The sequence below is a fragment of the Xiphophorus couchianus genome, chromosome 22 (assembly GCF_001444195.1).
Source record: "Xiphophorus couchianus chromosome 22, X_couchianus-1.0, whole genome shotgun sequence".
Classification (NCBI taxonomy): Eukaryota; Metazoa; Chordata; class Actinopteri; order Cyprinodontiformes; family Poeciliidae; genus Xiphophorus; species Xiphophorus couchianus.
This window is the reverse complement of record NC_040249.1, coordinates 4,543,161-4,805,694: the sequence shown is the minus strand read 5'-3', so window position 1 is coordinate 4,805,694 and position 262,534 is coordinate 4,543,161. Positions and strand designations below refer to the sequence as shown.

Below are 262,534 nucleotides of genomic sequence, written 5' to 3'. Positions count from 1 at the left end.
CACTCTTACTTAAAGACACAAATAGGCAATAAAATATGACAGATATATGGTTGGGGGTTGTGGAGGTGCCCATCGACCCATGCAAACTTAAGCGTCTGCATGTTTTCACCCCTTCAACACTCAGCGTGTTTGCATGAATTTGTTGTTGTTTTCAGGCTGCAACGTTGAACGAGCTGCACATGCACATGGAGATGATCTCTCCTATAAGAATTCGGTGAACAAATGGATATGTGCAGACTTGTAATCAGCGATGTCAGTAACACAGTAATTCAGAAAAAAATATTGGTGGTGGTAGTGTCATGAAAAATGTTTTGCTGCTTCAGGGCCCAGATGTCTTACCAGAGCAAATGGAACCATAAATTCTTCTCTTTAACAGAAAGCCTCAAAGCAGAAAATCTAGCCACTCAGAACTGGACTATTGTCTGTGCAGCAGTAACAAGTCATTTGAATGATTTGGGGGAGACAAAAAAAGCTAAGTTAAGATCTTTGGGTGGCCTAGTCAAAGTCTGGGCTTCAATCTGATTTTGGTAGTGAGCCATGACCAATTTAGCTGAAATAAAACATGTATACAAACTCCAAAACTCCTTCACAACAATGTATACGACTCATAGGCAATTATTGCAAATACCTGATAACAGTTTTTGCAGCAAATAGTTAATTGGTTTTGTTTTCCTCTGATAGTTAAAATCATCATTTGAAAATTGCCTTTTTTATTAATTCTTTCTGTGGTATTGAGATTTCTTTTATAATCTGAAACATTTAAATGTAACAACCCCCCCCAAAAAACATTAAATTTTTTCACATATCAATCCCAAATATAAAATAATATTTGATACAGTAACATTGCATAAGCTTTTGATCTCATGAATCTCAAATGTGATTTAAATCCAGAGATTATAGTTGATAGTTTGGTAACCAATTAAAAAACATAGGAAATGAAATAAAATGATACATTTTTGGGTGGGAATAAATTACTTTTCAGTCATTTTCATGCTGTGGCATTATTTCTCAGCGTCCTAGCAGAATGTAGCATATTTCATGTGCATGGCCATCTATTGCTATGTGGTCTTGACCTGGCTGGGAGCATCCATCTTGATTTTGAATGGATCCTCTGAGAGTTGATTTCCCATGACAGGATATAGACAGAGTGGATGTCAGAGTCGCCTTATGAGCAAACACTGAAGTGACACATATAAATAATTTAGTAACTGTGTTTTCTCAATGGGATCCATGGGTAATGTATATGTGTGGCGGCTGCAGGGTTGTTTTTTGTTTTTTTGTTTTACAGGACTCCATAACCGTGTAGTCATACATTTAGATTTTTATTTTCATGTACAATCCTAAATGTTCATTATTTTACAGCCATACTCCTAATATTTCAGTAAAAATAGTCTACAAATGTCCTCAGGTTGACCTTCCAACCTTAAGAAACATTCAAATGTACATTCACTTACACAATGTTGTCTTTTAAACAATTCCTATTTAAGTATGAAGTGGACTTGTTAGAATTTACTTGATGAGTCTGAGTAATTTGAATTATTCATGATGTACTGTATTGTAAAGTAAAGATGAAAAAGTATTTTTTTTACATAATATGATTTGAACTGAATTTGATTTCTTTATTAAATAATTTCATTTTCAATGTTGTATCTAATATATCTTTCAATTAATTATTGGCAGATAATTTTTTTTTTACTTCGTTTTATTCATTACATTTTGGCGCTGTAAGTGCTTGCTTAGCTTTTCACATAGCAAAAATGTTTTCAGTAAGTCATATTTCAAAACTCGTAAAACTAATGTTTCAACAGGCCACATTTTGAACGTCCTTACTGAACTCTAAAACAAGAACTCACAGTACGCAGGGAAGATTATTGTGGGTTAAATGTCACTGCAGGAAAAATGAAAATTCCACTCGACATTAGCCAGAGCCGCTGTGCAGAACCAGCTCCAAATAAAAATGCTTGTGGTGACTTGTAAATTCTTGTAAAACAACTCAAGAGAATCTCAGCAGTGAGAGGGGTTTGAGGTCATCTGGGTTCTTAGTCAGTAAGCAACATTGCTCCAGAAATAATGGATTTAATTGACAAGACTAACTTTTAGGAGAGTGAGAGCATTTCACTTTGCCGCAGAAGGAAAATCAAAATCAGATCGGTGGGCTTGCAGTGAGCGCTGCTTCTATCATGCTGCAAGGGAGGAATGTGGCGGTGGGTCTATAAACTCCCTGATTCATCAGATGAAAGCTGAAGCTGCTTCGGGAAAGTCCTTGAAAGCATCGTGAGCAACAGATGTTGGCGAGGATGGAACAAAGGCCCCATTCGGTACAGAGTTAATGATGATGAATTCCACAGAGACCCACATAAACGCTAACGCACAATAACAAACAAACCCCCTGAGCTTAAAACCGTGCGCCTCGGCAGTGACAGAGCAGAAAATGACTGTGTTCTGGCTGCTGTGTGGGTAAGCTGCAGCGACACCAGCGATGAAAGGTTTTCATTAGGTGCGTCACAGTTTAATTGTCTGCTAAGGAGATGGGGGTTAGTAAGAGATGTGTGTGGGCACCCTAGCAGAGGGGAATAAATTTACTTAAATATATACGTACTTTAATATGGTGAAATAAAAAATACTTCATTTGCAGACATTCAAAAGATTTTGTTTCACACAAGGAAAATTATAATATTTTATGCAAAAGTGTTTGCAACCTTTTAAGTTTTCCTCAATTTGTCACGTTTTAACTGCGTTTTAAGGTTACTTCGTTGGGATTTTATGTAATACACATAAATAGACCGGGCCAAACAGGACTTTACTGGGAGTTTTAAAGACGGAAATGCAGGATTTTGGAAAATCTACATCAAATAAAAATCTGAAAAGTGTGGTGTGTTCTTGAATTTAGGCTCTGTACGTTGAAACTCCCAAATAGAATGGTGTGTGACCAATTGGCTTCAGAAGTCACCAAGTTAGTAAATAGAATCTAATCCTCTTGCAAAAGAAGAACACACACACACACACACACACACACACACACACACACACACACCCACACACACACACTCTTACCCTAGGATGATTTAGAGAGAAAAACTAGCAGAAATCCACAGCTCAATTAGAAGAATATGACAGCACCACAACTATTTGTCATACACTGCACAAATCTGACCTTTATGGAAGAATGGCAAGAGGAAAGATGTTGTTGAATGAAAATCATACAAAATCCTGCTTGCAATTTGTCAAAGGTCATATATGAAATGTGGAGGTTCACGTTTACCTTACCAGCAGGACTAAACCACCCTAAACTAACACCATGGGCATGGTTTAGGTTCATGAGTATTCTTGTGTTAGAAGGATTCTGTCAAAGTCCATGTCTGAATCATCAGCCACTGAGAATGTGTGAATGAGTTTGAAAAGTGATGTCAAAAATGAAAATTGTCTAAATGTGCGCATACTTTCAAATAGTAAAGTAAAAGTTAAAGAGGTATAAATAATTTAGAAAGTCATTGTTAAAGAAGTCTTTACTATTTTTATTGTTTCATCCAACATCGTAAATTAAGATATATCTAGTTTTCAATGCATGTTTACCATTTCAGCTGACTGCACATGCTCAGGCACAAGCACGGACAACACTGCCTGCTATTCTGAATGCGAGTGAGAACTATTTCTTTGGAAAGGCTGCTTTAAGTGACAGTTTTCGCTGAGCTTTTATACCTTTATTCAAACTACACAGTTGGGGAAACTCTGTTTCCCAAATTCCCATATCAGCGATTGCCTTTTAATTGGCAGTTTCGCCGCATGACCTCTGCTCCTTTTTCACACAACCAGAGCCGTTCATCAAGTAGGTGTCTCAAATCCCAAGACGTTTCTGACAGTTTAGCCTTGTATGAGGTATAAATTAAATCCACTTAATTTAGTCATGACTTGATTCTTTTATTCATTATGATTATTTTTGACTGATAGTCTTAAGCTAAATAACTATGAATATGAAACCCCTCTCTCCCCCACATACAGTGCAATTTCACCATAGAGTTAAATAAGCACAAGATATAGGAGATGAAATGTGCTCCATCCTTAGAAGTTTCATTTGAAGGTTATTCATATAAAGTAGTAAACATTTACTTTTTGTTCAAAGTACTGCTTAACTGTGATCCCTGTAGTCATTTGATGTAAGAAAAACATGGGTTGCATCATAAATTATTCCCAGAACTGGCCTAAGGTATTAGCCAACTAAACCCCAAACCATCAGAGGTCTCCTATAAGTACGCTGAATTTCAACATTTGCTGTTTTGAAGGGTGACTGAAAAATGTGTGAATGTATGTAACCTCGATTTAACCAGGTATGTGTCATTGAGATTACAAAATCTCTTTTTCAGGAGAGACCGGGCCAAGGCTGGCAGCAGAAAGAAATTATATGAGAGTTTCAAATGAAAAGGTTTTTATATGTAAAAAAAAAAAACTCTCATATTATGTGAGTTCTCTTAATATGCTTGGGATTTTTATGAACATAAACAGTTCTCAAGTGTTTGAAAACTATGAAGTTGTTGTATATTTTGGGGGGAACAACAAATACAGTAACTTCATAACTTTGGCTGGGGGGAGGACATTAAACCTACAATGGATCGGCTCACATACAATGATGTTTTCTTTGGTGGACACAGGGCACCAAAACTCTGAAGCTCAGGGTTTTCCACAATTTAGAAGTTCCTAAATTTTCAGTGTAAGATTATGCTACTAAAATAAAAATATTAATTTATTCTACATAGAAGGATGCAACACGTGTCCACGACTGTATGAGTTCGGTGTTTACCCACCAGGTGTCAGTAGCATCATTGCACTTTTCTCACACACTGCACGAGGTCGCTGCAGACAAAGGGGGTAATAAGGATGACCTCTATGCATGCTTAAATAGAACTGCAATAAGCAAACGCATATTCATTAAGATCTAAATTATGCCAGTGGAGAGATTATAAACATAGTTTTTGATTTAGAAAAAAGAGCTGGTTTGCTTCCTTTCCACACATTCTGCTAGAGCCTAATAAATAAAAATGACTTGCATGATAAAGTGTTGACTAAGAAGTATTCCTTGCAATGACTCAGAGGAAATTTGAACAGAGAGGATGCTTTGATCCATGCCCTAGTTTTCTTTGAGCAGGGAGGGCGGAGGGAGATGCTTGGCGACCAGGGAGGCGGTTCTTCGTGTCCTCCAGTCATCCTCTCAACTCTTCAGCTCAGTTAGTGTTCGGCGTTTGAAAGGAGTCAGACTGCAGCCCGAGTCTGGAAGTCATTTTATTGACAAATACGAGAAGAGAACCGACTACCCGAAAAGGAGGACCTTAAACATCTGGATTTTGTATATGTATATTTGCCTCGCTGCAGGATATGTACCCTTTAATTAACCGCCTCGGATGAATATTAGATTTCCCGTGTGCTGAAATCTTCTGCCACTAACGGTCCACAGCTTACCTGGCACAGGTTCGCCGCATTTGACCGCTTTTTTTTTTTTTGCCGAGCTAGCTGAACCCGGCTGACCTTACATCACAGAATACCTTCGTGGTTTGAAAGTTTTAATTTTGAAAAATGTGATTCCATGTCTCTTTTTTTTTTTTTTTTCCTGGGAGGAAGCCAAGCCCCTTCATTGGCATCTGACACAGCTGGGTCGTGTCAAGAAGATTGAGGATTAACGTTTTTTTTTTTTCTCCCCCTCCTTATTAAAGAAACCCCCTTTTCTTGGCTTTGTTTTACCCCCAAATAAAGGTCGAATAAGCAACATGAGCGGAGTGTAAATAAACGCAGGTTTCTCTCATATTTCCCTCCACATATCAGCTGAAATAAAGGCCACCAAAAGAATATGGAAAACGAGGTTTTCACCCCACTGCTGGAGCAGTTCCTGCTCACGCCTCTGGTCTGCTGGGTAAGGAGGACCCCCTCAATTCAATATTCAGATGTACTCTCAAAATTATCACACTGTTTTGTTTTTTAGTTATGTTAATTTGCGTTTTATTTTTATTTATTTTTTTACAGGTAAAGAGTGTTGGGCACTCGACAGTGACCGATGGCAGTAAATTGTCGGAATACATCGAGTTGGTGGATGGGATTTACCTGAACGAGATCATGTTTGAGATGTAAGTGATTTGACAGGAAGGGAGACATTCCCATCTGTCCCTCTGCTTTGGCCTACATCGAGGGACAGAATTAGCCAAATGAGGGCATGCGAAACTAGATTTACAGTCGGGGTGTTGTGTGTGTGTTGTGTGTGTGTATAGTGGCCTTTTTCTGCGATCATTTACATTGTGGTGAGGGGTTAAAACGACACTAACCCTCAGGCCTTTTTTTTCTTTTTTTAGGGTCATCCCTTTGAACAGATAAAACAACTGCAGCTTCTGTCGAGTTTTTGAATTGAATGTAGGCTACTCACAAAGGGACACTGTTTTGGGTGCAATGCACAGTCAAAAATGTTCATGCAAGGCTCGTTTTGAGGCTTTCTGCACCCATTTGTTGTTGTTTTTTTTGTGGTCAATTTAAACTGCTGATTCCAATTTTCAATTTTGTCCCCTGAAGGATGTAGTTCATATGAAAATTGTGCTGTAGGTCCTTTGATGGAGATGTTAGTTTGGAATCTAACAGAAAATGAAGAAATTGTATGATTATCCCAATTTATTCATAGTAATAACCATTTGTAGTGAATTATAAATTATGTTTTTGGTTGATAAATTTCTTAAAGAATAGTGAGATTTGATTTCATTTGCATATTAGGGGGAAAACAAATTTGTAAATCACCGGTCAGGGGGAAAGCGCTGTGTCTGATTGGTCGGTGCATTTCTGCCCTGTTTTGTGGACACACTGCTTCACAACTTTCAAATGCCAGGATTTTTACTCCACTCTAAAGTCATTTGCTAGATGCTGAATGTAGGTTAGTTCCTAATGCAGCTCTGTTTTGGATGCAGTGAGAATGGGTTGTCGTACATCCTATTGGTCGGTGCGTTGATGGAACAAAAATTGCAAGATTGATTGGGTTTAATGAATGGGAGACTGCCAATCTGATCAGAGCTGATGGAGGAAAAATGAGCTTATTCCAATCTCTGTCCAACTGATTGTTGCATCTCTAATCTGTGGTGCATGGCTGCAGCATGCTGCTCCACTTTCAAATGCTGTTTTTTTTTCTTTTTCCTTCGTACTACTCGGTCATTTGCAGCAGATTGGAAGATACCCTGGCTCCTTGAGGTGGCACCCTGCTGTGTTACAGATTAGTCCGCAAATAGTAGCCTTAAGCATGAGAACCACTTAGTATCTGCAGAGAATCTGGATTTGGGGGGAAAAAATGCAAGCTGGTCATGGAGGAAGACCCAAAAGCACATGTTTGTTTTTTATCCAATTAAAGCAAAATTAGACTGTTTGCTCCGTTTCTTGGTGTTGAGGGGAGCATTACATGTCAAATTTGTCTCTTTCCACTCACTGAATTATGCATAGGGCATAAAAGGAGACGGATTTCCACTCCTTTGTCTGGCTCCAGGCAGCTACTTCCTGCTATTAGGATTTTCCATATTCATTTTTTTTTTAGATTTTTTTCCACTAATACCAGGCTTTACACTGTCAGCGTTTTATCCCGCTTGCCAGTCTTAGGGAGTATTCAGCCATGGCTTCTTCCAATCGAAGGGATCGTCACTTTGCAGGAGGGGATTAAGTGTGGCACAACTTGTGTCGCCTCCCATCAGTTTGAGTCCAAGTCTCGCCAGTTTGGCAATAGTTAGAGTACATAAAGAGGATCGCAAGTGTTTGTTATAAAAGTAAAATAACATATAAAGAAACATAAATATATGTAATGTGAAGAGAAAAAAAAACAAAGGCAGTATTTTAGCCTTGGTATTTGATATAAGATATTTGAATACAGGTATTTAGTGCAATTATCAAGAGCTTTTTTTAACATTGGAAGAAGTGTACAGATGATTTTAAATACAAAAACATTTGTATTCAGGAAGTTTTTTTCTTAATCCATTCATTTTATCCTTTTTTTTCCAGAAAAAAAAAGGATAAAAAGCACAGAAAACATGTTTGGTCTGCCGTAATTCAACTCTGGTTTGCCTAGAAAGTCCGGTTCTTTTGGGGAGGTGTGAATGCTCAATTAGACTCATGCGGACTAAAAAAGCGAACTCTGGTCCACCTAAAAACCTGGGTCTTAATTCGTTTGAAGTGAACTCTGGCGTGGTTTGAATTTATGTTAATGAAAACTGACCAGAGACCACTCCAAAAGCAGGAAGCTGGTTATTTTGGGTAAATATTACCAAAACAAACTTGTGTCTCTAGGGCTAGTAGGCGAAATGACTCATGGTCTTTTACCAACGACAAAAGTGAAGTCCTGCTAAAATCTGACACTGCTTCATATTTGTTTACATTTCGATAAGAAGGAAGAGGTTTTTCAATTGGTTTGAACACTCTTAGTTTGGAAAAGTATAAATCGTTAGCATGAAATATGTGTAGGATCCCTTTTTTGCACAAAAACTAGATTAACCCTGCTGGCTGTTTCCTGTCATTTGATGACAACCTATTTCTCCTGCCGTCGCCTCCTTCCTAAGTCCCTGACCTCCTGCTGCTCCAGCGATCAGTCAGCTAAGATGAATCAAGTTAAAGCAGCCTCTTCTGTCTCACTCTCTAGTACTTGTTTTCCTCTTCCTCTTTCAGGCTGCCTTGACTGGCTGAGTTGTTTCAAAGGAGAAAATGTTTAGAAAGGCTCTTTTTAGGTCCAGCCTTTTCTTGTTTACACATAGCTTGTGCAAAAACAGAACAAGTCCGTGGTATTTTCAGATCATTTTTTCCCTTGTGGGACTGACAGAAATTGGCAAGCGGAAGGATTTTGGGGGGAAGGGTTGGATGAGGAACAGACATGGAGGAAATTCTGCCAAAATCTAAAGGATAACCACCTTTGACACAATGATGCATCCTGGCAAAAGGAAACGTAGTGTCTGAAATGCTAATTGTATGACGGCAACCTCATGACAGCACCTTAGCTCAAGCTTTCAAGGTTAAAAAATGAGACCTAGGTAGAATTTCTGTCTATCAATGTATGCTGTGGAAATGAAAAAAATTCTGTTAATGGTTTAGTGATCTTGGAAAGGACAGCACTGAAATGAAATGTACTGTAACTGATTTGGGGATTGCCTTACAGGATACCAGGGATAGCCAGACAGAGGCAGCACTGTGTGTTTGTGTGCATGAATTTCTGTAAGGCTTCTGTTTGCGTGGGAGAGTGTGTGGATTTGTGGATACTTTTTCAGTTTTTTCATTCCCTGTGCATTTGGTTATGGACTGAGGCAGCTGTTGGTAGTTGTCTGGCCCAGCCGCCCTCCCACACAAAGGCCTTCAGTACTGGTTAGAAGTTGTGTTGGTGAAACTGCACGCTCTTTGTCTGCTTCCTCGATTTATGAGAAATGTGTCTGAACAACAAGGAGCTCAGGTAACAGAAAATACTGTTTTCAGCTTCTGCAGAGACGTTTCAACTTTTCCTTTTTGTTCCAAGTTTGCTGACAGAAACGTTGTAACTGTAGTAGTTTATCTATGTCTCGCTGCCCTGGTTCTGTCATTGTTAGCTAATTTTGGGATGCCTATTTTTTCATCATATTGGAAGGCCTGAAGATGGGGATGGATTAATTTGATTTAATCATATTATGCTAAACTCCTATACCCTAAATTTGATCAATAATATATCAATATCACAATAATACCACAAAGTATTGTGACTGAATTCCAATTCCATGTCACCCACCCCTAACATGCAGTAATGTATTTACAAAACACAGAAAAATTGTACAAGTATTCCTCTTGAATCCCTTTTTGGCTTTTTTTTTTAAAGAAAATAATTTTAAAGTTAATATTTTGCTGATGGAGTCAGTTGTTCCAGTATGAGCTGCAGTGTTGTGTGAATGTGTCACCGATCCGAAAACGGGGCAAATCGGCTAGCAGCAGTTGTCATCAGGAGAGCACGGGAGAGCGTAGACGGAACCCGGGATTATCTAACGGTTTGCTGACGGACACCCAGATGGCACAGGGACCCCTCCCCCTGTGCCCTCGTGTGACTGACATCATCCAGCCAATTACATTGTCTCCGTTCTGCTGTCATACCAATTGGCTTCCACGCTCAGCGGAGAAGGTGCCAGTTAATAATTGTCAGAGACGCTGCATGTCTGAAATCTGTTTTCTTGGCAGTTCTGTGGAGCAGTGCTGGCTGGCTGGCCCCTCCAGTGAACTGTTTATTCCATCTTCTTCAGACTGTTGGGGAAACAATTGGAATTGTTGTAAAGAAAATCGATGCAATAGAGATTTTCCTCTAACCAGCTTCACACTATTTTCAAAGTTCATCGAACAGTACTGTTTTACTGTATACAAGAATACCACAAAAACCGAGTTTAGTTTTTATTTAACTTCTTTGTATCTCTTAGTCTAGATATCTGTATAAAACCTGTCCAAATCTTCTTGTGAGTTAACCCATGCAGTTTCAGGCACTACTGATTGTCCCTAGCCATGCTTCAGTAGACTGTTACTATTGGTTGACTTCACAGTTCAATCATAATTCTTCAGCCAATCATTAGCTGTATCTCAATGCACATCAGCCTCTCTGACTCCACTCTGATGTGCATTATATTCAGCAATGTGTTCCAAATGAGGTATGAGTAAGCTGCTCCTCTCAGTGACCTTCTCTTTGCTCTTATAGCCATTGATTGTAAAGTTGAGGCAATAATTTTGAATGCATAGCAGTTCCTTTGTTCTACTTGTGCACAAGGTGTAGTTCCGCATCAGACTACTTTACAGTTTTTGGTCAGAGTTCCTGACCGTAAACCCTAAAAGGGAAACTTGTCATGTTCATGTTTTGTGGATGCCATTCTTTGTCAATGGGTCAACACTTTTCTTTAAGATTATTGACAGTAACATCATACATGATCTTTATATTTCCAAATTAACTGTGCTTCTTCTCATTTGGTTTAACTGTAAAACAATACAGTTATTCTTATTTTTCATTGATTATCCATTGCAGAATCATTACCATCGACACCAAGATGCATCTAAGAATCAGTAAAACGAACACAGATCTGCACTTGGGTTAGTCCATGCTCACAAGGAAAAGATGTAACACCTGTTTTGTTTGGTTTTTTCAGCACACCAAAAGTTTCATGAATCATAAAATGTCATGTAAAGTCTGTAATGACCATGGTGTTTGAGTCCACATTTGATGTTTGTTCTTGTTTTCTTCTGATGTTTGTATTTTTACAAGTGAAATACAGATTAGAAATGTCTTTTTTTAAAGAATATCTGTAAAGTGTGGATTTATCCCGTTCATGCTTGATTATTGTAAGTCTTTTACATTTAACGTAATTGGATATGGAAATATTTTGTTGAAATTTCTTAAATAAAAACAGGAATCATTTGTTAACTTCTGTGCCATTGATCAGTGGTATTCTTACTTTGATTACTAACAGTTTGTCGCATTTTGCTTCCTTTCTTATTTGAAAAATAAGAGCTGAAAACATATTCTGGGTGAGGGTGCATATCTGGGGCTCTTCATGGCAGTTTGCATTCGTAAAGCAACTAGAAGGAAAACAGTTTGTAACACAGAATTCACTTTACAGTGGAGTTGATGATCTCATGGCTTGAGACCTTGTTACAACCCTATTTTACATGCTGCTTAGTCCTTGTGACTGTCATCACTTGAGTGTGATGTGATTTGTTGAAAGGCGTTTGAGATAAGAAGTGTTGGCAGTAGGGACTTAAATCCCAGATTTTTGAAGACTGCTCTTTTGTTCATGATCTTCTTGACTTTTTATTATTCATTTTGTATACTTTGCTTTGTAATACTTTAAAGCTTCTGTAATCCTAAAACTAATGACTTCAGTCATTGGTTCATTATTTTTTTAACTGCACTTCAGTCTGAAAGCTAAGGACAACAGGAACCATGTTGAAATAGAAAAAAATTGTTGACATTGCAGAATTTTTTGCACATGATGAGGATGTGCACAAAAAGGATTTCTACCCTTGCTTATGAAGGGTAGAAATCAGGAAAAAGCTGGACTTATATTATTATAAAGCGCTACTAAATACATGGGAAGCACCCCAAAATTCTATCCCTCATTTAGTTAGTTAACATGTTAAACAGAAACGAGTTGATACAAGTACAATTAGCACAGGAAAACCACATAGGAAATATGTACTGAATATATATTCCAACTGTGGCACATATCAATGTGGCAGAGTTAATTTAATTTCATGGTTTATAGCAGAAGATTAGTTGTAAATCCCTGTTGGAAAGTCATTCCTTTTTGCACTTGCTTTTTTCTTGATAGGCTAGAAAGGCTGAAATACTTCATACACTACACTGTATTTAATGAACCAACATAGTCATTGGTTCATTATTTTTTTAACTGCACTTCAGTCTGAAAGCTAAGGATAACAGGAAAGGACAACTTTTCCTGTTCTTGTTTGCCGTTCTCAATCATCTCACTCCTCTGCTTTCTTCTGTTTCCTGTATGAGCCAGATTGTAGCATACATAGTTCAGATTCCTGGTCTGACAAAAGAGATCCATTCTTATCTGCTGCTGGGCTGTCTCCTCTTTTACTGCTACTGTCTGCACAGTGGGAGTCTAGGCGTTTTTGTCAGAACGTGGAGTTTGATGTTCATCTTGTATCACTCTCGGTCAATCACTCGCAGTCATCTTTGAGTCATGCCAGTGCCTTTGTGTCTATAAAGCGGGAGGATGTGCATCATGCTTGTTAGGAAACTGCAGCTGTGACCTTAAGGGAAGAAAGCTTGACACACAGTGGTGGTAAAGCGAATCACTGTTAGCCTTATAACCAAGGAAGTGCTTAACCTATAGTTCCAAATCTGAGTTATCCTCTTACTTTCTGATGTACTGCAATGCAATATCTTTCAGACGTTCTTGCAACTAGAAATCCATTTGGGTTAATTATTTAACTTTCATATTTTCTTTTTGTCTACTTATGTTATCTGCATTAATTTGCTAGTGCTGCTTTTTTGCAGTTGATGCAGAGTCGACACTTTGTCCATCTGTTCCTAGCCTCCCAATGGCTTAGGGGACATATAATCCCCCCATATTCCTCTTAAAGACATTTACTATAAAACATCAGCAGGATTATTGAGTTCCATTAATTGCAGCTTAACATTGAGCATTAGCAGCAGGGTTGTGATAATTATTAACCAGGTACAACATTTCTGTTCCATAGAGGAACTTGGAGTAACTTATTTAACACATATTATAAATGGATTTATAAAAGGATTTCATACTCGGTACAAATAAATTCACAGGATTACAATTCAAGTAATTTTGGTCATATGAGATACTGACTGAATAACAAATGAGCCCAACTAGGGTGGGCATTTATCATATCGTTTATCATTTATTGTGATGAATTTCTTATGAGGATTTTGATTTATTGTTGTCGCAATGAATTCCAATTAATGTTTACAACCCACCAAAACTGTCCTCATTGTCGGGGTTCATAGTTTAGCTATTTTCTCTACTGTTTGTTCAATACAGCGTCAATAAATTTGAAAATACACTCACTGTACAATTTAATGATTCACTTCATGTGACCGGTGTCGTAAAGAAGCGCATTACAAATGGCAATGTTTTTCAAGAGTTGTGTTTGTAGGGCTATAATTGCTGTGACACACAATTATAGTCACCTAGAAAATATGTAATGAATAGTTATTATCATCCCTTTTATTGTTATCACAATGGTACCAGTTCCTACTAATACAGTGGAGAGGGGAAGAAAAGAAAGTGAAGAAGCCATATTGAAGCTTGAAGACAAAGATGGGATAGAATTGACTTCATGTGGAGCAAAAAGAAGAAAATTGGGCAATGGGTAACATACATACAGTAAATAAATGGTTGGGAATTCAGTAATCTGTTTTGTTTTATGGTGCGCAAAGTCTTTTTGATGCAGACAGTTTTAGTTGTGTTAGTAAGCATGTTCAACAAATGAGATTTATTGCTAACCAAATGAAGGAGGGGCTTTCCTTAAGAAGCCACTATTGTGGATAGAGAGACAATATAGGAAATACGACAGTTTGCATTAAATGAGCGAGTAAACCTTTTTAGTACTGAGTTGGGCCAGCCTTTAAAACCTTCATACCTGAGAGATTCTGGTTCATATTGACGTGACAGCATCAGGCGGTTGCTGCAGGTTTGTTGACATCACAGTCGTGACGCAAACCTCGGATTCCACCACATCCCAGAGGCGCTCTATTGGTTTGAGATGTATTGACACTGTCGTCTTCAAGAAATGGGTTTGAGATTAGTGGAGCTTGGCAACATGGTGGATTATGCTGCTGGAAGTAACCTTTAGAAAATGAGTACACTGTGATTGTAAAGGTCGGTAGCAAAGCCCAGGTAGGTTGTGGTGTGTTTGAGGTTTAGTCGATAATAAGGGGCTGAAAGTGTACCTAGAAAATATCCCTCATGCAATTATACCACCAACCTAAACCATGGATAGAGGTCACAACGGATGACTGAATGTTGTTTATGGCAATTTTTTACCCTATTATTTGAATATTGCAGATGAGATTTAAGCTAATCAAACCAGGCATCTATCTGAATGGCAGCCTCAGTTTCCTGTTCTTGACTGACAGAAGTGCCATCTGGGTCCGTCTTTTACTGCCCATCTTCCTTTAAGGTTTGACAAGTTTTACATTCAGAGATGGCATTAAGCAACCAGTTTGCACATAATTCTTTGTAATCCCGAGATTGCACAAAAAAAATCCCAGACCCAATTGTTTGGCACCATGCAAGTTATTTGAAGCATTCTGATGGTTGGTTGGAACATTAGCGAGTCATCGCCACCGTATCTAGAAGCATAACTGTGTGATTGATGGATTTGTATGTGCAAACAGCTCTATCTCATCAAGCGCAAGGGAGTGTAGTTTATTGAACTAGGGAGACTTTACGCTGAGGTAGTAACTTTCTCTCATTAAACTAAAACTATAAAGCTTAATTGTGTTCTCACTCTAATTTGTTCAGTTTCTGTTGTCAACTCCGAGACTTCAGTACTAAAAATAATTTGGATATACATTATTAGATTTGAGATCCTTGTCGAAATCCTGATTAGACATTTTAGTGTGTGCCAGGTTATATTTTCTTTTCTCATTTTCACAAACTGAATTATTAACTTACACTGGGATTAAGTGGTTCTCTGTTCGTGTTGCCTGGCACACTTCAGGAGCCAAGCCCACACCGCCCCGCAGTGCTTGGACAGTACAGTTTATAATCCCTAGTTCCAACACGTGGAGAAATGTGGCCTTCATTCTCTTTCTTTGTGTGTGTGTGTGTGCACATTTAGGCCACTTTCTGTGTCTGTGTGTATGTGCGTGGCTGCCCAAGCTGAGCCTAATTCAGCCTGTCATATATAGGTTAACACTACTCCATAACCCACTCAGCCAATCAAAGGCGGGACATGGGAGGAGGGGGCCCAGTGGCCCCGGGGTCTGAGGTTGTGGCGACAACGGACAGCACCAACGGGTCGGCTTACTGACCGGCCGTCTGGCCCAAGAGTTGTCTACCTTCCTGGCAATTGAACTGGCTTTGGCTGGTCATCCCTAATCTTTTTGTGTATTTAAAGTGTTAGGTTTACTGTATCAGCCGGATTAAGAAGGGCGGGTGGGGGTAATAAGTGTATTTTTGACAGCCGTTACTGCTTCAGTCTCCGTATTTATTTGCCTACTAATCAAAGAGTGTGTCAGGCCGCCCTACACTGGTTAGGGACTGCGTCCGCAAAGCGATGTTTTGGTCGTGTTTCTGTGGCCGCCATGTTGTCAGCTGACTGCAACGACAATGAAGGAATGCCATTTTTCTCTCACACACCACATTACCCTGCTCGCCCTGATAGGATTATAGCCTCCTCTGTGATTTTAATTACTGAGTTAAACAGACCCCCCACAATGGGCTTCGAAAGGGGCTGTGTGTGTGTGAAGGGGGGAGGGGGAGAGATGGGGCAGTCACACGGGGGTTCATTTAGACCAGAATTAAAAGAACCCTGTGTTCTGCAATTAGCATAAATGTTTGTATGTGTGTATTAGGGTGGAGGCTGGCTTAAGGCTAATTGACACATACAAAAATTAGCCTGTTGGATGAGGTAAAATGTTTTTCTTTGTTTGTTTTTTTTAATGTAAAACTTAAATTCATGCCTTGATTGGCATCTTAAATTTTTGAGGCTTATTATATTTTTAGACTCCTGGTTATAAAGCAAATACCTCAAATATGTTGATGAATGTTCCACTACCTACTAATCAAAGGTTGGGTATATAGCCTTGATATAAAGGAACCGTGTTTCTTTATAGTTTTCTGGAAAGCATCAGTTAATTTTAGACCTTTAAATATTTCTACCTATAAAACAAGTCTTTCTATCTATTATGAGCCACAGGCAGATAATTGAGTAAAAACTGATTACACATTTCTACTCTGAGTTTTGAGAAAGTTAAATTTTTTAATTTCTTTATTCCAACAGTAAATTATTACAACAGATCAGATGTCTAAATACAATATGATGCAAGTACATGCATGACTTCACTTTTGCTGCTGCACTGCAAGCTACCATCCATTCAAAAACAATCTGACCCCACCTCCTCCTTCTGCTTAAAGAGGATAAATCAAGCATTTGAATCAAAGTTAGGTCGTCATGTGGATATGTATTGTCGATTTGAAGTTCAAATTAAAACGAAAGCTAACGTGAAAAAAAAAAAGAACTTTACGTTGTTGTCGGTGTTGAGATTCTCCAAATTTTGAGTCAACAAATCTCATAAGTTATAGAGAGCTGTTTCTCAAACCGCACTGTTGCTGCGGTCAGCATCATGGTCAACAGAAGATTTCTAACTAGAATAATGGACACTTTTAATATCTCTTTGTAACAAAAAGATATTCATTGATTTTACAAAGTGGTGGAATGTTTTAAAGTTCTTAAACTTCAGCCTTGAGCTCGTTATTCCTTCTATCTTGGTGCAGTTTTGGCTATAATAGATACACACAAGCTAAACATCTTGAAATTACCTGTTAAGTGATTAGCTAAAGTGATTGCAAAGTTGTTGTTAGGCAGATAGCTGACTGTCTGAAACAGAAGGAATATGTTTTCTTAAACTGAAGAAATTTTTCAGGTGACTGTTTAACGCCTGACTAATAACTTAATGTTACTACACTTTATTTCACAAACATTTCTTCTCTAGATCTGAAACAGTTTACATTTTTTTATTTATTTTGTCTTTAAAAGTGTGTGTGGTTCGTTGCACATAATCATATTTTTGAGTTTTCTCATCATGCTGTGCCATATTAAAAAAAATAAATAAAAAAAAATATAAAATTAATAACATTTAATTTTCTTGTCTTCTATGTAGATATCCAAAAGCGACAGTGCAGAGGACCAACAAGAAAGTAAACAATGACCCTACATTGCGGATTCAGAACCTTTCTATTGTCATCAGGCAGATTAAAGCCTACTATCAGGTAAGACACTTTTCTTTTACTTAATCAAAAGTTCAGTTTTCTTGCTTAGGTTAATATGTTTTTGTATCTCTCTGTACATGTCATATTTTATGTGGTTTTGGTTCATAGTTTTCAACCATTTAGCCCACAAATCAAATAAATTTCCCATCCAGGCTTTTGGTTGACCTACACACCTTTTTATAGATCCACACAAGAACATACCCATAATTACTTGGCTGTATAAACAGAAAGATATTTGCAGATGTGAATGCGTGTGATGTGGTATCCAGATTATCCAGAACTCGGATGGCTCCATAAATTTAAACTGACATCCGAAATGAAAAACGCATTGATGCAGTAACATGCCTGCTGCTTATTTTGACTCTCTTGCATTAATTTAAAATCTTAGCATCAGTGTAAGTATCATCCCTCTCAACGAGTTGACACACTAATCTGAACTTTGTTTGAACACAGCTAAACTTTCACAAGACAAACTCAGAAGTGGAAGCAAGAGATGTGCTCTGAGTTTTCTCTAAGGAGGTTTTATCTTGTCATCAGCCTTTCTCCACTTCATAGGCTTGCATCAGCTCAACAAGCTTCAAAACATGTTGGTTTTTGTTAACGCCGTGATTAATCTTCACTTGATCCGAAAGAACATAATTGCAGTTTCCCTCTCTGCTAAAATAAACTACAGAAGAGTAAATTTTAAGATGGTTGTCTGAAATAAGAATAAAACTTTTGTGAACTGATTTCAAGTACAGCGCTGTAGATATGTGCTGCTACTTTTGAAACAAATCTTTTTATTCTGGTTTTGCTGTTTGGTCCTCGAGTTGACATGAAAGAAGAGAAAAAAAAATTCTCTTCTGGAAAAAAATGAATGTTTTATACCCCTTCTACACTGAAATTGTTTTTTCTTCTATATCACTTAAAAAAAGCGTATTTCAATACATACTCAGACTTGTCTTGAGATTATGGAAATGGGTCAACGCTCTAAGAATTTAGATGCACATCTAAATTCAGGTCAGAAGAAATTTGTGTTTGTAGCAGTGTCTTTCAGATTCTATATTGAAATGTAAATCTATGCTTAAACTCGAAATGAGAGTGCTTAGGAAAAAGGTTTTTTGTTTTTCTTTCAAGGTGGAATTGGCTTTGCCGGTACATGTAGAGATGGTATCAGTGAGGCGATGCAGGTTCCTACGAAGTCCAAAGTCTTCTTCAGCTTGGCAATGGCGGTGCCAGTTGTCAGCTGGAATGGCAGATGCAATGTTGTTGGCTTGGTTTGTGGTTTGTCCTGTTTCTGTACTGTCTTGACCAGAAAGCGCAATTCCAGTCAGTAATTTGCTATAACTTCTATGTAAAAGCAGCCATCAAAGCAAAATATTGCAATATGTATTTAACATGAGTCATCATTTTTGCTGGAATAGCTTGGCATCTCGGTGGATTGTGACCCAACAGGCAGTCGCATCAGTGTGGTAAATTAAGGCAGGGATGTCAAAGTCTATTCCTGGAGGGCCGGTGTCCTGAAACTTTTAGGACACTGGTCCAACAGAACTTAAGCAAATGAATATATTACCACTCAATTTTGAAAATTTCTGCCTCAAATCTCTGTTTTTAGTTCAGCACAAGTTGTCAAAAAATAATCACTGGTTAGTTTTTTGTTCACTGATTGCGAACATCCTGCTAATTACTCCTGGATTGTCTTACTGAAACAGTCACTCTACTGTTTCGCCGATGATATTAAAAGCTCCACTAGGCTGCTTCAAATTACCAGCAGAATTAGCCGTTATAAGTGGCTACTTGGGTTAAGTTGTGACCTTCAAAGTCTGTGGAGGATGAGAGGAGGAAAGGTTGAAGGCATTAATAAGGGTCAACGCTGTGACTCTGTAAACTACTAGCCAAGTCCAGTGCAATTATATGATAGTAGCATTTGAAGGAGTAATACAATGTTAGTTTTTTGAATTTTTAAATTTGTGTTTTAATTTTAAATCACTTTACCCTATTATGAAGTTTCTGTATATTCTGAAAAGACTTGGGGATTTTTCTTTTCTTATAGTAAATTGACTGTATTGTTAAAATTAAACTGTTCTAGAGCTACAAATAAGTTTTTGAGTACAGTAGCTGATATAAGAATTTTGTCATTTACTGTTTGGGGGGAAAAATTAACAATTAGCATGCTAATTCTGCCCAATTAAATAATTAGTATTGGTTCCTGTGTTTGATAAATGGCGGCAGAGAAATGTCTAAACATGTTATTGCTGAATTGGTGCTGTTTTCTGAACAATTCGGCTGTCAAGTTTGCATGGTTTTAGATTTAGGGGGACATTATGAACCAACAATGAAACTCTTGTTCATGTTTGACGTTTGATTAATCCTGCCTATTTGTGTCTGCGTCGCCCTGTTGACCTCTGGGTCACACTATTGTTCTGCCACTTGGGTGTGTAGGCCCCTGCCTCACAGAGACCACCTATGGGGTTTAAATCCCTCACTATGTGTTCATCCCCCCCATGATGGCATTCCAAAGACTTTATTGCTCCCTAAAAGTTCCTTGATTGAATGTAATTCATGTTTAATGCCAAAGTGGAGGTAGAAGGCAAAAATTTGGTTGAAACCTTTTTTCTTTTGCTGATATTCTTTTCTATTTACAGCCATATTCAGTAAACTAGAATATGGGTTCTCAATTATAGATTTTATTGGTTTGATGTAATATAAAATTAAATGTGATGTGTTCATTAGCTGCAAGTGGAAAATTGTCATCATCAACAGAAACAACGAGTTTAAAACATCAAGCCTTTTCACTTATTGACTTGAGTTACTGGAATAAATGACCTTCCCAATAATATTCCAATTGATTATATGCATTTGTGTCCTGCTTATTATTTTGAAATTACAATAAATCCAGCAGCGAAACACATTCCGGGTGGAGAGCACACAAAATGGATCCAATCAGCATTTTATTATTTCAATACACAGAGTTGAGCAAAAAAAAAAACAACAACCCTATTTTGCCATTCTGCCTCTTGCGTGCTAAAAAAGTAGGGCTGCTTCATTATCAATGTTTGCAGTATTAATATCACAGAGAGCTGGAAAGACTGTATATTACAACTGTGTTGAGCTGCTAGTCGTCTGTTGTAGATGTCGACACTTAAAATTAATATATATTATTAAATGTATTGGTTTGAATATTGAAAAATATTCTAGATCCGGTATCAGTGACTATGTGCCTGAGCTATGAGGGCAGATCTATTCAGTCTAATTCTATGTTTTTTTATAAAGAGATGTTTTGACAGACTTCTTTTCTGTGTCAGATCAGTATCGGCTGATGCTAAACCTCAAAGATCTGTGTCGGTATCGAAAGTGAAAAAAGTGGATCTGTGCATCCCTAATTTATATAACCAAAAATATTTTCAAACGGCATAATTTGCCTAAGTAAGATTATGTTTGTAAATGAAGGAGCCAGTGGAGAAGCGGTTTGAAAGCCATACATTTTTAAAATCTCAGGACATAGATCCATTTCTATTTACATTTGTTATTGTTTATGTTCTCTGTCAAATACGGACTGAAACCCCAAAGATCCAGGCAGAGTTATAATGCTCTCCTGTTGTGCATGGTGGTACAACACATGCTGTGCAGATGGTGACACATTTTTCTTGTTTTCATCTCTATCGTCTTAAACTTGAAGTTTGTTGCGACTGCCTCTTCGATTAAACTCATTCTCCTCTTTTCATAGGGATATCTCTAAAGCCAGACTCATTCTACTTGTTCAAAACTCTACTCAGCACTAAAAGAAAGAGCTAATCAATTGCACAGTCCCTTTTTAGTCATTAATTATTTTTTTTTTTTCTCCGAAGAGTTTTTGCGGCGCTAGTGGCTCGTATTTTTTCTACAGTAGGCAGACAGGAAGGAGGGTGAGGAGAGGGGGAAGACACGCGGCAAAGGTCGTCGGGACCGGGAGTCGAACCCGCGACGTCCGCGTCGAGGACTAAGGCCTCCAAACGTGGGTTTTAGTCATTAATTCTAATTAAAATGTGGGAGATAATGGAAAGTAATTCACTTTTAAGATTTAGTTAAGTCAGCAGCACTTTGTAAATACCACCAAAAAAAATTGCACTGATGTCAAAAGCTGTTTCATTAAATCTGAGCCTTTGCTAACTCCCTAAAGGATCTTCAGGTGTTGGGAGGAAACCTAATTCATTGAGTTTGTTGGACTCTTTTAGGCAGACAGTTGAGGACCTTTCCTGGGTCTGTTCTTTATCCTTCACCTCCCCCCACTCTTTCTTCTTCTTCTCTTCTCTGTACTGTGTGTCATTTTAGCAGCTTGTATTGAGAGTGTATGAGAGGATGAGTGAAGGTTGACAAGAAATTCAATAATGACGGCTTACATTTCATAAAATGAGCTCTCTTGGACTGAGCTGAGTGTGTTTCCACATCATGTGTCATTTTGGTGTAAATAGTTGTTTTTTTCCCCCCCTCCCAGTTTAGATATATTGTGTAGGAGGTCGTCTACATCTAGACAGGCTCTACTCTTTGATTTCAGAATCTGGTAAACACATCAAGACTGGGGGAGCTGTGACCTGCCTCCCCTGTATAAATTGTGTGCTTTTTTTTTCTTCCTTTTTCTTTTTTTAACAGAAGTTAAAATGCTCAAGTCCCATTTTCTGAAAGATGGGACACATTTTCTTGAATTTCAGCACTATTTTGGAGCAGTGTATTAACTTTTACGGTTGCTTGGTCATTTTTCCTTTGATTTTTGCATGGCTTAGTCCGCTGAAGGGTTCGTAACCTCAGTGGTTTGTCCAAATATATGCTGGGCCTCTTTTTAATTTAGTGACCTTGGTTTGGCATTCTCAGGCAGAATGTAGCACAGAGCCTAAGCCAGATGAACTCAAATCTTTGAGCTTTAACTTCTTTTTTTTTTCTTCCTCTAAGGGGTTTACTGTGGAGTTTTTAAAGTTGCGTTCAAAGACAATCTGTTCTCACTCACTGTCAAAATGATCTATTCAGACTGACGCATGTCATCTTAACTTTTTGTACTGTGTATAGCTGTACAATTTGTGATCTGTGAAATGTTAAAACTTGCATACATTTATCTCTTAGACGGTAACATTTGTCTGTGGTCCCATCTTTAAAGCTGTAGATGTTATGTTTGAACCAAAAGCATGTCTGTCCTCTTCCCCATCTCTTCAGTTTGACGTGTGGCAAAACTGCTGGGAGCTGTGTTTCAACTATTAAAAGGGTAACAGAGAACCCTATTCATGCAAACTACGTCTGGCCCTGAATCTCTGCAAGGATCAGTCTGAATATCGCATGGTGGCTTATGAAAATTGCTTGATGTTTCGTACTGGTTTACTATGTTGGCGAGATTGCAACATAGCTGATACACTTTGGTTAAACTTCAGTTTCAGTGTTTCAAATGCTTATAGACCTCTATTAAATTGCTAACATTATCCTAGTCTAACTTTTTATTAAAAATGCATTTTATTGCTGTATTTCACACGCCACAGTGTGCTGCTAAAGCCTGTCAGTTCCTCTTTTGATTCCATGTTTTGCTGCTCTTTCCAGCATCGGTGGTTAACAAACCAGTTTATTAGGGCACAAGCTGACAGCTGCAGGCTAACTGCATGTCGTCATGCAAAGTCACATGCTAGTCTGAGTTTTTTTTGTTGTCGGCTAACTGGCTAGGGTTTTTCATGTACTATATAGCTATCCAGTAGCTATATGAATCTATCCTGAAAGTTTATTTGTATATCTATTTGCTTTGGTCCTGAATTTCAGCAAAGCAGCAAAGATCACAATTGGATATAAAAGCACATTCATTTAATTAACTTTTAAGGCTTATAGTGTAGCAATGCATTTCAGTAGTCAGACCTGCTGAAGTGACCATTTACATATTTACTTAATATTAAAACAATTAGTAAGTCTGCATGAGCTTAATCTCTACAGCTTGGTTTATATGATGAGAAGCAGCATACATTCTTGGAAAATGTATTTGATATGACTTAAGCTGAATATTTTTTGATATTGAATGATTTTTCAGTCTGATTTAGTGAGAAGTGGATGAAAAGTGGTCTCCTCTAACTTCTGTTACTTTAGCAGTAGATGGGACTTGGCAGAACTTCAAAATTATCTACAAGCTCGACTTAGCTAAGGAGGAAGTTCTTCGGACTACCTTGTCTTTTATGTTTTATTTCTTATCAGAACACTTCATTGATTGAATCGAGATCCTGATCAAGGTATTTCTGAATCCTGTATTAAATTCAATTTCCCATACGAAATGAATCCTGATTGACATTCCTAATAACATGCATTTCTAAATCAGGTGTTTTTTAAAAGAGATGGTTAAGAGAAGTACATTCAGTGATTCCTGGGCTCGTCCGTAGAATAACGGAATATTTGTCCGACTGCATGTTTAGTTTAACTTTGGCACAAATAACGGCCCACGTAGATCATCACGTAATCCCAGCCTTCACTTGGAACTGAATATGTCTGCATGCAGTTACCTTGTGTTTGCTTTGAAGCGGAATTAGTGGCAGTAATGATGTGGCACTGGTTCCCATATACTAAAATGGAACCATTTCAAAGTAATAAGGGGAAACATCAAGCTGGGTTCTTGTTTTGCTGAACAAATAATGAATGCCTGGAATATAAACTAAATCTCTTCGTGTTGATTTCATTGATGATTTATACTCAGCCAAATGAATATGTTTGCATTCAGTCGACTGCTTACGTCTGACTACCACCTCCTTCTCGGGAGTGAGTGTGTAACTAAAACATACAGAAATGAAATCATGCTGCAGCGTGGGCAACAAAGCAAGACTAAAGATTAGCTGCCAGCTCTTTTGAACATAGTTAAAATTGACCAATTATCTCTTTTTGTCTCTTTGGTTGTCAATTTGAGAACATCTGTGTGAAATGTAACCATCTGTTTAGCATAGTTTAAAGTTACAGTCACTGTTTGTGTTCATGCCAATCAGGGTGCTAGCCAAATGCAGAACTATGTGACTTGAGACTGAGTATTAAAGGCAAATAATTTTTTTGTTTTTTATTGTTGGCTTCATAGGTTTATTAAAATGTCATGGAAATTATAAAACATCTACCTAGAGAATACTAGCAACCTTGACTTAAATGGATTGTGATTGTGTGAACTTTTCCAGCCAGTGTGAAGCAGAGCTCTTGGGTGATGGGTTGAATTTGGAGAGGTCAGGCTTCCCCAGCCCACCTGCCATAACCACTCCACTCATTGTGCCTCAGGGCTGTGTTGTAAAACACATTTTCTAGCTGATAGATAACATAAAAATACAAAAGAAACTAGATACTAATGACCAGCTTCCTCCACCTTCTCGTGTAAAAGATCAGGTGCCCATCTGCCTGTTGGTTTCTCCCAGGCTGCCCTTCGTTTTACTTTTTTGTGGTAATATGAATTGGCTTTAAATTTGAAAGTGAGAAACCTTTATCATATCGAATGATCTTATGAGAATTTTAATTTGCCATTGAAGTAGAACATTTGTTGATTTGAGTTTTTTGTCTTTGTCACTTGATGCTGTAAAATGGTGTTAAGGGTAGTGCAATTATTTACTTAAATTAATTTAGTCGGTTTTCAGCAGCTGGTGTGTTCGTATTGCTTTACCAGCTTACCCACCTCTTCTTGGAAGCACTAGTTGGATTTCCTGTAAAGGCCTGAAGTGATAATGGCTTGCTTCCTAAACCCTTTTTATAGTCTTGTTGATCTGGGGAAAAAGCTTTCTTTGCATTGATTCACTTCACGGGGATGCAGTGAGATCTTGTGTTCGATGACTTATCTGCGTTTGAATATGCATGTTTACACGAGAAAAAGCAGAAGGATGTTTCTTCCCTTTGCTGGTGGGGAAATAACCTTTTTGATCTCCTAACTGCTGCAGTCTTTTTGCAGTCTGCAGTGGTCATGAGAGCTTGCTGGGGTGTGTGGGCGTGTGTTTGTGTGTGTACATTTACTGTATCATGTGCAAGAGGCTCTCTAGCATGGGGAGAATAAACCCATCTCCTCGTTTCTATGGTAACTCTCAATGTCTGCAGAATGGGTGTGATTCAAGCTTTCAGGGTTCAGGCGCGCACACACACACACTCACACTCATGGAGTAGTTGTACAATTAGTCCCCTGTTAAAGCGTTGCCGCTAGTGGAAGTTGTGCCTGGGTGGAGGGATGGAAAGGTGGTGGAGTTTGTTATGGAGGCCAAACCGGGCCAATAGAAACACAGCCACTTTGTAACCTTTCCACCTGTCTGCATTTAAAATAATAAATAACAATTGTATACACACTGCCATGTCTACTGAATTTAACATTAAGCACAGCATGGCCCTTATGCTGTTTGAGTCTTTGTGAATATGACGAGAAGTTTAAAATGAGAATCTCTTAATAATTCAGGTGTAGTTTGCCTCCGTTGTTTTTGTTGTAGAAGGAAAAAAATGCCTTATCAGAATGGGATGGAGGATAATCAACGAGGTTTTCGTTATTATACAAAATATACCTACAGAGATGGACTGATCAAGATGCTGCATTCGTATCATCCACAGCTATTTTTCCTCACTTTCTGTAGACGAACAGAATTTCTTGAGACGATAAATTTCCCCAAGCTGGCTTGTTCCCATGCACACACGGAGTTGTGAATCAGCCCTTTAACCAGGACTACATTTAATCAGTCTGTGCAAACATCTCTGTGGGATGGAAGAGGATCCAGTGTTGGAAAGCCTTGAATGATGCAGGAATCAATAATACAGCAACGTTGTGTCAGGGTACGGGGGGATGGGGTTCGACGGATGGATGGATGTGGAAAGAGATGGTAACGGCGGTCCTGCAGTACTGGAGTGACACGTGATGGGTTTAGCACCTCACAATTTTTCCATATTTCATCTTTATCTACATTTTCACATGCTTCTCTCCAACACAAAGCACTGACTGTTCCACGCCCCCCACCCCCAGTGGGGCATTGACAGGATTAACTAGATAGAACATTGGAGGGACTGAAATATTGACCGAGCCAAAGACATCTCTGCGTACTGCTCTACCTCAGTAGAGCAGTACGCTTTCTATTTAAAAGCCTTAGTGTTTCCTCACATGCCTGCCTCACAGTATTCCACATATTGCTACACCATGCTCAGTGTGTTGGTTGTTATTCCCATTTCTGTCATGTTTTATGTATGAAATATAAGCTATTGCTAGATAAGCCGAGATCTATATTGGGCGTCTCTGCTTTGGCTTTTTTATTGCGACTAATCCCCACAGCATATTATCACCATCATTAAAGTTCAGACCGTTTGGTTTGTATCACTTTTAAGAAGTAATGCCAAAGAGGAGTTGACTTTCACTTGATCTTATTGTTTTCTATCCATTCCTAGATCCTTAAAAAGTCAGGGCCCAGTAGTGTTAAAATTAACTTCTCCGTAAGGCTGAATTATAATTCTTTGCACATTTTACACTTTAGGTGTGAAGCAAAAATCTTTAATGGCAGAACTTTGAGGTGTCGCCACTGAATATTTTTCAGATACTAAGTAGACATCAAATCAGTGTTCCATCTCTACTGAGGCTTGCGAAATCATATTTAGAAAACATTTAAAGGTGAAAGTAAAAGTACCTGAGCTCTTTTTCAACACACCAATCTAATCAGCCTGCAGATCACTCAAACAAGTGCAGCTGATTCAGAAGCGAAATAAGAGCAGTAGAATTGGATGTAGGCATGGGCAGTATGAGGGGTCTTGACCGTGCCACATAGAATATTACAAAATTACCTCAAATATTTAAAATAAAAATGTGTCATAGGTGTTATTCTTAGCAGAAAAGCATCAATTATTTCAAATTGAGCTGAACTGAATTGCTATTGGAAAGTAAGGTTCATAGTTTTGGCTTATTGACTGTAGATTAACACATTAAAATTGTAAGCGTAGATTCTGCAAAGTGTGCACCATGTCAATTGGTAGGCTGTCTTAAATAAAGAGAAAGAAAAGGGTTTAAGATAAGTGTTGAATCACGGTATGCTAAGATGCTAGGCGTCTGCTCTTTGTTTCAGGATTATATAGCAGGTGTGTTCAAAAAGGATTTCTGACTTGGTGACAGATGTACATTTACTGTGTGGCATGTTGTGACCAGCTGAAGTCTTGGTTAGTGACTGAAAGCACAGCTGTCTTCATATCATACTTTGCAAATACACGCTTCCAGAGAAGGGGGCAGGTGTGTGTGTTGTTGCGACAGCTGTTTGGAGATTGTGTATTACTTCCCATGACAGATAGTTTTTTTTATTTTGGTGTTGGGTACAATGTTACACAGTTAGGAATGAGTGACTTTTGCCTCAAACTTTTTCACTTTTGATTCAAATCTATGTTTGTTGATTTGTGTGTGTGTGTGTGTGTGTGTGTGTGTGTGTGTGTGTGTGTGTGTCCAGCTGCTGTCATGACTTCATGGTCAGTTGGCTGTCAGACACACCAAATGTCTCTCTGTGAGACATAAACTGTGACTGGCCTGTTTTGTTATCCTGTCAGAAGCTTGTGGAGTCAATCTGTCTGAGTTTTCACACCTGGTGGTGGTTTGAGAGTAGAGCTTTCAAATTTGAGTTATTATTGCCAGGATCATTGTTTTAATCACAGCTACATCTTTTCATCATCACAGTATTTGGTTGATGTAAAATGTCGAGCTAAATACTCGACATTAAAAGCTGCTGATGTGATTTCAATTGATGTCACATTTGCTTGTAGGTAAATAGTAAACAATGAAATGTTCAAGGTAGTTGACTGATTTTAACTTTAAAGAAAGCAGGTTTGAATACAGCGCTTGTTTTAGTTTTTTAGTTAGTTTAGTGGCTTTTATAATAATCTTTTTTTTAAGGTTTTGTTGGCTCTCCTGGCCTTTATTTGAAAGTAGTTCGACAGAAAACAGGATAATGAGAGAGGTGGAAGACAAATGTTGCCAGGAATCGAACCTGTGACCACTGCCACGAGGATTATGGCCTCAATAGGTGGGTCGTGCTTTGCCCCTGCGCCACCACTCCACCCCCAAAATCTTTTTATATTGAGTTTGTTAGAAAACTGTGTGTATGACCTTTGGCAATGCAGAATGCTGATTTATATGTAAATGTAGTTTACATGGACATGTAAATAAAGGTTTCGCAATATCATCTTATCAATCAGCCTTCTAGCAGAATATTAGAGGAACGTTTGGAATGCATATTTTTCAGCCGCATTTCCAATTTTCACAAACACACTTTTTGTCACTACATAGATGATGGTGTGCAAAATTTTCAGATTGTGTTAGGAGCATCACAATCATAATCCATGTTCCCTAGATTATTCAGAACTCCTCCTAAGTAACAATTTACTTATCTGGTTTATGTCTTCATTTGGATGACCTTTTAGCAGCAGCAGATAATAAAATCAATAAAGATCTAAAAAAACAACAACAAAAAACAAAGCAGGATTACATATATTTCTATAAATTTTTTTTGTAAAGTTTAACTTTTAAAGCTTGATCTAAATTTAGTTTAACTCTTTTTTTTGCCACAGGAGAGTCTCCAGCAGTTGGTGATGATGCCTTTGCCAAACGTTCTGGTTCTGGGCCGGAACCCACTCTCTGGTGAGTAAAGTTTTTATTGACAGTACAATGACAGGATTTCACAGGTAAACTGTCTGAATAAAGCCATACAGGTTTTATTTGAGTACTCCAAGCCAGTTCTCTGGTTGAGCAGTGAAGATAGTGAGTGTAGTAGCAGTGCAAAGTGAAGACATGACACTTTTGCATAAACTTTGTCGATTCCTTAAAATAAAAAGTGAAGACATGACACTTTTGCATAAACTTTGTCGATTCCTTAAAATAAAGCCACAGACTTCTTTTCAATAATCTGGTACTCTGATGTTTTCTTCTTTGACAGAGGATTTAATTTTACAGTTACTACTATCTCTGTCTCCATATGTTTCTTAATGAGCGGACAATTCAGAAGTGTAACAATAGTACTTAATATGGTAAATAATAGGACTAAAAAGAAAGTGTGGGGGTGGGAGCTAATTTTTCTTTAAACTGAAGTTTAATTGCTTGGCTTCAGGTTACCTTTGATGGTTACTATGTACTTACTGCAGGGGTGCCACAGCAAGCCAAATCTGTGGAGCTCTTTGACCTGAAATGCTAAATTCATCCAATCAGCTTATAGTATGCCTTTGACCCTCTAACTTAGTCACGCTATGTGATCCGTCTGAGTGGCGTTAGGCAGCAGTGATGCAGTATCAAGTGCTCAGCGTCATGAAAACATGTTAAAGCAGTTTGACCTACTCAGCCTTTCTGCTACCTGATATCTCAATATGAAACCTTTGAGGAGAGCAAAAGTAAACGCAGGTGGCTGTTGAAACTGATCATAAACCGAGTGTTAAAAGGTATGTTAGATAAAAGGAGAACGCTGTGATTAAAATGTGTTTGTCAGCCAGTACAATCGTCAACAGAACGGTTCATTGACTTTGTGTTCATCAGTTCATCATCAGCCCTTCAAAACAGTGAGTTGTTCCATGCTCAACTCAGACTTTGATGAGAGATGTCTATGCCTCTTTAAGCAAATAAAATGGCTTCTTAACCCTTGTCCTCCCTCGGCTTCCTTCGTCACACTTTCACCACAACAGTCATTGGTATTTTGGGGTTATCAACAGGCTTTATTCGCCTCAATTTTCACTCACTCCCACCAGCGACAAAAGTAAATAATTCAACAATGAAAGCTGCAGGTAATGCACTCACGCTAATCATCTGCGTCATGTTTTTTGGACTTCTTTTACAGCTGTTACATTTCTGGATACCATGTCAAATAAATGTCCAGGCAGTGTATCAAATGGATTTTAAGACATTTTGAAAATTACATGACTAATCAAACTCTATCTCTTCTTCCTGCTTTTTAAAGGGAAAATTGCTTTTTGAACAATTTTATTGCTTCAGTGTTGAGTCAGTAGTAGGAATTGACAAATGTCATTTGTCTAAAATTCAATGAGGCGACGTACCTCATTGTTCATCCATGTGAGCCTACCAGTTATTTTTGGCAAGCTACTGAAGGTTATCTACTCTCCGCATCCCACATTTCTGAGTGACGGAAGGGCATTTGGCTCATGCTAACATTGTATACCCAGTTGTGATGTCAAACCATGTTCACACCATAAACAAACCACTATAGAGCCTCAGAAACTGGTATTGTTCGGGAGAGTCCCAATTGTCTCTTCTCTAGTTTATACACTTTTTCAAAAAGAAACATTAGTTCAGAAGATGATATATTTTAAAGCTTCTCTACAGCCACTGAGTAGTGAAAGCCAGGCCAGTGCTCTGCGTGAAGCCTCTAGTGCGGTAGACGGGGGCAGACAGGAAGTATTAGATTCCTTAAAGACTTGCCTCTCCTTTACCTTTATCTTGTCAGATAATCGGTCAGACCAGGACCGAATGAGAAGCGAGGGTTTGGTGGCTGCCAGCTGAAAGTCATTGGCCATGTGGCTTTTATTATGCTCCTGTTTGAAGGGGCTGGGGGACAGTGCTGAATGTGTGTGAGCACATGCAGGCGTGCGTTTGGTTGCCGATTGGGGGAAGGGTGTCCTTACCACAGTGAACAGTGGAAATGCACTGTATTACACCCTCCCACCCCCCAAGGCTCTGAGTCTGAGCTAGCCTCGGCTGCCTTGCATAAACACGCATGGTGAGACACACACACTCCTTTGCTTGCAAGTACTGTTTAGTCAGTGTGAGTACAGAACCTGTACATGTGAGATTACTCTCTTTTACTGTAAATCATGAAACTTAATTGTTTAAATTTGTTTTAAAATGTTTTCTTTTAAAAAACCTGACATCTTGAATACTTTTAATAAGCATTTAAAGGGTTGTTATTGTATATGGGTGGTCTGTAGCTGGCATCTTTCTCTTGTTTTCTTTCAAAAAACCCATTAGAAATCAATAATTCTAGGTTTGCTGAAATCATTTGATAAAAGAAAGAAAACTGTTAAGGTGATAACTTAATATATTGAGGTCTTAATCATTCTCCTATGTCTCTAACACAGAATAGACGAGACAAGTCTCTCCAATAAATGGAATTTGAGGACATTTGCATTGCTGTCTATGGCAACCATTGACTTTGATCATTGTATCTCATCTTCCATTGTACAAATACCCTAAAATAATCCAAAACTAAGATTGATCGCTGTTTTTTTTCTCTTTCTCTGGGATGAAATGAATATTAGCCTGGAAATAATTGTGTCATCACTAGTGAAGAGGTCAGCATTTTCCCAATGACTGTCATGGCTGAAGAAACGGTGCTGTAGCAATAAACTGCACGTGCCCACAAACACTTTTTTTTCCTCTCATCCTCCCTCCCAACATCCTCACAAACTGATTAACAATGGCATTGTAGAGTGAAGGGCTAGTCACTGTCCTTTTGACCTCTGATTTCCTGCCAAGAGGATCAAAACGGGGCGGAAGGACAGGAGGTGAAAACGAAGACTTAGTCCAGGTGGCGACACTGAAGGAACAGCTCATGTGTAACGATGTTATGGGAAGGAAGGACGGACGGGTGGGTGGGTGGATGTGTGCTGCAGAGAATACATGGATGAAATGAATGTATGAGCAGCAGCGGAAGAGGGATGCAGACCAGATGAGGTGTGAAGTGAGACAACGGCGCCTCCTTTAAGCCTTCAGCTTGTGCTGCTAGAGGGAGATTTCTTCTATTTTCAGCCTTGCCTCCCTGCTGCTGCTCTGTCTCTCACTTTATTTATCTTTGTCTTTTTTTTAAGCTTGTGATGCTTTTCCTCCTCCTGTCTCCGTTTGCTTTTATCTCACCTTTTGCCTGCTTCTCTCTCTTGTTCCTCCTTTCAAACCCTATAAATTATTTATCCAGTGGGGTTCCTTATCTCTCCTGAGTAGCTCCAGTAGATTTGCTGGTCTAAATCCCTTCACTGACTACAATAGGTTTTTATGGTTTCTAATAGAGGGTTCTTAAGCTCTATAGGTTTGGGAAGTTTTACTTGTTGCTGCTCTTCTAGACTCAAATCTGCACAAATTCTATTTCATATGGGACATAATATATTTCATGCCATAAATGAGGTACTGGTGTGTAATTGGCTTTACACATTTACTTAAAATATTTTGAAACTAACTAGTTTCAACTAATAGATGATATACACTTTGTGTTTGTCATCAATATCTGTTGAGTTCAAGTTTGAGTTGCATAACTACTCCAGATTTTGAGCTAATCCCAGATTCCTTTGATTTGGTTAAATAGAAAAGTGCCAACTTTTCACATGGTAACAATTATTTAGCTGTTTTTAAATAAGCATTACTTAAAGTTCTTTCTTCAGCTATGTTTTTTTACAGCACAAAACAAATGCATCTAATCAGAAAAAAGTCAAAGGAAGACAACTTTGAAGCATTTGGACAAAGATAAATACGGCAAAATCAGGTCTTCTTAATTGTATTTTTAACCGGATGGAAAAAACGCTCCATGTATACATTGAATTAATTATCAAATGACCAAATCTGTTGTTTTTTTTTATTACTATCCAACTAAACACAAGTTCAGTTTTTCTTTTCTGGTATTTGTTTGGAATATGCCAAAACTTTAACACAAACCTGCCTCACATAGAATAGTGTGAATAAACAGATCAGTATCTTGTCATGTTTCCTGTTGTCAAGCAGCAACCCTGTTCTTCCAATGTCAGCTCTGGTTGATGCACCTCATATCCATGTTGTGCAGATAACGTTGCTGGGAGCATGCCTGGAGGCACAAATGCTCCATCCTTTTACAAACAATAAGTGAAAAGAGACATAGATGAGAAATTACTTTGAAGAATCAAGTGCTCTGGCTAGCGGCTGTGTTGTCTGGTGAATTTTCGTCTCTTGATTCAGTTTTATTACAGTAAACGACAACAGACAATAATTGTCAACCGATTTCTGTCAGATTTATTGTCTTATAAGACAGTTTAGAAGAAAGTTGTGCTCCTCTAGACGAAATGCATTTTGTTTACATTAGCATGCGTTGATTAAAACATGAGCAGGTGAAATAAAAATGTCCCTAAACTTGCTGCAGAAAAGAAATTTATCTGTAAAAAATCAGCAAAATATTTCTCATCTCAGAGTTTGTTGTTATTCATAAAGCATAAAATCTCAAACGTTTTATCACAAGGCACTAAATTAAAAAACTTCAACTCATGTTGAGGACATAACTGTTCCCCTAGGTTCACAAAGCTTCTTGCAGTAAAGTTGGCATTTGTCTACATGACAATTTTTCATTAATTATTTTAGTCTACATTACAAATTAGTTTGTTGTTTTGACCAAGACTGTAAAAATAAAGCTCAAGTGAGAAATTTTCATGCCTTCACTTACTATGTCATATCCACGTCCACTGTCCCAACTAGACTATGTTGGTGTCCTCATTTGACCCTTAAAATTTACAAATATTAATAACCTTTCAGCTCAGGTTCTCCCATCATGAAGCTGTTGTGTTTGACCCAAGCTAGAAAGCTTTCCTCAGAATTACAGAGAAGCCAAACAATGCATTTCTTGATGGACAGAATTAAGCAAATTACGGCTATTCTTTTACAGACATTCCCACTTCTTTATCTCAGTGGAAGTGAAAGGCAGATGGACTATATGTCGTGAGATTGGATTACCAACTATTTCCTCATGTTGTGACTGTTTTATTCAGAGACAGATTTCTTTGAATCATTTTTGTTTTTTTTCAGTAGTATTTGTAATTGGTATATACTGTATATTGACCTTTTTTTATGTAAAAATTACATTTTATACTATCCCTCTTGAGTGCATGCCGATATGTTGTCAATAAGGCCACTGCTTTGGGTTGAATTATTGATTCAGACGTAATTGTTTAGTGTATTCTGTAAATTAGATGGATAGATCATGAAGAAACAGCTGAGAGCGTCAAAATTATTCTACTGTCCTGGATTACCTTCTTTTCTCCCCAGTGGCTAGTAATCTTAATTTTAATATAGATCAATATAGACCTTGTATTCCTCTTTCTTATTTTTGTCTGGCCCAGTGCTGATGAGTGGCCTAATAAACCCAGAAGCAAGCAGGCCACCCTGCACAGAGAACTTGCTGTCACTAAGCTGGATTTATTGTCATTAGAGCCGGAACAGCATTGGCACTCAGTGCTCCATTCGTCACATCATGACTTGGCTTATCACATAACACACACACATGCACGCCCCTGCACAGCAATTCAAACAGAGGAAGCTTGTGGTGGTTTTTACAGACACATAAATTACTAATTACTTATTGTATACCACTAAATCACTCTCATGCACACAAGTTTGTGTTTCTACCTACCCATTTTAGGATATTGTATTCACTTCCATTTATTTTATTAACTGCTTTCATGCATACCCCAACAATTACTCCAACCATTCATAGCTCTTAAAAAAGCAGGATCCGCCCCATTAGAATCGAGCTTTGGTCCCCGTAAGGCCGAGCTTGACTGGCTTATGGGGAGCCATAAGCCAATCAAGCTTGATTGATTGGCCAGGAATCAATCATGGATAGTTTGTGTACCAGGAAGTGTCTGAAATGGGCAACATAACAGAGCACACAAGCATTGACTCAAACTATTATTCTATACCAGGGTGTCCACATCCTTAAAGTTTTTAATCCATGTACCTAAAATTAAGACCTTAAATGTCTTAAATAATTTTTTTTAAAGGTTAGTCTTTATTATGTTAATCACAGGTTTTAAATTTTGTTATTTAATCTAGTAGATTTTATGTATCTTTTTTTCTCTCTGGATTTTTCTGTCAGGCAAAAGTTTGAGTCAAACTCACACCTTTATCACATTCTGTGACTCTATGGTTGAGTCTGCTGGTAGCTAGCTGCTAGTACTCTTGCTAGCTAGCTCGCTAGCTGTCTAGCTAGTTTTTTTTGTCTATCATGACTAAGAGCAAATTCCTTGCTAGTTAGCTGGATGAAGTTCATAGATTTTTGTTGCATATGAGATATAAATCATAAATTCCATCCATAGTGGTCTTAAAACGTCTTAAAATGCTACATTTCAGTTGAAGAAACTTGCAGAAATCCTGTACATTAAATCGGTACACACACACACACACACACACACACACACACCACCTGCTTTGCTGTTGTGCAGCTCCAAATCCCCAGATGAGCTCAGGCCTGTTGAGTAGGCAGACAGCTGTTTGTAGGTTACAGCGGTTTTTGACAATATGTCCCGACATGTGGAGGAGAGCTGGGAGTTTATCCGGCCAGCCAGCTACTCTGTGGAAAACCTTGTGGCTCTGTATCTGGAGGGCAGGATTTATAGAGGGGGAAATTGTAACAAGCCTGGAATTTAGCTAATTGGAATTCGATGTGGGAAAGATGTGGAGCTTGATTCTGTCTTTATAGGCAGAGGTCCAACTAGGATCTTCTAAATCTAGATTTTAACTGAAGTATGTTGCATGTTTTTCACATGAGTGAGCATACATCTGTTTAGGAAGAATAAGCCTTAAAATTGATCCGTAACTGGAACTAAGAAATTGTTGGGGTTTCTTGTGGGAAAACACTTGGTTTTGCAGCGAATATTTGGTATTTATTTTTCATGTAGAGGAAATATGTATAAGTTTGTATTTGCTGCTAAATGTTAGCAATGCAAGCTGGGGATGGATTTCACTTCATTTCATGGATTCAGATAGATATTTTACAAAAAGAATAGCTGATAAATAGTTTATAATCACAACTTTCACAGCATTCTATTATGTGTGGCGGCCATATTAGATAAGTCACCTGAGGATGCTCATTGAGCCCTGACTGGAAAAAAAGCATTGTAGTCACTAGTAGGTGATTTCTGAAGGTAAATGGTTGCACTGGTTTGCATGCCACACTTTTCAGGTTATTCCAAAAAGCAGATTTTTTTTTTCTTGGACTTCAAAATTAGACAGTACTCTTGTTTCGTCAACTAAATAAAATTACAGAGAAATATATTGAAATTTGAGGTTCTAACGTGACCAGAGGTGAGGAGTACTCTTACAAAACATTGTACCTTTTAATCAGAATGGACATTTCTGATTTATTACATGTAGTTTTATATGTGGAAATATTTTACCCTTTTTTTTATTATTATTATTATTATTACCTTTGTCCCAATATTTATTTATTTATTTATTTCAGAACAAGGCCTGGAGGAGATGAGGAAAATGTTGCTGCTGCTTTTAGGATGTGCTGTTCAGGTAAGAGCACACTTAGACTGCTTGAAGGCTGTCAAAATTTCTAACCTTTCATTTAACTTCCTCGTCATTTACAAACCAACTCAGACATGCGGAGTTGGTGAATTTCTTACCAGACTGTTGACCTTTCACCAACTTTTTAGTTGTTCTTGATGTTTCAACACTTCAGCTGCAGCTAAAATTGTCCCTGAATGAACTTTGGATCCTCACCCTGTAGAGCTAACTTATCATTGTTTGTGACTTGTTTTACATCATTACTATAATTTTTTTTTTTTACCTTAGATTTTGGTGTGACTTTGTTCTCTTCAAACACTCCACTTTCCAACTTATGAAACGCCTTAATATAAACCCCGTTTCTGCTCTTTCTGCTGGACAAACTCCTACCATTTTACTTCTCTATTTACAGTGTGAGAAGAAAGAAGAATACATCGAACGTATCCAGACTCTGGACTTTGACACCAAAGCCGCAATAGCATCTCACATTCAAGAGGTGTTTTCTCTCTTTGACCAACAACAAGCTGTAGTAATATTTGGGTGGCATAGTGACTACCTACTTGCATGTCAGTACAATAAAGTCGGATTAATCACGTTTGTCCTGGTTTCAGGTGACCCATAACCAGGAGAATGTGGTGGACCTGCAGTGGTTGGAAAGTGGAGAAATGCCCCCTGAGGATTTGGACAGCCTGTCGAGAAATCTGGCTTTCCACCTCAAACGTCTGGTGGATGAAAGGGACACACAGCTGGAGGTAATGGTGTGATTTATTAAGCCCATTTATCTTGTTCCATGTTTTTACAAGAAGATACGCGACTGAAGCTTTTTCTAGCACGGTCATGTGGAAACTTTTCCTTTTTTGTTGTTGCCACAAAAGAGCAGCCTCAGGAAGGAAGGGCTGAGACTGTTAACTATCATTTGGTGTGTGTGATGTGACTACTCGCAGCATTAAATGACTTTCCAAGCCATGGGGTTCAGATTCCTATTGCTGATAGCAGATTTTGTGTGTGTGTGCATGTGAGGGGTTCTAATAGCCTCCAGATTATCATAGAATCGTCCAGCTGCTTTCAATTAAAATCCCATTTCCTGTTGAGGGTAGTAGATTAAAATAGGCTTGGTGTGGGGCCTCTGTGTAACTTTTCTAACTACGTCTGCCAGTGACTTTCCAAATATTAAAACTCATCCTTAAGTCTGTTGTGTTTCCTTTCTTTCTTGAATTGGAGTGTAGCACAGCTTCACCTGTCCACTTTTTCTTTCCGTCATTCCTGCATTCAGACGATCGTGGAGCTCACCCAGGAGAGAGACTGTGTGCAGCTCTCTCCCCTGGCTCCCATCGCCACCCAGTCTCCTGGTGACTCTCCCAGCATGAGGAGGACAGAGAGTCGACAGCACCTCTCGGTGGAGCTGGCTGATGCCAAGGCCAAAATCAGACGCCTTCGACAGGAACTGTGAGTGCCGTTGTCCTCCTATCGGCTTCATCAACAATTATTTAAATGAGGCGTGTACATAGACTTTTAGTAGGGGAATCAAATAGGTTCCAGAGCTGAATGTGATTTTTATTTAGATATTATGAGGCTACTTAATAATATATATATAGTCATTTTTTGCCAAAAGGGACTTTTTTTGTTTGCCTAAATCATTTTTTCGCAATAAAAAGGAGGTAATTTTGAAGCAACGGTGGCACAGTGTTGCACAAACAGGTTTTTCTTAGTTTTTGCTCTCAACAGATTTCTCAATCATTTTTAAGCTTGTGCTCCTGCTGCAGTCATTATGGAAAAACGTTCCATCTTTTTCACATATACATATGCAAACCCAAAACAAAACAACTTTGCAAAACTGCGTGATATTTTCTGTCTCTGTTTCTCCATGTACCAAAGTAAAATACAAAGCAGACTTATGAATACAAATGGGGTTTTTTTGTCCATAATTTGAAACAGGCCTCAAGTCTTAGAGAAATCATCATCATTATCTCTCTGTATTTAGCAAGACTGTGTATTTTGTTTGGTTTTTCCAAGCAAGGCTGTGTGTTGGGGTGTGTGGGCGTGTGTGTGTGGGCAGAATGAAAGGCTAAATTAAGGCCATTGTAGTTCAGATATGCGTAGGTCAGTCTGTGTTTGGTCAAAGGAAGGGGGTGAACAATACTATTTTTTTCAGTTGCTTTAAGTTCAAATACAAAACTGCAACCATCAAGATTAATTAATGTTTTGGTTCATTGTTCTTTTTTTATTATTATTATTTTAAAGCTGTGGCATCTGTAATGGAAAGTTGTTGTAACCTGAAGTGCACAAAGAAAAAAACATACTGTCAATTTATGGAATCTGGTCACATGACTGCTCTTTCGTCTCTTGAGCCAAGAAGAAGTGATTCTCATAAACATTTTATGTAGCTAAATTGGATTTTATTCACTATAATAAATACGTTTATCGACCTCGGTCAGTTCCAGGCAGTTGCAATGTGTTTTTAATCTGCCAAATGGTCAAAATCTCACAGCTGCAGTTGATGATGTAGCTTTAAATGCGAAAGCCTTATCCTGCACAGATGTAGCTTGTTTTCAAAAAGCGGAGGAAACTGTTCCAGCTGAATCTGTAATGTGATGGCCGAGCTAATCTTGCATGCAGCAGTTGACAGGTGCTTGTAATTTTCAAGAAACAGATTGTGTGAAAACGAGGCAAAACTGCAGAGAATCAGCGCGTTAATAGGTTTAAAAAAAAAAAATCGAAGGGGGTGACTTCCTGTGCCACGATTGTTTAACTTCCCAGATAACTGTCGGAGGAAACAGAAGGTGAATGAGTGGAGAGAAAACAATGAGAGAGAGAGAATAGGATTCCTTTCCTTATTGAGATGCGCTAGGAGACTCCAGAGAGCTGTAATCAAATGGGCCATCAGATGTTCAGCGGACCAGTTTCATGCAAACACATGCACAGACTGAGCAGCATCTCAGGAATGCAGTCGTTTTCTCCCAACGCGGTCTGACACATTCTCTCCCATGAGCTGAGCCTGGAGAACTCACCCCCCACCCCACCCCACACACACACATATTGCGTCTTTGTATCTTCACAGGGATTTTTCATCATCTACCATTATTATTATTCTATTATTACTAAAGTATTATTATTTTTATTGTTTTTGTTCTGTAGCCTTTCCCTGATCCTAAACCTAACCTAAAGTTTATACCTAACTCAAAAACAGCACTACTTCTGGGCTTTTACAACGTGAGAAATACTAAAACTCACACTCAGCGCCTTATTTCACTTCTGTTCAGACATGTAGCCTACTAGTGTTGAGGTAAAAAAAAATACACTGCGGTTTTTGAAGAATTAAAAATACAGAATTCACCTTGTGAACTCCATTTACTTGTCAGGTCTGACTTGTTTCTTCCTCTGAGTAAAGGAGGATGAAGGGTTGTTGCCTCAGGGGAATATTTGCTGTGTGTTCAGCATGATTGTAGTCACAGGAGGTTCAGGTGCTTGAGCTAGTTCTGCGTTTCTGTGGGGTTTTTGTTTTTGAGAAACGAGACAACAGAAAACAAAATCTCTCACTCCTGCAAACACACACTTTAGGCTGGTTTGTCAGTGGTGATTGCCCATCAACATAGGACTTGCCAATGCTGCACAGTACTTGATGTGTAGTGGGATATTACTGTTTTTTAATATTATTTCTATGTACTTGTATAAATATATTTTAAATCTGTGCAAATAAAACTAACCAATTTTAGAAAGCAGCATGAAGGCAAGAGGTAAGGATTCCCATCTATTAGTCTGCTTTTTTGGAGGTACATTAAGGTTTCTCTTTCAGCCACACTAACAACAGAGAAAAGGAGGCAGATTGAAGCAAAGGTTTACCTCAGTGTAGTTCAAAAGGAAAGTAATGTAGCTAGCCCTACATTAAATGACTCAACTGAAGGGACCTTAACCCAACTTAAACATCACTGACACCGAGAAAAATCAGACACAGTGCATTTCCACACTGCCTATGTTATTTAACAACCCATAAATACCATGTTAGCATTTATAGCCCCTACGAACGACCACACATGGTGGTGTGTCAAGAAGACGTTCCCTACAGGTGATGCGTTCAGTTGCACGTTGTGTTATGTATATATCAAAACAACTCCAAAGTATGTTCTTTTTTTTTTTTAAATGTTGTCAAAGTCTAATTAAACAGCTTTTTATGTTCTTTAGCATGGGATTATTCTTGTACATTGATTTTTATTAATGGACTAAATCACACCAAGTCTCCACCCAGTTCTACACTAGCCACATTTTTGAATTGGTTGAACATATTGATAAAATTCTGTTTTCAAAATTTTTTTTGAAAAAAACAAAAAACCTTTTGTTTTTCTAAATTAAGTCACTGAAAACATGGCAAGCCACGGCTTTAAACCAGCCTACCAAACCAGGATTTTATCTGCTTTTATCTCTGCTCTTATGAAATATTGGATTGTTTTTTCTCTTCTTTTTTGTGCTTTTATAATTTGTATGCCATGAATCAGACGCGTGTGGTTGTGAGTTAAAAACAAATGATTAGTCATAGCACCACTTCTGTTGTGGCAAATCATCCCCATTTCCTTACACATCACAAAAATGTTTGTGCAGATTTTGTTTACTGTTACTTTTCTATGCAACTACTCAAAGGCTATTGTTATAGAATACAACTTTAAAGTACTGACTGAGAATAAGCACAAAAGGAATTTCCTAACTGGACTGATGTCTTCATAAGTATCTCCTTTGTCATTTGCTATATCTGTACTCTGCTTTTGTTTATGCTGGTTCTCCTTTGCAGGGAGGAAAAAAGCGAGCAGCTTCTGGACACCAGGCAGGAGCTGGAGAACATGGAGGTGGAGCTGAAGAGAATCCAGCAGGAGGTAAAGTTACCAGTCACAGCTCTTTGTTGTGTGGTTTATAAATATTCGAATGACCTCACTTCCCCTCCACCTGGTTTTCTCTTCCTTAGCACTCGGTTTCTAAATTGATGCCAGGGTGTAATCAACTAGCAAGTGACTTGGCACATTAGAGGGTGCTCAAACTATTTTTAGTTTGGCTGCAGATTCTCCTGGCTTTTGATGTAATTGTTTACCAAAAACCCCAGCTTGGGGCATTGTGAAGAAATGCGAGTATATATGCTTTTTGTAATAACTGATGATGTGCAGAAGCTATTCTGCTCATTAGTGTTTTTTGTTCTCAAATACTCAACGGATTATACAATATAAACGCATTAAAGCCATTGTTTCAGTATGTTTGGTTTTCTGTTTTTTCTGTCTGTGTGATTTAAGCACTTTATTGAACTTTTCTACTTTTGTGTATGCTCCATAAACAAATTTGTGTACTCCTGCAGAGCTACCAGCTGCTGTCCGACGCTCGCTCGGCTCGGGCCTACCGCGATGAGCTGGACGCACTCCGAGAAAAAGCCATACGTGTCGACAAACTGGAGAGCGAGCTCTGCCGGTACAAGGAGAGACTTCATGACATTGACTTCTACAAGGCCAGAGTCGAGGTAAACGGCTCCAAAAACGGAATAAAGACCATTTTAACTTTGAGGGGCAGTAAAACAAAATGTACATGTTCAGCATCTTTCAGCCTGTGTTATATTCGTCCGTCCTTATATCAATTTATTCACGTCAACCGTCTTGTCAGTCTGCCTAACCATCAATCTGTCCATCTACCAGTCAGTTCCATATTCATGAAATGGTAAATCCGCTGTGCCATCCATCTTTGTCTGTCGATCCGTCTTTCCATCTACTCATCCAATCTGATTTCTGTGCAAATATTAGCCTCAAGTTTCTTGTCAACTTTTCTATTAATTTTTCAAAATCATCTTGAAAGTATTGAGAGTAATTGAGTTCATACTGTTTGACCATGCAGTTCATTTGTATACAAATAACAGCTTTTTGTTCTTAATTTATATTGCAAATATACATTGGCCCTAAAAGATGGGCATGCTGGATTCTGCTGGATTCAGCATGGATTCAGCATTCTCCTCTGTGTCAGACTTACCTTCTTTGTTAATGTTTTTATAGGAGCTAAAGGAGGACAACCAGATTTTGCTAGAAACAAAGACGATGTTGGAGGAGCAGCTGGATTCCACCAGGACGCGGTCCGACAAACTACACCTTCTGGAGAAAGAGAATCTCCAGCTCAAGTCCAAGATGCATGATCTGGAGATGGTATATTCGTGTTTTCTGGGTGTAATCTGGGACAGAAATTGCAGTAGGAACATGCATAACAACAATATTTGTTGAACTTAATCTGATCTCCAGGAGCGGGACCTTGACCGGAAGCGAATGGAGGAGCTGTTGGAGGAGAATCTCGTGTTGGAGATGGCCCAGAAACAGAGCATGGACGAGTCGCTGCACCTGGGCTGGGAGCTGGAGCAATTATCAAAGACACCAGAGCTGACTGATGGTGAGAAAAAAAGGCAACGATATCTGTTACTAAAATAATCATTAGGGACGACCCTACTATTTACCAGATTGTTGATTAATTGATTATTCAGATGATTAATCAACTGTTCCAACAATTAACCGAATATTCCAACGATTAATCGATTAATTGGATAAGAAAATGTCACATTCTGCTGATTTTTTTTAAATTTAACCACTTAAGCCTTTTTATACAATGTTAGAGGTACATTAAGATATGAAAATAAACATTTAAAATAAATGTATAAATTTTACATCAGCTTTTTCTGCTTGACTTTGACAGTGTAGGGCTGATCTGTTTTATTTCTAATTAACTGATCAAAATTATTTTTCTTTTTTTTTTTTTTTTACAGAATTTACCTGTACGCATGTTGTACCCAAAACTCAAATTTTATTTTCATCTGGTTCAAAGGTTTATATGTTAGATGATTTATATATATTAGATGATTTTTACCATATCTGTGTGGTCTTTCGATAAGTTACTTTTTTTAGAGTCTCTATGCTAGTTAATGATTAATCAGTTATTAAATCAGTGGACGATTAATTCAATAATTGATTAATCACAATTAATTCAATTAATCGTTTTAACCCTAGTAACATAGAACATATAAAGAATGAGAAAATACAGAATAAGTCGTTCACTTAAAAAGTTAAGCTGCTAACAGACACTTGAGAGTTCACTCTATTGGAAGCTATAGACAGATGATGGACCAGACCTTGGTCTTTGGCCCTTAATCCTGGCATCGTCCCTCCAGGCTCTGTCTGTATGTGCCAGCCTCCACAGGGTTTTCTTTCCACTTGGTTAAGACCTGTGCTGTAATTAATATTCAGTGACTCCTGAAAGATAAGCTGTGGGGTTGGATAATAAGAGCTGTTAATAGGTTTAGCAAGCCCAGGATCTGGATAAAGACTCTGTGAAAGGTGGATGTTTGTCAAAGCATGCTTTTGTGGAATTACAGCCTCTAAGATTTAATCTGAGTTCTTGATATTTAGTGGTAATAAGGCAATAGACATGATGCATCTTGTATTTTGCCACAACATTGATCTGTTCTGTCTTTATTTTAGCTCCGCAGAAGTCTTTGGGCGAGGAGGTGAATGAACTGACCTCCAGTCGCCTGTTAAAGCTGGAGAAAGAAAATCAAGCTCTGCTGAAGAAGGTGGAGGATCTCAAAGGAACAGCCAGTCAGGACAACACAGCTAAACTGACCAAAGCCAACCAAGAAAACCAGAAACTTAACCAGAAAGTAAGCCTTAATTTCCCTGTTACTAAAAAAAGACTCTTTGGGATTTATGATGTTTTTATCTCTAGAACATCTTTAATTCTTTCTTCTTCCGCAGCAAAACCAGCATGCTACACCAGCACTCCCTCCATAATGTAAATGCTTCCTTTTGGCTGTAAACCTTTAGACCACAGTGACACAGAGAAAGCAAAACTGGGCTAGGATAAAGAGGGGCGGATAGGAGGATGAAAGCAAAGCTGTAAATCCACACACAGTTTAACTGCCTTTTCTCTTTGCCTTTAACTTTGGAACGCCCTGTGCTAAAAGACGTTTCGCAGCTATTTTCAGAAACATAAGATTCTCTGTGTGCCCTCTGAACAAAAGCATACCACCTAGTTTATCTTCCTCAAAGACAAAATCCACCTTGTGGAATTTCTAAGTGGCTTAAAAAACTTAATCCAAGATGCGTTTAAATTTGAAAGCAGCTGTTGGGAGACTTATAGCTCACAAATAAGCATATTTCAGTGTTGTTTCAATATGAATTTAATTCATACCGAATAGGGTACTATTTTAAACAGTTCTATTTGTATCGCAATCATTTTATGGTTAAAAACGACATATGAATACTTTTTCTGTGCTTAAGGTTTAGTGTCAACTAAAAACATTTTGAAGTACCAAAAATTCAACATTTGTTTCAACAGATTAAAGTTATTTGAAATTACTTTTGTATTCTTATATATACAATACAGGTAAAAGGCTCTTATTTATTGCAGTTGGAGCGACTGGAGAATGAACTAATGGTGGACAGGGAGTCGCTCCGTAGTGCCGAGTCACTGAGTACGGACCTGATGAAGGAAAAGGCTTTGTTGGAGAAGACTCTGGAGACACTCAGGGAAAACTCAGAGAGACAGGTGGGAACGCCAGCACACACTCAGTGCTATTCATAAGCCATTTCGTAATTGTTTGGAATAGTCAGATTGTTGTTATCTGTTAAAACTGTGACACATGTAGCTGATTAAAGAGTGTAGTATTCACCTTAATTCAGAAAGTTAACAGTTGACTCTACTGGACTGTCATTCAACACATTAGGAAAAAAGAACACCAAATAGATTTGATATAAACACTTTTTTTTTCCTATAAAATTTTCGCTCACTGTTCCAAGATATCCCACAAAAACATGCCGAATAAATACATTTCACTGATTGTTTCTGAAAACAGTTCATTTTCAGCCATTTGCATTTGGATCAACAAGCTGAATGCTTCATTCAATACCGATTTCTTGCAGTCTGCAGCTTAGAAGCAGTCGCTCGCTATGTGTAGCCAGGACTTTGCAGTTGTCAGACCCAAATCTGACACCTTTGATTAGTTTAACCTTCTGATTTGTTAAATCCAGCTTTGATGAGCTTCAGAGGGGAAAGCACACAGAACACCGCACTCGCAGATTATCTGCCTCTGTCGGCTTTGTTGCAAACATAATGAGATGTAACTAATGCTGTGCTATTCCAGTACGCACACCGGTCAGACAAACAGCAGATTTATCCTAGCTTTTTGTATTTGTAGTGGTTATTCTGCTGGGAAATCGGTGCCTTGTTCTGTTCCCATCCCACTAAGAACATAAATCACAATTAAATCGAAGCTCCTTTCCGTTCTCTCCAGATGAAGGGTCTAGAGCAGGAGAACAAGCACCTGAGCCAAACCATTTCCTCGCTGCGTCAACGCTGCCAGGTTGGAGCCGAGGCCCGCGTGAAAGACGTGGAGAAGGAGAACAGAGTTCTTCACGAGTCGATCTGCGAGACCACGGGCAAACTGAATAAGCTGGAATTTGAAAGGAAGCAGCTACGTGAGTATTCAGTACTGTTTGCTTCATTTTAACAAGAGCTTTGAGTGTTTTGAAAAGTGATTTTTTTTTTTTTTATGCAGGAAAGGAGCTTGAATTGATGAAGGAGAAAGGTGAGAGAGCAGAAGAGTTGGAGATTCAGTTGCAGAAGCTGGAAAGAGAAAATGAAAGCCTGCAGAAGAAAGTTGCCACTCTTGGAATTACCTGTGAGAAGGTCTGGTCCATCTTCCCACATATTGCTACATTACCTTGGTTTGCTTATGTTTTAAATTATTTTTTTTAATTCATACATTTTCACGTGAGTTGTGGAATATTTTTGTACTTTACTAATAATTTGATTTGTTCAATCTCAACGCAATGAATGTAGATTCTCAAAGTCAGTCCAGACAAAAAATGGAATTTGACTTAATAATTGTTCAGGTATAGAAAAAGAAAAAAGTATGGAACGTTTATTTCATAGCTGTATCTGATGATGTCACTTGCAGTTTATCTTTTTTTCTATTTGTTTTGGTTTGTGCAGCTTTTGTGTTTTTAAAGTCTGATCTAAACAGAAATATATGCAGTCATTTCAGAAATATATGTAGTCATCTACAGTTTTAAAATAGGACATAAAATGTGAACTGAAACCCTGTGAATTTGTTAAATTTTTTTTGGAATAAAGACATAAAAAATGTCATCCCACTAGATTAGAAATAATGCATTTGTTTTAGACTTGCATCTCACACCTCTTTCTTACAGGTTTCTTCTTTGGAGAAGGAGAACTCTGAGTTGGAGATGGAGGGCCGCCGTCTAAAGAAAAAACTGGACGGTCTCAAAAATATGGCTTTCCAGTTAGAGGCGCTGGAAAAAGAGAACGGCCAGCTGGAACAGGAGAACCTGGAGCTCCGGCGCTCAACCGAGACGCTCCGGTCAGCGGGGGCAAAGGCTGCTCAGCTGGAAGCCGAGAACAGGGAGCTGGAGAACGAGAGGACCCAGCTGAAGCGCAGCTTGGAACTGCTTAAAGCCTCGTTTAAGAAGACAGAAAGATTAGAGGTATGAACACACATCCAGGAGGTGCTCCTGGACTGTGATAAAACCGTGTTTAGGATCAGGAAATGCCTGGTTTGAGGCATCAAGATAAACCAAAGTTTATGGTTTTAAAACATTGAACATTTTCTCTTAAACTTTTCTGAATGTTTAAGGTATTTCTAGTAAAATGTCAGAGAAAATGGTGGTGGAAGTTTCCTCCGGCTGTTTGAAGCACAGTTCCTACACACTGGTGTTTGCAATTTAAAGATCATGTCAGCTGGTTTTCTTGGTTTAGAAAATAAGCTAAGTCTATCAACACAATTATCTCGTTGATTGCCTGGTGTTGGTCTGGGAGATCATATTCTTCATAATAAATCAGCGCTTCAACTAACAATTACTTTAGTAATCAATTAAGCTATTGACGATTAATCGGATCTTAAAAAATTGTCACATTATGCAGATTTTTTTAAGCCTTTTTTATATGTTAGAAATATTTTTTAAAAATGCTAATAAACAATTAAATTTCATTTTTAAATAGCAAAATAATTTATTGCCTAAAATGCTATAATAGCATAACGCGTGTTCCTTTGTAGCAAGCACTGCATCTCCGTCTAAAAAAACTTCTAACATCAAAATGTGAAAAACTCAGCGCTTTCTGCTCGACTCAACACCAACATAGTGTAGGGCTGACCTGTTGATTATTTTTTTTGAACAACTAATAAATATCTGGATAGCAAAAGGTGATAAAAGATTTTGTTTTTGTTTACAGAATTTCAATCTGGTGAAGCTAAAACTATGGCATTGAGTTTTGGGTAGAACATATTTACAACATTTCTATTTTTTATATTGTCTTACATGCAAACTGTATGTATTTTAGTACAGTTTTGGCTTACTCACTGCTCTGAATATGTTGTTCTTTCAGCAAATTGCTTTCTTCAACACAACAGTTCAAAAATGGTTGCAATGTTCAAGTTTTCCTACACATTTGTTTCCCAGGTGAGCTACCAAGGTCTGGACACAGAGAACCAGCGGCTTCAGAAGGCTTTGGAGAACAGCAGCAAGAAGATCCAGCAGCTGGAGGCAGAATTGCAAGAGGTAGAGACTGAGAATCAAACCCTTCAGCGTAACCTGGAGGAACTGAAGATCTCGAGTAAACGGCTGGAGCAGCTGGAGCAGGAGGTAAGCCGTAGTCGCTACGCTAATGTTCCGCAGTTAGCATGCATCTTTACTTTATTGCATCCTGTCTCACTTACAGAACAAAACTCTGGAACTGGAAAGCTCCCAGCTGGAGAAAGATAAGAAGCTTCTGGAGAAGGAGAACAAGCGGCTGAGGCAGCAGGCCGAGATCCGCGACTCCAAGCTGGATGACGACAACCAACGGATTGCCGCCTTGGAGAAGGAGAACCGCACCATGGGCAAGGAGATGATCTTCTTCAGGGACTCATGTACGAGAGTCAAGGACCTGGAGAAAGAGAACAAGGAGCTGGTCAAACAGGGCAGTATAGATAAGAAGACGCTGATGACACTAAGAGAGGTAAGCAGAGTTTTTTTAAATTTTTTTTTATGCATGTGTTAAGATTCAGCAGATAAAATTAAAGCTTTACTGATCTACTCTACTTCAAAGTCATTTAATGTTGTTTTTATATAAATGTTAAGTGAATGTGGGGTTATATTAGAAGATGCTCAACATGTATTACTTTGTGTGCGTGTAGGAGCTTGTGAGTGAGAAACTGCGGACGCAGCAGATGAATAATGACCTTGAGAAACTTACTCATGAATTGGAGAAAATTGGACTGAACAAAGAGAGACTCCTGCACGATGAGAACTCCGATGACAGGTGAACAATGATTGCTGATCTGTGATGGAGCCTTCTAAAATCTTTGAAGGCTGGTTCTAAATTAAACTACTTTATATCAATCAGAATAATGACCCATTTTACTGGAACGGATGCTTTTCTCTATTTTTTCCAAGCCAGAATCATCCCCTCCTTAATGAGACGATAATTGACCTTTTTTTTCCTCCACATTGTCGTAATACATTTATGCATTTAACGCGCAACTACTTAAACCTTTATTTCTTCCAAGGTTTAAGCTGCTTGAAACCAAACTGGAGTCAACTCTGAAATCATCTTTGGAGATCAAAGAGGAGAAAATCGCTGCTTTAGAGGCGCGATTACAGGAATCCTCCAACCTCAACCAGCAACTTCGGCAGGAGCTAAAAACGGTAAGCAAAATTGAAATCCTTGCTTCTATAATAAATATAATATAAATAATAGTTGTTCTTTGCAGACTTGAAGCTAAACTGCAAAATAAGTGTACTACAAAAACAAAACCTTGAAATTTAAAGTTCAAAACATCTTAAAATGTTCTCCTGCAGCAGCTATTAACACTATTTAGGTATTTAGCTGGATGGTTTACTTGATTCACCTCAGGTAAAGAAAAACTATGAGGCGCTTCGCCAGAGAGAGGAGGAGGAAAGGATGGTGCACAGCTCTCCCCCAAAAGGAGTGGAAAACTCCCAGACTGTCAATAAATGGGAAAAGGAGAGCCATGAAGCCACCAGGGAGCTGCTGAAAGTCAAAGACAGACTAATTGAAGTGGAGAGAAACGTAAGTTTAAATGAATCTTAGATTTCTCAGGTGTGTTTTTCTTTTTCTCCCCTATTTCGGTTCCAAATTTCTGTATTATTCATTATGATATTTGCGTGCTTTTCCCCTCAGAATGCTACGCTGCAGGCTGAGAAGGTGGCTCTGAGAAGCCAACTCAAACAACTGGAAACTCAGAGCTCCAACCTGCAGGCGCAGATTGTAGCGGTGCAGAGGCAGACCGCCTCCTTACAGGAGAACAACACCACTCTGCAGACGCAAAATGCCAAACTGCAGGTAAACCCATCATACAAACAGGGAAAACCAGAAATAACCCAACATTAAATAGTGGTTAGTCTATATTCCTTATGTATTTTGAGGAACAGAATTTTTAAAAGTATTTGCATTTAAGTCATATACTGGCTCTTTTCCCTTATAAGAGCAGCTTAATAAAGACTTTTATGTTTTATTTCTACTTGTGCATTACAATGATTTGAACTCATGAAGTTCAAAGTCCTCTAATAGTTTTGCAACCTTTTCACTATCAACACCCTTCGTCTTCTGAGGGCAGGCATGTATATAATGTTTCAATTTTAATGGATCTCTTTCTGTGATGAATTCAGTTTTTCCATGTGATAATGCGATTGTGACCAATTGGATATGAAAACAAAACCTCCTGGTGTAACTAAGTGGAAACATGTTTGGGTGTCAACGCTACCAGAATCCTGACAATGGCAGGAGCTTGGTGAGCTCTGTGTCAGTGGTGTATGTGTGGATGATTCAGACCCACACACTGCTGTTTCAGACCGTTGCATAGATATTTATAGCAAAAATAACATCCCAAGTGTTGTTTTCTGTTAATATCGGGAATTAAAGAGGAACACTAGCAACAAAAGCTCTGTCTTTATGGTTATTAGAAGTCTAAATTGTCAACATTTATTTTGCCTTCCACTGAAGATCATGTGAATTACATCAGTTTTTTAAAGGAAAATCCAGTTGAACACAATCTAGTATGCTACACAGTTGAAATACTTTGTAGCAAAATGCAAATCAATTAATGTTGTGAATGGGACTTTAGTTTAAAATGTTTTTGTGAACATTTCACTAGTTTCAGAATAACTTGGTTATCATTAATGTAACCAGTACTATAATACTGGTTACATTATAGTAGTGCTGTGGTGCCTGTTCAGGACCGCATGTCAAAAATAACAGATATCTCGTCCCGTCTTCTGGGGTTGTGCAGTTGTCCAGCCAATCAGCTTTGCTCCCTGCTGTGGATTTACGTTTGCTCTCACTGTTTGGCAGCTTTTCAAACTCCTCTTATGTGTGGCAGGGACACACTGTAGCTGCTTACTGCATCTGGAAAATGTTCAAGTAGGTTGCTGCGAGTTGTATATATAACGGCACGCTCCATGTTGGCAGCTGCTGCTGCTGTTTTACCTGAACCCAGTCTGTTTGTCAGTGTAAATATTGTCTTCGGTGATTACTGTAGAAGGATGTTGGGCTGGTAAACCACTGTGGCCAACAAAGGGAACTCATAAACTGATAAAGAAACGTGCTTCCGTTTTTTTATTTCCTCTCCCAAGCTGGAGGTTATCCCATACAGACACGGTGCCCCCTACAGGCTAAAACTCCAATAACTTCTTCCTTAGGTTTTGATGTTTGGTTTGCAGAGATCTGGGCTCTGAATATTTCATCTTCACTTGAAGTATACCACAAATCATATGTTTCAAGTGATGGTGCTGCTCCTCCACCTCTGTCCTGTAGGTGGAGAACTCCACCCTGAGCTCTCAAAGCGCGGCCCTCATGGCCCAGAATGCCCAGCTGCAGAGCCAGCAGAGCAGCGTGGAGGGAGAACGGGAGGGAGCGCTGAGAGAGAAGGAGGAGCTGAGGGCGACCTACGAGCTGCTGCTCCGGGATCACGAGAAGCTGGCGGCGCTCCACGAGCGACAGGCGGCAGAGTACGAAGCTCTGATTGGGAAACACGGCGGCCTGAAGACCTCTCACAAGAGCCTGGAGCAACAGCACAGAGACTTGGAGGACAGGTGAGCTTCTGTCAAACTATAGCAATATTCAATCAATTCTGCCATTTGTTTGAGGAACTTTTAAAAAGATTGTCGTCTCTAAGTTGTATTTTTCTTTCCTTCTATTCAGGTACAAGCAGCTCCTGCAGAGAAAGGGTGAGCTGGAGGAGTTGGAGAAAAACCTGAAGGAGCAACAGGACAAGATGGCACAGGAGAATCAGAGCCACCAAGCCACAGCTGACCAGTGCAAACTGCTCAAAGAGGAAAACGACAGGTCAGGCTTTTAATGCTATAAAATAAACTGGCATATGAAAAATCTTTCAGTTTTAAGTCTTTTTTTCAGTTAAAGGTGAAATTGAAAACTGCTACAAAATTTATCTTTTTCGATCATCTGTATGTGAACGGTTTATTTTTGTTTTCCACATCAGATTGTTGGTCCATCTAATTGATGAATTTGTTTTCTAATTTTACTTACAGATGCAGGTAGTCTAAAATTTAAAGGTCGACTGTTTCATTCCTGGTTCAGGTTGATATTCCTGGTCCAACTGCTGAAAATGGGGCAAATAAACTATAAATTTATACGTAGTATATTCATGTATTTAAATCTGTACTTGTGAATGCATTGAAGGCAAAGGCCTTCAACCAAATCAACCCGCACAGAAATCAGAATTCAAATTCTTTGCTGTTGATTCATGATTGGGAAATATAATAGCTCAAAATGCATGAAATATTTGGAGGATTCTGGACTGTTTAGTCTGGAAAGGTTTGACATTTTGAAATAGAAAATGAGTGGGAACATGAATGTTTTCAGAGTGACTGACATACATATTTCCACCAAAGAGTCTGTGCTGTCTTTCCAGGCTGAACACAGTCTATCGCCTGCTGATGAAGGACAACGAGAGTCTGCAGGTGGACCATAAGAACATAAAGAGCCAACTGAACAGTGCAAAGCTGGAGCAGACCAAGCTAGAAGCCGAGTTCTCCAAACTCAAGGAGCAATACCAGCAGCTGGACATCACCTCCACTAAACTCACCAACCAGTGTGAGGTAATGAGACTTCAAGTGTATTTTTATTGAATGTTTTTGGATAAATCTCTTTAACGATTTCGTTTTAAGCCAGTCTTCCCTTTTCGTGTGAATTAGTTGTTGAGCCAGCTGAAAGGCAACTTGGAGGAGGAGAACCGTCACCTCTTGGACCAGATCCAGACCCTGATGCTGCAGAACCGCACACTTCTGGAGCAGACGATGGAGAGCAAGGACCTGTTCCATGTAGAGCAAAGACAATACATGTAAAACAAAAGATACATTTGTTTAGTCTTTGGAGTGTTTGTTGGATACAATGCCTTGCTAAGGCATCCGTGCCCCTTGAATTTTTCACATTTTGTCACATTTCCATCTCACCCCTAAATAAGAAATCACTTATTTTGTAAATAGTGACTAGAATGGTAGTAATCCTGTAATCTTGTAAGATGTTTGCTTTGTAAGTTCACTGTTTTTTTTGTTCTTTGTATGATCTTTAGAGACAAGCTAAACGAGTTGAGGAGACAGAAGGAAAAACTCGAGGAGAAAATAATGGACCAGTATAAATTCTTTGATCCTTCGCCTCCACGCAGGTAAAAAAGCAACGTCATGTGGTCACATGAGTCCTGATGTATAAAAAAATATTTATTCTGTAAAGAAAATGTTATGTTGTGTCGTAACTTATGATCTGCCACATACTTATGGTTTCCTGTTGCTGTCTTTATTTCACCTCTGTGACTTCTCGTCAAAGGCGTGGCAACTGGATCACTCTGAAGATGAAGAAGCTGATCAAGCCAAGGAGCCGGGAGAGGATGCGTTCTCTCACGCTGACCCCCTCTCGTTCGGAGCTGGGGGAAAGCGTTTTCACTTTTGTTCCAGACAGCCAGGACAGCTCCTCCATCGGCTCTGGGTCCAACTCGTTGGATGACGCGCTCACACAAAAGAGGAGCATGAGTGAGTGCAAAAGAAACGCACACTTTCTTGATTAATAATGTACGGACAGGAACGCCCGGGTTTCAAGTGGGTTTGTACAGTATCGCTGAGTCTTTTATTCCCTAACCGCTCCTTTGCTTCTTTATTTCTCTGCGAAGGAAGGAGAGGGCAGCATTCCCATGCCCAAAGTCAGGGTTCGTCCAATGGTATGCCGTGGATAGGGAGGGTGGGCGGGGCTAATGACTTGGCTCTCATGTCTCTCGGGGCATGTCCTTGTGAGTCCATTGTCTGTGTCACTCATAGAGGTTACAGTTGAGCTGTGCAGCAGGACAAGGTTGACTCTGACACTTCTGACCTAAAGAAATCAGATGCCGTTCATGTTTGGAGCAACATGAGGTGCACTGGATTTGTTGAATCTTATTTTGATGGTAACCAAAATTAAATAAAGGGAGATGTCATGAAATCTATTTTGCAACTATGTCTAATATTTCTTAATCAGTTCGTATTCCACCTCATAGGACGATGATTTTGCAGCTGGCTGCACACTTATCAACAAATTGTTTTTCTCCTTTAGGAGAATTCATATCGTTTATTCTCAAACAAGCTGTAAGCTACAGCTAGTATGCTGAAAATAGCAATAATGTTAATAAAGATTAGGAGGCAGACTTCTTTTTTTCCTTTGGCTTAAAGGTTTTTAGGCAAATATGTCTGGATCTTTTTCCCCACAGAAAAAAAATATTTAAGTCTCTATCAAGAGAAAGTATTTAAGTAAAAGGCACTGTGTTCAAAGTTTGGTATAAAACCTGTAACATTTTTCACAGTTGCAGGAAGAAAAAAACATTCAAGCATAGTCTTAAATCTTTAGGAACCTACTTTATGAATGTTTGAATTAAAGCTAAATTGTAAATCATTTATCTTTCAGAGATATTCTGCATTGATTTAATAGTGCCAACGATTTATTCTGAGGTATCTAATTACTGATGTTCAACTAACTACAATAGGTGTTGGTATATCTGTTTTTACTACTGTGACTAAGTGAACTTTGGACAAACAAAAGAGCCCAATAATTTGAAGGAAATTGAGCATTACACTCAAACTCACAATAGTGTAAATTCATAGTAGTTACTCTAATAAAATACTTAAGTACAACTATTGTGATGTAAAACTCTGCATTAATTTTATACATTGTGACTAAAATCGGGTTTTCCTTAATTTCACTTGAACGTATCTTTGTTGCTCGACTGTTCATTCTGGTAGAGTTTTTCAGGTTGCCACCATTTTAAGCAGAATTAAGTGTACCTCATGTTCTTCAAACGCTGGAAGCCAGTTGCACCATAATACAACCTTGGTCTACTTCTTTCAACATCTCTAAAAATCCAAGCAAGAGTTAAGCTGCTAGTATGTTAACCTTCTGATACGTGCAGTTCACCTGTAAAGAGGGAGAGGATCACGCTCTATCATAGCATTAAAACTATTAAAGGGTGCAAGAAATGGTTTCTCTCACTTGGTCTCTACAAGAGGTTACCACAGCTTAGAAAAGGGTTGGGGTCTTCTTGTCTGTTGACACAGGAGTAGATCTATGACCTTGAAGATTTCTGTTTAAGTTTAGTAGTTAAGAGTAAAGTTGCATGTAAATAAACTAGATACTGGGAAAATGAATTTCAGTGATTCAGTTCAAAAATGAAACTCCTTATGTCCACCAAATTGTTTTAATTTCAGCTGATTTTGACGAATAAAGAAAACCCCAAATTCTGTTTCACAATAGTAAGTTTAAATATCGCTCAAAACAAAAGGATTTCTGATATGGAAAAGTTATGATGTGGCCAACACAATCAAAGAGAAGACGACTTACTTGACAGTTCAGCCGCAGAGTTTTGTATGTAATTGGAAGTTGAGTGGAAGGAAAACCTGCTGTTAAAAGAAAACAGGGTATCAACAGTGATATCTACAACCTTGAATATATTGTGTGACTAAGCACATTATCATATTTAAGATTTCAGCGGTCTCATTTTTTCTGCTAAGCTTCTTCTGAACTACAGAGAATGCCAGAAACAGAAACAGAATGCCTAACCTGAGCTAAAGAGAAAAAAGTTGCTACTTCTTTTCATTAACTGTAAATATCAACATCAACAGAAATCAACACTTGAATTATGCCACTTCATACGTAACAAATGAGTTTTGACATTTTGATATGAATTGCTGAAACAAATTAGGTTGATAGTGAATATATGGTAATCTATTGAGTTTTACCTGTATGTATGTAATGTTTTAAACCCGGTCCGGTTAAGAGCACAGCTTGCTAGGAGGCCTGGTCGTTTTGGAAAATGTCCAAGCGGTTTTCTTCTATGTCTGGGATATTTTTAGGAACACTCTAGAAATTCTGGAAGCTCTCTTTATTGCACCCTTTAATACTCATCATTTCCTTCGTCTCGTCTAGATGTGGTTCTGTGTCGACAGTCGTGTTGAAAAATTGTAATGTCTTGCAGAGAGTTTGTAAGGTAGTAGTGTTTAGAGGTTTGGATCGTCAATGTGAGAATGCTGCGACTTGTGTGAATGTGTATTTGAATACCATGTTTATATTTTTGTTTTATTGTTTGTAAGATTTATACAAGCCTGCCCTCTAAACTACTGTGAATTTAAAATACAAAGAAAAAGACTTGATGTGATCTGTTGATGTTTATTTTCCGAACAAAACTTTTCCAGTTTTAGATTTTTTTAATATTCTTTACATTGCCCATACTTTAGTATGGGACAGCTTTTTAGCTTAGACTGAAAAACCTGATACTGGATCATCAATATACATCACTGGATTGGACAGCACTTATTAGCCGCTAATGCTAACCTTAAATTAGTGTTAACTGAACCAGCTCCACATCTGCAGGCGCCATTACTATTCATAGTCATGTCCACAAAACCACTGTGTTTCAATGCAGGATGAGCACAAATGTGTCACAAAAAGGGTTGTAGCATCTTTATTTCTTATCCAATTTCTAATACGGCTTAAATTAAAGTTTTGAAAATACACATTTTGATTTCTGTCAGTTCTGTCAAGCTGCAAAAAAGGACTAAGCAAATTTCTCTTTTTTTTATCGGATAATTACATTTTACATAATTGCCACAGTAGGAACCATAGTTTGTTATAATTTAGCAAACTCTGGCTTCTATACTTTGTGAAATATTTCATCCTATTTGATGACTGGTTATTAATACCACCACGCCGAGACAATTGGTCCAGATTTTGTTGTTTATTGAAAGGTAAAAATAAAGCCGAAAAACAACCAAAAGCCACTCGTATTCTTTTCTCTCGCTCTCCGAGTCGACTTTGCTCCACACACACACACCCACACGCAGACTCGTTGCCTTGGAAACCAACTGACAACAGCTCCACTAGCCCACAGAGCAGAGATTACGTTCAAGGGTGTCAGGAGTGGATACCAAAAAACACACAAACATTTCCTACACAAAGAACAGAACATTCAGTCTATTACAGCTTTTCAGGCTTCATGTTTATTTTGCAATCATTTTGCAGTCAATCAATCATAAGTGATTGACTGAACACTAGCTGTGGTTAATTAGCTTTTTAATCATCTGCTCTACAGAAGATCTGTCAGACTAGGTGTGTGGGTCACCTTATCTTAGTATTAACTGAACCAAAATGCATCGAACTGCAGAGCACATATGCGTTAGTGTGGTCAGTCAAGCTAGCAGAACTGACCCATTTCCCACTTTAAATTAAAACCTTTTCCTGATCCTCAAAATGTGATGCCATTGGACTTTATTATACAGTTGTGGTAGTGTTGACAATTAATAACAAATATTGTGTCCCTCTTTCAGACAGAGCAATGGCTCTCATGTGTTGCACACTTTGTCATGTGACGTCCAGCCCAGTGATGTATATCAGTGTAGTGGACAATCTGATTTTGGTTCCGGTTGATCCAGCTTTAGATGTTATGCCTGATGTTGCCTAGCTGAGGCTAAGTTCTCAGTTCATGTCTTCCCCTGGCTCCGGTTGTGCCAACGTTAACAACATCCATCTGTTTTGCCCTCCTATTTTCTTTATTTTCCTCTCCTCCACCTCACTGGGTTTGTTCTGTCGCCGTCCCTTCCCTGTCTGTCTGACTGACTGTCTGCCTGCCTCTGGCTGTGCTTGGACAGCTATAAAGAGGTTGCCTTTCATGAGGAACAGATCCAAGGACAAAGACAAAGACAAGGCCATCTACCGACGCTCGATGTGTAAGACCTCCGTTTAGCCGCCACCTTAGCCTTTCCAGTATCTCTTAGCACTTTAGGAGAAACAGAGGGCGTGGTCACTGATGTCAAGGTGATGAGAGCGGGGCAGTGACACTATGGCACTTCTGTTTGTTATTATAGATGTATGCCATAGCTTGTCTGGTTCTATTGTATGTTTAAGATGTCTGCATAAGACTTGGTAAGCTAAACCTTCATTATACAGGCTGGGTAATCCCCCTTACTACACCTGATTACATCAGTGATCTATTGTCCCCAACTCTTTCCTTGTAACCCAAGTTCTCATCACTTTCTCTGCTGAATGCCTCCACTTTCTCCTGTAAAGTATTTTAAGCCCTTTGTTTCACTTTGTTCTCACTGTTTGCAGATAAATGTCTTAGCTTCTTAAATAGAAAAAAAACTAAACAACCTCAAACATTCCGGGTTTTCTCCTTATGTAGATGTGTTTCTTTTGACACATTCTACATTTTGAGACAAAAGCCTTCAGTTTGGTCACACTTGTCGGGCAGCTTTGTTGTGCTCTGTATTTTCATTTTGCGCCTCCTGAATGAAAGGCTGTGGGTGTTTGCGTTGTGTGTGTTTGTGTGGAGGGATTGCCTGTTCAGGTGAGATAGTGGGGGAAGACTGTGGGTTTGCCTTTCATGTGCCTGTGCTGTGTCTTCCTCCAATCTTTGCGGCATGAATCACCGACTGCTCGACCAACACTCGCACTCACCATGGAGGACTTGAAATGGAGCCCTTTGTTCTCTCTCTCTGTCTCACTCTGCGTCTCACTCTCTCATTCTGTCAGCGTGCTGCATTTCAGATCTTATTCTGCTGACATGGACTCGCCCGACTCGGATCTGCCGAGTGCTGCTTGCAGCTCCGAACAGCTCTGCATGTCTTCATGCCTTTCTGCCATCTCATAACATGGCTCAATAAAGCAAAGTGCATAAAGACGTCTACAAGATAAACATTTAAAATGATTGATTTGTGCTGCTGCCCCTCTTTATGCACTTTGGTTGATTGTAAAATGGCTGTACACACCGGCATGTGCCTCTTGAAGAATTGTTTTTGTGCTCTAAGGTCATAATGCTGTTTGATATGAATAAACCTGCTTCCAAGTGTAAGAAATGGGTCTCAGAAAATGGCAGGATTTTTGGCTGGATTTACAAATCTAAGTGTTGCTCTGAAAATATTAAGCTACATTAAAAGCCGTTGTGGGGGGAAAATGTCTCAAAACCAATATTTAAGGACGCAGTTCTAATCTCTCAAAAACTTGAGGTTAAATATTCTAAATAAAAACTAAAAGACAACAATTTGCATTTTACCACCGACAATTGGTGACATATTTCAATCCCCATTTATAATTGGATAATATGTCTTGAGTTATTTAGGACCATATTTGGGGGAAATCGGGCATTTTTTAAATAGATATAAACACAAATTGATTTTCTAAATCATTTTATATCAAAGAAAATGGCTGTAAACATTCAATTACTGCAAGTTACTTTTTGTGACATCCTCTTTTTGTCCGTCCACTCAGCCATGAACGACTTGCTGCAGACGATGGCAGTGGCCGGTGTTTCCGGGTCACAGTGGGCGGGCAGCACGGAGAATCTGGACCGACCTGAAGGAGGAGACGGCAGCATGACGGGCAGCAGCAGGCGCAGCGGACAGCGCATGAAGGAGCTGGCCCTGTCCACCAACGCCATCGACTGCGCTGCACTAACACTGCCGTCTGCGAGGCGGGCTAAACTCCAGCTTCAGGTCAAAGGTGAGAAACCAAAATAAAAGTTTTTTTAATTTATTTTTATTGATGCAACATTAAGAATATTGTTTCTGATATCCAATTTGTAGACTTTAAGTTTTTACCGTAAAAATATGGATTTGGCACATTTCAGTTTCTCTTTAAGAACTATAATGTAAAAGATATAAAACCAGCGTTCAGATTATTTTTGTTGCTTTTCTGTGGTGAGCAATCATTAATTATTTCTATTGGGAACATAAATGGCATCACGCTGCCTTATGTAAGAGGCTAGTTGTTGTAAAGAATGAATTTACTATTTAAAGAAAATAAATCTTTGGGTGCTACCATTTCAAGCAACCCTTAGTATCTTGTATTAGCTGTCAGTGAGTCCAGCTTACTAAAACAGCAGTCCACATTTATTTACTAGAATGTAGTGCAGCATGTTTAGTAACGGAAGCTTCCAAGCTCCCAAAAGTAGAGCAACTTTGCTATTTTCCATTTAGTTTTCCTGTTATCTGCTTTACGTCTCACTCTCTTGACATGACACAGCAAGTTAATTCATTTCAAATAGGTTCCTACAGCCCTTCGTTCTTCCTCTGCCTTCTTTTTTTAAACATTCACTGAATGTCAAAATGTTTAACTTTGTCTCCACAGACAATGTCTCATGTGAGGATGTTGCTGGTTCCTTAGATGACCCTAAGAGTCAAGGTAATATCCACATGAAAACTGGATAATGGCCAATCAGATGGGTCAATAACAAGTGTGGCTAGTGGCTGTCAGAAAACTGAGCAGATCCAGAAAAAAAGAAAGTCATTTCCTCTGCTAAACTCCCTGATGTTGCTTTTATTAAGCCTGATCTTCTGATTTAATTTTAGTTGAGAGCTCTGGGTCAGGGTAAAGTAAAACTGTGTAATTCAGGCTTTTGGATGTTGTCCAAAAGCCTGACAGAGATTACTCAAGCCTTTGCTGCTCAAATATGTTGTTGCACATAACTCGGAATTAAACTAGCTAAAACATGTGGTTATTAGTAGTTGTCCCGTTTCGTTTTTCAATGTATTTAGCTCAAAATCAACTTTTTTTTCTTTTTGTGTTGACAAAAATACAGTATCTACTTTGAACCTAACTTTGCCATGTTCTTAAATTTGTTTTGCATTACACTATTGCACTGCCGATTACTTTAAGATGAGTTCCCATAATGCATTTGCAAAATAAAATGCAATCTTTTAAGACCCATTTCCCACTGCATTCTTATAATGGCATTAAGGAAATGGACATCCGGTCTTACTCATCCTCCACGCATTAGTTCTAATGCATCAGGTTCATGTCTGAGGTATCTATTGATTTATGGAGCAATACTTTTGGCTACCTCTGTTTTGTTTCCAAGCATTATTATATATTAACAAGTTTGATGTCCATTAAACATTTCAGATTCCACCGTGTGACTGTGTTGCATTATGTGTGTGTGTGCATGTGTTTTATTAGGCCGGAAGGGGTCTAGCGGTGCTCTCGCTTTGTGTCATCCTGTTGAGCTGAAGGCTATGTGCAAAGTGCCCTGTAGAATCTGTAGTAAGTGCCGTTTACTGTGCAGAGAGTATCACTTTGGGCCACAGTGAAGGTTTTCTACAAATAACACCTGTGTTGATTATAAGTGTTGAATTTGCCTCTAATTTGGTGTCACTTGTATCATGAAACTCAAGCTGCGTTTCCATTGACCATATAATTTCGCAAATTGAAATTACGAAAATAAATTCGCTTAATGGAAACAGACCAATGTCAAAAAAAAGGGGAGCGGTAGGATGATGGCACGATAAGTCTTGTTTTTCAATGACCTGTCGCATGAACAAACGTATTCATGTGTGATCTCAATTGTGTTTTCGTATTTAATGGGAACGCTCCAATTGAAAAATTGTCTTTTTTTGACATTGGCGGAATATCGACAAAGTTTTTGCGCACATTTGTAATGGAAGCGCAGCTACAGTCTGAGATGATTTCACCTGCACTTCCTTTTCAAACTAACCGCCCTGGGAACAGGAGAGCACAAGATAAAAATGTTCTCAACTTGTGTTCCTTTGAATTCTTTTTCATCTGCTTCTCGTTTTGACTAACAAGCTCTCACTGACATCGTTAACATCCCCCTTTCATCTCCAGTGGAGTGGTCTTTACATTTAGGTGTTCCTTCCGTCTCCGTCAGTGGTCTCTTTGTCTTCTTAGATGGACATATTGGTGCTGTAGTCTGGCACTGAGCCACTCTTCCTGTCCCTCAGCCTGGCACGAGCCATCTGCCGCCCCAGCAGGTGACGCTCTGTCGGACTGTTGACGTGCTCCCACGTGTTACCCCCTGTGTCAGTGCACGTTGGTGGATACATGTAAGCCTCTGTAAATCCTAACTGTGAATGTGTGTTCACCTTCCCTCTCCTCCTCTACCCAGCCTCCAGACCCTCCAGCCTCCATAGCAACAGGACAAGTAGCAATAGTAACAATAACTCACACCTCACCTCTCCTCTGGAGGGCAAAGGTACGCTCTTCCATCTTCCCTTCAGCTCTAGTCCTCTCCACTAACGTCTTCAGTAGGGATGCAAGTTAATGATTAATGAGTCAATCTACAGTAATTCATCTCATTGACTGACTGGCAATTAATTGCTAGGAGGCACCGTTATGTGCTACCCTAGTCTTTGTTTATTTCGAACAATATGAAATGTGATCGGATGATGCTGACCTTTCCTAATTTAAAGGTTGTAGTTTTCCTCTACGGGTTGGAAACCGTTTTTAAAAAACTGATGCTTTTTAAAGGAACAATGTGTTAATATTGAAGCTGCTTGTTTCTGAAAACCTCATTGGGATCAAGGCATAATCTCTGCCCTCTTTCTCAACTCAATCCCCTCCCACAGGCACACTGAATGGCAGTCTTAGCAGGCCTCAGAGTGAGAGCAGCGGGGAGTTCAGCTTGAGCCTGGACCAGGAGGTGTGGTCCAGTAGTGGCAGCAGCCCCGTCCAGCAGCCCGCCTCCTTGCGCTCCTCCCACCAGAGCCCCCTGCAGCTGCGCAGGTCCCTGGAGCCGTCCGGCACTGCCGCCGTCTCCGCTCAGGCACAAATCAGGAAGATGGGCTCCCCCAGCGAGGTTCTGTCCCTGCAGCAGTTCCTAGATGAGGGTATTGATCCTGCAGAGGTGAGGGCTCGGAATGTGATTATGTTGCACTTTTCTTTTTTCTTTTTTCCCCCAATCGCATCACATTATAGGAGAATGCTGCAGAATGAATTCAGAAGCTGAAGCCATAGAACCTCGTTTGTTTTTAGGTTTATGATCCAAAATAATGCTGTTTACGTTTCTAGTTTTGGACCTACTTAAATCAGCTTTGGGCTTTAAAGCCTATTGGGAAACTATTTTTGTATTAACTAACGCATGAAAAAGCACCATGTGTCTGAGCGTCATTTTCAAAGGTCAACAGAATGATGCTGGAACCCACTTTTGCAATAATCTAGCCTATAAAATATTAGGGCTTTTATTCTGAATACAATAAACTTTATAAAGTTCAAATTACTAACTCAGGTGTTGACTGGTGTTGACAGTTTGCATCGATTTCATTGTTGGGCTGACATAGTTCTGAGAAAAGAGCACAACTCTTATTCTGAAGAGTATTTAAAAGATGAATGCTCGTAATTTGAGGAGATGTGGCTAAGCACATTTACAGTCTAAGATGTTTTTTTTATTATAAATGCTAAATGTCTACATTTTATTTGTTCAGTTTTGATTTAATTAATCCTCTGAATGTTTTTTCTCTCCCATCAAATAGTGTATACTCCAGTAAACAATTCATCAATTTACTAAATTAGTTGACGATTATTTCAATAATCGATTAATCAGTTAATCATGAGTTAATACAATTCATCATGAATAATCACTTCAAAGCACTTCAAAACAAAGGACTTTCAGAGGTTTTGAACGACCTGGTCCTGATTACTTTTTTATTTTTCCATCCTCTGTAGTCTGGCAGTCAGGAGAACCTCACGGTGGATTCCCCTCGCCTCTCCACTTCTTCTGAGCACGCTCAGAAAGATCGCGCCTCCACCAAGGCGCGGGGCATTTTACGCTCCAGCAGTGGGAGAGCGGCGCCGACCAGCGCCGACCGGGCTCTGAGGTCCTCGGGACAGCCCGGCCGGCCGAGCCTGCGGAAAGCCGAGAGCACGCGCGTCAAAGGCTCCGCCCCTCTCCGCTCCAGCCTCTCCTCCCAGGGGAAAGCCACGTCCGTCTCTGAGCGCCTGGACTCTGCCTCCTCCTCCTCCACACTGCCCCGGGCCAGCAGCGTCATCTCGACAGCCGAAGGTACCACCAGGCGCACCAGCATCCATGACCTACTGTCCAAAGACCACCGGCAGCCCGTGTCTGTTGACGCCTCCCCTCACACCCCCTCCCCAAAGGCTGGAGTACGCTCGCAGCCGACACCCAGTGAGTACCACCCCAACATCGCCTCCCCCATGCCCAAATCAGTCAGCCTACCCTGCCACAGCTCAGAGGACCCCGACCTCGACAGCCTCGAGTCTTTCCTCGGCCCCTCCTTCACCGCAGAGTCAGTGTTCATGGACTCCATCTTTAGCGAGTCAGCAGAAAATCTCCCCTTCCTGTCCCTGAACCCCACCCTAGTCAGCAACATCAGCGGCCCCCCGGCCCAGCCTCGCCCTGGGCCGAACCAGAGCCCACACAGCCAGTCAGCCCGCCTGACGGCGTATGATGATGGTATTGATCCAAGTAGTGTTACTGAGTCAGGGCAGACTCTGAGCCCAGAGGAGAGCCAGTCTCTGTGGTACGAGTACGGCTGTGTGTGAGTCACCCGAAGGTTTCTCACCAGACGATCAAAACTTCTTCTAGAGCTGGAGAATGAAATCATTGGATGAACTAATCTTCCTTTCCTGCATGTCAAAGCACTATTTTTTTTATTCTAATTATTTGGTGCATTAAGGTCATTTTCTGTTTGTCACGGTGCTGAATGCTTTACCTTTTTTTTTTTTTATACTATTATTATTTGGTTGGGACTCTGAACTCTCCTCCGTCCAAAAAACCGTTATTGTGTTTTCTCATCAAAGTGGTGAAAATGGTTTTGCTCTTTAGTTTTATTTTTAGGTGGCTATGACAAAAGGCCTGTTCATTTCTCAAAGATCCGTTAAAGCCAGCAGAACCTCTTGCTGTCACAAGTAACTGTCCCTGTGACACTGAAGCAGCTTTGTCACATGATAGACTCGCCTCCCACCTTGTGGTATGATTTACTATCAGAGTGTTTTCCACGGTTTGCGTTGTTCACTAAACTGCATGGCTTTGTTCTATCAGCCCGAGTTAAAACGGCAATTTTGATGTTGGGAATCATAATGGATTTTAAATTTAATTTCTTTTTGTTGACGTGTGCACTGTTTTTGTGCATTTAATGCTTTTTGTTTTGTTTTTCAATTTCATGTGTACTTATATCTGAACTGGAGGCTTTACTGGATTGGTGGTGTGGTGGGCTCCAACTAATCTCTGGGGCTGGTGACAAAATGATGCATCTTCTTTCTCAAAATGATCTCTGGGTGTCATTAAAGGGACAAGTGAAAGTTGACAGTGAAGGGAGTGGATCGTAGTATTACCTTGGTGAAAATTACCTTTCAGATTTCGACTGATTATGGCAGCTGTTAAAATACAAGATGGGTAATGGAGGTTAACGAGTTTTTGATTATTTTGTCAACGAAGCATGCATCATTTCATTTTTGATTTTTCTTTTTCCTTTTATTGCTCTTAATGCACCACACTCCAGAAAGGATCATATTAGTGCTCTAGACTCGGCCACGTTTTGTACAAAGTTAGTAATTTATAATCGAAAGACAAACATTGCTCATCGTGCCAAACTGATTAAAACCGTTTGCATTTAGAGTTTTATTTATTTCTGCTTTTGTAGTTGCTATTTTACTCTTAAATATATTTATCTGAACGGACACTATATATGCATATGATGAAGTTGATGAAAAGTGGCTTGTTTTTGCAGATGTGACATAAACATTGCCTTTATCCTACAGATGTGGAGGGCAGAAAGTCTAAAAGCAGGAGCGGGAAGCCGCAGCAAAGCTGCTGAGCCCTCGCCCGTCCGCTACCATGCTGCGAGCGCGTGGTGAGTGAGCGCTGGATGAAAAATGGTTGGGTCAGTTTTGTCTCCATGGGAACGCCTACAACGTGGTTGTGTAACAGATGTCTCCCATCATGCTGTGCACTTGCCCCCCCTCCGCCCCCCGCTTCCCTGAAAGCGCCCTCCCACCTTCCGCTCTTCCCCTCACTGTTCCTGCGGTGCCAGACGCCTTGCTCAGGGGTTTTTATTGGACCCAGCCTACTTTGGCATATGGTCCATTTTTCACTACGCTGCCTGTTGTCTTTACTCACCAAGTGAAGCTCTTGGAAACAACGCAGTCTCCCTCCATCATGCTGTGTCTTGTGTTGGTGTATAAATGATGTGACTTCTGGCTCTTTATCAGGCTGCTGCATGGCTTTGCTCCTTCCCTGTCTGCATGTAGCCCCGGGCTAGCTGCTGCTTCTCTTCCCCTCCTTGTTGAATTCATGTTTAACAGAGCCCCCTAGGGGAGCATGGGGGGAATTTTCTTCTTTTTTTTTTTTTTTTGCGTTACCTCACAAAAGTATTGCGTCCCCTTGTAATAAATTTGCAAGTGCACCCTAGCCTATTTTATATAGTCACCTCAATAACAAATTCAAATAGTTTGAATGCATTTCTTTTCTTCTTTCTTTTCTCTTACAGAAAGTTTCTGTTATGTTGATGTTTTACAGTAGGAATGGAAAGCCCATGTTTGACCTGTGTTCACCCAAAAGACAAAGATATAAACATGTCGGATAACTCACAAAGGAGATATGAGCATAGAACTTCTACATGGAAAAACATTAAATTGCAGGAGAAGAATTTCGGTATTCAAGATGCTGCATGAACTGACTACTAAAAACATTATAGTGAGGTAACGCAAAAGTTATTGCATGGGAACGCCAAAAACAAAAAGAAAAATTCACCTTGTCCACTATGGGGCTCTGTTATGTTTACTGGTACAGTGAAACTTTTTTTCTCTAACTGTACTTTTGCTCTGTTTTCTTGTAACTTGTCTTTCTCTTCCAATTGTTTGCACTTCTCTTTGCTTGCGTGCGACTCAGAGAAAGGTGGCCTTGGAGTTGTGTGTCTGAAGCTTTGTAGAGCTAATCTTCTGCAGCCATCTACAGTGAGAAAAGATTGTATGTCCCAGATTCAGCTTTTTTTTTAGGAGATCCAGGACACTTTAGTGGAGAAAAGTGGCTTCCTTCTCTGTTTTTCTTTTCCTTGAATCAAGGAAGCAACAGTGAAATACTGCAAAATATCACAATGACGTTTCCCCTCCACCCCCTTAAAGACTGCTGCGACAGTTTGCCACTTTTCTTCAATGTGGCAGATCTTTGATGCGCACTAGTTAGTCTCTGTGAAATGATTTAAGTGCCAATGTTCACACAACAGCCAAAAAGGCAATCTCAACCCAGACTTGAGGATTCCTTTTCCCAGATGTTCTTCGTATCTTTAACACCAGATGGATCGTCTTCTGCCTGAAGCCACAACTACATACTTTAAACAGGAGGACACTCTTTAAAAACATGAAGCATGTCAGCACAAAAACAAAAAAATAAAAAAACTGTTTCAGCTTCTGTTTTACACTGAAGAATCACAATCTGCATGGAGCAATCAATCATTCCACTTTCTTTATCTAACCAAGGAAGAGGATGGGGTCCAAAGGTTTAGAAGCCAGATGCAGTGGGACATAAAACCATGAAGGTTTTGGTGGCTTGGTTTGAAAGGGAGAGATGGAGATTGCCTAGTCTCCAGGTTGCCTAGGAGACAATGTTTATGACCCGATACACTGTTTATCTCCACTAAAATCCTCCTCCATCATACAGTTAACCACATGGTAGTCATTAATAGTTCCTCTCCTGCTCTGATGTACAGATATCACTAAGACTAAACAGCGTTGAGTGTAAACTTCTGGAAAGGCTCCCTTTGCGTCTGACTGGAGTAGGTGACCCACCTGCTGCCTGCAGAACACGTCCACGTTTCTGTTGTGTTGAACATTATGGTGACAATGAGACCTGATGTTTTCTCCTTTTCCACTTTTACATGTCTCCATTTGGTGTAATTAAAAATCTTGAAGACTACTACTGTGTACGTCTCCTTGTTTCAGCACGGTGGTCTTTAGGAAGGATTTAGTCTAATTATCTCCCGAGTTCAGCAGACGGACGTCTTAAACGTGGATGTCCAATTCCAGTCCTCGAGTAGCCTGGTAAAAACCCCAGCCCGTTGTCCCTTGCTTTTCTGCGCACAGAGGCTCTGGACCCTTGACTTAATTGAGAAAATTAAGGTGGCGTGGACTCTGAAGTTTTACATTTTACCTAATCGATAAAGTTTGGCCAATTCGTTGCTATGAAGCCTATCAGGAATTTAAACAACCATCCCCTACTGCAAAGAGAGAAGTGCCGACCCGAACAAAGTGGCTGTTAATGTTAATTCAGTGTTTGAACGCGTGGCCAACAAGGGCTCAACGTCTTTATTCCTCCTCTGCCACTGCTAAAACTACAGGCGGTTTGCAGTTATAAAAATGGACATTAGAATAATCATTCACATCGTCTTCTGTTCGCTGACTGGCCCAGTTGAGTTTCAGCCGGAGAATTCTAGCTCAATGGGAGAAAAAACAGATGGAGCAGTGAATGGCAATGGCCTTGCTAGTCCTTGAGGGTAGGTATTCTAAAACTTGAGCATGTGCCCCTGGTCCACTGCTTGAATCAAATGTCTGAGCTTCTACAGAGTCTTGCTAATGACCTAATTATCTGATTCAGCTGTGTGGAAACATTAAGACACCATCGATATCCTTTCTGGAGGACCAGGGTTTGATCAACCTCTCTGGATAACCAGGATGGGAAAATGGGAAAAAGGGAAAAAAAAAAAGAGCCTTAGACTCAGATCATGTTTATAGATAAAAAAAAAAATGTTTTGTTTGGTGAACAATGAAACCTGAATTCTTAAAAGGTCCAGGTTAGATAATTTGTAGGATTCTAGATCCGTACATCAGTGTACGTATAGTTCCCCCAGATCAGACCTGCATGCTGGGAAGACCGACAATACAGGAATGTTATCTTTTGGTTACTTTATTTCTCAAGTCAAATCAATGAGAAACCATTTTTTTTGTTGTTGTGGGATTTTATTTGTTTAGTCATGCAAAAAAAAAAAAAATCCAGCATCCATTTGAATTTAGACACATGAAGCCCCTTCTGTTTGTAAAGTCACAATGCAATATATTAACTTTAAAAGGAGCACAATCAAGCTAAGGCTTCAGCTAATCTTTAATGCATTTTTTATGTGGAATAACACATTTATATATATATATATATAGCTCAGACAACCATTTCATAACCTGGCGGATGCAAATAAATTTCCATTTCTTTATCAAGTCAAGAGTGAACAATTACCAGAAAGTAGACGTACATGCATATTTGTTCCATTTGTAAAACTGCATATATAGTGTTCAGATTTTTTTTCTTTTTACTCTACCCCTCCAAGATGTTTGTAGCATGTATTCCTACATTTCACTTTAGTTTTGAAGAACGCATGTTCAGCATTTGCCAAAGTATTTGAACCAGTTTGAATTTTGACGTTTTAAAAATGGAAAGTAAGACCTTTAAAATTCTCGGGTGTGCGTCGCTTTCTTTCGCATACCCTTCATGTTTGGCTACAGTGGATGGATTTGTGCATGTGCATGTTAGAGTTACATACTGGTGAACCTTGTAAAGGTCTGACAGTTTATATATTAAAACCCTGGAATTGTCAGGTGCACTTTCACCATCTTGCCATATCCAGTTGGTTTCTGGAGTTAGGCAGGGAAACTTACAAGGGTACTGTAAAAATCAAGCTTTCCATTTGATTTTTGTACTTTGACATTATATAATCTTTTTGTATTTTAGATACTTTCTTATTTTCCCTCCCCTACTTACATGAAATCAGTAGAGGAAAACTCAAAGGGTTTTAAAAAATAAAAATAAAAATCACAGTAAATCATCTGTGTAATTAAAGATTAAGGGATAAACTTGCTAATTTAGTTTGTAGTAGTAATCTTACATGTGCCCCAAAAGGAAAGAAATTTTTCCTAAGACTTTTGAACTACTGGGGATTTGATTTTAGTAATTTCAACAATGTAAAGTTGGTGTAAAAGACTAAGGTTGTTCTAAATACTTTGACAAATGGGTCTCTCACCTTAGACTGGTTCAAGCGATGTACTACGAAGCAGGTTTCATACAGCCAGACTGTTTCAGCTGACAGGAAAAGACTAACAAATGTTTCTTAATGCTGAGATATTCAGTTTCAGGTTTAAGCACTGACTGTGAGGCATTCATATTTTTGACAGAAAATCTGAACATACCTGAAAAAAAAGTCATAAAACTGAAAATTCAGTGAAACACAAAAGGCAAAAACCAGAACCATCCAGAGGTTGTCTGTCGACAATAAGTGCAACCACAACTCTGTCAATTTTTGTTAAATTCATGTTTGTCATGATCTTTTAAAACCAGAAGAACTTCTAAGCTTCTTAGAACTCTGCATTAGTGTGAACACTCTTTCTTGTGCTGTTTTAACTGTACAATCAGCAAATGTACAGTGAAAGGCAAATATTTTAGAGCAAGTAGCCTCATTGCTCAGAAATGGTTAAACATATTTTAGTCTGCTATTTTTATTTTTAAATGCAAAAAAAGGGAAGGGATAATAATCACATCAGCAATTAAAGATGAAACTACAGCATGTACCGCCACCGCTCAGCTTTCTTTGATGGATATATATGAATCTACAGCTGTTAATGAACAATCTCATCTGAAGTTCCTCAGCACAGCTATAATTTACTAAATTAGTTTGACTTAACCGCTTAGAATATTTTATTCTAAAGGATTAAAATATCAGCTAAAATAACTAACATTTGTCGTAAGCTCTGCCCTGACTGTGACACTTGTAATTTACCATCACAAATTGTATACATATTCAACATGGTCTAATATTTAAATTGGACTTTTACTTATTAGCTGGTTAAAACACAACTTTAATCCAAAACCTGTACATGTGAATGTGATGACCTTTAAGCTTCATTACGCTCAGTTTTCAAATGCATTGGTTATTGCTTCATAGTACACCCCTTAACTCTAAAACTAGCCTCTTAAATGTGCTTGAACCTTTTTTTTTTTTTAATTACCCCCCTAGCCCCTCTCATTTCAATCTTCCCATTGGTGCATGGGAATTCACCCACATACAATTATCAAAATAAAAAAAATACATTTTTAGATTGGTGGCATCAACACACAGCCAGGCCGGTGCCCACAGCACAAACTAGTTACTCAGAAGCATAAAAACATCACAGATTCAGATTTACAAAGCGTGGTGGAGGAGTGGACACAAGTGTTCATGGCGTCTCAGACACGTCGATCGAACAGAAGCACAGGCAGTTTGTACAAGACGAGGCTCACAGATGGTTTTCTTTTCTTAAAAGTTCGCTCGACCACACACAACAACATGACGTCGTGGTCAGAAGCATCAGCCGATTTATAGCGTGAGTTACCATGGAGCAGCCTGGCGCAGGACAGACACTCAACAAGCCTTGCTCATTTGCTGGTACAGAGTCACACAGAGTTCGGACGACACCGTGGAACAAACACAGACACACACACACTTCCCCTGGAAGAGGGAATCTTTGATCTCGTGTGCTTCTGTCATGCTGTGATTCAGACTGGAGACAACAGTTCATATAACAACTTTTCCGAATCGTTTAAAAAAAGTCACCCACTCCTTTTATTTTCAACCTAGAAACATTGAAATGCAAACATCGAAACATTTATGACCACAACATTTAGAACAGAGACTGATTTTTAAAAAAAAATGAGTAAAAAAAATAAAGTTCCAGATCCCACTGATTAGTGTCAGTGAAGGTCCTGGTTGTAGCCCTCTTCCCATCAAATCCCTCTGCTGCAACCTGTTTTACATTAGCAGGACTTCACACCGAAGTACAGCGAGCCAAGACCGACGACACACAGTTTAGAACACGACCAAAACAAAAAACAAAAAAAAACAAGAGACGGGTTCGTCTCCGTCACGCGGCGGGGTGTTACGACAACTGGACCGCTTGGTGAAGGTCAACGATGGGAGAAGAGAGGGCAGAGGTAGAGTGAGGCGGTCAGATTTTTTTTTTTTTTTGGCAAGCGTAACCTGGAGTTGCAGAAAGGCTCACTCCTTCGGAAGAGCAACAGCATCGAGTCTTTAAGTGTGCAAACAAACAAAAAGAAAAACAGTACAGGCCAATGGCTAGTTGGAGAAATCATGCCTGACCTTTAAAAACACACAAACATGAAATCAAGAGAGCGTCCATGGCGCCTACTTGACGTTCAGATTTGGACATTTTAAGGCAAGGTTCAGATTTTTGCCAACTCTGCCACCTTGTGTTTGGATTGAATCATTGACAACCAAACAGATTGGGGGGGGGGGAGTCCTTCTGCAACTTCAGGAGGAGCCGGCCCTCGGACGACGCATCTGAAAAGCTTGACCTTAAAAGAGCAGGGGGGGGAGGACTGTGAGCGTGTGTGCATGCATGTTGTGTGACGATATATTTGTATTTACAGCTTGAATTTAAAATAAAATGAAAATAAAAAAAATTGCCTGCATAAGTTCCCTTCCTACATCCACAAAGCAAATAATTTCCCCTAGATTCCTCAATATAAATATCTCTTTATAGACAGTTCTATTAAATAAAACCCATGTTTCTTAAAAAAAAAGTCAACCCAGAATGCTTTAAAAAAAAGAACCCTCAACTAGGAAGTAACACAAAGCTCTCAGCATATATTTAAAAAAAAAAACAAACAAACCTAAACAGTCCCTTCGGTAACACAAGGAGTTAAAACACTGCCGGCTCCTATTGAACCTTACCAGCACATCCATATACCAGTTAACTCAAACACAAACAATACTTGCATTAAGCACTTAGCTGCTCTGCTTTGGCCCAAAGTGATCATATCGTTCCAAATATTCCCGCTGCCCCAGGAAATCTGTCGAAGTGGTGATGAATATTTAAATTTCTAACACTCAAATCCGAGACAGGGGGAGGGGAGAAAAAGGCCGTGGGAGAACAAGGACCAGGACAGCATCACCCCTGTGTAACCATCAGTAGCATGCACCGTCTGCAAGGCAGGGCCCCCAACAGCTGAGCCCCTCATCGTCATCATCATCTAGCAAGGGGATGGACTGGATTGGTGTTGGTCATTCAAGCTTTTGAAACTTTTTTTTAATGTGTGTTTTTTGTTGTTGTTGTTGTTGCTGCTTTTTTTCCTTTTCAAAGATTGTAATATTTTCCCCACTTTTGAGAATCCCGTGGAGCCTCGTCCCAGCCAGGATCCAGGCTCCACTCCGACCTCGGAGAGAAAAGTAGCTTTTGAGTTCAGGCAAACCTGGAGAGGAAAAAGTAAATGAAAAAATGTTGGCAGCTAGCTCACAGCACGCTTGTCAAACTACATAGTGAAAAGTAGAATGGACTGAAAGGCAAACATTTTGCAAATGTGTGTGGAGTATTTTTGCGTAGATGTGGCAGATTTTGTGGAAGTTTTCTGTCACACGGCTTGAACATAAAATTTCTCTTTTTTTTTTATACCAGATCTAATTTCTGATCTTAATATTTTTTTTGGGGGGGGGGGGGGGGGGGGTTTGGTCCTGCTACTGGTAATAATTTGATGATGTGAAGTATTTTCAATGAAGTATTTTCTTATCTGTAAAACCGATAAAATATATCTTCAACAAGATGCTCAACATTCCACATTTTATTCTTTATTTTTCATGTTGGAGTTCTCCTAAAAATGACTATTTAATTCTCATAATGTTCTGGTAATATAACTTTTTTTTTTCATAATTAGGAAATAAAACTCATAGCCTAGCCAGAAGCCAACTCTGTTGTAGAGTTGACTTCAAAGTCTAAATAAGCAAAAGCTGGTGAATCATGCTTCTCAAACAAGATGGCCGCCCTGCGTGCTGACATCGCTCTGAACTCCGAAAACCCCAGGAGTGCATCTTTAAAAAAAGAATTCAGATTTTCCAAAAATTAAGCTCTCAAAAACAAAAAATTTGATTAATTGAAAAAAAATAAATAAATAAATTACCATCAGTGCTAGCTAAAATTCAGAGTGAATAAATGAAACTTTACCAGGATTCACAGGTAATTAGTGTGCTGGCACAGTAGCAAAGGGCAATGTGACAGGAGGCCTCAACACACCTGCAGAGGCTTAGTGATTCTAGGTTCCCTGCTCATTATATTCAAACTCGACATAAACCAGGTGTTGAACCGCTCTGTGCCGCTGCTGCCTCACCTGGGCCTGGGTTGTCCGTTCACTGCAGCGGTGCAGCCGGTGCTCCTGAACAGTGGAAGTGAACGTTGAGCCACTTGGCGTCGCGCCGATGCCACACGCGGGTCTCTTCCGATTGGCAGGATCGAGGCCGCCCCTGGCTGTCCATGTACTGCGTCAGGCGGATGTAGGCGATGCAGGCGGCGTCCTCGCCGATCAGATGCACGTGGGGGTTGAGGATGGTGGTGTGGACTGGTTTGCTGTTTTTACTCAGAACTGCAACAACACAAAAGGAGCAATCCCGCTGAAGGCGGTCTTTGGAAAACGGGGAGTTTTGGAAAAGGTGTGCGTTGGCTTGTTGAAATAATTGGAAGATGAAAGTAACATGTTAAAATCGACTCATATTTATGGGACATGAACCAACCAAAGGGAAAAAATGCATGCTTTTTCCCCTTCACATAAGATTTTGTATATATGCCAAGGATAGCGACTAAATGGTAAAGAGTTTGAGGAACTTACGATTCTCAAAGTAGAATTTGTGAAAGTCCATGCCCTCCACCAGGTTTCCCAGAGCTTCTGGCTCAAAAGAAGTCAGTCCAGGATCACAGATTCTCCTGCAGGAAGACAAATCAATTACTGACCTACAGAGCCAACCAAAACTAAATCTATTCCACATGTTGCCCAGGCAATGACAAATCGATAAAAACGTACGTGTAAGCATCAAAATCCCCATTGTTGATGGCTTCGATTAGCTGCTCTGTCATCTTTATTATCTCTTGTTTCCGAGCTGAAGCAGAAACAGGAGAAGGAGGGGCACACAACCAGGAAATGTTACAGAAAGTCAAGAATCATCTGGAGTTTAAACCACACGCTCCACCTCGACTCGCTCTTCGACTTTAAAAACCACTTCAAAACACACCACTTCAGTTTGGGAAGGCACACTCAGCTGCCAGGAACTGAGTAAATAAGGTCGTAAAATACCCAAACATGGTTACCCTGTTGAGAAATGTAATACCTATATCTCTACAGAAATGGATAAACTTCACCCAGCCAACTGGTTATAAATTTGCACTTACCCATGATAGACTCAAAAATATCTAGCTGGCTAGCAAAGAAAGGTATGCTAGCAGCTAGTTAGCAGTAGCCTCAACCGACTCAGAAAATGTCTAGAGTGCAACTTAAACTTTTGTCTGACAGAAAAATTACGGGGGGGGGGGGACAAAAAAACATTCAATATATGAAAACGTCCTATCAAGACAAAATTTGAAAACTATCATTAAATTAAAACATAAAATTTAAGACCTTAATATTATATAAATGAATTTAAGACTTTTTAAGGACACACGGACACCCTGAGCTGTTACAAAGGAGTAAACGAGCAAAGCGAACTAAAAAAAACCTTTTGGTGCAAAAAAACCGTAATATCTGCATGTACGTTTATCCATAAAGTCTTCCATCAGGCATAGGCAAAATAGAGATAAATCTCTAACAAACCATTTCCAGCCTGCTGTCTAACGGTCATCCTGTCACTTACTCGCCTTCAGCTTGAAGTCTGACTGATCGGACCCTGGCTTGGGCCTGCTTCCAGCTTCCTACAGGGAACCAACCGCATATCAAGTGCATTTGGTCCAATTATATGGATGGCCTCTGAGCTTTATTGCACACAGTCAATATTTACAGGGATTTAAAAAGAAAATTGAGAAGCAAAGAACTGCAGTTATATATCAGCATGCCAGCAGATGGCAATACAGGATAGGGAGCAGAAACAAGTTCTGTTGAGATAAAAAGAAGAAGGAAGGAGGACTCCTTTACTTCCTTTTTAAACGGTGAACCATTTAGAAGGGAATTCGGGGTAAATGATGAAAAATCGACGTTGGTTGTTGAAGGAAGACTGGAACAGAAAATAACCTGCTGACTTACAGGTGGACAGTGAGGAGACACAGTCTGCTGCTCTGCCCTGTCCCTGAACTCTCTGTACCAGCAGCCACTGTTGTTTGTCAAGACAAACACACAAAACACACACAGATGTCCGCCGACAGCCAGGCTGAAGACAATAAGCAAGCCCGCAGGACATAAATATCCAAGTTGGTCATTTGAAATGACACAATGAGAAGGAAACTGCGAAATCCCACCAGCACTTCAAGCACAACGCACCATGCAAGCTGACAACGTCAGCAACGCTAAACCCGCCTCATCTGGACCAGGAACAAAATGAAAACACAATATTAACACAAACGGCGATCATTGCGGTGGGATATTCCCATTTGGCTCCGCTAACTCACAGTGGCCTTCAATGAAGATGTTTCCCTGCCTCTGAATTACCTTCTGCACATCTGTAGATTCTGGTAATGACCCATTTATTTCAAACAGGACGGGTAGTGAGCCGCAAGGATCAGGATTTGTTTTTCAAATGTAAAGAAATGGAAATTACATCATACTAAATCTATAACATTTACTAATAAGAACTTTCAACTTTCATTGGCATTGTTCAGTGTCAGCAAACCATTTACATGCAACACTTATCTTTCCCGTGATGCTCATCTCACTACAAAATCCTCCAGCCCTCACCCAAGCTCTTTGTGGTGGAATAACAGTTGACAGATGCCTTAAGACACCAACCCTGCAGTCATGCATTACCTCAATACAAAGGAAGGAAACAAATTGTCATTTTGTTTTCTCCATCTCTCTGATCTGAAAATGCCATAAAGTGAGCTAAAAGAGGCATGCGGAGAACGTGGAAGTTGGACAAGTACCTTTCCTACCTTTCATCTCCTCCTCTTCGGCGTTATTACAGCTCTCTGTGGAGCCCTGTCGAACACAAAGGGTTCACACAAAAAGGCACACGGAGAAAAGACAAGAGGAGAGTGGGAGAAAGGAGGGAGAGAACAAAAAAGCAAGTTTTTTCTTTGATGTTGAGTTTTATGACCGGGACATGATTGACAGCTCTGGACACAGTGCCTGTGAGGACACAGTCAACCTGACGGACAGATGGAGGGGTGGATGTCTCCCTCCCAGGAGCACAAACCAGCCGAGACGGCAGCCGAGGGGACATGCACAGAGCCGCCCGCGCACACCAAGGCAGCAGTGTGACAGATTCATTTTTAATCATTCATTTAAATTGCAATTAATGTCTGGCCGCATGCTGGCCGTGTCACCGCTCTTCAAGAAGAAGCATGTCGGGTGACAACGTGAGAATAGAGTCAGTAAAAAGAATATCATGTTAAGAGTAAGACTTTGCGAGCTTGTGAACTAATCTGAGAAGAAGACTGTTTCTGTTTTAGTAAAGTCTGATGTTGTTAAAAGATGACTTTTACAGAATGCTTTATGTTATGTAAATCTGACATTTGTATTTTCTTTAAAGGTTCGTCAAGTAGCGTCTACAAGGATCCTTATATTTTTTTTATTTTACTCGGTTGATGAATCTCAAATGCATTTATTTGGACTCTCATATTCGCCTAACTATGTTTCTGGTTAGTGGGAAAATAAAAACTCCTATTCTGTTGCATGGAAGACTTGTGAATAGCTGGATTTTCAGAATAATCTTGGGACGAAGAGTAGGTTTGAAATTTGAAAGGTTAAGTCGAGCTAACAAGGTTTAGGTAAAGATAAGCTATCAGTTACTAAGCAGAGGGCTCACTAAGAAAATAATTTATAACATCTATTAGAGACAAATTTTGAATTCTTCTTGTGTAGAATATTTATGGGCATTTGGAAATTTACTGCAATCTCAGTGTGAAAAATAAATTAGAAATTCAACTGGTGGAATAAAGCTAACCGTCAAAGTCAAACTAACAGCTACTAAGAGCAGGGCTAATTGAAGAGAGCATGTCCAAGGTCTAAAAAAGTCAGATACCAACTTGTGGGGGGCATTTATGAACACTTGATATAATCTAAAGATCCAAAATTCACTTAAAATTTAAGTAGTGCAGCCAAGCTAACTGCTACCAAGCACAGGACAGTTTCCATGATCCAAGTCAAATCTTAAATTCTCTTTGCTCTTTGCGTAGATCATTTACAGAGCAGTTCAAATGAGTTAGAAATTCAAATTGTAGAGTGAAACCAACATTAAAAGTCAAGGAGAAGGGTCTCCTTAAAAATAGTTTCTAAGTTAACCTCAATAGTTTGTCGTTCTCATATTTGAAAAAGTCAGATACCAAAGTCCTAAAAACTAGAAAAAGTATAACAGCGAGGGGCAAAACAATCAGGGCCTACATGTAACCAAATGTCTAGTATAATTAATGAGGTGCGCAAATATTAGACTCTGGGAAAAGTTTAGGAATTTACTCTCGATAAGCTCTGCTCTAAAATTTAAGCTCCATCTTATACATGTATGATATGAACTATCAATACCTACGCTACACAACTTCTTTCTAAAGGAAAACTGCAACTTTAACGAAGCAGACTGGATTGTAAAAAAAAAAAAAAAATAGATCTTTAACAACGTATTATTAATTTAATAAAGCGTGAAACAATTTAAGTTTATCTAAAAGAGGCAGAAATATATTTTGCTTTACAAAACCATAATTAAATCTACATGTTTTGGCGTTTGAGATGCTTTCTTTGTCAATGCGTCCTCTGATTAGTGGTATGGGCTGGTGGCTTTAGGTTGGAGAAGGAGCGGCTTACCTTGGTGCCGTCTGCTGGGTTGTGTACAACAGTTGTCTGGGCTTCCTGGGGGGAGGCAGGAGACACTTTACCATGCAGGGAGGGGATGGACGATGCCAGCATATTCCACGAAAACACAGACATACAAAACAATCCCAAGTACAAACACAGCAGGGCACAAGAGCTAAAGCACAGAGACCGTTTACAGTAGATTGTCGAGGCGCAGAGTTTGTTTCCCCTGCATTGATTCTGTGGCCAATAGAGTCTCCACAACGCACAGAAATGAACAAAAACTACACGCGTTCACCAACGAGGTCATGACTGAGGAGGAGGATTCTCTAAGACATGCATGCAGTGCAGATTTCATAAGGCATACTCATAACCTGAAAGTTGTTAGGACCTTGTGCGCTTCTGTCGATATCAAAGGTAAAATTTCGCCTGGAAAGCTCACGATCAGAAGAAGCAGGTAAAGCACCAACTACATGCGGATAGATCTCCCTTCCTTTACAAGTCGTTTTATTTTGAAGGGTTATCCTCCAGAGCAGGGCTAGATCTCCACTCAGCAGAGCTTCAAGCTCATTGACAAGAATCACCACTTTACCGAGCTCCTTGTTCATCATTCATCTTAACTGAAATGTCTGCTTTTTCCCCCTGGCAGCAAAGTGTGAAATAATAAAAATTTAGCGTCTTGCACCAGCCCTCCTAAAGTTATTGGTCTGAAAAGTGAGCCTGCTTGAACTGTGAGGATGCATCAGAAATCTGCACGTCCGTTCGATGCCCACGTTGTTTGTGTGACGACTCCTCCTCCTCAGTCCTCTGTCACAGAAACATTTGGCACAAAGACGTTCAAGCGCCCCGAGAGTCAAGAAACACACAACACACAGTATTCTAGAGTAGTGGCACATGTGTGGTTCAATTTAGCACCGGACTCAACCTGGGAACATGCAGCCCCTTCACTAACGTGGGATTAAAGAAACGTAGGCTTGGACAAAAAAATGGGGAAAGGACACCTGTAGAGTGAGTAATGTTGTAAAAAGAAGTAACCCTCTAGAGGTTTACTACACATGTAATGCTGCTGACTAGAATTGTATTGAAACTGCTTAAAATTTTATTAAAATAATGTTTTTAATCCTGACTTTGGATCGGCTCTTTTAATGAGTGCACTCATCATACGAAGTCATGTTCTTTAACGAAGTAGTTAGTGAAGAAAGATTCAAAGTGATCATTTTCGGTATCAATGATACCGAATTTCATTTTGGTGTTAAAATCTCATCTATAAAACACAGGGGCTGCATCCTCCTGCAGTTAATCCATCACTCCACTTATCAAGCTCCTGTTGTACCCAGAAATCCTCCTTAAGAATTTGTTTTCATGCAAAAAAAACAACAAAAAAAACATTTTGCCAAAACTGGTAAGAACACACAGGTTGGGCATACAATACAGTCACCCAGGTGAGCTGGAGAAAACTTAAAGTATCTGTAACCTTAAAATTAAAGTAACTTGTCTGTAGGCGTGTAAATGTGCATGTGTGTGTCTGCAAGAGGTTTGGGTAAAACATGAGCAGGATAGACACTCAGAGTCACAGAGCGGCTGTTCAAGTGTTGAAGCTCCACCAACACCACAAGTTGTTTGTTTTTTTAGGAAGAGGGAAGAGAGGCAAAGAGGACACAGACAGAGTAGGCTTCACTCAACACAGGGGGCGACACAGAGCAACTAAACGCTAAAAAAGAAGGAAAATATGAAATGAGTTCACAGAAAGTAACGCAAGTGAACGTAAACAGATGTGGTACCATTGGCACGGAGGATGACATGCTGCTGTCTTTGGTGCTGCTGCTGCTTACTACACTGTTTTTACTGTTCCCCTGTGACTGGGTCAGAGAAACACAACACAGAATGACTCCAGCCAAAGGCGTTCGGCCTTAAACAGGAGCCACAGGAGGAAAACAGGAACAGAGCTACAACGCGGCTAAGCTACACACTCGATACATTAATCCTGCATGTGTTACAGGAGGGGCGTTAAGAGATGCTCCGTACATTTCTCTGCTGCTCACTGCTATGAATCTACATCTGACTTATTTTGATTATCAACAGCTTATACTGAACAGTCATTTGTAAACAATGAAAAGTACTACTAAAAGGTTGAGCAAAAAGTCCAGAATAGTAACTTTGCAACAAATATTTTAAAACTGAGACATTTTTATTTTGCCAACAGAAGAAAAAAAAAAAAAAGAGTTTAGCGTCTGGATGACAGAAAAAAAAAAAAAAGATAAATACTCAAACAAGTTGAGTTCATCTCACAGGTAAAAAACCCCAAAAACAAACAAAAAAAACCCAAAAACCTACAAACCTGAAATAAAGGTGCTAATAATAAACCAGAACAGGTCTGTGCATGCAGTGAAAGGCCTTGGTGAAGGCCCTTTAATCGCAGAGAAGCTCGGTACAAAAGATGACCCTGACTGAAAAATATCATGGTTTCACTTATTTTTTTACCAAAATGCAAAAAGGAAAATAAAACGCACATGATCTAATGGCTTTCATTTATGAAAAGGAAATGCAACATTAATTATTACTAGGCTAAAAGAACAAATTGTAATAGGCGGTGCTCCTAACATTCACAAAGGGACCATCCATGCTTTTTTCCAACACTTCCTCCTAAGACTCATTCAGATTATTTTAAACCAGGGATATCCAAAGTGTGGCACACGGGCCATTTGTGGCCCTTTTGGATCATTTTGTGGCCTCTGAATGCAATTCAAGACATTCTTTAGGTATGCTTTTCGTTGTCATTTTAAATATTTTGAATGTTTAAAATGACATTAAGCACCACGTCATTTTAAGCACCATGACCCCCAAATTTTAGTTAGAATAGGTTTGCTATAATAAATCATCTGAAAATTAGGAAATTACAACACATTCTGCTTGTCAAGTTTTGAATTATTGTATTTAGTGTGTTTCAGTATGTTAAAAGCACTGAACGTTATCATTTACTGGAGAGATGCACTGAACAAGCCCTGAAAAGCTCAATTAAATCTAAAAGAGTATAATATTTTCCAACTATTTTGCGCAGTAAAGACAGCTGTTTTCACAGGACAAAAAATAAATAAAAAAAAAAGATGAATTCTCAGACAAAACGCAATAATGATACAATCAAAATGTAAATACTGGGACAAAGGGGGATGTGGCTGTAAAGGTGTAGAACATTTGCAGCAGGGAAAAAAAAAGTTTCACATCTGTGATGCTTTTGGATTTAAGTTTTAGGGGTCAGCAGGAGAATCACAGGAGCAATCTGGGCATGTGCCGTTTGTCTGCAGCTAAAACGGCATCATGGGGCCAGTATGGTGGAAGAGAGGGAGGAAGGATGAGACGTACAGATGCTGGATGTAGGAAATCCAACAGGAAGAGAAAAGAAAAAGAAGAAGAAAGGAAAAAAAAGACACCGGAAACATCTTTCCCCAAAAGGAAATAAATAAAAAAAAGGAAGCAGGACAACCAGACAGAAGTAAATTCGAAAAGAAGAGAGAGAAAGAAAAAAAAAAAGGCCCAACAAATAAAAACAACAGAGGCGATCTCACCATCAAACAAACACTTGAGCTGGACTTCCTTTTCTGACAGACGGCAATGGAAAGGAGGAGGAGGGAAAAAAAAAAAACAAGAAGTCATCGGGAAACAAGGAACGTATCAGAAGCAGTTACAAAACGTGAAGCTGCCAGGTTGATCCCGGGAAGAGAGGAAAAACAAAACAGCTGCACAAGCTTACAGAGGAGAAAACGTGAGAAAGAAATACTAAAGCTGTAGAGGAAAAAAAAAACAAACAAAAGATAATCAGCTAAAAGAAAAATAAATACAGGGAGCTAATATTAGAGAGCAGACAGCTGTAGATGTAGGGAGGGTCCAGAAGGGGAGAGGTGGGTTTCTAATGTTTAAATCATTGCGTGAAACGGGAGTTTTATTCCGGCCCTGTTGATCATGGCGCTTCACCGCATGCACTGACTCTCACTCTCACTCGACACGAGAGATTTTGTAAATTCTGGTTCAATTCTACACCTAAACACAACAAAAACAAAACCCTGAGCAACTAACTCTACATAAAGAACCAAGCCCTAAAAATACACAATATAAAAACGCATTTCTGATAAATACAGATTTAAATCAGAGGAGTAAATCGCTCAGAAAACTTACCTTCACGCCGTCCGACTTTTTGTTTAGTAAGGTTTTGCACGCTGAAAGAAAGTGAGACAAGGAGACGAGGACAGTGTGAGACAGCAAGGCAAGAAAAGTTCACGTCAGGTTCACCTTTGCATCAGCAAGAACGCCGCGGGAAGGATAACTGCAACAAACGGCACAACAGCTGCGCCGCAGGGGACAGTCAGCCTAATTAAAGACGCTTTGAAGGAGGATCGCGACAGGTAGACGACAACGAAGCAAAAAAAACGAGAACGAAAAGGTTCCTGTGCCTCAATTTAGAAATTAAACCACTTTGAGAATCTTTAAAAATACATTTTTATGTTTTCTTACAGGAGGCAGCAACAGCCTCACTAAATGTACTTTCAGCCCAATTTTAATCAATCTGCCTTTTTTTCCCTTCTTTTTAACTCTTAGTTGAAAATGAAAAGTTAATCAGTAAAGCTGTGACATGATTTCACAAGGTTTTTAACTCATTTAGTAAATTTCCATTTGTCGATTTCACATCTTAAAATGTATGTAATGAAATTGTGTTATAGCAACAACATTTCCTAATTAAAGATTTCATTTTATTTAAAACATTTTTTTTTTTTTGTAATTATAACTCACGGATTATAAATTCCAACTGTTTCCAATAATTAGTGGCCATGATTTACACCAGATTAAAATATTTTGAAAATGCTTTCTTTGTTGCTCAGCAGAAACCCTGAAAAGACAGCAGTGATCATTAGAGGTCTATTTGTTGAGCCTTTGTTTTCATGCCACATTTATTCTACCTCTAGGCGTCATCTTTCAATCCATCATAAACTCAAAGAAACATGTACATTTGGAAAGAAAACCCCTAAAACCCATTTCTGGTTCAATTTGCCATGTCCATGAAAGAAGCAAAAAAAAATTTTAAAAATGGTTTCGAAACTCAACCAAAGGTGCTCATGTTTCTTTACGTCAATTTCCAATGGTGCCGACATGCAAATTAAACATGCAAAAATGCACGGCTCTTAAATAAAAGTGAGACATAAAACCATAAAACCATATTTGTGTTAGTCCCGTCCCGGGTGGAGGGGGGGGGGGGGGGGGGGGGGGGAGCACCCTTACCTTCCGTTTGCAAACAAGTACGGAGAGCAGAGAAGAAAAACAACAAAAAAAAAAAACAGTGATGCGTTTAATATCTGCATCTTAAGATCTGAACTCAAAACAAGAGTCAGGCTTTCGCTTCAAGTCAAAAGCTTCCTTTTCACTCGAGTGGTTGGCTCATGCAGCGCAGCATGCAGTAGCATCCACTTCAAAGTCTTCACACCAAAACGCTGCGGAGGGACGAAACCTCCGGAGCGCCTTTGGTTTCGACACGAATCTGACCTGGATTCAAAAACTGTGATTGATCTCATCTTATATATATGATTCATCAGAGCTAATGGGGGGATGCCTCCTATTATCAGAAAAGTGTGGAGTGCATATATTCGGCTTATGGGCAAAAAAAAAAAAGACTGCACCTGTGGGTGATTTTGTGTCAGGTCTGGTTATTAATACCCCAGCAGGTTATGGGTTTCTCACTGAACACTGTACGAATCGTCATCTGCAAAAAGAAAAAAAAACTTCAGCTGTCGACCTGAAGTGACAGGCTAGGCAGGAACAGCGTTATGCAGAGAAGCAGCCAAGAGGCCCCTGATTTCGCCGGATGGAGTCAGAGATTCGACGCTCCGGTTGGGGAATCTGTTACGTTCTCTCCACAAATCTTTTAGGAGAAGTGTTAAAAAGGAACTGTTAAAAAACAAACTAAAAGTGCTGTACTACCTCTGAAAAAAAAAAAATAAATAAATAAATAAAACATGGTGGAAATTTAACACTGCACCTCAACCTGAGCCCCCTGCCACCGTGGTTAAGCTTGGTGGTGGCAGTATCATGGTACGGTGGTGCTTTTATTTGCTAGGTTTGGGAATTTCGATAAGAATCCTGGCAGAAAACCTGTTAGAAGTTGCAAAAAACTGGAAACAATATGGATCAACCTTAAAAATACAGGAAGAGCTACCATAGAAAGCACATTAAACTGGCCCAGTCAAAGTCCAAACAGAAATTTAATTGAGAATCTATGATGAAATTAGCTTTTATTTTACTTTATTGAGTTATTTTGCAATGGTACTGGGTAAGAATTTCTGTGTCTCTGTGACTGTATCGTGGTTCCACAAAGGGGGCTGAACACAAAAAGCACGCCACACTTTTCAGATTTTTTTCATTTAAAAATAAAAATAATCTAAAAACCATGTATTATTTCTCTTCTACTACACTTATGCATTGTTTGTGCCGTTTTACACAACTCTCCCGCCTGCTTTTTTCTTTCTTCTGATGACGACAGAAGCGCTTTGCTCGAAGCACACAGACGCCGCGAGGCTCTGTTTTAGCTCAGTCCATCAAACGCAAACAAGAAAGCAGGCAGAAGAGCAGAGACGACGAAAGAAAAACAGCCGACAGGAGAAACACTTTGCATTCTGTTCATCCAGTTTTCCATGCAGGATGCCAAACTGAAAGTCTTCAAGTTGGGAAACATGCTTGGCTGCCAGAGCCATGCTGCGGGAAGGTGGCAGCAAGCAGGCAGGCGTCGGTTCTCAAACGAGTCAAAACCGCTCATATTTGTATTTATGTTGAAAATATAAAAGGCTTTAGGGTGAAAGAGAGCAGCAGCAATCCGTTGTGTTAATGCAGAGCTGCAGCTTCGATAGGCGGCAGCTGGAAGGAGGTCAGAGGGTCATGCTGAGGGCGGGAAGGAGTGGGAGGGGGAGAGGAGAGGGGGGGCTTCAGGTAAACCACCGCCGCATTCTGCGCAGGAAATGAAAACATCCTGACCAGGAAAGGAGGCACATTCATTAGAGCGTCAAGAGCAGCAGCAGCAGGAGACCCGAAAGGTCAAGGGCCAAACTTCAATCTGCGCTTTTCCATTTATGAGCTCGTGTTCTGAGTGTGTGTGAGACGCCTCTGTGCTTTGATGACCACGGTGCAGCAGCGTGCAGGCAGCAGGCGGAGGCGAGGGGCACGGAGGGGGGGGGCAGTCCGAATACAGATTGCACACCCGCTTCCAGCAGACATACCTTCCTGAGCCATTGCTGCCGTGCTGGTGGTGGCGGCAGGGCTGGTGTGCTGCCGTCCCACTATCGGACAGAGAGGGGGGGGATTCCTCCAGTCACCGTTGTGCTCAAAAGTTTACACAACCCTGGCAAAACGTCTCATTTTCGCCACATTTTTTTCAGAGAATGTGAATGATACATTTAAAAAAGTTTTCTTTCGCTCATGATTTAGTGGAGCTGTTAACAGAAACAACCCAGACGACTCTGATTCCATCAATGTCAGCTTGAAACCTTCCACGTACGTCACTCCGTGGTCTGTGGTAAAACCTGGCGTTCAAGGCAAAAAGCCTCCAGTTATTATTTCAAATGTTCCTAAAGCTGAGTTAAGGAGACAGAGATAGCCTGACCCAAAGTTCAGGTCGGGGAAAAAACTGACTTGCTTGATGGCCAGGGCTTCTGCGGCGCATTTTAAGAATCCTACAATATTTGCCCTTGATTCACGCTGCGGTTGCAACAAGCTGCAAGTCGGAGCTGGAAGACGTTAAACAAAAGCTAAAAACAGGAGAGGTTACACCGCTTACTTAAACGGTGGTCTAAAAACGAAAGCGGTAAAATCTTAATTAAAATAACACATTTTGTCGAGCTCAGGCGTATAATTAAAGTTGACCATTTTGGGTCGAACCGGGCTTGGACACGGGTGGGTTAAGATTTTTCAGGCCCAGCCTGTCATGGTGGAACGCCTTATTTTGGACTCCTGAGCTCAACAAAGTTCATCACTCCAAGCAACGTTGATTCAGACATTTTTAGGTGTGTATGTGCCGTCTGCCAGACGTTCAGGTTTATTTCTTTCTTACTTTCATTAAGTCTCTACTTATTGTGTATCTTAAAAGTCCCACTGCTTTTTATCCCCCAAGTTACAAGTGAGATTTTATTTTTACATGTCAAATGTAAGAGTTGGAAAACAGATATCACAGGAATTATCAATGCCAATAAATTGCAGTTATTACCTTTTTTATTTTTTAGATCAATTTTAACTACATTGTCCCGCTGATTCTTTGATAATAAAACTTGCAAGCGTCTGGCTGGAAGCTAGAAAGTAAACCAATCACGTTACTGGTCACATCCCTCCCATGTGAGGCAAACTCTTGATCAGGGGTGTATGGGCAGTTTCTCTATGTAAACTTCTGAGCACCACTTAACTTTCTACCATAAAGCATTTCATCGCACAGAGCGATTATTGAATTTCAACATTTTCCAAGTTTCACTGCACTACTCCACTTTCTTTAATTGGAAGTGAAGCAGCAAATGGAACAAAACACTCACAGAGTTTAATTGCATAATCTGATTATTCCCTTATGTGGGGAAAAAAAAAAAAAAAAAAAACTTTAAGTGATGCGGAAACGCATCGAGTCTGTTGTCTTCCGTCTCGTCTCGTGGCCGACAGTAATCCGCTGGAGCCGCGTTGCTCGCGTGAAAGCATGTAAACACAGAGTCGGTAGCATTAGCGCGTCGGTCTGCCAGGCCATCATTCAGCCCGCAAACACAAGCAACCTGAGCTCTCAGTGATCGAACTGCTTACCGTGACGAAACCTAAGCCTACCGTCCCAAAGTGTGAAGCGGAAACTGTGCCGTCAAGAGGAGGAAGACAGCAGTAGCAGAGCAACACTGACGTCTATTTGCCGTGTATAATCAATACGAGGTTTTTGCGGCTGTTTTAATGTGGGCACAGCTTTAAAATGAATTTGCCGAGCTCACCTGAAAAGTTCCTGGATACCAGCATTGTTGTGAGAATAGCTCCCTGTATTTAAGACAATCAGACAAATTAAAAATAAAACGTCATACCCTGTAGGTGTTTTTTTTGTGTTTTTTTTTAACATCTGAGGACCTCGAATCGTCTCAACACTCACCTTCAGTTTTCTCCTGGCGTTGAACTTGCGCAGACATTCAACAGTTTCTTGACGGTGCATCATGGAGGCAACAGTGGAGCGTTGCTGCGCGTAGAGAAGACGCGTTATTACAGACTCATTCGCCTTCATGAAAAACATCCCTTAAATACAGACAAACGGCAACTCCTGTGACTTCATGGAAATAAAAAAAAGAAAAGGAAAATAAACTATTAACCCAGACTGCGTTCTGGCCAAATAAACGCACAACTATTGTGGCTACGTTGCGTAAATGAATCATCACAAATGGCATTCGAGATTTTTGCTCCCATTTTTAGCTTTTCACCAACACATTTGAGGAAACGGTCACCCACTGATACTGGGAAATGCTTGTTTTAGTAACATAAATAGACCGCGGTGAAAAACATAAAGTTGAGTGCCGTCAGCAGAGTTACATGTAAGCGATGTTCTGAGCTAGTGGCACGAGAATAGGACCCTGAAGAGCTCCACATGTGATTTTTATTTGTTCGGATTTATAATCTCTGAATGACTCAAAATAGTCCTTATCTGCAATACAATCCTTCACAATTTTCCAGGCCCCAATCAGTATTTTATAATCAATCAAGAGCATTGAATCAGTCACTGGTATCCAGTAAAGCAAATAAAAGACGTTTTAGATGCATCACTGATAAGACCCGTGCCATTTAAAGTCTTTGTCAATCTGCTCTCTGTATTGTGGTGTGGCTGAAAAAAAAATCATCAAACAGATTTCTTTCTTATTATAGAGAAATAAATTGCCTGTTTTTTCTAATCACTCAAAAAAAAAGAAAAAAAGAGAGCGCTAAAGCTCCCAGAGGTCTTTTCTCTGATGTAAGAGTGTGACTTACGCAGACCCAGGGATGCTTGAGCGCCTGTTCAGCAGTGATTCTTTTGGCAGGGTTAATGGTCAACATCTGATTGATCAGATTCTTGGCCTCGGGGGTCACCGTGTCCCACTCTGGGGACGGAAACTGAAAGGAAAATGAGGACGAAGGCAGTGTTAAATAAAACCTCCATCGTCAATAAAAATGGATGCAAGTACATTAATGTATCCTTTTAAAATCAGGCTTTTACTTGTGACCTTGTAAAGTTTGATCTTTAGAATCCATGAAGAAATAAACAGTAAAATCCTAGATATATATTTTTTTAATTTAAATCATCATTGTGGCATTAGTGAATTATGACAGCCTGATAATAGTCTTCAATCTGGAAATGATGACACAAACGGAGAGGAAGAGAAATTATTGGAAACGATTTTTTATAAACAGCCTTTTGGAAAAGGTTTTATACTATACATAAAATGTGGTAAAAATAAACAAAAACATACAAAAATGAAATATAAAAGTTTTAAAAAATTACACAGATAAAAAAAAATTAAGTAAAAAAAAAAGAAAAACAACCTCATCCTAACATTAGAGTTGCCAGTAAATGTTTATGATTACCACAAAAGACAACATTCATTTTAGCTGCTAGTCACTGACAAAAAAAGAGAAAAAAATAAATTAAAAGTATCTTGTTGACAGAAATGGTATTCAAGGAGTGTAAATTACTGGGCGCTTGCCTCAGCCACTTTATCTCTTTTTATGCACAATCATTATTTGCTTCAAACTCTGAAAATTAACACAGGCAACAAATTCTCCTCTCCCAGAGGATTATATGATCTAATAAATATGCTCATTGCTCTGTGATGGAGCGTTTCTTCCTTCTACAACAGCTTGGAAATCCTGCAGTAACAAGTAGTGACTAATTAAAACCTAAATTTACATTTCCACATCACTCCAAAGACTTAAATCCGAGCTTTTCAGTAGACTGGTCTTGTCCTGCGGGCTTGATTGTTTAACACCACTCGGATCATTAAGATACAAATATGAAATGACGTTAAACGTTTTGGCGGTTTTCAGGTTTCAAGCGCATAAGTTTAACAGAGACAGACTTCATGGGCTTTCGTTGACGCAACTTTTGATGCTTACATTTGAATTTTAAAGAAGGAAGCGCCAGGAAGTCATGACGGAGTTCACAGATGTGAAATTAATGCTTTAGAGCAACATTTTTCACTAGGCATTACTGAGCAAATAGTGCAACTCAAGATAACGTTGTGAACCCAAAGTGGAGCTGGTGGGCTGTGTCTAACTCCTGGAACCAACTTTATAACCAACTGAGAAATTGCTTTAGTGTTCAGGTCTTCACTACAACGCTTTGCAGAGGAATTCATACCAGGGATGTTGCATTGATTTGTGTCACGTTAAAGACGTGAGCGCATCGGAGCAGCAGTAGTGAAAAGCAGCCGCCCTTCTGGGGATAAAATTCACACCCATCGTTTTTCAGGTTTAATGCATCCATTGAATTTCGTCCATTAAGAATGAGCTGATCTACACTTTCAAAAAAATACTTTTCCACCCATTTATTTCGGGGGGTTGTTGATGTCGTAAATGTGTAATCGTTAAACAGTGCAGACCGAACCGAGCGGCGACGATCCAGCCAAAGGTGCCGTACCGTAATTCCGCCACACGTTGCGCTATCAGAAAAAGTCCAACGGTTCTTGAAACGGGAGACGTTGCGCTTTGCCAGATATTGAAAGTTCCATTTGTTATGGTTAAATGGGCAAAAATATTAATCACTGAAGGATTAAACAATACCTAAGGCTGCTCATCGACGAGCACCGCTAAAGAGGGTAGCCCGGCTAAGACAGGTGTTGAAACAGAAACGCCAGGTAAATATGGTGGAGGCGCTGAAAATCAACATACCAGCTAATTTTAAATTAGTACAACTTACAAATTACACATTTGAGACAGAAAAATGCTATAAACGTGGAGGTCTGCCTTCAACAGCCTCAGGTTCTGACCCGTCTTTGACCAGGAGCTCCAAAAGTGATGAGCAACTTTTTTTCACGCCATCCTCAGCATTTCTACAATTTTCATGTACAAATTCCAGATTTTTCAGCTTTCCAGAGTTCCCGGTCCTTTCTTTTTACTTTTTAATATAACATACTAAAGTTCATAACACATTTATGGAGTTAATTTTGATAGCAGACAAGGCTGTAAGTGTTACCTGCTAAATAAAGAAACTACAGCACCTTAAATCACAAATTCACTGCAAATATTACAGCAAATGTTCTGCAAAATGGTGAATAATCGTGCAATTGTACACAGCAGAAGAAAGGTGAGGGATAGAGGTTAAAACAATACAAGAATATGACAAGTAGACACTCACATCATAGGCGCCAGCTTTGATCTGTTGATACAATTTGTGTTGGTCCTCATCCCAAAATGGAGGGTATCCCACTAGCAAGATGTAGAGGATCACACCTGGAAAAAGTCACAAAAAATAAGTATACTTATATTAAAAAAGCAAGTGAAATATAGTATTTCTTAATGACCCTGAACAGCAAACATCAAAAGTTGAAAATGGAAAAAAAAAAACATGTGGCTATCAGCTTTTAAAACCATTGGACTAAGTCCAATGGACTGTTAAATGTAAGACTATCAAATGATAAACGATTCCTCTTTGAATTTATACAGAATTTTAAAAAAATACTTTCACATTTAAAAAATTCAACAACCTAAAAGCTGGAAGATGAAATGAATGAGTTTCACTTGAAAAGCAGAGGATTCCTTGTTAAGTTTCATCAGATGGAAGGAAAAGACTGAGCATAAATAAATAAAACAAACCGACATGAAATTCATGGGAACATGCCGTCAAAAATGAGCACAGATGAAGAAAAAAAAATGCATTCAGTCTGAGATGAATGGGTTGTGTTTGTAATCTGAAAATAATAATAGTAATTTTCTGACCACATGCCCAGATGTCCACCGGCTTGCCGTACGGGTCCTTTCTCAACACCTCGGGCGACAAATATCCTGGAGTTCCAGCGAAACCTGTCAAAAACAAAGCCATCTCTGTGGAAACCGTTTCAAAGAAAGCTAACAAAGAAGCTAATAAAGCTGGGGGGAAATCAGCATGCCGGTGGGGTCAAACGTCTTTTTGATAAAATGCACATTTCACATTTTTCCTATGCAAAAAGTGGGAACTGCTGTGTAATCTAATCTTAATTTTGTACTATAACCTGGATAGAAATTTTCAGCGAGGATTGACAATGCACAGTTGAGTTTATAATAATCTTATCCCCACTGCAAATTTATTTTTTGTTTAATCCCATAAATTAGGTGTTTGACTATTAATACTACGTGGATTTCAGTCAAATTGAAAACTAAATCCTACTGTAAGAGACGGCGACGTTCTTGAAGTTACTCTTCAACCTAAATGATTGTTTTTCAGAGAATAGATTTGAAAATCAGGTGTAGTCTCAAACACATTTGACTCAACTAAACAAAACCTGCACTGATTCCAACAGGTGTGCTTAAAGTAGAGCCCCTCAAATAAATGAACGCACGGTGTGTACGATTTTAATGTATGTTTTTCATAAAGATTTCAAAAACGTTCAGAAAAAATAAAAATCCTTGACTTACACAAACGAATAAAATGTTCCATGAAGAGCAGCTAAAAGTAAAATCCACAACTTTAACGTTAAAAGGAAAGTGTCTGTGTATCATAGTTGCAAACAGAGGACGCCATCAAGGACAGCCATCAGATTTCAGATGAAGGTGGGCAAATAAATTCAAGTCCCAGCAAGTGGGAGGAAATAATCCTTCAACGTTTCCAATGAAAAAAACCTCTGGGCACACAAACCCAAAGGAATTGGACTAAAATTAACCAGGAGTTCTGCCAGAAGCTGGCGTCCACGTATAAATCAGGTTTGATGAACATTGTATCATAGGCTTCACTTTCTTTTATCTGGACCCCCATTAACTGCAGTCGCCCGCATCTACTCTTGGGGTCCGTACACTCAACATTAACCGCTAAGTACTAAACATGATTGTCAAGAAGAAGCTGAATCATTTTGAGGTTGCTGTGGTCGTCAAGTGTGGCATTAGGTGTAGCTGCACACGGACTTTTAGAAAACTTGGATCCCTTCCCGTGCCCTGACGAACTCACTGAAGGAAATGCTGCTGTGGAGCGCCAACGCTGCGGAAGGAAGCAGAAAGCGGCCGTTTCTTACCGAACCACGCCTGCTGGTCCCCCTGCACCTCGATGGCAAGTCCGAAATCCGCGAGCTTCACAGCTGCTCCCTTCATCTTACTGGCGAGGAGAAGGTTTTCTGGCTGCAACACACGCAGGCGGATCATTTGAGAGGACCGAACGCAAAGTGAAGCTGCAAGCTCCTCTCTCTCGCTTGGTTTTACTTTGAAATGTCAGAAACTCAAATACAGGAACACTGCTTCGACTGTAAAACTTAAGAAAAGCCATTTATCTTACTTATAAAAAAAAAAATAAAATTAAATACCGCAAAACAGACCTTGGCTAAATGATGAGCAACAACAAGTAGATGTGTGTAATTAGTGGCAATAAGCACGGATCCTCCTTCCAGAAATGTCTCGTCACTTGAGAGAGCTTTAGGAGTGCGATGACATCTGCATCTGTACTGAAGCATGATGAGGTTGAGTTGGTTACTGAGGACTGCCTGAGAGGAAGAACCTTTTCATTTAGATGCCATGGTATTTACCCCAGCACTTTGACCGTGTCTTGTTTTGTCACATCATCGAGCATAAAAGCCAGGCTTTGGAAAAGGTTAAAATTTCTTACATCACGTCAGAAAAACACAAACAGGAGACAAGATGACCACTTTTTACAGTTTTAGATGTACATTAATAAAGGACAATATTTTATGATTACATCGTCATCGCAATGATGACGATATAATCATAAAATTCCAAATGTCAGAGTGGTGGAAGGACAGGTGAGAACAAAGAGAGAAGAAAATAAGCATGTGTCACAGCTGATACGGTCATCGCAATATTTACCAATAATATCCCCAGTGCAAGAATTCCTAACATCTAGCTTTTTTTTCTCCACTCTTACAAAACTTGAATATTTTTTCGGGACACAGACCAACCCTCAGGTCTAACAGACTTCGTGTTTAATTTTTTAAGTTTTTCTCCATTTTGTGAAACGACTCCAAAAAATGGAGCACCAGGATCATCTCTGCTAAACACAATTCTGTGACCTACAAACAAACAGCGCTTCATGTGATCTTTAACAACTCGGTTATTGTTTCAATTTGATATTTGAGGTTTTCTGACTCTTGGCTTTCTCGCAATATTTTTTTGCGAAAACATGACAACGTCTTTATTTCACTAACTCAGGTACCGACATACACAGTTTTTCAGAACGCCGTTCCTTTTGTCAAGATGCGGTGACTGTGGAGGCCACCGACACATCTTATGTTTTCCCCTCATCAAAAACATGCCTGGAGTGTTGCCTTGACTCTTTCATGCATGTTTGAGAAATCCTATAATCTCCCATGGCAACCGTTCAGCTGTGCAAAACGCCTGGCTGGACTTAGCACCGCCTTCCAGACGCAGCTCCTCCTTGAAGCTGCCTCACAGAGCAGCCCTCCTCCCCAAATCCCCTGCTCAGCTCCTTCAGACTAGCCAGCAGCAGTTAGCAACCATCTGATGGAACTGCACATAGGAACTACTTCTTAGTGCAACGCTGGTAAAAAAAAAAAACAACAAAAAAAAACAAACCAAAACAACAAAAATAAACTTTGCTAAAGAATTAATAGAGGAGTGATGTTGTTTTGACTTTCTGTCGGTGGAGTTTTTAAAAAGACAGAGGCCCAATTTCAAGGCGTTAAATTACAAATTAAATTTTCTTTGTAGTCATATTTGATATATATTGTGTTTTTATAACAACTGAAGTTACTTTTAAGGAGTATAAAAATCCTTAAAAATGGATGACTGCAGTCTTAACTTTCAACACAGGGTAATTAATACTTCAGGTTGGCATAAAATGAACACAAGGTTTTTTGGTCTGCAGCAGTGATACTAGCAGAGATTGGTGCAAAATAGTCCATTTATCAGTCTATTTTTTTAGCAACTTGTTAAATTTTGAGTTTTTACTTTTTTTTTCTGTGTAAAAAAAGTAAAAACTTTTTACGTGATTATGCTAGAAAATGATTCTATGTGCCTGGAAAACGCATAAAGAATGTTAGGAGGTTAGTTTCCCTGTACAACCCCAATTATTTATGGCAGATATTGTGGTATCTGCCATACCACAATCTCCGTCTCCGTCTCTGTCGTCACATGACCTTTCACCTGAAGACTACTTGACAATTAATATTAAAACTCTACCAACATAACCGCACATAGCACTTTGGTAACCACCTTCTACGCGTGGATGTTTTCTTCCACAACCAAAGTGCAAACCAGTTGATCTTTTTATATAGTATCTGCTACGCTTGTACGGCAGCACCAACTCTCCTCGGTCTGCTTCTTTTCACGTGTCAGCCCTCGTCATCTAGCCGCACATCCTTCATTTTTCCTACGGCCTCCTCCACCGCCCGCCCATCAAGCCCACGAGGCCCTGATCCGACAATAGGAAATAAAGAAAAGTGGGGAGCGGAGGAACCAGAGAGCTTTTCTGAAGCAACAGAACCAGACATGCAGAGATAGATAGATGGGAGGTGGCATAATGAGTCCCTACACCGGCGCTGCAGCAGCCTGGTGACCTCACCCCCTCTGTTACCATGGCAACCCCGCCTGCCACCAGCATTCAACTCTTTTCTCTCTAATTCCCCAACACCGCCGCCGCCTCTCCTCTAAGTGTGCGGCCCTCCCAAGATGGCAAGAAGGCAGAAAATATGAAACGTGTGCAGGAGGTTACGTTTCAGTACGGCTCAATTTGTTCGCACCGGTTCAGTTTTTCTGATTCTAAACGCAGAAGCTGCTTACTTTCCTCTGTGTTCTTGGAAAAATACCGTGTTTTTTTTTAATCTTTTCTTATGTTTTGAGAATTGTTCCAACAAAAACCTGAATATGTACTGCCTTGACACAACATTAACTGGTATTTCTGCCCCTGCCCCCCCCCCGAGTAATTTTCAATACTCTTCACAGAGTCTACCGAAAAGGAATGTGGTTACATGACTAAGGAAACATCAGTAGGATGTTGGTTAGATGAACAACGAATCACTGACGTCTATCACTTCGGAAAAGGCTTACAAAGCTGTTTGGGACTCCAGCAAACCACAGTGAGTTTATCTACAAGTTAGAAAAAAGCAAAATTACTCCAAGAGCTCACTGACAAGTCATTCGAAAGGTCCCAGAAGAATCCAGAATAACATCTGAAGCACAAAAATAATCAAAGTACAGACTTTGGCGTGGCCAAGTTCAGAGTTCAATCGGATCAAGATGAAAAGGCAATTCATGTTGTTGATTTGGACAGCTTTTACAATAAATGCAATCATCATTTAAAAAGATTGTTTTTGATAAATGCTGCATTTTAACATCCATTAAACCTTTTTGTCTGTTAGTGAAAACACAAAAAGTAAGAAAATTGTTTTTGGCATTGGCACCACCTGAAAGATATCAAGCATAAAAGGCAATAGGCTAACAGACTGGATTATTCAGCACTGATACCAGATTTCTAGAACCGTATAAAGTTTGTCCAACATTTAGTCTATTTGTGAATATAAAACAGGAAAAGATTTTACCAAGAATATTGCAAAAATATTCTCAGTCAGTCAAATATTGTCACATCTCATGAGCTGCATGCATTGCTACGCCTCTTACAGCCATACAGCTAATATTTACAGATCGATGTTGGTGTTCATTTGCACTCGTGGTTGAAATTTTACCTCAGAGTTACAGTTTTACATCTGCATATGCACTTGTTGCAAACTGCCTACGGCAAAGTTGACACAAGCACACATGCATACGTCAAGAATGATAAAATTAAACACTTTTTTTTTCTATGTGGTGCTTTAACCTACTCGTTTAAAGAAACAGTCCTGAAAATTAATTTAGACTAAATAGAGGCATTTAGTCCGCACAAGAACTTGGTTGTTTTATTTTTGTTTAGTTTTGCAAGTACTTGTAATTTCTTTTAAAAATGAACTGAATGCAGTAGTGGCGCAGCACAAATGCATGGAAAGGCAGGTGTGTATTAAGAACATTTCTCCACAGTCACCTTTTATCAGTTCTGTTCTGCCATCTTGTGATATTTGTATTCATGAGCAAACGTACAAAGAAAGAAAAAAAAAAAAAGAGAGAAAAATCTGCATTAGCTGAGCTCACTTTTCAGAAGACACATTTTTACACCATCACAAAAAGAGCAACAGAAGCATGCTGAATTACTTATTCAAAGAGAACTGAATTATTTAAAGCTAAAAGTTGGAGGTTGAACTAAAGTTTGACGAAACAACGAGAGGGCGCAGGTATCAGGGTTTTTCAGTCTCAGGTAAAACTGGGGGCTTTAAATCAACCTCGTCGTGTTTTCAAATTAAAACCCCTGCCGCTGTGGGGGAGAGGGAGAAGAATCTGCTTCGAAAGGTGTGCAGGTTTTTCCATGCGGTAACCAGTAACTGGCCGTCGTCATCACACACACACACACACACACACACACACACACACACACACACACACACACACACACACACCCCCACACACACGCTATTAATAGCAGCTGGTCTGCTTTCGTCACTCCTCGGCAGTGCAGTAGGGAGGAGAGGAGGGGGACAGAGTAGAAAGGGTGGAGAGGAGGGAAGGTGGGGTCGAGGGGGGGATGAAAAAAAAGGAAGAAGGATGTAGATGCTGAGATGCCATGAGAGTTGGAGAGCAGAGAAGAAAAAGCAGCTGAGGCGAGCGATGACGCACATCCCAGAAGTTGTTCTTGACGTCACCGCGTGATGTCCGTGCGGCGCAGGCCGAGACCTGTTATGCATCTGTCCACCCGGCGCACCTTTCGACCGCACTCGCGCGCCCTGGGTGTGCGGGGCATTTACTTTGCCGGATGCAATAAAAGCTCTTCTAATATTCATCAGTGTCTGGTAGCTCACCTTGAGGTCTCTGTGGACGATATCGTGCTGGTGGATGTGACTGATGCTCTCCAGGATCTGATTGATGCAGTGGCTGAAAGAGACAGCAGGCAAGACACGCCGGTCAAACCGCGGCGCCACGACGACCGATATTAAAGAAAAAAAAGAAAGAAAAAAAAAAACCACACACACACCAAGCAACTTTAAAATGACTATACAGGCTAGATTTTAAGGGTATATAGAAAATCCTAAGAACAAATAAAAATAATCTTTCTTTTCGGGCTTTCATAATAACGCACGGTCTGATTTGAAAAATAACAAATCAGCCTCTCCCTGGGGAGACAGTCCGACACATGGGCAGCAAATTGGTGACAAACATCCATACTCAGCAAACTGAGAGCATCAATTCAGCTCCGGCTTCTGTCTTAATAGCCCGTGATGAGTCGAGTCATGTAAACCATATTGAGCAGAAAGCGCTCTCACGCATATATGCGAACTCTAATGGGCTGCAGGAAGAAATCATCGAGTGCTGAAAGGCTGAGCAGAGGACATTCGTTTCAGCTGGAGTTAAACGTCTGAAAGTCAACAAAATAAAGAGCAACAATTTGTGTTACATTAATTTAAGTTACTGTGTAACGGGGCGTCTGGTGAGACGACAGCATAAAAGATGATGTGGACTTGATTTCAGAAGCTGTTGGAGCTAAAGCAGCTGATTCTTTGTGTTTCCAGCACAAAACCAAACATTTGCCTTAATCTACAGAGAATAACTTCAGCTTTGCTCCCTTAGAGTTTAATTTAAATAATATTATCACATTAACTTTAACCAGCTCAGATATTACAATACGATTTATATGAGAGGAACGAGTCATTAACCTTTGCATTTGGAGTCAATATAGTTGTATGATCTAAATGGTTCCTGCCTCGGACATGACGGCCTGCAGTCCTGTGTGAATTTCAAAGTAAAATCTTAAACTGAGCAGGAAAGAATCTTTAGGATTAAAAAAAAAAACTGTCTTGTAATAAGCTGCAATAAAGAGTAAAACTGTTTATGTTCAAGCACCACCATTTATTTGGTTGTGCTGGATGGCACCGTGTTAAACTCAACCTACCAAAAAAAAACAACTAAATCTCACACTTAAAGGGAATGTTTTCATTCAGAAACAACCAAATAATTGGATACTTTTATGATTAGCATTTGGTTAAGATGCTCGGAGGAGGGAGTCACTTTGATAACTTTCCAAAACTACTTAAAAACATCTATTCAGAGTTTAATACGATATATACAACAAATTTAAGGTAAGATAATTTTATTTATATAGCACATGTTCAGCAACGAGGCAGTTCAAAGTGCTTTACATGAATTAGAAAGAAATACAAACAAAACAACAAACCAAAGGAAAGAGCAAAAGGGGGAAAAAGGTCTATAACTACATATTGGTTCCCCATGTTTAGAGTAGTCTGTAGTTTATAAACTAATAGAGCTTAGAACAATGCACCAGCCGGTGAAATTCTTGATTTTTCAATTCATGTCCACTCCAACCCTCACCAATATCCACGAGTTATGATCATGACTGAAACATGAAAGCAAATCTCAAACTTTTTGATGACCATCTTGATTACTAGCTACATTATGACCACAGAGGGGCCTGTAAAAGGACTTCTCTACATAACTGTATGTTGCATATTACTGATTGTCTACACATATTTTTATACTGAAATTATTGTTATTTTAAGTTTATGTTATTATTTCTAAAACCTAGTTAAGAATTTAGAGGTAAAGTGCTAAATACCACCAAAGCCTACTGTAACATCTGATAAAAACCTAAAAATAGGAGAACAACTTTGTCACGATTTATTCATCAAATTAAATTTAAACGGTCTGAGTCACTCGGTCAGAAGTAAAACTCGACCAGCAGATTAGTAGCACAGTTGAAACCGTAAGCAGTTTCTTCTCCCAAAGCACAAACTACATTAACCAATTCTATCGTCAGAACATTTTGTGCTTTCATAACTTCTCTGCGTTGACAAAAAAGCCTCCACTAAAACCTGCGGGGAGTTCAAAGTTTCAAACTTTAGATTCGTTTAACAGTGTCTTAAAAAAACATCAACAAGTAAGACGTGACAAATGAGCCACAAACAGTTTATATATATATATATATATATATATATATATCCATCACTTCTGCATTACACTGAGGTACATTTTCAGTCAGCACGATGCCTCTTCTGGCATCACATGAATTTCTTCCAAGCAATAAAATAAATACAAAAATTATTATGGAGTATCTGATCCGCAACTTGGAGAAAACCGTCATGATTTACCTGGCATCCGCCTCGCTGTAGTACTCTCTCGCAACGATGTCCTCAAACAGCTCCCCTCCGGTTACGCTGCAGACACGGATGCAACAATAAGTTTGTCGACATGTTTATATTAGCGAACTTCTTGTTTTCTCTGTTTAAATAAAGTGCCTTTTAAAGGGGCTCATGCAAGATGTCTTCTGGTGATGTACGCTTGTGATGACACGTCTGAGGGTCTAGTGAAGCTCGATTTGTGCTTCAAGAAGCCACTTAGCACGTTACCGGCAGCTTTTTCAAGTTTCTATGTGTTCTAAAATATAATCTAATGCTTAATTTATTCGTCCCGGTCTGTTCGACGGAGCAGCGTGTGCGACATCAATGCAGCTGAATCCGTACCTGCCTGCCCACATTAGGAGCAGCACACTTATTCTTTATGCAAAATTTTGCAAGTAAACGCAACAGAAAGACCAATGTTTGGAGAGTCTGGAACCTGTAAAAAACATTTCCAGAGGTACAGCAATAAATACAATAGCACAAATCTTTTAAATGAGAAATATACACACACACACACACACACATATATATGTATATACATACTGTATATATATATATAAAACCAAACAATTCTGCTTTAAAAATGATCTAAAATCCAATACTGATGAGCCTATTTTATTCAATTTGAAAAAAGCGCTTCAAATTTACTTCCACTTTAAATTAATAATGTTACACCTGGCTGAGTTATATAAGATATTACATGCAGTAGTTAAGGTCAAAATTATTCATACCCCTAACAGATTTAAATTTAAAAGTATTCTCGTCCAGTCAAGCAGCTTGTTTCTCAACATATTACATTTGTTACATGCTATTTTAAAAAAAATTCAAAAATGATTGCTATCCTTCTGGATAATCAATGGAAAAGTTCTCATTAGCATTTCGGCAAAGGAAGCTTTTATCCCAATCTCTAACCAGCTTTTTGAGTGCTTTACTAGTATTTAGATGATGAATCTTGAAGCTGGAAAGCCTCTTTACCATCACCCTAATCTTTAGTTAAGTTTACTTACAGGTCAAAGACGAGGTAATGGAAGCCTTCCTCTGCAATGCTCTCATGGAGTCGTACTAAGAGGCAGAAAGAGAGAGAGTCTTTAAATAAGAGCCAGTTAGCTGGATCAGAAAGCACCGCTAACGCTAATTAGCTTCTATAAAGCAAACCTCAATGTGCCATCGATGAACCGAAAGCTTCAGACAGACAGCTGGGTCAGAGGTTATGACTACGAAATTTCTTGTGCACATAAGAAGGAGCAGTGTGGCATTAAAAACATTTATTGAGAAAAAAAAAAAAACAGCCACAAATTTGACATTAAGCTCTAAATTACATTTGGGTATCTGGACTAGAGTATCTCCTTTGGAGTCTTTTCTACTATATAAAAAGTTTCAATAGTGACGCCAACGGTTTAGGTGCAGCTAGTTTAAAATCACACCACAATACTGACGATCCACCTTTCATGCTTCATAAGCAATGCCCATTCTGGCATTAATCTGTTCAGTCTATAGCTGGATAAAGCGCCTTTAATGACAGAGAACGACTTCAGTCAAGTCTCAATTGAAACGACAACAGGCTGTTGCTGTTATTGCCATGGCAAGCTTGTCACAATCAGAGACTGAGGAGACGAAGGCGGTTGTCAAAAGCCAGGCCCTGGAAAAACACCCAACTGGGAAATCTTTTAGTAAAAAAGATTAAATAAAGCAACCCAGGTGAAGGGCACCAGAAGAATAAAAACGCAAAAGCAGAGTTTACTGGGATCCCAAAAGCACAATGTGGTTATGTAGGATTTACTGAACGTGTTCTTAAAGGAAGGCCAACTGGGATGGGCTGAAATCGTGTTAGGAATAGTCCCAACATGTTTAGCAGTGGAACTGTGCTGGTTTTAGAAGTGAAGATAGTGACATTAAATCTCAAGTCAGACTGAAACTCATCAGTTCTGTTTCAGATTTCAGTATTTCTAGGGAAGCTAGACGAGTGAGAAGGGAGATTTCCAGAGTGTCATAGCTTTACAAGTAAAACTAAATTTCACTATCAGTCCATAAAACTTTTAATTCAACGCACTGTGCTGGTTTAAAAATGTAATGTACTCTAAGCTGATGAAGCGAGACCAATGAAACCCAGCCTCTAACAAGTCTTGTTTGCACGACGCTACATGGTATGATAAGAACTACATGCTATGTCAAACAAACGCTCATTTCCTTCCTCTCTCCAAACGACCCCTGCCTTTTGTTTGCATTTCCCACAGCAACAGAGGAAAAAGGTCTGATGACCTTTTGAGGCAATTCCCAGGCAATAGGTAGCGCATATCCCGGGGTTTGACGACAAGAGTATCCTGGCACTTTGCGCTTCCGCAGGTGACCCCTGCTTTCTACGTTTTCGAAGCTGTGCAACGTAAAGGACGCTGGAAGATATAAAGTGTGCTAGTAATGAGATTAGCGAGATTAAGGTTTAGACACAAGGCACATGATGTCAGCACCGTTTAGAAACTCTGCAGCTTATTGGAGTCATCTGAACGGGAAGCGGCTGCTGGCCAGCCTGTCGCATGCAAATATCCCAAAGAGAAACCCAGCAGGAAAGCGGCTGGTTTGACTATCACCCAGTTAGCTCCAGAGCTGAACTCAACAATGCTTTTTGTTTCTGCTCTGTTGTCCCGCGCACTGTTTGGGATGTGAAACGACAACCGCAGGTGTTCCAGGCGAAACGAGAAACTGAGGGTTTTCACATCCACGTCGGACTATGCTTTTCTTTAGCGGTGGGTGAAGACATGGGGTAGATTAATGAAATACTTTAATGATGAATGATGATTCCTAATAATCTCAGTCTTGACCTACTCGGTCCAGTTCTGAACTATTGCATTGATTTGGATCGGATCTAATCGCGGCCATTCTACAGTTGGTCCTCTACAAAAGGCAAAAAAAAAAGTTTAAAGAGTTTGGGGTTTTTAAAGATTAACAGTATTCATATACCTCACACTTTCCTTTTTTCCCTGTGTTTCTTTGCAATCACAAAAGTTTTTTTATAGGATTTTATTTAAACAACACCAAGTGGCACATTGTTGAAAAAATCTGAAAAAGTGTGGCCTACAAATGTATTCAACCTTTACTCCCTAAAGATCCCTAAATAAAATCTGATTTTATCCAAAAATAAAAAGACAGAAATAATCAGAAAGAGAAAGCTTCAAGAAGTTTGCCACAAACCACGAAGGGAAAACAGCAAGCAGCTAATTAAAAAAAAGGCACACCACACTTTTTAGATATTTATTTGTAAAAATTCTTCAAAACTGTTAGATTGTTTTACCCCAGACACTGATTTATTTTGACCTACTAAAAGAATCTCAAGACCTAACACTGAAGTAAAAGGCAGAACCAAATGGGAGAAAGTTGAAAGAGTATGAATATCTTTGCAAAGTACTCAATTTTAACTTAAAACATTTTTGTCAGAAGAGTTTTGCAGTAAAACATGTCAGATCAAAACTCCCACACAGACTCTACGGTTTCAGATTTGTACAGGCAAAATTAAGTGACTGATGTTCTTTATTATTACTTTAAATTTTGTTTTCGCCTTGTACACACAGGAGACAAAAGAAAAGGTCAAATCAAATAGAAAAACTCAAACGATGAGCTGAGCCAAAACTTTCAAGGATTGCGAATTTGTTGGTCTACAAAAAACTTGACTTAAATCTTGAAAATTGGTCAGTCAGCATCGTTATGCTGCACATCTGTAGCTCGTCAGAGGGGACTTACCTATGTTTGGATGTTTGAGCATTCGACAGATCCTGGCCTCTCGCTCCAGTTTCTGATGATCTGTGGTCAAAAAGGAAAACAGAAAAAAAGAGTAGAGAAAAAATTAGATCCAGTCAGTTCCAGGATCAGCAGCTATTAAGTTACACTCTTTCTTTTTTTTTCACTCCGGTTATAGATGGCTAGAATCCCAACAAAGAAAAAACATCACTTCTCGGAAAGTCTCTGAATGCGTCAGCCTTAAACAGCACAACGCAATAAGTTAAAGTAAACACAGCAGAATCTCACACTCACTGTACAATGAATTGAAAACAGTCTTCTCTCGTATCACTTTTCACTCATTTCTTCACCCATATTGCTCGCAAATAAACGAACTAGCTTATATGTGAACATTTGTTCCTCTATTTGTTTCGTTAGAGGCTAAATTGAAAGCATTCTTAATATGTAGATATCAAGAGCGAACCGTCTCTGAAGTTCCATTTATTCCCCGTCTGTCCTCGACTCGTAACATCTCCCATTAAACTTGTCATTTGAGCATCATAAACAAATCAGACGGCTTCGCATGAAAGGACCAACGCAGCACAAAAAAGCAGAAGACGCAGCTTTGTCATGAACAGACGGCGACACGTAACGTATAGGGGTCACTCAAAACACACACGATACGAGCGCACGCTTTATGAACTTAGTGAAATGGGTCCGGTGGGCCCTGATCTAATCTAATCACTATCCATTTAATGACTCTAATGACATGAGAAAGTCCATGTGCGCAGACAGATTGGTTTTAAAGCAGACAGTGGATGGATGGCCTGGCCGACCGTCAGAGGTCAAGTTCGTCATGCCCGTCTTGTCAGGAAGCAGCTGCTGCTCTCCAACGCAGACGGCACATGAACTCGCATGCCTGAACAACCCTAATCCCCCCGACCCATCCCACACAAAGCTTTTGGGCCATTATGTATAAAATCTAAAAAAAAAAATAAAAAAGAAAAAGAAATATACATTTCTGCTGTAAACATCTAATTAAATGTATCGCTGTGATTTATTGGCTTGATCACATTTAAATCATGTTGACACATCTGTGGAATATTTCGACAGCATTTGAATAAAGAAATAATAATAAAAAAAATGCCCACATCAGCGTGAGTTATCCTGCATCAAAATCAAATTATTCATGTACTTCTGATTTCTGCACACTGGTTACAGTGTTTGAAGGCTATGAACGAGTCGGACTCTCTCCTCTCATGAGGCAGAGAAGATGCACAGCCATGTAAACACCTGAAAGTACAGAAATGAAAAAAATAAACATTTCACCCCAAATATCACATCTTGAATTATTATTTGGCCTTAAATTATGTGAAACATTTGGGAGCGACGTGTGTTACCCATATGGCTCATCTTCCAGGGCGTCATTCAAACAGGTGGCACACAAGCAATTCGAAGAGCGATTAAAATAAATTTACTGAACAATAAAAACTACTGTCAGTTGCACCTCATACACGCTCTACTGTCCTTTTACACGTGCAGTTGAAAGGTTGTGTCCAGGCTTAACACTGTCATGAACCAAAGCTGCCTAATGACCTTGAAGTTGGCGTTTGATTTGCAGCTTCTAATTCTTCACAAAACTAAAGGGTTAGATCATAGATTGCATTTGATTATCTCCAACTCAAAATCCAGCTTTAAAATTCTTAAGGCATTCAGAGTTGGACTTTTGCAACATATCAACATTTTTCTGGAAAAGGACTTTCCAAGACCAACCCATATTGTAAAAGCTACAATATGGGAACCACGTGGAATTATTTTTGCACTCATTTTCTATAGATCCAGACACATTCGCTTCTTGGAACTCGCTTTCTTGAAAGCACTTCGAACTGGATTGATTGAAAAATATATGTAGTTTATTTCTAGCAAAAAACATAGACAAAACAGTAACTAAAAATCTCCTACAACTTAGATGAAAATGAATCTCTAAAATTAACGGGAGGCTCTAAAAGTTACCACAGTAATCTAAACAATTCCAAGTATAAAAATTAGTTACAGATTTCGGTTCCAGTATATAAGTTCATCAAAACCAATGAACATTTTCTTTGGTTAAAAGTCACGTCTAAGCAAATGAAAAACAAACAAAACAAAACCAAAAAAATCAGGATGTAGCCAGCCAGCAGCCATTGGAGAACGTTTCAGTCTGGGTTTTCACTTCTCACCTGGAACTCAAGACTTCTGAGTTAAAATGTAACAATAAACTGGTTATGACAAAGCAACAAACTAAAGAAAAAAAACATCCCAAATTCTGTTTTTGACTCAAAATGTGTCAGTATGGAGATGCTTCCAAAACGTATTTTCTGAGTTGGCACTTGTTAAAAAACAAAAGGCTTGAGACTTTGTATGTAACTGAATACATAAAAACTAAACCAGACGTTAAATGTGTTTAGCACATTGATGCATTTCTTGTGAACTCGGATGCCAAAACCAACTGCAAGTTTCAGCCAAACAAAATCAGGAAGAGAAACAACAGAGTACCCCCAGAAGCAACTGCTAGACCGATAAGCTGCATAACTTCCTGAGATGTGCACACGTAAACCTGCTCTATTTGCCACCGTACGCACGCTTTTGTTCAGACCTCACACATGGAAGCAAGTTTTGATTAGACCAGTGTGCTCAGAGGATGAGCAATCAAAGCTCTTTGCAGACATTTCACAACCCTTTTCTCAGAACCAATAAAGGACTATTTTGGTTGCTCGTATTCTTAGAAATCAGATGTGCCTGTAAAAATAGGACTATTCTTTATCACCGGCCTAAGATGACAGCTTTATTCTGCGTGTGATGGCAAACATTCCTGGCAGCTGGCTGTGCAGAAACACTACAGACAAATATTTTAGTTAGAGAACACAAACCGTCTTTAAAGGAACCAATTCTATAGAAAGAGAGAGAGGAGGAGGAAAAAAAGGAGGCAACCTGTGACGGAAGCCAAATAAGTGCTATTTGTGGATCAAAATAACCAACAGAGAATAATTAGAAAACAGAAGAATCACTTAGGAGTTAACTAAAAATGCCCGAGCCTGCAGCTCAGCATAAAAGCAGCAGACAACCTAAGCTAGATGAAGGAAAATTTATTAGAACATTTCTAACAGAAGTGACATTCAAAGGGTGCAGATCAAGTTTAGATCTAGAAACAGTTTGAACCCTCTAAAGAAAAATCCTAAAAACACAAACCAACACGTTCACACCCAACATCAATATCTATGTAGATATGTCTTCTTTTTTCATGGACAGAGGGGTAAATGGTCCACAGCATTTAGCCCAGGAGGCCTTAGTAATGATCAAAGGCGTGGTAAATGACGGTCTTCATTTACCCGCCCGGCCCGCCGCTTATCTCATCTAGACGCTCCACACAGAAAACAGAACAAGGTAGATGAATAGATGCCGTCTCTGAGCCTGCCTCGCCTTTCTGAAAAACGACCTCTGCCCCTCCCTCGTGTACATGAATTTACCTCTGCCTGTAGTGAGGCAGAGGTAAATTCATGAGCAATTCCCAGAGCAAACACTAAACCCGTTTTAGAAGGAACTATTCAGGCTCTGGATTCATTTCCAGTATCAGTGGACAAGGTTTTGATATATCCCCATCATGTCCGTCACTACCAGCTGGTAAACATTCAGATCGTCAGTTTGCAGCTTCGTCGAGGTCTCACGCTCATATCCTGATCAACCAGCGATGGGAGTCATGGATCTAAAGTTTTATCACGATACTTAGCGGTCCTATTATTTTAATAACAATAAAAGTGACATTAAGAACTATTTATTTCTTCTTTTTTTAGATGACTGCATGGCTCCGACTGCATGAAAACAAAACAAATATTCCTCTTAAAAAAACATTCCCATATATAATACGCTTCTTCAGGATAACAGTCACATATAGCAGTGTGATGTTCATCAATGAACTGATCACATATTTTCAGATTTCTTAATATTTATTGATAATTCCTTTGAAAGAAAACTGTGGATAAAATAGCACAATTAATCTTGACATTGTGGACTATTTTGGTAGATTTTAAACATTAATTGGTATCATGACAATAAATCTAAACCAGGGTTTACCATAGTGTGTAATAAGCCTGGCGGGCCACCAGGCTTATTACACATTCCTCCGTTGCCAATGTTTGTTATTCCTTCAAACCTCAATCATTCTATCCAATAAATGAAACCCAAACAACGATCTCAAGCAGAATGAGCTTTTTGATATTGGAAGAGTGGATTTGTCCAGTTTTAATGTCAGAAATCCACAAACTCTACTGCTTAATTCAAAGTACACAATATCAATAATGTCAGATTAAATACTAAGAAGCATTGTTATAATAAAGAAATAATGACCAAACACAATTTTATTATATTTTTACACATATTTCTGCAGTGTTCTTAAACATTCATCAACACATTTATACAACGTCCTACCTCTTTCTGCCAGCAGTGAGAGCAATGTTTTTTTTTTTGGTTTGTTTGTTTTTTCAAAAGTGGCTAAGAAATCTCTGATGTTGCCTTCAGTGGTGGTAATATTGAACTTTCTGTGTATTACTTGGGTAGAGTGTTGTGTAAAATAAAATAAAAAAAGACGGATACAAGAAATGACAAATTTATGCGCAGATATTAATATTTCACCATGTTGACCTAGGTTGTGCAAAAGGCCTTTGTCATGATGTTACATTGAACTAAATTATATTTTAACTCCATCGATGGCGCTCTTGAGAAGATCCCAATGCAAAAGGCAAAGAGGCTGTTATGTCAAAATGTTGATAACATTTTTTTTATTTAAAAATGCATTTCAATACATATGTCCTTCAAGTTTGTAGTAAGGCTAAGCAGGAATCGTTAAAAACACTTCTTCTGTGTTGGAGCGAGCCAGAGAGCCACAGATGGACTGACCAGCCGATAGACAGAACAAAGACGTTGTGCCCGACTGGATAAACCAGGGGTCTCAAACTCCAGTCCTCGAGGGCCGCAGTCCTGCAACTTTTAGATGTGCCTCTGCTGCACCACACTTATAGAATAATAGAATAGAATAAAAATAGAATAATTAGGTCATTAGCAAGGCTGGGAGAACTGATCTACACAAGGAGGAGGTAATTAAGCCATTTCATTCCAGTGTTTTGTACCTGTGGCACATCTAAAAACTGTAGGTCTGCGGCCCTCGAGGCCTGGAGTTTGAGACCCCTGGTAAACCAAGCCCAGATCAAATTGGGTTGTGTTGTTTTTATTGACCGTAATCTTCTCAAGTCTTTCAGCCAGATAGTGACCCAAAGTTGATGATCTTTCCAGTTGAGAGAAACAAAGCCAGGAGATCTGACAGAACATGGAGCAGAAAGCTAAAACGACTCGGGGAGCGCAGAGGAATTCCTTCCTGTCCTGTGCTCGTCCACGTTAATGTCTTTTTGCTTTGTGTCCATTGCAAACACAGATCCCAGATCGGGACTCTATCCGGCTAATGGAAAAAAATTAATTTCATCTCAATCACATGGTTCTATTGAAAAAGTAGCTTGTGGTAGACATCTGGTATATTGCTCCATAAACAACTTGGTTGTCGTTTTTAGACCACTTTATCACCTCTTTACCTTCTAAAACGTCTTCATGCTACATTAAACAACAAGTGTCATCAAATACTGTACACACAAATATAGAGCCTGGTGCTTAAATAGTCAGTTAGCATTTATTTTAATCCACATCTTTGCAAAATGCAGTGATATTTAGGTAACGATAATGTTGTGAGGCACTAGGTAAACGTAGATGACCATACATCAAATTCTTCTCAGTCAGGGATATAAAAGAACTGACATCATAGGATGACTGGGTATGAACATCATATTGCTCACAGTTGCAATGACAGAGAGATTTCCTCCTATTCTCAGGATAAAACCAAGGATGAACTTATAATGAGGTAAATAATGGCAGAGAGCCAAAAGCCAAACAAGCAAAAAAGAAAGAGCAGCAGACACTGACTTTAGGTCAGCAGATGGGACTATAAATAGAGTATGCCAATCCTCCTCCTCCTCCAGCTTACAGCCCGGGATCACGGTGACCCGGGCCGGCCTGCATCAGCAAACACAGAAAGTGACAGACTGGCGAAAGGAGAGGCCACATTCTCGCGCAGATTTTCTTAGATCCAAGACAAGTGACTTCACTAATAGCCGTTGGAGAGCTTTGTTGTGTCAGAGCGCCGTCATGATCGCCACAGAGTTCAACAACACTGCAGCACAGGAGGGAAGCTAGAGCATGTGGGGGGGAAAAATGTCTGTTACAAAGAAAATATAAATATTAGCCAATAAATCCTTAGTAAGTATTAGGTGCTTTCCGATGTCTGGCCTGGCTTTCTTTACCCTTAACCAGTGACATCATCCGTCTAGCAAGCCAATTAGCGAGCCAGCCCTCAGTTCTGCTCTACTGGACCTTTGAGACTGACCAAAGAAACAAAAACCAATCATCCAAGCAGATAAAGAACAAAGAGGATCTGAACAATACCAATGTCGTTTTCTGATAAGGACTTCAGTCTTATTGAATATTAGTTTTATCAGTTGCTGTGGTAAAGTAATTTCAAAATTACTTTAAAATAGAAAATTAAAATAATTTAAGAGAAAACAAACAAGTAGAAAAACAGTAACGTGTAAGTATGCATTTTCCAGGTACACAGCGCCGTTAGCTGTTACCTGCTGTATAAATTAAACCTGGCAAATTAATGCTTTGAAATAGGGCCTTTGAATAGGTCCTCCTTTGACGATCGCCGTCTTCAGCACTTCGTCACAAAAATGCTTCTCATTATGTGGCTTACAACTGTTTCTTGGAGAAGTAGTTTGTATGATGAGCTCACAAGGCTCGCAGTTCCACCATGTCTTTTCTAATTGCTGCTGCCGCTAGTCTGGAGGGGCTGAGTGGGGAATGGTGGGGTAGTGGTGTTCTGTAATTCAGAGCGTTGGGTAAAAGAGCAAATGTTTAGACATCCACGAATGCATGTTTAAGGAACAAACATGCATTAAAAAAAGAAAAAAACACTCTAGGTATGTCTTTTATGATGGAATAACATTACAACATTTAAAAAAGCTCATAAAAGCAGCTTCTTTCTTTTTTGAAAAAAAGAAAGAAAAAAATCCCCAAAAACACGCCCGACACTTCATTAATGCAAATCTTCACAAAACTATGACATTGTTTCCTAACTATACGTCGTAAGACATGACATGACATGATGGTTTCTCCCAGCAACTTGCATCAGCAGGAATGGAATGTGTACAAAAATGCTTTAGAAACCAAAAGAGCTGCAAAAATCTCAGAAAAACAGTGTTTGTTACATCAGGGGTCGCTCGCACTGGACGGAATCCCTTTTTAAGCCTGCATTTTTCATCTAATTTAAAGTGAGAAAATCTCTGGCATTAGTGCTGCATCATCATCTCATCATTTTTGTCCGATCAACCCAAACTAATGTTCTTACTTCCACCGCTCGTTTCAAATCGTGGATGAGAGCAGGAGCAACGGCTGCATGCAAAATGTTGACAGCCCTCTGAGTTGTCGAAGTGAAAACACAGACATCGGCTCATCCAGGAAAGTGCCGGTGAGTCCACATGACGGCAGATGCTCACCATTACGCGCACAACAAGAGATTAAAGGGAAATTAGATTCATCAGTACTCTGAAGGTAAAATACATTTCAAAGCTTGGCAGCGTTTTGTGCTAAGTGAGGCGTGAGAAGAAGTTTTTTAGGTTGAATTCCTAAAATAACTTAATCAGGTTGTGAAAACTTGCAATGTCATGAAAAAGAATACATGATTCATCTATAAAAATCTGTATATTTTTTAAGTTCTAATAATTCTGCAACATATTGTGCTGATGTAAAATTCTACTCAACATCCTTGTTGTTCCAGACTAATTATAACTTGGAGAGCATTTGCAAAGAAATAAAATAAGAAAATGTCAGTGAAAAAATACAGCGTGGTACTACAGCCATCTGAAGAAATGCACGTCTCTCAGTCGGCAACAACCAATCAGAGCCAGGAGGAGGGTCTCAGTGCTGTCAAACACACTCATGTGTGTGCTGCTCACTATTTGCACTGCTTTACTCTCTGCTGCGCTACACTTTTTACACAGCGGAGTCTGGCATGAATGTTTAGGCTAGTTAGCATAGACACCCATGACTGTGGATAAACAGTTCTCCTGTAATGGCGAGTCGTTTCTCTGTCACTAACACAGTCTGTACACGAGATTGATTGACGACACTGAGACCTTTCCCTGTTTTTTTTTTTATAAAAAGGCTGTATACTGCAGCTTTAAGATTTGAGTTTATGTAAAGAAAAAAACAACAACAAAGATTTAGCACGCAGCTGTTTCTAAAATACTTGATACTTGATTGTGAGTTAGAGTTGACTTGGACTGAGGGTCAATTATATGTGAGGCATGATATGAACTGATAGAAAAAATACATTACTTGACATTTTCTGTTAAAAAATTGAGACTAGACTCTGACTTGAGGCAAAAGACTTGAAACCTGACTTAGACTTTCATCTTAAAGAGTTGAGATTTGAATTGTACTTGGGATAAAAGACTTGAGTCTTGATAGAAACCGAGAAAAACTTGTATTTAAAAGTATTTTATTAAAAGTATTTTTCAAAGTCTTGAGTTGGACTTGTTCCTTAAAGATTTGAGACTCAACTTAGGACAAACTCAACCTTGACGTTCCTTTTAGAAACTTGAACTGAGACAAAATGACTTGCAGCTGACAAAACTCGGCCTACAGGTTAAAAGCTGCTACATACCAACTTAAATATAAATGTAAGAATTTAACAAATGCAGCCAAAAAAGCTGTAAAAATGAAATGCATTTTAATCCCCAACAATCTTGCAGCTGGGGTTTGCACGACTGCAAACACCAGACATCTGGCTGCCTTGGAAAATTGCCTCAAATCGTTTTAACTGTTATTTATCAGTGAGCAGATGGAGCCTGCTCTTCATTCAAAACAGCTTTCATAAAAACCTTTGGCACAGAAGTGCGTAAAAGCAGTGAGACCTGAATGAGAGACTCCTAATATGACAGGCTGTTCAGATTGTAACCCTGGAAGCGGACACAAAAGCACCAACCGAGCTGATGGTTGTGCCAGTTTGCAGGAGTGAACACTTCAACCAAATAATGTGGCCGCCACACACTCGACTCCGCTGAGCATATTCATTATCAGCTGTTGGAGCTGCAGAGCAGATCTAAGTGGAGGCGAGGGAAGGTGTCATTTGTTCTTATTAAACAGACATCACAGAGAGACCAGTAAACAGAAAAGCACAATGTGTGTGAAGTGGCGATGATCTGTGGGCGGGCGTGTGTGTGTGTGTGTGTGTGTTGCTGGTTAAACATCCTCCTCTTGGGAAAACAGCTTTGCTCTCTGCAGAGCACCAACTGTTACTGCGAATGACAACAAAAGGTGAGCAAATATTGAAACAGATTGATGGGTTGCGTTTCTGTGTGGGTTGGGTCTTGTAATTCCATTTTTTAATGGGTTTGTCTGCACTTTACCCCGACTTTTAAATGTATTGTTAGAAAAAAAACCCCCACAGCAACAAGATAATCTGGTTTTCAAAGTAGCCCTCGTATATTGAACAAATTTCTGAAAAAAGGAAAAAAAAAAACTTGGCAAAGATGGAGGTTACTATAACTGGACAAAGTTTACTATATTTTTCATTTAGTCTTTACTCTTTTTTTTTTTTTGCCAGTTTGTTGATTCTTGCGTTGTGTGTGAATTGTGAGACAGTTATTTTTTGTTTTTGGGCATGTGCACCGACTGATGGCACTCTTTGAATTTTGTTGTCCTTGTGACAATGACAATAAAGATTTATCTTATCTTTTCTTTCTTATAAAAAATTATAATAAAAAAAGCTTCTCCACATCTGACTTCATCTTGTCAAGAGATTTCTCCAACCTTGATGGTGATTTCACGTGACGTTTTCAACGGAACTCTGCATCCATTTTTTATTTTCAGTCAAAAAGACTGAAACAAACAAGCACTTAATGTCACTGCATGTATCTAATGTCTTCTCCATGGACGTTTGGATCGATGGATGGAAAATAAGACAATAAAAAGGTAGAAGAGTCTAAAAATATAAATAATTCATAACTCTTCAGATCAAGAAAGGACTAAAATCAATTTCCAGACTTTTTTCAACTGTGTAGGAATGCACATTTTGCTTTATAGTAAAAAGCATTTTGTTTTGTTTTTTATTATCAATTTTGGCAATAATCTGCAAATCTGACATAATAAGCCAACAGATCCCTCTGTTTGCAAATAGCAATCGTCTTCTTTTGGATAATCTAATGAAAGATGCTGGAGATGAAAAACATTTATGTTGACATTACCAACTATGAGAGGTATTCTGAAAAGATGAGGTGAATCTGACTGCATTAAATCCTGCAGTATGTGCAGGATGACATACTGGGAATATCATGACCATGTTATGTAATTTGGGCTTTCTGTTACATGAAATGTAAATTAGCAGTTACCATGAAAATGCACTGCTTGGCTAGGAGCTGGGAAAAACAAACAACAAAAGGCACAAGTATATAAATATACACTGTATATGTGACAGACTGGCGACCTGTCCAGGGTGAACCCCGCCTCTCGCCCGTAACGTTAGCTGGAGATAGGCACCAGCACCTCCTGACCCCACTAGGGACAAGGGTGTTAGAAAATGGATGGATGGATGGATATATATATATAGATATATATAAATGTGTAACAAAAAAACTTGCAGCCAGAAGGTTCTGGGTTGAAATCCCAGCCTAGAGCCTTTTCTCCCTGGGTACTCTCCGGGTACTCTGGCTTCCTCCCACAGTCCAAAAACATATTACATTGGGGTGGAGGTTTACCTTCCCGTAGGGCATCAACCTTGAACATACAAGCCGAAGTTTATTAGACAAACCCATTCAGAGAGCAGAGCTAAATCCAATGAAGAATCTGTGGCAAGACTTGAATGCTGCTGTTCACAGCTGCTTTCCACCTAACCTGACTGAGCTTGAACTGCTTTGCACAGAAAAATGGAAGAAAAAAAAAAACAAAGTCAGTCTCTACTTGTGCATGTCTCCACCAGCGTTGCATAACAGCACCAGCAGCTGTTAGAGAAATGGATACCCTCCGTTGTGTGGATCTATTGCATAAAATCCCACTAAAATACATTACATTTTGTGTTTGTAATGTGTCAAAATAGAAAAAAAGGCAAGTTAAATAAATATTTTGCAAGCTCTTATTAGTCCACACTCCTGATGTATTTGTAAATGTGCTCCAGATCTCAGGAATTCTAAGAATTTTAATCTAGACCTGCTGACTCTACTTTACATAACCAAATTTGAAGAGTATGTAACCTGATATATAGTTAAAGAAAAGCACCAGAAGAATGACCCACAGAAAACTACTCATAATTAGGAAATAGCTGTTTATGTTTATTTACAGCCTCAACACTTTCATTTATAGACCAAATTATTTTTGGCTTCTGCATGTATATGACCACCAAATAAATTTTAGCACATTAAAAGTCTATTGTTTTTATTGTCGCTTTTAGTATTGTTGTTTTTATTGCTGTCGCCGTCGTAAAAATGCTAATAATTATTATACTTATTAACTAAATGAATGCATCAGACACACCACCTCAGAGGAAAGGACCATATAAAACTAAAAGTAAACCTTTGTGAGGCATGGCAGTAAAATCAAAAAAACAAACAATGAAGAAATACAAAATTCAAAGCGTCTCAATGTGAGCCCACGCTCGGCATAAAGCGATTAAACCGCCGAACACGGAGCGACTCAAACCCTGACTGTCACATCATTGCTGGATGCCTACTCATGGTTGCGTCTAATCAAAGCTGCTGGTGGATAGAAATGTAGGGCTGTCTGATGACATTATACGCAATTATTATACAGTACAGACCAAAGGTTTGGACACACCTTTTAATTCAATGAGTTTCCTTTATTTTCATGACTATTGACATTGTAGATTCACACTGAAGGCATCAAAACTATGAACAACACATGTGGAAATATGCACTAAACAAAAAAGTGTAAAACAACTGAAAATATCCCTTATATTCTAGTTTCTTCAAAGTAGCAACCTTTTGCTGTGATTACTGCTTTGCACACACTCTGCATTTTCTTGATGAGCTTCAAGAGGTCGTCACCTGAGGTTTAAGACAAGGTTTCATTATGTGCATGTGGACTATTTTAGCAGTTTTTAAAATATATTTTAGTCATTTCCCGTTAAGAGAGATATGCTTTTGATTAAAAGATTACTCAGATATATTCCTGACATGCAGAATTTGCATACATTTGCACTTGCGATACAAATATCGCAACCAAGATGTTCATTAATTGCACGATTAGAGATACAGATATTAACTCTGATACAATACATTGCAGAGCTGGTGAAATTTGCGATTTTTCATTTATGTGTGTGTCTGATCGACACTTAGTGCTGCCGATGTTGAGAAAATGTCCTACTTTGAAATTGAAAAATTTCTATTTTGGACATGACAAGAAGTGACATCCAAAACCTTTCCATGCAAGATCCTAAGATCTGCATCACCCAATCATTTCCAGGAATGTGACAAAACTAAACAGAAAATTAACATTCTATTTATGTTGCTTTTTTTTTCTTGAGGTCATTTCGCCTTAGGAGAGTATTGCAAAGCCCAGAGATTTTGTTTTTATCAAACGCCCCGATGAAGGAGGAATGTTTCCACCCTGTGGGAAGACGAGAACCACCACTGACTGCTGTACCACCCTGACCGTCTCCAGACCGACATCTTTCCATTTCCATATCTAACTCTCCCATTCTCTCCCTCATTAAATATTCACTGTTGTCCCATTAAACATTGACGGCGCGGCACAGCCACGTTTATCTGCCCCCTCGCCAATGAGCCTACAGCGAGAGAGAGTGCACCAAAAGGCTGAATACTAAAAAAAAAACAATGCGCACACACACGGCATGCTCGCCTGTGTGGCCTGTGATGCTGCGGCTCGGAAAGAAGAAGGAGAGGGCAGGAGATTACGAGACGAAGGGAGGAGAACGAGACAAAACAGAAAGGGAGAGAGAAGGAGAGAAGGCTGAGGATGAAACGAGACATGAAGGAAAACTGCTTGAGGAATGGAAGTAAAAAAAAAAAGTAGTAAGAAAGAGAAAAAAGCAACGTGAGGGACCAATCTTAAACTCTTGCCCATGTGCAGTAAGAGGAAAGCAGCGTGTATTTCAATAATTCAGCAGTAGGATGAGTGCCGCCAGCCTATCCCGGTTTCTTATCTTCACATCAGAAGGCTGCATCTAAAACCACGTCGCAACCTGGAACAATATGTGGTGCAGATTTCGAGTTTTCTTGCCTACAATAAAATAAAAGCTCTGTCTGACAGCAAAGATCAGCCAGCAATACATACGGAGCAGATTTGCATCCATTTCCTTAGGTTTTTATCCATTCTACACTGCAAGTGCTGGTGACCTACATTTATTTCTGTGCCTGAAGGTGTCATAAGTCAAAAAGGGCAAAGTAGCGAGGCTGCTGAATTGTTAACATGTTGTGGTTTACGATTCCTTTAGCGCCATCTCTGGTTAAGGCTGGATTCACTTTTTGTGAGTTTCCAATGAGACGTTTACTCCACAAAAGAGGAAGCAGCAGATGACATCACATGACCTATTTACTAATCATAACAAAGCTCAGGTCCAAAGGTTTAGATTAACAAGTGAAAAAAAGTCAGATATGCAGTACATGTTGTGGTTTATTGAATTTCTTCCACACATACTGGGACAGAGGGAACCATATCATCCACCATAATGGATTTCCAGCCCTGCGAACCCGTTTCGGCTCCGCCGAGTGGCGTTTAGTGTTTTCATTGACGTGATGATCAAGCCAACCTTCCAACGCTCCTACCTGTAGCAGCACGTCTCCAGTCTTATTGGATGTTTTTCTTGAAACCAGTTTTGTTTTGTTTTTTAGCCCAAAGGTCTATTGAATTTCAGACGTGGTTTCAGGAGTGGAAAGAAAACAAACTTGGCCAAATCAGATATAGAGCTGAAGCTCAATAAACAGACAAAAAAAAAAAAGTGACAATTTCTTCACCAGTGCAATACATCAGAACAATAGGAGTTTTCCCATGGTCACACAGCTGACGAGAGCAACTGTGACACATTTATTGTGTAATATGTAGTGTGACAAACTGCAGCTCGGTTATTGATGGATCGATTCAGGAAGTATGGAGCTTGTGAACAACTTGCAGTTCTCTCAAGGTTACCTCAGTGTGCTGTTCCTTTGAATCTGCAAATAAACTGGTGGATTGTCACAAGTTGAACTATAAATGTAACATTTGTTTTAATTCCTTGTCTCCGTTGAATTACGGCAAAATAGTGTTTCACTGTTCAATTTCTGCATATGTTATAAGCATATATAGATATGGACATTAACAGTTTTTCCTCTATAGTTTATAGTTTTATTCTTGAAAGTACCAAAGTAAGGACAATATAACTGCATTTTTTTTTTAACACAACCCAGAAGAATGTGTACTTCCTGCTTATACTCAATTTCTATAAAAGATATGAAGATTAAGATCTTAACCATGAATCTGGCATGTACACACTAATGATCTCTGGCATTTCATCTTAATCTACTTTGTTTCTACACTTTTGCCACCAAAAATCATGGGTCATCACAAAGACAAGGTGAGAAAACAATATTCTTTTTAATTTTAGCCATTTTTAATAAGAGCAAGCGAAAGACATCAGCCACTAAATCAATAAGCAGCTCTAATCCCAGCTCTACTTTAGGATTTTTGTCAGTGCCACTGTTGCCTCCAGGTGAGAATAATCATCATACTGCTGGAAGACGGCGCTAAAGTCATCACTGTGTGAAACATAGAATTAGTTAAACTTTTTACATAGTGAGTAGCTGTGGAAGCTTTTGTGTGATTTGCGTTTGCGACCTAAACACAGACATGTCTAAATACTATTTTTTTGTGAAATGCTAGATTATCTGGCTTCAGAACCAGGCAGATTTTCTTTAAATTTGAGATCACTTGTCATTATAGGCTAAAAAAAACCATTTGACAGTGATGCAAGACTTTCATACAGAACAAGAAAAGCATTAGAAATAAACTTGTAATGAAAGGTTTGTTAAACTTTCCCCTCCACAGACCTGCAGGTTAAAAAACACAGAGGTATTTGACGCAAACACGGAGCAGCTGTGTGTGTGTGTGTTCCCCTGCTGTGAGGTTTAAATGTGAAAACGTTATTACAACTTGGCAGGGTGAGGGGTACAGCTAACTGGAGTCAAAATCCCGAAAGCATTCAAATGAAGCAACGGTTAGCCTGGGCCCCGTTTCGGAAGTAAACACTGTTAAATCCCACCAGTCAGCACCGCAAAATCCGACCGGAAACGCGCCGCATGTTTGTTTGCTGCAGCGACTGCGCACACGCTCGTGACGCTGCATGACCCAGCCATAATCGGCGACCTCGCCGTCATCGGGCCCTCCCTGAGCCACGGAGAATGAGGCTTTAATCCCGCCCACGCACACACACACAACCCTCTTAGGCACAGACGGCCTCATGAAGTTGCCCAGACATCAAGCTATCAGAGCTAATATAGAGTATGTTCAGTGTTTGCAAACAGTGACAAGGAGCTCACGGGCAGCTAGCGCGTGTATTTATTTACAGGCAACATGGTGAACCTCCTGCTTCTGTTGCTAGCATGAAGGAGGTGCGGACATTTTTTAAAATTATTTTTCTGCCAAAGGAGAAAAAGAAAATCTGGTATGATGGCAGACTTTTTTTTTTTTTTTTTTGATGATGATTCATGACCAGTTGCTCTAAATTTGGATCAAGCTGTAAAAAAACATCCTTGCAAATCTGGTTTACCTAAACAGGACCCGCCAAATCAAATGAACTTCTCCAAGGTAAAGTCTTATGCAAACATTCAACACTTTGTGTCTTTACTAAATCGAGGAGGCAGGATGCAACAAGATTAAAACTAGATTCATCTTGAGCAGAGGCAGCGATTCATGTCTTAATGACTCATTTGTCCATCTCACTGCTGAGGCATTTTCCCTGTGCAGGGTTTGGCTAACTCAGCTAAGTTGGTGAACATTTTCCTCCCCACAGGAGAGTTGTTGTTTTCCAATCAAGGCCTCGAGGGCCGATGTCCTGCAACTTTTAGATGCGTCACTGCTTCAACACACCTGAGTCAGATATCCAGTTCATTAGCAGACCTCGACTGCATACTGAGGAAGTAACTCTGCCATTTGATTTATGTGAACCAGGGACACATCTAATCACACACCTGATAGTCCGGTAAACTCGGTTTGACTGGGGACCAAAATTGCAACATTTGTGATGATTTCAGCTGCTGCCACTCACTTTAACGCTGCATTGATTCAAGCAACCCAAACTCATTGACAAACCTGTTACACGCCCTTCGCCTGTGGTGGCGCTGCACCAAGAACCACTGAAGGAAACAAAAACCTCAGAAGAAGACATGAGCGCAATCTCCTCCTTCACAAAATATCTTGCTATCGATTTATTGCTCAGCTCTCTATAGCCGTATTTGTTTTTGTCAATTTCAAACACCCTTATATCAGATAATTTAGGACAATATGTAAAAGTTAAAAATAAATAAATCCTCAATAGATCCAAAATAATCACAGATTTGCTTTCATTGAATGCATCACAACTCAGAAATGGCCACATTTATAGGTTACAAAGTCACCATCCGATTTCAAGTGCTTTATCACACAACTAAAGTGTTATTTTATTCAGCAATTATTAAATTTTCGGCTGGATTCGAAAATAATACGTTCATAAAAAAAACCTGTAACCCATTTGTCAGTTTTATGTGTTATACACTTTAGAAAGAAAAATATATAATAAGATCGGAATCGGCAGGACAAACTCTAGGATGGAAACAGAAATTGCTACAACGGAAGGAAAAGCATGTTTTCCTTCCGTTGCATGTTTAGGCATGCATGTTTCTATGTCACTTTCAGATCACTACAGTGTGAATGAAGCTGACCTGCATGTTGGAAGAAAACACATTTCAGCTCTGATTAAGAGCCCTGTGCACTGAGGGACAGTATGACTAACTATACTCACAAAGGCACTTTGCTTGGTTAAATAGCAAAGTGATGTGAAAAACAAAAAATGCGGCGTGTAAGAGTTAAAAGTTGCCATCTGTCAGTACGTTTTGTTTTTTTTGTTTGTTTTTCTTATGAGCTCTGTGACCACAAAAAAAACAACAAAAACTGACGCATTGAACCACACAGATATGAGTTTCTCTGTCCAGACACCCAATTGAGCCAAGAGTTTCACCTCCGCCGTCGCTGGGTTGCAAGCTCCGGACAAGCGTCAGCATGCAGACGCCATCAAATGGGATGGTGAAAGGGGATTTTTAAAGATCCCTGCTCCAGTCAATCATCTGTTTACAGACACACGAGCGCAGAGGGACGGGAGAAAAACGCTTTAAAAGGGAAAAAGAAAATCGCCTGGGCGTGGAGAGAGCCTGGCTCCCCGGAGACCACGGCAGCCCAATCAGTTCAGAACTGGCCCTAATCTGCAGCTCACATCATCAGTCAAGCCTTTGGCGGGCTGCTCTGTTGTTTACTGGGTCAGACAGGCTGCAAACAAACACACACACACAATATGTAGCATGAACATGCAAACTTCCAAGACTTGAGGAAGAGCAGTGAGATACACGTGCAAACAGAAATGCGTATGGTGACCAAAACAACCGACGGATTAAATATGCTTGGATTTGGCTACATGGCAGATGAGACTCTATGACACACGCACAGCTTAACGGGCAGACGGCGACAACAAATCTGCTGCAAATACCAAAACACAGGAGGTGGTATTTGAATATGCGTTTCTCCGCTGCCACTGCTGCTGGTGAAAAACACGCACGCACGCACACCGCATGGCATAAACACACACACACAGTCTGGGTTGTGTATCAAACTCCCTGACGTAACAAGTAACACAGTAGCATCGCGACCAAGTCCGAGACAAACTGCGCAGCTACACGACTGTATGGAGGGATGTATTCCCACCACCGGCCGCTCTGCTGCCTGCAAAGACGTGTAAAAACGTGGATTCCTATGGCTATGATCCAAAAATGAACAGAATGGAAGGGTAATTTTCAGAGATGCTCCAAAGATGATATTCCAAGTCAAAACTGATTTTCAGTATTTCTGCGAGGTTTCCTCAATACTATAGGAAGGAAAAACAAAGTGCTGCAGGTTCTCAGATAGACTCAATAGTTTTCTAATCAGCAAGCTGAGGACGTAAATGATTATCCCTATTTATCCATCGAAGTGCTTGTCTCCAATCTTGATCTGATTTTATATATATATATATATATATATATATATATATATATATATATATATATATATATGCAAAACAACTAGGGATGCACCAATACACTTTTTTCACTTCTGATATCGATAGTGATATCCGAGGTTTAGCATCGGGCGATACCGACCCGACACAGACAAACAGTGATGAATGGACTTAAAATGTGACTTCTTTTTTTTTTTAAACAGACATAAAATCACTGAATTAAAAACGGATTTGAGAACTCTCTAGCAGTACAGCACATTTAGACACACCACTAGCTTCACAAACTTGGTCAGACATGTAAAAACAACACAGCTTCCATTTGCTCAGTCAGCGCAACGCAAAAATAAATAATAAAGAAACTAACTCAAACTGAAACAACACGCTGACTTCTTTGGTCAAACGTGCAAAAATTAAACTGCAGCCAACCTTATAAATGGTTCAGAAAGCACAATTAGGAAATCTGAATATAATGTAAAATAAATAATAAAGCATGAGAACAAAGCAAAGCAATACACTAAATAGATCTGCGCTCATTGATTGGGCACAATGTCAACGATACCCGATCTATTTTTTTTTTGGGATTGATACAGATATTAATATTGGAGAGGCCCATCTCTATCAAAAATTGCATCAAAGTACAGGCAGCTGGTTAATGCAACTTGTGTGTGTTGCTAGTCTTGAGGCATTTAGTAAATTTTTTTTAAAACATCAGTATTTGACCCTACGATCTCCAGTCGGAGCAGATCAAGGGGAAATTGGATGATTCTGATCTCTCACTGGTTTATTGGTGCAGTTCTAGTAAACATTTAAGATTTGGCCAGTTGGAATCAGGTTAGATGCAAGGGAAGGCTGCAGCTTTGCAAGCTGCGCTACCTAGACGCAAAGCTACCTGACACGCTATTGGCTGCTGTTTTCAAATCGGCCAATCCAGCAGCACCATTTATCTTCCTTGGCACGGATTGGCTGTACCGCCAAGAGTGGAAAAAAGAAAGGCTGTAAATGTTTCTCTGGTAAGTGCTAAGACACTTTTCACTCTGCTTATTAATTACATTAGGACATGTTTGGTGTGTGAACTATGAAAACAGAAGGTCATAGCTGTTTTTACGTGGGGTCTCAAGTATTCTTGGACTTTAGCTTTAGCAACTGTAGTCCCTTAACCACCACATAGCTATGCATGCCGACCACCAAGCATTCTCTGAATTTGACGCACTTAAACAGACGCTGAACATTCTCATGAATAGAGATTTATAACGCATTTACTTGTGACAGGTTTGATGTGGAACTACTGGAACTTTCTCAATGCACTGCGGCCATATTTAATCTAAATTGGCCGACGTCACTGACTTCCTGCAACTGATGATTCTGCCTTGTGAGCACAAACAGGATGGGCTAAAGCTCAACAAACCTTTGCCTTTTTTAATTTTGTCACTAGCAGCACACCCAATTCGTATACTTTTCCTACACCAGTGAACGCACCTCACTTTATTCCCCCCACAGAAGTTGGAATAACTCTTTAAAAAGAAATAAACATTTGTACTTTTTCCTCCCCCCCCATAACTAAATGGGTCCAGTTTCCATTCTGTTTTAGCCACTTGTGTCATATAAATGTGGATCAACAACTGAAGACGCTCCAATTTTTCCCAGCCACGAATTTATGTCAGACAATGTCCGATAAGCTGCAGTTTAAAAAAAAAAAAAAGATAAAGCAAATTGGCCTTAATACTCTAAACAAAAACAAACAAACTTGGATTCAGTCAGGATAAACAGGACTTAAACTAAAAATCACCAAAAATCAGTTTGACAAACCACAAAGATAGTTAAGAGACTCTTGAAACTCACTTTAAATGTTTTATCTGTTGCTGTCAAGAACTAACATTTTATCAACGTCATTGTGGTTTTTTAAAAAATGAGATGGCAGAAGACTTACAGAACATGCGTAAAACCAGGAAGTCAGTCTTTATTCTTAAAACATTTCTGATCAGCAGCAGATTGCACAACTAGTCACAAGTTGCAAAAAACGGTAGTTGAGGATATTTAAAGCTCGGGGTCAAGCACTCACTTGCTGCACACCAACCATAACAATCCCCCCAAAACTGGTTGCAGACAAGAGCCCAAAATCCACCGATTTTTTCTGTGAAGGCTTAAAGCGCCACACCTCAGAGGGCCGTCAGGGAATCTCCTCTCTCAAGTGGAGGACGTCTGCACCCGGCTCGCTGCTCACCAAGAAACAAACCTCGTCAGCATGCAGGATCTTCACACTGCTTCTACTAACCTCTGGCGGAGAGCTTTTTGGTGTTGATGATTTTAGCAGCATACTCCTGTCCCGTGGACTTCTTGACGCAGCGGCGGACGACGGAGAAGGCCCCCCTGGAGACGGAGAGATTGAGAGAGCAGTGAGGAGGACCACTTCAGACATGAACAACTGCTGAACTTACACACACACTGAAAAGCCAGGCATGCTTAATTTTCACCTACAGAGGGAGGGCATTCATATTAAACACAGTCTGCTGTACCTATTGGGTTTAGGTCTGTTAGTACATAACCGGAAAAGCTGAAGGAAATGTTAGAGGGGCTGCAGTGAAAGGTAGAAGTCACAGTTATCTATGCAACCTGACCACATTTTTTTTTTTTGGTTTGTTTTTTAGCACGGACGCCTCCTTTAAAGTCGCGCTGTTGTCTGTGCTGGTAGGTGGAGCAGCTCTATTAGAGATAAGATGTTACAAAGTGGCTTTGTAGCCCCTGCCTGCACAATACGCTGCAACTAAAGTGGCGCTTTTCATGTTTCTAAGCATGTCTATTTGCAAACACCAAAATCTTACTGCAGCAAATATATATATATATATACACATGTAATAATAATAATAATAATAATAATAATAACAACAATAATGATAACAATAATTGTGACTCTTGTGCAGGCTGCTTTGGGAATAAGCAGAGCTGAGCGGAGATGGCACAAGACAACGGGGCAAATGCAAACCAAGTATCGAGGCGTGCTACCTGCAGATAAATCACACAAGGTGTTCCTCACCTTTAATAAAGAGCCACAATGGCGCTTTGCGCCTTTAAAAAAAAAAAAAAAAAGGCGCACACTCGGGATTAAACACAAGCCTCTGCAGCGCTTACGAGAGCCCGCTGACAGCTTACTGCTGCACGGCAGATCGCCCGCAGCCTTCCCCTGTTACATTTTTTGACAGACCCAATCCAGCCCCTGTCAACACTTGAAGTAAAGCGCACATACAATGGCAGCAGCGGCGGCGGCGGCGGCAGCAGCAGCAGCACAGAGGAGGAAAACGTGTAAACACGCAGACACACGCAGGCACACGCACAGAGAGAGTGAACGCAACAAGAAAAAGCAGCGGCAGCGTTGTCGGTCGCTTACTTTCCGAGTTCCTCGTACAGCTGATACTCGTCTGTGAACCTGGTGGAGGTTACAAGTGTGGCCATGTTGACTGAAGTGAAGGCTCGGAGAGGGGAAGAGAGGCTTGATCTCAGAGCGAGGAGCGTGGAGTGGGAGGGGAAGAGAGGAGAGGGGAGGGGAGGGAGCAGTCACAGTGGGAGCTGTAGTAACACAGATCTTCTGTTAACAAGAGGTGTCACTCTGGAGAGGACATTTTTTTGTTGTTGTTTTTATTCATTTAAAATAATTTCCCGAAATAGAGCAACCGTTTTTTGTTTGTTTGTTGTTGTTTTTTTAACAAAGCTTTGCCGTTTTTACAGGAATGATTTATTTGTTAAGTCATTTAATCCAAACAAAAAAATAAAAATGCCAACATTGTCCTTACATATTCAGTGCCTTAATCGGCAGGCAAACGCACCCTCCACTGCGCCTTCAGCTCCTTCAGACTAGCGGCAGTAGCAATTAGCAAACACCTGTCCTGAGCCTCGCCTTCCTTCACAATCCCACTTAATTCAAATCCCTTCAGTGTGCTATGCAGGCTTTTCTCCCATTGAAATGGATTTCTCCGACTGATTTTCAATCGGGCCAATCAGTGAACAAAAGGAGAAGCTGTGCCGATTTTCTGCCCTGTTTTAGAATTGTAGTCCGCCTGTAGTTTTAGCAGTGGCAGCGTTGGAAGTGAACGAAGCCATTCAGTCCTTGTAGGCCACTCTTCCTAATATTGAATTAACATTAGCATCCATCTCGTTCGGTTTGGCACTTCTTGCTTTGCAGTGGGGCATGGTTGTTTACAGCGCAGGTAATTTCCAGTAAGCTTCATAGAGGTGAACTGGTGGATTACCAAACATTAGGTTGGGTAAAATTTAAGTCCACATCTCCAGCAAGGTGTGGACTTGGTGGAGGTGAGCAAGCAATCTTTCTCAATAGCAGAGGGTCCAGATCCTCCATATGAAGCGAAGCACAGAGCAAGGGGCTGGCTTTTACCAGACTAGCAAACATCTGGTGCAACTGGAAGACATTTTTTTAAGTCATGCTTGATGTATAAATCATTTTTATGCTATAAAATTCCACTATGTGTCTGGAAAGTGCACAACACCGCCCCTTTAAGTCTTTTGTAGCTGCTAACAGGTTTTCTTCCACAATAGCCTTCCTATCAACTTTGACTAGCACCTCTCTCCCTTCAGAAGAAACACATCCCCACAGAATGATGCCGCCACCACTGTGTTGTGGTGTGATAATACATGTGCAGTGTTGGCTTTCTGCCAAACATAATGTTTTGCATGTAGGCAAAAAGATCTTATCTGACCAGATGTCCTCCTTCCACATGTTTGCTGCGTCCTCTGTACGGCTTGTCAAAAGATTACAATCGGAACTTCTTTTAGGTTTTTTGGGGTTTTTTTTGTTTTTTTTCCAAAATGGCCTTGTTTTTGTAACTCTTAAATAACAACCAAATTTGTAGAGTAAATGATTCATGATCAGCAAATGTCCTGTCAACAGAGACTCTCATCCCTGAGTTACCATGCGCCTCTTGGCTGCTTCTCCAATTAATGCTCTCTTTCCCTGGCCTTTCGGTTTTGGGCGGACAGACATTTCTTAGTATATTTGCAGTTGTGTCAACCTCTTTCAAAGTTCAGATAACGAATTGAACAACGCTCCTTGAGATGTTCAAAATTTGGGATATTTTTGTATAATGTAGCCACTTTTTTTAACTACTCTAAAACTTCATTTAGGGGCGTTACAGAAACAATGGGCTGAATAGCCATGAATGCCTTTCTATGATGATTTGGATTTGTTTAAAAAAAATAATTGTCAAAACTGCATTACGTTCCCTTCATTTCACAATAGTTTACCACGCTCTGTTGGTCTGCCTCATAAAATCTCAATAAAGTTCCCAATGATAACATCACAAAATGTGAAAACTGATTAAAGAACCAGTTTCTTTCAAAAGTTTTTGTGGCACTGGTGGCTTTATTTTGCAGAGTTGGACAGGAAATGAGTAGACGCCCTTAAGACGACCGGTTTTAAGCTTGGTATTTAAACAACTTTGTCACAAGTTGGTTGTAACTAAGCCACTTCTTTGTGATTAACACAGTTTGACACAAACAAAATGGCGTTTCAAGATGGTATTTCTTAAAGTCTATTAAAGAGGTATGAGCTAAAAACGTTTAGCTGAACGACAACACACCTCTCGGGTCCTCAGTCATGTTTCCTGGCTTTGCCTAACAGCCGAGCATTCTCATACTGTTGTGCACTGCAGGTTGTTTATTTCAGACAGAACACCTTCTTATTTTAGTCACCACTGTTTCCCTCGTTTGATCAAGTTCACCTTACTTTCACCGACTTTGCTATAACAAAAAAATCTTTCTTTCTGGAAGCACAGCATATAAATGAATATAGGATTTTAAAAAGTTTTGCCACAAAGTTGCGTAAGCTTATCAACAATGTGTCAGTGTCTTCAGTAGGTGAATATACTTATTTAGTCATGCAATAACTTTTTAGAGCAGTTTTGAGATTGATTCTAGAAAAATAATAGATATTTTTCTAGAATATATTTGTTCTGGAAACATGTTATTCTAGAAAAGCCCCGGGGCAATAAAGCACCTCACAAAGGGTCTACATTTGGCATTATTAGTGTCCGTAAAGATGTTAAAAAGTCCAAATTTGGAATGCTTGTATACTTGATCTAGTCAGCCGTCTTGTTAGTCAAAATCTCGGACGGTTTGGTGACCAATGCTCTTATAATCAGGGCAGAGTTCATATTAAAGAGAAATATTTTAAAAGGGATACTTTGCACAAGCAAATACAAACTGAACTGAACAAATTTGACTTTGAGTATGATGAAAAGAAGCTTTAAAAACACTGTAATGCAATATTTTGATATTATTCACTGAAGATTTTGGCTGAGTTCTTAGACTTTGCTAATTACTTTTTTTCTCTTTCAACTTTTGCAAAAAGGAAAATTAAGCGTGCATGAACAACCTATAATGTATAATTAGTTAAATGTATTTTAAATCTTGCTATTGAAGGAACATTTCTGAACAACAGTTTTGGTCAGAAGAAGAAGAAACCAGCGGAAATGTGAGGACGAGGATCCGTAAATGCTGCTGTTGGACCTTCTTGTTTATTTGCCTTTTTTGAACATTTTGTCAGTCGTATCTGTCATTTTCCACCCGGTGGTATTCACACGACGGTTACAGAAAATCAACCCTGAAGCCTTTTGAAAGCTTTCCTCACATCTACAGAGCCACATGATCCGACTCAGTTTACAGAGCAGATCCTGATCCTTGCCATATTTCATCTTGTGAAATGGACTACATAATCGAGTCACAGATGAGGCATTTTCTGTAACTCTATCTTAAGCTTATTTACTCGAACCGTCTCCGTTGTGATAGGTGAGATGAGATCGTTTGAATTTAGCAGTCTAAACACTTTTTAGTGTTTAAAGTGATAAGGTGTTTTTACTTTACATTTAGAACAGCAGATCAATTCTGGCTTTCTTTCAGACTTTCAGGGTTTTTGACTGTAGCCACATATAATGTCCACCTACAAACTAAAAATAATTAATGTCTTTTGTTTTATATGATGAACATGGCATACTGCCCAGGGTGCCAGCCAACCGGGGTGGCAGCACAGCCACCTGCAAAAACATTAGGATGAGTTTGCATGTCCAGCAAATGAATGTTTTCCTGTGTGTCATGGGCAATATAGGTGCTGGAAGGAAAATAGTGCAGTGCATGACAGATTCAAAGATTCAAATCATGTGCAAAATTAAAGAGTCATTTAAATTTATTCTTGAGGAAACTACGTTTTATGATCTACAGTCCAAAATTTGAGGTGCTAAGACGAAGGAATTGAGCCACATTGAACAGAGGTTCTTCAGTCACAATATGAGAAATGTGATATTTATTAAACCTTTGTTCTATTTGTGAATGTGCAAAAATTGGCATTTTAATGCATTAGTAAATTTTATTTTTCACTAGTATCTGCTTAGACTGAGACCAGGTTGAAAGTTGTTCCCTGTTACTTTCAATCTGGAGAGAGTCTTTCGAGAAATTAGGCAAATTGTTCGAAACACTTTTGATTGTTGAAACTTTTAAAATACACACATGAAACAAATAAAAAAAAGGTGATGGTGACAGGCACATCCTTTGCACATTTTTCTCTGGCATGGCTTTTTTTGTTTTTGTTTTGACTTCCTCTCTGTTCTGTGAAACTTGCTGTGTTTACTTCTTGCTGCCCTGCAAAGCTCAGTGACCTGCCGGCTCTGATGAATTTTCCACATATAGCATTTTCTTGATCGAGTGCAAACTCATGCAAATCAGTAAAGCTGACAAACATTAAAACTGAAAGGTGTAAATTTGTCCAAAGTTATTTGGTTATAGTTGATGGTGTTTGCAGTTGAAATGGCAGCAGAGTGAGACCTCCTTCTGGTTTCCTCTCAACCAGTAGTGGCAGAGGTGGGATGTAAGCCGTGCGAGATCTTTTTCTACCAAACAGCGAGCTGCAGATCCACATTCAGCTTTATAATAATCCCTTTCGCCCATTTAAGACCAGATGCTCAAAGGGTAAAGCTCACACCAGAGCAGTTCACAAATAAAGCATCTACCAATAAATGTGTTGATTTTTGACGCTGCACTATTTTAATTCTGGCACAAAGCAATTTTGTGCACAAACTGCAGAGCCCAAAAAACCAGGAGGATCAAGAAGAAGAGGTGACTCAGAACACATGGTTTTCCACTTTAAAATGTCTGAGAAATCATTTCATTTATTGAAATAGCTTTAGCTGATATGCTTTTGCAACCAAGGCATCTTCAGTTTTTAGGTGATAAACCATTAAAAAGCAGCAAAATATCGTAAAGTGCAAAGAAAAGGGTGCCTGTCGAGCCACTATTCATCCCCTCTAACTCTGACAAGCTAAATAAAATCAAGTTCACTCAACTGACTCCACAAATCATCCAACTAGTAAACAGTGTAACTTAATTTCAGCATAAATGTAGCAGTTTGGGTAAGTTTTGGTTGAGGACCTGCCAGAATATAAAAGTTGAGACCATGGTGGAGATTCATCTTTCAGCAACAGCCTTAGACATGCGGCCAATGGGACGATGTAGATAAAAGCTAAATCTAGCAAAGTCCAGAGCTTAATTCATCATTTTTGTTCACTTTCACAAATTGGTGTTCACAGCTGCTCACCATGCAATCGAAGTTGCTTCCCAAAGAAAAATTGCAGTCTGTAGATGCTGGACACTCACATTCCTGACATTCCCGTACACAAGCGGCTGTATGTGCATTGAAAAATGGCTTTACATAGGACGGCCTAAGAGGAGCCCACAAAGCACACCACTTTGAATATGTGAAAATTGCAACAACAAAAAAAAAGGCATTGAAGTTTGTGTTTGGAGAAAAAATGGAAAAGTTATGGGGGTTTAAATACTTCTGAAAGACATTGTTTTCCTACGGCTTTAGACGGAGTTATTTCTTTCTCCGAGGTTGCTGAGAGATTTACTTTAGATTTCTTTTGGTTGTTGTTTTAAATGTCCCAGATGTACCGTTCAGTCCCACAACGGGAGCTTAGAAGTGTGTGACTTTTAATTATCCGTTTGCAATATCCGATGGCTGTGGCAAAGAGAGGTTACAGCCATCACCTTGATGTGATCAAACCTTTGTGCTTTTGAGCTGGCACTCTGCTTTCACAGCACAGGAAAAAAAAAAAAACGTGGGAATACTGACAGTAAATGTTTTCACTGTGTGCTTCTGCAGAGCTCTGTGCTGCAACGCGCCTTAAACTGCCTCTTGGATCTTCATTCATCTTATGGGTCAATTCTTTGTGCTGCTGTTGAAACCATTTCCTTATGTTTTTATTAGGTTAGCGCCGGTGTGGTGTGGAGCCTTGGTGCAAAGGAACACTTCCTCGCTTAGTAATAAAATCTGAACTGAATCAATAGCTGGAGTTTCTAACTGTACAGCAGACTAGGACTGAAATGAAAAAAATGACCAAATCATGAGAAATCTATTTGATTGTAATCTGCTTTGGATCTTTCCCAGATTGCATTTGTAGCTTTTAATTTGTATTTCTTGACATTGTTCTAAGCAAAGCCTTTACGTAACAGCTACTTATCAATACTTGGTGGATATTTTAAATATAATAATGACAGCTCACAGAGGAGCCCACGAGGCGAAAATTATCATTGTGGCCCAGAAGTGTAATGATAGGAAGTAAATGAATTTCTTGAAAAGGACCAAACAACCGCCAGCTACAGTTCCATGACATCGGGAGGTTAAAGAAAGAAAAGTAACAATTAGAAAGAAATCAGACCTGAACAATCAGCGATGCTGGAAAATAATAATAATTAAAAAATATACATGCATATATATCACAATCTGGGTTGTTGCTCAATCCCAGGACAATGCCTCTCACTGTGTAAAAATTAACAACAGATGTCTTCTCTTCCTCCTTCTTTTTCTTCTTGCCTCGCCTCTGAACTGAGCTTTCAGACAGCACAGTGGAGGATTAATGAGCTTTTCAGCGGAGAGCAGGAGCTGCGCGACCAGTTTGTGCCATAATTACAGGGAGACGCTCTGATATGAAAGCCTAATTAGCGGGGTTGCAGGGGTGCCGTTGTGTTAATTGCTGAATGGCTGCATTTCTGTCTGATGTGCATGCTGTTGGACGAGTCTTGGATTTTTTTTGGATTTTTTTTTCTGCCATGGAGGGTTGAAAGGTGGGTGGTAGCGGTGGAGTGGAGAGCGTTAGAATTAAACTCCTTTTTCTTTTGTAAAACTCATGAAAACAGTTAAGCTTGCAAATATTACCAATCTCTAATAATGTCTAGGGTTACATTTCTCATAGCTGGATGTAAATCTAGGAGATGTCAGTAGATCAAACGTGATTTGGGGAAGAAGGAATAAGCATCGGTCACATCCTTTGAAACCCAGCCAGCAGGGGAAGCTCCAACAACTATATATATATATATATATATATATATATATATATATATATATATATATGATTTCAGGCTTTGGGACTTTATGGTACATTTGTTGGATCACCAGGTGTCGCATCTCTGTGCGGTAAGGGCATCACAATAATTATAATATTATAGTAATCATTATTATTCAACTTAATTTAAAAACACATTTATTTAATAGGTGAATAAATAAAATAGAACAAAGGGCTGCATGTGTGCGCACACAGACTGCATTCTCATCGCTCAACATTTGTTTCGTCATGTGTCATGGCGGCGGCACTGTGTGCGACCTGACTGCTACACTGACGCAGGCTTCATGCAGCGACAGAATCGCCGTGACCGGTGAGGTCAAAATTTGATGCAAATCTGATGATGCATGTATGATTTAAAGACAACCGTATCCATACGGCAAGGGATTTTAATTCACCATTCGGCCACAGCCACACGGTTCAGCCAGCAGCCAGCATTGACAGACTTCATCATCATGTCATTTGATGTCACTTGGCACAGGTTGAAACCTATATGAGTCAAAGGGCAAATGTAAGACTTTAAGCAGAAAAAAACAGGTGACTTCCTGTTGGAAAGGGGGGAGTGGGAGGGGGTATAAGACGATGTCATGAATTAACCATCTGAATGTGATGAGGGCTAGTCTGTAATGAAACATGGAAAGTCTGATGCAGCTCTGACATTGTATGTGGAAGTTATTGCACCTTGATGTTTCCTGGCTAATGGTCAGATTTTGACACTAAGCCACGCCCTAAAGATCCTGTGATAACTTTTAACCCTCAATGCCTCAAGAATGTACTGAGTGATTCTGAAGTCTGTATCTCAAGTCTGTAGGATGACTTTGATCAGATACGATGTCTATAGAAAAGAGGAAATGGCGGCTTTGATCCAAAATGGCCGACTTCCCGTTGGGTTTTGACCATGGCAAGAGACTTTTTTGTAGGTTGAGCCGTTTCTGTTGCGATTTTTGCAACGACCTTAAAGTACATAATTTTCACACGGACTTGACACGTCCGCCAACTTTGAGTTTTTGAATATGATAAAGCCTCCAAAAAGCTAATGCAGCTCGACTCGAAACTGGGGAATTTAGAGCCAAACGTATGGCAGTGGCGTTACAGGTCACCTCGCCACGCCCACCTGTTCCTTCGAAATCTGTCGGTGTTGGAAACCCAGTCACACCAACATGTCTTCTGTCTCTGGACACAGTTTCATGTTGTGAAAGATGAAACTGTTTCATGTTTCGTAACATGAAACATTTGTGAAACAGCACGGTTACAATAGGCCTTCGCAGCTCTTAGATGTTTGGGCCTAATAAAACTCTATTATAGATAAAGTGGCTTGTTCTTAGATAAATGTACATTTTCATAAACGGGTCCACTGAACCCTGAAGATTTGGTTCCTTTCAAAGACCCGTAAGTCCAGTCACTGTTATGCCCCCATACAGACTCGGCATGGCTCTGCAATCTGAGGATACTAGGGTTTTAAAAGTCATCTTGAATTCCCTCTGCTCCACAAACCTCCTCACCGTCAAAATACTGTAAAAGGGCTGTTGTGGAACCGCGGAGGCCAAAGGCAAGTGACTCATTCAGCAAGAATGTTGTTCGTGGCTGCTCAGTGCAGCTCTCCTCCCTCTCGCTGTAACCATCTTAAGGCTTTCATGGTTTCTCCGGCGTTTATGTGTTGACAAACAACCCGGAGTCAAAAAACCATCCCCGTCTGCAGCTCAGCCGCTGTGAGAAAGTCGGTTCGTCTTCTCACCTTTTGCAGCTTCCTGGGGATCGCTCTGTCAGCGCGAGAGCTTTCCAGTAAATCTATTTCCTTTCCTTTTTCAATTAGCAGATGGTCACACTGTCCCAAGGAAGATTTGTGCAGTGCGTCAGGGAAACATCAGTGCTTGATGTGTGTCAGGTTACGGGTGCCGGAGGCTTTTTTTTTTTCTTTTCTTCAGCGTCTTATTCAAGTCGTGACACCCCTTACATTGACTGATAACCCCGGATGAAAAGTAGCCACTTTCAGCGAGCTACGTTACACGGATAACAGCTTTCATCAGATGGGAATGTGTTTTGGAGGCATTTATAGACAAAAAGTTTTCCAGATCTGAAGTTAGCCTCACATTCCACTGATAATTAACAGTCGACTTGACAGCTCCCTCCTACGTAGTAGATAGCTGTGTCTATTTGCATGTGTGTGTGTGTGTGAGGCACCTCCTACATAATATATATCCCCTGACGGTTCTTTATTTCTGGGGGCCATCAGGGTTTATGGGAATCAGATGTGTGGGCGACTACTGATTGTCTTCAGCAGCATTCCACATGCACAGGAATCATTAAAAAGTCTCATCTTTTTGATTCTAACACCCATTGTTTGTTTTTTTCCAGTGCTATATTTGCTATAGGCTGATATAAGAGATGAGTTCTGCATTTTGATATTTCTGAGCGTTTATCAAAAAGCTGACATTTCTGGATTTAGCCATTTGAGGAAGAGCTGAACAGATCAAACCTACAGAAGAAAATGTGAAGGTCTGAACTGAAAGGTTTCAGAGTTACCTGATCAGTTTGATCTCATCGTCACATGGACCATCCAGAATTTTCTTTGGTTAAAAAAAACACAATAACTACAGTAGGGACTGCTTTGTTAGCGAAGTTTACTTTCCTGATGCCATCGGAGTCAAACAGGGAGCTCCACCTGGTGTTTTTGTTCTTAAATTCTTGCTCTGGCGTGGATTTGAAAGCTTTCAGTTGCAAGTTTGCATTTAGCTGCATAATTTTATCATTCCCTGAAGAATGGAGCAGTTATTATATATGTGCAGTTACTGACAAAACATACTGTAAGAGTTGCATACTACTGATTTACAGTTTGCATTGATTTTTTGGGGATGAGCAATACTCCTACACAGAAATGATGTAGCATGTTTTAACAGCTAAATATGCTGTGTTGTACATAGTATAGCTAAACTCCAACCAATCTTGAGTAAAATGAATTTACAAACTATTTTTCAATTTTTTTTAAGATAATGTAATGCAATATATTCATTTTAATTACTAACTTTTCAGTTTTATGTTAACTTATACAGGCAATATATGCTAATTTTATAATTAACAAAATTTAATTACATAACATCCACACAATTAAGATTCATAAAGAGCAGGGTAAAAGCATGCACTGTTAAAAAAGTCACTGTAGAATATACAGTAACTTAATGGCAGCAGGGTTCCAGCCAATTGCTGTAATTTTTTACAGTAAAAAAAATTACAGTAACTTTAATTTTTTTACAATAGCCATACTATAATTTTATTAGTTTTACTGTAATTTCATTGTAGTTATAATGTAGATTTGTTAGTCTTACTGTAATTCTATTACAGTCTTACTGTAAATGTTTTACACAACTGAAAATGTAATAAACGAGGCTGTCAAAAACACTTTATTCACACCAATGTTCACTAAACCATTTTCAAAGCTGAAGTCTGATGTACAAAGTAATTTTGAAATTTAGCAGAAAATGGCAACTTAAATAAAATATTCCACACTCATTTTTTTCTATTATAGCTTGTGTCTGTGTGTGATAGATGCACTGAGAGAGTTTCACTGAACAAGACTTTAAGCTGATCACAAGCACGTTTGCAAGCACTCAAAGACACAGTAGCCCCCCCCTCCCCCCTTATGCATCCTCTAAGGACGCCTTTCCTTCCTCCTCCACTCTTCAAATTTAACTGTACAGCACAGATCTCCCAGCAAAACACCACTTCAGTTTGATCTTCCAAATGAGCACCAACAAGTGAGTGGGATGCACATAAGAAAAAAACCCCGAGGAGGGTAATTCGCAGAGGGACTGAGCAAATAGCCGAGGGAGACGGAGAGAAAAAGGAGGGAGGAGAGGAGAGAGTGGCAGCTGACCGTGTCGAGGAGCGAAACGACATTGAAGGACAGTTGAATATTCGTCGTGAAGGGAAACCTACAGCCCTGTTGCCGGAGTGTGTGGGATTGCTGTCAGAAGCATCGCGAAATCAGTCCGAGACACACACGCACACACACGTTTGCGTGGCTATCTTGTGGGGACTTTCCATTGACTTCCATTAATTTCTACAGCCTAAACCTTATCCTAAACCTACCTATTGCATACCTAACCCTAACCCCATTCAGTGCAGTTCATTTGTGCATTAAAAGTTGTGCAGTTAATCCCCACAACGTAGTATGTGTCAGGAAAATGGTCATTTATTACACAAGGTATTACAAACGCACACACATACATACCTGAAAATTTGGGTCAAACAGTGAGCTGCAACAAACTAACCATTTTGGAGCGTTTTGTTGCGGTGGATGGGGCAAAAGACCAACAGCACCATCTGTGATCCGATCCCATCACTTTGCATTACAGAGAAAGCCTCACCAACAGGCTAAACATCACAGCAGATCAGACAGTGCTGGTAGAAGCTGCGGGTTCCCCAGACCGCTGTCCTGGGGACGGATGTTCACACTGATAACTCAACTGCATAAGCAGAGATTCTTTCCTATGTGGTGAGATGGAGGTAACGGAGGCTTTTACAGAAAATGTAACTTTATATTACAAAAGAAAAGCTTGTACTGCTGTCCTCTTGTTTTTCTATGATCAGATTTTGATGGACGTCACAGTAGAATGTTTTATTTTTATTTATTTTTTGTATTTTTTCTCTTAGGATAACATGGAACCGTGCAGATCTATAAAGTGATTTCTGATACTTTTGTTGAATCGAAAAATCTGAAAAGTGTGGCCTGCTGCTTATCTATTCAGCTCTCTTTACTGTAATACCCCTAAGTAAAATTTAATTGTGTGTGTAATTCATGTAATCATATAATAAGGCTTCTGTTGAAAGAAAATACATTTTTGGCCTTCATCCAAACTGCTAGATGTGGTAGAAATCCTGGGCCAAACATAGTGGTGGCAGCATCATGCTTAGCAGCAGCATCAGGCTTTTGAGGTGTGCCTTTCTCATTTTCTAAAAAAACCCCACACATTCTGGTTGAATGAAAATAATTTTCATGCAAATAATTTTGGGTTTAAATTTGATATCAAATGATTTAAATCCAAGGAGACTTATGTGGTAGAATGGCCTAGTCAAATTTCAGACCTAAAAGTCCTGAAGTGTCTATCGCGGTAAACTCTGAAACAACTTTTTTATTTATTTATTTCTGTATTTAGACTAATTAAATACTAGTCTAAATACAGGCTACTTCACGCTGGAGTAGTACTCCAGACTGAAAAAAAAATCCTCTCTGTGCTTTTTATTATGCAACACATAGAAGCATGTAAATATTCACAAAAGTCTGGCTGTATCGGCTGCTGAACTTTTAGGGCCACCATAAATAGACAAGTAGAGATCAGAGGTCTTTGAAGGCCAAAAGAGAGAACTGCAATCAGACTTGCATGTGTCCCCCCACCTCCAAGACTAAGAGCACAAAATGACATTTGACAGCAGCCCCCCCGGTGGGTATCTTCATGTCAGCTTGAAAAAAATCCTCTTGGATGATTAGGAGGTCACATCAGGCCTCACATCCACATGCGACCACTCCTGTTCCATCTGCACAAATCAAACCGTTTCTTGAGTTTGGCTGCAGGACAGAGAAGGAGTCATCGTCTTCAGCCAGACACGCAGCCATGTCTGCTTGTCGGTCTTTTTATCTGACGACCTTCAGGATTCGGGTTTGGGTTTTCATTTATATGATTTGTGCTATTTTATTTATTTTTTACAAATTTTTTTACTGCTCATCAAGACTCTGTATTTCTTTCTTCTCTGTTTACCTTCTATTGGACTCGAATTTCTGATTCTGGGCTTTATTTTCCTTTTCAGCGTCCCTAAGATGACTTCTAAACATGTTAGCTGTTTAACTTTTCAAATAAATTGGTAACACTTGTTATACATATATGCTGTTTATTTACAGTAACTACAAAATGTATAAATTCTGTCTTGCTAAAGTATTTGCCCCTCTGGAACTTGTTCACTCTGTGTCACATTGCAACCAGGACTTTGAATTTATGTTATTGGGATGGTTTTCAAATTTTTTTTACAAATTCATTTTAATAATTTGTATTCAAAATAAAATTCAGAGCAACATTCAGTAGTACTCCAGTTTGTAAAGAGAGTCCAGCTGAACTCTCAGAGGTTTGCAAACATCAACATGAAATAACCTAAATTCTTTTGGTATGTACTGTGTGTACATTTGTCAACTAGAAAAGGGTTTTTCTTTCCAGACGTGACTCCACTTTTTTAAATAGGGCTTTTAATTTGCATAATTTGCAGTGCCTAACCTTTGGAATCTTCCCCTTTTTTCCATCTTTATCTTTCTCGTTTCTTCCCCACCCCTCCAGGCCCAGCCATGGGCTCCATACTCCCCCATGAAGTTCTGGGTCAGCCATAGGATCATCGGGTGGGTTCCTTGCCATCACAGCAGTGTGGTTGTACTCCGCCAGTCTAGCCAGCAGATGTTTCACCACCTCTGGACGAACCTCGGCGAGGTCGAACCTCTTGTACGGGTCAGCGCTGACGTTGAACAGCCACACCGACTTCCCCAGCCTGTTGCGCCGCTTCTCAAGCTTCTGCCACCGTTCCGGGCCGACTGGAAGAGCCTGCGGTGGTATCCAGTCTCCATCACCCACATTTCCTGTCAGAAGCTTCCAGTCACCCACCCTTAGTGCGGCTCTCACAGCTGTGTCCCAGATCCCGAAGCCATTGAGTTCCAGCGCCTTGTCGTAGGGCTCCCCGGGTTTCCTGGACACAGGGTCAATGTTTAAAAGGATTTCTGTGCGGGGGCAAGGCAAACCTTCGCTGATGCTAGCCCAGACATTATGGCCATCCATGTTGTGGGGGGATTGCAGGGTCCCTGCAAGCCAGAGTAATGTGGGATACCAGTCAGAAACATGGATTAGGGCTCTGCTTACGATCCCCTTCCTCTTCAAAAGGGGACTATGGACAAACCCCACCGCCCGAATGCCTCCTTCCCAATAGGTCCCCTTCCCTCCTCTCAGTGGCCAGTTGCTCCCGCCTGAGAGCGGCTGTCCTCCGTTATCGGATGAGTAGATCAAGACGGAGTTTTGATAGAGACCGCTAGTCTTCAGCTCTTTGACAAGCTCTGCAATCCCCTCATCCAAGCAGCTAAGCATGGCTGCGTAGTGACGCCTTTGACGATTGCTCTGCGCATCATAGTGGTGCAGAAAAAGGTCTGGTGCCTGCAGAGGAGTGTGTGCAGCCTGCAGCGACAGGTAGAGGAAGAGTGGCCTTTGGGAATTGTGGCTCTGCAAAATCTTCTTGACTCTGGATTGAAAAACAGAACTTTGTAAGATTCAAACAAGCTTCAGTTTGTTCAGTGTGACATGCTGGAGGGACTATGTTTGGGAACACCTTGGGATGTCTGGGTCTCCCTGCTTAGGTTCTCTCCCAACAAATAAGTGGAATTAATTTGTATATGTTCCCTCTATTCTTGCTATTCCTAACTAAAATCTTGCAGTGTTAGTTTTCTTCAGAAATGGAAAGAGTTTGGGACAACTGCTAAACTACCAAGACATACAGCAGAGAAGTAACCTAGACTCCATTGGTAGCTCTAGAGGAGTTGTAGAGACCTGCTGCTCAGGTGGGGAAATACGTTTCCCATATTTCAACGATTTGTTGCTTTAACTAATCGTTGATTACTCAAAAAGGCATGGCCATAATAAAGACCTGAAAGTTGTAAGAGGTCCTATTGGTGAGCCAGATTACATGAAAAGTATATTAGCGCTGCACCTTCACCGGAACATACCGTCCCCACCTTAAAACATGGTAGTAGCAGTATCATGCAGTGGTGATCTTCAAGAAGATGAAACCGGTTGCTATCAATCACTATCAAAGATTTTAGAAACTATTAAACATTTTTGTCCCACTTAGCAATTTTACACTACTTTTTGACACAAAATATCAACATATTTTTTGTTACTTTCCTAAACTAATGGCCACCTCGTTCTTATTTAGACAAAAAAAAAAATCACTTGTTTTGTCTTTTGGCTCTTATTTTAGGAAGGTGATGATTTGTGGTTGTAATAGTAATAAGTTAAAAAAATAAAGGTTTGGATGCTTTTGCATGACATTGTGTTAGAGGCATGGATGCATGTTAGAGGCATCCATAACACAGTGGATGCTTTTGCATGACATTGTGTTATGCTTTGCTTCCTCTTTATGGATAATTCTGTTTATTCCTCGCCTTTCAATGTAGAGCAGCGTAGAGTAGTTCCCTCTCATCTCCCAGGCGGGTCTGTTCCCATCATGCAAGTCAAATCCACAAGCTTCAGCCCCATCGCAGCTCCGATAGGAGAAGTGGTCGCCACTGCCCGTCAGGGTTCCCAGGAAGCTCTGAAATCCGCGCCGTGTGGGCAGGCAGTTTGGCCTGGAGAATCCCAGGTGCCATTTCCCAACCATGTGCGTGGCATATCCAGCCTCAGCCAGGCGCTCGGGCAGAGTGGGCATGTCTGGGGGCAAACAGAGCGGCTGACGCGGTCGGATGATCGAATGCTGTAGTCCAGTGTGAATTTGGTAACTGCAACCACCAGAAACACTACATTAGATTGTTTTAAACCAAGATAAAACTGCTTTTAAGGTGATTTACTTACTAAACTAACTTACTTGTAAGTTAGTTTAGTCTTATTTCAAGTGTACTGAAATATTTACACTAGAAACGTGACCAAAAATACTAAGTAAGATTTTGTGCTTTTGCAGGCACTATTGTCCTTTCCCTGTTATGAGTAATATATATTGACAAAAAGCCTTCTGGTGCTAAGTTAAAAGTAATCAGATGATAACAAGTAGAAGCCTACCGTCCTGTCATGAGCTGACTGCGAGAAGGAGAGCAGATAGGCTGGACGTAATAATTTTCCAGCTTGACGCCCTCTGCTGCGAGCTGGTCCAGAGCAGGAGTGTGGATGTCAGAGCCGTGATAGCCAGTGTCTCCGTAGCCCTGGTCGTCCACCATGATGAAGATCAGGTGAGGGGTCTTCGACTGTCCAATGCCTTCTGTGCTCACTTTGCCATCATGCTCACACAAGCAGCCAAGACCACTCAGTAAGATTACACCTGTCCAAAAGAGAAGCACAGAGCAGAATGCCTTCCTCATGCTCTCAAATAGTCTGATATTCTCTCAGTGTTTTATGTTATTCAGCAAAGATAACTCCTGCTGTTAAATACATCTTAAATGACCTGTATATCCCGAAAGTTCATCCAGTATACTTCTTTGTGAATTCAGGATGAGCCAGAGGGGCTTTTATGGAGGCTGCTGCAGTGGGTGGTGCAAAACTGTCTTTGTGAGCTGAGAAGCTGGCAGAGGTCAATGTTTGGGAAAGGAAGACTTACTTTCTTTCATCAACTCGCAACATTCCTATGGAGGGTTTCAGGTGCCTCATAAGGATAAGTCTGGAAAGTAGAATTTTTCCTGTGGAAATCTACTTTACAGTACGCTGTAAACTGTGTGTAGATGTTCGGGCATTTAAAATCATAATAAAAATCCTATTATATTCGCAACAGTATGATAAATTGACAATAATCAAGAAAATTTTTTTCAGATACAATGGCTTTTCAAAAACATAAGTAGTTAAGTCATGTCCTTTCACCCCCTTACATTACTTCTTGCAATTCCTCATTCCCCATAACAATTCAAGTACACGTTCTAAAAATAAAGCTGGTGAAGTCCAACTTTGACGAACAATCTCAATAGAAAAAAAAAAGTACGGTGCTAGAGGTTTATGGTCTTTTCAGCTGTTTGCTCAGTTTCTGTTGCACTCGAAAAATGGCAGTTTGCAACGACGTAGGAGGTCAAGTTGAGATCAGGGAGACCCAAAAATATTTCGAGGCTACTTGTAGGACTGCCAGGCAAGCAAATCAGAATTCATATTTGACTGCCAAAGATCCACAGAGGACTGAGTTGTTCTGAGTAGCAAAAAAACATCTACAAATCTTATCATAGTCTGAATACAGCACAGAGGAATCTGTTCTGCACCATCAAAATTCAGCTTTAAAAGTCTGAAAATAAACATTTGTTGGAGTTGAACAATAATAAAAAACAACAGCAACAAAAAAACAACAACAAAAAGGTCATTTTAAGCATAAAGGGGTGATATATGTAGCTACTATCTTCCTGACAGTAGGTTTTGGTGTCTTCATTTAGCATAAATCCGGATTAGTTGGTCCAGCAGCTGAAGCTAACAGCTAGCCTTAGAAGAACCAAGATCAAAGTGGGCATCTAAGTCTTAAAACAACTCCTGTCTCAAAATGTCTCGTAAAAGCAAATGTTTTATTGACCTTTATACTATTTACACAGAGGTCACTAATTATTTACGCAAGAAAGAAAGCTAGAGGTGTTGCACTGCCACTGAGCTTCATGTGTGAATCACAGCATTGTGAAGATTAATGTCTGCCACAAAGGCACTGCACACGGCGAATGGCGAAGTATAAATATTTTTCACTCTTAGTTGTCTTAACATTACTAAAATCTGCTGAAAGGGGGTCCTCTGCTCTGAGGATTCATTCTCTTTTCTACAGGAAATTGAATTATTACTTACCTTTTCATTAGTTTTGCTGACTGGAAACACTACATATACCATCCATGGCACATGTTGGTGTCAGGAACATAATTAATGGCACTGCTTTCTGCCTCCATTTCATGTATGAATTATTATTACATTTGGTGTAAATACCCTTTAAATGCAAACAGGATTAGTGGTTCAAATGAATGCTCACATAAATATCTATATGTCTAAGTCCTCTTTGGTCACGGCTAGTCTCAGACTAGCCATTAGTTTCGGCTTCCAGAACAAATTAATCTGGATTTGGACAAAATAAAGATATCAATAGAGTTAGAGACTATGGGTGAGAAAAGTCCTTTAAACAAAATCTTCTTTAAAAATCCAAAAACTATCCCATTAAGTTATGTTTGAAATAAAGTTTATGTTTCCAGATTCACCACAAACCTACATCAACAATGTCACCGTTTTTGTAGACCGTGAAGAGAAGATATTTTAACCATTTTTTCCAACAATCAAAATTATTAGCATAACAACTAACAATTTTCACTGGGTCTTTCTTTCATTGTATTCAGGGCTGCCATTCCCACTAAAGAGACACATTTAACATGCCCAATTTAACTTCCCGCACTGCACATTTCAAATTATTGCCCACATCCATAATGAAAATCAAATAATCTCTGTCATTTACCTTTTTTTTTTTACCTTGTGGCTTTGTTCTACAAAATTAATAGAGTTACCTGATCAGAACTGCCGCCTACACTGTATGGGTCACTGAAACCTATCAGGAGAACATCAGGCATTGTGATGGGAATATGCATCGACCACTGGGCTCTTAGCCCTCACCTCACCGCCATCTTCTTCCCATTATGCTCAGAGGAAATCAATGCCTCGGATGCGAGTCCATTTCCTTCGCTGGAGAAGCAAGCAAACTCGTGTTGCCTAGCCCTGTGGGAAATTTCACAGGCCTTTTCTCCCCAAAGTGCGAGTGGGAGATCGGGAAAGGCGACGATACGTAAGACTGGGAGATGGTGGGAAATGAGAGCAAACAAGAGAGGAATACAGGGCATTAGAGGCACGACAAAAACAAGATGAAAGCTGGAAATGCAGACATATTAGGGATCAGAAAAGCTTTACTGTTCATGACAAGTGAATGCAACGTAAAAAAAAAAAAAAAGACACAAACACCCATACAGCAAGGATGGATGTTGGGGTTTCGGGGTTTAGCCATCAGTGTACCTAAGGGAAATGTAGGGAGACGTGAACCACCAGGAGAGTGCAGGATTGGCGAGTGTTAAAAATGGAAAGTGACAAAAGTCTTCTTGAGGTGTACACCAAGGGATTGTACTTTTTCAACAACTGCCTGAGCTGAGAAGGTAGAAAAAAATATACATGGTCATCTCTGTGTTTTCTGTTCTGTGGAGTCGGGTTTTTAAAGCTCATAGTGATGATCGATTGTGCCAGAGATAAAGCATTTCATTTTTCTACTTTTAAAGCACCTTTCACATCGGTCAAATAAAAAAAAGAAAAAACAAAAAAGAATAACGGCAGACTCGTAAAAGTTTTTGTTCTTCTGGATCACAGCACAGAGGAGGCCTTCATTTTATGAATTCAAGATCAACAGCAGTGTGTGTTTGTAGGTTTGTGTTTGTTTGTGGGTTTCCGTAAAGCCAGCACGGCAGAGTGGAAGTGTGTGATTTATTCATGACAACGAATGAATGAGTCACTCAGAGGCTGCAGTAAAGGTGAGCAAGGACGTTTGTGCCTTTTTGTGACTGAACTGAAGCTTTTTTTTTTAGCCAAATTCCAACATGAGAGGGATTTTTGGAGTCTTAGTGAATCCTACATTCACTGTAAGCTGATCCTTAATACAGAGAAGAACAGTAGTCAGTTAACGCAGCAAAAGCAATATCGTCTTATGGATATTTACAGGTTACATTGCCTTTCAGTAGTACTTATATCCATTGAATATTTTACATTGGTCACATTAAAACCACAAACTTGGTGGGTTTTATTCTTTCAGCAAATAAAAATCTACAGAGTTGTATCCGTTTGTTTTCCCAAGTTGCCTCTAACATGTCTTTATTTCGTTTTTCCTCCTTCTTACCCACAACATGGTGGTGTCACCGCTATGTTTCGCTACGACAGTGGGGTTTTCAGAATGATGTACAGCCTTATTTTCCCCTCACACATAGTTGTTTTTTGTTGTTGCCAGTAACAAAAGAGGAATCTTCCGCATATTTGCTGTGTCCTCTCTAAAAGGCTCATGTAACTTTTCACAACTTTCTGCATGGGTCTTCCTAACTCTTTCATTAAGGCCAGATTTGTGGAGTGGACATTGAGTATTAGCTACTCCCACCTGAGTTGTGGGTGTGTGCAGCTCCTCCAGAGTTACATCTCAGTTGTTTCTCTGATTAATGTTCTCCTCCCCTGCCCGGCCAGTTTAGTTCATGTTTCTTTTCTGATGCTCTCCAACAAACCTCAGAGAGTATCTGAAACCTGTGATATAACTGTCAGCAGGTTTAATTTTGCTTAAAATTGTTTGAAATTAAATTGTACTTAAATTTCTGCTCCCGCCATTTTTATATATTGTGTAATCTAAGGCTTACTGATGGTTGAGGTCAAATTTGTCTTCTCTCAGACGGACAGCAGAGCCTGACGGATCGCATAGACACCCATCAGACTTGGAGGTGACACTGACAGAGACCTTAGCCCGGCTTCTCCTCAAATACTTGAGGATCATCTTCCAGCCAGCAGAAACTCTATCCACTCCTTATTCTCCTCGCTTCACTCTGTGATGGATTGACAGAGATGAGGCCGAGCGGGTGAGAGGACCGCTCACGCCGTAGTGGCCACTGCTAAACTTTGCAGAAACTTTTTCTCCCACTTTGTCACAGCGGCTTCACGGTCAGGTTATTTCATCTCACCAGACGTCTCCCGTCAGCAGCATCATGCTGGCTTAGATGCAATGAAAACAACGTCACGAATCGCAAGTGCTTGTGTATTTTTTTTTTTACCGATAGCGGAGAGACACCAAGGGGATTTCACAAAGTACTGCAAGCACTTGTGTTAACCAAAACCAAAACATTTGGCTTTTGTTAACTGAAACCAAAACACCTGTTTTTGTTAAAATTACAAAATTTGAACAAAACCATGAAAATATATTTTTGTTTCACAGTATAGCATGATGTCCAGCTAATACTTTATTTTGTCTGACCAACTGAGTTTGGGTTGCTTTCTAATCTAGCTGCTGCTCTAATCCTCACATATCAAATTAAATTGTGATTTTCCTTCTACTTCACAATCACCACATTTTGTTGGCCTATAACATTTAATTTTCTTAAAGTACATTGAAATTTGAGTGTTGGAAGTTTAAACCATATTTCACAAAGCAATGTACTCTGGTGGGTTCTAATTCAAAAGCTTACATTTAGAGTTAGAACCCTGAGTACAGATTCAGTTTGACTTCAAGGCATGAATGAGTTGTTTATAAGTCAAATATTTTCTTGTTAAAAAAATACACTTGCATGCTATTAGTTCAATCAGTGAGTACACACAAAAAAATGCTGGGTTTAAAAGAATCCAACCTGTTTCCCAGAGCTGGATCGAATTTGAACAAACGCAACGCTGGGTAGTTTGTCCCAGAATATTATTGGGTTATAGAAACTACCCAGAGGTTGGGTTAGATTGACGATTGCTTAAAGCTAAAATGACGCAAAAATGTGTTGAAACTCAAAACCCATGACAAGGGTTATTATACCACAGTATTTAGTTTTTTAAAGTTTTTTTAAAAATTCTTTCTCCTTTTCTCCTTGTGAAGTCTCTTAATACGCCAACTCATCAGCTATAAATGGTAAATACACTAAATCAATTGCCTATTTTTAAATAACCTTATTCTTACCTGAGTGGAAATACCTTTGTCACTCGTCATCCCCAGATTACAGTTTCATTAACAATGTGAGGCATCTCTGGACTGTTTGCAACCATTTCCCCCCCTCCAACCCTTGCCCTCGTACTGACTTTTCTTTTGTTTGATGTTTCCAGTTTGCCTCCCTGTCATATGTTGAACTCGTGACCCTGGTTTGTGTCCAGATTGACCTGCATCCCTCCCAGGACTCCCACTGCCCAGAGAGCGAAGTGTTCACGTAGCACCTGCTGCTTGAGACAGACACTGAGCCAGGTGGCCGCCGAAAACCTGTGTATGCTGCCACCGGTGAGTCAGGCGGACATGCTTGCATGCTCATCTGAGCTCACACACAAAAACAACAATTGGGACCATCTGTCTGAGAAATATGTTGCACAAGAGATCGCTCTGAACAAGCCCAGATTGGTCGAAGGCAAAACCAGGTCAATGTTTTTTCTTCAGTGTGTCACAATCTTTGGGTGTTTGCACGTTGGTTCTCAATTTAGGTCCTTTTTTTTTTTACTGGTGTGTCTCGGTATTGGTTAATTTATTTGTGTTGAAAAGTAATTGTCTTTTTCTGTGTTATTGTTTGGACTCCTATATCAGTATCAACCTTTGGTTTTTGATTAGTTTGATCTTCTGTTTTCAGTTTCTTATGTGTCCATTATTTCACCTTTCTTAGTACCAAGCTTAGCGTCTTCTGCAGTTCTACTTTATTCATTGATTATACTCACTTGATCCCACAATCACATCTCCACAGGATATAGGCGTCTTGGTTTCATTCATTTACTGCTGGATTCTTCTATTAGTTCCTTCTCTCATGTTCTGTAAGTTTATTCAGTTTCATCACTAAATTCAATTCCTATCATGCGTCTGGCTCTGTCCTGCTCCCATTTGGGTTGAAACATGACATTAATTCGGCTGTGCTGCACCTGAAATGATTATTTCAACCTCCTATCTGAGGGTTTATGACTAATAAGCTGTTGTAATCAGGGTAGGCAGTCGTATGTATTTACTAATGACCTGTGGCCATGACAGGAAACCTCTCATGTAGCTCCACAGTATCATCTTTGCTGTCATAATCACACCAGCAAAAACCCTTTGGGACATTAAAGATTCAGTAAATTAATAACTCACTTAAGGAGAAAGAAAAGCTACACACAATACTGTGGGAAGCTTATTTGGATTTCATGTATGCTAATGAGTGAAGCTCACATTTTTGAGAACTTGAAACTGAATAGTACAGTTTTTTTTACAAGCTGAACTTCCTAAATGTGGATAAAGCAAATATCTACACTGCAGTTTTTAGGTGTAAGCATGGGGCTTTTGTGAAAAACAAGCAGCGGATTCCCCCCCCCCCCCGTAGACACAGTGTGTGCTGGGTGACTTTTGAGTTTTAGTGTGTTTACATGCAGGCAGTGTTAGCAGTCTTTTAGAGGACCCAAATTGGTCATTTAGACCTATGGCTTTAAGCTTGACTAGATTCAAGTACGTAAAAGTAGTAACTGAAAAATGAAACAACAACCCTAAAAACTAATAGATTATACTAAAAGTTTATTGTAGCCTGAATTTATATGTTATGTAAATACAGTGAAGATCATAAGCTGCAGCTACATTTTGTTACATTTCTACACCTTCCCTCACATTATCCTACAGGTATGAAAAACCTTTCCAAAGCCTCCAACAAGTTTTCTTCTAGAATGTCCCTTCATTTAAAATCTAATAAAAGATGCAGAAGGAATGCTGAAAGTACTGTATGATAAATAACCATATCATTCAGAAGTAAGCAGAGGAACATGAGCTGACGAGTAGTTATTCTGTTCTTGACCAGTAGGGGGAGTAGGAGGACGAAGTGGGTTTTATTGTTGTTTTTTTCAGCTTAATACTGAAAATTGTGGCGCTTTTTGGTGAATTCATACAACAACAAAAAAACATCTGTTGTCATGCAGTTCTCTTATGTGTGGTCTGAAAACAAAAAGCAAACAGACTACGACTAGCGGACTGTCATGTTTTAGAGTGTGTGTGACCCGGGGCTGATCTTAGTTACCATCCTGAGGTCTGGAGACAGGTGCAGAGCACGGCTGCCAAACGGAGCAGCTATCAGTAATGTATGCCTCATTGGTAATAGCAGTGTAACCTTCATGAACACATTTTTTCTAATGCCAAGAAAAAGTCAACATACTTAGATTTATTTAAGTTTTCTCCATTTTGTTTTTCATTAATCAATTACTTTATGTTTTTTTGAGCTTGACGATTAGGATGAAGATTTGGAAGAGAATAAATTGAAATATAACTTTGGAGTAAAGTCGAAAACATTTACTGTTCTTGTAAATTCATTTTAATCTAACCGCATGCTCCCATAAATTATGTGCACACAAAGAGAGTAGTGCAAAAGCCAAAACACACTTTCACACAACTTCAGCATTAACATGGTCAAAATCTGATAATCCTGGGTTTTATTGTGCTTATTTGTTGCAGTATGGATGCACAAAAAAAGCTTCTTACACAAGCTTCTTGAAACACCCAAGAAAACAGCAGTGGAAACTGATAGACTCCAAGGAGAACAACATGCAGTGAAAGGGCCCAGACACACAATCAGTCTGCAATTTCTCAACATCACTCATTTCTATCAGCACCCTTTGGCATCATTTCAAAAACTATTTGAACGTAATTGTCCGGGATTAGTGTGCCCTTTCACCGCGAGTCTCCGACGTGAGATTTGAGAGACTGGCTGAGGGCACACTGAAGGATCCGTGATGGCCTCAATGTCAGAAATGCAGCACCATTAGGATGGTTTCAATGCTAACTTTACCTTGGTCTGCAGAGAAGATGGTGGAGCACAAGAGGTGGCAGGATCCTATTTTTGGAGGGGCTATCATCAATCCAGAGGCATGGGTCTGAGTGACAGGACAAGTGTTGGGCTGGACCTTCCCCCTCGCTCAGTTGGTGCAGACATTCTTCAGGGTAAGCAGCGTCAGGACACCCCCTCCCTCCAAACACACACACACACATCATGTATCCCTTTCCCTCTCCTCCCCCCTCTACTGAAGCTAAGATGGAGGCAGCACTTTACGTATGGGTGGATTGCACAGGAGGGGTGTGTAAGAGTGGATGTGCAGGCGGGGGTGTGTGTGTGCCTGTGTTTGTGCAGGTGTGAGTACTGGCCGGGGAGCTCAGGCGGCAGACGGTCCGCCAGAGGAACAGCAGATCAGAGCTCTACGAGGGGGCCCTGACTGCTAACCATGGAGCCACAGCACTGAGGGGCCGCCCTCAGATAAAATATAAAAGCCAAACAATATCGGATAAATAAACAAGAAAAGAAAAAACTTTAAAAAAAGAAAAAAGACAGAACAATGGTTGCAGAAGAAGTGATCATCACCCTGTCCGGTGGGGCACCGTGGGGCTTTCGTCTGCAGGGAGGCGTGGAGCATCAGAAACCGCTCCAAGTGGCGAAGGTAAGCAGGTGACCCAGAAAAAGGAAGCAAAATCTGTTACATTTTGCTTTGCTGGAAAAAAAAAATATAAGTTTAAAACTATACCTTGGAGTTTGAATGAAGTCATGTAGCAACAGTAGCTGAGATATATCTGGCACTGATTTAAAGAGCCGTGAAGTGGAACATTGGCTGCTGTGCAGGTTGGTGCTGGGCCTGAACATGAGTCATGATTTAGTTTAAGACAAGGTTTCACGCAGCGGCGGATTGATGATTGATTAGGCAGAGTCTAATCTTGCACTACAGAGTGTTAGAATATTTCACCATTGTACCTTTATTAAAGATTATGCAAAGTTGAACTCATGCTGGCCCAGAACTTAGAACCGGCTTTATATTTATTTGCATGTAATGTGCACTAGAGGTTTCTAAAACTGTAAATGCAACACCACATATCTGTGCATGAGTCATATTTTAGTTGGGAGGTTGCCTGAGGGTTATTTGGAGAATATTAAATGAAATTTGTTTGATTAATGTGATGTACTGGAGAAAATAACATGGATGGGGAGCAAAAAGAATGCTTTATTTAAAATTTGATTTGCTAGATAAAGCAATGCATCTGTTTTTTTAGAATTATGAAAACTTTATAAGAAAAGTAAAGTTTTCTTGGTATACTCAACTCGATCTGAGTTAAGTCTTATTCTAATTTCTTCGAAGTTCCTCCTCGCTAAAAATTCAGTACAGAAATTGCAGAGTGGGTTAGATAAACTTTTATCAAAAGTCACTGGATGAAACTAAAAACACATAGAAACTGTCCTCATTCATGAATGAAAATTGATCCCAATTTATCATTTAACATTAATCCCATATGCTTGTCATAGTCTTTTTATGAGTGATAGTCCATCTGTAACATATGTAATAAATAAAAATCCATGAATTTATGAAGAAAACCTTTACTTTTGGGTTTAAAATGAAATACTTGGTGATTATTATTATTATTGGTCTAACTCAGATAGTGTTTTTTTTTATTGCATCTTATATCCTTTTGGAAGGTAATCCTAAAATGTAAGATATATAGATATCCAGACATTCTCTTGGGTGAAGATTTAAAAATATTGCTCCCATTAACCTATTCAAAAACTCCTTACCATTATACTGTAAATATTCTCAATTTGCCTTTCCAAGCATATTTTATAAGGCATTTCTTGAAATTATTGGCTAATATTGCAGACAGATGACCTTTATGGTAGTGGACAGCTGATTTGACTGACCATCCAAAACCGCCTACTCCTTCACCCCCGCAAGCGACGAGGCACAATCATTGCTTGTCAGGTCTTGTACTATATGGTTTTGAACAGGTGGAGCAGCCTGGAGTTTCAGTATGTCAGAGTTGGGTCTGTGATTGTTAGCCAGCATGCAGGTAATTGTGCGTGTATTTCTAAGACTGAGTGTATTTCTGTGTCGTTTCGTGTGGCGCATGCAAGGAAGCACGCAGGGATATTATGAGTGTTATGATTTGCAACCACAAGGTGACTGACGGAACAAATAACTTGACATCCTGGGCCACAAGTCGGCACAGATCACTTTGAAAGGCTTAGCTAAATGGGGAGGTGAGATTTCATTACAGGCAAACCAGAATAGCTGAACAAAACTAATTAGGGAAGCCAAAGCCTTAGGCCACATTTAAATACAAGATGCTTAGTGAAATAAGTGCTGAATTACTTTTTAAAAATGGTCAAAATTTAAAAAATAAAAATCTACAAAGAAACATGTTAGTCAGTTTTCTGTAGGCTAAACGCCATGTTCTTCATAGATGTCAGGCACAAATAGCAAAAGAACCCACATAAAGATGGCCGCTGGCACGCATTTCCCTGCCAAAGTGTGTGTGAGTGCTGCCACTTGAGTTATAATTTGTGGCATTTGTCCACAGCAAGACCAGGCTGTCATGCCAGAATCTGTTTCCTGTCAGTCACTGTCAAAAACCAAGCCAGGGTAGAAGCACAGCTCAGGTCAGCCTTTTATTTCCAATCTCAACTGTGAAAACCTAGAAATCCTGGGGAAATAATAACCTTTTCGATCTTTTGTCTTTTACTTTGACAAAAGACAGAAACATTGCCATGTGACAGAAACATTGGTCCTTCAAACCAAATCCTTACACCTTAGAATTGTCCTGAAGTGACTTTAAGTAAAACTGAAAACATACTGGGAAATCCATCCACATCTGCACACAGTACAAATGTTTAATCATTTGACTATAATGAGAAGATTTGTTTTGGACAAATAAAAGAGCGTGCCTATGTTCTTCTGGTTTGTATTCAGATGTTTTATGTAGACTTCATGTCAGATACTTGAACGTGTTTTAAGAGAGTTACCCCAGACTTATCCCTTAAATATAAAAAAAAAGCCACATTTGCTTGTAATCAATCAAACTTCAAGATCTGTATAACATCCTTCCTCCTTTACAGGTGCGTAAACGTAGCAAGGCTTGCCGGGCTGGGCTGCGGGAGGCGGATGAGCTGGTATCTATCAACGAACAACCATGTGGATCTCTTTCCCATGCCCAGGCCATGAACCTCATCGACAGCTCCCCTGGGGTACTAAACATCCTAGTCAGAAGGTAATGGTGTACCAACACTCCAAATGATGGGTGACAATGGACATCTTTTTAATGTTGCCAACAACTTGTCCTATTTAGCCCAGAATAATGTGTATTGAAAACTAGGCTTGCTTTAGCCAGTACACACTGTCCTGATTTAACCTAAACAAGAACACATTTGATCAACTGCAACCACTTTTTAAATAGTTTACATTTAGATGTCAGTGAACATTTTTGTGAAGATGTCTTTCATTTGAACCTCACCTTGTTGTTCTTTCTGTGCCTAATTAATACAGAACATTATTATGCAGTTCAGAACCCGTAAAGAAAACGCCATATATCTCTGAAAACATCAGCAAAAATCACTAAGGCATTCAAATATTACTGTTGCCTGTACTGAGATTTTAAAAAGTGAGCCTCCATAACCAGACCACTTGGCTAACAACTTTAATTGTTCACAGGGCGCCTGCTGCTTTTCAATCTGTTGTCCTTGTCACCCGTGCCCCGTCTCCACGGATAGATAAAGAGTACCGTGCTGCTCTAAAAGCCATGTCCCCAACCCAACCCCACCACGCGCCTGTCCGCGAGGTCCACCGTAGTCGCTCCTCCTTGACCAGTGGATTAACTTCCCCACCTGGCAGCGAAGCTTATTACGGGGAGACAGATAGCGATGCAGATGTGGCGGGTTATGAGAGGCAACGGCGGCAGAAACGCAGAAGCCCCAGCAACTCCAACTCCGGGAAACCATCCGGAAGGACATCTCCCGAAGGAGGGGAGACGTCGGAGATGAGTGGCTACGACAGTGCTCCAGATGCCCAGGCTTTCCCTCGTTCACTGGAAGGACGTGGCGGAAATGGAGATGAAGGAGGCAACCTACCTGGGGTCACAAGAAAAGAGGTTGTTTACAAACCGCCAGGTCCAGGAATGTGGTCCTCCCAGACGTCCACTGAAACTTCCTCGATCATCTCCTCAGCAGATGACCAGGGGCCACGGGATGGAGGACAGGAGGAAGACAGTGGTTTTCTAGAGCTGGCCAATGTGCCGCTGGTGTCCCCAGAGAGGGCAAAGGAGGCTCTGATGTTGGGTTCTCGCAGTCAGCTTGTGCCCATGGTGGGTCCTGTGAATAAACCCATTGATGAGGAACTTACGACAACCTACATGGAAAAGGCTAAGCAAGCTAGTAAGTAAAGTTGAGGAGGGTCACTGGTGTAGACTTACACTCCAAGCTAGATCAAGAAGTCATAATCAGATACTATCAGCATATTTCTTTTTTTTTACCTCCACTCTTTAAACTTTACCTGAGAATCTCCAGGTAATGAAAAGATTCAACCTTCTTCTATCGTGGAAAGAGTAATAAAAGTTAATCTAACCTGTTAAACAAAATATGGACACTATAGTTTACTATATTTATCTCAAGCTATGTCTTTAAAAAAAACAGCAATCAATCTGTGAGCACTGAAAAGCCTCTGCAGCTGCTTTCAGGAGTCAAGTGGCAATGCAAAGAGCCATATTTTTTCTACTCTTAGGTTAGGATTTCTAAAATGGAGCTAAACATATGAAAGAAAAGATGAAACAAATAATTTCTCCATCTTTGTTGCAAATGTCAACATTTCAGTTGGTGACAGGGCATAATAAAATATAGCTGAAGAAAATTTGCTCAAATTGTCCATCCGCAGAAATAAACCATTAACAACTGAGCTGCGCAATCAGCTGTTCTTAAGGACTTAAATGAATTTACTCTGAGAAATTCCTTAAGTCATCACAAAGTTCAGGTTTAAATATAATGTCCTACCTTAGTCAAGACAAATTAAGAATACTATTCAAATGACAGTAACTTCTAAGGAAGCAGAATAAGGTTGCTAATGATTGTTATTATCACAGTGCCAAGTTAAACCATATGTGGGCCTTGTCCGTTAATGTTCACATCACCGTAATTCATGTTTTTCCCACATAGATGTCAGAGTGTATGAGTGTAATAATGTGCAAATTTATTTTTCCCCAGTTAAATTGGGGAGTTTAAGACCTGCCTGGAATTTTTTCCAGAAGTGCTTCCTTGGCAAGTCCAGAGATAGACACCTGATAAAGGCATTTTGGTCAGGACAGTTTTAGATACTTACACTACAGTCAGTTATGAGTTTGAAGGTTAAATCTTTTTGAGATTTATTACACTTATGTTACACAAATCTGATGTTCCTAATATTTATACTTTATATTCTGCAGAACTGAATCGAGGGGATACACTTCAGGACAAGCAAGTAAAGGAAGCCAAGAACAAGTGTCGGACAATTGCATCTCTGCTGACAGATGCTCCGAACCCTCACTCCAAAGGAGTGTTGATGTTCAAGAAAAGAAGACAGCGCTCAAAAAAATACACCTTGACAAGCTTTGGGAGTGTAGATGAGGACAGGTTTCAGGACTCACAAGAGGATGACGGGGTGTTTCCTGGCAGTGAATCTGAGTTTGATGAGGAGGGCTTCTCTGGAGCTCCAGACCCAACTTGGGATAGCGACTATATGGATAAGCTGGAAAAGAGGGCGACGGCAGGCACAGAAGGTCGTGAGGTTGGAGTAGAAAACGCTTTGAATCCTGGTTTGAGTGACACTGTCGGAAAGGGTGCTCAGTTGTTTGAGCAGCAAAGAAAAAGAGTGGATGAACTTGCAAAGAAAGGAGAAGCAGCACATTCTCATGCACCCCTTGAATCTCAAGTACAGGAGCATTGTCAGATGCATCCATTGCATCTTGAAATTCCTGTACAAGTGCAACCAACACAAGGACCTCAACAGTCACCATCTGGTCCTACACCTGCACAGGCAATTCAGCCTCAAATTGTTAATTCCCCCCATGCAGTACCTCATGGGAACTTAACTAATTCTACAGTGAGTGCAGTTAGCATGGTGATAGCACCTCCTCCTGTAGCACCCAAGCCAGTCACAGCCTTAGTTACGGTTCTGAGCAGTTCTGCACCCCCTCCTGAAACCCCGTTGCCTGAACTGCCTGCAAGCAATGTTCTAAACAGAACGGCACGTCCTTTTACCCCTGGCTTCATCAGCATTAGAGCCGCAACTGCTCCTGTAACGTTTCGACCAGCTGTCTCAAAGAAGACACAACGACCTGCCTCAGCAGCTGTTGTGACCCCACCATTTTCCACTGCTTTTGAAGTAGCCAATAATGCAACACCCGTAACATCACAGCAACCCCCTGGTCCTCCACCAGTGGTTCCCCCGCCATACTCCTTTCCTAAAGCTTTCCTACCCCTGACACCAGAAGCTCCTGTTACTATTCACACTCCTGCTCTTTCTGCCCCTTTTGAAACAATGCAGTCATCACCAGGATTAAGTGGTGTTCATCATTCTCCATTTTCAACTGTGACCCCAGTGTCTATGCCTTCAGTACCTAGACCCCCACAAACATCTGTTCCTTTTCCTCCTTTGTCCCAAATTAATGGCTCAGCTGATCCTATTGCCTCAGGACCTCCACTCCAAGTGCCAGCAGCTCAGCCACCAGCTCCACAAGTTTCCATACCATCAGTTACTCAAGAATCTGCAATCACAAAGCCTGAAACTGTTGTCGCAACCGCTGTTCCTGGTCCGACAGGTCGTACAGGAATCTTACTTGAAGCAAGACGGCGTAGTGGCAAACCTAAACCTATGTTTAATGTTCCAGAAGTGGTAAAGAAATCCCCAAATCCTGACTTATTATCATTGGTTCAGAACCTAGATGAACGGTCTACCAGACACAAATATGGTCAAACACCTGCTGACGACGTCTATGAAGAGGAGGAAAGTGATGAGGCTGGCACAGGAAGGGCGCCACCCCCAGTTGCACCAAAACCTCGGGTCATTCATGAGACCCCACAGATTCTTCAAGCTGGGGGCAAAGGGGCTCAATTGTTTGCTAAAAGACAGAGCCGCATGGGTATGTATGTAGTCGACACCCCATGTGAGACCCCTTATCAGCCGGATGTGGCCATGCAAATTACATCTCAACAGTTTGACTCCTCTGTCAATTCTTCCCATCCCTCTCAATGGAAATACTCTCCAAACGTCCGTGCACCTCCACCTATAGGATACAACCCGCTGTTAGCCCCTTCTCTTCCCACAGGCCCTCAGAAAGATGCAAGCAACCCAGACAACAAGGCAAGAGGAAGCTCCCAAAAGGAAGGCATCAAGGCCGTGGATTTCATGAAGAGGCAGCCTTATCAGCTCAACTCTGCCATGTTCCAGTATGGAGGCAGTGTCACCAATCTGTCAGCCATGCCTTCATACCAGGCCCAGCAGAACAACTATACAACAACAATGGTGGGAAGCTCACTGACCTCACCTCGGCAAATACCCCTCAAAACAGCCCGTGTCTATGAAATCAAGCGCTTCTCTACCCCAACACCTATGTCAGCTCCAACTATCACACCTAAAGTCATTGCTCCTCGCTCGGCTACTACTCTTGGAGAACGTTTGACTCGTTCAGGCATGACATCCCCACCTCCTGTTGCCTTTGCTCCAGCTTCAGCTCCACTCCAGTCAGTCTGTACTTCGAAACCAGTTTTTTCTTCCTCCCAACCGACACGGCTACCCAACCTGCCAAAGTTCTCTGCCACCCCTATTCCATGCTCTGTACCTCCTTCAGTCCCAACACCTTACACTCCAGCCTCATACTCCAGTGGGCTGCAGACAGCCAAGCAGTTTCAGAGTGCTCCAGAACTTAGCATTCTTGCATCTCTGCCCCCAGTGAAAAACAACCCGGTTCAGGCCCCCAAACCACATTTTGTTGCCACTAGGGGCGGTGCGCAGCCCCATGTCTGGAGACCAGGAGCATTTTAAAAAGACAACACACCTGTGGGGTTAGTAATTATCAACATGAAACCTATTAGTATCAACTGTCATAACTGCTTCTTTGTTTAGTCACAGCACATTTTTTCCTTTTAAATAACAAAAGCAAAGTTTTTGCTGGCTGCACAAACAAAGATAAGGATTTTGAGAATACTAATTTTGGAATTCTTTTAACATTTTACAATATGTTGAAATACCAAGGTATTAAAAATGTATTTCCTACCTGGTAAAGAACAAAATGTTAGGCAATGTTTTGCCAAAAGAAATGATTTTATTATGAAGTTCAAAAATCTTCAAATGAACAAATACCTATGTTCAAAATACTGCATTTTTCATATACCTTTGCTTTTGACATATAACTTGATACTAATGGGGTAAAGCAGTACCCTGGACCTAGTTTTGATTAGGCATTTGCAGGCTTATGCCTTTCGTTTAGACGGAATATAAATACCTAATGCTCACTTTAGCCTGGAAGGAAGGATTTCTCATTTGCACAGGTCACATTATGTGAGCACAGTTAGAGCAATACTTGTCACTTGGCTAATTTTAGATGCCATTCAGGTACAACACACTCTCATTTTGCAATGTGGTTGTTTGCAGATATATGTACATTGTTAAATTTTATTAAACAAATTCTAAATATGAAGGATGTGTATTTTACTTTATTTTTAGTCTTAGAGGAATTAATGGAAAGTTGACACTGTTCAATTTTGTAAAAAGTTCTTAAGGAATGAGAGCAGCTGTGACGAGACAAGAGGGCGACACATGTAGGTAGATCGTTGTCCATTTGTCTGAAATGGACGTGGTCACATCTTTTAAAATTAAGGCTTCTGACTCATTACATGCAGACTAAAATCTCACAGACTGTAGATGTGAACAGGATGGCCAGGGAAGTATGATCAGGTAAATTTGTGGTGGAGCTTAAAGAATTGATGGATGGAAGACAGAGGCTTTATTGGCATCTTTTGTCCCACAATAGTTGTGACAAAAAGCTGAAGTGTAATGGAAATGTACCTTGAAACCGATGTTTTGATGGAAGCAAGTAAGGCATATCTACAATTGTTTGTTCTTCTTTTATTTTTTATTTTTTACTAATGTTAGATATAATTTCTAATGAATGCTTGCATTTATAATACAACGGCTAAAGATACTAAAATTTTGCATATAGTTATGTTGAGGTGTAAAATATGTTATTCAAGCAGCTGGATAGTTAGATTAGGTGTGAAACTGTTTGTTATTTTTGCTGAGTTAGAGTTTATACTGAGTAAGATAAGGCAAATATTTTGGAGAAATAAAGTTAGATTTGAAAGAACTTTGGTTGTCTGAAATGTCTGATTTCACACCACTCTCTGTTGTTCTGTGTATGAGCTTACATTCAGCTTGCTTTTGGTCCCTAGACATAAATTTTACTGTACTGTATCAACACAGTTCTTAACTTGAATTTAAAAAAATGCTACAGAAGAATTAAAGAAAAAATAACAACAACATTTGGCTAAGCTTATAAGAACAAAAAAGGACTTGATCCTTAACAGCATGAAATTAAAATTAGTGTTCAGACATAAAATTACAAATACAACTAATGACTTTGAGACATGTATTTGTCAGTTTAACAGTGACTGAAAAGGAAAGAAATGCCATAGCAGTTTTTAAAAGGCAATGTATATCCATGCAGTATTTGAACATGATATGCAATCTTTACATAAAAATATGAACTGTACTCTCTCTATCCTTAAAAGAGCAAAGGATTAGTGTCCATTTGGAGATATTGGGAGAAAGTTAAATGTGGTGGTGTGTCCTGGTCAGATCAGCCTTCAGTCCCAGAATGGGGATCTGGAAGCCAACATAGCCACTTTAAAATAACCTCTGATGCAGGTTTATGAACTTGTGGGGGCCAGTGATCAGGGAGGTATTCAAACACCTATAAAACATCCAAACAGTCACAGAAATAAATACAAACTCGCATCAGAAATGTCTCAGTCACGTAGAAGGTTTGAAATCTGAAACTCCTCGAAGACAAGAGATAAGAACTGCACATCCATACCGCCCTCTACAGGAAATAATGTGGAACAACAACTGACCTCAACCATCAAGCAATCTGGCTTTAAAACTCACAGCTGGCTCATAAAATGCAATATCACAATTTTATTGGAGCACCTTTTATCGTTTGCCAGCATAATTTTCACAAGTCTTTTCAACAAGTCAGAACATTTATTACAGCACGGAGTTACATTAATTCTTAATGCGATAACAGGAGAGCTGGACCTCCACTATGTCCTGTGGTGGGACTGAGGTTCTGATTCCTTTGAGATAGATTGATTACTGAAAATTAAGCCCAGTGATCCCTAAGCCGACCTTTCACCATCTAGGCCTCATGGTTAATATCGTCTTCGTAGAAAATATAAAACATTGAACAGAAAAACCTGATCTCTCAATATAATTGTACCTAATGAATTATATTGTAAAAAATAAATTCAGTCAAGTTATTGAATGGACAAGTTATTGTCCATTCAATAACTTGTTCTGACACAAATAGCAAATCAGACAATCACAAAATGCATCAGACAACCATCTCTGAATGCACAATAAATTGCATTTTAAAGCAATTTAACTGACTAAAACGTCTGTCCCTTTAAAACCACGGTGTACCCATCCAGCAAGGACTTTTAGGGTTCTACATGTGACAACAATCTCCTGTATTCCTCATGAGCCATAACTGAAGGATACGCATCACAATCACAGAAGTAAATCTTACAGAAAATCGCTGGGCTCACCTGAAAACGCCTCTGAAAAAGAGAAGTGATTTGAGACTAAAAGGTTTGAAGAAACCTTAACAGGTAGAGTGACCAAATATTGTCTTGTCAAGGCATGCGAAGCTGAGAAACTCCAAACAAAGAGGCACTGAATGAATCAAAGATAATACCATCATAAAAGGCGTTCCTGTTCAGAGTGCACATCAATGCAACTGACCAATTGCAATTGTTTTGCCCTGATTTCTAGTTTGATTTTATGGGTATATTTCACATTACATAAAATTATATATACTGCTCAAAAAAATAAAGGGAACACTTTAAGTGTTAAACACCTGTTTAAGTGTTCCCTTTATTTTTTTGAGCAGTGTACATATGAATGGTGATTTAAACTGACTTATCATTTTTTTTCATAAAAACAAACACTACTGTGACCATTATTTAATGCATTTGTGTTTCAAGGAAAACTGTCTTACACATACAACTTGGAATGTCATCATAGAAAAAGTCGTGAGTAATTCCTTTCAGTCATTTATTTTCTTTCTAACTTGAACTGCAGCCACTGCGTGGTGCTGTGGCACCAGACAGATGCACTCTCCCCTGCCATTTACATTCACACTGTGCCTAATAATAGAGTTGTCAAAATCCAAACCAAATACTATTTATGCATGAGGGAAATTACATAGCTATAATGAATTAAGTGTTAATGTAACAGCCAAAATTAAACTGAGCAAGAAATACAACCGGATCATGTTTTTGGGGAAGCTCATTTTTGAAAATAGCACACCTTGTATGTATTATTATTTTTCTTCATATATATATATATATATATATATATACCTTGTTTTCTACATTTGCTTTCGAAAGTATTGCTTTTAATGTTATTATGCCTACACAACCACTAACGTCAGTGTATTTTATTAAAATGTTATGTGACACACCGACACAAAGCAGCAAACTATGTTGCAGTTGAAGGGAAGTCCTGCAAGTTCCTCAAGACGCATTGAAGTTTGTGGTTGTATGCATTTCATGGATGTTTTGTGCAGCATCAATTTCAACTTAAAAAATAAAGTATGTAGAATCAATCCATCCATCAGTAATACATTTTTCCAGAAGTTTTCCCATTAGTTCTCAGGCAAAAGGTAGGGTCCACCCTGGACAGGTCACCAGTTCATCGCAGAGACACTTTGGGACACACGGGACAAACAACCACTCATGTACACAATCATACCAAAGGACAATTTAGAGACCAAATGACCTAAAAGTAATGTTTTTGGACTATGCGATGAAACCAGAGTGTCTGGGAAGAACCCATGACTTGGACAACATTCAAACTCCATGCAGGACGACACTAGACTGGGACTCTGGAGGTGTGTTGCTGCAAGGCAACACTGTACAACTGCGCCACTGTGGATATAAGATATAAGATACATCTACTACTTTTTTAAACTTTCTTTTTCAGGACTCTTTTTCTACATCTCTGATTTATATTGCGATTGAAACTATTGAGCTTGTGATGTTGGATGTCAGTATTATTCCACAATTACCTATGACTGTTAAGGACATGAGCAGTCCTTTGAAACTCAAACTGATTTGGCCTTCATGTGTATCCACACATGTTCTTAACCTTTGACTTGCTCTCTCTGCACTCACTCTTAGACCCCTCCTGTTTTCTCCATGTCTTTCTTCGCACCCCAAACACGCTTGAGAGTCCCCCTGAGGCTCTGAAGTCCTGTTCCCCTCGTTCTCCGCAGCTAAATATAGGCTGCGGAGCCATCTGCAAGAATGATTTTGTTCCTTTAATATCGCCATCAGCGATTTCGACCGGCCAAGAGAGACTTCTCCACCCCGGCTTAATGACCCCCTTTCCATTCCGTATTCACACTCCTAACTTCAGCCTCCTCCTCCCCGTCTTGACATCAACACTCCTACTGCACCCCCCTGCAAATCCCCACCAATCCTCCCCCCCAACCAAACCTTTCTGCAAGATCTGGTATCTGAGTGTTGCTTTGCACTTTCCGGGACCTGAGTCCAGTCATACGTGGGGTCAGAGGCACTAAGGGATTTGTACCTTTTTGTTTGAGATCAATATCTTCCTCTCTGTTTGATATTTATAGGTCCTTCTCTCCTCACAGGATTACAACAGAATCCCGGTGAGTGGATCTAAACCTGTTGGTGTGCTTTTTTTTTTCTTTCTTTCTTTTTCTGTAGATTACTCGACTGAACCTGCAGCCTTTCAACTCTGGATGTTGCATAGTGGCAAAAAAAAAAAGGTTTTCCCAAACATAAGCTACACAGGCTATTCGGCTAATGATGGTGGGGGAAATAGATTTCTTTGTCAAGCCTTAAAAAGCTAAATAAAGAGCTGAATGTGCTGACTGTTACAGAGGTTTTATATAGTGTTATCAGAGCCGCCTTAGAGGTGGGCACCAAATCTCCACAGCTCTCCTGCCATGAAATTATAGCACTGCATCAAAAATCCTCCTCATTAACAAGCACCCCAGTTCTGACTCTTGTGTGTCCCAAACGGGCACTTCCAGCTGATTTTCTGGAGGTGTGTTTTGTGTTCTTCGGAGTTTGCTTCAAGCCCGTTTGATAGCCTTATGACGCCATTGCATGTCGCTAAAATGTCTTGGCTGGAAATGGTTTTTAAAAATAGCCGCAGTGGGTTCAGTTACAGCCAGTAGATGTGATGTGATGTTTTGCCACTTAACATGGACCTTAAAGAAGATGTTTATGGCTGAGTTTGCAGACATTTAGAATCAAATCTGCATGTGAAATGTAAAGTTAGGTACATATGATAAAGTAAGATGCTTATTAGAGGATGGGTCAAGTGGTAAGGCTGGAAAGTGATGTTCATTGGCTTCAGGTGGGAAAGGCCTTGCCATACAAAACAGCGGACAGTATTCCTTCGTTTTTACCTGCAGAAAAACCTGACGAGAAGTTCCTTGGTGAACCTCGGCGTACTTCCGTTGACTCTGTCAGATGTGAGAACAGATCTTGTATCCCCAAAACAAAAGCTGGAGCACAAATTGAGCTAAATGTTTCTTTTGAGGGGGAAGACGTGTGTCCCACGGGGGAACACAAGGAATCCAGAGGCTCTGACACTTCCTGTGAGTGTGAAGCATTAGGGGGACGTGTGTTGTCTGCAGGTGTGTTACATTGATCTCCTTTGAGCTTGCAGGGGTTGGCGGTAGGCTATTGTGTTAATGATCCTAAGTTATGCTCAGAAGCTGGTGGAGATCAGTCGTAAATTAAGACCATTTCTAACCCTCCTTGTCTCCTCAGAACCGTCTGCATTTCATATTTTGAAGCTCTTTTAATTTTTCTTGCCTAGTAAATTTCAAATGCAGGAATGCTGTCCTGCATTTCTGTGCCCGCGGGTAACGTTCTATGGTTTCTCCCTCTCCCTCCAGCTATGCCTCTGGGAACACCTGCCCCCCTAAACAAGCGGAAAAAGCCCTCCAAGATCATAACCGACCTATCACATATCAGTCAGGATGGTAAGGCTGACGTAAAATGATGTGACTATGAAATTACCGCTGCTCAGTAAAAGCCTTTCGGGACGTGAAACGGGTGTACACAGGCACAGAAGAGGGTTGTACACTGCAGACGATGTGCTGTCAAACAATATTAAAGCCTTAAAAACTTTGTTTCAGTCTAATTCTAACTCTTTTCCTGGACTTCTTCCGTTCTTTACAGTCATTTCACAGTATAAAACAAAGCTTCTCTAAGAATTTAGATAGGCAGGGTTGGAAGTGGGACACAAACAAGGACAGAAACAGGACATAATGGAGGAAAGAAGGACCGAAATGGTCGAACAAGGAAGGAAACAATGACAAGACAGAAGGAAGAAGGAAGAGAAGAAGGAATGAGAGAGGTTTTAATGAAAAAATGGCAGCGAGACTTCATGGAAGAACCGCATGAAGACACAGAGGAAAAAGACACACAAAGGATAAGAAGAAAGTGAACAAGTGACAGAACAAGGGCAGAAGGAAAGGACACAAGGAAGGAAGAAGAAAATGACAAGAGAGACGAAGGAAGGAAGCCATTATATAAGGAAGGAGCAACACAAGGAAAAACAGAAGGATGCAAAGAGGGAAGGACAGAAGGACATTGAACAAAGTCTCAAAATAAACCTATTTTTCATGATCTCACTTTCATTTTCAAAACTTTTCCAGACTTCTTAGGCAACTTGGCCACTATATGTTTTAAATAATAATATTGTAAAAATGTTATAAACGTTGGTAAAAATGTTAACTGTATTACAAAGGAAAATGATGTACAGCATAATTAATTAAACTGACATCCTAAAATAAGCCTTAGTAATAATAATAATAATAATAATAATAATTTATTCAACATTTGTTATTTCTTTTGCAATTTGTTTTTTATATTTATCTTTTAAAATTGTCCAAGTATTTAAAATTTACTGGTTATATGATTTGTATTTCTTATTGGTTGATTGATTGATTGATTGATTCATTCATTCATTCCTTCATTCATTCATTCATGCATTGCAAAACATTGACTGATAAGATGCAAGCACTAAAATGATTCACAAATGCTGTCGGAAAAAAACAGCTACCAAGTAAATTTAGGGTTGCTGTTGCTCAACTGAAACCATTCCCGTTTCCACATCTTCTGTAGAGTTTGAGCTGGAGCCGGAGGCATCCGAGTTCGATCTGGGAACAAAGATCAGGACTCCCAAAGAGATCATGCTGGAGGAGCTTTCCCTGATGAAGAACCGAGGCTCCAAGATGTTCAGGATGCGGCAGCAGAGAGTCGAGAAGTTCATCTACGAGAACAACCCGGATGTTTTCACCACCAATTCGATGGTGAGGCAAAACCAGAAACCGAGGATTTGTCTGTTCATTTCAATTAAACATTGATGCAGTTTATAATTCATGCAACATATTGAAATCTCTATGAATCTTAAAAAGAAAAAGAAAGGTCCCACGCCTGTATCGTTCTTATAAGCTTTCAGTTTAAGTAACATTAAGTAATTTTCTAAGGGCTTGAAATTAACATTCCCAAAGTTAACCAAGACTGTCCAGATTATTACGTGTGTTCATGATGATTTTCATTTTCTATTTTTTTTTTTTTTTGATTAGATTCCAACTGAATGTGTTACGAAATACTTAGAAAGTGCAGCATCACTAATGACTCTGTCCTCCTGCACTTTGTGTTCTCCATATTCATCGAACTCTCATTTTTCAGGACGACTTCCAGAAGTTTGTTCCATCTTTGGGGGGTCAGGTGGGAGGTCAGTTTATCAATGTCGGAGGGCACCATGTAAGCAAAGAGACTAGACATCTGTATTTAGGAGCTACACCTATGGAAGGAGGAGCACCGGTGCCTCCCCCCAAGCCCGGAAGCAAAGGAGCAGGAGGAGCAGGAGGAGCAGGAGGTGTTGGAGGTGCAGGACAAGGAGGACTGGCAGGAGTCGACAAAGGCATCAAAGGAGAAGCAACGTGGTCATCCTCAAAAGGTCGATACATTTTGTTTCCATTAAAGAATTGTTGATACAAGCTTTTTTTTTTCCAAACAGGCAATTCCTTCCAAAATATTGATACGTCTTGAAATGTTTCAAGTTGTGTCACTTTACAGTTGGCTTTTATTTATTTATTTTTCTTTGATTTATTTATTTTGCCGTTGCTCCATAAAGGCCAGTTTTTCAAATTCTCCCACCTGAGCTGTAGATTTATGCAGCTCTTCCAGAGTTAACATGAGCGCCTCAGCTGCTTCTCTAAGCAATGCTCTGTCCGGTGCGGTGGACAGCCATGTTTTGGTCTTGACTCTGTTTTGTTTTTTTTTTTTTTTGCTAATATTCTCTATTAAACCTGTGAGGCCTTCACTAAACCGCCGGATTTAGACTGACTAAACTACACACAAGCAGATTCTATGTACTTAATGGCGTACTTCTGGAGATAATTAGTTTCACTGCACTAGAGTTAGCAGGGCTAAATATAAACGCACAGCACAGTTTCCAATTTGATGTTCAAAAACTCAACAATTTTTTGTGTTTGTCATTAAGTAAAACATATTTAAGTTTGCGGTTGTAATGTGTCAAGATATGAGAAACTTCGAGGGATACGAGGACTTTTGCCAGGCACTGTTTATGAAAATGTTTACATGCATTTTTCCACAAGAAAAATAATTGTTTCTGATTTTAAAAAACAATAACATTTAATTATTATTATTTTATTGATTGAGATGTATGTTTTTTTATGCAGGAGCTGGAAAAGACGGCAAGGGTAAGACGCTGGTTGTTGTAAAGACGTATATCTCACCGTGGGAGAAGGCCATGAAGGGTGACCAGGGCCTACTAGCCACTCTAAAATCTGAAATGCCTGGCCCCATTGAGCGAAAAGACTTGCCCAAATACAAAAGCTTCAACAGGTGGTTCCCTCAATACTAATTATTATTATTAATATTATTATTAAACTGTATCTTTGTGTTGCTTTGCGACGACAAGCTGTCGCATTAATCTGTCTCTTCTCGTCTGGGTAGGATGGCGATGCCGTACGGCGGCTTTGATAAGGCCAACCAGCTCATGAAATTCCAGTTGCCAGAAACCGAGGTGACCAAAGAGGAGCCTGAACCCGCGGTGGTGTACCAACACGACATCAGCTGCCGTCCCTCCTTCAACCGTACCCCCATCGGCTGGGTGACCAGCAACGAGCCCAGCAGCATCCACATGGAGACGGATGCCGTGCCCTTCGACGGAGAAACAGACGAGCTGTGAAAACCCGATGCTGTGATTGCGATTACTTCCACGTTAGCCTGACTGTATGGATTAAGTTTAGCATGCACACACACACACACACACTCGCGCGCTGTAGGTGAGCTAAAAGGGGTTTTGTAGAACTGATCAAACTGAGAGACTCGGTGTGAATAACAGAAAGTGTAAATGCTCGTCATTTTCTCTGTATTGAGTTGCAAAGGAAAAGCCGCAGACGCTACTGAGAGATAAAACGTCGACTGTCAAGCCTAAATGATGAAACTGGCGGAAAAGAGAAACTTATGGATGGAGATTGAGATTTCACCTATGTGATGTCTATGTGTGCTCCCTCAATGTTAAAATGTTTCTTCACTTGTTATTTCCCTTTGCCTTTTTTGTTGTTGTTGTTGTTATTATTGTTAAAAACCTATTCTGTGTGGTGGTATGGACACAGCCCGCAATGCTGTCTGATTTGGATTGTAAGCTTTTGTTGAACCCTAGTGAAGCAACATCATTTTTGCCAAAATAAACCCTCCTCTTGTTGAGCGATGAAAAGAAAACTGAAATCCATTTTGTGGACTTAACAATTTCCACTGTTCTTTAGAGAAGTTGATTCAGACAGGAAGCTTTGAACTTGAAGGCATAATCAATCACACTCTGGAATTTAAAAAAGTTAACTTGAATTTCAATTTGTTTGTTTAGCGGGAAAATATATATATATATAAATCAATGTTAAAAAATAAATTTAAAAAAGACACCATGTATGGCAAGACAGGTTATAACAAAGTTTAGGAAAAAAACTACCTGTAAGAGAACTGTAGGAAACATCTATTAAATGAAATCTATATGCCAATTAGTTGGAAATGAAACATAAACTTGCTAAAAGAGCTTTGGAGAAGGAAATAAGAAAACTTATGCCCCTGGAAAAGGGGAGGGTAAATCAATAATTAAGAAAAAACAAATATAAACAAGACAATATGCAATGGAGGTAAGAAAGGAAGAAAACTAACGACAAACATTTACAAAGAAAATATTTATGGAGAAAGAAAACAGGAGGGAAGATGTAACAATGACAAGATTGAGAGTTGGTCATAGCTACTTAAACGAATCTTTATTTATTTAATAGTGAAATTGAAAAGTACAACAACAGAGAATGAGGGAAAAAGTAAATAAAATACAGAATGGAGTCTAAAAGGAATTTTAGGAACAGAAAGGGATAAAGAGGAATCAGGATTATAAATAAAATATTTTCATTTTTATATATCAAATGAACACAGAAATTAGTAGTTGCAGGCTATGAGGTTGTACAGTAGGGGGCAGTGTGCCTCTGTGAAGTTGTTTGCAATACGACAATAAAACAAAAGAAGAAGAACGCGCTGCTGCTCAGTGTTGATGTTGTGAAACCACTTTATAACAGAGCAGTAGTTTATCAATGGCCAGTTATTAGGTTAATACGGTAATTTCATAACTCAGTCTGCCTGCAGCTCACGGAGTGAACAGCTACATTAGTTTGTGGAGGCTTCCGGGTTCAGTTAGCAATGCGAAAACAATGTAAATTTTTATACAAACATTAAGGTATCACAGGTATTTTTCCAAACATAAAATAACAGCACCGAACGAAACCTCCCAGTTCGGAATGCTGGAGCTATTAAAACCTTTGTGGAAGGTATTTAAAAGATTTACGGTAAGTAGGACGCTTTTACAAGCTTTCTGCGGTTTTAAATGATCTAGTAGTGAAAAACAGTAAATATGGTGTTTAGTTTATTTTAAATCCTTTTCATATTTGAAAAGGACGTATTATTATTCATAAAGGCATTTTTGGTGTTTTAGATTTTTGTTTTACAACTCATCTTCACAAATAGTCACAGTTCAAATATGTTTGTACGCTGAAGTTAATATTTTAATGCTGTATTTACTTCTGGATTTGTTCTAAAGACACAGAAAGCAAGTTGACGAACACCAGTTAATATAAAAAAAAATTAATGAAATAGTCATTTTGATTACAATATTCGTATTTTCTTCAATATTTAATGAGAGTTTTTTGATTCATGTACTGCTCGTTTCAGTCGCAAAGTAAGTCGCAGTGCTTTACAGTAAAATAACGGATCAGAAGTTAATAAAATCACATTAAAAACAAGAGAACGTCAAATGAAAAAGTGAAAGATTCATTTTTAAATGAATAAAAATGAGCTGCTGAAATTAATTTGACATTGGGGAAAGTGTCTTAAACAGCAATGTTTTCAGTTTTGATTTGAAGGAATCAAAACTGCACAGCCTCAAGCTGAGGAGCAAAGATACTAAATGCTGCTTTTACTGGTTTAGTTCTGATCCAAACAGGTTTGTGAAACGCGCAGGAAGGCAATGGTCAGGTTAAATGTACATGGGTTAAACCTGAGATGTTTTTGAGCTTTAAACAATTATTGCCTCACAGACTAGAACTAAACTGAGCCTGATCTTGAGCCTATCCTTTAGCCTACTAGGTTGACCCTCACTGAACTGGCAGTTGCTGTGTTGTAAAGAAATATTTGAATAAATCGGACTAAATCTGTTTATCTGACTCCCTCCATTTCAGAGGCACTACAGTAGAGTGACGTTACCCGATGCCATCCCAGCTGTCACCGCTGCCATGGCCTGAGATTTTTTTCTACTGGCTGCTCTCTTTGGGCTCTCATTTTTACTCTTTTTACCAGCTGCACAAGTTCTCCAAAGGTAAAGTAGACAGCAGTTGCTACATTGGATTCGATGAAATAAGAATAAGAAAAATGTCACTGTTCTCCTCTGATTTCCGCCTCAGAGCATGAAGCTGGTTTACAGAGAGAGTTCCAGTTGGAAAATGGCCTTTTTAAGAGCTTCAAAAGGGTAAGTTAAGATGTGAATTTTAAAAACACATTGTGTCGATTGTGAAAAAGAATGCTTCTTGATTTTATTTTTTTCTGTCTTGTCATTATTTAATCACAAACCTTAATTTGATCTCATAGACAAACACAAGGTAGCACATAATTTGTAAAGGGCATTGAAAAAGTTTCATTTTCTTTACTAATTAAAATCTAAGTTGCTTGGAAATGTATTCTGACCATCTGTATCAATAGGCTACTTTGTAAAGCCACTTTCTCTGCAGTTATAAAACAAAATGCATTGAAGTGACTGTAACAAGGGAAAATGTAAAGAGTTCAAGGGATATAAATCCTCAATATTAAATATCTGATTATAATGTTAAATAATAAAACACAAGTCCCTCCAGTAATATAAGACCAGTGTGAGAGAGGCTTATGTTTGATGAAGTTGATTATTATCATTTATATATATTTTTTTAAATAAAGGACCCGTCTGACTTTGAGTGGAGTTTCTGGACTGAGTGGGCCAGAAAGTCTTTACTATGGACTCTAGTCGGTCATGGCGTATTATCAAGATTGGCGGCCATTTTTCACCCCAAGGTGAGGTGATCCTACGGTACACTTAAAGCAAATAGAGTATGTTGAAAGGTAGCTGTATTTTTTTTGTCTCGGCAGCTTAAGGTGCTTGCGCTCACAATGTTCGACTTCTTGGCAGCCAGCAGCTTGCTGGGCTTTAAGGGTGTGGGGGTTCTGCTTCTACAGCTGTCCGTTGCCTTCTCAGCGGCCCAGCTGCGAAAGCCTTCTTGGGCGTGGATCACTAACCTTCTGCTGCTCTCCACAATTCACATTCAGCCACTGCAAGACATCCAGGTGAGCAGTGTGTCCCACACTGTAGCTTTTTCCTAATGTTTGAGGTGTTTTGTTTGTTTGTGTTTATGCCATAAATAACATCAAGATAATTACAATTATATTGATTTTGGCTGAGTGGAGGTGTAGATTAAAACAAAAATGCACGTCAGTTATCAAATCAGAAGCTAAGACATTTAATGAATCTTTTTTCTTTTTTTTTTTTTACCCTGTACAGCATTTCCACGTGTTTTTTTATTTTCACTGAATGTTATACCCCCAAAGAACACAAGAGGGCAGAATATACTAAGAAGATGTTGAACCACTGAGGCTTTCCTCTTCGGTTTTGTTGAATTTCTTTGGCGCACCCTTCCTCACTCTGAGCCTTATTGCAGTCTGAATTGATTGACTTCAACATTTTATGATATTTTACGGCTGGAAACACAATATCTGAACTAGCAAGCCATGCTACAGTGAAAAATATTTATGATTTAATTATGAAAACAATAGCTTGGTACTGAAGTTAAGCAAAGCGACACAGATCTAAGGAAACTCCTCAGTTAAAGATAAATGTGTAAAGAGATGCCCTAACTTTTAAACTTCTCCTTTTGAGAAGCACATACAATAAATGTACTGTAAGACTTTCATCGCAATTGCCAGAGAATGTGAACCGTTGTGTTACTCAGAGAGGCTGGTACAGCACAGAGGAGGAGTACTACCTGCTACTTTTCAGCGTTGCCGTCTGTGGCCTGCGATTCATCAGCTTCAGCCTGGAGCACTGCTGGAGCCCTTTAGAGTGCAGTCGAGTCGCGCATCTCTTCTGGCTGTTTTCATACACCTTCTATCATCCTTTCTTCTACAACGGACCCATTATCACTTTCAAAGCCTACGCTGAGCAGGTGAGGGTAAAATTGCCTCTTCTGGTGTTGCAATACAGGCTCGGGGTTCTGGTTTTAAAACCACTAAAACACATTTTGGTTGCAGTTGAGCCATTTCTCATCTCTTTATATCGTGAACCTTTTATAATCTTTAAACGTGCGCTTTATAAATACGTTTGTTTAGATACGATATGCTGCAAAATCATTTTTATGTTTATCTTTTGAGCTTCTTCTACATTTCGTCACATTACAACCACAGTGCATTTTATTGGGATTTTGTTACTGACCTATGGGTGGACGATACTGACTTAGGGTTTTATCATGATATTTTGTGGTAGCATTATAAAAAAGATTAAAATGATGATTAAATAAAAAAGCTTTTTTAGGAACCTGTATGACTCTGACTGCATGTTATAGCATTCATTTTACCACTAACACAAATGTTATTCTTGAAAAACATTTCCATTTTAAATATGTTTCTTCAGGACACCATTTACTTAAAGAAGTGATTAATAACACTAACCCCCAAACTGTAACTGCATTTAATGATATTTTTGCATTTATTGATACTTATTGATGCCGGGTAGTTGATGATAAAAACAACATTTCCAGTAACACAGTTTGGGTTTTTTAACTTCATTAATTGGAATTTATTAGGACAACAATAAATAAAAATTCTTGTATAAGAAATTCTTCACAATAAATGATTCAATAAATGCCCGGCAATACAGCAAAACCAATAAATAAAAGTGAACCCAAACAGTTGAGCTGGGAGATCAATACATACTGTAGATACAATCCTCTGCAAAATCATTTACTTGAATATTTTCATCTTTTTCCATGTTGTGTCACATTACAACCACATACTTGAATTCATTTTATTGGAGTTTTGTGAATCAGTCAATCAATCAAGTTTATTTGTACAGCACATTTAAGCAACAAGGCATTTTAAAGTGCTTTACGTCATAAAAACATTTTTAAAAATCCCATCTTACAGTAAGAAATTTGAAACCAGTAACAAATGTTGCATTTTGTAGAGTGCAATCATTAAGACATCAATACAAGTATGTTTGCCACAATTTGGTTTCACAAATTGTGAAGCCAATTGTGAAGAATATGGAAAAGGATCTGTGTACACTCCTCTGTACTCTGACACCACTCAATAAAAAAATAACAGTTCCTCCAACCGGCTGATGAACATGTCGAAATATAAAAAAAGACGTTCCACTGAAAACCCCACCATGTGTCTCATATGTTTAACCTTCCCTCCTTCAGTATGTGCTTCCTGTCTCTCCACTGCCAGATGAGGAAGTCGGCCGACGAGAACAGCGGGGAGGAATCTGTCTTTGGCTACGTGCTGGTCAGATCAGTCCGGGTCATTCTGTGGTGGATCCTGGCAGAATACATGATCCATGTCATGTACATGCACTCCATCCACTCTAATGAGACCTACATAGAATTGCTTCCTCCATGGGCTTTGGGTAAGACTTTCCACTCAGAGCATGTTGTGTTTCATCGCAGCTAAAACGAGGTGTTATATCCAACACTTTCCTCCCACAGAAGACATATGTTGAACAATATATAGAGATTATATCTGCAGAAGACTGCTATCTGCTATTACACATTTGCTAATTATCTGTGATTCATGATTTTATTAATCTGATGTGGGCGGCTTTGCTTTGACAGCCGGTCATCAGCTCATTCATTCAGACATTTTCATTTTTGCTTGGGCTGAAACGATTAATCATGATGAATCGATTTATTGAAATGACTGTCAACTAATTTAGCTGTCGATTCACTGGAGTATACAGACTCAAAAAGAGCCATTTGCAAAAAGAACAACACCCGCAGAACAACACCCTATCATGTGGATAAGGGATTCACATGATTCCAGTAATTAAGGCAAAGCTGTACAAAAATATACACATCTTGCATTAAGATCCCCCCCCTGCCTTTTTCTGTAAATATATTCTACTCAAAACTCCTTAGTTTTAGCTTCACCCAGTTCAAACTCTGTAAAAAGAATCCTATTGAGCGCCTTTTCCCATCCAATTATTGATTGGTTAATCTAAAATTGTAATCAACAGATGCTGTATTGATGTTAAGTCAAGTGGAAAGGCCTGTGAGCTTTTCACATGTTGATGTTAAAAGTATTTTTTTTTTAGCTGCAGATGCATCTTTTACTACAAATGATCAAGCATACACTAAAGGAATGCTGTGTTATTGCAGTTTAGGCGACAAAATGTTTATTTTGTTATTTTAAAAAGGGATGACATTATTTGTTTATTTTCATCTTTTAATGCATTTCTAATTTTGTACAAAAAATCCATAAGTGGTTATGTGAAAAATCTACAGAATCTGCCAATTTTTCATCCGCTTAATCAATAAACCGTTAACTGAAATAATGGTTTTTGCTTTCAACTATCTTTTTCTTCCAAGTTGTCAAAACCAAGGAGTTTATTTTAAATGTTAGATACGCTAATTCGTAATCAATAATTTAGCAGCTGTTTAATCACAGCAGTGAATCATGTTAAACCAAGTTAAAGTGCAGCTATTAATCTCCTGCTGTTGCTCCTCTGTTACATTCTCTAAATGGACGACTACTCATTGTTGTCTCTGTAGAACCTGAAATGATTTCAGCTCCGTGTCTCCTGTCTGCCTCAGGGGGTCTGGCCCTGGCTCTGGTCCAGTTCTTCTACGTGAAGTATCTGGTGCTGTTTGGGCTTCCGTCCATGCTCGCCACTTTGGACGGCCTGATACCCCCGAAGCTCCCGCGCTGCGTCAGCATCATGCACAGCTTCACAGGGATGTGGAGGTGAGAGCGCTCATTGTCAAGTGAGTAACGGGGGGTATCTTCATGTTAGAGGCTGGACTAAAACCCGGGACCTTTGAGGAGGAAAAAAAGGGAACTTTGACGCAAAATAGCTTTAAAGTGCAACTCTCTGCGTTAGCAGTCAGGTCCAGACTGGCCTGAGAAAATTGTCTCATCTTGAGTCATTACCTACAAGAGGACAAAGGGTCATCCTCACATCAGCAGCAGTGTGTCTCTGTGTGTGCTTCACACTATAATGGTTTGTTTACTGGGACCAATTCACTGAATTTTATTTGTATTTTTAATTTTTATTTTTTCCAAACTAAAAACAAAATAACATCAGCATATGTCAAACTACAAAGTAAACCAGAAGACTTAAATTACAGATTTTAAATTTTTAAAGAGGGAATTTAAAACATATATTCTTATTTTGCCTTTTGAACATCATTAACATTTATTTAAGCATTATTGTAAGATGGAGAAGACATTGGAAACAGTGTGAACTTGATTTGCATAATTCTCTGGTTATACTGAAATGGGTTTGGCACATCAATACATTTGTGATCTAAAAATCCTGCAATTCTTTATGGAATTCTGTGTTTAGTTTGAAGGTGTCACATTAGCACTGCCAGGTTTTGAAACATAATGCTAACTGCTAAGCTCCATTTTGTGAGGTTGTTTTTGCCAGTGGCTTCCAGATGCAATGCACCAAGTGGGTGAAATATTGATGAAGGAGGTCTACCTCAAAATTTGTTCAACTTTACTTCAGGTCGTCAAAAGTAGACAGCTGTAACTTGGATGCAAGTTGATGTTCCAACAAGACAATGACAAAAATCTTAAATAACGGTGTTGGAAAGCCGTTACGTAAATACTATTTACAGAAAAATGAACGGTTTCTGATTGAAAACCAGAAAAACATCCAGTTAAAAACTTTCTCTGCCGATTCTGCCACAAGGAGCGGCCATGTATCCAGCTAGAGTTATGGCAGAAGCTCAGTCAGAGATTAGTAGTGGTGCATTTATTTATAAATGTATAAATTTGAGTCTTCTGCCAGCAACTGAATGTTAAGCCACAACATCTACCAGAAAAATACCACCTAATATTTTTAGGTGTTCTTGCTACAAAAGAGATCTTCCCTGTTTTATGCTGAAGGGGTCACAATTGCTCAAGTTAATTGAGAGTCAACAAGTGGTGCCTCTCACATGTGCATTATTTTGCATACATAAAGACTGAAGACAATTAAATATGAAGGAAACATTAAAGAGGATTCTGTTATGTCATGTTTTTTTTGTGACATGACACTATTTGTGTTTAGCATCTGATCTCGGAAAATTTAACCACTTGAGATTGGTCTATGCCTGTTAATATGGTTTCAAAGTTTATTATTTGGTTCAGCTTTTCTAAGGATCTGCTAATTTTGCAGGATTCTGTTGTTAAATTCAACCTGTTTGAGTGTAAGTTGGCTAAATAAATAAATAAAGCTTCCTATAATCCCCTATGAAGCTGACAACTGTACTTCTCTCCAAATGCAGCTAAATTTAAACCTGGTTTTATTTGTCAGAAAGCTTCAGAATTTAGCAACTCAACTTGAGTTTTACCCGATGGCCACTTGCTTACTGCAATAAGTCCAGTCAGCCTTTAGATGTGCTCACGTTTCAGATGCATACATTGTTGCTCCAGAATGTAATTAACCATGAGTAATGCTTCCTTAACTGTGAGCTAATAAAGTGGAGACAGGATGTGTTTGGCTTTGCATGATAAAATGTCCTCTCTGCAGCAGTCAGAGCGGATGTGCTGACGCAGATGCACTCCAATCCGGCTCTTATGTGCTGAGCTGGTCGATGCCGGCGACATTGATAGAATGCATAAAGCTGTCGGCCGACACCATCAAAACTCCAGTTTCAGTTTATAGACGCTGCCAGATCTAATCTTTGTTATGACAAAGCGCCGGCTCACAAACACTCGACACCGGACAGTCTGGCTACAGCACAAGGTTTACGTCGTTGGAAGCTCAGCGTTCAGGTGTTTCTAACTTTGTGTTTTTTTTATTTTTACGTACACTGTACAGTGTCCTTAAATCGTCTTAAATTCGTTTGTCTAAAATTAAGGCCTTAAAATTACTTAATAAAAGAAAACATGTTAGCTACAGGTCTTAAATTTGTAGGTAGGGCTATTTAATGTAGTTTTTTTTATCATCAAACTTTTTCTGTCAGGCAAAATTTTGAGTCACACACAAACATTTTCATTGCATTCTATGACTTGAGGTGGTTAAGGCGACTAGAAACTAGCTGCTAATATTCCCCTGCTAGCACAAAGCTAGCTAGCAATCTAGCTAACTTGCTAGCTAGCGTTTTGGTGTCTATCCTGGATAAATGCAAATTTATCTCCAGTTGGCTGGCGCTACTTCTACTGCCAATCAATACAAGGCTTGGTGTAAAAAAAATTAAGCTTGGCACTGTGGGGGTTCAGGCTGAAGAGAGCCATATGCAGTGTGAAAGGACTAAGCCTAATTTTTGCTATGCTTGATTGTAATGCAGCAAGTTCCCCCTACCATTTTATAGTGTTTTTTGGGGGGTTTTAAATTTAATTCTAGACGAAATTAACAAAAAGTCCTAAAAAGACTTAAATTCGACTTGCTGAAACCTGCAGATATGCAAATGTGGGCCTGAAATATCCATTTGTTTTCTGCCTCAGGCACTTTGACGAGGGGCTGTATCGATGGCTTATAAGGTAAGAGACTCTTCATCACCGCTGGACTGACTAATTCACATGTTGATGCTCACTAAAGATGTGAGGCGCTGTCTATATCAAAATATCTCCGTCTGCTTTTATTGCTTTATGATCGCCAGCAGTTTTGCCTTGTGCTCATTACTCACTGCGCTCTAAAGAGCGCATTTCCTGTGGGACACTGAGCTTGGCAGCGGAACAACCGTTTGAAAAAGCGTGCCGCTCGCATGCTGCCTGCTCACGTGTTTCAGTACGACAGAGCCGGATGCTGTATTTCCACGCGCGCTTGCTTTCTTATGTTCATGTGGCGGCGAGCGTTTCCACTGTCGCCTTTCTGCTCCCGCACCGTGAAGAGAGGCTGCCTTGTTTAATGTGTGCATGTAATTGGAGGAGTTTGTAGATTTCTCACTTTCACTTTGGACAACACACATTATTACTCGCTTTTTCTTTTAATGATGCACACTCGGCTGGGTCCAGCCTGCTGGGAGTTGGTGGTCTGCTTGTTAGACGCACATTTCTGCGTTACAGCGACTCTACCGCTGCACGGTTGTCAGAACACAAAAAAAAAAGTCTGTGAAAGTGGTGTTTATTTTTTGCTAATTTTTTTCCTCTTTAGTCTGTTTGACACATACACTAAGGTCTGTTTTTCACATTGTTACAACCTAGCAAACTTATTAAAGTAGCTCTAATTCATCCGCTCAAAGTCCCTTCCATTTTAATTGCAAACATACGTGTTTCCATTTTAAACAAAGCCCTCTGGAAATGGGTTTTCTTCTGCTTAATGGCATCGCGCGCAATTATCCTTCTGTAGATGCGAGATGATACCCGTGACACAATACCTCGACGGTTCCTCTTCTGAAGATGTTTTAATGCAGTTCCAAAAAAATTCTGCCGATGTCGTCTGAAGAGGGCTGGATGAGCGTGTAGGTGTTAAACGATGTGCTCCACATGAGTCACTGGCAGCTCGTCTCCCTGGGCAGCTAAGTGCCTCATTCTTTGCCATTGCATTATGCTTTCCAGGCCTCTGTGCCACCAGGTATCAAGTACAGCTGAAAAAAAAAAAGAAAATAGAAAGCTCTTCAGGGGTGATTGATTGAGTTATTACATTTGCAACAGAGGATGGACATTTGATCCTGCAAATAATTTTTTTTGTAAATATTTCTATTGGACTGTAGGTTAAGAGGTCAACCGTAAGAATAGGTTCTGATTACGTTAGAAGTTGAGCAAAATAAAAATACAAAATCACAAATGGTTATTTGTGGGGGGTTTTTTGTTCACTTTACCTGTTTCTAAACCAAGTATGTCATCTGAGAATCTGATAAAACGGTTCTAGAGTTTTTTAGGCTCCTTTTTCTTTGCCATATGTGAACAAAATCCATCATAAAGGACCTAAAATGGAGCCACTTTTCAGAACAAAATATAATCAAAAATGGTTATAATTCACTGCATTTGTTGGCAACAAATGGTACAGTAGAAATATTATATTGTCTTTTCCTGGGTGTTTATGTGACAAGTTGTAGTTGATTAGTATATAAAAGATGTCATAATTCCTATGTGCTTCCTCATTTAAAGGGACGGCAATATGTATTTTCCAGGCATGTAGTGCCATTTTAAAGCACAATCGAGTGACTGTGTTACCTTCAGTTATTGAAAAAATGCTGTACATATCAAACATGACTTAATAGAAATTTAACGCCTTAAAATTGGGTCTCTGTCTCTTTAAGAAGCTCCTTCTCTTTCTGATTCTCCGTCTTTAGCACCTTGTCACAACAATGCTTCTCATTATGCCGTTTACAGCCGTTCTTAGGAGCATTGCACTAAGTAGTTTATATGGTGAGCTCAGCAAATGTTTGCTAATTGTCACGCTCCAGGTGACGGAATAGCATTTTAACATGATAAAAAGCTCAAAAAAGTAGATTTTTACACAACATCACCCCTTTAAAAAACAAATCAAATGCAACGCAGATACTAAAGCTGTCCAGTTCAATGACAATCCCTAAAAGTCATAAAAAGACACTGATTAACTTGCTTAAAAATCTAACCTCCTTTCTTTTCTGGGTTACATCAAAACAAACCGTCCCCTCCAGTTTGGGAGAGCCAAGCGGTGTCACCTCCTCTCAGGGCCTGCAGATCTGTCAGTCAGCCGAGGCTGTGGTCTCCTTAAAGAGTACACGGAGAAGCAGACATTTATGGGTCAGGTTTTTCTGCCCCATTGCCCCATAATATTTCACAGTTCACCAGCTGGGAAATATTGGCCTCACAGCATGAACCTCATTTCTAATAAAACGCTGAGAAACGCACCGAAAACAAACTAATACAAACCTAACGGTACTCGATAAAGACATTATATGATTTTTATGAGTATGACTATATCAGTATGATTATTCAACATGGAAAAACTTGCTAAAAGGCTAAATAGGTTCTGACTGGGAAATCAGGCTAATAGTTCCAACTCAATTATTGAAAATATGAATTTGAAATTCAACTTTGTTGCTGAAACCAATAAACATGGAAAATAAAGACTAATGTGACCCACCAGACCGACTGCTGAAACTTTAGGGTTTTTTTAGTGTGTCAGCATTTACTAATGTGAACTGAATGCCTCTTATTCCGAATGCCTCTTATCTTCTACTATCTTCTATTAATAATCTGATACTTCTTATCCTGAATTTCCCCATGGTTGGTCTAAAAATGGATATTTCTATTATTAATGAAGCGTCGACTGTTTTAACGGCAAATCCTCCGAGTGCAGCCGCACATCACTGGTCTGGTTCTCTTCTTCCTCTGTGTTTAGTCTGATGATATTCACCGAAGCTGTAATCCAGAGCAACGGTGACATGTTCTAGTGCAGCACACCACTTTACCTGCGACCGGACAATATAAATACTATTCGTGTCTTGTTTAAAACGAGGTCAGGCCTGGTTTAAGCATGCGCTGACATTTCTCTGGGTAACCTTATGAAGCCAGAGTTCCCCATTTTAAGGCTTGTAGAAACGGCGGCAACAGCAGGAGCAAGAAAAACACGTTTTCACAAAACTGATAGACAGTGACTCAAAACCAGACTGGGGTGCACGCAAATGCTTTTAGTTATTTTATTACAGAGTCACTCAAATCTTGTTTTTCTTCTGGAGAGCAGACTGCAAGAAATTATAGGATAGCCCTGAAAACATCTGCATACTAGAAACTTTTCCTTTCTGCAAAACTCTTATTATTATATTGCACACACTGTTTGTTGTTGAGCATGCTGGAAAAATTTCCTATGAAATTTGTTGTAATTTATATTTTGCAGATGTTTAGAGTTAAAACCTATCAGAAAAATGTTTTCCAGTAACAATAACAATTACAATCATCCCATATGTCTTGACTTTTTCCTCTTCTCTTCTGACATCTCAACAAAATATGCATCTTGTTTGACCACCAAGGACAGCGGGAGACCATCCAACTGGCCAAATACAAGAACTCGACATGAATAGTGTTAATGCATGGCACTGAAAATGCAAGTTCTGGCCAAATGTTTAATTCAAAGCAGCACTTTGCCATTTTATATGTTGGGCAGTTCTAGTTACTTGGCACCCTGTGCTGCGGTGATGAGGTTTTGGCAGCGCTTGCAGATAAAACACTGGGTTATCTGGTCCTTTCATATTGAAGTGTTTTTTGTGTTTTATCATTTTTCAGCTGCTCCTAAGCTTCTGTGTGTGTTTTCGTTCGGCGTCTGAATGAATTTTGTTGACCTAATCCTCGTTTTGAACAATGAAAGTAACTGCTGTGGCGTCCGGCGGATTCAGGAAGAACCCGTCCCAGTTCTTGATCACCATTTATATCGTCCTTTTTCCTATCGACGGTGCAGCCATAATGACAAATCACTCCTCCTGTCTGATGGCTCGCTCCATAAAGCCCGACAGCACATTATTTGAACCTCCTACATTAAGTGTATTGGTGTTACATAACGGTGATTAGTCGGGCGGTCCTGTATGTCTTAAAAATGATCATATTTTAACTAACATCTGTTTACAGTGCCTATCTGTCCAATTAAATCGCCGATGATGAGCCGACGCCGAGCCGACGCCGAGCGTGTTCAGGTATCCGGTTTTCTTGGGTCCTGACGCTCTCCATCTGTTTTTGCTCCGACTTTCATCCGGCAATATGGCCGAGCTGGCCGCTCTATTTAGGGCTCAGAAAATGCTGGCTCATCTTTCACAAACATTGATTAGCCACAGGGAGGCTGAGATAATTAGTTTCCAGCGCAGGCGCACGCCGCACACACACACACACACACAGCGAGATGTTTGTTGAGTGTGTCGGAGTGGTGTGTCGCGCTTTTCAGGCTCTGGCAGCTCCTCGCGGGACAGATGAGGTGCTCCCGGTATATGAAGCCATTTGTCACCGATTGGTGTTGCATTATGCACATAAAGTGGGGCTATCCCGGGAGCATGGCGCTGCTATTTTTACACCGCATACAGTTCAGTCTCATGCATGAATTATGCACTAAATTTTTAATATTTGATAAAATACAACAACATAAATACTGCTTTTTCATCTAACTGCGCGTCTTTATTACCCCGAAGGGCAAACTTACCCATGGAAGAAAGGGTAAGAAAAACAATAGAACAGCAAATCTGTGTCAAGGCTTTGGTGTGAAGCTCAGGTTTTCTATTTTTGGATTCATTAACACAGTCGGCTGTGTTGTTAACGTCTTGGCAGGGATTTCTCTTCCCTGGAGTGCTTCTGTGCTTTCAGTGGACATTAGAGCCACATTTGACTGTATGAAATGAAAAGAAATCGTGAAAATGACACGACGGTTTCTGTGTCGGGGCTTCCTCACAATTCAGCGCATCCTTCCGCCTGTTATTGCCAGCAGAGATTTCATCATTCGAGGTATAATAGCATTTTTTTTCTAACTTCTGGAATGTTTGGAAATTGAACAAATGCTTCAAAATGTCCAAAGTAAAATGAAACGATGATTTTCTCCAAAACAACTGAGAGTTGCAGAGCCGCCTCACTCTGCATCACTGGAAATCTGTGTTTACAGTATAATGCAGCTCATCTCCTTTTCTCTTTTATAAAACAGATATGCCACTAGTAGTATTTTTTTGCACTCCTCAAAATATAAAAACACACCATATTCACACGCATTATATATTTGTACCTATCCAAAAAAATAGTATGAGAGATGAGGTTTTCTTCCACCGACTATAATTAGTCATTACAAGTGTCTGTGTGTATTCGCAAGAGTAAGTAGACATTTCTGCAAACTCTTCAGATTCCTTACAGTCAGTCAGCATTTTCAAGTCTATCATGTTCCTTGACAGACAGGTTGAATGATCAAAAAGGGTAAAACAGAGCGGCATGGGGTGCTACGTGGTGTAGTAGCAGAGCGAGCGCTTTGTACACACAGCCATCCTGCGTTTGATTCCCGACCCAGGAAGATTTGCTGCCTCTCTTTCCCCTTTTCTCTCATCAATAAAAGCCTCTAGTGCTGAAAAAAATCTTAAAGGTGGGATATTATGTAAAATCAACATTTTTGAGGTTTATATTATGTTCTAATGTTATACCGTCATCCAAAACATACCTGGAAAGTTGCTTGGATTCTTTCATTTGTATTTGAGAAATCCTTGTATCTCCCATGGCAACCATTCGGGGATGTCTATACGTTTGCTCTCACAAAGCTCCATCTATTTCCACAAAACTCCTCCTTGGAGTTGTAGTCTCCAAGCCGATCTTCCACCTCACAGAGCGACCCTTCCCAAAATCAGCTCCTCCAGACTAGCCACAGCAGCAATTAGCAAACGTCTGCTGAGCTTATCGTACAAACTACTTTTGAGTCCAACACACCCAAAATGGTTGTAAATGGCTGAATAGAAAGCGATTGTTGTGATGGCACGCTGAAGACGGAGTATCTGAATGAGCAGCAGATTCTTTGCCACTTTCAAGGCAATAAATTGCGAAGTCAAATTTCTTTAAAATCATGTTTTGATATATTTAGCATTTTTATAGCGATTGAAGGTAATATAATCACTTGGTTGTGCTATAAAATGGCATTATGTTCCTGGAAAGGACAACACACACAACAGCAACTTTGCTATGCTACATTTAACCTTTCTTTTCACATGAAAGCAGCAGCCTGGCTGCTCAGGAAATGCTTTTTGTTTTTAAATGGCTCTTCTGCTTCATCTGGCTTTAATTTTAAATCTTTTGTCTGACGGCAAGAATAGTAAACTTTCCACAGTAATAACTTCCACTCCGAAGATTATTGAAGTTATTGAAGCTTTGCTGACACTGATAAGGAAAATGTTGAAATTTTTATTTCCTAACCCCCAGCTGATATATTGGTGCATGTCTAATTTTTATTCACGTTTGTTGTCACATCTGTAATATTCCCAGTATTTTCTCTTGTGAAACCCTTTAGTTTTCCTTTTTATTTTTCCCAGATACATCTACGTGCCTCTGGGTGGTTCCCGCCACGGTCCTCTCTCCAAAGTGTTTTCCACCGGCGTCGCCTTTGCGTTCGTCTGCTTCTGGCACGGCGGCCAGGACTACCTGCGGTACTGGGCCCTGATGAACTGGGCCGGCGTTCTGGTGGAAAACGCCATCAGAGCTCTCTTTGCCTCATCCCGCCTTCACTCCGTAGTTGTGAGTTTCTAATCAAGGCGTTAAATTCCAGCTGTGCAGCAGCAGCAGCAGCTCCAACAGATCAAATTTCTCCACTTATTTTACAAGGGAGGAAATTATTAGCAACGTAAGTCGTGTTATTACATTTAATAAAGCAGACTGTTGATCGGCTTTACAGAGCGCAGACAGCAGACGAACCCATTGGGCCTCGTCTAATTGGCACGACATCACTGTGAGCCGTTTGCATTCCATTAACGGGAATTTCTTCGCCGGCTTCCTTTGGGAGTCGGCTCATCCTCAAAATAGTCCTAAACTCTGATGGGGCGCTGTGTGATCCTCCCAGTTTATGGTCACATGGATCATTTGTTTCGGCTTTTTGGGTTCTCTCGCAGACTTAACAACGACAACGTCTCGTGGTCATGCTTATTTATTTACTGATTTCCCAGGAGCAGAATTTCTCCTTGGCGATGCGAAGGCGCTGCGCCGCCCTCCTCTGCGCCTTCTCGACGGCCATGCTCATCCTGTCTAATCTGGTGTTCCTCGGGGGGACGCACGTGGGCAGAATCTTCTGGAAGCGCGTCTTCATTCAGGGTAAATTGCACCTCCACAGACATTGCATGTTTTAATCCCATCGTGTTGTTGAGGTGATTTTTAGATTATCAGTACCGAATCTTTGTTTATAGGAGTCGGAGACGGCCCTGAGCTAGATGTGAATTAAAATCATAAAACTGTTTGACGTGGTGCTGCTTTATGCTCAGTCTAATATTCATCCGCACAGGTGCACAGAATAGCCTCCCGCTACTTTGAGCGAAGACCCGAAACTAACAATTAGAGTCGTGAACGTCGGAGGGGCACATCTGCTTCGTGGATGTGCCAGGGCCTATTTTGCTCCCTGCGGTTGTATTTGGTCCATTTGGTACCTAAAGAGAGATGGCAGGCCTTCCTGAAGCCTGTCCATTAATGATAAGCAGTCTAATGTGCATTCACTGCTGGGCCAGGTGCTAGGGGGGGGATTCAGAGCGGAAAATTCAACCCTTCGCCTCAAGAAGTTTGATTATTTCACGTGTTTAGGCTTTAGAAGACCCTAAACCTATTAGTGACGTAATAAAGCCTCTAAATGTTTGATGCACATTTTTAAAAACTGTGTTTCCTGGTGTAAATTTAAGAATTTTAAAAATGCTTATCAGTACTTCGCACATTCCTTATACTGCGTGTCAAACTTGAGGCCATTGGGCCGAATCTGTCCCGCCGTGGCCATTTCTGTGGCCCTCAAGACGCTGGAAGGCCACATAAGTAGAACTTCAAGACATCAGTTGTGTGCTTAAATGTTATTGAATATATCAAACCAAATCAGTTTTTATGCATCTGCATTATGTTGATGTGAAAAGACGTTTTTGTAAAATTATAGAATCTTAAGAATAATTCACTAAAAGCCATGTATTTGCAGTTTAACCGGTGGTTTTTGTCAATACGTTTGGCGCTTTGAGGACATTCACTCTCTTAATGGGACGCAAAATGAAAATATACTGATAATTATGATGAAATGCAGCAATAGGAACCACAACTTAAATATGCACAGTATTTAAAACTTGATTAAAATAAAAATACTTATTATTTTCCATATTGTGAAAATCATTTTTTTTTATGTTACAGGATTCTTTCTAGTAAAGATCAGAGAAATATAGCTATGGTGTGACAATATTTTCCTGGTGTGAAAACCTTTTGTAGGTAATTTTTGTAATTAAATATCTGTCAAAATGTCACTATGTCATGATAGTAATATATGAGCCAGATAATCGGTAAAAATCAAGCTCCTCTGCCTACTTTTTATGGATCTGCTGTCAACTGCTCCTGGTCAGAACCAACCAATCAGAGACAGGAGGAGAGTCTTAGTGCTGTCAATCATGCTCTTCTACGCTCCCCCTTGCTATCACTGCAGCTAATTCTCAACAAGGAAGCTGGCCGTGAATGGCAAGGCTAGTTAGCATAGCCACCAATAATGGCAGATGAATAGTTTTCCTGTAACATTAAGTTGTTTCTCCGCCTTTAGCACATTGAGCAGCGTGTACACAAGGATTATTAACAGCTCTAAGAGCCTCCTCCTGGCTCTGATTGGTTGTTTCTGTACCTTACATTCAGTTGTTTAACTATTTTTTTCCATCTGATTAAAGTTTTGAATTAATACCCCAGTAACAGCTTCAAAGAAAGAAGTGAGAAATCTGAAATGTTGACATGAAAAATCAGTAAGACAGCCTGCAGGAAGCCTCTGCTGACGTGTTGCTTGTTATAATTTTCTCTCGCTTTGCATCGCCGCGCATGACTTCCACCTCGTGCTCCTTCTGCCATCGGATTAAAAATAAATAAATAAATCTATAAAAAATTGCAGAGTAAGTGTGAAGATGCTTTGTCGCCACCATTTTGCAGACCTCAGATAAAGGTCATATTCCAGTCGCGAGATAAGTTGTGTTGTGACAGTAATAAATTGCTGGAAAGCTTATAGGAAATGGTGTCTTGCCTTCTTCCTCCTGCTCTGTTTTGAACTACTGTAGAGTTAAAAAGTAAAATAAAGTAAAGTAAAACAAAACCACTCGTGTTTGGAAATTTTTTCTCTTCTTAATTATTCGGATTGTTGGAAATAATTTCAGAATTCACTCGGGTGATTTAGGACTACAATAGACGTACCCTCCGCCTGCCGCGCATCCGACGTGTTCTCAAAAAAAAATCATGGAACCATCTGCTTAGTAACCTTTCTGCTTTTCTTCTTCTGCTCTGAATGTAACTGATCCAGCACTTTTCATGCCCTCTGGTGTCCACCAGGAGGATGGGGGGGATAGTTTGATTACCATGAGATCAATCCTTTTAAATCAACTCGACTGGGATTTTCACTTGTTCTGACAGCGGCGTAATTGCTCTCTGACCTCTCTGGGTGAAGTCTGCCATTTCCTACGTGCACTGTGCGTCTAAAGTTGTTCTTGTTGCCCGTCTCTGTGAGCCGAGCCCATGAACAGAGTGTGCATTTCTTCCGTGTCCCCTTGGGGGAAGGACTCTAACGTTACAGTCAGTGTGAAGGGCTGCTATGATTCTTCCAGAGGGCAGAATGATTATTAAATTTCTGCTGGCCCAAACGAAAGCTGTTTTGACAGTTCATCGGTGGACGCCTAATGAAATATTGGCAGTAAGATTTATTCCCTTGGTATACAGACTGTCTGTACAACAGTCCATCAAATAGCATCTGGAGATTATTGTCTGGAGCAAAAATGATGAACTAATTGACATTCAGCTCAACTCCAGCAATGAGATGAGAATCTCTGTTATTTATTTATTTTTTTGTAGAGCGTGCATACGTTTGGCCCATGTTTAGAGAATTAAAACAACAGTAGATGTACTTTACTGGTTTTCTTTAGTATTTTGTTCTGGAGACTGAGATGACCATGAGAGACGGTTTATTTTGAGTCTGGGGAAACGTTTCTTTGTCGATTTTCTCACATGGTTTGGATCATTATCCTGCTGAAAGACCCAAAGATGACCCATTTTTACCTCACCATACCAGATTTAAAACCTCCTGGTATTTCAAAAAGCTCAAGGCAACAAATGTGTCTTCCACTGCCTTTTTTTATTTATTCATTCTTGAAAAAGAAAACTGCAGTTTGAAAGGGTGTTTTGGCAAATCCAAATATTACTGTTGTGTTATCCACTACCTGACCCTTCCTCATGTTTAACAAAGTTTGATTTGGAAACAGGAGTTTCAATGGTTGGCTACAACCTGATATGTAGAAGGCATCAAAGGTTTTGTAAAAATTGTCTATGATTCAACATAACATTTTATGAAGGAACTGCAAATTTGCTTACGCCAAGTCAAATAAAGGTTAGAAAGTACTTTTCAGTTGAAAAATAAAATATGATGTGAATTACTTTGTTACTTGCTCAGCAATAAATTGAACATTCAATAACACACAAGGAAGGAAAACATAACAAATTTTAGGTCCAATAAAAAGGGTCTCTGATGTTTGTCTTAATAAAAGTGTTGTTTTCTATTTAGTTGGTGTAAAGAAACTTTCAGCAAAAATAGCTCCTGTATTTAGCCAAGTTTAATAACCCCAATTATGTATTTTCGGTAAAAAAAAAAAGTTACGTATGTATGACCCTGCTTGCTACGTCATTAAGAAGATTTACATTTTCCATTGAAAATGTCATTCAGAAAATCACAAAAAGCGTCCATCTGCATTATCTCCATTTGCTGCAGGGCCAAGTTTGGAACCACTCAAAACAATTCTGACTTTAGCGCAGTTATTAAAGGATTGTTACGATTATTGTACCTTTATTGGTCCTGCTAGCGCATCTCTGTAAAAACAATTATGCTTAACCACTGAATATATTTACTCAAATTTTAATGTGACATTTTACAACTGCATAGTTTTTTTTACCCTTATTTTCCAGAATTATGCTCAATGTTCACCTCTATTTCCAAGTAAAAGATAAAACTTAGTGAAAATAAAACGTCTTTTCCTCATTCTCCTGTTTTAACTGTTCGCTGTAGAGAAGTGGCTGACAGCTCAGCTGAGCTTTAAGCAGCTCATGTGTATGTGAATTAGATTTTGACATGAATAGAAGAGAATAGACCCTTGAAAAGCATTGTGGGTGCAGGTGCAGGTTACTGAGATAATTTGGACGTAGGCCAGCATGGGAGGAGGCGCAGACGGCCGTCCTTACCTGCTGCCTGCGCCCCAATCTCCAAGAATTGGCTATAAATAGCAAAACAGGAACAAAAACACGTTATTGCGCCTGAATGAACTGAATATAAGTTGAGCTCATCAGCATTTATTTATGTTGAGGAGGAAATTATACAAACAGATCTGATAAGTTGTTGTGATTGTAATCACCAGATGTAACGAGTGCGTTGCTTCTCGTTTCAGGGTGGTCCACCGTCGCTCCGCCGATGCTCACCTTCCTCTACTGCTTTGCTCAGGTTGGACTTGAGCGAACTTCTTCCCAACCGTGAGTCACCTTGACTTCCTGGAAAACTGAGAATCCCTGCTGCCGGACAACCAGGACAACCCGTTGGCCACGGAGCTGCGGCGACCTGACCCGACAGCCACGGCGAGTGTCCAAAACACAGCCCAAGTTCTGCTGCAGAGCTGCACCGCAAAGCAAAAAAAAAACAAAAAACGCTGGACCCCAGAGTCTGTCTTCATTGTACGGCTTTGATAAGATATTGCTCAGTGGTGCAGTAAATCAGAGAAGTGCAATGTTTACTGCTAAAAACCGCTGGTCAGTCAGACTCCAGAGGGCAGCAGCAGAAACCTGACCCAGGCTCTGTTCTATACACATTTAATCAGGATGTAGCCGACATGTGAAATCCCAATAAAGTATTGGTTATTTTTCTTCTACATTACAGACACGATGGGAAAAGAAAACGTCCCCAAACTCACCTGTCAATAAAAGTTATTTATATAGATATTAGTTTGTTTCTGGTAAGAACTGCTGAAAATGTACAACTATCAATGTTCCAAATGGCAATGTCCATAATTTTAATAAAGATTACAATTTTTTTAAAAAGCTATTTTTGCTGTTTTATTAATAGTTTTTACATGTTCAAATGACAAGACAAATGAAAAGCGGATTTTCTTTTTTTTTAGTAGTAGCACTTAATGCTGACAAGAAAAAGAAGGACGGGTCATCATAAAGTATTAAATGTTTCATACACGCCTTACAACGTCCGTCAGTGAACGTGACATGTTTGCTTGTATTGTTAATAGTAGTTAGTATAACAGAGGCGAGCAGCAAATCTGGTTGATTTTTGAATATTGTAGAACCAGAAAACAAACGAGTTTCCTGACATTTTCTGAACAAATCAATATGGCTCGACGTCCACCGGTGTTTCTTGAACTATAGTTTGAATCTCGATCAGTAAGAAAACATTATTCTGATCTTAAAAACACAATCTCAAAGCTGTTCAAACTATTTGATCAAGATAGTTTCATGACTTGCTGGGATACAAGTCAAACATGTTTTTCTGACATGATTTTCAAGCAATTCATTTGGTTTGTGTTTTAAAATGAACTCTTCTGTAAACACTCGGGCCGTTTCCATTAGCTGATTTCACTTCTGTGGGATTATCACGTCTGTGGCAGTAAGTTGGATCAAAGCGAGCCGAGGGTCAGCCAGGAATCCTCTTAAATGAGCACAAAACTGCGAGGTTTATCTGACATAAGAAGCTCACGCTGAAGAATACACACCTGCTTGGTTACAGCGTCTTAAAGATTAGTGTTTACCGTCAGCAGTGGAGCCAAAAACGGAACGACACACCTCGCGTGATTCACCTCGTGGAGGGATCGGGGGTGAGGCAGAGAGAAAGGATGCAGTATGTATAAAATATTTATTATGAAGAGCACAGTATGTCACATTTCATAACAAAGAGCTCTCCCATTGTGCTTGAAATAGTACATCTCCCAACACAGGACGTGTTAACATAGAGGCATGTGCATAATACATACACCAAATTCAAACGTTGCTCTTTATATAGAATCCTATCATTGCTTTATAACTTGTGCATATGTTTATATCCGTATCTTCTTCTATTTTTTTTCTTTTAGGCAGCTTTCTAGAGCTGACCACAAAAATAGATCTCTGTTCAAATCATTTCAGTGGAGCGACGGTAATTTAGATCATGAACATTTCTGTCTGCAGGCTGGAAAAGGAGTCGGGGTTTTTGGGGGGAACATTAATACAAAGGCACGAGTTTGCATGCTTCTCCAAGGTAACGTGAGGGTCGATGAGATGGGTTAGTGCAGTAGTTTAAGCATTTCCGTCACAAGGTGTGTCTAAATGTTAAAGCGCAGAGCTACATATTGCTTTTAAGGATCTGAATTGTCAAATATTTATGGCCTTGAAACAAAGAGTGTGGGAGATGGTTCCCCCTGGCTCCCACAAGCCGTTTCCGGGCTTTTGGACTCTAATAGTGACGCAATGTCGAGTTTTCAGCTAAAAACAAATGCCAACTTTACAATTAAAAACGACGTGATTTTGTTAGAACCTAACAAAAGCAAAATGCGTCGCCAGTGTCATATTAACATAACATGAAAATACATAGTCAAAGTGATAATATAAGAGAAAGTTTACAAACCATTTCATTCATCTGTGTCAGTGGTGGAACAAAACAAGTCAAGAGAATAAGATCGTTCACATTTTTTGTTTCTTTTTCAAAGTACAAGAAAAACATCTGTTGTAAAAAATAAATATCCTCTCAGCTGGATCAGGAGAAAAAAAAAGAAAGAGGGAAAATATCACCTCCTTAATGTTCATAAAAGTTCATGTTTTCATTTCAAGTTCTAACATTCAAAGATATACAGTTTCAACCCCGTGACTCGGGGTTTTCATCTTAAAGCTCTCGTAAGATTAAAATCCGCACGAATAAAAATCCTCTCATTACAAAACAAAATCATCTCATTTACAATCACTTTTACCGCCGTTAGAACCGTTTTACACGCTCGATGACATGTCATTTCAGCTTGAGAAATTTTTTTTTTCTTCTTTTTATAAAACAAGCTTCCTTTTGTCGGATGGGAAGGTGAAAAATAAGGACTCGTTTGAAATATTTTAGTCCTGAAAGTCCAACGCCGGAGCTCATCACACCGGCTGGAAGCAGAGGGGAAATAATAGCCTGGCTATATTCAGGGGCTGTCAGTCAGGAGTGGTTGCATAGCAAGATGTTCGTGTCAGGGGTGAATACAGCGAGTGCTGCTGTAACAAGCAGAGTGAATCCCTAAATGTGTGGGAGTCGAGTCTGTGGGACGGCCAAACGCGTTTAAACTGGGAAACTAAATGAGCGTTAATCCAAAGGAGTCAAAGAGTGAAGGCGGCCACTGCCACGGAAAGTATTTAAGTAATAGTAACAGCCTCATGTTCCGACCCGCCTTCCAAACTCAGCTGTTCCTGATGCACACCTGTTTCTTTAAAAACACGTGAACAAACACAATGCACACGGTGACTCGCAAAAAAAAAAAAAAAAGGTTTTCACACCCCGACGACCGTCATGTTAGACACAGGAAGTTCACTTCGCTTTGATTGGGGTTTTGTTTGGCAGAGCAACACAAAGTAGTGCATGACAGTGAAGTGGTGGGAAGATTAGGATTTGTTTTCCCATTTCCCCCTTTACTCTGATAACCACAAACAGAATCCAAAGCAAATACTTAGAGAAGCTGCCTAATTTAGAGGACGTCATGTTATGGAGAAGCAGGGTCGGGTTATTAAACTGTTTCCCAAGTTTGGCCTTGATGGAAGAATGACAGAGCGAAAGCAACAAGAGCCATTTATTGCACATTTCAACATACATGCAAAGCACTAACACTCACGCCCTGAACACACCATCTCCATGGTGAAATTTGGCAATGGCAGCATCATGCTGTGGGGAAGCCTTTTATGAGAACATGGATGGAGCTAAATGAGGTGCAATCCCTGAAGGAAAAACTTGTGGAAACCTAAAAAAAACCCAACATAAACATCATGAATACCGTCCTAAAGCCACAGCTGTAACAAAGTGGTTTTAAGCAATATTCATATGTTAGGATGGCATAGTCAAAGTCCCGACATAAATCCAATTCCCATGGGGGAACAGACTGGGTGCTCTCCACCTAATCTGATTGATCAGGTTTTATTTTAGAAGAGATATGGAGAAAAAAAATAAAACTGTCTGGTCGAGACATAGCGCAGAGGAAATGTAGGTAGAGGATTCAGTTTGGTGGAGGTGTTTGATTTGCTGCATTTGTGGTAAAAAGTTTTTAAAAAAAGTTTTCCTTCCACTTCACATTTTTTAGCACTACTTTCTGTTGTCCCATCGCATAGAAAAAATAAATACAATACTTTATTTGAACTTTGGAAAAGTTCAAGGGTTATAAATAGTTTTGTTATTATTATCTGCGTGTTATTTTTGCATTATTTCTTTACTAGATTTATCACCTGTGCCTCATAAACAAAAAAAAACGGAGTTTCCCATGGAATCCATCAGATCGGTCAGGATGTTCAAAAGAAAAGCGCGTGATAAATTCATATGTAATGAGGTTATTAAACGGTTTAGGATGTCAGAAGTGATTTTGCGGCTTTGATCACATTTTGATCATCTTCTACATAATTCTTATCCACAAAGTGTCTAAATTCCCCACGTTGCCGACTGATCTCCCTTTGATCATCATCCTTAAACATGATCATCATCTCTGTAACTCGTTTGTGGTTTGAGCACCAGAAGGCGCCTGCGTTTTTGCTTTTTTCTTTCTACTCAGCAACCGAATCGCTTGTAGGAACAGAAAAAAAAAACCCTGGCACCAAACCAATACAAGTTCTCCCTTCTGTGAAGACGTTCCCGTTTATTTATGCGAGCTTAATATTTAATGAAAATGGAGGCAACGGAACCGAAGCGTGGCTTTTCCCTCCGCTGTGTCCGTTTCAGCTCGCCTTATAGCTCCTTAAATGGAAAAAAAAATAAAAACAGCATGCAGGGAACATTAAATGTTCATCTAGACAGTAAATATCACAGAGAATTGCTTATTTTAGTCACAGAAAATTACTTTAGCTGTAATTTTAGATTCAGCAAACTGTAAATTGTAAATCAGCTCAAAATGACTGGACTGTGTGATGTATTTCAGTTTAGCCATAAACATCTATTTTGGTTTTTAATACGTGCCAAAAAATGGCAAGGATTGGTTAAAAATTCTACATATTTGCCAATACATTTTTTAACTCTCATCTATTTGTCAATTTTTAAAAGGTTTTGAGTAAAGCTTAAGCTCATTTCTTTTATTCAATGTTTCTTGGCTCTGTCATTTTGTATTTGGTGAATATTTTTTTCTGACCTGAACATTTTATTTTTGTTGTTTATTTTTACATTTGTAGTATTTAAGAACTACAATAGCCCTGTTTTATTTCTTGTAATTATGGAATGCAGTAAGATATTTAAAATACACATGTACCGTCATATTGAACATATTAGAATATGTGTTTTTCTGATGAGGGTCATTTGTCAGAATAAAAGAATTGGCTTTTAAAACTAACCTTTAAGCAGGTATTAAACATTAATCCCACATTTATATATTTAAAATATTGCTCTAGTGTAATATTTTAATCTGAAATTTTTTTCCCTCATCATTAGGCAGAAAATCATCATAATTAGCAGAAATAAAGGCTTGAAATCATCAGTCTGTGTGTCATTTATCAAAGTTATATGTTTCACTTAGTGAACTGAGTTATTGAAATCAATAACTTTTCAACAATAATGTTGCCCAAAAATATAATGACAATTATAGGCTCAAAGTGAAATAAAAAAGAATCAATTTTGTAGTGCAATCTGCAGACTTCTCACAGTCAACTATATGTCAGATATGTACATGAGGGGTTTTTAATATCAAATATAAACATATAAGTAAATGTTAAACATGCAGCATGAGATCAGTGGCAAATGGGGTATTGATGTTTTTGTTGCATCGCATGTTAAATTTTAAAATATCCAGTTGAGACCAAATCGAAACATAAGCTGTATGAAGCAAAACAACTTTTTTCCTTCTGTCTTTATTTCTTTTCTGTTTTCCAGGTTTCAGTCGTTTAGGATTTCTAAAATAATATCTTAATGCCTTCTAGCTGTTTGAGAGAGCCAGATGATGCTCTCATGACTTTGTGAGCTTCTGATGGGTTAACTGACAAAAACTGAGCTAAATAAATAAATGTGTACTTTAAAGCAACACCGACACAACACTAGAGTGTAAATGTATCACTATTTTAGATGTAAATGTCTATTTACCCGAGTTAATTTTCATTCAAAATGTTTTTTTCTGCGTTTTAAACACTAATCTGGAGTATTTATGCTCAAAAAGACCAAACTGAAGGCTTTGCCTCCATTTATGAGAATGATATACATTTTTCTGTAAAATAATCCATTTTTTTCCCCCCAGCAAGAGGTGCTGATCTCAGCTTACTTTATAAGTGGTTACATCCAACGAAAACTGTGAGATATAAGTATTGTTTTTTAGAACTAGAGAGAATTTAGGAGACATTTTGAACTACTGGGCTGCAACACAATGTCACTGTTTTAAAAAAAGAAAGAAAAGGATTTAAAAAAATAAGAATCATGCAAAAGTACTGGAGTTGGAAACAAAATGCATCATGCACATACAGCGGGGAGTTGAATCTGTGACACTGTTATGTAACGGCAGGTTATTATTATCAGATACAGCTTACCCAGTGGTTTTATGCGACATTATGTCAGCCTGTTCTTCGACAAATACACATTAGCACATATTATTTTAGAAACATCGTCCCAGTGGGCATTCCTTTTCTAGGCTCATGAGATGTCCAAAAGAAGGTAAAGTGCGGAGCCACAACAAACGCTGTAGTTTGCATTATCAGATTACGCAACACATCCCCAAAGGTAAAACAAAAAACAAAACAAAAAACGCATAACTTTCACACAACAGTGCATCACGTATATGGCTGCAGCGCTCCCAGATGAGATTAGCGAATGCTAGACTTCAGCAAAGATGGATAACTTCCTCACTGCAGGCTCACTGGTTAGCATTTAAATTCATTTTCCATCTAGCACATCCATTAGTGCTTTATGCAAATGACGTTGTAAGTTCTGCTCAAGAATGTTTCTTTTTTGGGGGGGGAATCGGATTGCCCCGGCCAGAGTTATCTGTTGTATAATTCATAATGATCCCGGCAGATTTTAATAAGAGATGTGTCTGAGCAAATTACTGCGAGATTGTTCTAACATCTGGACGGAGTCGGCTCTTTCTGACTGAAATAATGCAAATGACTCGCTGTGCAGCCTCAATTAATCAAATATGGCCCCCCGTGGGTACACATCTATTTTATATGACATGCAAAGAGTTTCATACGAATGATTCAATAACAAACCAGCGGGTCATGCTGCCTCCATTGGGGCTTCCCAACAGTTAAGACTCTGCAGTAAGTTCTGAGATAAAATCGAACTAAGCACGGTATTCCCCCCACCCAACATGGCACAGTGGAAAAATAAATTATGTACAAACATTTTTCTGTCATTTCTACATAACCTTCAAGCGTTGAGTGCTACGAATACCGTAATCGTTGACGGTCCCGCGTTAACCATGAGGAACACCTCGTGTTGAGGTCGGTGGGTCTCTCGGACCGCCTCATGCAGATGGTGCGCCGTGCGCCGCCTCAGCTATCCGAGCAATATCAACATCACTGGATCCCCGGCTGAGCTCACGGACTGCCGTTACCTGACGAGCGCTCCTGTTCCTCATGAAAAAATGTCCTCCTTGTCCAGTTCCGGCGAGGTGGGCCTCGAAATGCCGAAAAGCGGCTGCTCCGAGCCGGTACTGGATTTCCTGGCTCTGAGCAGCTGGAGCACTTCGGCGAGCTGCGTCTCCAGGCCGGACATTCGCACGCCCAGCTTCTTGATGTCCTCCTTCAGCTCCATCTTGAGCTCCTGAAGCGAGGCCTGGAGGGTCTGCTCTGGGATGGGGTAGAAGGCATGCCTGGTTTCTGGAGGCTGGGCGGGACTGCGGTCCTGAGGAGTCATGCGGAACTCGCCCACTTTGTCCAGGCGTAGGTCACTTTTGGTGATCCCGCTGTCGCACGAGTCCGTCTTCTTGAGGGTGGTGTGCGGCTCGTGCTCAGTGGTCCGCTCGGGCAAAGTCTCCATGGACTCGGCTTTAGCCACCTTGTTCCAGTTGTCGGCTTTGGCCATGGACTCCTTGAAGAGGCCCCAGCCTTTGACTTTGACCGGCTCTGCGGGTCGGCACGCCGCCAGAGCGACTGCTGAAGGCACCTGCAGCTTCGCCTTGTCTGTGGGGGGGCAGCTGGTTGGCGTTGAAGGTGAAGGGGCCGAGGAGGACGGTGTTGCTGGGCTTTCTGTCACCGTGACGATGCTGGTAGTCGTAACAGGAGCTTTCACCATCGACACGTCCACGTAGACCGGACCCTTCTCGACGTCCTGTTCGTTGAGTTCCTGTTTGTGGGTTGCCATGCGGGCTTCCTTCTGCTGCCGGAAGCGCTGGAAGAGTTTTCGTACCGGGTGATCCGGCGGCAGGTTCAGAGGCGCTTCGTTTTTACGGCGCTGCCGCTCCTCCTCCTCCCGTTTCACATCGCTGATCTTCCGGAAGACAATCTGCAAAAAAAACAACAAAAACAAAACAAGTTACAGAGCTTATGTCAACCAGAAGGTTCGGCATTATGCACAGCTGATTGATAAAGGTTTTGACCAGACGCAAGAAATTCTGTTCTTTAATGGGGATTTTTCTTCTTTGTTTTTTCCCGGTATAATTTCCACACTTGGACCATATAAACATCCTTTTGTTAGGCCGTATGCTATCCATGAACCAAAAATGAACGTCATTCTACCCACGTCGATATTTTCTGTGAAATATCGAAAGGCAAAGTCCCTTTTTTTAGGAAGTGTATCGGTAGGCTACACTTATGTAGGCTGCGCTAAGTGTACAGTCTGCAGCCGCATGACTCTAAAGCACTTTGAAATGCCTTGCTACTGAAATGTGCTATACAAATAAAATTTGATTGATTGACTGATTCATTCATTCATTCATTCATTCATTCATTCTACCCCATCCGGTCCGTAGCAGTAAGCGAAAGAGACGGTGAAGTTGAACAAAATGGAGGAAATTTCAAATGTTGAAGTGGCAGCAGTAAAGCTGGTCGAGGAGGAAGAGGAGCAGCTCATTCAATCATTTGGCAACATTTTGAATTCAGTAAAAGAACGTTGAAAGTGAAATTATTTTATACTTCTAAACTTGTTCATCTGTTCTTATCTGTCCGATACCTCTTAACAACAAAAAAAAGTACACACTTTCTTCATTTCTTTGCAGACGCTGTAGTTTTTAAGTTCATTAATGTGGCCAAAGTGGGAGACGGTTGAGATTTTATTTTTACATGTAACATTTACATTTTACATTTAGTTGTTTAATTGGGATTTTATGTGATTGAGCAAACTACTGGATGAATGAGAACGGACGGCAAATGAACACAAGGTTTTCAAGAAGTTTTACAAATAAAACTTCAAACTGTGTTGTGCCTTCGTATTCAGCCTTCCTGAGTCATTATTTTGGAGAACCACTTCTCCCTCCAATTACAGCTCTGCGTCTTTTCTGTTGAGTCTACACCAGCTGTGCACGTCTACAGAAGGTTTTGCCCGCTGTTTTCAAATTGGCTCAAGCTCGGTCAGGTTCAATGGAGAGCATCTGTTAACATCCAATTGTTAAGAGCTGCCACAGATTCTTAAGTAGTGCTTAAGTCTGACCTTTCACTGTGCGTTTCTAACACCTAAAGATCCAAACCAGACTCTTGTCGTTCTGGGTATGAATTTAGTTTCCTTGTCCTGCTGAAAATTTGATCTTTTTTTCTCGGTCTCCAGAGTTTATCAGTCACTGACAGGTTTTTCTTCGAGAGTTGCCGTTTTTATGATGCCGTCTGTTCACTAATGTTCTCTAACACGCCTCTGAGACCTTCAAAGAACAGCTGGATTTACAACAAGCCTGTTGGTTTCCCTGGATTTTATTTAGGAGTAACAGAGTAAACAATCTTCATACAAGTGCATGGAACACTTTTCGGCTTTGTAGTTTTATGGATTTTTCTTCCTGTTTTGCATGAACTCCAAATAAAAGACAGTAAAAATTTTCTTGTGACGTAACAAAGAGAGAAAAATCTGTATAAATATTGTGTATTCTCCACACGGCTCTGTCTTAAAGAAAACCATGTTTCTTCAAGACATCGGTTTGAAGGCCTGTGCTGACTGTAGAGATTTGTCAGGAAAACTGTCAACATTTCAAAGTGTGCGCATGTTGGAAATGTCACTCCTGAAGAAAACATTTCCCATAAGAGACACAGAAAGTTCACATGAAGCCTTTGGCAAGGATACACAGTGAGCGTACCAGGCAGCTGGATGCTACTACATCTTTCAAGACACTTAATCTTGCATGCTTTTGAATAAAAACTTCATAAAAACGAGTTCTAATAGAATAAGGAGATAAGAAACGTACATACCGAATTACATCATGGTTACTAGCCTCAATGCAGCCTCTGTTCATTTAACATCACAACTTTATCAACTGTGTCGTGCAGTACCTATTTTGCAAAATGATACAGCGAGTCCTAATGTAGCAAACGACATCAAAACAGCTGCTGCATGTGAAGAAAAATAGAAGCAGCTCTACCCGAGAAAAGGCGGCACACAGAAGAAGGCTGGGTGATATGATGTGTGGCTGAAAGCTTCAAAAATGATGAAGCTAGCCAAAATGAGCAGAACACCACATTGATGCTGGTGTAGCTGGAGCCAACAACCTGTCCACTGACACTACTGCCAGCTTCCAGGAATGAAAATAAGGAGAGCATGCTGCGGGGATTTGTCTATCGCTTAGCAATACACACAGATTCAAAGACTTAGCAAGAAATAAAATGTTCTTCCAGTCAGATTTGTACTTTGAGTTTGTCAGCAAAAGATTAAGATCGCTAACAAGATTCAAAAAAAGACAAAACAGAGCAGTGTTTAAAAAAAAAAACACCCATTAACGTGTGACTATGGTTCATTATCTCCACTTCAGCCTCCTGTATGTTACTTAATGATCAAGAAAACTAAAGCAATAAAAATCCAGCACACTGCATTTTATTTAACTCTGCGCTATTTGTGCGACATTTTTAATGCCTCCAATTACTGAAAGCTTTCAGAGGTTAATCAGAATCAGCTAAAATTAGTGCCCATCAGCTACGTTTTTCACTTATTTGAAGAAAAAAACCCATGAAGGCCGAGATGCGTTTACCAGGGAGAAACAACTTTTAAGTTGCAAATATGACAGTTTTTTATTAGCATCCTTGGCATGACACTAGCATAGTTAACCAGGCTACTATAATCAAACTTGCCAACCAGAAAATTTAAACTCACTAAGCCACTACAAAACAGGCAACACTTCAGCTCATCCATATAAAACCCACAAAGCAGTGAACGCATAATGATGTTTTACCTGGTTTTTGTACAAAACTAAGCTATGACCAATATTTGCTGACTGGAATATTAGTCAGATTATCATTAATCTTCTTAGTAAAGCCAAACAAAGAATATTTCACAGCAGTTTTTTGATCTTTTGTACAAATCAGAAAACAGAATCAAAACATGATATTTAGAAAACTTTTTTTACAGATAGTTTTTTACAGGTAGCAGATGTTCTACCACTGTTTAAAACAAGTACTGGCTCAGTAAGTAGTCAAAGTACAACCAGGATAATAGAAACTAAACAGAATTACAAAAAACATTTAAAGGAAGGGAACAAAACTCTAGTTGTCCATTTGTTTAAAGGGTGCAGCTTTAGATGTGATGCCTTAAAACTTTCCTTGCTATACCTCCATAATGACACGCTGTGCCGCGTGCTCATACTTGAATTCAATATCTTCAGTGTTGTGTACCATTAGTCCATTGGTACTAGTTTTGCATTTTGAGAGTCACGATTGACTCTCAAAAGCTTATGCTGCCTTTTCTTCTTCTTTATACCTCTGCTTATCATCAAACACAGTGCCAGAAAATAAATCCCAGCTTCCTCACTCATTCCTTGTTTTTTTTTATAGCATTTTTAACAACGTTTATTTCTCCTGAAAAGTAAGACAGTTCTATTTCTTTGTTCTTAAAGTCAAGCTGGTCTTATAACTGCTACCTGGACTGCATGTAATTTGCTGGTCTTTTATCTTGTATGCTTAAAGGAGGCAAGTCTCGCAAGCACTATAGGAACAGAGTATTAATCTAAATCCCTCAATCCGTCTCTCCGTAAACAGTTTCCCCTGCAGTGTACATTTAGGAAACACACTGACGAACAGTGACTCTGATGCAGCAGATGAGATTACTTTTTTATATGCAGGCAATTCAATCTTGCACTAACACTCTCCTGGACAGGCTAACCGTAATGATTGGTAGCTACGCTTGAACTGTTGATCTCAGCCGTTTATATCTGAGATAAGGATTTAAGAGTAGCTTTAATAAATTGTAACTGAGTGTTACACCTCGGTGTTATATGATGCATGTTCTCTAATAAGATTGGTATAAGCAGTCTGCGTGGACACTAGCTTAAGTGTCTGACAGAGCTAGTTTAGTGGTTATATTTGCGGATTTTCTATGTGGAAATCAAATCAACTATTAATGTCTCTTTAATTAGACAGATCCAGCTGGTAAAGTGGTTGACTTTTTTCATTTAAAACTTACTAACAAGCTCAAACAGCTTCAACAGCAGTGAGAACAAGTGTCTTAACAACCCAAGATTGTAAGTGCACAAATGGAAGGAGGCAAATGGACTTCCTCTTATCTTTCTTGAAAACATTTTAGCTCTATTTTAAATGGCTTCCTGGGTCCTGAATGGGAACTGAAGAAACCATTTAGGTGAGTGGTGAAAAGTCTTTACGAAACAAGAGAAGAAGTTCAGTTGCCTTCAGATGAAGTAGTCAGGACTCTCATGCCCTGGATGTCTGAGAATCTACACACACAAGGTTATTCAATAAATTTATGACAGCATTTCTGCAGTAGTGAAGCTTAAAAAGAGCAACAGAAAATCACATATCCTCCTGGATATTTAAAATAAAACTAAGAATTATGCCAAACGTGCATGTCTCTAGGAAACATTTAGCTACTAAATATTCCCACCCTTTCTGAAAAACTGCTTGGCTTGAAATTTAATGCAGCAGCGATAAACAATTTGCTGTTTCACCAAAGCCAGCAGCTATTTTATATCTTTGTGCCCTGTAGTCCTTTTCTTATGATCTGTTTGTTCTGACAGCCTAAATACCCTGTATGCTTTTAAGTCGCTGCTGAGAAAAGAATAGTTCCAGTCGAACCTCCAGTGAATAAACTATGTTAGGTGGAAACATTTTCCACTCACAAAGGATTAGGATCAGAATCCATATTGATTTTTTTTTTTTTTCCTGTTTTCAGTCGGGGAGATGAGCTTATTATGAAGAACTCACTTTGGCTGTTCAGATGTGGCAACAATGGTTGCTCCTCTAAAGGTCTGCAGACAAAATGAACAGTAGAAGCCCTGCTAGCTGCACAACTATTTACATGTTAAGCTAATTACAGATTAGAACTGTTGGGTTGACTGGGCATAAAATCCTGGGACCAACTCAGGGAGCAGTCTAACCTGCCGTACCATTTCTCATTGTTTCTGTGTGTGGAGGGGTGTGTGTGTGTGTGTGTGTGTGTAGGTGTCTCTTCTCATGAACTGCTAGCGACGCTCTCACATGTCTTCCCTCCTATCCTCCACTTGAGCAGAGCTGCCACTTTAGGCGCTCCTCTGAGTATCTTTTCCCCCCCACAGCAGATGCAAAGCTGTGACTGTGGAGCAGCGTTTTTCTTTTTTTTTTTAATGATTTTTTTCCTGTCACACACTCAGGGACAGATGAAGAAAATAATAAAGCTGGATGTACTGAAACAAGGTCCTTTGTTGTGGGACCCCCTTTTAGCAAATTTAGTACCGTGTTTTCATCTCCTGCACGACATCTACGACCACGCAGGTGCTGAGTGACAAGGGTCTGGCTGCCTCCTCAGAGAGGCTGCCAGGCTTCCTGGCAGGACGAGGACACATCGAGTCTCAAACAGGTGCATCTCAATAAATTTGAATTTCATCAGAAACTTCTGGGGGTTTTTTTGTTGTTTTTTTTAGTATTTTAATTTAAAAAAGGAACACGTTAGTTCATTACACAGACTGAAAACTAAAATGTTTGATGATTATGGCTTACAGATGATGAAAACGTAAAACATCACTTTCTTAGATAATTAGAATATTACATAAAACCAGTGGCAAAGGATTTGTTTTAAAATGCAGAAATGTTAGCCTTTTGAAAGAATGTCCATAACGCTCTCAATAATTTACCTTTAAGTAGCGAATCAACACAACGAAGCATGGAGGCAATCAGCCTGCGCCTCCGTTGAGATTGCTCATCTGCATTGCTGGCTCTGGTGTCTCTTATCTTAATATCCTGTCATGATTTCTGTGTTCCTGCCATGTTTCATGCTGCTCTTTTGCTCTGACCCTCCTGCTACTGTTGGCTGCTGATTGCTTCCACCTGTGCTGCTGCTGCCGATATAAACTCCTGCTCTGCACTCAGTGCGAGATCGTCTGACGTCATCCTTGTCACAGCCTTCCAGCTGTCCATGTCCCCGTTCATGTCCCTGACCTTTTTCTGCCTCCTGACCAACACCTTCGATTGTGGTCTTCGAATGCTTCTCATCTGTATTGTGAGCAACTCGAATTCCGGCTCTGACCCTTCATTTTATCTACCTGAACTGTTGCTTCATGGATTCTGTTTCTAGTCTTCCTGCCTTGTTAACAACTTTTATCGTTTCCCCGACCACTGATTATCGGATTGTGGATTATTACCACAGATTCTTCCACGGTTTGTCCAGAGAAAAGGATCCTGACAGCAAGTTTCCCAAAGTTTCTGAATTTCCAGCTTATAGAGTTAACTCTTTTGCAGCATGAGGTCCCGCAGGTGAAAAATTCCCCTATTTTCTCTGCAGCTACTTCTCCGAGGAAACAGATTGGCTGTGGGTTGATTCTCCTTGAAGGAGTTCCTGGTGGATAGGGGGTATCAGCTACTTCCTGTCTAGGCAATATTTTCTATTTGTCATTCACCATCCTGTTTGCTCTATAGAGTCTGACCAGACACAGATCCAAAGGAGAAGCTGAAGATCACATTTATGTATTTATAAATAAAAATGTTTAAACCGCTCTGGGATTGCAGCCTGACTTTAGTGTCCCATTTCTACTTGATTTATTACGTATTTAGTGGAAAGTAGCATTTTGTGGTTTTGCTTTCATGCTGTGGTTCATCCAACCGTACAGACCCAGATGAGGTAACATTTTAAAATTCTTAGAATAAGGAAACCCACAGATTCAGAAATTATGTTTTTCAAAATTATGCATTTATGTTGGGAAAAGGTTGAAATACCTCTATATTTACAGAACTGGGTTTCTGCCATTTCTATATGTAAAAGTGTCCAACGTATATCACTCTGTACAGTGACTGTGTTTCAGTTGAAATGGGATTTTTAAATCCTTTACATGAATAAATTGTATCTCCCCAAAATAAATCAAAGTAAATCAGATATAAAAAAAAGACTTTTCTGTATTAAAAGTATGCTGGCATATCAACGCTGACACGTGTTTGGTTGTATATTTTGCTGACATTGTCAGGATGTTTTATACAACCAACAATATTCTCTAATTTTAGATCTTAAATGTTGGGGCTTTGCGATGACAATCCTCTTCAAGGTTTACTCTGTTACTGCTTGTACCTTCTTTTTTATTATCAATGTACTGCAATTTCTGAAATACCTGCTTCTTATTTGGGCCAATAAATGATGATGGTTTCCAGCGCTGCTTCATCACACGGCACTCAATAAGCAGCTCTGCCCTCTGTTCTGGAGTCATCTGCCCATTTTTCAGTATTTTTCTGTTTAAGGGCTTCTTCTTGCTGTATCTGCATGGTGTTTTCAGCTTCCCCCCCCCCTTATTACCAAACACCATTTGTCTTTTTTCCCCAACCTGCTCCCTCCCATGTGACTGCTTGTGTTTCTACAACATTCATCTGACCTTTGTTGTACTCACAGTCCCCGTGAGAGCAGGGATAACCATTAAAACTGTCAGCCCGTATGAGGAATGATGCCAACTGTGAGGCACTCTCTAATTTATAGCTGTAGTTACTTGCATGTTGATATGTAAACCTAAGGTGACTGGACACATGAAAAGATTTGGCTCTCTGGAAAAGTCATTACTAATTAATTTACAGGATGTCATTCATCATCCAGACCTGCAGTCAATTTGCTAGAACAGATTGAACCTCATCCTTTGATATGATTAAAACTGAATTAGAGATTAAAATCTTCAGACTTTACTTTATAAAAACACTTACTCGTCTTGATAATTTTGAAATCTCCAGTTTCAAAGACTTGAGAACGCTGCTGAGTCGCCCCGTAGGGTAATGAAAAGACACCCCTAGTAAAGATGTCTGAAAAGCCCTAAGATACACTGTTGCTATGGCAACCTAAAATCCTAAGATGCTGCAGTTTTCCACCAGTTCCTCACTTCCTGGTGCCAAGATAAGTTTGACCCCTCGTCCAGTTTTATTTATCACAGTTTCGGTTGTTTTAAACATTTTAAAATATAACTCTGCCTGTAGACCAGTAGATCATTGTTCATTGTTGCTCTCTTAATTTATTTTACAAGACTTTGTATGGGTGTCACTAATTAATCTACTGGTGCTTTTATTTAAAACAGCTATTTATTAAAATGTCTTTCGCCAATTGACTAAATTCAAGTCAACAGTTGAATAACAAAACAAAAAAAATCCTACTTTGATGTGTAGTAATATTTGGGAATACTGTGTTAATGTGATTGTTGTGATTAAAAACAAAACTGAGTTAATGACGATTCAGCTACAAGACTGTATTTACATCTCAACAAGGTTTTATTTTAAAAAGTTGCTTCTGGGCGGTCTCTGCATACATGGCATTAAAACAACTTAGTTGAAGGTTCGACCACTTGCTTGGCTTGTAAAACGTTTTTCCGCAGCATTAAACAACAAGTGACACTGAATATATTATATGGACAGAGAGCCTCAATGTATGGAGCTTAAATAGTGAAATAATACTTGTCATACTCCAGACAGTTCTTCACAATATGCATACAGCATACAGTGAGACTATGGAGTTGTACTTCCCTTTTCCCCTTTACTCTCTGGGAGATTCACATTTTAAATTATTTTCTTTCATCTTTCAAGCAAGAGGTCAGATTCCAGCAGGAAAAAAACAATAAAACGAAGTCAAAAATTATTTACACACTTTAAAATATTTAGAAGAAAAATATAATTTGACTTTACAGTGACAAATCATACCCTTCCTTTATTTGTTGAGCAACTTTTTGGATGTTTTTACTGGTAATTTGAGAAGTTATTTTTGACAATGAGCTGCAAGTCTTTGCGGAAAGCCCCTGTGCCATCACCCTAATGTTTAGTTCCCTTCACAGATTCTCCACCAAATTCAAGTCAGAAGATTTGAATTTGGTGGAGAATCAAATTGGTGGAGATAACATTTTGGCCACTCCAGAATGTTATCATTACGTCCAGTTAGGAGAAGAAAATGCCAGAGGGGTTAATAATTTTAGAATTTATCAAGTGTAGCTAGTGCAGAAAGATGCAAAACGGTTGTTTGCAAAAGCTTTTCGTAAAATTATTTAACATTTTTTAGTGCCCATACTGCTTGCTTTTGAAATTCAGCTATACCTAAATAATCCAAATAAAGGAATGGATGAGTGTTTTGCTCGCGTTGACGTCTGCAGGGTCACTCACCCTCTTTCTCAGGTTGTAAGTGAGCAGCAGGTTCCTGGAGAAGTGGTTGGCGAACGCCGTGTAGAACTCCAGAACCTTCTGCAGGGCGTCGCGCTTAATGACGTGGAGGTCGCAGTAGGTCAGCGCTCTGACGTTCGCGCAGGCCTGAGCCAGAGTCACCTCCTTCCAGAAAACGTCCCCAAACACATCTCCTTTACCTGCAAAGAGAGGACACATTTTTAAACAGCGAGGTTACATTGAAACGCGGCTTAGCAAAGACAAAAGCATGTTTGATGAATCTAAAAAAGGGACCAACTGTAATAAGAAAATATTTAAGGAATGTTTTCAAATTTGGTTATGCAGTCTATCTTTCATGAGAACAAGCTTAGGTTGCAGGGCCACTCTCTGATTTCAGATTTAAAAAGTTAAATTCCCCAAGTATATTTTTTGGCCTGGCTACAAGTTAAATACCAGAAATGTCAGCAAATAATGTATCTATTTAGGGGTCTCAGAGTAAATGGGGCTGAATGCACACTAACAGTCTTTACTTGTAAAAAGTCTTATAAAGCTTTGTTTATTTTAGTTCTACCTCACGATTGTGTACTAATTTTTTTTCTGTCTGTCCCATAAAATTTCAATAAAAACATAAAAATTACAAAACCTGAAAAACAAAATCCAAGGGTATAAATTCTTTTAGCAAGTTATTGCGTCACAAAATACCCTAAAAAAGTAAAGTGGTTGATAACCAGTTTTATCACTGAATTACATTTCCTCTATCTCATATTTTTGTTTTTCTTATATACCGTTAGACTTGATTCTTATTATATCTCAAGGTTACTACTTTACTGTACGTTGAAGGAAGTCGAAACACGTTTAGTCACCGCATGAAAGCAGCTCTTTAAAGACGTTTATGAGCAGCTTACCGTTTTTTTTCTTCTTCATAGATCAACACGTTATTTCCAATAAATTGCACCTGCTGCACCATCATGACATTTACTGAAGACAGCAACGTGGCAAATGATTTGTTTGTTTTTTTCAGATTCACACAATCTGTCTATGTAAACATGCGCTGCTCAAATGGCTGCATTCACTCAAAGACTTTTAACTCAATGTCTTTAAACTAAAAAATGACGGAGCCTCAATAAAACAGATTTCTCTTTCGTTTACATTTTTTAAAATGTGACTTTTATTAAATGAAATCTTAAAAGAGCAACAACAACAAAAAGTCTAAGGCTTCATAAGAACTTTTAAAATAAAGCAAGTTGTGGATTGCTCTGATAACAGGCCTTCAGCTGCTCAATAATGAGATCAAGTAAGTTATATATTAATGCTGAAAATGACTATGAATTATAGATGAGTCTCTTTCATAAAGGTTGATTTAATAGAGAAGCTAAATAAATATGTGCTCGCTCTGCTGCCGGTTGTGACTCACACTCAGAACTATTATGGGTTAAAAGGCTCAACATGACCATATGGGGAGTGAAAAACAAGAGACATCATTTCAGCATGATTCAACATTATGTTTAGACCAGAGAAAAAATATATTGGCTCCATGTGACTAATCCTCTCTGATACCAGGAATATCCTCTGATATTTGTTTACAAATATCAGTATGAAGACATACTGTACGCCTCATGTTGTTTTTGAGAATAACTCTGTTTGGTTAACGAGAAACTTTTTAAAGCCAGCCATGTTTTGTGTGAACGAAGGTCCACATTTTTAATTCTCTTCATTTGTTAATGTTGAGCAGCCACTGATTCAGACGCCTAAAGATCCTTATTTCACAGATGATATCAAACCAGCTACAAATTGGCAAAGCCTTCTAAGAAAATCCATGCACACTGGACCCAGCCATACATCCAGGACATGTCACTGTCAGGAGTGTGTGACACGGGTATCGAACTTAACCCTACAAGGAGTTTTTCATTGTGGCGTTTTGCTCAAAAAGAGGGGAAAAATCCTAAAGCAATGTCTCAGAGGAGGAAATATTCCTCATATCTGTCTTCAGAAACCCAATCTGTTGACAATTTTCAAAGAAAACTTTGCAGTAATGACATAACTATATTAAATTGTACAAAATTGAAGTCATTAGCATCTTTCTCTGCTCCGTTGCCTCTACACTTCATGCATTTATTGGGATAAATCTTTGAAAAAAGGGCGTATGGATCCAGAATAAGTAATGAGACTGACTGTTGTTGAGACTGAAAATGTCAGATTGGTCACACAGTGCAGCAGAGAGGATTGTGTATCAGACTGGAGCAAACAAATTCTAGTCCAAATCCTGAATCATCACTCAGCAGAAAGTGATCCTCGAGCAGCTCAGTTTTCGCTGCAGTCTGTGACAGTTTACAAAGTGCTACTGCACAAAAACAGAAAAGCAAGATTAGGAACGTTGCTACAAAAATGTTTTCTTGTGTTCATGAAAAACCATAGAAGCCAATTTTTTTTATTTCATCGCTGACAGGTTTTTTTAAGTTCATGAGCTTCTGAGATAAATAATACAAACCGTATCTTCATCAAAGCCTTAGAAAGAAACAATTTAATGAGATCAAATCCAATCAACGCCTACGCTCCACTTTGTAAAACAATCACTTTGACCACATCTCTTTTTAGATGTCAAGAAAAAATGCATTATTTCACTTGGCGTAATATACTCCATTGCAGATATGAGCTTAGTAAGTAGTTATGAAAACATCTCTAAATGTCCCTAATTTGTTTAAAAGAATGTTTAGCAGGGTAGCTAACTTGGATTATGGCTTAACATTAAGCGAAATTTAGCTATATTCCAATTTAAAGTTCAAAAATATGAAGTATTAGCTAATAGATGGTGAGACTAATTATGATTAGCAACACATGCAAACAACAAAGTGTTTCTCTGGATTTTGCCCTTTCAAACACTAAATTCATATTTACTAAAAGAACTTGTGATTCACTTCAGCTGTAATCCACCAGAAAAGCAATCAATCTATTCCTTTTTTAGGTATAGCAAGCTAGCCATATCGGGTTTTGTGGTCATGGCTGGTCAGAAACATCAGATCTTATTAGCATTCTAGCTTTAGATTAACCATTTACTAAGTTACACAATTTGAAGATGAAGATAGGAATTTGCATTTCAACTTTGGCCCATATGAGTTCCAGGTCCATTGAAAACACTGTTTTGAGAGCAAACAATTAAAGTCGGTCATAGGATTTTCATCAAACCTGTTTTCTTTCTTTCTTCATAGTCAAGAGATATTTGAAGGCTCACCTAAAATAGCCACCACCTCGTCATCCTGAATGACTTCCAAGGAGCCAGACACCACAAAACAGAGGCTGTCCACACTTTCGCCGGCGTGGTAGATCAAGTCACCGGGAGCGCAGTGGATCGTCTGAAACTCCATAGCCAGAGCCCTGAGACACCCGTCACTGGCCAGTCGGAAAGCCGGATGCTCTTTGAAAACTTTGCGGTTCAAGTGAACACAAATATCTGCTCTCATGTCCTTTGGACAAATCTGCAACACCTAGAACCAAGGAAAAGGGGAGAAAGGGAGTTGGAAGTTAGAGAAGACACACATCTCTGCTTTAGTAACACTCTCAGTTACTCTTTCTTGTCATTCCAAATTCGTTTATACTTTGCCTCCGAGGAGGAATATCGTTTAAATATTAAAGATTAAAAACAGTTGAATTAATCTCATTACGTTCATGTTGCAAATGGAAAATCAGTTGCAATTATTGATGCTGCAGGGCAACAAGTGTTAATATATGTAAACTCAAAACTAATTAAAGGCCACTGAAAAACAAAATCATTTTCAGCTAATGCCAGTCAATTTGAATGGGACCGGTTGCAAACGAGGTAAAATCCTTAGCAGAAATTTTGCTTTGTGCACAATCTCACAGGTTTGTCCAGAATACTGGGTCTTCCTTCAACTCCTATTCTATCAAGCTCACCTTTCAGGTTTTCTAGAAAATCATTTGTCCATTTATTTTTTGTATTGCCGAAAAGCTCAATCTTATCTGACCAAAGCATAGGGTTCAGCAAATTACAAGTTACAAAAAGTGTTTTTATGGCATCACCTTCTGCATGCAGAAAGAATCAAATGGTTGTTATGGAGACCTATAATGTGCAGGTACATCTCAGTAAACTTCAACATTATTGAAAGACTAATTTATTTTAATATCTCAATTCACTAAGTGAAACACATTATATAGGTTAATTATGCACAGAGTGATGTTTTCAAGCCTTTTTTGTTGTTAATTGTGATTGTCTTTTTCTTCAGCTTATTAAAACATGATACTCTATAACATTAGACCAATAAAAAGAGGCTTTTTAGCACTGAAATATGGGCTTGATACTTAATTTAATCTGACAAATGAACCTCATCAGAACACTTAACCTAATTCATTAAGTGTGACTGTACTTTAAATCATTTTGGATATGCAATTTCTTCATAAAATGATAATACAACCAGTTTATGTCTCAATATTGATGCTTCTTTTACTTTGATTTATTCTTTTTTTCCATTCGCCTTTTACATAACCTTACAAGGGATGCCAATAAATCTGACTGTGTTTGGATTCATTTCACCAAGTCAGGTACGGTTTGAGTCATTCCAGGATGACTTAAGCACTTATATTTCAGTTTCACAAAAGGAAAGCGTGAGGGTAACAATCAGCTCCGCGTCTATTTGCCTGCATGCTGGGTGTCACAGAGTGGCATCATGTTGTTCACATACACCTCGTCAACGGGATGCCAGGCTGTCGCGCGGCCCTTCCTTTAAAACAAATCTCTTTGAAGATGAATGCCAAACAGAGAGAGATTATGTGCCATTTTTAGCGCCGTTAGCGCGGCCTGCAGCCAGAGAAAGAAAAACACATAAACTCAGGAAAAAAAAAAAAGACCACAGGGACACAAAAGGTTTTAGTTTGCATTAGATTTCAAATTGATCATTAAGTTACACAGAAATACTGTTGGTAAAAAATCTGCATGGTTCAAGTTTTGCTTCTAATTTCAAATGAAAACGTCAAATGATTGGACTTAAAACAAGTGGATTTTAATTACCGGTACGTGCAATAAACACTTTCTGGCTTCCAATCAGCTGAGTGGCTACAGTCCAAATGAGCTGTTTACAGCTTGAAATGCCTAATTTCCAAACACTCAGCTCATTTTACCGTCATCTGCATTCAGCTGAAATGTTGGATGTAAATGTGAGCCATTAAAAAGAGAAAATATACTCATTTGATGAAAACATTTTAGATGATGGTAAGGAAATAGCGAGTTTCTTGAAAAATAAAATAAAATAAATAACAACAAGATGGTTTGCACATTTTCAGTGAGCAGAATGATTTATAATTTATTTCATTCAAAATGTCAGTCATCAATTAAGTTAGATATAAACACACCCAAATTAACCAGCAACAGCTCATTTTGCCTCATAAATAGCAAACATTTCAAAAAGCAATATGACAGCAATATCAAACATAGCAAATAAAGGCATAAAAACATTATGCATTGTCCTTGTGGACAATGCTAATTATTTGTGTTTGAATAACAAATAATTTTAAAAAGTCCTCCCATAACATTAAAGTTGAAATCTGAGAAAGTTTAGAGTTGTGTGCAAGCTTTTTAATTTACATTTCTACAAACTACATGGATGGGATCAATCTGAACAAAAATATCTCAATTATATAGCTGGCAAAAGAAAAACGTATTAAACATTTCCAGTTTTCTGAAGGTGCATTCGACCTGAAGTTCTCCCCAGATGTGTGTAACAACCCATGCAGTCCACACACACACACACACACACAAGAAAATTAAACTGTACCAATAAATTATGTGTAATTAAATGGAATGACATGGGGTGAAAAGTATTGAACACATGAAGAAACGAAGGTGCGAAAGGGAAGGGAAAGTCATGACACCAGTGGAAATCTATCAGCAATTAGAAAGCAACCCTGCCAATTAGTGCAAATTAATATCAGATGGGTCAGTCCCAGCGGATGGTCTATAAAAAGGTGCCTGATTACCATGGTGTCACACAAGAAACATCTTATGAAGGGCAAAAATCTGTGAACTTTCTCAAGGCGTTTTTTTTGTTTGTTTTTTTACACTAAACCTCCTGACGTCATTGGTGTCAGAAGATTTTCAGAGCTACTGAAGATTGTAGTGAGCACCACTGTGGCCATAATTTAGAGATAAACTGAACATCATCATACAATGAACCTTATCAAAAGTATCACCTTTGTATGTACATGACTTTTTCTCACTAAGATAACAAACTCATATTTCATTGAGCAACATAATCCAACAATCCAATCCAATAATCCAATGTAACTGGTGGTTTTCCAGTTCAAACCCTACTTCATCCGTCTCAGTCGTCGTGTCCTTGGGCAAGAAACTTCACTCTCCTTACTTGCTGGTGGTGGTCAGACCGTAATTGAAGAGCAGCCGACAAGCATGGCCACTTCATCCACCGTTTTTCTCATCCAGACACACCAATCACTATGAAACAGGATAAAGCCGCCCCCAAAACCCAATGATCCTTTTCCATTACTCCTGAGTCCAGACTTTAGTAAATTAAACACATTCTTTTCAATTAGTCTTACTCATGAAACTCCAAAGCCGTTTTGATGGAATACCTTCTTCACCTTGTGCATCTGGATACGCTCCTACTTTCACCAGTAAACAACGACATGCGCTCAGAATGAGAGAGCTTAACAAATGCTCGAGTGATTGCTTATTGGATCTTTTTCCTGACCATATTTCTTCCTCAAACACGGCGGTTAACCAGTCTCCCACCAGGCCGAACAATTTCTGAATCAATTTTCTGCAGTCTCCTGATTAATTGCTGGATGGAGATCAATAAATTAACCCTTCTGTCTCTTTCCATCATGGCTCATAAAAGGACTGGGAAGTTACTCACTGTGCTGGCTGGGGCATTTCTTTTCTTTTGACAACTAAAATAAATTCCTGTGGTAAATATCCAGTGTGAAGCTCTTTTGGATTTGTAGAACCACATTCATCTGGGAGCTTCTTTTGTCTCTTTTATCTGTCTGATAAGCATCATATTGAACTGTAATTGTGCTAATTTACTTGCCTTAGATAGATATTTTAGCATCTGGCAACAAAAAAAGAGGCTAAAAGATCTTATGAAACAACACATTATCCTGATTTAAAGAAATTTAACAACAGTAACAAACAGAGAAAACATGTAACACTGTAGTGAATATTGGCTGAAGTGGCTAGGCGATCAACAAGGGATCCAGTAGGTCACAAATAAAGAACATTCCTATATCACATTTGGCAAAAATAAAGCACCTTGATGATCCCAAAGATTTTCCAGAAAATATTATGTAGACTGACAGTTTTTCTGCTTCCTCGGGACCAGGATGATTTGTTCTAACTCATAGAGCCCTCAATTCTGCTCTGTAACAAAAACTCCTGAAGAACAATGTGTGACCATTATTTTCTTTATCCTAAACTCAAGCACACGTTGGTCATGCAGCAGGAGAATAATCCCAAGTACACTCAAGTAAGTCTCTCCCTTAATGGGCCCTTGATATCTAGATATAAAAATAACACTAAAACAAAGCAAAACCAAAAAGAAAATCCCTTAATGGTGGCTTCATGAAATAATCATAGACTCGTTGCCTTCTGCTGTAGATGCTTCATGGCGGTTGTTTCCACCAAGAACAGCGCAGCCAGTTATTGGTTTTCCAGGATTTTCTTCTACACACGCGGCCAGTTTCTTTTAATGCTGCAAACTGCATTTTGTATTTATTACCCATTTATTATCTCTACCTGATAATAAAATGTGGTTGTGGATGATAAATGTTTAAGTGTGACAAATAATCCAAAAACAGAAGAAATCTGAAAAGGGCAAATATTTTTTCTTAGCACACAACAGTGATGCTTTAAACGGGACCAATAAAATGGAGCACTAACCCTGGTCTTTGCTGTAAATCACCATCGACTTTAATGTAAATAATCTTCTTGTGCAATTGTGACAGAGATTTAAGGATTGTAAAATAATGTTTGGCTTGGAGTCGTTTAAGATGCCAGAGGTTTGCTTTTGCTCTCGTAAAATATTCCTGCTAAAGCTAATGTTTGTTGAGAGAAATACTTACTGTAGGTAAGATATTGACTGGTTACATCCTCTCAGCAGAAACCCACTTCAAAAATAACTCTGGTTGGTTATAAGAGCGGTAGCCTTTGACAATCAAAAAGCTTTGAAGTCAGAAATTATAATAAAAAAATCCATTGCTGCAGACACGTGTTCAAGACTTGATGTCAAATTTATTAAATCCACATAAAAACTGAGGGGTGTATTAACAAGATTGCTAATGGTTTCTTCTTCTGGTTTAATCGAGAATACTAATTTAGAGCTCATCCCATGTGGATTACTGCAATCTGGGAGAGGAACAAATTAAGTCAGACTGTACAAGCTCCTGGCAAAAATCCCTGGTTCCTCACGCTTGGAGAATGTTCATTAGACTCAACTCATCTGGCTAGGTTAAATATGCCTCCAAATGTTTATTAAATTCTTGCAATTAACATCAAATGTAATTTTTTGATTAAGTAAATATTTTTCAAAATGCAACAATAATAGAACATTTAAAAAGCTGTTTTAGGTTCTGGTCCGTTTTTCTTTTCCTGTCCACTGCTGTTAAATTTTCAACTGAAAATATGACATTAAACAAAACAACTTTTATTTACCAATTATACTGTGGTGTATGGGTCAAACTGGAACAAAGCCATACAGATGTCACGGATGCACAGACAAAAATTTTGTAATTATTCCTTATATTCATTTTTTAGCTTGCTAGTTTAAAAAAAAAAAGTATCATGAAAATCCACAGGGACTTTGTAAGACTGCTGTGATTTCTTTTGGTCAGAAGTTGGAGGAGCAGAAAGGTATGGGGAATGGAAAGCAGGAATTATCTCAGGAGAAAACTGACTATGTATTTTGGACACGATTCGGATTCAGTAAATAAAAAGCAAGACTGAATGTTATTTTCTGGGTGAATATACATCATGCTGAAGCTTAAAGAGTGTTCAAACCTACTTTGCCCAAAAGACACATTAACCCAAACATATGACCTGCAAGCAATCAGAAAGTTTTCCATTTCACTGGATGTGCATAGATTGGATTCATGAAAGCATTTTGTGACAATCCTGCAAAGCTGATCTGTCAATAAGAGGACGAGAGTCCAACTGATGACAAATGATGAGATCCTTTTGTTTTATCCACAGTTCAAGCTACTTAAATCATTATCAAACAAGGAGCTACATTAATTTCACACTATTTTCTCATAACTAAGCACTTGCATACGGTACTTTTATCAGAAAAAAACTCCCACATATTGCATCTTATTTGATTTCTGAAGAATAATACAGACATTATTCCATTATTTTGGCTCAAATATTTTAAACTAATGGACAAAGAAGCAGAAGAACGTACCTTTTCAGTGTCTATGCCCCGTGACATGGACCAGGTAGAGGCGATATAGTCCATAACTCTTTCACTCAAGCCTTTGGGGACCTGATAGAGTTTAAGGAAGTCCCGGACACTGTTGAGCATCTCATGGTAGCGATTAGTGTTGGCATACATCTGCTGGAAGATGGTTGTCACGTTACCAAAGATGGTGGCGTAAAGAAGGGCTGTAGAAACACAGAGAATTTACATGACAGCATTTACTGAAAAATATTGTTTTACTCTTTTATTTTAAGTTTGTTTTGTATATGTTTTAATTAACAAACAACAACTTTATAAATGATACAATTTATTGACAATTTAGTTTTAAGCCGTGATACGTGCTGGTTTATTTATTTGTTAAAAGAAATTCTCTACGTCTTTAACAAGGTTAATTGTCGATTTGTCAAAACAAAAATTGATTCAACGTATTGCTAAATATATAACATTCTTTATAAAAAAAGCTAACTATATGAAAAAAAATGTTTTTGTTATAATTGCATGATGTGAAAGTCGGTTGTTTAAACTGTGACACACAGAAGTAAGAAAACCTGCAGCAGGGTTTCTGTTTTTATCGCTGGCTTTTATTTAATGTATTTAATGAATTGTTCAATTGATAAAAATTCCAGTTTTAAAGGTTAAAGAGGAAAGATAACTCCCTCTCAACGCCCAGAGACTCCGAAAAACTTTTCTTGTTTTTTTGCATCTCAAGCTTCAACACAACCTAGAAGAAAGTTACTGAATATTCTCTGGGAGATAAAAAAAAAAAAAAAAAAAACTTTTCTCGATCAATAAATACAGTGCAGATGAAAAGGTTTTTATGCTTCTTCAAGTTTGAGACCTTTTGCATTATGCTTCTTCAGGGGAAACGTTGGCAACAACAGCAGCATCAAACTGTCTTCGAGGGTTTGTTTATGTATCCTTAAGCAGAAACATTCAGGCTCGAATAGGCTGGATGAGGAGCATCAGCGCGTTACTATTTTTAGATTCCTCCAGCGATGCTCACGTTGACTTCAGACCTCTTCAGACTTTCTTTCCTCGTGACCCCACTTGGGTTTTATTTTAGCTATCCTTCAAGTTATTGACTTGTCAAAAGCCAAACTTCCCCTCAGTGTGTGATGCTTTCAGTCAAATTTAGCCATCCACATTTGACTCCATGCTGACATGTTTAGTTGCTCATGTCATTTATAAAACATATAAAACAGCCCCCTGGGGACGAGTTTGATACCTTCACTTGTAAAGATGCTAGGAGCCCATTCACATTCAGTGCAACATATTGGCTTTCAGGCCTGAAGCTTCAAGCAAACCTCACTTCGTCTTTATTTTAAAATGTCCTTGCTTAACCAAATAAAAAGAGAATTAGCTTCTCATTTTGTATATATTTCTTGTATACTTCAAGGCTGAAGATGGAAAGTTTCAATAAAGCCTGAGATATGAAGAGATTAAAATCCTGATCAGAGTCTCTTGTAATCTGTTCCATTAAACCTGAAGATTTTCTGTTTCTTGGCCTGTGAATAATTCAAGATCCTTTTGGCAAATTCCTATTAATGAGGAATAGCCTCAGTCTGGCCACTCGTCCATGAAGGTTTCATTGTTCTGCGCTGATGGCTACAGCTCTCAAAGACTCTGCCATTTTCAGTGCCTTGCAAAAGTAGTCACGCCACTTGAGCGTTTTCGCATTTTGTCGCCGTAGAATCACAAACTTCAAAGTATTTTATTGGGATTTTATGTGACAAACGCAAGGCAGAACATTATTATGTGAAGTGGAAATAAAATGATGCACGGTTTTCAAAATTCTTTGTTAGCAAAAGAAAAATTCCTAACAAAATTCTTTGTTAGGAAAGTGCAGCTTGCACTTTGAAGAACCACCTTTCTCTATGATGACACCTGAAAGTATTTTATCTGCACAAGCTTTGCATATACAGACACCACATTTTATTATTATTTACAAAATAGCTTAGACTCAGTCAGATTGGATGGAAAACAACTGATCTGCAATCATCAATTTCCATACTACTGATTCTATATAAGATTTACATCTGCCTTTAAGATTAGAGGTCATTAATGTGCTGAAATGTAAGGGTGTATTCACACCAGTCGTGTTTAGTTCGCTTTAATTGAACTCTGGTCTGTTTGAGTAGAAAGTCCGGTTCGTTTGAGGAAGTGTGAATGTTCAATCGGATCAAAACAGCAAACTCTGGTCCGCCTAAGAACAGAGGATCACGAATTTGATGCGGTAGGAAGGCATATGTGAATGCTAAACGGACTGGAGACCGTTCCAAAAACAGGAAGCAAACCCAGGGCGTCCTGGGTTTGCTGGGTTTGCGCGTGTTTAGCGCGCTAAACACACGCTAAACAAACAGTGTGTTTAGCGCTAGTGGGAAAAATGACTCGTGGCCTTTCACCAAAGACAAAAGAGAAATCCTACAATCTGACGTCGCTTCATTTTTGTTTGCATTTTGCAAAGAAGGAAGTTGCGCTCACATCTTCTTTGGAGGTTTTCATGTTGTTTCCTTCAGTGGTTCTTGGTACAGCATGCACCTCTTGCTTCTCCAGTTCATGTTGTCCTGACAGAATGCATCAGCTTAGACTGACGGGCATTACTTAGTAGGTTTGCAGTTGTGCCATGCTCTTCCCATTTCCATATGATGGACTGACCAAAGTTCTGTGAGATGTACAAACGTTAGATTATTGTTTAATCTAACTTTCTCTCTGACTTGTCTGCTGTGTTCCTTGTTCTTCTTTATGCTGTTTATTTACAAATGTTCTCCAACAAAGGTTTGAGGTCTCCACAGAGCAGCTGGATTTGTACTAAGAATGAACTACACACATTTGGGTTATTTACTGAATAGGGCAATTGTTTACTCTGGAATTTACTAAGAGTTAATCAGAGGGAAGAGGCTTGCTCCACCTCACATTTATGCACTATTCTGTGTTCATCGAACACGTAAAATCCTATTAAAATCCAGTGAAGTTTGTAGTTGTAGCATGTCAAAATGTGAAAAAGTTTATAGGGGCATGAATACCTCATATTTATATGCCTTATCAGGACCAAATATGCCTCCAGACCGAATATTATTTTATGCAGTGAACGCCTAAATTAATCCGTTGGGAAATTACAGAGCATTAATCATAACTAGGCCCAAACATAATCAAAGACCTCTTGCCAAAGGGGAAAACCTACTGTTTCAGCTTCAGTTCGAGCTGCTTCCAGGACGTTCCGTCCCACATCACAAGTCGACGCAAGAATCAAAACTCGTTTCTTCGATCATCAAGGAAGGCAAAAGGAAAGAGTCAAGCAGCGGATCAGAGGTGGCAACAGCTGGCGCGTGTGGATCAAAGCTATCAGATGTCTGCTCTGTGTGAGCAGGCCTCTCTTGGCAATGCAGCCATAATTAGCCCTGCTTGAAGGGACAGAGAGGGAAACACGCCAGCCAAACATTTCAATTATCATACGATGACGATGACAGTAACCTACGCACGCACGCACCAATGCATGTTTGTTTATTTCGTTCTCAATCAAAGTGGTGAAAAAAAAACTGCACGTGGGGAATAATGCTAATTAAAAACAGCTCATGACTCCTTTAATGGGGGGGAACCATCACAATCTCTCAGCTGTAGGGACGTTATCACAGGTTTTCAGACCTAAAACGTTCTTTGCAGCTTTAACTCCATTTAGCGAGACTTCGGGGACGACTGCGCGCCTTTTGGAGAGCAGGAAATGTTGTTACAAAAGAAACTTGATCTCTCGCTGCACACGGAGGAGCTTCATCTAGCTGGCAACATCCTCCTGTACTTCCTGCCGCACACAACTTCCCTGAATGCCATCAAACAGCTGGCTCATTTGAAGGTAGTTAAAGCATAGTTGATAGAAACTCCAGCCCCGGGGGCCACCAGTTGCTATGGAAACAGGACAAATGTACAGTACAACTCTCCCCCCCCACAACCTCCACTTACTGTTTCCCATGCCACCCTAAAATCCCTCCCCACGCTGTGATCCTCTGCTGCCAGCGCCGATCCGATGCCGCTGGTAAAAATAGCAAGAATCAGCGCATCCATATTTCATGGAGAACAGCCACGGAGTAGACTAGATTGCATCTACAACAGAATCCTCCCAAGGCGGTCTGGTTTTGAGAGATTTAAGGTAATTTGTCTCTCACAATGAAAATTTGAGACAAAGATGGGTCTGAAAAGGAGTTTTTTTATTTTATTTTTTGTTGTTTTGTTTTGCCAGGCCCACCCCTAACCCTGCGGAGAGCGTTCATAAACCATAACAGGCAAATTGGAGTGAAGGTAGAAGGAGGGGAATGGAGAGTGGAGGGACAGGGCGTGTGTGTGCAGGGTTGAGACAGTAGCTGACAAAAATACAGCGGAGGTGAGGGGTGATTGCGGTGGGATCAGAGGGAGCGCTGTGCTAAATTGATCTGGTGGAGTCAGTTATTGCTGCGAGGTAGCTCTCTGTGTGCAGTAATGGCACCGTGCTGCACGCGGCTTTATGAGCTGCAAAAGCTGAGATCCTCGTTAATAACGGTGGAAAGAAAGAACATTTCCAGCCCCTGTTAGCAGATTTTAACTTCCAGTCCAGTAACTGCAGCATAACAAGAACACCGAACAACACTGGGTGAGGAAAAAAACCAAACATACTCGGTGCCTTGCAAAGTTATTCACACCCTTTGAACTTTTTTCACAATTTGCTGTAGTCGTTACAACTAGAAATGTCCCAATACAACTTTTCATTTCCGATATGATTCAGATATTGCAGCTGTGAGAATTAGTCAGTACTGATATTGGCCCAATACATTATCAGCACAAATTTTATTACTGACTTTGTAGAGTGGATTGTTAGAAACGACTTGATCAAGTCACATAACTCAGACAGACAATAATAGTCGACAACAATATGTATGACAAGAACTGACCCATTTGTTAGTGTGCTGGATAGAAATGCTGGGGCTGATACGGTTTTGATACTTTTGGCCGATCTTAATATCGGATCAGATCACACCTACTTTTCAGCGTTTCCACAAATCCTTCTATAAATTCTAACCCTTTCTATTATAGCTAAGGATATGTGTTTAGGGCTGCTGGAAGGTGAATCTTCACCCAGTCTTAAATGATTTTCAGCCTCCAACAAGTCTTCTTTCAGGAATGTTAAGTATTTTAATATCATCCATCTTCTCCATGTGCTCTGATCAGTATCCACGTCCCTGCTGAAGAAAAGAATCTCTACAGCCTGGTGCTGCCAGCATGTTTTAATATGTAGATAATGTTTACAGGTTAACATAAGTTTCCTTGGCGTCTTCCTTCAGTAAAAAAACTTTTCTTGTTTTATTCACACATTAAAAAACACCTAGAAAGTACATTTAAGTGTCTGGCTGTAACGTGACAGAATGGAGAAAAGTTCAAGGGATGTGAAAACCTTTGTAGTATTCTATTGAAGCTGCTCTAAGGTCCAAGATGTTCCCTTCCTATTACACTATTTTTAACTCGTCTTCAAACAGCAGCGACTAAAATGTCCTCATACTTCATGTCGTCGTATTGATTCGGACTGAGTGGATCTGACAACAGCGCTGATAAGGTTGCAAAAGAAAGTAAGGGGTGGAATACATTAAAGCTTTCTCTGTATCATGTTAAATATTTGCTACACGCTAACAGAACGGTAGCCCACATCGAGCTGCTCTGTCCAGCTTCATTTCTACAAGAAGCTGTTATGTAACTCTGCGTATGTAGTGCCGAGGTTTCAAACATTCTCAATTGTTTTATTAGTATTGACAGTGGAGTCGATGGAAGTCTTGTTTCGTAAGATATACCTCTGCTCAAAGCATATGGATGAAGAGCAACCTGACAACAAGATTAGTGCTATACATCAGACTGCTGCAAAGTGAGTGTATATTGATGTGCAGAAAAAAATCCTACTCCTTTTTCTTCTCTGAGATGTTGTCACTTTAAAACTTCAAACCTTACAGAACAGGAATATAAAGTGATACGTGTATCTAGTTTTAAGACTTTTTAAAGCGACGCCATGTATTTGTATTCATCATTTGTTCTCCTCAAGCAAATATTTTAGTAAGTCTTTTGTTTTTGTCCATTCTTCTTTCCAAAACGGCTCATGCTCTGTCAGATTGGATGGGAAGCATCTGTGAACTTCAGTTTCCAAATCTGGTTACAGATTCTCTTTTGTATTCAGGTCTGGGTTTTGACTGGACCATTATGACACCTGAAAATGCTTTGATTTAAATGATTCCACTGTATGTTATTGTCTGTATGTTTGGGGCCACTGTACTGTTGAGAGGTTGATCTCTGCCCCAGGATTTCTCCCAAGACTGCCACTGCCATATTTCACTCAATCAGGATGAAGTAACTTTTGTACAACATTTCACACTTATTCCAAAAGGTGTGTTTGGTTTGGGGTCTCAAAGTAAAGGGGGAGTGGATACAAATGAATGCCACACTTTTCAGAAAATCGAATTTGCCATTTTCCTTTTTTTCACAATTATGAGCTACTTTGTGTTGCTCTATTAGCCCATAAAATACCCTGAAGTTTGTGGTTGCAATGTGACAAAATATGGCAATAGTTTAATGGGTGTAAATACTTTTACAAGGCACTGTAAACTATTGAATTTGCTCTAAAGTTTGCTATGTTAGCTTCTTATTTACCATTTCGGGTCTACCATTTTCAGGAAGGATAACAGAAAGCATGTGCTAGAAAATCTAAATATTTTAACACGTTATCACACAGCAGACTGAGATAATGAGTGAAATGTCACTTTGCTTTATGTCATTGTATTAAACCAGACTGAATGGAGCTGACAGCAGCGCTGATGAGATCGAAAAGGAAACTAAGGGGTGGAATTAATTAGAGCTTTCTCTGTATGATGTTAAATTAGTGCTGCCATTGACATAAAAGTCGGCATGCAGTTATATATCTTCAAGAAGCTGTTACATAACTTCAGCTACAACAGTTATGAGGCTTCAAGTCATTTATTTTGTTGATAGCAGAGCCAATCGAACGTTTGTTGGAGGAAGCGCATTCTCATTTAAAGCTCAGGAAGAACAGGAGTCCAACAACAAGACGAAGAATTGCTTCATACTGGGTTTCAGCGGGTTTCACCAACTCAAATTTAAGGCCATTTAATACCATTATGAATTAAATTTAAGACCTGTATCATCACAGAAATGTACAATAGAAAACTGTGTATTTTACGTAGTGGTAGTAGTGCTAGGCTTTTTTTGCACATAACATTGTACGGGTTCGCAACAAAACTGAGCCAGGGGCAAAGATGAATGTCGTCCAGTCAACTGGCGATAAATTAACACTAACCCATGACTGATGGAAAAAAGCTAGCTAGCTAGCGATAAGGTGCATTAGTAGCTAGTTAGCAGTAGCATTGACAACTTCAAGTCACAGAGCACAGTTAAGATGTCTGCGTGCAACTCAAACTTCTGCCTGACAGAGTAGTACAGCGACAAAAATACACTGCATAGAATATATCAGATTAAATCGTCCTGTCACGACAAAATGTAAGACCTGAAATTTAAGACATTTAAAGCCTTAATTTGAGATACATAAATTTAAAACTTAAGACTTTTTAAGGATGTCCGCACACCTATCTAATTAACCTTTAGACAGAGGTCAGCTACTCCGAGATTTTAATGTCAGGTACAGTAGTTGTCAACATAAATTGTAAGATGTTCAAACTGAACAGCATAATGGACCACACTGCTACTCATCTGTTGGCATTCTGTTTTCTAAACTTTGATGGCTCCATTCATAATTTACTTCATCACACATGTCAACACTGTGGCTTTTAAAAGTATAACACATCTGCCTCACTAGAAAAAAAAACGCACTCCACTCACATCCAATCATCATCATGGCCACAGCGAAGATTTTCTCCCCGTCCGTCGTCGGAGCGATGTTGCCGAAGCCGATGCTGGTCAGGCTGGTCATGGTGAAGTACAGGGAGGTGATGTAGACCGAGTCTTTGTTGGGCCCGCCCTCCCACTTTCCCGAACCGGTGGTGTTGAAGCGGTAGGGCCTGCCCATCGTCTCAGCCAGGATGTAGAGCCAGCTGTCCATGCGGACAACGTTGGTTTCTTCATCGATCACCTCGTAGTCTCCAATGCTATACCTGAGGGTAAATAATGATACAGCTTTTCAATTATAGTGTTTCATAATGTTGTTTTTACGCCACAAGGCACAGCGGTGAAGAACTCTAGTGGATAGAAGTTAGGGGGTCTACTTAGGTTCAAGTAAAAATATCAATAAAGGCCTAAGAGAAAGCAAACATTATTCTTAAAGAAAAAAGTGATTTCCAACAGTGTGTCGTGCAACTCAAGTAAACACACAAAAAATTTCCAGATCCTCTTGAGACTTTAAAGAATCACATTAATTTGTTATGAGAATAAAAATCCCAATGACCCGGTTTTGTGTAGTTAGAGTGAAGGGAGGGTAAAAATGCAACCGCCCCAGAAGGCCGAGGCAATAATGAAACCTTTATTTAAATAAAAACTAAGCTGACGTCTACCCGGGACTGCTCTAATGTAAATGTGCTAACGGTTAGATGTCCTCACTGAAACATTTCTTTGTGGAGCTCCCAAAGCAACGCCTCCTGGAAAGGTTAAAGTACCTCTTCTGCATCTTTATGTGCACATAAGCAACGTTTTACTAAAAAAGCATCTAATAGCTACACCTTAAATCTAATTTCCTAATTAAGGTCTGCATACAAAAGGTACAAAATATTTAGATGAGAACAATTGACATTTTATAAGTTAAAGAGACTGAGGATGCACTTAGAATAAAAACGTTAATATCAGGAACATAGAAAGCTTAAGAAGCCCTCCTTTTTTGTCATATTCTGTCTTTTTGTTTGTTCTGTACCACGGCTTGAATGAGGCTCTAATCTACAAAGCAGGTTCAAGAAACATAAGGGTTCTCAAACACATCTCACTAAAAGAACCCTAGCAGTGCATATTATGGTGGGTACCATGAAGCTGACTATCAACTCAGTAAAGTAGCTCATGGTCTTAGATATGGCTTAAGTCCAAATTCATGTAAAATGTGTGGATTTGGAATCTGTGACCCAATCACAACGACAAAGCGTAAAGCTAAAATTATTTAAACATCTGAGATTATTTTCTGTCTCTAAAGTCAGATTAAACATGTGACAATGACAAAAAAAATAAAACAAAACCAAGAAAAGGTCATGATATCATAATATGATAAAGCTGTTTGGAACAAATTAAGTGCTTTATGATACTGCTCTACAATTTGTAATGGATAAATGGCTTGTGAATATTTTACTTTAGATGCTTCTAATACAGTTAGCATCGACTTCTAGATTTTTTTTTTAAACCTTTATATTATTTTACCAGGATAAAAGCTATTAAGATTTAAAACCTTTGAAGTCTTCACCTCCAAACAGGAATGAACAGTAATCCAACTCCAATTCAATTCTTCAAGTGTCAAGTCCAAGTCAAGTCTCAAGTTTCTCATGACTAAAACCTACATTTTCCCATTAAATACTTGTCCTTCGTCCTGTACTGTCTGTCATTAGGCGTAATTTAATACAGGAACATTGAAGAGTTCTCTTTAAACATTTCCTCCACAGTTTCATCTCATCTCAAGTCTTAGAGCTCAGGTTTAGATCCATTTAGAAGTTTTTGTTGGTGTAACTTCACAGCAATGCATCTCTTCAAACTAAAAACTCTAATTTGCTTAGAGCAGGTTAGCTTACCAACATCAGTTACCATGGTAACAAACTTATTTAAGAAGTGAACCAGCTTCGTGGAGCATGAGAGTCCAGAACTAAACCACTAATCCTGCTTTGTAGTGCAGATCCCTGGATGTGGGTAATTTATCACACTGCACACATGTGCCAGTCATGATCCTGCATTATTATAGTTCACCTCTTGATGTTCTTCATATCCTGTCAGATCATTGCAAATCTTTTGTTTGTTATCCTGTTAGGCCATTAGTTTACAACATGGATGACATTTTGATTTCGTTTTACTCAACATTTTGAGTAACACTGTAGATGTCACCAGTTTGGATAATTATAAACAAACAAGGTGACAAAAAATATTCTCCTGAGATGCAAAGTTGAGCATGAGAACATGTTTGTATTAAAGTACACAATCACATAAATGTGCGGTATGTAACTTTTACATTAAAAACATCATATTATATGTATTTGCTAAAACTGTCATGTCTTGACAGTATGATATGAGACAGACAATCTGTGAAAAGATCAATCTCTTCCACCTCGAGTTACTATTGACGTCTGAAGAAATGCACAGCTCCTGACCAAAAACACCAATCAGAGCCAGGGGGAAGGTTTTATCGCCATCAGTCACTCTCATGTACTCGCTGCTAAATGTACTCATGGTGGAGAAACAACTTATTGTGACAGGAAATACCATAAAGAGTGGGCATGCTGACTAGCCTGAGCATTCACAGCGGGCTGTGCTAGATGCAGAGAGCCAGCGGCGGGGGAGAAGGAGAGGGTGAATGAGCAGTGCCACGTGGAGTGGTGATTGACAGCGCTAAGATCCGCCTACTGGCTCTGATTGGTTGATTCAAGTTAGCATGAGATTAGGCAGATGAGCTTGATTTTTGTTCTCCACATATTATTTGTCTCATACCATACGGTCACGGTATAGTCACAGTTTCAACAAATATATAAAAACATATTTTTTATAAAAGTTACACACTTCTATGTAATTAATAAATGTAATAAGATGTGCATTCCACTGCAGGTTTGACTTCAATTCACTAAGACTTGAAAGCATTTCAAAATGTTTGATTTTTATAAAAACACTTTTAGCTTACAAAGACTCTGGTTTGTTCTTTACTCCTTTGTTTTTGCTTTTGTGCGCATACTAAAGAAAGGAAAAATGTGAATCCACACTGAAAAACATTTCATACAACCCTTTTCATCCCCTGACTATCTGTAGGACTTGATTAGTCTTATCACAAAGTCTGAATTGTTTGAACTCAACAAAACCGTCTATTCATTATACATTGTAGTTTGATGAAATGAAGCTAATTGTTTTTCATGTAAAATGACCAGAAAGAAAAAAGATTTTTGAGAGGAAGACAAAATGCGTCAAGAAAAAAAGAAAGAGTAATAACTTTAAGGATACACAATTGAAAAATAATTATAGAAAATCACTCCAATCACAAACTAATTGACATGATGAATAAATAACTACAAAAGAAAAATCCCTAAAAATAGAAATACACAAGAACACAATTAACAACAGTGCACAAATTGACCACACAGAGATGAAAACCAAAAAAGACCTCAAGTTAGGATAAATAGTACAAACAATAGTAACAATACAATAAATGCCATAGAAAAAGAGATGATAAAGAATTTGTGCCAACAGAACAGAAAATAATGTCAAAACAGGCATCCCAAGCAAATGACAGCCGATGCAGTGTGAGACATTTTATTTTTGTAAAAAAGGAAAAAGTCCTCTTTAGGGTTTATGTGGCTTTTATGAGAGAATTTTAGTGAGTAATTCACTGCAACTGCTAACAGAATCCAGGGTGCATAGAAAAAACAATTCATCATCAGGAGCACCTGTCTGTTTTAGCTATTTGCATATGAAAATACCAGGCTTCCTGTATAAAAGGCGCTTTTTTTTTCTAGTCTCCAGAATATAAATGAACAGAAGTGGATGAGGCAATGTTTACACGTTTCCTTTTTGCCTGATTTCCTTTATTCAACTCTTTAGAAAATAATTTTGGGCTTTTTATGCAACAATAAAAATAAAAAAAATCTCCAGTGTTCTTATTCAGGAGCAAGAATATGCTTTTGTTTTTCAAGCCCCAGAGTAAAACTAACACTTCAGCCACCTCCATTGTTTTCTGCGCAAAAGAAAATGACAGGCACCGAGCAGGAAGCCAGCTCCTGCAGTTGCTGCTGTCATCCCAGTTGACGACGGCTAAACTTTTCTCGAGTCGCCGACGCGACTCCGCGTGTGACCATGGCAACCACTGAAACCACAGAGGAGCTATTTTTACTGGTATCGCTGTCTGGTTTTGGAGCACCATCAGGTACATTTATTCAGGTCTGATTATGCTGTCTGGACCGACAGTTGATGCAAACCGCGCTGCTTGGAGCCTCCGAGTGAAACTGACAGTGAGTGAACATTTGTAACAAGTGTGTAATCAGGGGAAGAAAAAAAAAGCATAGATAAAAGACATCTGCAGGAAAGATTAGAACATTATTCACAACAACAGAAAAAAAGATAATGGCTTCTTCTGTTTCTCTGTGTGGGAGGAGCAATAAATAGATAAGTAATAAATAATCTGTGTATCAGTATGTTTGTAGATCTTCTCATTAGCACAATAAATCAGATACAACATATCACAACTTAATGCCGCCATTACACTCTATAGAGCCCCTGCTGCGTCGATGATCTGATTAGATTTTAGAGACCCATCTCCATAAATCTCCATATTAATGAGTAAAATAATAACTCTCCTCAAAGTGTAATAACTCTTTAGCCCTCGAGATTCTGGTTTGATGAGTGACGACAAGCATGTTTTTCAAAAAATATATAATTAATGCGCAGATCAGCTTCACCACTGACCTCTTTTATATGAAATGGCTCTGCAATCAATGCACTGCAATATTGCGGAGTGAAAAAGCGTTATGTAATGTTTTGTTGATCTGGGACAAACATACAGACATACCAGATGCAGGCCAGCCAGTGTGCTGCCAGTCCAAAAACACAGACCAGCAGCACCAGGACGGCCGCCCCGTATTCGATGTAGTGGTCCAGTTTACGGGCGACTCGACCCAAACGGAGGAGCCGGACTACCTTAAGAGAGCTGAACAGACTGCTGATCCCCTGGAAGAAAAGCGAAACAGGAAACATATTAGATAAGAGCATTGGAAGACTCTCACTAGAGGGTTTTTTTTTAATATGCAAACGTTTTATTTTTTTTTTCTGTTATTCATGTTTGTCCTCAAAAGTGTCGATAAAAAATATCTGTTTTTGTTAGGAAAGTAAATGTCTAAATTATAATACATATTTTGACTCAATTCTTGACATTGCTTATTTTAACATTCTTTTTAGCTTTGTTACTGAAACATAAACTTAAAAAGTTTAAAATATAGTTTTAACAGCTGGATGAGGACTGCAGATTTTTCTTTTCTTTGTTTTTACCTTCTCCGTTGCACATTTGGGGCAATGTTTATGTATTTTGGGTTAGATTAAATCTATAGTAATCAAAAACATATTTTTCTACATTTTGAATACGAGCCAAAGTGCTATCTGTAATTCTTTCACTTGCTTTCCTTTTTAACAGACCCTAGGATGGCAGACCACTGACGCACGTCGAAATAAAATTAATCGGCCTAAATTATGCGATTCACAGATTTTTGAAGTAAAACCTACAGCAAATATGAACATAAAATATATTTTAAAAATTTGAAAGCTTTTCAGAGTAGCCACTATATAAAAACAAAATCTTCCTAAAAAACATTGTCCACCCTAAACAACAAGCGCATAATTAATAAAAAAGAACAAAATAAAAATCTATTAAGATTTGATTGCAAAAGCATTCTTCTGCAACGTGATAAAACTTTACAACTCTAAGCAGCTCTAACCAAAGGCTAAATGTCTACTCAGCTTAGCTGCAACCTGAAACGCTTGCTCCCTGATTCAAAGCGACAACTGCAATCCCATCAGTCTGCTCTGCAGTGCTGTTGGTATTCTTTATGTGTGTGTCTGTGCACTATCTGGGTATTGATTTAGCTAAAGTGCTGTGGTCTGCAATGCGAGTACAACTGCTGTGTTGGCTGTCACTTGATCTGTCAAGAGATGCCCATCAGACACCTAAACTTCAGCTTGTATGAAATCGCTTTCCAGCCTTTAGATCAGACACTTGTAATGGCCACTACTAAACATTGACTTTTTTGTCCTAAAGCCGCTTTGTAACTCATTTGGTGGTACGCTTGGGGTCACCGTGCTTTTGGACCAAAGCTTGTTGCGCCTTAGCTTTGACTTCCTAGTCAATGGTTTTGAGAGGTTTCTTCAATATTTTTGAATGTTAGGTCCTAATGGTGCAATCTACTTTGTGAAGTGTAGCAATCACTCTTATAGCAAAAAAAGAAAGCCACACAACACAATGCTGCTACAACCAACCTTCACAATTGATTGATGTTTCCCAAGTTTGCCTTGTTCCTTCAAACGCAATGACGGCCTTTATGGGCAAACACTTTAATTTTAGTTTCATAGACCAGAGGACATGTCTCCAAAAGTTGTGGTCTTTGTCTCCAAGTTTGCTTACAATATGCAATCTTGCTATTTATGTTACTATTGTAATAATAGCTTCTTTCTCCCTGAGTGGCCTCTTAGCCCAATACATGGATTTGTTTTAGCGTGGATAATTGCTCTCTCTTACCAGCTTCAATCGGCATCTTAAAAAGGCATTTTGCTTGTGTGTGGGTCGTCCTGAACAGTATGGTAGTTAGACATTCCCACACAGAGACTCTTCTTGCATGTAATTGTGTGAACAGATAAAAGCAGAAGCTTTGGACTTGAAGAGGTCCACAACTCTGTTTTTGAAAACTTGCCTGAATTATTTTTTTTATATTCCCATGATGTTATAGAAGGAGTGTGTTTGAGGCCTTGCATTGAAATACATCCAAAGTTGTGCCTCCATTTAACTCAGCTGTTGTTTATGAACCTATTAAGAGTTTTCCCTGTTTGTTTAAATGGACAGTAAGCTAAGTGTTTGTAAATTCAGAATTTTAAGATGATACTAAAAATCGTTCAAAAATATTTCTCATTATTTATTCTGGCTTTTAGCAAATAAAAATTATTTTGATGATCCTGACCTAAAACATGATAACATTTGTCTGATTTAAAGAACGTACATGAGAGTGATTGACAGGGCTAAGCACCTCCTCCTGGCTCTGATTGGTTGTTTCTGACAGAGCAGTGTATTTCTGCAGATGGCAGTAGGACCACATGGAGATGGAAGAGGAGCTTTATTTTTTCATAAATGATCTGTCCCATACTATACTGTCAGGATATAACAATTTTAACAAATACATTAAAAAAACATTCTTTATAAAAGTTATATACTGCAGCTTAAATGTCAGACAGTGAGAAAAAAAATGCCATGTGTCTTTATAAACAGTGTATGGCAATCTGTTTTTTACTGATGCATCCAGATGCTTGTTTCTGATCCCCTCCTCATATTTTAATTAAGAAGAGCATGTTTACTCGGTCGAAGTTGATAAATCTTTTGTAATGAGAATAAAAGTTACGCATTTGACACCTCTACCAATGTTTTACATAATACATGTCCTTTGTGTCAAATGTGAGGATTAAATTGTTAACTTATGACTTTGTGGTGAAAAAATAGATGATTCACAGCACTCAGATAAACCAGAAAGAGCATTACAGCAGCTATGCACCACAAAGACCTTGGGGCATATCCAATTATGGAAAGAAGTTTCCACAAGTTTCTTATAATTTATTCACATCCTGTTCAGAATAATCTAATTAGTTGCTCCTCTGCAGCATCATCTGTTTGCATGTGTTTTTATTTTTTTTCTTTTCCTGAAACTTTGTCACTTTGTCATCTTCCAGGTCATTTTCTTTTGCTCGACTTAGAGGATGAATCGCTACAAACAAGACAGCTGTGGTATTTATTTAACCCAAATGCAGAGTTTGTACTGTTGGGACAGAAGTTGGGCAGTTTCAAAGAAACGTCGACCCAGTTTTTTGGGCCAACAAAGACAATAGAAAGAGCCTCATCGTCATTCACACAGCCATTTTAAGATACACAATGACCTCATGAGACTTTGTTGAGCCTCTTTCACAGGCTGAATAAAGAAATTATAAGATGGTGAAATGTTGCTGTGTAATAATGTTAAAGTGAATTGGGTTGTGGAATTGAATTTAGTTCACGGCAGAAAACGTGTTTGGTTACTTAGAATAGCAAGCTAGCATAGGGCTAATGCTAGCTATGGTCAATTATTAAGCTTTTACCAAACACTTTAACTTAAAGTCACTACAGACAGACAGACATTTTATCCTATCAGGGGTCTATTTTATACTTATTTAAACTAACAAGTTTTTAAAGCAGGTGTATTATGAAAAAAAGACAACTTTTTTTAGCCTTATATGTTATTCCCTCATAAAAAAATACATATTCAAAGCAACTGCCATGTTGCTTTGATTCTTTCAGGGTGCTTAAACGCTCCCTCAAGTTTCTCCTTGGAGCTGCAGTCACCAGCCGAGCTTGGGCCCCACTGAGCGCCCTTACCCCACACCTCACCCACTCAGCTCCACCAACCGGCGGCGGCAGCAATTAGCAAACACCTGGTGAATCTGCGCATCTGCCGAGCTCATTACAGAAACTACTTCTCTTGACGATTTTTGATTTCACTTCATTTTTCAGTCATTTTTAAATATCTTTATTTCTTTTCAGAGGTTTCCATATTTTTTGCAAACAGACTTTAAACAAAATCAGTTTAAACAGTTTTTAAATTAGCTATTTTATTTGCACTAAATTAAGAATCTGCACTATTTTCATGAGCACTGGTTTTTTTTTTAAATTTTGTATATTTGAAATTACTTTTCAGTCTCTTTTTCAGTATCTCTTTTTGTTACTTTTGCTTAGTTTTCCACGTGTTTATGTGCTTCCATTGTCTGGCACTTTGCTACTGGTACACCTGAACTGCTGCAGTAAAGGACAAAAAATAAACTTGATACTACTCTGTAAAAGAGTAATTGGATTTCATAATGAACAACAAATCATAGTAAAGCTCATAAGTAAATAAGATACACTTTGATAGACCAACTGCTAAGCTCTATATGCTGCTTAGTATCAGCAGTTTTTTTTTTCTCTGATGGCATTTCCACCCACAAAGCGATGCCATCTCTTTTTCTGGTGCTATTCGCTTCACTTGTCATGAAGTGCAAACGTTAGGGTCTCAGAAAGTGTGTCTTTTTCAATTCATTAGGCCCCTCTGTGCCTTGTTTATCTTACGAGTTCTGTTTTATTTCAGCAGTCTGCCATTGGATTTTATATCTGGAGTTTTTCCTACACTTTTCTGTCCCTGTGATTATATTTATTGTTTCCACCTGTGTCTCATCAGCCCCTGCTGAGATTCAAACTGCTTTGAACTTATGACTTGCTTATTTATTGTCGATTTTCTGGTATTTGGCCTTTTGCAGCCTTCAGCCTGCTGTACTTCCTTGCTGGAGAAAGTTTTATTGGTCTTTTATTTCCTATTGACGTTTGACCTCTCGCTACTTATCACATCATATTAAATATAAATTACCTTACGAAACTATTGACATACCTTTAACTTTCTCACATGTTATCACTTTACAACCACAACTTCAATTTATTATATAGATATTTTATGTGACAGACCAACACAATGTATAGTTGTGAAGCAGAAGGAAAATAACATCTGGTTTTCAAATCTTTTTGGTGTGCATTTGTATTCAGACCCTTTAACTTTTGTACTCCTAAACAGAATTCAGTGCAACCAATGGCCTTCAGTTTAATTAATAAACAGAGTTGATTGGTAATACAATACTAACTCAGTTGCTCTGGTCTAGGTTTGTCATGAAGATCAATAAACACACCAGTCAAATCAGGTGCTAATCTATCAACACACGTTTGTTCATTTAAACTGACAAACATGGACCATCAGAATTAATCAGAGAAGCAGGGAAGAGGCCTGTGGTAACTCTGGAGGAGTTGTAGAAATCTAATGCTCAGGTGAGACAATCTCTTGACAGAACAACTATTAGTTCTGAACTTCACAAATCTGGTCTTTATGCAAGCATGGCATAAAAAAAACAGTAAGAGTCTCGTTGAACTCATCTAATGAGGGCAGCAAGCATGTGGAAGATGGTGCTTTTAGTCAGATGAGAAGAAAAATTAACTTCTTGGTTTCCATTCAAAATGACCCTTGTGGCAGAAAACACATTTTTACACATCACTCTGAAATCATCCTGCTGTGAAGATGCTTTATTCAGCAGGAACATGGATGCTGATCAGAGTTGATAGGAAGATGGATAGCAGGCTAATCCTGAAAGAAAACCTGGCTGCCAAAGCACTTGATGCAGCCTCAGAAGCCTAAACACACACACACGCGTTATGGTTATCGCATGGTTCGGACTGAACTTGAGCACTTTTGCAAAAACATAAATAAATACAGGTAAAATTCTCTAGACTGGGGGTGTTGTGGTGGCGTAGGGGATAGCGCGACCTGCATTTGGAGACCTTGAGTCCTCAACACGGCCGTTACGGGTTCAATTCCCGGACCCAGCGACATTTGTCGCATGCCTTCCCCCTTTCCTGTCAGCCTACTTTCATATAAGGGACACTAGAGCCCACAAAAGACCCCCTGGAGGGGAGAAAAAATAAATAAATTCTCCAGACTGCGAAGTAGATCCATAGTTGTAAATGCATTGAAAGTATTGACTTGTGGAACTGAATCCAAATGCAATATTGTTAAACAAAATGCAGAAGACGCATCATTTTTCTTCAGCTTCACAAATATGCACTATTTTTGTTTTATTCTGTCAACTAAAACCCAAATGGAATACATTAAAGTTTGTAGTTAGGTTCAACCCTGTGAGGCAGGAAGGAAAGAAAAGCCTTCAGATGACTTTCAACACTGTTTCACAAAACTGTGGTCTGAAGTAACATCTGCAACTTTAATACTGGAATGAGTAAAATTAATTACTATAGCTTTGTCATAAGTAATCCAAAATTGCTGATACAAAGACTTATTCCCATAGCTCTTATAATGCAATTAAAAACTAAACTTGACATAAAAAAAAGAGAAAGTCTTGTGACTCGACTGGCTTTGACAGCCATTAATAGGATGCAGCCAAGCTCAGGTTTGCCACAAATTGTGCAACGTATGCCATTACTGAAGCCTACTGAAGAAGTTTATCCAAACTGTTTGTTAAGTATGCATGAGTGAAGTAAAAACCCAAAACTGTGCATTATCGTATTCTAATCAAACTGAAGCCTACTTGGGTGACAGCTCGGTGGTTCCAATTCTTCCCATCACGTTCCATGCATGAACACAGGCAGAAGAGGAAGAGGGTGACGCCATGCAAACAGAATGTGAAGGGGGCGGTGGGATGAAAAAGAAGAAACAAAAGCGAGGAACATGAGAAAGAATACTTAATTACTGATAAGCAACAAATAAATACACAGACAAAAAAAAGAAATCCAACAATCAAAAATGAAACTGATCAAAGTGCACAGTGTGACGAAGGCATGTGCAGAACAAGAATAACTTAGAAACCTCCATGAATAACTTTAATCATCACCCACCCTTTCTTTAATGGAGACCTGCTGGGGAGGAACAGCCATCAAAGTTATTCATGCCAGTCATTAGGCCTGCAGCAGCAGCACGACCGCCTTCAGCCAATATAAAACTTACTGGATTCACTGAGTTGTTGAAGGCAGAAAGTGGGAGGAAAATCTTAGATATGTGTTTCTTAGCACACCTCTCAGTTAAACTGTAAAAAAAAAAACATGGAGAACCAAAAGTCTTAAACTTTTTACATCTTTAAAATCCAATTTTGTATATTAAAACCCAGTGAATCAGTATTTTTATGAAATTCAGGCAAATAATTAAAGAAAAACATAACATTTTCTTTTCTAATATTTATGGAGTCAGCACAGGTTTCAAAACCTTCCTAAAAACATTTAATATTCTGTCCAGAAATGTTCAAATGTTTATTCCTTTCACTGATTTATTTTCTCACTCTTTAGGTCAATTTCCTGTCTTATTGCCTTTGTTGCCAATTTGGTGACTTTTTCTTTATTTAATTTTCTTGGTTTTAATTATACATTCAATAATCTTAAAGAAAATCTAACAATCTGCATAGAAATGTCACAAAATTATATTTATTTGACTTAATTTCAGAGACTAAAACATGAAGTTACTTTTGTTATTTCAACATTGTTCTTTTACACTAAAAGCAACGGGAAGCAGTTTTAATCAAAGTTTCCAAATTAGCTGCCTTAATTATATCACATAACCATTGCTCAGATTTTTTTTGACAACTTCATTTGTAATACTATTAAAACTTTTGCTTTTCTCAGCGAATCAAAAAAGTTACAATAACCCCAAACAGCATCTTCTGAAGCCATAAAAGTGCTCTCGCTTTTCCTCTGAACATTTCTGCCACACTTGAACTTGTCAGCATTTCGAATGCTGCAGCCCCAAATGATCCCAAAAGGACCAAAATGCTGGACTTGCAGAAACAGATCAATGCGGTCTGTCCACACCCGAGGCCCTGTTTTAAAGATTTAGTGCCGATTTCCACGTTACCTCAGACTCCGTGAGCAACCTTATAGTCCCCAAGAGCTGAAACCCAGAGCTCGACTCTGTCCGACACACGGAGACATTAAATGCTATTGCAGCAGTTCACACTGACACAATAACACACATGAACGATGGAACCGTGACACGTTTAAGAACTTTGAGGGACACAAGCACACAATGGTCCACAATGAAAAGTGACAAATGTTACACCGCAGAGCTGCGTCTAATCAATGTGAATTGAATTAAACGTAGGCAATGCATCTCCTTCTGGACTACTGTTAAACCACCGCCATTTTCATCTGTCCAATAGGTTTTCCAAACTGATATTCTTCAATCGTTCTCCTGGCTCCATGAAGGGGGTTTAAACTATTTATTTTATCTTCTTCACTGACATCAAATGATACAAACAGAAAGAGTGGTGTGCAAAAAAATTATCTTTTATTGCAGTAGGATAAGTATAATTGTTTCAAACAAAGTGAAAATGACTGGTGCCCGTTAACAATTCCCAGCGTCTAGGAACTTTTCATTAGTAATCGCTGTCTTCACGGTTTCCTGGGGTATAAATATGACGTGACACGGAAATACTTGCGCTAAATCAAAGAAGATTACTAAAAACAGAATTAGGTTTTAGTAGGGAATTGAAATTTGAGAATGTGGTTGATCAGTTAAATAGTAATGAAGGGAAGGAGAAGACTGTTCGTTTTTTGAAAAATACTGGGCTCATTGGGAGAATTTGAGGAATAAGTAGTAGGGTCCAACAGATGGCAGTAGTGCAACAATAATGGATGCAAGCTGCCGTTAAAATCTAAAGAAGAAGAAGAATCTTTGCACTAAAGCTGTTCTTCAAAATAAAAGAATCAATATGTGTTGACTTATTGGGAATGATTAAAAGTATTCGAAACAATAGCAGTCCAACATCACAAATGAGTTCAATCTCCAATTTTGGTAGCAAATCAGAAGTAACTAGTGGAGTAATAAAAAACTCTACAGCTAGATGTTAGCAACAGCTAGCTGATGCTAAGTCAATGTGAGAGAATCATTATAAGCAAGGTGCAGACAGGACGCTTAAAATAACAGTATGTTCAGTGACGTGGTTCATTCTGTGGAAAAGCAGGTGTCAAACAGGTGGCTCTTATTTAAGCCAACTTTATGTATAAGCACAGATGACCACGTGTCATAGAAACGCATTAAAACACAAACACAAGATGACACACAGAATATGTTAGAAAGCAACTTGAACAATAAAAATCAGCAGTGTCATGTCTGTTGATGGGTGAAGGTGGCCAGTGCTGTACATGTTCGCTATAGAGAATTCCCCTCTGCAAATCGGTGTAAAATGGGTCATTGCAGGCCTGAACCAGAAGAACCGAGCACTTTCATAAGCAATCGATTGGCCGGGGGAAAATATACGTGTAGGTAATGATGAGTTTCTCAGCCTAAATGTTCTCAGATGCTGTAAGATGGAAAGCAAAACAAAAAAGCGGTAGAAGAAAACCGAAAACTACACTACACTTTGAATGGATTTAAGGATACCCAGGATGCCAGAGAGAAACAGTTGGTTATGCAACTCAAAATTAGCTCAGTGATTCAAGGGGAAGTTAAATTGTCAAGCATTTTTTAGATTATATTAAAATAAATGTTTTCTATTTACAAACAAAATAAAAATAAAATAATCAGACAGAGTCTTTCCCGACTGTCTGCAGAGGGATATAAATTTAGATAAATATTTCATTCTGTTTTTCCTGGGAACAGGATGTGCACTGCGTAGTATTCCTAATGCATTTGTACGTAAGGGAATAAAAAGTATTATACAGATTTTGCTCTCTGCTGACTTTTTTAAAACACACTGGTATTGTATTGAACCCAACTGTTTCTGGCTGCTCATCTGATCTTTCACTTATAGTCAGAGAAATCATTAAAATGATCAATGATGCTGTGGGCCTGTTTCTCTTCCAGACCCAGGGATTTTCATCAGAGTGCACGAGGTCGTGAATTCTTTGCAGTAGATAACCCAGCAGCCTCCACCAAAAAAAAAAAAACAACAAATAATGCATCATTAGATTTGACCAAATAAACAGATCTCCTTTATCAAACACAAAATCAGCCTCCTTTCCAGATGTGAATCAAAAATGAAATGTGTGGAGTGAGCTAAAGCAAAAACCCAGTACTCTTGATGATTGAGATTTTGCAAAGAACGCTCAAATTTTCCTTGTTTTCTCTGTAAAACACCATAAATGTTGAGTTAACGCTTTCCTAAAGACATTAGGGATGCTGTCGACGTGTACGGGACAAAGCATTCTTTTAAAAAAAGAAAAGAAAGTCTGTGTTAAATTATGCTACTACGATAAAAGATCAATTCAATCCTAAGGCTTTGCTCTAAAAAGCGTTGCCTATAATTCTGGAGAGTGATATAAACTTTATGGGACTCTTTTCTCCAAGAGAAAAATGGGATAATAAAAAAAAGGAGCCAGATATTCAGAAACCCCCTCATTCACTATACCTGAAATAAATCATAAAAATAGCATATGGAGCTAAAACTGTAGAGCTCAGCACTACTACAATAAAAAAAAAGAGGGGAAGCCTTTAAACTACATTATCCAGTGAGTCAGTCCTCGTCAGCTTGTCAAAAGGCGTTAATGGTTTTTGGGTTTCAGTGTCGCAGAGCTCTGGAGTGCACCCTAGTTTAACAAAGAAATGCCACTTTGCCAATTAAAATGTGCCAATTATCTCAACATCCTGTGATGGCTCTTCAGCAAACACTCATCCCCATGGAAAAAACATTTAGGTAATTCATAAATGAGCATGCTCTTCGTTCTGACATCGCTTCAACCAATCAAAAGTGTCCAAACTGAATGGTTCTAATGTAAATTGACGATTAAACGTGACCTAATACGGAATTACAAAGTTAAAAATCTGTCAATTTAAGCATTTAAATTGACGGTATCCTTTTGAGAACAGCAGCTTTTCCGCTAGGACGACCGAATGAGCCGCCTGACGAACTCGGCCTTTGAGCGGCGCCTCTTCGGGCGGCGGCGGACTCACCTCGTCCACATTCTCGAAGGCATTGATGACATCATAGGGCAGGCAGGAGAGCAGGTCGATCACGAACCAGGTCTTCAGGTAGTTCATGCGGATCAGCTTGGGGTCCGAGATGACCTCGCCAGCGGGCCCCACGAAGGTGGTGTGAAAGTTCAAGACGATGTCCACCAGGAAGATGACGTCCACGATGCTGTCCACCACCAGCCAGGCCACGTTGTTCTGCTTCGTCTTGAAGGAGACGTTGTAGGGCACCATGATGGCCGTGTAAAAGGTGAGGATGAGGATGACCCAGTCCCATGTGGTCTTAAAGAGGCAGTAGTGCAGGATGATGTGAGGAGGGGTCTTGGGGGTCTCCTGTTTGTACTGAGGTAGGATGTCAGAGCCAAGCTGCAGCACCTGCAGGGCGCAACGGGGAAGACGTTGGAGAAAAATACACACATTTGTCCCTCTTGGCTGACAATATGTGCTGCACCTCAGGGTTGAACCGGTCTTACCTCAGCGAGGCGGGAATGCTTATGGACATTCTCTCCTTTATGAACTGTAGGTTGTAGCTGCTGTAAGACTCCCCTGCTGCTTGTTAGCGCTCGAGTCAATCGGGCAAACTTCCCCCAACCTGGAGTTTGCACAAACAGATCTTAGGTACTGCATGTTTCCAAGAACATGTATTTAAGTCCTAGGAGTCCTTGCTTTGAAAAGCCTCTCTTTCTACTGCAGAAATCCTACTCACCAATAATCGGTACAAAGCATTAGTAGCTTCTATTTTCCCCATTTTCACGTCCAGGCAACAGATCCCTGTCCGTCTCCAGGCTACGCAGAAGATGTTTTGCTAACCTTTAAAGCTTTTTATATTCCTTGCCACAATCTTATTTAGCATATTATTTTCATTAACATTACCAGTCCTCTAGGAGGTCTGCGTCTTTTACAGTTTCCCCCTGATGTTTTGAGATTATTACTAAAAGCGAACGGTGATTTGGCCTCTCTGGAGGCTGCACCAAATTTCTAGTGCAGTTTACAGATCCACATTCAAGCTACATACACTCTAATCGCTTCAAACTTTCTCTTTTAGGGTTCAATTTGAGTACATCTATTTATCTTATCATATTTTATGTACTCCTTTTCATTTTCTGTTTTATATTTCACTGTCTTTGTAAAATCTTAGGCACCAATTATAGCAGTTTTACGTCTTTCGGAATATAATAAGCTATCAGGACAGCATGGAAAACTTGCTTTGCTAGCCAGTAGTTAAATATTAAAACTTTAAAACCAAGAGAAACGTCACGTCAGTGAGAGAGAGAGAGAATAGCCAAAGTGAAATTGTGTTTTTATTAACGTTCAAAAGCAAATATGAAGCTGACAGTTTAAATTTCAGGTATTTCGTGTTAGTAATGTTTTGTTATAAATGTTAATGTGTTGTTTTGTTGTTGTTTTTGTTTTTGCTTAAGTCATTCTGAAGTTGACTGCTGAACAAATGTGAACTGTTGGGACTAACCTTTGGAGGAATCGTCCTCAATGGGCTGCTTGAAGGCCGTGATGTCGCTGAACGTACAGAGGAACAGAACCACTTTCTCTTGCTCGTTTCGAATGGGAGCAATCTTCACAAAAAACCAAACCGGCGTCCCTGGAGACACAGAACACAAGTTTAGCTGCGTCATCTGCTTTCTTTAGGAGGAAATAGCCTTTTTACTAATAAGGAAATTCACACAAGTTGTTGAACGAGTGTAAAAAAAAAAAATATATCATTATAATAATCTATAATTCAAAGTTCATTAAAGTTTTGAATCAAATTTTCTAAAGATTACGTACAACATCTGTTTCTAATTGTAATCCACGAGATTCAAGTCACAATTTTTCAAATTTTTTATTTTTTTTTACTTTAAAAATGAAAAGACATTTCAAAATCAAACTATTTGCGTTTACATCAAGCTAATTTAAAATAATAAAATCAAGGCAATTATTTATAGATGAAGAGTAGAGTGGTTGAATCATCACGGTAAACAAGTCTGGTTTGATCAACTTATAGAAACTTAAATTTTTATCTTCAAAGACAAATTCTGAAAATTTATATCTACTTAATACTCCTTTTTCTTCTCATAATTATCCAGACTTAGGAAACACTTAAAAAAAAGTATTTTTAATAGTCTTGGGTTTAATTCATTTCAATCAAATTGTTAAATTAGCCATGAAAAATGTTTCTCTTCAAATAAGTGACATCAGATCTGCACAAGTTAAACCATTAAGTAAGACATAGACGGATTGTGAAGTTTTTGTGATAGTTTTGTCAAATCAAAGGGGGAAAAAAAGTTAATAAAACAACAAACCTGGGAGAAGACACTTTGGTTCATTCAGGAAATATTTTTAAAATAGTTTAAACTAATCTAAGTCAACTTATTCCAGAGATTTCTTAATTGTAAAATAAATCCATGTAATTTTGCTAGTATTTCAAATTTATATTAAGAAATATTTATTATCTGGTTTTATATGAAAGCAATAAAAAAAAACCTTAAACGACTATTTTCATTCATCACAGTTTTACAATGGGCCTCTGGTAGCCTTTGTATCACAGTTTTATCCATTACATAATAGGGACTGTAATATTGTATCAGTCCACACCTGCATGTTGAAACAAACAGAACCATATTCTCCTCTGGAAGGTTTTTCAGTTCCAGTCTGGCTCTTAAGCCAATTAGCACATTTCTACAGACGCCGAAATGTTCTGGGCTGCCTTTGAACTTCGGCTCCAAGCTCCGAGCGCATTTGCATTGCAAAGGAGAGGAGACTCTCGTTCCTCTCTTCCTTCGCATTCGCCACCGCTACTTACTGTTCTTCTTGTACATCAGGATTTCAAATGAGTTCATCTCATAATTCTCAAACGTTAGTCGGACTTTTTCCGTCGTGTCCTTGTCGGTGAGCTCCCCGTACATAAAGCTGAAGAGAGGAGAGAGGAAGGGGAGGGGAAATGTGTACATTCAATGGACACCTCTATGAAGATTGCTGAGCAAAGCTAAATTTATGACTGCATCTAAGAAGCTTTATTTTGTTTGTTTGTTTGTATGTCAGTTTGGAAAAAGGATGTGAGGGGATGCGCTATTTTTTTTCTTCTTTTTTTTTTTTGTTTTCTCTTTGTCCACAAATGACAAAATGCAGATCAGGTTCCTAATCAGCTCTGCTGTCAATTCCAGACAAGCGCCACCTTCAAGCTGCCAAATTTGCCCTCATCAATTCCAAATGAGCAGCTGCTTCTGCCGTCATTATTGTTGTAAACTCTCTGGAGACACTCCGCTAACTGTGAAATGTCTCTGCATCATGCAAAATACGCCACATTTTCTGTTGTCATGGGCTATTACTGAAAGCTACTAGTTTCAGTGTGTTTGCATATTTTTCCCCCCTATTTGTCAGCTAACCATAAACACCAAAAAGTTTAAAAGTTAAAGGTCACTTAGAGCCAGTTTTCAGGCTTGCCCTCCAGGCTTAAAGCTGGAACAAATGTTTCAATCTTTTACAATAAACACATTTTTATTAAATGAAATCTTGTTACATATTGGTTTTATCTTTTATTTTGGCTGGTTGTTTTGTTTTTTTTAATATGATAAAATAGGCCAGTACATATAATGTAGTTTGAGTCACTTTGTGTTTATAAAAAAGTCATTCAGTGAGTCTTAAAATAATTTTTTAGTTATGTTTTCTTTCAAACCTTTGCACAGCCTGGCACAGGACAGGTGGTGAAGGGAAACCAGAAATCAGGAAAGTCCCTTCACTCTGTTTAGTAAAACCATATCAAGTAGAGTCTGTGCAGCAGATTGATTGCACATCTGTTGGAATATGACATGCTGTATCAAATTTGTAATTTCTCTGTCGCTGAAGAAAAACGACACTTCTGATTTTTGCAATGATTTATTCGGGAGAATATTAATTGTGAGAGTGAGAATTGGTCAAACTGTTTCACTTCTCTACGCGTGAACTCATCACACTACTAATCTGCTAATCTGAGAGAACAGATTCTTCTATTTGTATTTCAACACCTGCTGCTGGAAACCTTGAAGCTAAAAAGAAAGTAAAAATCATTAATGCACTGTGTAGTGAAATCTTCCAGCTATCAGTTTGTAAATTAAGCAACTGAAACAAATTAAATAATCAATCAAACAATCAGAAGGCTACATGCACTCATAATCAATATTAATGTCTACTTAAATCTGGGCTTAACACGATGTTTTGAACTATTATTTTCCAAGAGTGGAACAATGTTTGGAAGAACATTTTGAGGAGGCAAGAGGACGTTTTCAAATTTAGCAAAACGATCAATTGTCAAGCATGGTGGTGACGGTATCATGCTAAGAGTGTGTTTTGTTAATAGTTGCAGTCCCTATGTATTCAACAGCTGGTTGATTAAAAAATGTATACAGCTTAGTGTTCCAACAGGACAATGTTGTGAAAACACTTGAAAACCCGTTTAAAAGTTGAAAAAAAGATTCAAAATAAAGCCAGAAGACCAATTCATTTAAATGAGCTTCTGATTAGTGGAGCTCTCAATTATCCAGCCAGAACTCTCCCAGAACCTTGATGGCAGCAGAAAACGTACATTTTCTTTGCGACTTCCAAAAGTAACTGGGCGTGAAAACGTGGAACCGCTTTTACTTTCGCTGCGTCGGAATCCACTTGCTTTGTCAATAAGTTCAAGCCAAGACAACAGACCGTCTTTCAAATCCCGACGTCTAGGCCAAGGTGTCGAAAAAACTGAAATGTCTTGCAAACCAAACAGCAGACAATTTTAATACAACCGCCAGAGTTTGAAGGTAGGAAACCAAAGCGGTTGCCTGTTACATCTGCAGTCTAGACTCGATTTATATATAGACACAAACCCACTGAAATGTGCCATGAAACAATAAAAAGGTAAGCCATCCGTGATGTCTAATTGGTAAAACGAGTCTCTTGAATAGGAGTTTAACCTAAAGATTGTCTTCAGCCACGCTCCAGAGGGATTCATCTCACTTCATGTGTTACTGCTGCCTTAAGCAGCGGTTTCCAGCATGATCTAAATATATCTTGTTATGAAATACAAAAGGAGGCCCGTATCTAATAAGACAGTTCTGACGCTTTCCGAGTAGCGCTTGATGTAATAACGCTGATTAATGTCGCCCCTTTCTCGTTCTGTCTTTTGTTCGCCGGAAGGAGAGCGACTTTCTTCAAAGACAAACAATATTGCATAATAATTTCTGAAACGACTTCCTTGTCATGTGTGGAAATTCCCAAAGGTCTGCCACAGTGTTTACAAGATCCAGCACGGGTAAAAAAAATCATTTAAAAAAACATCACGGATACACAGGAAGATCAGTTAAGATGGAAATAGCCTCTTTGATCTCAACACATCTCCAGCACATAGGGAGTTAGGTTTTGGACTCAGGGAGGAGGAGTATACATTTAATGTTTTTGCATCGCGCTCAAAAACATCCAAGAGCCACAATGAGTGAATATTTCATGTTCCGCACAACGAGGCTCAAAAAGATGGCTTCAGACAGAAGCTAAAAAGGACTCAAAGTCCATGTGATGATTAAAGCCAGGGGAAAATGTTTGAAGAGAAATGAAAGCAAAAAGTGAAACTTTCTGAAGGACTGTTTATTAAAAACTAATTAAAGGTTGGAAATTCTACAAATTATGCATACCATTCCAAATCTACCTCTAAAGAGTTTTATTTGGAGGATTAGTGCTCAAAACTTCGCAAAGGCATGTGAAGCCGAAGGAAAAGAGAAGATAAAGGACGCACAATCCGGTTGCAAACAACATAGCTAATATAACTGTGTATGACACTATAATGGCTTCTTATAGTGTGTGTAAATGTCTAGTTTTGAAGAGAACAATAAAATGTGTCTCTTAGTCTCATTATTCTGAAAATAAGCCAACGGGTGCACTTTTTTCACTTCTGATACCGATACAGACATCTGAAGTTTAGCATCGTCCGATACCAATCCAATTGCTGAATTGACTTAAAACTTTTCTTTTGAAAAAAAAAAACAGACATAAATATACTGAATTACAAATTTAGTTGATAATTCCACACTTTTACAGGCACACTAAAATATACCAATAGCTTCAGAAGCTGCATGTGAAAACAAGGCAACTTTCATTTGTTCAGTCACTGCAGTTACGAGTAGAACAGCCAATATCAAATAAATAATAAAGAAACTGAAACTGACAAAACAACAGGCTAACTATCTTGGTCAAACATGTAAAAAATAAATTGCAATAAAGCCTTCTTTCAAATAGTTCAGCAAGTGCAATTAGGAATTCTCAATATATTGTAAATTAAATAAAGCATTTGGAGCACAAAACATAGACTTCGACTGAATTCATTCGCCATTATGTTTCGGGCACATTTTCTCCGATACCCGATCTAGAATTGTTTTCAATATCGGGACCAATACAGATATTAATGTGGCATTATTGGTAACCACAACAGACAATGTAAATATCTGGTCTCATCTGTATTTGCCCCAAAATCAGAGGGTTATCTCTGGGAAACAAGATGCAGCAAGAACAGCAAATGCTCATTAACTGTACCCAAGTGCGACAGTGGTTGCTGGGAGACGGAGAAGACATCCAGGATCTCTGCAGGGTTTTTTTTGGGGGTGGGGTTTCAAGGTGCAGACTGGAATCCAGGATGTGTCTGTCAAGCTGTCACATGAAAGCTTAAAGTGCTACTTTAGCTGATCAGGATGAGGAGGACAAACGTGCAGCTGCTCAGAGGATGCAGGGTCATGATAACTTGCACTTTTGAGAGCGTAGGCTCACTGAGGAGCCGGTGCATAAAAGGAGCAATCTTACAGTCTATTGGCATGTTGGAGAGAGGTATGCAGACCCATTAAGCCTCTTAAAAATCTATGGGGTGCTTGCAATGACATCACAAAATGTACCCACAGCCCATCTTGTCAGAGGACAAGATGTAAGTGTAACAGTAGCAGCCAATTTTGAAGTATCACAATATCAAAAGCAGTTATTAGGAGAGGAGAGCACAGCTCAGAAGCACAATGTGGCGTCTCATTGCTAGTGGTATCTTGTTATCACTCTGTTCTGTACGTCCTTAAGAGAGGCGGACAAGCAGTTAACTGATGTACTAATGCTAACACCCTATTCCAGTTCTTCTCAAATGCAGTCCTCAGGCCCCTCTGCTCTGCATGTTTTAGATGTGCCTCTATTCCAGAACAGCTGATTCAAATGATTGCATGACCATCGAGTGCTGCAGAAGCCTGTTAATCACCCACAGGTTCAGTCCAGGTGTGTGGCAAAAGGGAAACACCTAAAACATGCAGGGGAAGGCGGCGTGAGGACCGGAATTGAGAAACAGTCAATGAAACAGATAGAAACGCTAAAAGTCTAACAGTATAACATTGTAAACTATTTCCCTGATAATCCCAGCCGTTGTCGTTCATACTCATTTGACCAAAAAAATAAATAAAAATAAAAATTACCACCTTGATTTAACAGAGGCTCCCATTGGATATCTTCTAGAATGATTCATGTTTCCATTTATTCCAGTGGCATCGAACAAGTGTAATCGCCGAATTGGTGAAATCAAATGATACAAAGCAACAGATGAACTAAGAGCTATGTTAAATGTGCAAAGTAAGAGGATTTCCAAACACACAATGCTTGAATCAAAAGGCGGAATTACAGCAGGCTGTGCAAAGGCCTCATCAGTAATCATTCATTTGCTTCAGGTGTGTTGCAGCAGGGATGCAGGATTTGCACTAACTTCAGTTCATATTTCTAGACTAAACTTATTTAGAAAGCTTGTAGTGAATACTGCATATCTTTTTGCTGTTGTAAAATAAACGATTTCAGAAAGTAAAACGCCTTGTCAACTTGTCAATAAATAATCCAGCAAAGTCAACAGTGTTAGCAGTATTACTGCTCAGGGGTTTTTGTTTTGTTTTTTGCTTGTTTTATACGTTTCATGTTTAGTTCTTGGTCTTTATTGCCTCTCTTCAGCTCTGAAGCTAAATATCTCCATCTTTTGTTTCCGTTTCCTGTCGTTCCCCTGCGGCGCCCTCACTTACCCTCGCCGTGTCCCCTCCTTGCCATGTCACCACTGCCCACTTGTTGCTCAGGACCTGCATGCGCTGCCCTAATCACTCCTCACTCTATCATTTATTATCATTGTTCGGTGCTGAATCCTCACTCCTGTCTGTCTACATGCGCCTTGCTTGTTTGGAGATTGTCTTTTGGATTTGCGGTTTTGTTTTGTTTTTTCTCTGTTCGCTCGCTACAAGTCATGTATTTGGCTCATTTTATGATGATTGTACAAGAAAACTGAGGCGGAAGTGGATGTGTTAAGGGTTTTGAGCAATTAACGACATCTAAATTTAGATAGTTAAGACGTAAATAAATGGTAGATTTGACCTTTTTTTACTATTCAACCTCAAGTGACACTATTTCAGAACTTTTAAATGTTGTGACAGCAGTCAGTAAGCCACTGGCGCCGCCTTCAAAAGTGGAGAAGCCTCTATGTTTCATTATAATTTAATGACAAAACTAAGAAGATGCTTTTTACTGGAATATTTGGAAATGAAGTTCAGATTCGAACGATTGAGGCTAAACCTGCACAACTCCAAGTTTTCAATTTCTTACTTAAAATAGCTGTTTTTCTCCATTTAGAAAAGAATCCTTCTACAACAGGGTCTCTGAGATCCCAAGCAAAGACTCAGTAATAACTATGCTGCACCAATCAGTCCTAATAACCACATCAAATTAATAGAAGTTTGAAAGAAGATCTTGAGCGTGGCTAAAGCAGCGTAAAGCACATGATGTTCTGAGAACAATTGTTCACGCTTTCTTTCATATAACTCACCTCATCTTGTCTATTATTGCCTACTTCAGCCTACCTTTGAAGGCTAATGGCAGCAGAGTCGGGACAAAGTGAGACGGATGTGGAAGAGAAAACTTTAACACAACTCAACCGTGTGCTAACTTCCCTCCAAAATATTCAGTCTGCATCAGCTTGGCTTAATTCAATCCACCAAAATGACAATCTGAATTTATTTTATTTAGACCTACAAGATAACATTCTGATGTATTCTAATCAGCATTTTTAACCAGAAGTAGAAAAAATTGTTGCATTTCTACCTAAACCACTTTGACTGTTTTACATTTTTGTTTTAAATGTTTGCACAACTAAAATTATGCCATGGTGTGGCGCCTCATAAAAACCGACGCCTTACGTGGACTTAAGTCTTGGATTCTGTAAATTGCTGGGAGTTTTTCTTATATCAACTACATAAACTGCAGGCTAAAAGTTTGGATACGACGTCCAGACATTAGGTTTCTATTCAAACCGCTTTTCCTTCAAACCAATTTTATGGACTCCAGGATGCTCTGTTCTCAGTGCTCCTTCAAGAACACACTGATGTCACCTGAACATTGCCGAAGAAATGTTAATGAAAGAAAGGAAGGGCTTGATTTTAGACCTGAGATCATTTGCAAGAGTCAAACGTTTTAGAAAGTAAAAATAAAAAATCACGTTAAAGCCAGAGAGCCTGAGGTTAATTTAAAGAAGGCAAAGTCAAAAGCAAGACGGGAACTGTGGGGAAACGTCTGAAACGTATCCTTTTCAATAAAATTATATGTTTCTTCCAAAATCTTTGGATCTATTCTTCTATTTATCTATATTTCTATAAGTTTATGCTTGCATCACTAATCAGTAGACCTAAGCAGCACTAACTAGCATGTGTGCTCCTGCCTTTCAAATGAACAAAGCTTTAGTTGCCTGTCTGTGGAAGGCGTCTCACCGATGATTATATCATTAGAAATAAATACAGTATATCCCTCCTCCAGCTCATTACAGTTACCTCAGCTAGGGGTTTGGAGGAACTTGTCATTAATCATTCATTAATTGCCAGGTTGTGGTATCGAGTACCCTCCAAACTCATTTGTGAGACACATTAATAAATGTTAGCAAAGCTCTTTCAATCGGCTCCCCGATTCAGCCGGGAGGTTTCCAGGTTTGTTTTCTTTCCTCTTACGCCGCATCTCCCCGCAGCAGTCTGAAAATAAACCTAAAACAGATCATCTGACACTCGCTCTTTATATTTGCGTTGGCAAGTGTTCTTAAGCTTATGTTTACGGGGGGGGCCGCATGTCAAAAATAGTAATAGCCGATGTGCCGGCTGTGACGAACACCATCTCCCGGAGCAGATGAAATCTCCCACGGCTTCTTAAATCTGCCAGCACCAACTGTGATCCTATTTATATTGGGCACTGACTTGCTTATTACAGGCACAGTAAAAACACAAGTTGGATAATAGCCGAAAATATGGCTCATTTGTGATGGCTTTTATCACTTTACCAGTACAGTTTTGGGGCGGGCGCCTAAGGGGGAGACTGTATGTCCGCAGTTTTACAGTTACAGCGACAAAGAACCCGTTTCAGCTCTTGCAGCCTGACCACGTCACAGATCTCTGTTGTTTCCAACAGGAAACACCTACTGGACTCTGAACATCGCATCAGATTGTCATTGTCTGGCGTAAAAAGAAAAGAAACGCTGTCATGAGTGGCTGCAATTAGCCGCTGAACTCTGCACACGCACTTTAGTCATTAAGATAATCACCCGGGGCTCTCGACTTAATTGACGGCTATTTAAAGTTTATTGTAACGACAGACAAACGAAAAATGTGTCGGTTCGTCACAGCTCGGCCTTTGAGCCTTGTCGGCGTCGTGACTCTGTCAAAGTCAATCAGTCAACAAGTCTGTCACTGGACGGATTTCGAGGAAACTAGGTCAATGATCACAATTCCCAAAGAAAAAAAGACTTTTCTTGGAATGACAAAAAAAAGAGGCTGTTTCATTGTGTTGCAACTATCTTGACAATTAAATAAAGTTTTTTTAAATAATTGCACTCGGACACAAATTACAGTCCATACAAATGAGGTGGAAATATTTCCACAAATACAACTTTCGGGCCTGCCTTATTTGTTCCTCTCCCTCTCTACGCGTTGTGCTGGAACGGTGCCTTCGAGGCACCTTCCTGCAGAAAGAGGCTGTCGTGTAAACACGGGAGAGAAAACACTGCAGCTGCAGAAAATGTGCAGATTGACGCTGCTTCTAGGCACCTTTGGCTTTTAATTGACTTTTTCGGGGGTTTTTTTACAATGAGCCATAGAGAGTTCTCACAAATCCCATTAAAATCAAGAACAAGAGCGAAAGGGTGTTTCGTTTTCTATTATTTAAGCATGTAGGTGGAGCATTTATATCACTGTCACTAAAAGTCTCAGAAAGAAAGAAAAAAAAAAACCCAAAGGAATTGAAGTTTTATGTTTTAACAAACTCAATGATTAGTCGAATGTGTTGTTCTGAACAATCGCTCCCTGAGGTTTTTTTTTAATATTACTCTATATGCATACTTAAAACACTTAAACACACTTCTCATTTGGACTTACTTAAAAAAAATGACTGCAAAGCTTATATTGTGTTCATAGCTGAACTATATAAGCCATACAGGACATCCAACTTCTGTGTGCTGTGTTAGGATTTCATGTGAAATCAAGACAAACGGCCCATGCGTCAGTGAAGGAAGAGGAAATGATTTATAGTTTTCAACATTCATTTGACCCCTTCATAAAATTCATATAATCGTATAAATACTGATGTTCTGTGAAAGACTCTAGAGTATGTTAGACGAACATGAAACACTTCACCAATACGGCCGTTTTGTATCACTGTTGAGGAGAAAGCAATAATAAAAAATAAAAAAAAACACTGAGAATTTCAGTTTGCAGTTTGCCATGAGACATGAGGGAAATAGGAAAGGCCTGGAAGAAGGTACTCTGGACCAATGAGCCCGTAATTAAATGCTCTGTCAACATCTAAACCACTATCTGTGGTGGAAAACTAACATTCCGCATCACCCTGAACACACCATCCTCACAGTGAGCCATGGTGGTGGCAGCATACTTTTCTAAGGCAAGGACAGGAAAACTGCTTTCAGTTTATGTTAAGACTGGTGAATCTATTACAGGCAGAGATTCACCTTCCAGAACAACAACAAACTTAAACACAAGAGCAACAATGGACTGGTTTAGCTTCATCGTTTTCGGTCTTAAACCCACTGGTTTTAACGTTGTGTTTAACAATAATAATTTAATAATAATGTTAATTTGACTCATTTGCAAATGAACTACAAACATTTCAAATGCAATTGTGGGAGAATCAGGTGCAAGTGCAGGTACGTGTTTAGTTTTCTTTTTACTTTTAGCTTAGACGTATAATTTGGAAATAACTAACCAAAGTTAAAACGCGTTTCTTGTCCTAAGTTTGCAAACCAGTCAGACTGGGTAATTGTTATGCTCAATAACCAGGCTAAGAACTGATGACAAAATATTTGTTTTCCACATTTTATACTTTAAAACACTGTAGCAATGTGTTAACGAAAATATATGATATAAATCTGTTTGTGGCTGTGCGCAAATCACAAAAAGGACAATAAATACAAGCAAAACTTTAAAAAATAAAAAACTCTCCAAAAATATCACTACAGTTCTATCTCACAAGACGGCCATGTTTTCAGTCAGGGCTTTGAGTTTTGGGAACATTTTTCTTACTTATATCTGTAAAGATCTGGGTTTTGGTGTGCGATTATTAGTTAATTTAGTCCCTGTGTTATCTTGTCGAGTTCCTGATTGATCCCACCCGTCTCTTGTTCCCCTGATTATTTCCCTTGTGTGTTTAACCTTGCCTGTCTCCTCTGTTCCCCGCTGGATCCGTGTCATAGGTGTGTCAACCTGGGCTAGTGTTGTCTTGTTCCTCACCTGTGGTGCCTGGCACTGAGTTCTGTTTTGAACATCATTAAACTCCTTCATTCACTTTGAACATCATTAAACCCCTTCATTCACTTTACCCCGGGTCTCAATCCTCATCTACTAACCACTTTGTGACATTATCAAATTCAATCCTGAAGGCTTTAGCCGAATTCAAATGTTATCACAGGAACACATAATTAAACAAATAACTAAGCTTCAACTATCAATGAAATGCTAATGGAGGAAATTTTGTTTTGTTTTCACAACAAATGAAAATCAAACTCCAGCTGTACTGTTGTTTTAGGAGGTAAAACAACAGTTTTAGGCTCATTTCTTAAGCGGTACAAGTTCTAAAAAGTCAAGGAATCACTAGTTAGTGTTGGCTTAATGTTTTGGAATGGCTAAGTCAAATTTCAGATCAAAATCCAACCAAGAATCTCCTGCAATATTTGAAAAATGAATGTTCTCCATCCATGTGAGCATGAGGTTAGCAAAAGCAACATTTGGGAATTGCTTCCGTCGTCGTATTTTTATTTGTAATAATAAAAATCAAACCATGGATCCGTCTCTCTTTACTTCATATTTATACGCTGCTTTCTGTTGCGGAAAATCTTTCCTGCCAATCATATTCCTGGATATAATCGGGTATATTTTTAGAAAATAATGGTAGTTCGCTATCCCATTTCCTACTGCTCTATGTGAGACTACACAGATTTTATTGCAGACATTTAATCCTGCTTGATTAAAACATAAATAACATTTTAAGCAAATCCAATGCCAGTCTTTATAAACAGGGTACAGAATCAGAACAAAAAAGAAATCCAACTAAAAACACAGTTTTAAAGATATTCCTGGAATTTCACCCACTTTCAAGAATTAGTTAATAACAGCTATTTCCACTGGTGAAATACTGACCAACTTTATTATATTAAATCAAAAATAGTCTGTAATTGAATATGGATAGCCTAATAGAAAGGCTTTCAAGATATTTTTTGAATTTACTTTGGGGGATGTAAAGGTTTACAATCGGGGTGCACCGATTGCACTTTTCTGGCCGATCGCTGATTACCAATCTCTTAGAAAGCTTAATCTGCAGATTCCGATTTTGGCCGATACCTTTTTTTTTTTGTTGTCCGAAATGTTGCTCAATAGAGCAAGAAAGAAAGTTGTTGTGTTGGCAACAGTTGGGTCACTATTGTTAATTGTAAACATGCAGATATAACTTGGAGGACTGGTCTGTCAGTCGAACCTTTCTCACCGGAGAGCAAAAGAGGACAGTACTTGATTCTTACACATTTGCCAAGCTAGATAAGATCGGTGGATAAGATCGGCTTCATATGTAATAATCAGCCGATCACCGATCTCCCAAAACTAAGGAAATCGTCACGGATAAATCGGCTGGCCGACAAATCAGTGCACCCCTAGTTCACAAATTTCAACAGTGACTTATAGGCGTACATCTGGTCGCCCCCTACCTGCAGGTGCTGCTTTTCTGCATCACCTCCGCCCTGTGGTACCCTGACAACTTGCAGAAGCCATCGTTGCTGTAGACGATGGGCCAGTCCACTATCTGAGCGTTGCCCAGGACAAAGTTGGTGTCTGTTTTGAAGAGGACATGAAAGAAGAGAGCAACTTTAGATGACAGGGTGCTATCAAAAGCCATCACATCCACAATCTAAAATGATATTTTTGCTGAGGAGAAGGTCGAGATGAGCGAGTTCTTTGGAAACTCAAAGGAAATCCGACTTAAAACATGTTTAAACAAAAGTTAAAAGTTAAATATGTCTTAAATCTGTTTTTGTAATTACATACAGACTTTTACGTTTCAAAATATTTAAATGTTAATTGGTTTCGACGTCTAGCTAAGGTACATCCTCATAATTTGAATCTTTGAAAGCTGTGTTTATTGAAAAAGTGTCGTTTACACAGTAACGCTTACACCATTAGTTAAAAGCAGCAAATGTACTGCCTTTGAGTGCCAAAACGCTTTTAAGTGGTTGCCATTAGGGTCTCTAACTGTCTACGCCTCATTACATCCTTCACACAGGGTAAAACTCTTGCTTCAAGAACAGAGCACCATAAAACCAGCTTTTCTTTTTTCTTTCTCTTAACTTTCTCTGTAGAAAACGCAAACAACTCTCCTCTTGACCGCTCTTTATGCAGAGTGTGTAAGAAACCTAATTTATCATTTTGCCAGTGTGTGAGGTTTAATCTGATTAAGGCTTCTAAATTGAACGATGTAAAAACCCAAATATTCAGATACAGACATACAGTAGATACAGTTTCAGTCAAATGTTTGGGTTTACTCGTCAGGGGGGTTGGAACTCACATTCATTTGAGGATTTTTAGTTTATTTGATTTGTTATTTGCCAAGGGTGGAAGTGATCATACAACAAAAACAACTAAGATGAAGATTTTTTCATCGTGTGGATGATTAGGTCATCTTTTAATTTTACCAACATGTTTCTTCTGAGTGGCGATAATATGAAACATTTTGGAGTCCTGACCTAAATATGATAAAACATTTGTTCAGAAAGCCAAAGATTAGGGTGATGGTAAGGAGCCCGTCCTACTTCAAAGGCTTGAAGCTCATCATCAAAGATAAATCAGATTTTAAAAAAAGAAGAAATCATCCAAAAAAAAAAGCTTGTTGGTAGTTTCAATAAGGTTTTCCTGTTGATTTTTGAGAAAAATAGGTTATAAATAGCTTGTAATGTGTCTTTTTTTCTTTTTTTTTTAATTAAACTGAATAAAATGAAATGTTTTTTTTTTAAAACTAATGATTGTTTTAGGTCGTTTTGTTGAGTTTTGAGACATGCCTGTCTCACTTCCAACCAGAAACAAACTTGGTTTGGACGAAATTCATTTTAAATTTACATCTGCCAAGGGGTGCGAGTCATTTTGGACTTAACGGCAACCTCAAAAATGTTTTACCTTATCGCAAGTTACCGCTGTAGCACATTATTAAGATTTCAAAAAGCGTCTGGCACACATTTTGCTGGATGTTGGACCGCTCTTGCACAGAAATAAACAGGTTGTCATCCTGGCATAGAGCTGGTTTTAACCCCATTCCTTAACTTTTCCCTTTGAATTTAGGTTCGACAAAGGTCGAGCAATATGACAACAACAACCATCAGTATATTTGGAATAGTCAAGATGAGCCTTTGACTGTACCAAGTAGTGCTTTCACCACCATGATGTGAGGCTTTTTTGATATTAGTCTAAACATTTTCTAACCTAGCTCCACATCAACAAATAGATGCATGAATTGCAACGGAGTCAAATGTTCCCTAAAGACAATGTTACCAAAAACAGGCATAACTTGGGCTGAGAAGTGATGAAGCAGACTCGGACTGAGCTTTTGGAACGTTTTAAGTTATGTTGATCAAATTTATTTAAGTGTTCAAGTGTACAATCATTCCACCCTGGAGAAAAAACAATTCTAGTAAATCATTAATGAACTTAAAACTCATCCTATAGTCATGCTTGTCTGTCATAAATCCTTAAATATCTATTTATATTTCAGTTTTTAGCTATTTCTAAGGGAAATATAATAAGAACGATATGTAAGTCTCTTTTGTTACACTTATTAGATTAATTAGATTGACCTAACTTTTGCAGGAGAATAAAACATTTGCACCTAATTATTTGGCATCTTCCGCCTACATTTTAGAAAAATTTGCAGGACTTGAAAGAAAATCAGTCTTTTTGTTTTGCAGATATCCACAAAAAAAAAAAGTTAAATGTACAATAAGAGTAGCATTTTTTTTTAAAGCAAATAGAAACAAACAAAGCAAACATTTTAAAATGAATTATCCTAATTTTCACATATGAGATTGTGAGTTTTAGTCTGAGACGACCCTTTTTATAGTTACTACGATAAAAGGGTTGGTAAAAGAGCGGGGAGAGGGGAAAAAAAAAAACTGGCCACATAAAACAGAAAACTTTCATCGACACAGAAAGTCACAGTAACACAAACAGCAACTTAAAGCATCAGCACAGTGACAGAAGATGATCCACAACACATCACATGCCCAGGTGTCCTTCACAACAGCCACATGCATGAGGATCTTTGTGAGAAACGGGGTTGGAACTGAAACACTCTCTGGCTGACTTACTTCTGGGAAATACACATCATTGAAACGGCTAAAGAGCTAACAAGGCGCAGAGAGATACTGAAATAGGGAGCACTCCATGTTAAACTTCACAGTGTACCTGTCTGTCTATGTGGCAGTGTCCAAACTGAAATGTTTGAAAAGAAAAGAAAGTTAACAGAGTACAGGGAGAAACATTTGAATGAATGAAGAATGTCAGACAGAGATGACGATCTGCAATAAACAAAAGACACACAGCTCTGGATCTTTAATGCCAACGGACTTATCCATAATTCAAGTGTTTCAAATGTTTTCCATTAACACACTGTGCATTTTTACGGGTAAATGCAACGTTGTAGCTTTATTAACATTAAAAGCATTTGTCCACATGGTTATAATTTTTGCGGCTGATTGTCGATCTGTGGTTTTTATAAAGCGTTGACCTGCGAATCGCTGCTTTTTCTGATTCTCATTAAGAACTGCAATTCACGACTTCAAAACGCTTCTTCCTGGTCTCCTGCTATGAGCGGTCAATAATTAATGGCACCAGGAGCCGAGGCAGTGTCCCACAGAGCCAGCAGTCATAGTGAAGCAGTTCCTTTTTTTGTTTTGTTTCTATTTTGTTTGCTCCTGTATTACAAAACACATGGAATAATTGTCAAATTGATATGCTTAAGTCTCACGAGCATTTTCTATTAGCAATTAGCAAAGTTAGCACAGCCAGCATTAATAAAACAGCAGCTTTAGTATTCTTTCAAGAGACTGTCAACCTTTTTCTTTATTGCGAAATTTCCAAGAGGCTGACAGCATTCCCAAATCCAGGATGTTCAATGACAGGCAGAAGTTGGAAGCTCAAAACGATTCAATTTTTTTTTTTTAAATGGCAAAACTTGTATTTTTTTCAGCCTTCCTGTTAGCTACTGAAAGTCTCACTCTCTCACACACAACCAGAATGAAAGCTGGCATATAGTTCTCCAACTATTAGCATCTCTCTTTCATTTTTAAACGTAGTAGAGATTCTGAATGTGGGCACATTTTAGCAGTTCTCTGTAGTTGGCAACTTCCTTACCGATTTGTGCTGTTGTTGTTTTCGCCAAATCAGCTCATTGTGTCACACGAACATCATAAAACACTGCCTGAAAAAAAAGGATGTCTACATCTAAAGTAATCAAAATAACACAGAGGCAGACACTAACTGTCAGTAGGGGTGTGTAAGGTAAAAAGCCAGATAATTACAGTGTCATATACACATATATATTCAACCTTAACTTGACTCTGCTGGCTGCATTTTCCCTCTATAAGCTTTGATACGAGCTGCTTAAAAATGTGCTCAACCTACATGCCAAGCAGAAGACGTGAGAGCAAAAATCCTGACAGATGTTATAAGAGCAATTACAAACCCTAACCCACTGCAAATTTATTTTCAACCCTATTTCTTCAACACGCAAACAATGGTGCCAAACAAAAAACAAACGCATGGAGCCTGACGGTGAACAGCATAACCTGCAGCACGCAGAAGATGCTGCGCAGGCTTCACGGCTTTAGCTGCCAGCGTTTTCTTGGCTGCTACTTTTGATGCAACAGAACCCGGCTATTTAGTGTCAATGCGAAACAGACGAGGCAACACAAAATGAATCCGCTTTGATTAGAATCCAAATTTTACTTCCTATTTTGATGACGGACGGACGGGGGGAAGCTCTCATGAATAAAAGTACTACATTTTTGCATCTAAGAAGCAGAAAATATACAATTTCACTTGTATTTTTTATTTTTTTTGGAAGGGAATCCAGGGTGTAAAATAGCTTTACAACAATATGCCGTTTTGGGGATAAACAAACGTTTATAGTCACTTTCAAAAGTAGAAAAAGTCAAACCAAACATGTATCAATCAATCGGAATAGGGGGATTTACTTTCTACTTTTACCAGTGATCCATGAAATGATGAAAACTAATGTCTTGAGTCATCAAAGCAATTCCATCATTTCATAATTTCTACTTTATTGACACACAAACCTATGTAGTTTGTTGCAACTTTCTTGAGTTGAATGAAAACCAGATAAAGATTAGTGACCTAGAATCTAGTAATGCCTTCATTTTCTGTTTGATTTAAATCTAATACTTCTATATGAAAAAGCAGCAGCACATTTTGTTCTTTTTTTGTGACTTATGCCCTAGAGGACAAAAAAAACAAAACATCTAATCAGTCAAAACTGGAACAGGCAGGTCAGATGTTAGAGAAAACCAGAAATCAGCGTCAGCCGGGAAAAAAAAAGTCTGATTGATGAATCTGTGGCTACATGAAAACACTTTTTTCCTGGATTATTGGTCTCCATTTCCTGTCCCTTTGGCACGACACAGAAAACAGGTTGGACACGTGTAATTGTGTTAAAGCTGACCCACTGCAGATACAGCACTGATGTCGAGGGTGTGAAAAAGCTCTTTATCAGGCCGGATCCAATAAGACCCAACAAAGCCCAAAGATTTTGCAAATTAGCTATAAAAATTAATAAACTAGTTAAAAACATCCTTTTTTTCACAAAACCGATACAGATGTGGACACATTTCTTGGACCCTTGGTGGAAAATAAATTACTCTTTCATTGCAGCCGAATAATCTGAAATTGAAGATTTAAGAAAAATCAAGTCTTTGACTTGATCATATTGGTTTAGTGGAGGGAGAAAATCCATCTTATGAAATATTTGTTCTATTTTTATTACCGATTGCACAGCTGTTAGCAAATATCCCTTTAATATAAATGTGGCGTATGTCCTGAATTTGTACTTTACTTTTGAAACTATTTTGTTTGTAAAAAGTTGAATTAAAAAAACTATAAATTTCTGCTTCCTTGGTGTATAAATGTGACAGCACACATTGTTCAACCCTTTCCTGTCAAGTTTCTATAGCAACAGTTAAATGGGACGTTGATTTGTTTGGGAGTGAAGCCACCAGAAAGCCTCTTCTGTCCTACCTTCACAAACGTAAGCATGTGGAGTTTTTCAAACTCTAGTGTAGCTCAAGACTGTGAAACACTCCGAATGAGCTCGGCATAAAACTACAAATGAAGATTGGAAGAAGCGCATCCTGCCCGCTGTTAAGGTACAGTGCAGAATCCATGATGCTGTGGGCCTGTTTCCCTTCCTTAACTCCATCTAGAAAGATTTTGTAATGAGGAATGCGCATATTTTTTTTTCTAACCTTATTTTGTCATCTAAGAAAAGTGCTTTCCTTTTTCACAGAGTGTATTTTGCGTACATAATCAGCGATTATAAACACAAAATTATACTCAGAAAAAAATCAATGTACAGGTGCCAATAAATTCATCCACATCTGCAGGCTGCTTTAAAAATCCACATCTGAGTTTAAAGGAAGTCGTTGAGTCATCATTTCTGCTATTTGTGAGCTACAGTCCAGAAATGTCTGTAGAGCCAAAGATCTGTAGCAATTTTTAATTAGTGGTCAGAGACAAACTACTGGCTAGGAATGTAAAAATCAATATGTCTAGGCAATTGTGATGAGTTGCTTATTTAGCAGCAAAAGGACGACTTCCTTCATTGTTTACGAGCTCCCACCCACCACTGTCCCGGTGGCATCCTGCAGATTTAAAGAGTCATGTTTTTTTTCTTCTTCTTCTTCTTCAGTTTGTTTGTAGCAATAAACTGCTTACTAATCAATAACCACAAGGTCATAAGAATGGATTTTTTTTTTTTAAGTTTGGATTTACCTTTTTAATATTTAATAAGATGTTTGTTTTCTGTCATCGTGCATTTTAATACAGATGTCTTTTTTTAAATGATGGTGGAGCTGAAGGGTTTGCTTCTGATGAAATGATCGTTTCCTCTGACAGAAAACGCTGCGGCCATGGGATGTGTGCACACATACATACACGTACACGCCTGCACACATACATACACGTACACGCCTGCACACATACATACACGTACACGCCTGCACACATACATACATGCATGCATACATACATACATCGTGGCTCGCACCCAAAACCACACTAGCGTCCCTGCTTCGGTTTCACAGATCACTGCTCAGTGTTACACCTCTCCAGCTCACCCTGCCACTTTCTATTTCATCTAATAAAGGCCAAAGGGTGACAGGAAACAATGCACAGGGCTTCCAATTTTCACAATACACTTCTGTGTCCAATGTGATGGATTATCTATTTTCTATCAGCAAAAAAAAAAAAAAAGCTTGATTTTTCTTTTTTTTTTTTTTTCAAGCTAGAAATGGATACAAAAAATTCACCCTTCTATTTTTTTATGCTCTGTGAATAAAACTGTGATTATGTGACGAGGGTTTAATCTGAATCCGTTTTATCCTTAAACAAAGTCTGTTAATTGCTTGTTTAATCACCCCTCTGTGTTCTACTTTGACAGTCAGCAGCATTCTACAAAAAACTACCGGGCTTTTTTTGTTGTTTTTGTTCTGCCTGGGTGAGCAGAATCTGTTGTTTAGTTAAAGCTGGGTGTTAAATCCTCTTAACAGCTTGAGGCATTTGCAACAAGGGCTTAAGTTGAGTTTCAAACTGCACCCTGGATGATGATGATGATGATGATGATCCCCCCCAAACACCAGGAATGACAATGAGCTCCACGACAGTTCTGCACCTTTCTGCATGTTACGAGAAAATCAGCCTCTTTTAAGGTTTTCCTCTCGCTCCTGGAAATCCCTCTCCATCTCTATCTGGCCCATATGTTTCTCAGCGGAGACTTCCACTGGTCTTATGTAATCAATGTAATGATTTCAGTGACCTGCTGTCTCTCCTCTCTGCTTGCACTGCAGGGACTAAAACTGGTGCTTTAAAAAATAATAAAAAAAATAAAAAAAATCCTATCACTGTGAAAATAGATAATTACATTAACAAGAACTAGACACACTTCAGCAGTTCTCTCTTACAACTTTTTTTTTTCTTTTTCTTCTTTTAAAGGAAGAAATATTGGATTCTGTGCAACTCAGTAGCCTCCTGTTTCCCTTCGTTGTGCGTTTATTTGATGCCGTCTAACAATTTCTGGCTACACTGAGACCTTTGCTAAACTGTTCACACCTTGCAGGTCAGTCTACCGTCATAGTGATCATCATCCTTACCGTTCGACCGTCTGACAATATTCTCCAAAAAAGTATTCTGGGGGGCCACAAGTCCCCTCCGCCCCCCCGCCATCCTGCGGCTTCACTCAGTCCTCTGCAGATGAAAATGTACCCCTCAGTGCCTCGCTGCTCTTCATGCTTTCTCCTGTGTGGGTTTTTTTTTTTTCTTTCTTTCTTTCTTTCACTGAGGGAGCTGCGTGCGTTTCGCGGACAGGAGCTGTCTGCTCTGCTTCGTTAGCCTCCTCCTCCTCCACCACCTCCTCGTCCTCCTCCTCAGCCCGGTGGGATGCGTTGGCGCCTCACGCACCGCCTCATCATGCAGGAGTGGAAAACAAGACCGGGACGCACCGCACTGCACAGTGCAGGAGGGGCAAGCCTGCGAGCCGAGCCTGGAAGGTCCAGGAGCGCCATCTGCCGGATCTGCTACAGTTCTTTCACACACACACACAAAAAAAAATTATACCTCTGGATTTTTTTTAATTATTATTATCATTTACATCCACAAGCTTCAATATATTTTATTGAGACGTAATGAAAGTAATTTACATATGTTGAAATAAATGAGTGTGTTTGTCCTCTTTGTGCAAATCAAATTCTGTAAAGTGTGGAGTGCATTTTGCATTTGGCCCCTTCTGTTGTGAGTCACTCTGTTTCTTTCATAGCTCACCTAATTGCAGTTCTGTTCCTTATTTAATATCAAAACAAATACAGCTGCTCTGTAACTGTATTACCCAGGGCAGCATTCAAAGGAAGTTATTACATTAATATCAAGCTTTGTAGTGCTTGGTATTATGTATCCTAAACACTTGTTCCCATTCAAATAAACATTCAACAAACAAGCAAACATACAGCAGTTCTGGGGAGGGGGAGTTATGGGCAGTTGCCCAGGGCACAATTCAAATGGGGATGGCACGATCAGTGCAAAAAACATAACCTACTGCCTAATGTCTTAATGCGAGTGATGCGTCTATAAATTTTTCAGAATAAGAACATCTGACTGCCAAAAATACAAAGTTTTCATCAAATATGAATGTCTATGATTTTAATTTCCCTTATTTTTAAAAGGGAAACCGGTTTCCTAATGTAAATTTTGATCAACTAGCATGTACAGCAAATATTGCACATGGTAGTTATGATCGTTTCTTCAGAAATCTAGGTAATTCCAGACATTAATTATAAGAACAGGGTAGTACAGCTAGACGTTAGTGCAGGAATTCAAAGGAAAGCTGATCTTTAAACATTTTTCAGTTTATACAGTTAATATAAACAAGTTTTTTAATGTAATATTTGCTTTGACCTCTCTTTCTGTGCAGTGATACATTCTACTTCAGAATGGAAAGTGTGCTCCCAATGATTTTACATTATAAAATTAATGTTTGTTTTTACTCACTTTTTATAAAACACACTTTGACAGAAGTCCATGTCAGCAGCGTGACCC

The 262,534-nt window shown here is 39.3% G+C and overlaps 7 protein-coding genes across 35 annotated transcripts; 4 read left to right on the top strand and 3 right to left on the bottom strand.

Moving 5' to 3' along the window:
- The first annotated feature begins 5,198 nt into the window (after nucleotides 1-5,198).
- On the top strand, nucleotides 5,199-67,864 carry ccdc88ab (coiled-coil domain containing 88Ab). 10 transcript variants are annotated; one of them, XM_028007157.1, is made up of 39 exons: nucleotides 5,200-5,899; nucleotides 6,010-6,110; nucleotides 17,375-17,483; nucleotides 28,986-29,055; nucleotides 36,605-36,663; nucleotides 37,067-37,150; nucleotides 37,266-37,406; nucleotides 37,928-38,100; nucleotides 41,435-41,516; nucleotides 41,987-42,145; nucleotides 42,669-42,815; nucleotides 42,909-43,053; nucleotides 44,136-44,314; nucleotides 45,064-45,201; nucleotides 45,947-46,130; nucleotides 46,211-46,341; nucleotides 46,866-47,159; nucleotides 48,132-48,314; nucleotides 48,391-48,669; nucleotides 48,848-48,972; nucleotides 49,220-49,358; nucleotides 49,567-49,743; nucleotides 49,855-50,016; nucleotides 51,487-51,764; nucleotides 51,874-52,017; nucleotides 52,604-52,790; nucleotides 52,887-53,032; nucleotides 53,264-53,356; nucleotides 53,515-53,717; nucleotides 53,855-53,902; nucleotides 57,852-57,929; nucleotides 59,470-59,700; nucleotides 60,328-60,381; nucleotides 61,156-61,239; nucleotides 62,102-62,188; nucleotides 62,562-62,839; nucleotides 63,658-63,994; nucleotides 65,713-65,804; nucleotides 66,842-67,864. In XM_028007157.1, exons 1-38 carry the CDS (start codon nucleotides 5,837-5,839, stop codon nucleotides 65,766-65,768), a joined length of 5,628 nt encoding a protein of 1,875 aa, XP_027862958.1. In that variant the 5' UTR covers nucleotides 5,200-5,836; the 3' UTR covers nucleotides 65,769-65,804; nucleotides 66,842-67,864. The 10 variants fall into 10 exon arrangements, with proteins under 10 accessions (XP_027862949.1, XP_027862950.1, XP_027862951.1 ...); XM_028007155.1 differs by having other exon boundaries at nucleotides 63,658-64,117; XM_028007156.1 differs by having other exon boundaries at nucleotides 65,713-67,864.
- Nucleotides 67,865-71,409: 3,545 nt separating this feature from the next.
- Nucleotides 71,410-125,659, bottom strand: camk2g2 (calcium/calmodulin-dependent protein kinase (CaM kinase) II gamma 2). Of its 16 annotated transcripts, none has more exons than XM_028007158.1 (21): nucleotides 125,523-125,658; nucleotides 124,413-124,507; nucleotides 103,780-103,839; nucleotides 101,055-101,109; nucleotides 100,018-100,083; nucleotides 97,717-97,789; nucleotides 92,881-92,983; nucleotides 91,616-91,699; nucleotides 91,035-91,129; nucleotides 88,673-88,795; nucleotides 87,810-87,893; nucleotides 87,658-87,700; nucleotides 85,927-85,986; nucleotides 82,844-82,884; nucleotides 80,455-80,532; nucleotides 78,686-78,730; nucleotides 76,813-76,867; nucleotides 74,771-74,846; nucleotides 74,579-74,673; nucleotides 74,084-74,335; nucleotides 71,410-73,174 (listed from the first exon to the last, which is right to left on the bottom strand). In XM_028007158.1, the coding sequence occupies exons 1-20, from the start codon at nucleotides 125,585-125,587 to the stop codon at nucleotides 74,103-74,105; spliced, it is 1,629 nt and encodes a 542-aa protein (XP_027862959.1). In that variant the 5' UTR covers nucleotides 125,588-125,658; the 3' UTR covers nucleotides 71,410-73,174; nucleotides 74,084-74,102. The 16 variants fall into 16 exon arrangements, 14 of the variants coding, with proteins under 14 accessions (XP_027862959.1, XP_027862960.1, XP_027862967.1 ...); XM_028007159.1 differs by having other exon boundaries at nucleotides 76,822-76,867; XM_028007166.1 differs by lacking the exons at nucleotides 78,686-78,730; nucleotides 80,455-80,532 and adding an exon at nucleotides 82,237-82,269.
- An 11,836-nt stretch (nucleotides 125,660-137,495) lies between these two features.
- On the bottom strand, nucleotides 137,496-142,272 carry LOC114137539 (arylsulfatase I). The gene is made up of 3 exons (XM_028006186.1): nucleotides 141,327-142,272; nucleotides 140,717-141,049; nucleotides 137,496-139,797 (listed from the first exon to the last, which is right to left on the bottom strand). The coding sequence occupies exons 1-3, from the start codon at nucleotides 141,620-141,622 to the stop codon at nucleotides 138,714-138,716; spliced, it is 1,713 nt and encodes a 570-aa protein (XP_027861987.1). The 5' UTR covers nucleotides 141,623-142,272; the 3' UTR covers nucleotides 137,496-138,713.
- A 7,700-nt stretch (nucleotides 142,273-149,972) lies between these two features.
- On the top strand, nucleotides 149,973-159,090 carry synpo2la (synaptopodin 2-like a). The gene is made up of 4 exons (XM_028007762.1): nucleotides 149,973-150,383; nucleotides 152,822-152,973; nucleotides 153,414-154,132; nucleotides 155,173-159,090. Exons 1-4 carry the CDS (start codon nucleotides 150,282-150,284, stop codon nucleotides 157,767-157,769), a joined length of 3,570 nt encoding a protein of 1,189 aa, XP_027863563.1. The 5' UTR covers nucleotides 149,973-150,281; the 3' UTR covers nucleotides 157,770-159,090.
- A 3,390-nt stretch (nucleotides 159,091-162,480) lies between these two features.
- Nucleotides 162,481-167,628, top strand: myoz1a (myozenin 1a). Of its 2 annotated transcripts, none has more exons than XM_028006527.1 (6): nucleotides 162,481-162,678; nucleotides 163,942-164,028; nucleotides 165,176-165,363; nucleotides 165,746-166,016; nucleotides 166,762-166,927; nucleotides 167,039-167,628. In XM_028006527.1, exons 2-6 carry the CDS (start codon nucleotides 163,944-163,946, stop codon nucleotides 167,271-167,273), a joined length of 945 nt encoding a protein of 314 aa, XP_027862328.1. In that variant the 5' UTR covers nucleotides 162,481-162,678; nucleotides 163,942-163,943; the 3' UTR covers nucleotides 167,274-167,628. The 2 variants fall into 2 exon arrangements, with proteins under 2 accessions (XP_027862328.1, XP_027862329.1); XM_028006528.1 differs by lacking the exon at nucleotides 162,481-162,678 and adding an exon at nucleotides 163,006-163,079.
- Nucleotides 167,629-167,922: 294 nt separating this feature from the next.
- hhat (hedgehog acyltransferase) lies at nucleotides 167,923-189,511 on the top strand. 4 transcript variants are annotated; one of them, XM_028006524.1, is made up of 12 exons: nucleotides 167,923-168,933; nucleotides 169,822-169,958; nucleotides 170,044-170,108; nucleotides 170,570-170,683; nucleotides 170,759-170,953; nucleotides 171,616-171,828; nucleotides 173,111-173,288; nucleotides 174,472-174,622; nucleotides 177,314-177,349; nucleotides 183,775-183,976; nucleotides 184,402-184,546; nucleotides 188,869-189,511. In XM_028006524.1, exons 2-12 carry the CDS (start codon nucleotides 169,850-169,852, stop codon nucleotides 188,952-188,954), a joined length of 1,494 nt encoding a protein of 497 aa, XP_027862325.1. In that variant the 5' UTR covers nucleotides 167,923-168,933; nucleotides 169,822-169,849; the 3' UTR covers nucleotides 188,955-189,511. The 4 variants fall into 4 exon arrangements, with proteins under 4 accessions (XP_027862325.1, XP_027862324.1, XP_027862327.1 ...); XM_028006523.1 differs by having other exon boundaries at nucleotides 174,430-174,622; XM_028006526.1 differs by lacking the exon at nucleotides 171,616-171,828 and having other exon boundaries at nucleotides 174,430-174,622.
- An 805-nt stretch (nucleotides 189,512-190,316) lies between these two features.
- kcnh1a (potassium voltage-gated channel, subfamily H (eag-related), member 1a) lies at nucleotides 190,317-261,520 on the bottom strand. Its single transcript, XM_028006522.1, has 12 exons — nucleotides 261,097-261,520; nucleotides 253,381-253,504; nucleotides 241,942-242,048; nucleotides 240,613-240,741; nucleotides 239,618-239,736; nucleotides 239,127-239,519; nucleotides 228,449-228,606; nucleotides 223,603-223,874; nucleotides 215,731-215,930; nucleotides 209,541-209,793; nucleotides 206,315-206,511; nucleotides 190,317-197,093 (listed from the first exon to the last, which is right to left on the bottom strand). The coding sequence occupies exons 1-12, from the start codon at nucleotides 261,167-261,169 to the stop codon at nucleotides 196,224-196,226; spliced, it is 2,895 nt and encodes a 964-aa protein (XP_027862323.1). The 5' UTR covers nucleotides 261,170-261,520; the 3' UTR covers nucleotides 190,317-196,223.
- Between the last annotated feature and the right edge of the window lie 1,014 nt (nucleotides 261,521-262,534).

What these genes read in the sequence shown, in the direction of transcription:
- myoz1a (XM_028006527.1), top strand. Translation starts at nt 163,944, where the DNA reads ATGCCTCTGGGAACACCTGCCCCCCTAAACAAGCGGAAAAAGCCCTCC. An exon ending in TTTTCACCACCAATTCGATG is followed by an intron (nt 165,364 to 165,745) that starts GTGAGGCAAAAC and finishes CTCATTTTTCAG; the next exon opens with GACGACTTCCAGAAGTTTGT. An exon ending in AACGTGGTCATCCTCAAAAG is followed by an intron (nt 166,017 to 166,761) that starts GTCGATACATTT and finishes TTTTTTATGCAG; the next exon opens with GAGCTGGAAAAGACGGCAAG.
- LOC114137539 (XM_028006186.1), bottom strand. Translation starts at nt 141,622, where the DNA reads ATGAGGAAGGCATTCTGCTCTGTGCTTCTCTTTTGGACAGGTGTAATC. An exon ending in AGTCAGCTCATGACAGGACG is followed by an intron (nt 141,050 to 141,326) that starts GTAGGCTTCTAC and finishes TGGTGGTTGCAG; the next exon opens with TTACCAAATTCACACTGGAC. An exon ending in ACGCTGCTCTACATTGAAAG is followed by an intron (nt 139,798 to 140,716) that starts GCGAGGAATAAA and finishes TTTTCAATCCAG; the next exon opens with AGTCAAGAAGATTTTGCAGA.
- kcnh1a (XM_028006522.1), bottom strand. Translation starts at nt 261,169, where the DNA reads ATGGCGGGGGGGCGGAGGGGACTTGTGGCCCCCCAGAATACTTTTTTG. An exon ending in CCTGATGTACAAGAAGAACA is followed by an intron (nt 240,742 to 241,941) that starts GTAAGTAGCGGT and finishes CTGTGTCTCCAG; the next exon opens with GGACGCCGGTTTGGTTTTTT. An exon ending in CGAGGTGGTGGCTATTTTAG is followed by an intron (nt 206,512 to 209,540) that starts GTGAGCCTTCAA and finishes CTCTCTTTGCAG; the next exon opens with GTAAAGGAGATGTGTTTGGG.
- hhat (XM_028006523.1), top strand. Translation starts at nt 169,850, where the DNA reads ATGCCATCCCAGCTGTCACCGCTGCCATGGCCTGAGATTTTTTTCTAC. An exon ending in TTTTTAAGAGCTTCAAAAGG is followed by an intron (nt 170,109 to 170,569) that starts GTAAGTTAAGAT and finishes TTTTAAATAAAG; the next exon opens with GACCCGTCTGACTTTGAGTG. An exon ending in CGGCCATTTTTCACCCCAAG is followed by an intron (nt 170,684 to 170,758) that starts GTGAGGTGATCC and finishes TTGTCTCGGCAG; the next exon opens with CTTAAGGTGCTTGCGCTCAC.
- synpo2la (XM_028007762.1), top strand. Translation starts at nt 150,282, where the DNA reads ATGGTTGCAGAAGAAGTGATCATCACCCTGTCCGGTGGGGCACCGTGG. An exon ending in AACCGCTCCAAGTGGCGAAG is followed by an intron (nt 150,384 to 152,821) that starts GTAAGCAGGTGA and finishes CCTCCTTTACAG; the next exon opens with GTGCGTAAACGTAGCAAGGC. An exon ending in CTAAACATCCTAGTCAGAAG is followed by an intron (nt 152,974 to 153,413) that starts GTAATGGTGTAC and finishes AATTGTTCACAG; the next exon opens with GGCGCCTGCTGCTTTTCAAT.
- ccdc88ab (XM_028007148.1), top strand. Translation starts at nt 5,837, where the DNA reads ATGGAAAACGAGGTTTTCACCCCACTGCTGGAGCAGTTCCTGCTCACG. An exon ending in TTCGGCAGGAGCTAAAAACG is followed by an intron (nt 49,359 to 49,566) that starts GTAAGCAAAATT and finishes GATTCACCTCAG; the next exon opens with GTAAAGAAAAACTATGAGGC. An exon ending in ACTCCAGCTTCAGGTCAAAG is followed by an intron (nt 59,701 to 60,327) that starts GTGAGAAACCAA and finishes TTGTCTCCACAG; the next exon opens with ACAATGTCTCATGTGAGGAT.
- camk2g2 (XM_028007158.1), bottom strand. Translation starts at nt 125,587, where the DNA reads ATGGCCACACTTGTAACCTCCACCAGGTTCACAGACGAGTATCAGCTG. An exon ending in GGTATCCAGGAACTTTTCAG is followed by an intron (nt 85,987 to 87,657) that starts GTGAGCTCGGCA and finishes TCTGTCCGATAG; the next exon opens with TGGGACGGCAGCACACCAGC. An exon ending in GGAGATGAAAGGTAGGAAAG is followed by an intron (nt 74,847 to 76,812) that starts GTACTTGTCCAA and finishes TTTCTGCTTCAG; the next exon opens with CTCGGAAACAAGAGATAATA.